Source organism: Xiphophorus maculatus, chromosome 7 (assembly GCF_002775205.1).
Source record: "Xiphophorus maculatus strain JP 163 A chromosome 7, X_maculatus-5.0-male, whole genome shotgun sequence".
Lineage (NCBI taxonomy): Eukaryota > Metazoa > Chordata > Actinopteri > Cyprinodontiformes > Poeciliidae > Xiphophorus > Xiphophorus maculatus.
The window spans coordinates 10956292-11244649 of NC_036449.1; the positions used below are offsets into that span (position 1 = coordinate 10956292).

At 37.9% G+C, this 288358-nt stretch overlaps 11 protein-coding genes and 1 long non-coding RNA gene across 23 annotated transcripts; 5 read left to right on the forward strand and 7 right to left on the reverse strand.

The window, feature by feature from the left end:
* Positions 1–4083: 4083 nt before the first annotated feature.
* On the forward strand, positions 4084–17012 carry col8a1 (collagen type VIII alpha 1 chain). Its single transcript, XM_023336498.1, has 3 exons — positions 4084–4103; positions 12411–12714; positions 13764–17012. The coding sequence occupies exons 2-3, from the start codon at positions 12420–12422 to the stop codon at positions 15698–15700; spliced, it is 2232 nt and encodes a 743-aa protein (XP_023192266.1). The 5' UTR covers positions 4084–4103; positions 12411–12419; the 3' UTR covers positions 15701–17012.
* Positions 17013–17895: 883 nt separating this feature from the next.
* LOC102222932 (protein jagunal homolog 1-A-like) lies at positions 17896–20483 on the forward strand (the record flags this gene model as incomplete). The annotated part of the gene is given in 4 exon segments (XM_023336499.1): positions 17896–17956; positions 17959–18089; positions 19399–19499; positions 19583–20483. Coding segments are annotated over 4 exon segments (756 nt in total), but the record flags the coding sequence as incomplete, so codon positions are not given.
* A 688-nt stretch (positions 20484–21171) lies between these two features.
* Positions 21172–34565, forward strand: tfg (TRK-fused gene). Of its 2 annotated transcripts, none has more exons than XM_005798036.3 (8): positions 21172–21324; positions 24220–24434; positions 24543–24626; positions 26034–26180; positions 26635–26802; positions 26913–27062; positions 32101–32193; positions 33407–34565. In XM_005798036.3, exons 2-8 carry the CDS (start codon positions 24251–24253, stop codon positions 33811–33813), a joined length of 1233 nt encoding a protein of 410 aa, XP_005798093.1. In that variant the 5' UTR covers positions 21172–21324; positions 24220–24250; the 3' UTR covers positions 33814–34565. The 2 variants fall into 2 exon arrangements, with proteins under 2 accessions (XP_005798093.1, XP_023193129.1); XM_023337361.1 differs by having other exon boundaries at positions 24224–24434.
* Positions 34566–36104: 1539 nt separating this feature from the next.
* Positions 36105–68498, reverse strand: LOC111609307 (target of Nesh-SH3-like). Of its 5 annotated transcripts, none has more exons than XM_023336876.1 (23): positions 68198–68498; positions 58696–58875; positions 58493–58561; positions 58249–58381; positions 57208–57398; positions 55888–55931; positions 55237–55285; positions 53445–53510; positions 53188–53265; positions 50781–51800; positions 49125–49187; positions 48572–48760; positions 47885–47950; positions 43732–43794; positions 40641–40763; positions 40272–40361; positions 39982–40191; positions 38557–38662; positions 37958–38037; positions 37642–37671; positions 37406–37564; positions 37153–37275; positions 36105–37054 (listed from the first exon to the last, which is right to left on the reverse strand). In XM_023336876.1, exons 1-23 carry the CDS (start codon positions 68295–68297, stop codon positions 36939–36941), a joined length of 3348 nt encoding a protein of 1115 aa, XP_023192644.1. In that variant the 5' UTR covers positions 68298–68498; the 3' UTR covers positions 36105–36938. The 5 variants fall into 5 exon arrangements, with proteins under 5 accessions (XP_023192644.1, XP_023192643.1, XP_023192645.1 ...); XM_023336875.1 differs by having other exon boundaries at positions 49110–49187; positions 68198–68497; XM_023336877.1 differs by lacking the exon at positions 47885–47950 and having other exon boundaries at positions 49110–49187.
* A 21816-nt stretch (positions 68499–90314) lies between these two features.
* On the reverse strand, positions 90315–123089 carry impg2 (interphotoreceptor matrix proteoglycan 2). Its single transcript, XM_023336616.1, has 22 exons — positions 123011–123089; positions 122675–122905; positions 119195–119361; positions 119067–119092; positions 118929–118961; positions 116664–116710; positions 115831–115892; positions 115567–115722; positions 114010–114068; positions 113900–113920; positions 111657–111865; positions 108388–108431; positions 105751–105919; positions 104757–105652; positions 103059–103337; positions 102752–102971; positions 99814–100024; positions 96752–96940; positions 95313–95514; positions 93718–93797; positions 93186–93249; positions 90315–92924 (listed from the first exon to the last, which is right to left on the reverse strand). The coding sequence occupies exons 1-21, from the start codon at positions 123087–123089 to the stop codon at positions 93207–93209; spliced, it is 3423 nt and encodes a 1140-aa protein (XP_023192384.1). The 3' UTR covers positions 90315–92924; positions 93186–93206.
* Positions 123090–124668: 1579 nt separating this feature from the next.
* Positions 124669–146534, reverse strand: LOC102225145 (sentrin-specific protease 7-like). Of its 3 annotated transcripts, none has more exons than XM_023337504.1 (23): positions 146367–146534; positions 143884–143958; positions 142745–142810; positions 142536–142645; positions 141535–141765; positions 140432–140559; positions 138183–138298; positions 135925–136231; positions 135044–135204; positions 133225–133365; positions 133110–133143; positions 131160–131372; positions 130600–131045; positions 129414–129541; positions 129129–129245; positions 128881–128997; positions 127954–128055; positions 127695–127867; positions 127549–127598; positions 127404–127447; positions 126919–126987; positions 126003–126153; positions 124669–125877 (listed from the first exon to the last, which is right to left on the reverse strand). In XM_023337504.1, the coding sequence occupies exons 2-23, from the start codon at positions 143935–143937 to the stop codon at positions 125737–125739; spliced, it is 3099 nt and encodes a 1032-aa protein (XP_023193272.1). In that variant the 5' UTR covers positions 143938–143958; positions 146367–146534; the 3' UTR covers positions 124669–125736. The 3 variants fall into 3 exon arrangements, with proteins under 3 accessions (XP_023193272.1, XP_023193273.1, XP_023193274.1); XM_023337505.1 differs by having other exon boundaries at positions 146455–146524; XM_023337506.1 differs by lacking the exon at positions 143884–143958.
* A 1533-nt stretch (positions 146535–148067) lies between these two features.
* On the reverse strand, positions 148068–150075 carry LOC111609238. Its single transcript, XR_002753002.1, has 3 exons — positions 149952–150075; positions 149137–149226; positions 148068–148930 (listed from the first exon to the last, which is right to left on the reverse strand). It is a non-coding gene; the product is annotated as an uncharacterized LOC111609238 (long non-coding RNA).
* A 1463-nt stretch (positions 150076–151538) lies between these two features.
* Positions 151539–158288, reverse strand: atp6ap2 (ATPase H+ transporting accessory protein 2). Its single transcript, XM_005798037.3, has 10 exons — positions 158059–158288; positions 156339–156525; positions 155400–155530; positions 155160–155288; positions 154970–155065; positions 154728–154865; positions 153975–154028; positions 153732–153881; positions 153523–153642; positions 151539–152368 (listed from the first exon to the last, which is right to left on the reverse strand). The coding sequence occupies exons 1-10, from the start codon at positions 158251–158253 to the stop codon at positions 152174–152176; spliced, it is 1395 nt and encodes a 464-aa protein (XP_005798094.3). The 5' UTR covers positions 158254–158288; the 3' UTR covers positions 151539–152173.
* A 23-nt stretch (positions 158289–158311) lies between these two features.
* Positions 158312–180921, forward strand: dcbld2 (discoidin, CUB and LCCL domain containing 2). Its single transcript, XM_023336617.1, has 19 exons — positions 158312–158378; positions 163469–163690; positions 166114–166251; positions 166369–166376; positions 168351–168423; positions 170067–170111; positions 170750–170801; positions 170911–170986; positions 171094–171213; positions 173230–173435; positions 173533–173573; positions 173725–173940; positions 175586–175710; positions 176148–176292; positions 177074–177223; positions 177312–177405; positions 177481–177530; positions 177610–177744; positions 178708–180921. The coding sequence occupies exons 1-19, from the start codon at positions 158312–158314 to the stop codon at positions 179094–179096; spliced, it is 2352 nt and encodes a 783-aa protein (XP_023192385.1). The 3' UTR covers positions 179097–180921.
* Positions 180587–185390, reverse strand: LOC102224052 (cell cycle control protein 50A-like). Its single transcript, XM_005798038.2, has 7 exons — positions 185071–185390; positions 184754–184870; positions 184478–184585; positions 183216–183306; positions 182988–183134; positions 182669–182881; positions 180587–181662 (listed from the first exon to the last, which is right to left on the reverse strand). The coding sequence occupies exons 1-7, from the start codon at positions 185266–185268 to the stop codon at positions 181475–181477; spliced, it is 1062 nt and encodes a 353-aa protein (XP_005798095.1). The 5' UTR covers positions 185269–185390; the 3' UTR covers positions 180587–181474.
* Positions 185391–185530: 140 nt separating this feature from the next.
* On the reverse strand, positions 185531–220252 carry cmss1 (cms1 ribosomal small subunit homolog (yeast)). The gene is made up of 10 exons (XM_023336803.1): positions 219815–220252; positions 192826–192956; positions 189610–189681; positions 189358–189496; positions 189206–189265; positions 188991–189093; positions 187974–188034; positions 187807–187894; positions 187638–187726; positions 185531–186409 (listed from the first exon to the last, which is right to left on the reverse strand). Exons 1-10 carry the CDS (start codon positions 219852–219854, stop codon positions 186326–186328), a joined length of 867 nt encoding a protein of 288 aa, XP_023192571.1. The 5' UTR covers positions 219855–220252; the 3' UTR covers positions 185531–186325.
* On the forward strand, positions 211596–216904 carry LOC102235549 (filamin A-interacting protein 1-like). 5 transcript variants are annotated; one of them, XM_023336800.1, is made up of 3 exons: positions 211596–211751; positions 212395–212694; positions 214224–216904. In XM_023336800.1, exon 3 carries the CDS (start codon positions 214482–214484, stop codon positions 216675–216677), a length of 2196 nt encoding a protein of 731 aa, XP_023192568.1. In that variant the 5' UTR covers positions 211596–211751; positions 212395–212694; positions 214224–214481; the 3' UTR covers positions 216678–216904. The 5 variants fall into 5 exon arrangements, with proteins under 5 accessions (XP_023192568.1, XP_023192567.1, XP_023192569.1 ...); XM_023336799.1 differs by having other exon boundaries at positions 212417–212694; XM_023336801.1 differs by having other exon boundaries at positions 212417–212559.
* Positions 220253–288358: the final 68106 nt, after the last annotated feature.

Sequence of the window (288358 nt, forward strand, 5' to 3'; positions counted from 1 at the left end):
ATGGACGGGATTCTCTGTGGGCACTCTGGCTTCGTCCCACACTCCACAGACATGACTAACACATGAAACTAAATATGGCAAAATCACAATCTGATGAAGCCAATAGGATCACATCATCTTCAAAAAGTAAAGACGAGATCCTGAGGCCACCAAAATGGATCTAATCAACAGGCTGTGCCTAGAAATTCTGTCCATAAAGGTTATCAACAGAATCGGTAACAATGATGAGCTTGACGGAGTCTAACTCTCACCAAAAAGGAGCCCGGCTTACAGCAGTGGAAATGTAAAATATATTCTGTATTATTCTAGCCCACTGCCCTTGGACATGTATGCCTTCACTGCCTTGAAGAAGCCCAAAACATCTGTCACTGATTTCTTATAACATTTGCATCTGATTGTCCAACCTTACTATTTCCTCCATCGTTTGGCACTCCGTTGAAAATGTTACTATGCTAATCATGAGGTCAAAGTATTAATACTTAATATATGGCAACAGCTGAATTAGAAATGCAAGTATCAGGATCTTCCACATTCCCAGAAAATACAGAATGTAGAACATGGCACATTAACCGCTGTTCTTAGCGCGGTGAGAACAGCACCAGATTCATGCACCAGATTTTTTAAAGCAAATTTTCTAATTTCTTGGTCTGTCAAAATCTTTTGACACAATAGACCTCATTGCTTTGGTAAGCCGATTACAATGCATTAGATTGTAAGTTAGTTGTCCAAAGCTGCTTATAATAATCGGACTTGGCGAGCGAAACTCAAAATAGTTCCTGTTTTATCAGCAACAACATGCGCATCTCCCTCTTCCCTCCATTGTTTATGTTTCTGTTGCTGCTGATACTGTCACGTAGAAAAGGCGGTCACTCCTCAAGACGCGTAGAGGAAATAAAATTAAATGACAAAGGAAAATTTTAACGCACAGCAACGCAAAGTGATTTCGATAAGTAACTGACTACTGGATTTGAAATAGCAGCGCGTTAGATTACTCGTTACTGAAAAGAAGTGGTCCGACGTCACGACATCGCTTGGGTCTTGTTGCCTTCCTGATCATGTCTCTCTTGAAAAAGAGGATATTAATGTGAATATTACATTATATAAATCGAATGCCTTGAAATTTTCATTGTAACTTTGCAAAGGCGCAAGGAGTTAAATACCAAAAGTGGAATAAGAACGGAGCTGATTAGTTGAAAAGCATACTATGACCCCAACAATGTACTTGTTCTTGAAAATGTTCTCTACTGGCTGAGTGACATCATACAGACGTAAATAATAGCTCACTCTTTGAAAAGATAAACTTGTGTTTCATCACAGAGCATATAAATAAATGGCTAATTAAAGGTTAATGATCCAGGCTGATAAGGTTTATCATTCGCAAGTATTATAGGACGTCTAAATTCCACAACTCTCTGTGCCTGAAGATGAGGTGACACAGACACTTTTAGATGTTTGCTTCTGTTTACCAGGCAAATTCCAGCATTGCCTCATGGTAAAGAAGAACGGAGCAAGGAATGCTGGAGCCTTACCAGCTCCCCAACATAAACTCAACTGAAAATGTGACCAAGCGACAGCTCGACAACTCATAAACTGCTACGAAAAAACTCAGCGTTGCTTTCCTATGGGTTAAATAGTAAAGCAATGGGTTGAATGAACACTTTTGCATACACAAAAACAAATATCATGGCACACTGTATTATATTGCCTAATATCCACAGCTCCCTTCATCTTAATAACAGTTTTAGGTTTTGTACCATTGAGGTTTTGTATTTACCTGTATAAAAAGGTGATCATGTATAAGTGCCATGATAAGGTGTGTGGTGACCCAAATGCAGAGAAGCAGCGAGAGCAAGTAGATGAAGAATGTTTAATGAAAAACAATGAACAAAAACATGAATCCAGGAGCAAAAAGTCAGCAGAGAAGTAATGGGATTTAACATGAGGAACCAGCAAGGAAACGCAGCTGGTCTGCTTAAAGAGAGAAACTAGAAACCAAATTTGGTAAAGCAAGGTTAACAAAGCAATAGCATAATAAATGTCATTCTTCCTATTGGAAATAAACTGTTCCGTGTTGGGGAAGATACAAGATATTTATTACTTATTTAAGAACCTTTTTCTTTTGTTCTGCTAAAATTGTTGAGTAGAGGACAAAGCCGGTTAATCACCACTGTTGAAATACAGACGTATGAAGACTTAAGCCTAAGGAAGTCACATGATTAGGCAGCTCTGAACTGGTTCAGGTTTTCTTTCATGTGCTGCAGGACGGATGGTGTGAGGCTGTTTTTAGGCCCATTGAGGCTTCATTAGGAGAACAGGAAGAGGACTGAAGCACGAGGACAAACACACACACACAGCTTATTACCCTCTGTCTGCCGTGTACCTTTCACACAGCACCTCAAAATGTTCGTCTGCAAGTGTCTCGTAGAAGTGCATTTATAACATTTCTTTGAGCTTTGTGCTTGCAGGTAGAACCGAAATAAGAACTGCACTGCTCTATTTAGCGTCATATGGAAACTTGATTGTAAAAAATTACACAATCAATGCTGTTGGACCAATTATAACCAAACCAATCATTCCCACACAATTGTTTCTGCTTATTTCATCAAGAAGAAGACAAATGTTTACCAATAAAATGATCTGTTACATTAGCATCCATTAACTTCCAGTCTTTTGACTAAGCTGGTGATTTGGAAGTTAATGGATGCTGGTTGCTGGCATTGATGCAGTGGTGGCTGGTGTTTGGTGATGCAACTAGACAGTCGCCCTTTTACACCCTGGCGTGAGTTTGGAGCCTCTTGTATTCACTGTCCATTTCACACACACACTGAGACACAACCAGGACCTTAAATTAGGCATCAAAATTAAGACAAAGACGCTATCTCTTAAAAAGCTTTAAAATAAGAGTGTGTATACGTGAAACAGAAAAGCAGTACATAAGCCACACCTCATGCACATTGAGACTGTATATATTTAGTCTGTCTGACACGTCAGAGTTAGAGAGATGTCGAAAGGGAGTCGTTGTACCCAGGTGTTAACGTCTGCCCTGGGAAGACTCTGTCGTCAGAGGATGACAAAGACCCTCAGAGGAGAAGTATATTTTCAGTCTGAAGCTGAGGCTGAATGTTCCACCAAGATGATGCTGATTGACTTTTTTTCGCACAAGGACACAAGTTTCCCATTGACTTATTCGTATTTTTATATCAATGTGATTGAAACGTCTTACAAATCTCATCCAATCAAAAACTCGACGTTAATTCTAATGTAGATTCATAGTCTTGCAATAATGGAGTGAAAAGTGAAATATGCAAAACAACAACAAAAGAAAATTATTATACGACTGCATTCAGTGTTTTTCATTAAGGTCATGCTATATTTAATAAAAATAGCATGCTAATGGTTTGTTGGAATTATCATTTACTGTTACAAATGATTAATTACAGCTTTGATCACCAGGTAGAAGTACAGACTATTATTATACTATTTGTAACTTAATGGATATGTTTCTTGCATAAACATACAGTATATATTCACCATTTAATTTGTTGTAATACAGTCTGCTTCAGGAAATGTTTTCTGCCCACCGCCATCCCCATCTACAATAGCTCTTTAATTAAATGAGTAAACGCAACATTTAATCTTCCTTTGGGTTCAATAAAGTATTTTTGAATTTGATGAAATTATTCAGATGCTGTGCAATTCTTCTGCTATTTGTGTTTTTTTTTCTTTATTTTTATCCCCAACTTTTCTAGACTTTTCTTTCACTGCATTCAATGTTCAACTTAATACATAGTTAACAAGAAAATACTTATGATTCATCATTGTCATCATTTGTGTTTGCTTACCAAGCAGACGTGAACATGTTTTGTCACCATAAATTATGGTCCAGCGTATTTTTGGGGATATTGTATTTACTCTTGTCCGATGTGTCTCTTCTCTTCTCTCCCACCCACCCCAGAGACTCCACCCTGCAGCAGATAAAAGCTCTGTCCACAAGGTGAATGTTTCTTATTGGCACATCCGCCAGAAGAGGCTCTCTCAGGCTGCTGTATTCTCTGTTAGTGTGATTGGAGTGGTTATTTCCCCATAAACGGGTTCCTCAGAAGGTAGGCTCTTCACCTTATTCAGTTCATCTTTTGTTTGTTCTGATTTTTTTGTGTGTGTGGCATATTTAATTGGGCTGCATGATTGTTGGCTTTAATAAATTTAACTTTCAGATTGATTATAAATACATGTCTGTCTCATATTTAGTCACAGTTTAAATTCAATTTTTTGTTTTTCTCATTTAAATGTATGTTCTTTGGAATCACCTTGCATTAACCGGTGAAGGTTAAACTTTAATACTGCTACATTCACTTTATCTTTCTAAAGAGGAATAATCCATACAATATAGCTACATCAAAATGAACAACTTTTAAGAATTTACTTCCGCTATTTGATCTATTTTCCAAACAAAAAGCTCTGAAAGACTTTAGAAATTTGATCTGTGCAGCACTAAGTCTCCACATCATCATGCAGAGACGAAGGCAGAACATTTCCTAACCCAGACTGGAGTCTTTCAGGCTGCTGCATGACACAAACAACTATATGCATCCATGTTTGTGTGTCAAAGAGAGAGAGAGAAGCTGTGCTTGAAGGCAAATATTCATTCAGTCCTGACGCATGCGTGCATGTGTGCATGTGTGCAGAAAGTTGAAGCCAAACTGACAGATGAATGCGACGGGGGCGAGAGCAGCAGTTTGGTGAGAAAAACTGCAGAGTAAACAGCGCTGCTAGCCTGCAGGATCTCTGTCTCTTCCAACCGATATGCTGCATAATGTTCTCTTTCTCTGGCATGTCTTACTTTTTTGTCAGTCACAGCTTCCCAAATCCTTCACGACAGGGTTAGATTCCTATTGAAGGCTTCAGATTTAAGATAGAACCCACCGACTGAGACCTAAGGGCTGATGGTGCTCTTATCCAGTTTTTGGGATAATTAAAATACACATTGATTGGAAACTTGTCCTAACAGAGAATGGGTCTGCCTCCTACTGGCCGACCACATTTATGAAAAATTTCTTCAAACTCACATGGCTGGCTGGCCAGCAGCCAGAAATGCAATGCCTGTCCTGCTATAGTATGACAACCTTGAATGTAATAAATAAATAAAATTAATAGATATTGGTGACTTCAGTTAATATCTAACGACCTTTATAACTGTATTGATTTGATATTGGGAGGAAATTGCCTGGCATAACTGGCTATGTAATTTTCTGTATTGAAATTGACCCTTTCTATGTTATTCTATTTCGAAATGATCAACTTTTAATGTGACAACTTTTTTTTCCCATCATATTTGAAGATGTTTCTGTGTGTAATGAATCTATCCAATATATAAGTTTCACTTTTTAAGATTAATTACTGGAACAAATTAACATTTCAATAACATTTTAAAGTTATTTAGATGCTCCTGTATACTTGTTGATGCATGGGAAGATTATATGGAAAAATAGTCTTAAACTATCCTCTAAAATGACTAAATTAATCCCTTCTGGTAATTTCCAGTCAACGTATTATGGACTGATGTGTGTATTAATCTGGATATATGAACCATCCTGCAGGGAGTGGGACCTTAAATTGTCCTACTGCTTATTTTCAAGAACACATAACCTTTGAAGCTGATTATTTGCTTGTACAACATTGCATCCCCCATGTTTGCATTATTCAATAGCAACCAGAAAAGCACAAAGGGCCTAAAGAATGCCATAAAGACCAAGACTGATGGCAGGGAAAGGATGGGGGGAGAAAGGGAGGCAAACACTTAGCTCATTTAATGCACAGCTGTCACAGTGTGTTTGGAGTATGTGCACAGTATTTGTTTGAGTGAGAAAGTTTCTGACGTGACTTGGGCATGTGTTAATTTTATGAGGTACTCTGTGCTAAAAGCTGCGTTCACGGAGATAAGGGGCTACAAATGTATTTTTCCTTTCACCAAGTAACCACAACCAAAGGTCACTTGAGATTAAGAGTTTTAACAAAAGAAAACAAAAACATGACAAATAGTTGTTGACGCAGAGAGGACATCGGGGTGGTTTGGATGATATGGATAAGGGATAGCACAGCACTTTTGAAGTGAAGTTTTGTTCAAGATTAGTTGGTCCCCTACGCTGAAGCATAACCAACACCAAAGCAGAGTTTTGCGAATTTAAAACGACTTCTATCCATCCATGCTGGCATCTATCTCTAGCGGTCAACGGACAAGAGTCAGGGTACACTCTGGACAGGTCATCAGTCCATCACCGGGCAACACAGAGACAGACAGGACACACACACTCAAGGAGAATTTAGAGAAATCAGTCAACCTGACAGTCATGATTTTGGACTGTGGGAGGAAGCCAGAGTACCTGGAGAGAACACACACAGGCACAGGAAGAACATGCAGAAAGACCCCGGACCGCGATTCAAACCCAAGACCTTCTTGCTGCAAGGCAGCAGTTCTACCAACTGCACCACTGTGCTAAACCAACTTCAGTGTCAAAAATATTATTGCTTCTTATTAGTACACCTGTTTTTGTCCAGATTATCTGTCTACCATATAAATAAAGTGGTATGAAAAGCAAAAATATTACATCAATTTATGAAAGTGTTATTTTATAATTTTTTTTACATTGCCTTACATTTCAATTGGGTATTTACTCTGACCAGATGCATTGGCAGACAATATTCTATTAATCTAGAGATCATCATCACGTTTACATTGGACTGCTTTTTTTTTTTTTTTTTTAGAAAGAAGCCAATGATCATTTACAAAGGGGATGGAGGATGGAGGTGGTGCAGCACCAATAAGCTTCCTGTTTGAAACAACTATTGAGAACAGAACATGTCAAATGTTTTCTTTCACAGCAACTGTCAGAAAAAAAAACAGGACAAAGTAAAAATTCATACATAAGCATTTACCAAAACTGCTATGTTGTTATTGGGTAGTTAATCTGACCAGAAACTCTTTTTATTTTTATAGTTTTCAGTACATGTTTCACACAGGAAGATGACTTCCTTATTGATTATTGTGTGCTCCAACTGAGTTTGGAGCACAGAGGCTCCAACCTCATTTGCTTAGGGGAGTCATTTGGAAGAAGAACCATGATGGTTTGTTAAATTGAAGTTGTATTAAGATGTTAAAAGTCTGCTTCAGTCTTGCCCCTCTGTTTGTCAATATATTCGCTTCATCTACCAGGACCATCCCTTCTGAATCTATGCTAAAGGAAGACACCAAGGGATATTTACTAAGCTACAAAGAGCCACAAAGACCCTGAACTGTACCTTCAAATAGATTTTAATCTCTAACTATATTCAACTTAAGTTAAATAATAAATAGCTTTATTTTTTTTTTACACAAACAGTGTAGACTCAGTACTTCCATAAGAAAACATTTCTGTGCTCACATCTGATCACCTCTGGATTTTTGAGACCTTTTCCTCGTCTGTTTGCAAACCGAGCTGTGACTTGTGACCTCCGGTGGCATTGGTGAGTTAGTCACCTATCCAGAGGATTTTTAAAAGCAGAAAAGGCCATGGAGGGCAAGAACCAGACATTCGCAACTCTGAGCTAGCATATGGGAAACACAGAGAGAGGGAGAGCAGTCTGTCTCACAATGGGACACGGTCTCTGGAGACAAATGGAAGCTGTGCTTAACATATATTTCCATTGTTGAACTCCACTGTCTCGTGTGTACATGACTGTCACATTCATCCGCTGAGATCTGATGTGAAACACCTTAATTCAATTTAAATGGATATTTTCACTGTGTCATGCTAAGAGCTAAGTGATGAGGAATGAAGCCTTTCAATTATTTTAGCTACAAATACTCATTTCAGAAAATGTACATCCCAAACCTGACAAAATAAACCTTCTCTCTGCAAAGTTACATGATGGTATCAGAGAAACATTTTAGAGAGGACTTTTTTTCAGGCATTACTGTTTTTGAAGGAAACATCTGTATTTTTGATCCTGGTGAGAGACCGTTGTAACTGTTAGATTGGTTGCTTTTCATTTCTATATTGACCATTATAGTCACAAGGTCATGAATCATTATGGTTCTACTGAGCTGCTAATGTTTTCAGTGCTTTAATAAGCATTATTTCTTACTTTCCCCCTCCCCCTTGTTTTATAACATAACTTTCTAACTCCTTTTTGTTCACTCACAGCACATTCATATGACCTAGTCAGAAGATAGGTGATATTTTGCTGAAGCTTCAACCTCTGCGCTACATTTTTAACTGTTTTAGTGACTTAAGAGAATATATTCTTGCAGTATCAATATTTGGAACAGCGTATCTGAACTTTAACCTTCATTGTTTGCTAAATGTTATTCAGAGAATCCAACTTAAATCTACACAAACTTATTTATAAACAGGAAAAACAGAATATAATTAGCTTCCTCACATGCTACCCTGAAAATAAGCTTGGTTAACTAATAAATAGTAACAGAAGCTGACCTTTATTGATTTGGCTAATTTGCAGTATTCAGGTGCTTATTAATACAAAGCCAAGGCAAGCAATTGTTGCTGTCAATTAATTTATGAAGGGTTGAAAAGGCCATACTCAAAGATTTTGAAGTCCATCATGCTGCTTTGAGAAAGATTACTCTCTAGTGAAAAATGTCTAGCCCCTTAACCCCTTAACCCTCAGCCCCTAAATCACCAAAAATGGCTGAAAAGGTATATCCAAATTAAATCAGCTGCTGTTCTTGAACAATTTGGAGTACATGCAAAACGTGGTCTCTTTATGAAGATGACGAGCTAAATTTTCTATTTTTGCAGTCAAAAATACTTTAACTGTAAATAGTTTGTAGCTATTACGTTTGTAACACACACACAAAAAAGAACAATTTTGCTTTGCCCAGATTTTTCATTTTTATTTCTTGTAAATGCACATTGAGTGTTGAATGTATGGACTGGAAAATGCAATCAATCTGTAGAATAAAGTATTCTCCTCGTGGATTTCAAAACTGATCAAAATAGCACAAAAATGTCATTTTGGACATGTTTATTTTTGAGGATGTACAGATGTTGTCCAAGTGTGCCATTTGGAGTCTTCAAACGGTGTCTCCAAATGGCACACTTGGACAACACCTGATATACAAACTTCAAATGACTGTAACTCCTCAGTGCTTCAACATACAGTCATCAATGAGGCTCTAATGAAAGATAATGACCAGAGGAATCCTCAGATAGACACATTATTACTGATAGAAATTATTTATAATTATATAAATAAAATAGCATATCTGGGGGGAGAGGGGATTAGCGTACAGACCTCCTCCCCCTTCTTGCAATACGCTGTCTGTCCGCCCTCAACTGTCCGCCCCCTCCTCCCCCCAGCACTCAAGGGTCCGGTGCGGGTTAAAGCAGTTTTCAGTTTTCTCAGGAGCAGGTATCTAAAATTTCCCAAGATTAGCTGCACAATGCTTAAAGAAACTGTAAGCATGTAAGGCCTACATCAGGGGTGCCAGGTTCAGTTTACAAGAGCTACCAACACACTTGAATAAAATGTTGATTGGCTGTCATTTTATTTTTTGGTTTGGGGGTAAAGATTCAGAAAAAATACAAATGAATGCTAAGGTTTTGGAGACTTATGCAGCAGAGTTATTCCAGAGGGTTTTATAAAAAAAATCTGGTTTCCTTTAATATTTTAAACTTTTCAGTTTAAAAAGGCTAAATGTGCATTGTATATGAAATACATTTAGAAATTATTTATCAAAGTATAATTTTTTTTATCACCAAAACTTGGCATTTTAACAGGGTAGAGTTTGAAAGACGTCTTCTGAAGGTCATCGACTGCATGCTCATGCTAATATGTTGTACTAGTACATCAGTCTGGTTTCAGTCCCTATCATTACACTAAGAAATACTATGAGGCTACAAACATTTGGTTTCAGTTGTGAAAAACTATTTTTATTTGTGAATGCCTAAAGCTCACACAAATTTTTAAAATTTAAATTCACAAATCCTTTCTTGATCCCAATGGGAAATTAAATGTTGTAATGTATTCATTCAAATTCTTCAAAAACTTATTGTTAATAATGATGGCTGTTAGCAGGAAAGATCTCAAATATTAAGAAGCCTCTGACTGAAGAAACTTGTTTTTCTAGTCATATGAAGACCATGGTCAGGGTTATCTTTAATCTTCTTGATTTTCTATATACATACAGTATACTGTATATATTTTTTGCATCATCATAACTTTTCAGTCTTACAAACTGAGGTCTGTTTGTGAGGATCCAGGTTTTTCTTGAGATTCTCCACTTGTGTCTTCTGGAGTTTCTGACAAAGCAGATCAAGCTAAATTTTTATTAATGCACCAGAATAAACAAAGAACACGATCCTCACAGTGCTGCCTGCTTTTTCCAGATGACAATGGTTTTGTGGAAGCAGTTGTATGATGCTGTCAACACCAACTTCACTCTGAAAAACAAACTGCAGGAAGTCCAGATAAGTGCTTCTTTGCTTCAGGTGGGCCAACAGGAGTCTCTCTGCGACCTTCATGATGTGGGATGTCAGGGCAACAGGTTTATAAATGCTGATGAAGATGGACAAGTTTTCTTCAGTCCCAGAACCAGGCAGGATGTCTTCCACATCAACATAATCTTTTCTTAAGTCAAGCTAAGTTTGAAGAGCTGCAGAACCCTACAGAGCTGCTCATCTTATTTTTCGAAAGGATATCTTGATTTGGAAAATAAAACAAATTCAACATCTTGTTTTCTGTGGTAGAGCAGTTGGCAAACTGTTGAAAAGCAGTGAAACAGAGAGTGAGGCATGATTAAACTTTAGGAGATGTTGTGCTATTCTCCTACTTTGAGCTTTTCTCATGTTTCTGGTAATTTTGACAGAGCCGTGTCACTGTCTGTTTCCATGAGAAGTAGCCTTTGAAGGAGTGATGCTTCTTTTGGTGCCTTAGAGTCCAGGCATACCGAGCACAGCAATAATAAACTTAGTCAACAACATCTCTTTCATATAGAAAAGTGGTGGTTTCCATTATCATGACAGCTGGATTGTAATTACTTGTATTGAATAGACTGATCCTCATTGTATGAAACAGGATTTGAATTTGGCCTGTTTGTTTTAATGCAAAGTACCACAGGTAGACTCTGGCTGTGAAGTGTTACAATATAAACTCGACCAAATATTATGAAGTGGAATATTCTGTAACACCCAACCAACCTACACCTATCTGCACTCCAGTCTTAAACTGTATAAGCATAGAAATTGATGAATTGTGTGGGTTTGAAATGAAAGTTGCCTTAACCCAGACACTGAGGTATCTCTCAATGTCTGGCAAAATAATAAGCTTGGAAAAAAGAAAAGGAATCAGAGTCAAGCTTTTGTTGTCAAGTATGTTCACACATACCAGGAATTTGTCCTTGGTAACTTTCTCAGAATCCCACCTTTTCTGATTAAAAAAAGCTTTTTTTTATCCTGTGTTTTCATGTTTATTGTATCTCATATGCATGTACAGTTTATGTACTTTCTATTTACCTTATTCAAAAACAGCTTGTTTAGTTTATAATGAGTAGCCTTTATTTTCTGCAATGTCTGTAGAAATTATTTTTGTCACAAAAAGCTGAGATTCTTTTTTGCAACAACTAAACACAATCACTGTGTGAGCCAGTTCAGAATTTTTCAAAGTTCTGTGAAAAGGTTCTAAATAGTTATGCAGTGGCTGAGTCTCTTCCAGATTAGGATTTCCTGGAGGGTAAAGATAATGGCTTGACAAAGAGGGACCTTGGTCTTGGCCTCTGTTGCACTTGCCGCTTCAGTTTCTTGGATAGACTAATCACCGTTTTTGGCATAGAAAATGAAGGCCACATACAGCGTTCCTGTGGGAAGTAAAGCTGTGTAAAAAAGCAGAATTAAATTCCAAGTGCCATTTTGGGTGTTTATAGACAACCTCTCTTTTGCATCAGGCTGTTACTCTGACTAGAAACAGTGCATATGTAGCAATCTTTGTGCTTATGGAGCCCTGATTATTTCATGTGTTTATGATCACCAGTCCCAGAGTAAATAACTGTGGCAACAGATGCATTAAATAAATCAGCTTGATGTTTCTGAGGTTAGTGGCATTTAAAGACAATAGAAGTTCACTTTGCTTGATCTCCAAGGCCAACTAATCTGGATTTATGCTAAATGAAAATACCAAGAAAGCTATTCATTCGTTGATGTTACCTGTTTATATAAAATAACATAATTAATTCCCAAATTCCGACTGTCTCAGTAGCAAATTACAGGTGTAATTGTTAGAAATGTCCAGGGGAGGGAGACAGAGTGTTGTTGTTGCTTCCTGTCTGAAGATAAAACATTAGAAATGCGATGTTCAGCTGCAAGAGATAAATCAGCTGTGTCCCATATAATATTATTAATTATTCACTCTCTCCACAGGCTTTGGTCATGCCTTCCCTTATAGGGCCCCTCGCCACTGTTTTGCTCCAGCTTGTTGTCTTCATATCTGTGACTGGTGGTGCGTACTACGGACACATGCAACACCCTCAGCCATACCAGCCAATGCACCACCTTCAGCACATTAACATGGGCAAGGGAGGTTTTCCTCAGCAACAGTACCTTGGCAAAGAAGTGCCCTACATGCAGTTTCCACACTACAGGAAGGAGCTGCCCCAGATGCCCCTACTCAAAGGCAAAGAAAATCCTCGGAAAGGGGGAAACTACAATGCTGGCAAAGACAAAGGTTAGAAATCCTTCTGAACACAGCAACACATTGACCATGTGCATATACGTTGACATATACATGGCAAAATCTGCAGAAATGTGAAAAATACTTTTTTGTTCTTCACAGCATGGTAAAGTTCAAGTTGCATTATTGTACAGAGTATAGTTAAACATATTTTTTAGAAGTGTTTTCACACCCCGACACCCTTACTCTGATTAGCCTAGCGATATGGCCCCTGAGAAGTTGACTGTGGAATATTCCTCATTTTTGGAAAAATTGTTAATTTGACAATTACTGCATACTAAACAACTATTTAGTAAACCAGTCCCACAACCTTTCATGAAAAACTTTGACAGTGCCCTTCAGTGGGACAGTTGAGGTCCCCTAAAACACTCACAAGAACTTAAGGAACAAAGAAATTTGCTCTCTCTGGGTGAAACTACAGATTGATGTAATTTTCGTTCTTTCATTTTTGGTTTGGGAGTTCCTGTTGTTTGTTTATGACACATAAACAAATGTGTCATGCCTTGGAGGCAGAACTTTTGCTTGTGTGTTGTCCAAAATATATCAGAAATTTGCAATGGCAATGGTTTATGCACTGACCAACGCAATGTAGCACATATGAGAATTTCTAGTAGTTTTAAACTTGATTTCTTCTTTAAGTTTGAAATGCCTTGATTGAAATAACTTTGGTCTCATTCTTCCAACCTCAGATACAAATTTCTCTGTTGTTGTGAAGTACATACAGGTCGTTACTCTATATGGATCCCAATCTAGAGAGTATTTAGCATAGTCCACTGAATACAGCGATTATTTTTGCTGATGTCTCAGAACCAAACATATCTGGACAGCTTCATGTGTTCACTGTTTATTCCCTGATTGGGCATAAATATTTTTGGTCAGAATAGAAAGCTTAACGGCTTGATCATAATGTCATTGGAGGTCAGATTGAATCACTGTTTGTAGAGGAATGTGCTGTTGCAGGTGATCATTTAGGGACTAAATGCTTTTCTGTATTTTTGTAAATATGCACTTTCTGTATTTAACATCTATGTAATTACTCACAGGTCTAACAATTCCTAGTGCAGTAGAAGGAGCTGCCCTGGGAGAACAAGGCCCAGCTGGACCACCTGGACCAGAGGGACCTCCAGGACCTCCTGGGCCTCCAGGAGATGGTCTGCCTGGTCCTGAAGGCCAACTGGGACCTCCAGGTCCACCAGGATTGCCTGGAATAGGGAAACTAGGCTTGCCTGGAGTGCCAGGAAAACCAGGTGTAATTGGTGAGCCTGGGCCTCAGGGAAAAATGGGACCAAGAGGTGAAGAAGGCCCCACTGGTCAACCAGGTCCTCAGGGACCCTTGGGCCCACCTGGGCTTCCTGGAATAGGTAAACCAGGGATGCAGGGATTACCAGGACAACCAGGTGGCAAAGGAGAACCAGGTCACAAGGGCCTGCCAGGACTGCCGGGATTACCGGGACCAAAAGGAGACAAAGGACTGGGCCTGCCAGGACAGCCTGGTCACAAAGGACTTCCTGGGCCTCCTGGACCGACTGGCCCAAGAGGGCTGCCAGGTTTTGGAAAACCAGGGTTGAATGGCTTGCCAGGTCCACAAGGGCCACCAGGACATAAAGGACATCCTGGAGACTCTGGGATTCCTGGGCCAGCTGGGAAAGGAGGACCACCTGGCCCACCAGGTCTACCTGGTCAAGGAAAGCCAGGTCAAAATGGTCTGCCTGGAGAACCAGGAAAGACAGGTGAAAATGGCCCTCCAGGGCCACCAGGATTGCCAGGAAAACCAGGACTTCCAGGATTTGGTAAACAAGGACTTTCAGGACCAAAAGGTGATAAAGGAATGAATGGACCACCTGGACCTCCAGGACTTAAAGGAGATAAGGGCCATGATGGATTACCTGGAATGCTTGGACCTCCTGGACCAAGTGGTCCACCAGGTCCTCCAGGACCGATCGGACGACCTGGAAGCGGAGGTGCACCTGGTGCTAAAGGAGATTGTGGAGACGGAGGACCTAAAGGGCTGGATGGGGCCAAAGGTGACCTTGGTCCTCCAGGGCTACCTGGTAAGACTGGTCTAACTGGGGAAATTGGGGAACCAGGTCCTAGAGGTCAACCTGGACCAAGTGGTCCTAAAGGTGCTGATGGGTATAAAGGTCTACCTGGTATTGCTGGTCCCCCCGGAACTCCTGGTTTAAGAGGAGTGGCTGGATTACCTGGGGAAAAGGGTATTCAAGGACCTCAAGGAATCCCTGGAATAGATGGTACAGCTGGACCAATGGGATCTCCAGGTCCCACGGGACCTAAAGGAGAAAATGGACTACCTGGTCCACCAGGCACTGCAGTCATTTCGAGTCCAGGCCTGCCTGGTCCTGCAGGACCCCAAGGAAGAGAGGGACCATCTGGACTCCCAGGACAGCCAGGTCAACCTGGTCCACCTGGACCACCAGGACCACCTGGTGAACCTGTTTTTTCTCCGGAAATGGCTGGGGTTCTTTCTGAGATGGGACCAGGACTAGATGGTGTTAAAGCTGGAAGTTATGGCAAAAAGAGCAAATACGGTGGTTATGGGGCTGAAGTAATGGGTTCCAGTGGGCTTGAAATGCCAGCATTTACGGCTGTAGCATCCACTCCCTTCCCACCTGTGGGGAGTCCGGTTGTTTTTGATAAGCTGTTGTACAATGGCCGCCAAAACTACAATCCTCAGACAGGAATCTTCACCTGTGACATCCCCGGCATTTACTACTTTGTCTACCACATTCATTGCAAGGGAGAGAACGTGTGGGTGGCTTTGATGAGAAACAATGAGCCTGTGATGTATACATACGATGAATACAAAAAAGGTACCTTAGACCAAGCCTCTGGAAGTGCAGTCCTGCCTCTCCAACCTGGGGACACTGTGTATATTCAAATGCCATCAGATCAAGCCTCAGGACTTTATGCTGGACAGTATGTGCAATCCTCCTTTACTGGGTATTTGCTCTATCCAATGTAAAGTCACATACTTTATGAGCAAGGAAAGGATGAAGCTTTTCGTTGAATAATGAATGATGGTATTATAAATTATCTTAGACTGAGCATTCCTTAATATAAAGTAAAAAAAAAAAACGTTGCTCTCGTCAACGGAGATGAAAGCACAGAATTTGTACTGTATAACCTGAAAATCAATTCAAGTGGGAGACCTAAGACTTGTTTTTTTTCTTTTTTTTAATAAACATAAAGGAGTTTATGGAGTGTATTAACAAGATAGTAAGATTAACTCCTCTCTGTTCATTACACTGTTACAGCTAGTCAACGTCAGTCCCTGTACAACGTCAAAATTGGCATCTAGCAGGTAATGTGGAAAAAAAACCCGCTATAACAATGTGCACCAATTTTGACAGTAAATTGTTATTTATTACTACATCTATACTTCCTGCTTCTTGGGGTATTAATGCAAAAATCTAAATACAGATATTTCTTTATTTTATTTTCGTCTGTCATTAAAGTTATCCTGTATTATTGTGCAGGCTGAAAATGTCTCAGTTCTGGGGAAAAAAATTGAATAGAAAAATTCAGTGAGAAGAACACAAGGGCTAACTAACTACATGACTGTAAAACAATATGTATGAAGGAACTGACTATATTTATACAAGTGTATGTTGATTATTCTACTCTTGTGTAGAAGAACACAAACCTTAGACGGTAAAGACGAACATGACAGCTTTACAAGGAATATTGAGCTTTTATGGAGGAGATTAGAAAACAATGTAATGTTATTTTTGTTTTGAATTGTTTGCTGATAATTTTGTGAATCTGCTGCTGTGAAAAACCCATAAACTCTAGACACATTATTGCTCTGATCTATAAAGCCACTCAACAGACTACAAGAGACCATTTCACCACAATGAATAACAATGACATAAAATATTGTTACAAGTACCATACAAGTATACTATTCTTGTTTGTAAGCAACTTTTAGTGAGGAATGGTATTCATTCAGTTTTTTAAAGAACATTAATTCTTAAGAAAAATGTGATGTTTTTAATTGTCCCTCTATGGGAAGGCTCATCTCTTTTGGGAATAATAACTTTATTTGGGCTACTTAATTTTGTTTGACTGAAATGAATGTTTCTTTGTAATTTTTTTTATTTAACAGGTTTAATTCAAAATTCACTGTTTCAAAACTAGGATGTAGGACACAATTTCATATTAGAAGCACATCATTCACAATCCATTTCCCATATAATGGATTATGATGAAAAAATAAAGTATGATGAGTTTAAAAGGAGTCCCTGTAATCAAATTGTGTTGGTGTTTAAACTTTGTTGTGACCATTTAAAAAAAAAAAAAAGTTTATTAAAATTGTATCTGAGTGATTCTTTCCTTTTACAGTAAGCTACATGCATAATGTTATGCATACTTGCAGCTTGTTGTTTATGTCTATTTGCTCAGGGCAGCATTTAAAAAAGAAGCAGCTCTGCTTGTGACAGTATATTACAGAAAATACAACCAAGGATATTTAAGCAGGATATTTAAGTATATCCTGCTTAAATATTAGCAGGAATAACATACTCAATTGACACTGGTGAATTATTTGGAAAGAAATCTGTAAATTAAATTAAATTAAATTAAATTAAATTAAATTAAATTAAATTAAATTAAATACTTTTTCCCAACATGTCCTGGGCAACTACTGTATGTCCCCTGTGTGCAGCAGCAACACAGGGGACATAGTTGCTGTGCAATAGACTATAGAGGTTATGTTATGCTCCAAAAAGATTAGAAACTATTTTCCACCAGGAATGTCAATATGTTCAGTTGAAAGGGAAATAGAAGAAAATCAGGAAAAAGAGATTGTAATAAAAAAAAACTGTGGAGAAGATGGCCTTAAAAAAGGGTTTGAAAGATAACAGGAACTTTATAATAAGAAACTTTGCACTGGTGAAGAAGTTTGCCTTCTTTGGTCAATGGCTGAATTATCAGGAAATATTTTTCTAAACCTTCTGTTGAATTCAATAATTTGATATCAAAATAAAATTTAAGGCAAAAGTTTGAAATAACACTGTTTTTATTTATTTATTTATCTAATTTCCATTGGGGATTCTGTGGGTAAAATAACTGAATAGAAAAGAATTGAATTCATACGAATTGAAAATAAAATGTCAAATGCAATCCCCAACCCAGTTAAAGTCATAAGTATTTTTGAAATGACTGAAATCCTTGTAACTGCGCCTCGCTTTATCAGAGCTGCTCATCAGAACATATGTCAAATCTTGGGTGGGGTCGGAGTGGGGATGCTGATGCTGCGATCCGACTGTGCGCATGCGCGTTGCCATGTCCTGTACTTCGTCACATCTTTTGTGTTACTGTACTACGCGTTCAACCATCGAGCTTGTCCAGAGGTAGGTAAATACTCAGCGGTATAATGAATCATAACATGAATTGATATTTAAGCATTGTTGAGGACGCTAACTCGAAGCCAGTCTAGTGTTTAATACGCACCTGCTCAAATTAAGTAAATACAGGAAATAGTGCGGCTCCGCAGCTAACGCGCTCCCTGCTTTCCGCCATCGTCGTTATTCTCGGTCTTAAGTTTTCGGTTTGTATCTAAACAACTGTTTATACCATTGTATAAATGCAGCAGAGTATTTACACTTAGTAACCCTTTTCTCATTTTGTCATGATGCAAAAAAACTCAGCGTATTTTATTGGAATGTTGTAAACCAGCAAAAAGCTTTACGTCACTGCAGCTCGGAAATAAAATTATTTTCATTTTTTGTGAAAGTTTGAAAAGTTTGGCATTCATTAGTATTCAATTCCCTTTACTAAATAACATTTAGTTACTAAACAACAATATAAATTCATTGAGGTCTTGAGAAGGCAACGCTTCAACTTGATATCGGTAGATTATTTAATATTCTATTATAATCTTAATCTAAATACAGCTGTTCTGCGAGGCATGTGGCTTGTTTTTATTCACGAACACACATGAATAGATTATGGAAAGATTCAATATCTATCTATCTATCTATCTATCTATCTATCTATCTATCTATCTATCTATCTATCTATCTATCTATCTATCTATCTATCTATCTATCTATCTATCTATCTATCTATCTATCTATCTATCTATCTGCTCTTGCAGAGCTCTGTTCTATCAGTCATCTAGATTCAAGAAGAATCTGCTTGGATCTAAACTGGATCTCAAAAAATATGAAGACTTTCATGTTCTTTGAGATCATGTAAGTCAAGTTCTCAACATGACTTTCATGAACTTTTAGCTCAACATGAAAGTCACTACATTTGGAGAAAATCTAACACACTGATCCCAATATTATGTGATGATGGCAGCATTGGCAGCATCATGCTGTGGGGAGAGAAGCTAGTCAGAGTTTGTGGCCCGATGCAAACAGTGAAATATAAGACCTTCCTAGAAGAAAATCTGTAAAGATTTGTCTTTATGCAGGTCAACAAATGTTTTATATGCTGTATTTTCTTTTTACTTCCACTTTACAATTATACAACACAACACTTTTGCGAGGCACTTCAGAACACATTGACCTTTTAAAAATCTATTTAACACCTAAAGTTATTATTATTGTAGGAGGTAATTATCTGTGTTTGACCTGTTTATATTTTCTATCTAAACAATCAATAGAAATATTTGCAGCTTATTTTGTGTAAAGTTGTGTATTTCGTGTGGAACAGGATCGTCCGAACATGACATCCCGTGTTGGCCCCAGAGCAGCCAGTACAAATGGAAGTGACTTCAAACCCAGAGAAAAGGTGGCCCCACATTACCAAATGAGGCAAGCATACAGTTTCTATTGATAATATTTACTTTTTTTAAATATCCAAACAACAATCTGAATGTTGACTTTCTATATTGCAGTGCTTCCCTGAAGTCAGAGGTTCGGAAGCTGAACTGGGTCCACCTTCTGATCTGGTTGCTAGTGGCTGCACAAGTGATTGTGAGCCACTTTGACCTGGTGTCACACGACACAGTGTCCATACCGTACCAGTGGGAGTACCCCTACCTGCTCAGCCTCATCCCCCTGCTCTGCAGCAGCCTGTCACTTCCAAACAATAACATCAGCTACCTGGTTATATCCATGATCAGTGCAGGGCTTTTCTCTGTGGCGCCTCTCATTTATGGTGGCATGGAGATGTTTCCTGTAGCTCAGCAGCTCTATCGCCATGGAAAAGCCTACCGCTTTATTTTTGGCTTCTCTGCTGTGACTGTTATGTACCTCATCATGGTTGTTGCTGTTCAAGTGCATGCATGGCAAATATACTACATGAAGAAACTTTTAGATTCATGGTTTGATGCCACTCAGGAAAAGAAGAAGAAATGAATGTATAAAAAGGATTGCTTCTGGAAAATGTATGTTTATGTTGTAAGTTTCATTTAATTGCATTTATTAGGTCAGAAAAATCCCACTGCATAACATATTTAAGATCCTAGAACAGTAATAAGTAGCAGGTTTGCTTGCATCTTGTGTCTGCAGTAACCAATGAAATCTTTGCACCTTCTTCAATAATAAGCAGGCTTCTGCTTTTCTCTAAAAAGAACTCAGGTTACAGTGATTTCATTTTGCTCATGCTTACACAACAACAAAGACACAAGCTGTGTCAGTGTATACATTTTACTCCTAAACTCCCAGTGTTTGTTCATATTAGGTGGTTTATTTGGTCTCGTTTGATTATGTTATGTAAATTATGATTATATCTCTATTTTTAGTGAGAAAAAAACTATTAAAGAAGAAATAAAATCATCACAACCTCTGTCTGCTCGGTTTTTCTAAGCACCCTAATGACACTACTTCATTTTGACTTGTAGAAGCAAAAAATATGTATTGTATGTTTTCTTGATTACATTTAGTTTATGTCTCCAAAACTATTGTATTAAAACTAATCAAAAATAAATGTAGCACAGTGTATCAATATAGCACAGTTGGCTTAATTTAAAATACAATGCTTGCTATAAATAAAAAGCATCAAAATTTCTTGAGGTGAGAATATTTTGTCACCTTAAGCTTGCGTGGTGCCCACTGCATTGGACAATTAATTTGAAAACCAACTCAAAGGACTTGCAAACAAGCAGTGTGATGTGTCTTTACCACAAAATTGTGGTCAACTGTGTTACAAGATTTTGACGAATTCTGAAATCAGTTACAATAATTCTATCATTTACAGAAACAGCAGCAGTTAATGTGCTGTGTTTTATACACTTTCACAGATGCTTAAATTTTTTTCTACATTTTGCTCAGGGAGTACTTTAGTTGGTCACAGGCTTTTTAGTTACTTAAATATTCTGTTTACTGTAGATATGTAGATATTGGTGGGTTCATCTCTTTTAAACAGGGTGGAATCCCAAACAGTGATATTCTAATTATTATAGATGCCTCTTTGTGCAGTGCAATGGGTTGGGTTTCAAGCTATTCAAGACATTGACTATTGTTCCAGACGGTCTGCGGCTGCGCGGAGAAAATGCCACGTACTGGTTGACGTTGACAGACTGGATGACACTTCCTGATGCTGGTTCCTGGACTTAGCTAGGCCAGCTAACAAACTAGAACTTCACGGTTCGGGGAAACCTGTGAAAATACAGCGTGGTGAAGTCGTCTGATTCAGGTAAGATACCGCATTGGTTTGGATGTTTAGCTGTAATCACTCAGCAGTTTCTATGCCATCACTGTCTGTTAGCTGCTAGTACTTAGCGGGATCTGGCTAATGTTTCGTTTGCTAACTATGTAGCTAACGGTGCGTTGGTTCACCCAGAGACTGATTCAGCAAAATTTCAGTTTTCAGTTATCCACATATGCTATTATTTATAATCCAACAGTGTATTGCGTCAATACACTGTTGGATTATAAAATAAACTTTTACTTGGCTGTATATGCTTGTTAATTGTAGAAACACATCTAAGTCGATTCTTACTGACCTTTGGTGTAAGCTGAAATTGAACTAAATAATTTATTACATTTGCATACTGTTATAGATATATTTCCTAAAGTGATTGTGTGTTATGTTCGGCTTGCGTAGCCCATGTGTCTAGTACTGAAAAGGCCTGGATTGTCAAAAACTTAACCAGTCACAGTGCGTTGTTGTTAAGTTGGGCGACTCTTTTTTTTGCGACCAATAAACGCAAAGTTGGTATGCACCATTTATTTTATTCATTAAATTCCAGAGAATTTTTGCTCCATGAAATCACAGAAGAAATCAGTTTCTCGGTGTCGCCATTTGATCTGCTGGTGTGCTAAAGGTTAGCAACAACACAATCCTTAGCATCTAGCCAATTACTCATCTGGCCAGGGCTGCCAAAGCAGTAGGATTTCTGCAAATAAATCCCACAGTGGGGCTTTGTTTTGCATAAACCTCTCAGATACTGAATCTATAGGAAGATAATAACTGAAATGTTAGATAATGACTGATGTTAACTGTGCAAGATTGACATAATCGCAGTATTTTGTAGTATTTAATGTGTCAGAAGTCACACTGAAACATGTTTGATAAATCCTTCTCTTTTTTTTGTTTTAAAGAAAATTTGCAAACGGAGATTTGAGGCTGCATGAAGCCTTACACATATAAATGCTGCTCTGAAAGTGCAACCTAAACCTCATCACAACAGGTTACTTCACTACAACAGTAACACTAATTGATAATTCATTATTCCCAAATGATATATAGCTTCATTATTTGGGGGTTTGCAAACATCATCAGTTGTAGTTTATCATTACCTCTCTTTAAATTTCTTTTCTCCACAGTATTAATAATGATTGTACCCCTTCTGTAATGTTAATGTGTAAAAAAATATATAGATTTTTGCTTTTGCTTTGCTTTTCTGCCTTGTCAAATAAATTGTGTATGTTACTGGATTGTTTTCCCCCAAAAATCAGATTATAATTAAAATTAATTTAAGTTGAGTTCACTAGTGACAAAAAATGTAGTTGTTTTCTCCACTCTGTTGTTTTGACTCTACTCTGAGATTTATTTTTTTCTGTTTAAATCTAAACCCAAGTTATTTCTTTAATATCTATAAAGGTAATCAAAATCCAATCATATAAAACACAACCAGCAATGGAGAGGCTGTTATAAGAAAATTATATAAACTAAAAGCTGATGGAGTAGGAATGGGAATGTAGAGAGGTTTAGATAAAGAATAAAATAAATCCTGATGATTGCAATAAATTGTCATGGATAATGTTAAATTAAGGTGAAAGACCGTTCTTATCAATACGATTTGAGCTTTCTGGTCAAAGTCAACATGGACGCTGTCTTTGCCACTTCACAGGCTGATGTTTGACCCTTAGACTCTTCTGTTCATTGAATCGCTGATATTATTATTTTGGTTAGACTTTTCAAATAATCAGAGTCCACCTGGAACTCCTCAAAGCAAATATAATCAGCTTAAGTCAGCTTAATAAAGAACTGCTAAATACAATAGCATTGACCTTTTTTACTGTAACATATTGTAGTCCTACATGGTTATTACTGCAGCCACCCACCTGATCTGCTGACATACTTTTGAGCAATTCCTGCTTGATTCTGTTGGCCTCATGACTGGCATCGCACAGATTTTTGTAAAGCTGCCTCACAGAGAGAAAGTGGTGTTCATCAACCAGGACAGTCGCCAGAGTAGAGCCTGATGGCTCATGTTTTTTCCTTTTTTTTTTCAGGCATATGAGCAGCTCAATACAGAAGGGATATTTATTGCAAAATGTCACAATCAATTTAAAATATCTGACAATAGTAATGGTTATATTGTGAAGCAGTGCAGTTGGGGCTTTTCATAGTGTGACATACTTCACTAGGACTCTACTTTTGCTACTAGTTGATTCACAGAGGCATATTTTCTTTGTCACTGTGGAGTGGCAGAATAAACAGCAAGTCTATTCATGCTCAGTCATGACCTAAACATAATGATCCATTTACAATACACAGACCCACTGTCTTACCAGTTTATTTCTTTTTGAGCTTGTCTAATAAATGTATTCACTAACCTGAGTGCTAACATTTAGCTTTATATTGTACAAATCTAGAACTCAACCCAGAACAACTGGAACCAACATGTAGTTTTATACTTACTAGAACCAAAGATGGAGAACCAACGTTTAGTTTTATTAGAAGAATCATCCAGAGAAACCCCTACTAGTTTATAAATTATGAACTACTTATTCTTATGAACCATGGGGAGCCAATATGTAGCTATATACTTGTATCTGTTTGTCTTTCTTTTGGTTTTGTTTTGTTTGTATTTCCTTCCAATTTATGTAAAGCACTTTGAACTGCCTTGTTGCTGAAAATGTGCTATATAAATTAAATTACCTTACCTTACTTTACCTCAGTGGTTTAATATAGTAAATGTCAATCTCAACAAAGAAATTGATTAAAAAAGTAAACGTAGTTATGTAAAACTTTTTTAGAATTCTTATTTCAGGTGTTTTAAAAGTTTAAACTTGAATTTTGAGCTGCAAAATAAGGGGAGATGAAGTGTTTTTAAACGTGCCCCTCTTGTTCCTTGATAAGGCAGAGGGAACAGCAGAGATCAGACGACACCATGAATGGCCAGCTGGACCTGAGCGGCAAGCTGATCATCAAAGCCCAGCTGGGTGACGACATTCGACGCATCCCTATCCATAATGAAGACATCACATACGATGAGCTGGTGCTGATGATGCAGCGTGTCTTCAGAGGCAAGCTGCAGAGTAACGATGAAGTTACCATTAAATACAAAGATGAAGGTGTGTCCCTCTCTTCTGAACTGAATGCAAAGCGTGTTTACCTCAGTTGAATCATATAACTTCAGCACATTTTTTTTTTCATTTTGTTTGTCTTTTTTCTATTTTCAGATGATGACCTCATCACCATTTTTGACAGCTCTGACCTCTCCTTTGCAATCCAGTGTAGTAGAATACTCAAATTGACATTATTTGGTAAGCTATTATCTTTTTATTCACATGTTCACAAAAAGCTATCAAATTTTCATTCTTTATGCTGTTCCATCAGCCGGTCACTGGAGGGCAGTCGAGCTTTTGTTTTCTCGATGCTCTGCCCTGTGACTCAGTGTCTGTGGAATTTCACTGTGTCTCCTAGCATTGGATGAGCAAACAAATAATAACAAATCACGGTCAGATTTATCACAAAACCCAGTCGTGGCAATTAGACCGGGTTATAAAGCCTAATTTAAATTGTGCACTAGCCCTCTTCATTTTAGCCGTAGCTCTTAGAAGTGTTACTATTTCACAATACCTGTAATGCCCGCCCTGTCATGTCAGTCAAGGCTTCTGCCAGTAGTTTTTAGTAACTGTACATTTTAATATTCATAATTCATTAACAATGAGTTTTCTGTTTTACTACGGATTTTCCAGTGTCTAGTAAGGAAGTTTATTTTTTGGAAAGTGTTTGATTTCTATATAAAGTCCATTAAAGTGCTTGATATTCCATCTGCACAGTTTGATGAGAAAAGACTCTTTACAGAAAGTCAGCAGATTTTTTAGCGTTCAAGCATTATGTGGGCAGGAGGTTCATTTACCTTAACACAAATCTTTTTGTTCCATATAATATTTATTATGCCTAATGGCTTAATGATCTGTGTAATTGAAATAAAGGAGATCTTATATTTCATATGTTAAAATAATTTAAATTGGAGGATTTTGTTTTCTTTAAATTAGTGTTTTGTTCTCAGACCAGTCATATGGATAGGGTATGTGAGAGAATTATCAAAACATAAACTTTTGTTGCATTTTAGTTTGTCCATGCTATGTACAATACCATCACATGACATTATTTATAAATTATATAATGTAATAGTGAATTAAAAATGTCTTCTTTAGTTCATTTGCATTGATTTTGACTCCAAAGTGTGGTGCTGGAAAAGTTTAAAAACTTTTCCAACTTTTGGAAAGTGCTTGAATTTTACTGTGGGAAAATAGGGAAAGATGTTTTTCTTCTTTGAAACGAGGGTGAATCGGTACAAGCCTGAGCTTTGGATCAAATGCTATGACCTCATTTGGAGATTATTGCCTTGAACTTGTGCCAAGTTTGGAAGGCGTAGATCATGCCTGTGATCTCAGAATGGCCAACATTTAGAACTAGGGCGTTGTGCCCTGAGCCGTTTCCACAAACACCGGGAAGCTGATATGAGGAACTGATATGGAAAAATGTCTACTTTATTTATTCTTTCCTATTTTTCTCTGTCAGTTCAGAGTGGGAAGACGAGGGTTGAAGATAATTGTTGTGCAAAGAAACATTGGATTATGTGCAGGATTCTGCGCATAATCCTGCCAGCATATGACCGATTCTTTAATGATTTTTAACGTTGTAATTGTTTTTATTTGCAGTGAATGGTCAGCCGCGGCCTTTGGAATCCAGTCAAGTGAAGTATCTGCGCAGGGAGCTCATTGAGCTCAGGAATAAAGTCAACAACCTCCTTGACAGCCTGGAGCCGCCCTCAGAGCCTGGAATGACTTCCACAGCGCCTGAAAATGGTGAACAACTCACCTTAACTTGATACATCTTCAACTAACAGAAGAGAGACTTCTCTTTGTTTCTCCCTTTTTGTTGGGACTTACCAGAATAGTTTGAATTAACTCCCCAAAAGTAGCAGCTGCTTGTATTTCACTTATTTTGCAAGCAGAACTGAAGGAAATGTGTCTGACATAGACTGTGACACCAGACTGAGGCAGTTTATACAAGTCTCTATTAAAACATGCATTTGATTATTTTAGCAGCATATTGGTCAGCAGCAGCTCTCTGAACGTCTTATGCACAATTAATTTTGACTGAAGCAGTATAAAAGCAGAAATGGGTTCTTACCACATCAGAGCAGTGAGCAAAGATTTTGTATGAATCTATTTTCTGACTGTTTTTGTAATTCTCTCTTGACGCTTTTAAATACTGTTTATTATCAAAAGGTTCCGTCTTAAAATTGCTTTCTTCTAGAATCAGTGGATGGGCGTGAAGGCAAAGTTCTGACAGCAGACTCAACAGCGAAACAAGCTCCTCCAGTCAGCGCAGCCAGCATGTCGGCCTTTGACCCTTTAAAAAACCAGGACGAGGTCAACAAGAACGTCATTTCTGCTTTTGGCCTGAGCGAGGACCAGGCCCCAGGTACGGCACACTACGCAACTGGGACATTTCCCTTGGAAAGCATTCAGTTTTGTCTCTAACGTGCTTCTGTCTTTTTTTTTTCTTTCTTTTAAACAAAACAAAAAATTTAGTTGCTCCCCCTTCTGTTGCAACAGAGGAGCGCTCAGGGACTCCTGACAGCATTGCTTCCTCCTCTTCTGCAGCGCCTCAGCCAGGAGTGCCCCCTCAGCCACAGGCTCCTTATGTTGGGGTACAACAGGGACCCCCTGCTGGAGTTGATGGTAAGAAACTGTCCCACAAAGATCCCCTTGATTAATGGAGGGGGAAAAAGACATACTTCCTCAATGCTAAGAAACATCCCAATAGAGAAAGAAGAGTGGTCCTTTGTTTTACAGCTGTGATGGCACATTATTTCAAAGTTATCACTAACTTATCCTTATAAACACTATCTTCAGGTTGTGTAGCTTGAGAAATCTGTCTTTTTTTTATACTCCTAATTGGAATTTTTGCTAACATTTGTAGAAGCTACTCTAGAGCAGTGTTTCTCAAACTTTTTCAGGCTGAGGATCACTTAACCCATTTAACAAACTTTCAAAGACCACCTAACTTAAAAGCCACTTACTCATTATTATTTTTAACCACAAGCCTTTGACAAGCTAACTGTACATATCGCATTGAGCTGAGCTGCATACAGTATAAACGGTCATTTAAATGCAGTACCTTGCAGACCACTAGGGGGTGCGCGTGGACCACAAGTGGTCTGGGGACCACAGTTTGAGAAAGACTGCATTAGAGCTAAAAACTAGAAACCAAATGCCTGGCTAATGTGATGCAAATAAAATAGCTGAGTAATATAGGATTTTCATGGATGAGTGTTTATAATCTGTCCTCAGCTTATAAATTTTTATGGGTGTAGTTATATTTGCTTTTAGTTGCAGAAATAGATTGTCTGATCAATAATAGTTTAGATTTGGGAAATTGAATGAACCTTATCAGGGAAAAAGTAACTGAAATTTATAGCAAATTTAAGGTGTGCTTTATTCATTCTAGTTCACATCGACATATTTTTATTTCTCACTTACTCATAACTTCATACTTTCTAGACTTGTTTTCTTTTTCTTTGGAACTCACATTTGTGATGTCATAAGTGTTTTTGAATGAAAAATCACCACTGCAATCCTAAACAAAATATAAACAAAAGTATCCAAGGAAGTTATCTCACTAGTCAGAGGTTTGACCATTACTCTTCTCAGTGTGTAATCTGAGACTCCTACATGTTTGGCCCAAGCCAAAAGCCTGATTCATATAGGCCAATGAAGGATACATCTTCACTAGAAAAAAAAAAACAAAACCCATTAGTTTTTAACTTTGTGTGTGGTTCTGCTGAAGTGTTACTCTATTCACATTTGTTTCAGTCATCTCTGCAGTTCCAATTTTTTTTAACTTTAAGTTATAAAACAGGAATAGTCTTTATTACTTTCGATTATGTGAGTAGAAACGGCTAAATGTTGTGGGAAAATCGATCAAATGATGTTTTGTTTTTACGTCTGTGTAGATGCTCTCTTCAAAGCCATTTTTAGGGATTTCAACTGTTATTGTTAGAAAGTCTTCAGGTGTTTATGTCCTAAGATACACGTTGCAACAATAAGGTGCAGGTTTTGTTCACTGAGCTTGAAAGAAGCAGATAGGCTGCAGCTGCTGCTTTATGTGGTCAATGTTCTCTTGGTATGGATTGTACAGGTTTTATTTATTAAAAATCTGTGGGGTAATACAAACTATTTGTGACCAAGAAGCTCTCTCTTGTGTTTATAGGCAAGTAGAAAAGATGGAGAAAGTTATTTAAAGTTTGTTGTGGTTACACGTTTCCAAGCGGTTGGAAGTGATGCTACAAAGGCTGTATGGTGCCATCGGCGGGCTGTAGTTTCATACCTTAAAACCACAACTTTTTAAAATGTGGAACTCCTTCCCTTTTTCAGCACAGCTTATTTAAAATTCTATATATTTCAACATTACTGTAAATTATGGAATTACTTGGCTGTAAAAAAAAATGGAAATAATGTCATATTAATCTGATTTCACCATTGTTAATCTCGTTTATTGTCAATGCTGTTGTATAGATTGTTGTTCTCTGAACGCGATGGCCCCGTCAGCATCGGTGGATGTAATTTGTGACGACGTCCCATTCTGCGTGCCACAGAAGAAAAAATAGGGTAAAATTAAAGGTTCTGGTAAATTAAGTTCTGGGGAGAAAAGCATCATGGTTGAGGTTGGCTCTCTTTCTTAAATCTGGCGGTAATCTTGTTTTGCTTGTATTTCAATAAGTTTTGGTTATCATCCATGGAGCAGTACCAACCTCTTTGTGTGTAGGCAAACATTTTCTCCTATAAGTCAGTGCAGAATCATTGTTTTCCTATTATACATTTTCAGCTGTGATTGGATAGATCTTTTTTTCAATTTTCTTTATAAATACATCTCTTATGTCCAATATGGTAACAAGTATTTTGTCTTCATATCTGTCCCGTGGTTTTATTCTCCTCACTTCCAAGGCTGCAGATGGTTGGCACACAAAGACCATAAACCCGCCCCTGTACAGACGGCTCTTTTACATTGTGGTTTCTTCACTCTTCACCCTCTTACTACTTTCTGTGGTTGCAGTCTGACAGCCTTGAGGCAAATCAGACCAGCCAGTCTGAGCACAATATTTTATATAGTAAAATATGAGAGTTCGAATGCCAACAGAGCACTTGTGTTAGCCAGAAGTCATTTTGAATGGAGCCTTGGACTGCTTGTTAACTTAAGAATGCTGCTAAAACAATTTGTGAACAAATGGTAAAAAATTTGCCGTTTTTTTTTTTTCTGATGCTGATTGAACTGTGGTAATAATTTCAATCTGTGCAACCCCCCGCACCCACAAAAAAAAACTAGACGTGTATTGATCAAATGTACAGATGTCTTATTTGTGTAAAATACTCGTTGCAAAACAGGATTTTGTTTTGATGACTCCCAAAGTATCAGTTTTAACGAGTTTCTATGATTAAAGAGAAAATGTTCTTAAGTTTCAGTGAACTCAACATTCAGATCTGCCCATCAATCTTACAAAACATTGCTCATAATGGACAACAGATGATGGCAACACAAGAAAAAAAAAATATTTCACACACATGGCTCCTCTTACAGTAAAGACCACTGTGTGGATGTTCATGTGGCGACAGGATAGTGCAGCCAAATATTTAGTTGAGGTGTTTCTGATGCAGAGCATTGTGGGAAGATATAAGTGAATACTTTGCTCAAATGACATGCATGAAAAAACACTGTACCTATTGAATTATGGATCATCTTTAAGATGTTGCTAGAGATGCATCAAAAAGAATAATCTTTTGCCTTGAATTAAGCACTTTTTGTCTATTTATTGGCCAATCAGAAACTAAATATCCACTCTATTTTCAGTCAGTGAACACAGCATACTAACTTGGTCTTATTGGAAGTTATTGTTGAGGGTACACTGATAATTGCCTATTCTAATAGTTGAAATACCATATGTATCTTAATATGCATTATTACGCACAGTGCCAACCGTCTTGGCGCTACCGCAGAACCTAACTTCCTTATTTTCGCTCTTGAGAGTGCAGCCAATCAGTGCCAAGGAAAAGGAATGGTGCTCCAGGATTGGTTGCTTTGCACAGCCAATAGTGAGTCAAGTACTTCCCAAGCTGCATTTTCTTACAAATACTTTAGATATGATCTATGAAAAAATCCACAAATAACCAAATTTATTGCAAATAGTTTGGAGTAACAACCCCCACACAAAACAAATTCACAAATAGGCATGATCAACGGACAGGCTCCATTTTTATAGTTTAGCTTTTTTCTCTGAATTTTTTGGCAGCTTTTATTTTTGAATGGATTTTATTGGAATAAGATGAATAATTTGTGATGCTCCAATGGTGTCAGTTGTTAAAAAATATTTTTTGCAGTACAGGAGTAAATGTGCTATTATTGTTTTTGATGGGTTTTGTTGGACTTTACTTGTGCGTCATGACCAAGAGGAGCATACTCCATAGCTCTGTAATTTTGGGCAGGTTTCAAACTATTCACATTTGATTGTAGAAAATATATTTTATTCACAGAACATAAAGAGAAATGGAGTGAAATCTGAATTTCCCTCCTTTTCTGCTCTATTGGTAAGAAACGAGCCATAAAATCTCTGATCGTTGTCTAGCTTTTTTTTATTTTTTCAACCGGTACTGTGCTCTGTTCTCTAGCTGCTTGTATCATCACCATATTTATATACCCAGTGTGAGATCTGGAAGTAAAATTGTGACCTTGTTTATGGAAAACACTGACTTGCCAAGTCTCTGCATGTGTGTTCCACACTTGAACCTTTGATGGAAAACCTGATGAAAAAGAAGAATGTATTGTGTGTGTATTTTCTTCATATCTTGGGATAAAATCATGCAGCTGTGTAGTGGTTACGCAATAAATTATATATTTCTGTTCTTTTGCAAAAAAAGTAAATGTATTAGAAAGTCGGATGCCTCTTGAGAAATATTCGGGTCACTTCAAGATGTGATGATGCTAAACAATGAAGTCTCAGTTTGAAGAAGAAGTCGCTTTGCTCATATATTTGCAAACCAAAGCTGTTCATTTGCTGTGAGACAGAAAAAAGGTGTTTTCCTTCTGCATTTTTAGCTATTCGCGCACCTGCATTCTGCTCCCTTACTGAGAATTAGACTGTTTCCATGACGATTTGAGCACACATCACAAAAAAAAAAAAAAATATAAGGGAGCCAAAAAAATCTTGATGTCACAAAGATGTAAATCTGTCTCTGATATATTTGGTAATGAGCTTCTTAATTGGAGAAGCTCGGTTAACTGTAATTTCACCGAAAGCTATGGCACCGTCAGAAATTGGTCATTATACAAGCTGACTGATCTGTGGGGATGAGCTGGAACAAGCAGGGCCTATAAAACCTTTCTCGCCCTGTCATCCATAAGTGTAATTTATGCGCCATACTCGAGTCGTTTTATGGAGGGTTGTTAGCCCACTAATTGTGCTAATTAGATTTTAATTGTTGACTGAAGTGCTGCGTTTCCATCTGGAATAACGAGCTCTGAAGAGGAACTGAGAAGGCCTTTCAAGAAGAAACCTGAAAATTAAGCTAGATATCTGGTTTATACTTCAAAAATATAGGGCATGATTTATAGATTTATGCCATGTTTAGCCTATCTGGTGTATAGATTAGGTAATGCAGTTAGGGAGAAGTAGTTGTTTTATATTTGGAGTGTTTGTAACGATACTGTTTGTCGCTGCCTCCTCAGGTCAGGTGTATCAGCAGTACCAGGCTCCAGGTGGATACCCTCCTCAGCAGCCAGGTGCGCCACCGCAGCAGCAGTATGCCATGCAGTATCCTGGTAAGACGGAAACTGGGCAGGATTATAGGAAAAATGCTTCTGTATTCATTTAATTTAGAAATAATCTGGCAGTAGAAGCCTCAAATTTCTACTCAAATGCTACAATTCTTCCTCATATAATCTATCGTGTGAGGAGTTGGTTCCAGGGGAGCAGGAACCACCTTTAAAAGACTGTTCAATTACAATCAAATATAATAAATAGCAAGAGCAGCTAGTAGGAAGGGATTGTAAAATATCATTCCGGAAAAATTCTTTTAGAAAATCATTCAAACATCAGCTTCTAAAAAATCAAAAATGCATTCATGTTTTTAAATTAATATCTTTGTATTTGTATTACCAAATGTTTTTTGTTGTTGTTGTTTATTTGGATCCCCACTACCCGTTGCCGTGACAATGACTACTCTTCCTGGGGCCCACATCATAAAAAAAAAAAAAACTGTTATTCACACTTAATATAACATTAGTGGCATAGCATATTGATTCATAAATGTACAATTTTAACACTTGAAAGTGGCCACAAAGTGGTGCAGTGACGCAGTTGGTAGCACTGTTGCCTTGCAGGAAGAAGGTCCTGGGTTTGATTCCCGACCCAGGGTCTTTCTGCACGGAGTTTGCATGTTCTCCCTGTGCATGCGTGGGTTTACTCTGGCTTCCTCCCACAGTCCAAAAACATGACTGTTAGGTAAATTGGTCTCTCTAAATTCTCCCTAGGTGTGTGTGTGTTTGTGCATGGTTGTTTGTCCTGTCTGTTTCTGTGTTGCCCTGTGACAGACTGGCGACCTGTCCAGGGTGACTCCGCCCGGAACGTTAGCTGGAGACAGACACCAATACCTCCTGACCCCACTAGGGACAAGGGTGTTAGAAGATGGATGGATGACTAAAAGCTCTGGCAATTGTTACATTTGAAACAGATGGAGGGGAGTTCCATGTTTTTGTTTTTCTAAAAATAAGGTTTTTGTCCAGAATTCCATTTAAAAAACTTTATTTATTTATTTTTTTTTCTGGGTGTGATTTCCTTTTTATAATTGCTAATTTGCACCATGATTAATCATGTGTGTGTCAATTGTTTTTGTTTTTTTTCTCTTACCATCAACCTGCCAGAGGACTGACAGGCTAAGTCTGGCATATTTCCATGGTTGTTTTAATGTTGACCAATAACAAATTAAAATTTAATCATTAAAGAAAATTCATAAGATGTCATCCTACTTTTCAGCTGGATACAGTTCTCAGCCTGGAGCCCCTCAGCCTGGCCCTCCACAGCCTCAGCAGCAGTTTCAGAACTACCCTCCACCCTCCTCTCAGGCTCCTGGCCCCGGTCCGGCCCCAACTCCTGGCTTCCAGACCGGGCAGCAGCAGCAGCAGCCTCATCAACCTCAGGGAGCTCAGCAGTATCCACCCGGAGCCTTCCCTCCCCAAAACTATACCTCCCAGGGTTCCCAGCCTGCCAACTACAGCATGCCGCCGAGCTCCCAGCCTGGCTCAGGGTTTCAACCCCGCCCGGGCTTCACCCCGCCGCCAGGCACTGCCGTCACTCCTCCACCCGGCGCCGCTAATCCCTACGCCCGCAACCGCCCCCATTATGGTCAGGGCTACACTCAGCCGGGACCTGGGTACCGGTAAAAGAGGGCAGTAGCAGGAGATAATAATCCCTCGCCCCATTCCCCCCGTTATTTGGCTCCAACTGTTTAAGGTGTGTGCAGGAGAAAAGGTCTACTGCTCTACAAATATCAAGTCCAAATATAAGATAAACAGGCAACCCCTCCCACCCTGTCTGATGGTTAGTGTTCGTACACACCTCTCTGTTCTGGTCCTGATGTTTGCTCCTCACCTTATTTACCCCTCCCTCTGTTCTCCTGCCACCTCCACCGGGTGTTCTGCCCTCCTCTGTCTGTCGTCGTAACAACAGACCCAGTCTGTATGCGCACACCTGGGAGACCAAAACATGCTGTTGCACAAACTGTTCTTCGTCCTTTTCATGATAAGGTGTTGTTTTGCGAGTGGGATCAGAATTTGTGATAAAATTCTTCAACAACTTTGAGTTTACTCTATATAGGACACTATCACGACAAAAGTTAGCCCTGTTTGTTTTTTTTGTTGTTTTTTTTGATTAACTTCACCACCATGTTGGTATTAATAATGTGTCTGCCCCATGTTGGGAACACTATAGCTACAGGTTTAGGTAATGAAGGCTCCTATTGTTTAGTTTCTTACCATCAGTCACCTCCAGCACAGCTTGTATTCCTTTCTTTCTTCTCACTGGTTTTTACTAATTATATCAAAACAAATTCCTCTCTCAAATGAGATTAGTTGTTTATGTATAAATGTTAACTTTTCTTTTTTTTTTCTTGAATCTAATAAAGAATTGAGACCCAGTTTGAGTCATTTGTATTTTCTTAATGTTTTGCAGCTTTTTATTCAGGGTTTTTCTTAATCTTTTTTTCTGTGGTTTCTGAGTTCACGTCTGTTAAGTATGGTGTGGACCGTTCCCTCTCCTCACTGCTTTGGAAAAACTGCAGTAATGCTGCTTATTTCTGCTTTGTTTTTCCTGCCTGTGGGTTGTGCTTGGCTGGGACTTGTGACATGGGAATATGTGGTTTGGTCTACCATGTGAAACCGTCTGAATACACAAAGATATTAATAATTTAGTAAAGCGTAAGCGTTGAAATCTCTTAGCAGCTGCTAGCTGAATGTTATGTTTGTATTCATGTGCTCCACCACGCACTAAAAAAATGTAAAGTTCTTCAACTTGGCGTGTTTTCGCTATACACCTATTTTTGCTATTTTGTTACATATCAACACATTTAAATCTTTATCATAACCTTGAGAAGTCCTGATGAACCATGAAGTGTAAAGGGCAACTATTAAAAATATTAAAATAAACATTTTCCTGATCTCTGCTGACATCGCTGTATGTCAGCCGAGATACCCTGGAGACATTAGCAAAAATAAAATGATATAAAAAAGAAAAACACCTGAAGCATTTTCTAATAAATCCCATGTAACCCATTCGAATTGTAATGTTGCATTTAAAAATTAAAAACAGTCTAAAGTATAGTGATTGGAGATGAACAACCATTTAAGATTATGCCACAGCATCTCAATTGGATTCAGGTTAGGACTTTGACTAGGCCATCCCAAAGTCTTGATGCTCTGAAACACTTAAGTGTGAGAAACCTAACAAAAGAAAAAATAAAGGAAATTTGGAAGTGGGCAAGCACTTTTTCACACCGTCTGTTCCCTTTCCTTTAAATGCCGTTTACAGATCCTCCGATAAATACAAGAAACAATATATTTTAGTTCTCTGTTCATGTCTGCTAGATTGGAGCAGTCAGTTTTATTTAAAATTTAAGTAGTCGGGGTAAATAACTCGGGTAAAATTAGTATGAAGTTGGTGAACGGCTTGTCTGTCTTCAAAGGCTGAGTAGGAGTGAGAGTAGAAATCCGTCTAGCTGCACATCATCCAAAACCAGGGGGAGTGGTTGTCTGAAAAAGCAATTCTTAAACCAAAAAAATATTATTAGAACAAGTTCTAACTAATGTAACAGAGCTACTCCAGAAATAATGGGGCCATAAGTGATGTAATTCCAGAGAATTTCCCAGTATTACAGCTTAAAAAGTCAATGATACAACTTCATTTTATCAAACCAGGGATCGAGGCCCTGCTGAGTGTTGCAAATCAAAGAGTACAGAGTCTAGACACCTTCTTCAGAAATCAAAATAAAAGTAATATTTGTCAAAGCTTGATTATGCTGTAAATCTAACAGTAAATCAGATTTGTAGCCTAGTACTAACACGTGTAAACTCAGCTGTTTGAGGGGGGAACAAGTCGCTTCTATTGGTATTAAAAGTGTTAGACGTCTGTATCTAAAACTGCCCCAATGCTTTCACAATAAGGAAAACAGCAAACCATGTATAAAAACAAGATTTATTGCTGGAATTATAAATTGCACGATAAAGTAAAATCAGGAAAGAAAATTATGAGCAATATCAAGTTATTTACATTTTGCATAATGATTTAAAATAAACAAATATGTTTTAGATATACATAAATTTGACGTGTACTTGCCTTTAAAACAAAACAAAAAAATCTCAAATGCTGCTTCTAAACTTTTGGCTGGTCTACATTTAAGGTTAAGATTTGTAAAAGCCATAGAAATGTATTAAAGCAGAGAAGCATATCATTTTTGACACCATATACATATATGAACAGAAGTTTAACATTGTGCAATCTGCAGCTGATTTTAGTCCCTTAGTGGCTGCAGAAGCTCAGTTCTGCATGTTTATGTATTTGCACTGTACATGTACCATGAAAGCAGTATTTTCTGTACACCTATGACCACAGTACGTGCTCTCTGACAGAGTAGTGTTGACTATTTTTTTCTCCTTTAACATCTCAAACGTTTAACTGCATACAGACTGTTCATTAATAACCCTTCGATAAATATTATTACACAAGTTAATACTGTTTGGGAGCCAGCTTCCCAACAGTATCTTTATGAATGCTGTATGTTATTGTGCTTCTGTCATCCATTGTGAGATTTTTAATTTTTTTTCCCCCATAAATATAGAAATCTAGTTAGGTTTTACGTATGTGACCCCAATAGTCCTTTAAAAGTTCACACCTGAAAAGTTGGAGGGAAAAAAATCAAGCAGATATTGCTGTCCAAGAAGATGGGTTTAAGTCCGGTGAGGTCTTCCTTCTCACCGCTGCTAAAGTCATCATCCAAAGCAGCCAGGGGGGAATTTTACCACTTTCCAGGTATGGGTGTGCCGCACTCGTACCATCCAACGTATGTCACATGAGACTTTCCTCCGATCTGTCCAAAGCTGACCGGTTCCTGTCTCAACGCTCTGAAGAACCCTGTCAAAGGAGATGAGTATCCTCATCACAAGAGATAACAGACAAACTGGTAATGAATGAGCAAAATATTACTCCTGTCAGATGCTTATGAACCGTACCTTGCCTGCTTGGTAACTGGTCAGCCAACATTTGGGTTCCAGTTCGACCGTCCAGGAAGGAATCCACAAACTGACAGTGGTCTTCACCATACCCCGTCTGATCCCCGATGTTGTAAAACTTCCCTGGAATTGGAAGAGTTACCATTTGTTTACAACAGTAAGGCTGTTTCGCTTTCTCAGATCAGTTCTAATTTAAATTTGGAGCTTGTTTTTCTATTTTTTTCAAGCAGTTGTTCATATTATGTATAAATACCATTGAGGGAGTCACTCAAGTAGATCTTGTATCTCAAGGAGTTGCAGAGCTGGATTCCCACAAACTTCCTGTACCAGGTCCTTTTTATGTACTGCTTTCCATTGCATTCAGAGTAGGCATCGGACTTAAATGGGAACTGAGTCCAGATGGCATCTTTTCCTGTGACAAGATGCAAGACTTTAGCACACTGTACAAAGAGAACTGAATTACTCAGAAAAAACAAACAAAACATTCACCTGATGCCTGCTCGCTTACGCGTGGATCGGCTGCAAACAAGATGGAGTGCAAATCAAAGTACGGTAATAAAATGTGCTGCAAAACTCCAGACATTTGGAAAGTAGTCTTTAAATAGCTACTGAGTTTACAAAGACTTGAGCGTTAATGACTGAAACCCAAAGGAGGGGCAAAATTAACTGCGTAGGTTAGTAAACCTTGTTGAATACCAAGAAAAAGCATTTATCATCACTAAACTACAATACAACAGCTCAAAATTATAGGAAATTGTTCTTCCTCTTATGTGACAATAAAATCAGATGTTTTTTTAGAGCCCACCTGATTCTGTGCTAAAAGTGACAGGATCACTAGATGGTCCAACTCCAAGCTCATTTTTTGGTGTAACTTTGAATTCGTAGCTGAAATGGAGCAAGAATAAATGGGAAAAATGAAATAAATCAGACATCTACACAGATAAAAAGAATGAAACAGCCTAATCTAAACTGTGAGTCTTCTTTCATCTGAAACCAATCCATCTCCTAAGCTGGGAGGTAGCAGGTTTTAATGTCTTCGACAGATGAGTATGAGTTTACTCTTTAACCAGCACACACACGTACATTCCCGCGGTGGTTATTCCACATGCTGCATTCAGATGTATTGGCAACGACCTGCCAAACTAACCCAACCCAGACGGGTTCTAGTGAGCATCCAGAGATTCTAGCATTTAGTTTAAAACTCAGTGACCCACTTTATCGCCATGTGTTTCCTCGGCTTTGGTGTGACTGAGAACATATTTGGTCTGTGTGCAGGCCTAATATGGTTCAATGCAAACAAAGCGTTTGGATTTCTTTTGAGTTACAATCGTCAGTGTAATTCTTGACTGTATTTAAAACTGACCAGACGTAGGATGGATAATGCATGAAGTGTCTGCAGCATACCTGCTGTCTGGCGTGAGATTCTCAACGGCTGTGTGAGTCTGATTGGTTGTCAGTTTGGACACTTTCTGTCCACTCGGCCCGGTGGTTGTTGATACTACCTCATACTCTGATAAACAAGTCAAAGAAACAGTTTTAACATGTCAGATGTCAATTTCAACCAAGAATTTGAAGGAGGATAGAAAATGGTGTGAGGGTCTGAATCAAAGAATGAATTTCTCACACACGTATAAACATTTCCTTCACTTGATGAAGTGATTCATATATTTCTATTATTAAATTTTCTTTACATGTCAAAATGTGTATTCAAGTAAGACAGAAATCACTTTTAACCAGATAGAAATAGTTGCAAGTGACTTGTAGTGGGATGTTTTGGTAATCTTGAATCACTTGTCAAAAGTCAAATCTCAAACTCAAACTATCGTGTTTACTGATTCAACACTTTTCTCAACAAGTTGATTTCCTCATCCTTTCTCGAATATAAATCTTAGGTTCCTGTTTTTGTCTAAATATAACAAAGACTAATTATGAGAAAGAAATAAGTCAACTTTATAGTCTGCCACAACCCACGTTGAGGATGAAGTAAATATGTGGAAATACACATTCTGGCCAGATGAGCGGAACAGAACATCCTGGCCTACATTCAAATTCAATTCAATTAAAAAAATACTCAATTGATCCCAAGAGGAAATTAAATGTTGTAACCCAAGATTCTTCAAAGAATTATTGTAGATAGTGATGGTTTTGGGAGAGTAGAGGGAAATATGAAGAAGCCTCCGACTGAAGGTGACGTTTTTCAGTCTAGTGAAGAGGATGGTCAAGGTTGGCCGTAATTTTCTTGATTTCACGTGAAATTTTTCTTTCCGATATCATCCCGAGTGGCTCCTTAGTCGTCTCCCTAACAGAACCATGTTGTTGAAATGTGACAATATGAAACACTGCATGGACGTAAAGTGACACTGAACATCTCACCCCATCTGTAGAGTAAAACAAGGTAATGGCAGCATAATTCTATGGGTTACATTTCTTCAGCAAGGGAAATAAGGCTGTCTAAAGTTAATGGGTCAACAACCCTAAAAGTAGAGCCAGAGTTACAATGGAATTGAAGCATGTATTAGAATGGCCAAGTCAAAGTCCAGAAGTAAATCAAATTAATTATCTTTGACAACAAAGATTAATGTTCACAGAGTCCCTCTACTGATCCTGGGCTATTTTAGAAAGAATAATTAGGACCTTTTTCAGACTCTATTTTTGCAAGGCTGGTATAGATGTATCACAACTTGGAGCTTTGACTGCTGTGAAAGATGGTTCTAGAAATGTATTCACTCAGCAGGGCTGAATACTTTGCCTGTCCTTTTGCTCTGTTACTTTCCATATTTCGCATTGTCACTAAATTGCTCAATATCTAAGACAGTTCCTGCTGTGTACCTCTGGTTTCGTTATCAGATTTCTCCCAGTCCAGAATGACGAAGGATGGGCAGCCCTCCACAGTAACCACAGTGAGGTTGGATGGTGGTGTGCGAGGAGGACCAGTGACGTTCAGATCACTGCCTTCCTCATCAGGGAAATAAGCCATGGAGGAGGTGATGGAGCATGGCTCATCTGGCTTCTTGTCCGTCTTGTAGATGACATGAGGAGCTGTGAACAGGAACAGGAAGAGTATTGGGTGTCCTTTTTCATGCCGGTAAAGCTGTAAAACAGACTTGATAAAGCTTTACCTATAAAGCGCTTCTTGCCCATGATGTCTACCTCTGATGCAGGCAAGGAGCTGAATATGGAGGAGTTTTCATTTAGATCAAAACGACTGCCTAGAAAGACAACAACAGATGGGAGGTGGGGTTAGTTGGGGTCAGCCAGCAGTCTCTGGCAGCTCTTTGTGTCCTCCTGTTTTACAACCTTGGCCTTTGTCTACAACCACCCAGCACAACACCTGCTATGGTCTACACTCAGATCTTCGAAATTCAAATGTGTTTCTTTTTTTCTGTTGCTCACGGCTATATTTAAATGGGCAAACATGAAACTCTCTGTATCATGTTTTGTACATGCTACGGTTCATGCGAATCGTTTAAAAACTACGTAGCACTTACTGTTAACTACTGGGAGCACTGTGGTTGTCTGCTGCTGGTGTTTGAGCTTTGGCTTCGGTGTGACTGGCAGGAATGACTTTAAGGTGGACTCCTTGCCTCCTTGCTTCAGATCCATAGGTTTATCTGAGGACAGAGTGCAGGAAGAGGGAAACAGATCAGTTTTTCTCCCACGTCATGTGACTCGCAGCCAAGCACAGTTGTGATCCATCTGCTCTGGCCGTCCTCAGTGAGCCAATCAGTGGCCCATTCCTGGGTGAAAAGATAAAGAGTTGAGTCATGGTCCCTCGGACGCCTTGAGGAAGATACCTGGTTGAAATTTTCTTCTGAAACAAAGCATGCGTAGATCCATTAATACAAACCCAGTTACACTTGCTTTGTTGCCCGTAGGCATAGAAAAATTGTCAACAGGAACTGTGATTTGAAGATAAATGCCTTGTTTCCATCAGCTAACACTTAGTACTAATTTGAAAACTACTTCAAGAGAGGGTAGTTTCAAACGGCGCAACATGTAGCGAGATACTGTGGTTTAGACTCTGGTAAAAATCTGAACTTTGGGTCATTTAAAGAGTGAATGTCAGTGGGAATAACTAGAGTTACTATCTCAGGCTGATTGTAATTTAAGTTCAGCCAGTAGCTTTAAGAAAAGACTGAAAATACAGATTTTTCTACCTGGAGGACTAAGAGCAAAATCAAACAACAAGAGGACAACCATAAAACCTTATGTTTTCAAATTACATCTATCACAGAGGGGTTAAAACTTTGGATATTGGCAACACATCAACCACGTAGACTCCTCCTAATCAATCTCCAATCTCCAGGTTCTCACTATCAATGAACAGCTGGTGACTGCCATCTTGCACAGAGCCAATCTCCACTCCGCTCAGGTACGTGGAGTTGTCACCAGGCTGTTCCATCGCCTTTTGGACTCTTGCTTCATCTGATAATAGAAAGACTTCAAAATAATTCCAACCCCCCAAAAAAGTAAAGTGTCCTGCGTAGGACCTGAGTGATTACAGATCAGTGGCTATATTGACTATGCTTTCCAAATGTGGCGAAAGAATATTGTGGATCGGGCCTGATGTCAGACAAACTGGATCGACTTCTGTTTACCCATAAGGCAAAGCAATTCTTAGAGGAAACAAGCCTCACACTTCTTGATATGGTTGCCAAATGCATGAATAGCAGCATTCACACACCAGCATTTAAACTTTTTATGATCTGTTACATAACCTCTCCAACTTTCAGGAGTAGTCTACATCTTAATCTCTAAACTACAACAGGTGTTTTCAGTAATATAAAGTTAGGTAGCTCTGGTTTTAAACAGAGTTGGGCAGTAACTAGTTACATTTACTTGAATAACCTTTTGAGAAAAAGTACTTCTGGGAGTATTTTTACTATGCGGTACTTTATACTTTTACTTGAGTAATGTAAACACAAGTATCGCTACTCTTACTTGAGTAGAACTTATTGATACTCAACCCACTGAGTACCTTCACAGAAAGAAGAACAAATTTATTTTAGCCAAACTTTACTTGTCGCAGACACACATCTGCAGTCTTTGTTGGTTTTATATGGAAAGAAACTGAATTTGATTTTTTTTCCTTTTTCCTAATTTTGTGATTATGTTATGTATATCAATTCATTTCATTTTGATCTTTAAAATACCAATACTGATGATGTAACTTTTAAATATTAAATTATTGGTGTTTTGATCACTTAGTATCTAAGTAGCCTTTTTACAATTTCTTTTTTTTTACCGAAGTGACTTCTTGCTTGACTACTTTTTACCTTTACTTGAGTAAAAAATATGGTGAAGTATTGCTACTCTTGAGTTCAGATTTGGACTATTCCACCCACCTCTTGTTTTAAATACAGTTCTCTTCCAGGGCTTTGTTTTACAGTAACTTCTTTCTCTTTTCTGCTGACACTAATACATTTTCAAACCAGCTCAAGTATGGCACTTTTCAACAACACACACTACATTGCTCTGGCTGAACACCTTAAAGGTCGTGATGTTCCCACCCCTTACAAGCAGCCTGTTAATAATCTGATCCCAATGTTTGCTCGGCATTCCTTAAAGGTCAACATTTCAAAGACCAAAGAGGAACCATGTGGAAGACATGTCTTTCTCACAGCACACTGAAGTTGTCTACAAGGTAAATTAAAGACTTTCAGTGTCTGTGTTATGGAGGTGGCAACATCATGCTGTGAGGATGATTTTCTTTACCTGGGGAAAAGACGTTAATCACAGTTGAAGGGAAGATGAATGGAGCAAAATATAGGGCAAATTTGAAAGAAAAGCTGTCAGAGGCAGTTGTTCACCTTTCTGCAGGACAGTGTCCCTAATCATAATGCCTGAGCTACAAGGGAATGGTTTAGATCAAAGCATGTTTAAATGGCTCAATCAAAGTCTGGGTTTACATTCAACAGAGAATGAATAGCAATTAGTGGTGTCAGATACTCCTAATCTATCCGTATTGATCTCTAGATGTTAAGCCAAGAAGGTATCTGAAGTGCAACCATTTGAGGCTCTAGATGTGCAAACCTATAAATGTTTTCATTGCAAGAAAAAGTTCTACAAACTACGGCTTCAGGTTGGCAAACACAAACTTTTTAATTTTTTAGTGGTAAAAAAAATAATAATGTATCGTTTCACTTCCACTTTATAGCTATAGGAAACTGTATGTTGGTGAAATCCTAATACACCGAATTCAGCTACTAACTTTGAAGTTAGTAGCTGAAAAGTAGAAAATGTGGAAACATTCAAATAGTATAAATGCTTTCGTAAGACACTCTTTAAAGCTATGGTGCTCATTCAACTATCCCTTACATGTCTGTAACTTTCATTCCAGTGCAGGGAATTTTTACATTACTGCAACATAAGTCCAACACATTATCAAACACAACTGAGTGCATTGTTAAGAAATCTTTGTCATTTGTGCATGTTGTTAAATTGCATTTTGTTCCTGTCCAGGAACTGTGGATAGAGTCAGTAAGGATTTTCACTTTCTGTCCCTTTCTGAACCCTGTGCATGGGGGGTTTGAGCTTGAACAAAGCAAAATGAAGAAAACATTTTTTTAAAGTCCTCACCATGATCACTTGTTTTCCCCACCAGGTTTGGTCTCTTGTTGCCAGGAACAGGGGGTCTCTGAACTGCAGGAAATTGTGGGAAACAAGAGCTTGTTTGAGGCTAAACTCACAAAGGAAGCAGAGTAACAGATGGCCAACACAGAGAATCTGAAAAGAAGTGTTGTTAAAGTCTAAAAAGGGCAATAATGATAAAAGAAGGGAAAGAGGAGGGCATGTAGACAGGCAGAAGTCTTCAGACGTACTCTGAGCTGAAAAAACAAGTGCATAACACACACAAGAAGCAACAAGGAAGCAACCAGGCACAACGTATGCTAAAAGCTACTTTGCATTAAATAACGACAAAGCACCACTGTAACCTTTGACTCATTAAAATTACCTTAAGCTATAAAACCATAAAACAGAATGTAAACACATTTTCAACGTGACTCAGAAGAACAAGCAAGAAATGAATAATAGCCCCAGTTTCACAGAAAACGTACAACAATAAAAATGTTGGCCTCATTAAAGTCAGTGAGTCGTTGTTTTGTTTTTTTAAAAGAGCAAAATTATACCAAATTAGTGCAGAACCCCATAAGAGACATAAAGCCACAAGGGTGCTTGACATGTTACATGTTCTAAATTAGTCAAAGAGAGCAGAGTTTACATTTGCTTCGAGAGCATGCACTCCTTTTATAACTTATCATTTCATATCTTGGAGATTCGTTAAATGTCAGGAAGTTGACAAGATACGAAAGCATATAGTGAGGCCTCTGAATATTTTTCTTGGATCTGTTATATCTTCTCTGCAGCCGACTGCCAGGACAAAAGGTTTGATAACGTCGATGAAAACTGAGCAACAGCTGCCAGCTCTCAGCTGATGGCAACCATCTGCTTGCATATGAAGTCCAGTCGTATAGTCATGCAGCGATTTAAATTCCAGCCCAGAAATAAACAAAACCAGCACGGTCAAAAGCATCTCAGTGTGTGATGTCATGATCAATCTGGTAAAATGTAGCCTCTGTGGTGCAGAAAATGTGACGCCAGTGACACAGCTCCATAGTATGTGGCAACAACTGGTATATAGTTTCTGCAGCAAATGGCACTTGGTTTGCGGTAGCTCTGAATGAGTGGACTGGACATGTGAAGCGTCAAAGACTTTAGGTTCAGAGTTAAAACAGCAATGATGATGATGGAAGCACTGGTTTCTCTCAGAAGATCTACTCAATTTATGGTTAGCTCTAAAACACATATTCGGTCCAAAAGCAGAGATTTTTAGTGTATTCTTCTGGCTATGAAACACACCAATACACAAGAATAAGGAGAGAGTTTTGAATAAATTTAAAGTGATGTTGCCTTTAAAATCGTTTCATATGGACAATTATGGTATTAAAATAATATTTTTTGGGGTTGTTGTACATATTATCAATTGTCTTTGGCATGACAAAATATTGACATGTTATTTTATTTGGACACATTAAGAATCATTGTGTAGCAACTATCAAAAAAAAGAAGTTCTGGATTAAATGATAATAGCTTCAACACCAAAATAAATTTCCCAAAGAGGATGCTGCCAGGACTGAAAAGCAAGCTACTAACTTCCCAAAGCATGAGTTTCTAAATGCAAGTCTTAGTGAGGATTAGAAACCCTTAACTCTTCAATTGAAAAGATGAACACGTTTGCTTTTAATATTAAAGAAGTTGGGTGCCCAGACTTTTAGTGCGTAAACAGTCACTTGCATGTGCAGGACTTGCAGGGAAAAAAAAAACAAAAAACCTTTTCTTTCTGTAGAACTGCTTCCAGAGAGCCTTTCGACTCCTTGAAGACCTCTGAAACTGTCCAAGTTTCCAGCAATAACACACACCAGCTGTGATTCGATCCAGGACTGAAGCACAATCTCTCTCTGCAGCTCCAAATTGTGTTAATGGTAAGGCGTAACCATTAACACAATTTGTACTGACGTGCTAAATTCAGTAAGACTAATTACCAGAGCCTGTCTGGCAGAATGGAAACTATGTGATTGACCAAATAAAGGGTTATTTTTAAAACATCTTCAAATATGTTCAGGATATTCATAAAAGGTGGACAAGACACTAAAATGGCCAGAGTAGACTTAAAAACAAGCATTTATTTTCTCTTTCAGGCTAGTTAGGATTACATTGTTCATTTTCATTTGCTAAGCAGATTTTTTTTTTCAGCAAATGTGTTTAAACTTTCTTCAAAGTCAGAATTTTACATACTTTTCAGTGTAACTTGGGTTGAAGTTCTTTTTTTTCTTTTTCTAAGCTTCTAAGCTTCTCAAAATATTTAGCCACAGTTTTGTCCAGTTCCCCCTGACAGGACTGGTGCTGCTGAGTCAGGTTTGAATCCCACACATCCCTCTCAGATGTGCTCACAAATTAGGGCATAAAGATCAGGCATCTGTGATGGCCACTCCAGAACCTGTTTTGCTTTTAGGCTTAGGGTGCGTGATTTGTGCCCAATATTTAAATTAATGTAAAAAGCTTCTTTCTTTTTCCTCCAAATGTAACAATGATCACTATGATCAAATATTACAATTTTAGTACAAAGCACAGGACATCTCTCCAAATATTAAGATATTTGTTTCTGAGAGCATTTTCAACTGCAATGGCTTCTGGCTACCTTTATGCTGGTGAGGAACTCATTCCACTGTTGGATAATAACACTTTATTACCAGCTTCAGCAATTTCACAAGATTATTTATCTTTATTTTAGGACTACTGCACACAGTTAGCACTAAAAGACAGACACAGAACCAATCTGCTTGATTCCCCAGCATACTATCATATGATTGCATACTGTATATACTTGATTATACTTGATTAATCTTTGGGCATCTGGACATTGTATGCAGACCTGTGGAGGTCCACAATTCTTTTCCTATTATCTTAGTTGATTTCTTTTTGTTTTTTGTTTTTTTTTGTCGCACAAGAAAGCAGTGCATTTGTAGTATTGCATTAAAATACTTACTCCAGATGTCCCTCCACTTAACTCAGATGTTGTGAATTAATCTATAAGAAGCTTACAGAGACGTGACATGGCCTGTTCTTTCACAAACTGTTTAGCAACATAGTAATCAATGTATGTGTGACAGCTGTCCTGACTGTCACACGCAGACACTATTGGTAATGGTATTTTTGTTTTCCCTTAATATTACTTTGTATATTGATTAGTGAGTAGTTTAGATTTTTATCTTTAAATTTGTTTTCATTAGTCTGACTGTTTAGTTAACTATTTGTTGTGCACCCATTTAGTTAACTTTATGTGTCAGTTCTTTGTATATTTTGTTAAATATAACAAATTAATTTCTTTCTTTTGAGTTACCAGTTTCCTCTGGACCTGTTCCTGAGAATCATACAGATGAGCTCCAGCTGATGGGTGTCAAACTTCCTCAGCGGGCCATTCCATTTGTTCACCAGGGGAGGGGGAAATTTGGTCTTTAGTTTAATTTTACCATTTATTTAATGTTTCTTATTTTGAAAGTTAGTTAAATTCTGATATTTATTTCATTTATAGATTTAGTAATATTCTGACCAATATTTGTTAGGTTTCTGTGTGTTTATTTACCCCCTAGTGTGTGTTAATGGTCTGATCAGCCACTATTTAAGTTCCCCTCATGTCTTGTTTGTTAGGTCAGTTTGTGCTTGAGTTTGTTCTGTTACCACCTGAGTTGTACTTTGTTATGTTGACCTCCGTTTGGGCCCAATTTATCATTTTTGGATTTTTTTGTTAATAAATTAAGATTATATTTTGAATTTTCTTCAACGTCTCTCTGGCTGGTTTATGCAAAACCTTCACAGTATGTAAACTTCTGAATTTCAAATAGGTGAAAAGAAATCTTATGAAAATCCTCTCTCATTATTCTGGCTTTTAGCAATTGTTATTAAACTAAAACGGAAAAGTGTACTCTGACTTAATGACAAAAAATCTTTTTTAGTCTTTTCACATTTTGCATGTAAATAGTGGGTTCTGGTTAAAATTATAAATGGCTTCAGTCCCAGTCAAGTCTAAACTGCAGCAATTACACAAACATAGATGGTGATTCAAACACAGAAATAGCAAAGCACGAGACAGCTGGTGCAAAAGCACAGATCAGCGTGGCCCTCTGACAAAATATAATTGTCTCTTTTGGTAATTTTTAAGGTGTATCTTTACCAGGTTTTTCTCTTGACCATGCGACAGGTTTAGGAAGAGCATTGCCCCTATGATGTGCCCCACTGGCTGTTGAAGGGAGAGAAATATTGGTTATGACAAAACAAGTAAAAAGAAAGTCAAAAAAGGAAGAAAATACTTTGTGTTCTACTGGTATTAAAAGGCAAATTGAAAAAACTTGATAGATTTGTGCTTTCAGTCTCTTTTTACTGGATGTACAAATGGAAAAGCCAAGGTGTCAAAGCTTGAAGTTCTTGTAATTTTACATTCTTTGCTCAATTGCCCGCAACTTGCAAAGAGAAAGAGCATAATAATAGATGGGAGTAAGAGCTGTGGCAACTGTAATGTCTGCACAGTGTTGGACTTGGCATAGTGACTGTAAGATGTGGTGCGGCCAGGCCAGTTGTGGTGGCCAGACTTCCAACTTGAACAAAAAGAAACCATAAATCATGTTAATGACCACAAGCTCTTTGACAGTTCTAGAGAAGCTCAGAAAAGCATAGCAATCACATGTTGAGCGTAGAGAGCATTTATATTTTTGAGAAAAGGTGAAGCAGAAGAGATTAAGACAAGAAGAGAGTTGTTCAAAGCAGTTTGTACGGCTAAATAAATAGAAAAGAGATTGTTTTTCCTCTGTATGCTCAGCTGTAGACAAAGAAGCTGCTTGGGGAAAAGGGGAACAAGCATTACCGCCAGGTTTGTTGGACGTGTGAGAGGAGGTGGCTGTCTTGGATGGAGAAAATGATCTGACACCAGGATTACTGGAATGAGAAGGAACACGGTTGCGAGTCACCGTGGCATTTCTCCCTCCTGTGGGAACCGATGAGCTAATGGGAGAATGGGGAACTTCAGCAGTGGATGATTGGGTGGAGCCAGAACCTAGAGGATCAGAGAGAAAATTACAGAGGATCTACCTTAAAGCATGAAAACTTCAACAAATATTCAAATCGCTAAGATGAAAATCAATTATGGCCCTGTGGACAGCGCAGGAAATGACAGAAAGGCAAAAAAAAAAATAAGATCCAAAGCTTGCCAGACTGGTGTGGTTAAGAGAGGTCAAGTGTGAAACAACCTTGCTGCAAATGGACACAAACATGGAAACATTCACAATAATGGGGTGGGGTGTGTGGGCTGGCAGGATGGAGATGGAGGCAAGGAAACAGTGCTCCGTGACGTGACAAAAAAAGCTGAAATGGTGATGAGACATGAACTTGGCATGGCACTTTACCAAGATTGTAACTACCAGCCTTCTCTTTGGCCAGGCCGGGTCTTGATAGAGGTTTGCCCTCTTCTGGATGACTAGGAGCTGTATGAAAGAAAACGTACTAATTTATCTTGGATGACATTGGTATGTATTGCAACACATTCTAAAGGGGGCATACCCTATGTTTCTTTGTGTAACAAAACCAAATGGTTAGTTTCATAGTGTGTAACAAGATGTGGATACTTGATTTGGCTTGCTCTAGTGACTGAGTGACCTAACTGGGTGTTTATAATGAGAAGATTTGGAAGACAAAGAGCAAGCCTAACCATGAGAACATACATCACAGAAATAAAGTATTCAAAACACATCTCAAAAGAAGAAAAGGTGATTTTTAGGAGACATTTTCAACTTTTAGATGGACTAGATCCATACCGGAAGCCAACCAGTAAATACAGTCTGAAATAGGAGTAATTATGGTACATGAAATGTTTGGTATGGGCATCTACTCACTGTTGTCAATGAAGCATATGACCGGTTTACCGTTTGGCAAGAAATGTGTCTGTAGACTACGTAAAGGAAAACAAAGTTGTTGTTACCGGCAAAATAAAAGTTTTTTTTTTTATTATTGACAAATACTAATATCCACCAGCTTTTAATTTAAAAAATCTTCAACTCATATGTAAGTGCAATAAGCCTGATTTCAAAATCTACCCAGGCTACCTAATGTACAAAAACTGACAGTCTAGACCAATGTTTTTAATCCCCAGTCCTCAAAGCACAATGCCCTGCCTGCTTCAGGGATTTCCCTGCTTCAGCACAAATTATTTCAAGTGACGGCTGCTTAACAGGCTCTCGCTGAAATGCAATCATCTGAATGATGTGTGTTGAAGCAGGGAAACATCTAAAACATGCAGGTCAGTGTTCCTTGAGGACCAGGTTTGGGAAACACTGAACCTGCGGTCTTCAACGTTCAGATGTATCCCTGGTCCAACACTTCTGAATGAAATGGTTGAATTGCCTCCTCAGTATGCAGTCAAGCCATCCAGAGCCCAAATTTTAAAACCCCTGGCTTAGAGTTTTGCTTTGCAAATGTATGTACATTGACTAAGAACATATTTTTGAAAAGTAGAAGCCCAGTTCAAGTCTGTAAAAATACTAGATAAGCCTAGATCTAGCCCAAGCACTGTTGGAGATGTTCTAAAATCTCACAAGTAGGAGTTTCTGGTTACTGCTCTTGTCTCTATGTCCTCCAGAAGAGAAGTTATCTGACATGCTATTGCAAACACCCTGCAAAGACTTCTTGTCAGGCTGGCCAACAGCACGTGTTTATGTTGCTGCATTTTGCAAATGTTGCAGCATTTTTGACACTTGGTACACAGAGTGATGAATGATCTACAAAAAATTTGTTAGCACATCAAGAATGCTCTGACTAGCTAATAATTAGCTGCTGACTTGGTTTGCTTCAGCTCTTCCTAACCTAAAAGCTACATCTTTGAGTTGTTAAAAATATTGATTTAGAATAGCTAAAATCTCATCTTGTCTTGTCCATATGAATTGGAGATGTTAATACAATTCTAATTATAAATAATAATCAGAAATCAAAAACAAATATAGATTAGCATGCCCCCTTCATTGTGTATTAGTATTTTATTAGTATTTGTGTTTAATAGAGGAGTGCTGTCAATGGGTCTTTACCCCTATGAATTGTCTTCCTTGATGAACCCTTGGAGTGATCAGTCTTGGTCCTGGTCTGAGGCTGAGTCTGAAATCCTGGCTGGTGCTCCTTAGGTAGATCTTTGGGTCGAAATGGATCCTTTTTTGGAAACTGTGTCTGAGGGTGTGATTGAAGGTTTGCCACACCATGTTGGTTCTTAATTCTGGGCTTTGTTGAAGGTTTCTGATGCTTTTTTCCCAGATTCTTGGGCTGATGTTGTGGGGTGGACTTGGATTGGTGAAATATTGCCTTTGGTTTATGTGTTGGTTGGATTAACTGAGGTTGTGTTTGAGGTGTTGTTGGTGAATGTGGCGGTGGGGTTTGTGGATTTTTAAACAAATTAGTATCCATGTGAAGCGGACGTTCGGGACGGACCTCTGCTGGTGCCGGTTCTTCATACTGTACGTACAGAGGTGCTGACTGCGTGGTTTCATGATGCATCACCGGGAGGGGAAGAGTGGTTGTTTGAAGTTTCGCTTGCAGTTTGGTCTGGGTCTTTGGCTGCAGTTGGATTAGCAGCTCGTTCTGTGGTTTGGTCTTGAGTGATGGTTGTGGCTTTGGTTCAGAGTGAATCATTGGTGTTGTCCAAGGAACTGATTGGAAATTTGGTTCTTTATTAGGTTGTGAAATTAAGTCAGTCTGTTGCACAGGCTGAATTGTAACTTGAGGTTCTAGTTTGGTTTGGAAGTCACTTGGGGATGTTGTATGTGGCTGAGATATACTTTCATCAAGTGGTTTCAGTGTAGTCTGGAGAAGTTTGTTTGTTGGCTGGGGTGGGTGCTGCAGGGGATTTGAGTTTGGTTCAGTCTGAGTTTTAAGTTCAAGATGGGGGATTTCTTTTGGATAGTCTTCATGGTATTCCTGTTTGCCTTGGTATCCTGGCACAGATGCTATGGTAACTTCACCTAATCCTTCAGGGTGGCCCTTTGGAGTCATAGGAGCCTCTGGGAGAGGAGTAAAGACAGGTCTGGATAGTTCTTCTCTTCCTGGTTTGTGTGTGACTGAGAGAGAAAATGTAGCCATGAAGCTATCAAGCTGAAACATGTAAGACAAGATAACTGGCAGAGACGGCCTAGTAAAATAAAAAACAAAAAAAACAATAAAGGTAGTTGCAATTAATTAAGCTCTAGTGTCAACCTTTGGCCTGACACGTCACACAGAGGACAGAAACACAAAAACTTGATTGGTCCAGTTTCAAGACTAGGCAAAGCATTTGAAGGTATTTGAAGTTTAAGAGCCATGCTATTGCACATATATTCAGCAAGAGGCCTGGTTGCTGATGAGTGATTGCCATTGAAATCCATTAGCTATGCCCCTGAAATGCTGTGACATATGAGGTAGTAATAATTTCTGACTGATCACTTCTTGGTTAGTCCATCTGGTGATATGTAGGCCTTGTTGAAAGAATGGAGGGTATAGAAAAACACAAAGTAGATCTTAAAGAAAGAATGGGCAGTGAGACTGTAAAAATAAATCTTTCCAAATTTTTCCACATTTTTCTTTTAAAATTTGTTTGCGGCCTATATAGGCAGAATAAATATTGAGAAACAATGACATAGAGACCCACTTTGGTTGGTTTATAGATGAAGAATTGCTCAGCTGAATAATTGCTCAAGTTTTATTTTACTTTTTCACCATGTGCCCGCAGTTATTAATTGTTTCAGCGCAGGACAAAATCTGTACAACTGTTGTCGCTTTTAGTGCCTGCTTATTTCACCAAAAAATAGTGGCTATTCAAAAAGTAGTCTTTGATGTCCAAAAATATCTCTTTGATGAGATAAAAAAAAAAAAAAAAACATCTGTGTTAGTTTCGTCAAAGGCAGAAGAAATGGAGAATTATTCCACTGGAAGTACAGCAGCAGATGTTTTCTTGACTGTGCATAAATCAAACAGCCACTGCTTGCAAATTACTAAAGGAAAACAAATCAGTTGCAAACATTAAACTGTAGATCCTAAAAAATGGACAAGAAACATTGAGATATAAGTTAGGATAGAGCAAACACAATACAGGAAATGCAGAAATAAAGCAGCTCCCATTCTTTATCAGTTATTGTTAAAAATCTGGTTTATAGGCTTAGATTGTGGGTTTTAATTTAAGTTACATAAATCAGCATAAAAAGTAAAATGTTGAGAGCAACACCAAAAGTTTACTTATGCTGCAATTTTTGTTTTGTCACACAGCTGAAATGACTCACTAGAGTCAGATCGGATCCACAGGACAGTTGAAGTACTCTACCCAGTCAGAGAAAGTTGTGCTTGTTCAAGCAACTGTTTCAAAAAACAAAAGCATCCATAAGCCTCCAATTTCTTGCCTGTCATCATTCCTGTGACTGTCCATAACAACAGTGAGAATTAAATATTTTTAAAAAAACAACAGGAGCTTTTTACCGATAGGCTGCTTGTTGATCACAGGTAGTTTTGGTCCAGGTGTTGGCAGAATTTTCTGTTTAGCAGCTGTTGTGGGAACTGAGAAATACAGTGAGCGTTAGTAGACCTGTGTAAAAACATACTTATTGTGCCCTGCATGAAGAGCAAGGAATGAGTTAGGATTTCCTGCAAGAAAATATGTAGAATTCAAGTAAAGTTGTCGGTTCAAATGTTCAGGGTTGTTTCTGACCACTGAATTGGTCCAGAAAAGTCTTTACCGGGAGTTGTTTGTGAGGTTTTGATTCTGGAGGTGAACACTCTGGTCCGGGTCCTGTTTTTAGAAGCTGACAGGGACAAAAGAAACAGCACAGAATCAGCAGGAGAAAATAATGTATTATGTTAAGGAGCTCTGCGACATTTAACTAGTCCAAAACAGCAAATTACTGCATCATAATTACTTTGCATAAACTATAGAATAGTAAAGCACATTCGGACAAATCAATTTTCAAAATGTTTAATGAGACAAAATTCAAAAACTGCAACTAAAATGCTGCCAGGCTTGGTGACCTCAAACTTCTGCTTGAATCATCATATGCTAAAGTATCTGGAAAATCTTTTAAGTCACTAAGTCATGTTCAGCTTTTCCTATCAAGACACTGGCGGTCAGCTGCTTAGGTTTGAAGCAGGATGTTTGAGGTCCTCAAATAAAAGCAGCAGCCTTCATCTAGCTACAATGTAGCTGGTATGAAGGTATCTGGACAATATGCCTCACCTTTTGCTTCAATTGTGCCAAATTTTACAAATGTTTATACCTTTTCATGCAAGCACATATACAAATGCCAGCAATCACTTATGTCCATGAAGAAAGGTCTGGTTGTTAGCATCAAGGTATGTGAAAGTTTTAAAAAGTTAGGATTTCAAAAACCCAATGATTTATCATCATAGCATTCCTCAGATTTAAAATCCTTTTGATGAGATGATAAAAAGTCCTTTTCTTTAGCCACATGGAGACTTTTCACAAATTTTTTGAAGAAAAAAGCAGCACAGGACTCTTCTCCTCCCCAGTGGTACACACTGCCAGTCAGCTGGCTCGTAGCTAGTCATATGCAGTTCAGATGGGTTTACACTTGAAAAAACAGCGCCTTGTTGCAGAAACTAAAGGAGAGCCATTATAACTTTTCTGAAAGCAATTAGTCAAGATGAAAATGTTCAAAAATCAGAAAAAATATCCACTATTTTGTACATCATAATCATATTTTCTGCAATAAGCACTTGAAGACTACTGCTCAGAGTAGTGGGTGTTCATTGTGCATTTGTGCATAAACCTGTGCATCAAAATCAAAACATTCATATAGTTTTCTCATAAGTAATCCTTCAATATATTATGTCATTACAGAAGGAGTAATTGCTGCTTTTCCATTTTCAAAGAAAAGCAATTACATCATGCCAGATTTTTTTATTTTACTATAACAAAATGTTGCAATTGTATTGTTACTAGGAGTAAACATGCAATGAGAACCTCGTAGCAGCTCAAGCCCACTGTCTTAAAATATTTCTGGATGAAGAAGTGCTAATTAAGGCTGCTCTGAAACAATGTTAAACGTGACTGATTAACTGAAGCAAACACGCCACGTCAAAAGAGTTGAGTTTATTCTTTAATTGTTTATTTATATCTTATTGATAAATGATCACTCGCCAAAGTTATTCTGCAACTTGCAACAGATGGTCCGGCTCTCACAGGTCGATGAACTTGAGTCATTGAATCGGTTTGAGATTGCCTGATGAGACATTAAACCTTAAAAGCATCCAAAATCCACAGAGGTGTGTCAACATCCTAATGATGCTTTGGAATATCTAGCAGCCATCTGCTGCAAAGAGCACACATGAAAAAGTAATTCAGGAGGAAATGATCTGGTCTGCAGCACAACAAATCACATATTAGAGCTCAGCCTAAAAACAAAGGGAAATGGAGAAGGCCCGAAACAGAAATGTATAACAGAAGACACACTGTCAATGGATTAAACATTCAGTGCTTTAGACCGTAAGAACACCACTTTTCTCTTGGCTTACCGTGCTGAAGAGGAAACTGGAAGGACGGAGGAGCAGGAGTGAAGGTTTTCTGAAGAAAAGAAAGGATAGAAGAGGCTATTTGTTTTTAAAGACTCCAGTATGTGAGTATTTATGGTCAACTGTCTCTTTGTCTGCAGTGCATAGCTTATCAAGACTGGAGAGAAGCAGGGTGTTCAAAGGTTTCTCACTGAGCTTGGTCATAAGTACTATGTGGTCCCCTTTCAAATTTCCTCTTAGACCTATCTGCTGGTTTCCTCTCTTTGTACTGCAGAGTGAGATACAGACCATGCTCTGTGGCTTGGCTAGTCCTGGCTGCACTGATGTCATTTCCATTTAGCAGTTCCATGGAAAATCAACAAGCCAACAAGCCCAAGAATAGCATGGGCTCACTAAAGTTTATAACACGGACTCCACAGCGAGAACATCTGCTCAACATACACACCCAGTTTTCAAATGTCATTTATTTGCTTAATATTTGCAGAAGAAAAGGTGAACCTGATTTCAAACTCCATTTGTTTTCTGTTTTTTTTTTTTTGTCTACATTTGGCGTTAGTTCAGAATAGCCACACACTGGACCAGCAAAAGCTTAATTAAAAAGAAAATGATAAAATATTTAGTTTTTAGGGAGTATAAAACATTTTTATTACATACCACAGGGTTGATGGGATACTTTAAGATTCTTCTGATGACCTTTTCTAAAGTCACAAAAAAGAAAAGAAGTCAATTTAGTAATAACACTGCAACTTCATGAAGCAAAATTACTTTATTTAATCTAATAATTAGCAGTCATCTCCAGTGCATTTGAATATCCATTTGTCAGATTAAAAGTACTTTTTGAAAATAACCTTTAGTAGGCACAGTATTAAACATATTTTTAATTAAGCCCACATTTCTGTATTAAATATGTTCTTCACTGGTCTGATGCTGATGTGATATCTTAATTTAAATGTCATATTTTCATTACCTGTAAGTGGAAAATCATCATAATTAACAGAATTAAAGGCTTTCAAACAACCATCTGTGTGTAATTAATCTATATAATGTGTTTCACTTATTGAAAAAGTTCCTGAAATAAATGACCTTTTCAGTAATATTTTAATTTATACAATGAGTCTGTACATAACCCATTTGCACCTATAACTACCATGGCTACACCATATATTTTGTGATCTTCTCATTAACCCATTAGCTAATTAAAGAAAATCCAGAAAAACTTAAAAAAAAATAAAAAAAACTGTGACAGATAGAAATGTTGGGATCCCCTCTATGTTATGGGACCAGTGTCCAGTGGGACCAGTGTCTTAAAATATTTAAAAAACTATTTGTAGCGGAGTCCCTGACTCAGTCAGTCATTAAATCTACCCATCCATCCATCTGTCCGTCAATCCTAAGACAGCGCTTTGGTCACGTTTGTTCATGTTTAATCATCACGTTGAACCTGATGTTTTTTTCTTAGATGTGCTCCTAGTGAACTCATGACACTTGAAGCACTTTATACATTTTGGGATGTGAGGCTGACAAGTAGAGATAAAAATGCTAACATTGACTAAAAGATTTGAATCAGAACACTTCTCATGCTACTTTACAAAAACTTGAAGTAATGAGTTAGAGCAGTGCTTTATGCTTCCCAGATTAGCCTTAGTCAATCCACATTATGCCATTTTTACTGCTAATCTGCATGTTGCTGGAAGACACCATCCTACTTCGTCAAACACTAGAGTCATTAACTTTAAGAAATGCAAACAAATCAAATGGATCAACAATGGTTATTGTAACAGACTAACTAAATACCTAAGGTAAATGTAAAACTAGTCAACACAACATTGGTTCATCCATTAAGTTCAGGATCCTCTGCATGCCTATATGACTCACAGGTGAGTCTTTATTTCTGGACTAAAAAAAAGAATTGAATGATTATTGAAAACGGATTAACTTTGAGGTATTTGAGCAACACAAAGAAATCCTACATACCCTGGATGCCTGCAGTGCTGATGTTGTGAAGCACGGGTTTGCTCCAGGCTCCAACGCCATCTTTAGAATTAGGCTGGACTCCAAACTCATAGACGGCATGGGGCTTCAGATTGTCAATGACCGTGTCACTCGTTGGGCAGGTCTGGTAGTTCCACTTCCTGTTCTTCTCACGGTAACGGACCGTATAGTGTCTGAGTAAAGAACAGAGCAGAACCCGTAAATGTATGGAGTAAGAAGTTTAAATTGGTGAAGAACAAACTAAAACTAACATTTTTGAACAGCTTCTTTTCTGTGCTGCTTAGCGATGTCATGCTAGTCTTTGACTGTGCAGCAGAGACTTTTCTTTAATTCTTTCCTCCGTTAAATGTGAAAATATTACTAGAAGAATGACACCAGTACAGTTTTCTTTTTCCAATTTTAGACTAAATATTTTACACATGCTGCATGTCATGTGGGAGGACTCCTCTCTCAAACACCCAGCTGCACTGGATCCAATGCTAGGTAACCCGAGAGACTTCAGGGAGTCTTTTACTGTAACTGGCCAGGACATCTGCATCACACTTACCATGGATTGTTTTCACTCAAACACATCCGAATTACTTATATACCGTAGTTCAGGTAACGTATTCAAGATGTAAAAGATATGCAGACATTTATTTTCCCTCTTCCTTGGAAAAAGTGACAACTCTCACATGAGGTATGCAATTTAAGAGTTATCTACCCGGTTTTCTAAAAGCCACACAGTGTCTATTTTAAACCGTTTACTGCGCCTAATAAAAAGTATTCACTCCTTGACAAAATTTTACAAAACAAGCAGGTGAATATATGTGCAGTCCCTTATTTTATGTTAAATATTTTTATTTATTCGTCACCGTTTTATAGAAATCAAATTTTCATTTGTGACTGACACATTATGTTTATTAAAAATAAAAAAATAAAAAAACAATGTTGTTAATCGTGACAATAGCATCCAGGTTGGATTCATGTGTTGCGTCTGCGTGTCATGGTGCGTTTTAGAAAATAAACTTTATCTGCACTCACCCATCTTCTAAGCAGTCATTCATGACATTTCCTTCAAAGGGTGTTTTCAGCAGCATCCCCCAGGAGAGAAGGACAGAGGTGGGCGTCACAGACCCGATGACCAAATGTAGAGGCTTTTGCAGTTCCACTTTACCTGAAAAACCAAAGTAGGATTTTACTTTTATACTTAAATCACTCAGATTTAGCTTGGAAATAAATCTTGCTGTGTAGTTTTGGTGATGATTCTTTCTTTTTTTAAACAAACCTTTGCACTGCTTTTTCACCTCATTGGCTGGGATTGGCTGGACAGCTACAAGGTACTTTGGTTCAGCATCTAACCACAAGGGAAATGTGAGGTTGGGTGTGAATGTGCTCTTAGGCTCCGCAGATATAATTCACTCTTTTAGCTTAGACTCAAACAATCCAGGCAGATAACCTGATTGTGGACAAACACCCCTCCAATCTTACCAAACTCAGTCTCATATGGCTGTCCGTTCTCAGGCAGCTGGATGAACTGTTTGGAGAACATGCTGCTGCCGTATCCCAGGATGTAGCCCTCAAGCTTGGTGTCGGTGATAGGATGCAGGAACTTCATCACGATGGTGTCTCCTGAGGCGCTGATGCGGACTTTCATATTCTGACGTCTCACTGTTGAAGCAGGACGGGAACCATTGATCAGATCAACAATCAACAATTTAAATCAAACTTTTTTTTATACTGAAAACTATTGAATGAGCCATAAAAAACAACGTATCATGGCAGAAGGATAAATTCCACCAATAGTCCCTGTGAAATCTGAATTTACAGATTTCAGAAATTTACCAGATACTTTTCAGAGGTTAACAAATACTTTCTCTGACTGAGTCAAGAACTTTACAGAATTTGTCAAGTACTCTCCCAATTTTTTCTTACCAGGTACTTCCCTGAAGGTACAAATAACTTTCAGAACTTACCAACTGCTTTTCAGTAATATGTATTTCTAAGAACTTACCAGGCACTTTTCAATACTTTCCATGACCTTTTTTGGGACTTTCCATTAACTTTCAAGATAGCTGTATTACGAGATAACTTTAATGGGGTATATTGTTCCACAAACTGGCAGGGTACTTTCCAAAATCACAAAACACACAATTAACCTTCACACATAAATATCAAGAACAATAAACTATCACTTTAATAATGTAGGAGAAGGAAGCTGCTTTAAAGCTATATTCTTAAAACTTAAGTTCTGCATTTTATCACTTCCTATGCAGTAAAGGAGTGCATGCAGTCAAAGCAGCTGCAAGTATAGGAGAAATAAGAGCTCATTTGTCAGATTCCTCAGAGAGTAAGACAATCATTCATATTGAATGCAGAGATAAAGAAGAATATTCACTTTAAAATCAAATCGTCCTGATTTCACCATCACACCTCAAGACATGCAGATGATGAGTTTGGGAATTAAAACTGGTGTGATGAAATTTTCTCGAAGGAGAAATAAAGACAAATAAATACTTGCTATTAAAATATGAGGTGAGAGTGGAAGCATTACTCTCATGAGCAGCTGAATGAAAACATCATGAAGTGACAGAAACAGATTTACACCACATTACTGCTGAAAATTACTTATTCAGAAAAAGTACAAATAAGAAGAATATGCTAACAGATGTCAGATGATGACAAGAACTAGAGAATGGATTGAAACTGGACGGAAACCTAAAAATCTTAGTTTTATTTTTTGTTCACTTTGTCAAGGCAATTAAATAATAAGTACTGTGGGGAGTAGAATGGATGGTTACATCAGGTAAAAAAAACTGTCCAGGAAAGCAGTATCTGTCTCTGTATGATGTTATCTTTGTAAAATAATAGTTTTATTTCAGATGAAACAGGATACACACCTTACAGAAAGTTCAATTTATGTTTCCTCATCAGTACATAAAATATTTTCGCAAATATCTCAGGGATCACCAAGATGTTATTTGGGAAAAACAAGACAGACCTCTTTGGTATGTATGAGCGTCCCCTTCAAACTCTCTGATTGAAGTAATTTTTGTTCATTGACTCATTCAATAATCTTTGTATTATTCAATTATAAACAATAATCTTAACTGAGTCAAGTGATTCAGTGCTTTAACTGAGCACATCACTGAGCTGGATAACCCGTCAATGAGCTCCCAGGTTAATTTTTGGAGGGTTAGCTTTGCCTGTTCTATTTCCTCTTCATTTCCCCCTGATGACTCTTGCTGTGGTTCACTTCAGTCCTAAACGATTACAAATGTTTGTTTTTTTTAACTTTTCATGACTGACAGAAAACAGTGGCTTTGAATCTTGAATTTCTTTGGATCAGAGCGTCATGTGCAAGTTTTAGCCTACTTTACGTTGCCAGCCAAGTTCTTTATAGGTGACTTCTTGATATTAAATGTCTGGCAGAAATCAAGACTGGGTTTGACTGGTGAGAATAAAAGTTGAAAAATAATGGCAGGGGGCATATTACATTTTCACAAAGTGCCCTGTTGGCTAAATTAAATCAGCAATTTTCCACTGCTTTTTCTGTTCACTCAGATGATATTTCTCCGTTAGTGAAATTAGTTTGATTTTGAGTGTGGCAAATAAGTAAAATAACAGAAGAAATCTGTAAAGGGACATCCATTTTCACAGCATTTATGTAATGACATACAAAAACAGAGACATAAACATGACAGATAACCATGAACACATGAATTTAGGGAGAACAATTACTTTAACATGAATGTTTTTGGACTGCAAGAGGAAGCAACAAAACCAGGCGAAGCTGCTGAATCTGTCTGATGTCCCACACATGTTTTCCTATCATGTGAAGGTGAGATGTGCCAGACGAAGCAGAGTCAGGAGACTCTCACCACACAGCACATCAGAGATTCCCAAAGTCTGGAAGACAAATCTTGACTGAATGGCCAGTCAGTTTGGGCCCAGTCCACTCAGCTGAGGCGTAGCTCAGGAGAGACCAGCGACCAATGCCCAAACAATTATGAGCTAGATTATCAAGCAGAGAATGCAAGCTAGTGGCTATCTGCAGAAAAGTTCAAGACAGAAAGGTTTGCTCATAACTGGATGTTTTTTTTCCTTCAATCCTATCTAGAAATCAGATTTGAACATTTGAACATGAAGTCTGAGAAGTCTCCTAATTGATAATCTACAGAACAGCCTCTCCCCAACTCCCACTGCAGCAGGACAATAATGTCTCTACTATCCTCCAAGGGACAAAACGTTGCTTCTGGTAGCATTCTGGAGACACAGAAATGCTAATAGGCTGAATGTTTCCAGCTGATAAGGTTTTGACTGAGCATGAAATGAGCCCTTACTGAAAACATCATGTACAGGTTCATGTTTGTTAATGCATGAACCAAACTCTGATTCTGAAATATCAAATAGCATACTGTTATTTCTAACAACACAGTCACCTTAGCAAACATTTTTTTTTTTACTGTGCACGCATTCAATCAGTATGGACAATAAATTGACCTGAATCCCCCCCATCTTTACTGGCACAAAATGAGAAAAAGTAAGTCTCCTTTGCCATAGAATGCGATAGAAAAACCGTCACTTCATACCAGATGTGCTGCTGAAAGCCCAAGCACTGAGACAAACTGGATTTGACAAGGGGTGAGAGTTATAACCGAGAGCTGGCTGCGGCAGCTGGAAAACAATAACCACGCAGGAAGGCTTGGATGTGAAATGGTGAGTTTTATATTTAAAGGTATTTTGTTAATTGTATTTCCATCACTTCTGTTTCTATTTATTTTGATCTTGTTTTATTATTATTTCGTGGTGGAAATCCCAAGTGTCTGCCTAAAACCTCCACTCTTTAAACAATGGGGTGTTTGGCTGGGTGAGGACCTGCACTGTGCTCTCCTCAGCACATGTCTTTGGCTCAGGCTGCAGCTCTGAATGAAATAGTGGAACTTTGGGTTAGCGGCGGTGCCAGACGCTGCAGGACGCCAGCTCAAGCACTGACAGCAAAAGAGGGGGAAGCCCTGGATTTGAAAAATACCATCATTTTTTGTTTCCTATCAACACTGAATTCATTCCGATCCCCCACACCCATCAATTTATTTTTCCATTGAAACCCAAAAGGGACTGTTTCTTAGGATGAGGAACTCAAAACAATTGACACACAGAAATGACTGCCAGCTAATTCTAAACTAGCTGGCAATCCTGATATCCAGAAGAAACATACACTGGATCTGTCCTATGACAAGCTGTCGAACGCTTTGTCTTTTGGCCAACATAGCATTTAGGGTCTATTTTGACATATGGGGGCTTCCAAACTACATTTAATATATATTTTTGAATGAATGCAGAGTCCCGGAAAGAAGTAAAATATGAAGATGACCTGTGTGTTGTAAATAACAAAAAACAAAGAAACAACAAGATTATAGTGTGTTAAAATTTAAGAAGAGAATTCAAAGATTTGTCAATGGGTATAAGAGATGTAACTTCATGTGACCGGTTTGTTGCCATAAAACTGGCTGAAGTTACTTTGGGTTCCACTGGTTGGACAAAAGCTGAAATGTTTTCTTTAGAAAGTCGATCTCTCCACAAACTGACACAAAATCCAATTGAACGGGGAATAAAACAATGGTGTCAAGTTAAAAATGCAACAAACATGCATAGAAATAAGAATAAATGCAAGTAATTATCAAGATAACTTAAAATGCGTTGTGTCTCAATCTGCAGCTCTGGTGACAGCGGTTGAAGGAGGATTATCACGTGTACTTATTTGTCTAATTTTGCTGATATTTTAAAGAATACAGTAGATCTACACGAAATGGGGCGTAACTGAGAGGTAGCAGGAAAAATAATGTATTGAAAATCTCCAATATTTATTGGAGAACATTAGTTCACTAACGATTATCTCACCATAATAAATGCTGGTGGCAGTGTCATGATGTAGAAATGCTTATTTTGAGATTGGATAAGGAAATTCATCAGACTTTATGGGAGGTGATAGTTTAAGGAAGATGGAGCTGTTGTTCATTTTCCAGCAGAGTTAGATCTGGCAAAGAAAATTCATGTGTTACAATGGCCCAGTCAAAGTCCAAACATAAATCTGTGGCAAGATTTGAAAGTTAACATTACAGGATTTAATCTACCAATCTGACTGAGCCTAATATATTTTTAGGCTTAGCAATAAATAGAGCCTAAGCTACAAACTGGACCTTTTTTGGTTATAGTCAGGGGACGAAACCCTAAAAGTTTTAGTCTGATGTGTCGTCGGCACATTCAACAAAACCTACGGCTGTAACTGCAGAAAAGGGTTGTGTTGACTCAGGTGTGCTAAATACTGAAAATGCAAAATGTAATTTGTGATGAAAAAAAAGTTTGCGCTCTGAAAAAAAAACTATCTTTATGTTGAATCATGATGGTGGCAGCATTTTTTTCTACTTTACAAATATATGTAATTTTGTGTTGGTCCGCAAAAAGTTCCAATTTAATATGCTAATGTTTGTGGTTGATATGTGAAAAAATCTGAAAAAGCTGATACATTTTGTAGATACACATTTGTTCCCAGCCTGTATTTAACTGCAGGGTTTAGTCATGGAGAGATGCGCCTTAGGTCTCTGGAAGTGAGGAGGTGAAGCAAAACTTGGATCTCCTCACTGTGAAGATAAAGACAGATGTTTGACTGTGTTGTTTGGTGTAGCAGTTCCATCCAGTTAAGGAAATGAAGAGGGAAAATCCCTCAGAGCCTCACGTGAGTCAGACGGAGGAGGTTTTGAAATAATTTAGCGGGTGTTTTAACGACACGGGACCTGACCTACATAAGCTCTAATGGGAATAACTGGAGACCAGTTAAATTCAGTACTAAGAATATCTCCTTTGACTCAGCACACGTCTCTCTGGCCACATCCATCAATAGTCACATATCTGGGCCTGAATGCGGGCATCACCTTAAATCCTGCCTGGCTGCAGAAAGTCGTGCCTGCAATTTTCATATTTTACCCCAAACAGTCATGCTGCTCCCATGTGGGTCTCTCCTCTCTCACACTACATCACCACCTCAGTGTCAGACTCCCCTATGAGCAGCAGCTGTTTCTTCTTTTTCTCATATGGCTGCTTTATCCTTCTCCTTCTTCACTTCATCTCTGCTGCCCTACATGTGTCATCCGCATCGTACTTTTAACCTGATCTCGCCTCAACTTTCCAAATAATGAATCTCATGCTTTCATCTCTCATGCCAGACTCACCACTTTATTAGTCTAGTGATGACAAGAGATTCTGCTTTGTCTGGCATGACTCTAGTTTGTGGATTGTATTTTGTGCTAAACTGTGTCAGTCATACTCTGCAAAAATCTGTTGAACTTTTATTGTATTCTTTCACCATAAAACCACAACCTTAAATATATTTTGTTGAGATTTCATTTACATAGACGTGGAGGGCAAGCGTAAGGAAATTTAGATACAATTTAGGCATTCTTCCTTATGTAACAGCTCAATCATAGTGGACACGGAGAGTCCACTATGAAAGGAACCCCACAGCATGATGCAGCCACCACCATGTTTCACTGGAGGCATGGTGTGTTTAAAGTGATGTGTAGTGTAATAGCAGATCTATTTATGCTTGGACTAAATTACTTAAAAAGTGCACTTCTGCTACTAAGTAGGTGGTGCCAATTGGATTTGACTTAGGGGTCTTAAAGTAAAGGGGGACGGACACAAATTCCCACCTACACAATTATCCACAATTGCTGATGTTTTGTTACGTCTTGACAAAATGTAAAAAAGTTCAAGGTGCACGAATGTTGAGATTTTCATTTCACTTTTTTCCAGGTGAAGAAACTCATTAAGATACAGATATGTGTTTAAACTAATTAAATAAAGCCATGGACATCACAGTGATGCTTGCAATAGAGATAGTCAGAGGTGTCTAGTAACTGTTTGCATTTCCTTGAGTGACTTTTTGAAAAATAATTATGGCAAGGAGCAGTTTCATAGCTCTGTTCTTTTCAGTTCTACTTGAGAAATATTCTTTTCAATTTATCCTACTCATATTTTAATACAATTTCTAAGATTACTTCACTAGATGAAGAACAAAGACATTTTCACCAATAATGTTCAATGTCTGCTGAGACTGTTTTGTAAACAAGTTTAATTGTGCTAAAGTGAACATATAGCAAACAGTAGATATTGTCACTGGAATTACTTTGCACTGTCCTAACATATAACTGGACCAGATTTATAGTGCTTCTCTAGGTATCTGGCCACTCAGTGCTTTAAGTATTCACCCATTTGCACTCACAAACACTGATATGCAGCTCGATAGGCAAGTTAATGATAAATACTTTGCTCAATGGCACATCGACATGTGGCAGCAGGAATCTGGAACTGAACCCACAACTTTCAGACAAACTTTTCGCGTCCAGCTGCAGTCGCCTATATACATGTGCTACTGCAAGTACTGGTTTTGAAGGGTGTATACTGCGGGAAAGTAAGATGTAAAGTTTCTTCTTCATATTTGTTTTACTATTTTTAAAATAATTTTTTTATTCTAAGTACTATAACTGGCATGTAAATTTAGATTAGATGGAAAAGTTAGAGAAGCCAGTCAACCTAACATGTTTTTGGACTGTGGGAGGAAGTCGGAGTACCCAGAGAGAACCGATGCATGCACAGAGAGGACATTCAAAACTCCATGTAGAAAGACAGAAGGCTGAGATTCAAACCCAGGACCGCCTTGCTGCAAGTTCGTCCCAAAATCCAGAATACTTTAACAATAATGTTCTTTTCTTACTGTCAAAAGCAAAGACATTTGACTCTGGTCAGAGAGCAGCAACACAAAAAAAACTTATTGAGTACAGCAGCCAGAAAAAACACCAGCAAACCTAAGTCAGCTGCTTTGTACCACCTCAACTAGAATGACTCTTACTGCCAATAATGCCTTTAAAGGGCTGCAGAGAACAGAGTTGGAAATGGAAATCATTATCACAAGAATTCACATGTGAGAACTGAAAAACTACAGTAAGAGGACAATGAGACAATATGGAAAACATTTGTGGAAACTTCATCTCCTTTCCAAGAATGTAGCAAGAATCCTAATCAGGCTGAGAAGGTTTAATATGCTGTAATGCACTTTTGATGTTCTTATGTTTCATGCTTGGGTTCCTTTTCCAACTACTCCAAAAAATAAACAAACAACCTTTTTAACTGACTTAAATTACTAGCATGTAAAATAGAGTACAAAAAATAGAATATAAAAGCCGAGAAAGCCTTTAGTAGTCAAACACAGACTGAAAGTTTAATCATATTTACCCACAGCTGTGTTGTTGTCTTCCAAAAATACTAACACCTCTGAGATCAGCCAGTAGTTTGGGCACATTTATTTACAAGTGTTAATTATTAGCACCCATACCTTCTATGGTTCCCTCTTCCCAACAGGACAGCTACCACTCAGTCTTCCTCTGCAATGTTTGTCGAGGTGGGAGTGTACAGAGAGGAGGATGTTTGATTGTTCCTCTTTGCACAATCTTGCTAAATCATCCAGACTCTTCATCCTGTTTTATGCTCTCTTCTCTTCAACTCGCCTCAGAGGATTTCTCCAACATTTAGCTCTGGGACTGATGGCAATGAGACACTTCTGTTTTGATCTGACCATTTTTACATTTAGGGTCATTAGCCAGTTTTCTGGAAGAGGACACAAGATTTCTGTGTAAAAGTCTCATGATATTTCAAAGTTTCAAACCACCACTGTGTAGCACTGCATAGCCTTTAGCAACGAAACAAACCCACAGCATTAAAGACCATCCACCATGTGTAGCAGTAGCCATTTTTATCCTTTGTTTCTTGCCAGACCCGACAGCAGTATTTGTTACCATAAAATTGATTCTTACTCATTCAACTGCTCAAAATCACATGGTTTGGTTGTTTTAAGCTTTTTAATTGCCGCGGTGAGTCGGGGAGTTCAGTCAGACAGGTACATTTTTATGGAAATGTCTTGATTTTATGAAGATCAACACACTTTATGTGTATTGTATGTACTGTTGTCTTTCTCATTTTGAAAAGCGGCCATGACACCTTTCATTTGTAATCCTGGGAAACTCAATAGAACTTCATACACACTTTGATCAACTTCAAATGTATATGTTAAAAATACCTCCGTTATGGTTATTTTTACTTTGTTAAAACTATTTGTTTCTTCCTGTCAGATTTATTTCATTGTAGAAAAAAATCCCCTCACAATAAAGATTACAGTTTCCAAAATGATTATGGAACAAAACAAACCTAAAATTCAAACACGGGTAAGATTTGTTCCAATAAAAGCAATCAATCTAGTTTGTTTCACATGTCAATTGACCACTTACATGGAAAATATTTCACTCTGATTTCAATGCATAAAAAACTGGATAAATTAGTTTTGACTGTCCCAAATATCCTGTAATCATACTTTCATCAAAGTGGTTTAATTACATACTTTAAATAAAGTTTCTCCTTTGGAAATTGAGTTTGGCAACATTTCAGAGAATCAGAAAACTGAATCAAATCCACTTTTTTGGTTTTGGTTTGGGAAGAAAATAATCAAAAAACTATGCATGACTTACAAACAGATCATCTTTGTTTTTCTTATATAAATATGGCTACATGTAATTAATTTTGTAATTAAGTTTAATATATCATCTATTTCTCTATGCATGCCTTCAGTGTTTGGAAACATAATCAATTTTTCGGCATTTTTAAGTGATGCTAGTATCAATCTTGCTGACCACATTATGCCATTTTCCCAGCTTGTCCTACAATACATTTTATGCAGTCTTAAATCCTCTTAAGTGGTGCAGATATGTTGCCAACCCACTTATGAGAAAAACAGATTTCTTATCCATTCATCTTAGGCAGCAGATGGACATTTGTTGCTCAAGAAGTTTACGAGAACCAAGATAAATACATCAACTTCATCACATCATGTGTGTCCCCCGATGCAGATGAATCACATGACAAAACCAGTGCAGCTCTCACTCACCCCTGCGCCTGTGAGAAATTGATGGAAGAGACAGAGCCATCCCGATGAGGAAAGCCGTGAGGAAAAGGAGCAGAAAGCAGTGTGAGTGCTGCTGCGGCATCTTTATCAGTCTCTGGTGGAAACGGCCTGCGGTGACGTGAATGAGATCAGGGGTTGACTCCAAAAGACAGACGCTGTGAGAAGTTTTCGGTTCAGCCACAGGAATCCAGGTGGCTTTTCTGAGCAGCTGGACTTCTTTGGATGCTCTCAGTACGAGTGGCGCTCTCAGGACCAGGAGGTGTGGATGCTGCAGGCTGCTTCTGCTACATCTATAACTCTCTGATGGAGGGAGGGAACGTGCAAAACAAGGCACACCCACTGTCCTCACACTCCTATCTCCTCTTTTCTCCCTCTTTCCTTTTTAATTTCATTCCTTGTCACACACCATGTGCCATCTATGGTTACAGTTTGTTAATTCTGAGTGTGATAACTGGAAGTTGAGAAAGCTGGTTTATCCTTGTACATGTTGCTCAGTACACCAATAGCTGTGTCACTTTTGTGCATTAATAAAGCATAATCCTGACAAAGTCGTCCCAACACTAGTTTGCCAGCTCTGTTTCTATAAACTGAGCAACTTCTCACAACCTGCTTCCACCAATGCCCACAGTGCCTTGCAAAAGTATTCACCCCTGAATACGTTTTTCTCATTTTGTCACACTACAAACTCAAACTTCATTCTGAAAGGCCAACATAATCTTGATATGGAAGAAAACTGTAGATGGTTTTCAAAACGTCTATGGATGAAAATCTAGAAATTGTTGTGTGCGGATGTATTTAGCCTAAGAGGATTACCTCAGCATGATGCTACCACCTTCATGTTCCACCAAATGATGTTTTAGAGTTTTTTGTTCGTTTTTCTCCAGACAAAGATTCATTTCATAATATGAAAATCAAGATATATATATATTTTATTCATCTGAACAGAACAACTTCTAATACATTTGCTGTTTCCTGTTTTGACTTGTGGTAAAGCAAGTTCCATACAAATTGAACGAAACTCTTATGGCATTCTTTGAACGCTGGCTAGTCATTCTTCCAGAAAGGATTGAGTTTTGTAGTGCACAACAGATTCTTCCATCTGCGTTGTGGATATCTGCAGCTACTCCAGTATTATTGTGAGACTCTTCCTAATTGATGCTATGGAACTTTTTCTACACACTCATCATCCACCCCACTCTGAACTTGCGAGGATTAGGTGCAAAAAACAGTCCAATCATTTAAACATGCATGTTTTTGCAACATGGGACGAAGCTGGAGGACCCAAAGAAGAATCTCTCCATATTTGCACGGAGAGATTCATACAAACGTCACACTGGAAAGACATCGATGAGATTTAGACCCAACACCTTCTTTCTGTGCAACACTGTGAAGCCTACTTCTCATCGTCCATTCAGTAAGTAAAAGGTAATGATAATCACATTAACATCACATGCATTGCATTACTTAAAAATAAGTACTTTTTGCACCAGACATCACTAGGTGCCTTGCAGTCTCATGATGACAGCACTGCATCATGATCTTTCTTCAGCTTCCATGTGTTAATATGTAATCCCCTTTAACAGCCGCTCACGTTTGTGTGTATACGAACGTGTTATCGTTTTCTTATTGTCTGCCAAAAATTTCTCCCTGAGTGAGGTCTCAAGGACACACACGTCTGCTTGCATATGTGTTTCGTCGGATGCTTAATATCTCCACCCTTCCATGCCGTGTTTCACATGTCATCACATGAGACAAGAAATGATGTCATCTACCAAAGGAGGTGTGTTTCCCAGGGAAGTCCCTGAACGGAGAGTTTGTATTCCAGCCTCCGTCATGCCAGAGTCTATTGTTACAGATGAATCATAGACTGTACACAAGGAAAACAATGAAACGTTTCACTTGTGACAAGCAATGACTGCACTGCTGACTGGGTTTTGTTTGAGATGAGGGGAAACATGGCAGATGTTTTCTCCACTGATGAAAGACTTTACATTACTTCATGTAGAGAAATTAGTTCCTGTTAAAATAAAAATTCAGTTTGAAAATTCCTCCAAAACTAACCTACAACCATTGTTATTTCTGCTATAGAATTACCTCCTTGTCTTTTGTGCCGTAATTTTATTTATATTTGCAAAGCAGGCTGTTGGAGTAAAAGTGTCACATTGGTTGGCAACATTTATTAATTTAGCTAAATGTTATTTTTCAAACCTGGTTTGTCACTTGACAGGCTGAAGCCTGAACAAGTCACCAGTGCAAATACTGATTTCTTTCTCTTTTTTTTTTTTTACTGTCAACAGTTTAATACAAGTACTACTGTACAGCTGACCAGAAGTCTTGAAAACCCTGAAAAGTTTTGATAGGTTTATTTTATGTCCTAACCTGCAAAGAATCAACCAGAGACAAAGGTTACTTTTCTGCAGAAGAGGAGAGTTGAAAACAGACGCAAAAAATCGCTGTCAAACACTGTCTGGAATCAACTCTGCCAGATCTTTCTTTGCATTACTCTTTATTATATAGAAAAAGGACGTTGGGCTTCTTTACACAGTCACACAGAAAATTGACCAACGATCTTTATGTTCTGGAACCTTCTGTGGACATGCCCTTACAAGGGCATGTGGCTGACCACAACTGATCCGTTTCACATGGAGCTAATAACACATGTATGTTTTAACGTTTTTAGCTTCCAGGCAAACATCCTAAACAAAGTTAATAATGTACTACAAAAGATTAATAAAGTACTACAAAAGATTAATAAAGTACTACAAAAGAGAGAAGTTAAGTAAACATAAAACAGAATAATAATATAAAAAGAATAATATGAAAACATTACTCGTAAAATAAACTCATAAGTAAATGAACCTGGAGAATAATTTTTCTAACAAGTTTGCTTGTTGCTCCAACTATGACACTAAGTAGCAGGCACAAATAGGTAAAAATATCTGTTCAGTTTATATGAAGCACAATTCTAAAACCAAGACAACAAAGTTTAATTTTAGATCTCCTTATCCAATTTTTGGGACAGAATTTTAAATAACTGGGATGAAAGTGCCTGACTAAACCCACTATACTGATCCCTGTTGTTGTTTTGTCTATAATTTGATGCTAGGCACATCCAGAGTGTTAACCAGGTAGCTGTGCAAGGCTGCATTTTATACCAATTTATATGACAAGCAGGAAAAACTACATCACAAGCAAAGCAACTTATTTTTTTATCTTACAAACTGAAGTGCTCCCTTAAAAAAAAAAAAAAAAAAAAAAAAAAAAAAAATATATATATATATATATATATATATATATATATATATATATATATATATATATATATATATATATATTACAGTTTCTGATGTTCTGACATCAGCAACTTATTTTTTTTTATCTTACAAACTGAAGTGCTATATATATAGATAGATAGATAGATAGATAGATAGATAGATAGATAGATAGATAGATAGATAGATAGATAGATAGATAGATAGATAGATAGATAGATAGATAGATAGATAGATAGATAGATAGATAGATAGATAGATAGATAGATAGATAGATAGATAGATAGATAGATAGATAGATAGATAGATAGATAGATAGATAGATAGATAGATAAATATTACAGTTTCTGATGTTCTGACGTGCTGAGTTTATGAAACAGCAAAATAGCTCTACGTATTTTCTGAAGTTGAACTTCAATGACATATGGTACACTGTAAAAGTATTTGCCCCTTGTTGATTTCAAGAGTTTTTGATCTTTGATCAAATAATCTTTCGATTATTAAACAAATGAGCCAAGGTTAACCTTTCGTAAATACAAAAAGCAATTGTTTTATGCTCCATGGAAGCTTGTACGATAAGTGAGCTCAGTAAACCTTTTCTCATTTTTATTCACTTTCCCAATCCTGTTTGCTACAAAACCTGTAATATAAAAAATAAAATTCAAAAACAGATAATATATAAAGGCACTTATATATTATCTGTTACTCTTGAGTCTGGAAAGAGTTAAAAAAAAATTCTAATGCTTTAGGATTCCTTTCAACCACAGTGAGAGCCATTATCCACAAAGGTGATGAACCTTCCCAGGAGAAGCCAGCCTGTCAAAATTACTACCTAAGTGCATCAATGACAACCCAGTAGATTAACAAAGTGCCAAGGATAACATCTGAAGCTCTGCAGACCTCACTTGCCTCAGTTAAAATTAGTGTTTCGTGTCATGATTCAACAATATGACAGAGGCTGGGGGAAATGGACCACCACGACTCGTCTCACATTTCCCAAAAAGCACCTAGGTGATCCCCAGACTTTGGAGAAGAAAATAGTCAGTGAGCTCAAACTTTTTGGAAGTTGAGTGTACAATTTTGTATTTTTAGAGCAAATCTTACGAATGCACCGCAGTTTTTAAATGTTTCATAGCGAGACATAAAAGTGAAGTGTATATGTGACTTAATGTTACCGAGTTTTCAAGCACATAATTATTGTTGTGCCAGATTTAAAAATAATCTTTTCGATGGATATTGGTTATGTCTATTTTTTCTGACATTTATTTTGTTTTTTTAAGTTTTGGAGAACATTTTAGAAAGTCTCTTGTTCAGCTTTTTTTTTTCTTTTTATTGGTTTTTGGGCTTTTCTGTTTTGGTTACAATATTGACTGCCTTCCCATGTATAAGCTTTGTTCAAATATTGAAACTTCTTGACAGTCACGCTTTGAGTCTCAAACTCATTTGCCTTTTTATTTTATTCTAAAAAAAAATTCAAAGATTGCTTTTTGATAACATCAATCATAGGCTATTTGAAAATAATCGAACCAAAGCATGTACTTTAAAACATTTATTTTATTACCAGAAAACTCTTTACTTTGTAATTTAATTAACTTATTTTCCAATCTATAACTTGTTTCATCCATATTTCATACTATTTTTCTCTCAGGTCTCCTTCTAAATCACCGTTGTGTTTCCACTGATGTAATTCATCTTCTCTTTTTTGCATCCTTTTTTGTTTATTGTAGTCGTCATTTCATCTTTCATTAGCGAAAAGATTTTATGACATTTTGGTAAACATTTACTGTTGGAATCATTCCCAGGCCACTGCTCAACTTTCTTGCCCCAAAACATACGTTATGAAAAAATCGCTTTGACAGGCATGGTAATGGTGATTTATGAATAATTGGTGTCTAGGATAACATGACTCAAAAAACATCAGCATTCACAAACATATGCATGGCGTCCATAATTATAAACCGAGTCACCCTAACAGCCATATTTCGTCGCATTTTGGTGTTAGAAAACCTCAAAATGTTGACAGCTTTTAAATAATAATCAGCTATTTTACTGTTTTTGATGCAGGTTACTTTAAAACAAACTTTTCTGTCACAATGGGAATGTGTGGAGGCATCCAATGACACCCAAGGATGAATTGGTGTTAGAAAAAGGATGGATGGATTTTTCTCCGTATATTTAGCAGCAGCTACAATTTGTTTTTGCTCAGTGTATGAGCCAAATGAATGAGTCTTTGATTACAGACACATCAGTATTTTAACTCCTCCCTACTACCTACTGTGTAGCTTTAATTTGGAACAAATAACCTGTCGTATGAAAACGGACAGATGGACTGCGACTCCATAAAAAACATAACGTAAAATATTGCCTCGTATAAAATATCACCTCATGTGTTGGAAAGTGAGACTTTCAGTTCCTGCCATTTATTGTTGTCATATTTCACACAATCCCTGCTTGGCTCCCGACTGACAGGTATTTCGGAAACGTTTATGTGGGGAAAAATGAGAATGCTAACACGTTAGAGTAGTGATGCAAAGAATATTTACAACATCTATGGAAATTACCGCGATTTTAGTTTTCACCATTTTAATTTTTGTCACAAGTGGTTATTCAGCAGTTTGGTGAGCTACGGACAATTTAGGTTTGTCAAGTTAGAGCTCTACAAAACTTCTCTTCCTCATCCTCACTGGACAAATCAGCATGTAGCTCTTCACCTTATGAAGTGTATTGTGAGTGTGTGATTTTCCTATTAGTACTTTTACCTTGAGTGGTTGTAGTGTTATGCACTTATGCCAGATTTCATTTATCTTTTTTTTATACATTTCTCAAGTTCAGTCATGGAAATAAATATTGTCATGAGTGATACATGTGAAGAAGAAAAGATAGAAAGTCACTAGTTATCCCACTTTGTGGGAATTTTCTCATGAGCTTTCCCACAATAGAGAAAAGCAAAATCTTGATGTTTGGTTTCAATTTGGTTGATGTTTTCTCTGGCATTCTATTAAACTGTGTATGTAATAAGTGATTTGCAATTAAGGGAAGGACCTGATAATGAATCTATTTGTTCTTCTCCTTCTATCCATGAATAGTCAGGTGGGAGTAGGTTTTAGGGGAATGGATCAGGGAAGTTATTCTCTTTCTGCTTTTCTCATCACTGATCTGCTCTCCCTTTTCTCCATGGGATACATTTTTGACACACACTCATGAGAATCTGCCAACATGTAGACCACTCAGCCAGAAAACTGTATCAGAAATAGGGAAAAAGGCAGTAGTCCCAAAAACTCAAATGTTTTTGCATTCGGTTTGAAAACAATGAAGGGGATGACTTTATGTGGCTTATCCAAAAATCCCAATCTACAATCTTAAGATGGAAAAATTCTGTCAAAGGGGACCTCTCCGATCAATCCACATTATATAGCAGACATAGTAAAACTGTAGGATCATGACTTTTTCTCTGTAACGTTTGCATTCAGTCTGTGCAGGAAGCTGGAAAATGTGTCTGGTTGAAGCCAAGAGCAGCAGGTTACTCCCAGCTCAGTCTTGATTCTTCATTTAGACAGACAGTCACTTTGAATACGGAGAGTATTTTTTTACTTTTCAAAACAATGAGATCATTAACTGAATGTCAGCTGAAGAGAAAACTGCTTCAGACTTTAAAATATGGATGCTTTTCTTTTTTTTTTCCAATATCATGCTACACCATGGCAACCACTTTCCTGTTGTCACACTGTTTGGTCATTAGCAACTTTTGAGGCAAATGACTGAACTTTTAACTGTGTTTAGTTCTTGTTGTTTTCAGGTTAGAACCTATGAAACCTCATTAAAGTACAGTATGCAGGTTCTCAATTCTGTACATGATACATGGACAAATGCTCCAAAAACGTTCTAATTCAAGGATACTTGATTGGCGTAACGGTTCATGTTTATATCAAGCTGGACAGATTTCCCAATCAGATGAAATCACACAATTGTTCACAGATGTCTTATTCAGACGACCCAGGCGTTTTGTTTCATTGCTTCTTGTTAAGTCCCAGGACAAAACGTGAGCAGCTGAAAGAATTACTGCTCTCCGCACCAAAGCAATGTAAAAACTGCTGGTAATGATGACTCAGAGGAGGGTGCTTATTGTTTTAAATTAAAATTGTGAAATCCTTTCATGGTACCAGTGCTCTTCAGCAGCAGTGGCGAGATAGAGGATGTATGAGAGGAAAAAATAAATAAAATTGCTCCAGCAGGATGGACAATCGCAAAGTTGTAATAGTGAAGTGGAGGGGAAAAGATTATCTAATTAAAAAAATTATCTGGAAGTTTGGAATTAATTTATATTCATTTTCCTTTAATCAGTACTTTGTAGGTTTATCTTTCTCTGCAACCACAGCACCATGCTTGTTTGTCATTAGTCCCAACTAGGTTTACAGAGCCCCATGTTTTTGATAATTTCCTTAGTAAATTAGCTCAGGTTGAATAAGTAGCATCACTGAACAGATTTGTTCAAGACTTGTTGCAAATTCTCAATTGGAAGTCATTTGTGCAATTTGTCTGCAATTGGTTTCAGACTGTAATAGACTGTAAATTGTAAATAGCTGCTAGATATTGAAAGTTCCAGTTGTTATGGAGAATGGAAAAAATGATTTACTCACAGGATATTTAAAGAAATTTTTACAATTAAAAAAAGCAAAAATATCCAGGTGGAGTTTTGAGGCTAAAAGCCAAAAGGGTTAACCAGTATCACATGAACTCTAAGTAGTTTAGTTGCAGCTCCAGCTGCATGTTTATGGTCATTGTCCAGCTGAAAGGCGAACCTCCATCTTCAGTGTTAAGTCCCTTGTTGCTTCTTTGAGGTTTTGCTCCAATGTTGCCTCATGTTTAGCTCTATCCATCGTCCCATTAACTCTGACTAGCATCACTTTCCTTGCTAAAGAAAAACATTCCCATACAATGATGCTGCCACCGTCACATAGTGCTGTCAAGATGGCGTCTTTAAGGACATGCACACTGTTAGTTTTCCACCACATATTCTATTTTTCAAGCAAAATTAGCTTGCACGGGGTACTAGCTGTTGCAGGGACAAAGCAACAGTGTCCATCATAACAAAAAAGACATGAGATAATGCAGCGGAAAAAACACGTTTGGAATCACAAGTTGACCTAATATTCTGTCTTGACAAATGACAAACGTATTCAGACAAAAAGTCTACACAGCCAAAATCAAAAGCTGTCTTGTCATGAGGTCAAAGTGTTAACCACAAATCCTTTAAAAACACAAGACCCTCAGCCCTATTGTCAAGATCCTGCAAAAAAGAGAGTTTTTGCCAGCCTCCATGTGGTAATGAGCAGTCATTTTCTGGAAGGCAGTGGGGCATGCAGTGATAAAGCAAGGCCATTTAGAAAGACAACAGGACAGGAAAAGCGCAGGAATCATATATCACCCATTTTAAATCTGTCTCAGAGGGCATGACAGAGATGCCGAATGTCCAATGTGGTTCTCATTTTGTGTGCTTGACTGTAGAAGTGTGCATGCTTTCTGTGCAAGAGTTCACATATTTTTGACATTGGAGTGTTCAGAGAGATAAATTACCACATTAAATGGGAGGATGAAGCCAGCAGCCTAAAGCTGACAGCTTAAAGGATCCCAAACAAATCCCCAGAATTAAAGTAATAATCTGGAAATTTCACAGGAATACATAACACATCTTTCAGCTTCGCATAATTGTCACTTTTTACACAATTTGTTTTGCGTTTCACCTAGCTATACTTTCAACAACTGACAAAAAAGAGCAATAGCTGAAGATTTGTGATCAAGAAATGGCTAGTTTAGTTTATATATTGTATTACCAAAGGACTCACTCATCAAACAGTGAGTCACCACTCTCTTTAGGTAGATATAAATAACGAGGTGTTTTATTAACCATCCATATTTTTCCATTATTGGCTGGATTCTCCACGGTTCCAAAAGCCTATTAACTATCTGAATTTAAAACACAGCATATTCAAGTACAAGGTGCAGAGGAAGCTACAGCTTTACCAATGGTTTAAACAGGAATGCTTTACATAACACATGTACTCCTAAAATCACAAATCATTGTGCTAGAATCATTTTTTGTACTCCAGCATGTTGGAAACTATTCAACTTGAGAAAAACAGATTTTGTAGATGCATACGGAAATAAAGGCTTATATTGGAGCATCAGGTACGCAGAGTAAATCAGGAGGAACACAGTGGAAACACAAATTGTTTTGACGTCTTTGTGCACAGAGTATGTTAGTATTTTATTTATTATGATCATTTGCGTGAGTTGGATATAATTTAATGTTTGGAGATGACTCAAAAATAACCAGGTGGGTTCAGTCTGATAACAAGGTTCATCTCACCCTATGTTGTTACAGAAACTTCTGCTATTTATTGTTGTATGACTGAAAATACAACTTGGATTGAACAGAATAAAATGAACGGTTTTAGATAAAAATGCAAAGAAAATGCAAAGATTTTGACACTGTTAATGCAGTTCATCCCTGATCGTAAAAATTAACTTTACTATACTGTATCGGTTCTGCTTTTCGTTTTCCTGTCAGTCCTTTGCGAGCTTGAAGGTGAAGTCAAACTGGAACGATGGAGAATTTCCATGGACAGCATCCAGAGTAAATCAGTATGTGATAGATGACAAAAAGACTCTAAGCTGTTTCAGCTTAGTGAGCAGTCCTTGTTTCACCTCGTAAGAGATATATTTATGAATCTAACTCTATCCAGGTGTCCAAAGAGGTTCATCTGTCTGTCCTTTCGTCTGTAGATGGAAGGCCGCTGCAGGAGCAGGGACTGTTTATTTATAAATAAATCATGGGAAAGTAAAACAAAACCATAAAAAAATATGACTTTTAAAGGGACTACAAGCATAAATACAGCCTTGCACAATCAGAATGAAATTTGTAGGTTATTGTGGAATAACATTTATTATAATGAACACAGCCCACCAAATAATCTGAGTCTGAGCATAAAGAAATGAAGCTCAAAAATACATTTTTACATACGAGTGTTGCTTTTGACGTGTTCCCATTTTGCATGGAGCATACACATTTAGGTGTAGAGTGTAAAGTTGGCCGTGTGCTGCTGCTGCACCAGGAGAACTTTTCAGTCTTAAGAATCACCAAACCATCTGAGCTCAGACATCAACCCTCAACACCAGCGGCATGCAAGCTGCAGCTCCAGAGCCACCTGTGGCTATTTACTCAGTTCACAGAGGCTCTTAAAGGGGCGGTATTATGTGTTTTCCAGGCACTCAGTGCCATTTTATAGCACAATCAAGTAACTATGTTACCTTCAGTGGTTATAAAAATGCTGTGCATATCAAAGATGACTTAAGAAATTTCACTTTGCAATTTGACACCTTCAAATTTGCCTGGTTCTCTTTAAGAAAGATAATAAAAACAAACATACTCTATTTGGAGAAGCTTTAGGTTGTGCTTTGTAAATGCACCTGATGGATTTCTCAGACACGAATGAAAAAAATAGAGCAGCACTCCAGAAATATTTTTGATGTGACAATAATGTAATATTATAAAAAGCTCCCAAAATGTTGATCTTACATAATATGTTACCAACAAAATGTTAATGGAAATAGGTAGACTAAGGCAATGGTATTTTGTTTTATTTATTAACATATATATTTTTTATTTTCACAACAGAATTAATCAGATGATAATCAAATGTGATGACTATTTTATGTATGCAGATAAGAAGATAGTGTTTTACAATCTATTATGGTTTCTCTAATTTCACAATAAAATGATTCTACATAATATAAATCAATCAATCTTTTTATTTTACAAGAATTTCTTCTTCTAAGGTTTATGGGCTCCAAATAAACCTTGTTCTGTTTAATCAAAAAATTTTTTTTAAAAAGTTCTTTTTTCATGGTTCAGTGGTTTGTAAAGGTTACTGCTCTGTGCCCTCTCTGAGTGCTCAAAAGGCTACTTGTAAAACTCAGTACCTAAAAAGGTCAAACTGGTCTGCCTTTGAAGTCACATTCACCATTCTGAGGTAAGTACATCTTCATTAGCGCAGACAGAACATCTGTATGTTGTAACATGAGACAACGTCTTGTTATCAAGTCATTTCTCCAACACGCCACAGAAGTTTCAACACGTCCAGTATCTCAGCTGTAGCTTGGCTTAGCTGGAAATAAACCCACTGGTGCTGCAGTCACAGACGGGCAGAAAAGTGATGCTGCTGGAGCATCATTTACTTCAAGTCCATAACTGTTAAACGCCATAAAACCGCAAGACAAGCTTGTAATAGTGTTTTGGCGGGCATTTAGTGAACTTTATGATTGCACGATTTCAAATTACATGTGGGTCCTGCCAAGAAATAAAGAGAGATATGAGGAATCGTCTGACGTAGAAACTACTCACAACTCGTACAATAAAAAAATAAATCATTCAGATATTCAGACCGATTCAAAAGATATTTGTTTAGGTGTTACAACACAGAGCTGTGTGAAGAACGCTGTGTTCTTTGTTTAACCACATGCAGTGACATAATTAATGTCTGTCTGACGCAAATATGAAGCTGACTACATTGAAGCAATTTAATGTTCACTTGAAATTGAAATTTACGAGGTTGAAGTTGGTGAAAATCTGATGCTTGTTTAGTGACTCAGATTTGTATTTAAGTGGCTCAGCAATCCCAGATCTGGGTGACTGCTGTGTAATGCACACATCTCAGCTGTTTCTGCTGTACACATCTTTAGCGCTAACAACAGTGTTTGTTCACAGTCGTCATGAAACACGCGTCTTCAAAGAGGTGTCTTGCTTTTAGCGTCAAACTCTCGTCCTCAAACGGTGATCAGCCAGAGTCCAGGACACGTCGGAGTACTTTTGGACCAAGGACGTCCTCAAACCGAGCCAGGAAGACTCGGCATGGATTGGCCAGCAGTTGTTTACCATGTTTCCCGTCTATTCTGATCACAACAACAACACTGAGTCATTCACAGTGAGAAGGAAACTGCTCTGCTGGGGAGACTTACAAAAAAGAAAAACGGAAAAAAAAAAACTGATTTGCAAAACATCAGAAACTGGAAAATGTTCAAAGTTATGATTAATGAGAACCATCAAGTACTTGCAGGAATACTTAAAAAATGCAAATGAATGTCTGTGGAAATAGTTAGTCATGCTCATGAGGCTTTAACTTCCAAGAGGCTCTAACAACAAAAGCTCCACGTTTGTGCAGTTTTAACCATGTACATGTCGCCATTTAATTACCTTGTTTGAAACAAGGTTTGCATGTCATATGGCAAGCTTTGAAACATCTCACTATTCAACCCATCATGGGAAAAAAGGAAAGAATATGGCACAATTTCAATCTATAAAGACATGAGGATGTACCTAAACTTAAGCTCTGGGAGAGCAGAGCAGCTTGGGTGTGAGAATCTGTTGACAGTACAACTATTTTTTTGAGCACTCCACAAACCTGTGAAAGAAAAGTCATTATTTGAAGACAGCCATGAGAAATCCTGTTGGTAATTTACCACAAGCCATTTGACAGAGGAGGCCCCATAGCTGAGGAACAATAGGATAAAAAAAACAACAACATATTTACAGAAACTATTCCATTTTCTAAACCACCGCAGATTCCAGCGAGATTGAAAAACAGAACAAATTTCTGTGTGACGCTTTCAGTCCAAAACAACCTTTTACCTGGTGAAGTTCCATAAATAGGCCAGCCCTTAAATCTATTTCAACCCAGATCCTGACATCCGACTTTAAAAAAAAGAAGCAAAAAACGGGGAAAACCACAGCTGGAGAAACAGGTGCTCCTGGTGCGAAGGTAGTCAAACTAAGCCTCAGAAAAGGGATTGATCCTTTAATGCAGTAGCTGCATGACTCACACACACGCAGTAAATTAAAAGACAGACAAGTTCGCTCGCACATCTGTTTCGCAGTTACCAGTGTTTATCGGCAGCGTTCCTCTTTCAGGCCTTGTTCCTATGGATGCAATCAGACATCCTCGTCCTCTGTGAATTATTGTCAGGAGGAAATAAACACAAGTGATACACATCTGAGAATTTTTGCCACAGGCCCAAACTTCAACCTGCACGAGCCCAGAAGTGTCCTCAAAACATGGTGGATACATTGCACGCGCAGCTGCAGTCAAGTCAGAGCCACGTCTCCAGCCATCGACTTAATGCTTCGCCGCATTTCATTAGCTACAAACGAGCACATTATTCTGCAATTTACCAGAAGCAGTTAAACCATAATGCTTCAGCTCACCACGAGCTGGCATGTCGCGTCAAACACAAGTGTCAGTTCCTGATGACCGACTTGTTGAGGTTTCTCTGCTTAGTGGAGAGTTGGTATTGCTGCAGTGATAAACCATGAATCAGTGGGAACTTGCTGAAAGACAGAAACAGGCCACCACCTAATTGGACTTGGAGAGGAGGGAAGTTGTAGCTCTTAACTTTTTTTTTTTTATTATTGCTCATCCCTGTGTTTCCCATTAAAATAGTTTCCAGCTGCTGAAAACACACGGCCAGCCTCAGGTAATGGCTTTTGGAGCTGCAGGGGCTGTGCTTCTAATGTTTAGTTTTCCAAACAATTTTGTACTTTTCAGCCACATTAAGTTTCATTGTACCCATTTTATTAATCTAAAAGCAAACACACGAATGCAAAAGCCCTGTGTTTAGTGCAATTAGTCGTGGCTACTGTTGTCGTTGGAGAGCGTGCTTTTTGCCTTGCGTCCTAGTTTAGACAAATGCAATGTGCCGAGTTACGCAGAATCCTAACCCAAGTCAAACTGAAGTGATGCTTAACCTTCATTCTTCCACTGATCTCCTTTAGTAACTAGGACGAATAGTTCTTCAAAAAGCCATCTGGAATCTAAGTTGTGTGTGTGTCTGGGGAAGTATTTTAAAAGGGAAAAAAAATACATTTCCATCTGATCTGATCCATAATTTTTGCACTGATGTGAATGTGCTGTGTGTATATTGTCTTAGCCATAAAACGCATGATTGTTGGGGTTTTTTTTCCAAATATTTCCTTATTTATCTTATTTCTTTCAATTTATAGAGCTTTGTCAATGTGTTTTTTTTTCCTTAACAAAACTTTTCTATTTGACAAAGTTGCCTTCCCCTGATTTGAGCTTTATAATCATTAACTGAGTGACTGTACACGGTTATCTCAGATGGATAACTGAACAAGTGTATTATCTGAAATAGCTGCTTTAGTCTCTCTTGCAGACCAATCTGTAGTTATGAAAATGTGTTCACTCTCTTTGTGGACTTTGACTGGGCCAGTCGTACACATGAATCTGCTTTTCTAAACCATTTACTGCGTTCGAGGTTATTGTTTTAATCATTCGTGAACCCCAACCTCAATCTCAAATCGTTTTCAGCATCTAACATGTTCTCTTCCACTGTTTGGACCAAATATAAATCTTGTTAGATGTATATTTAAAATATTTTCAGTTCAATGAAGAAGTTGGATTTTGCCATCACCCAAATCCTTAGTGCGCTCCACACCCTTTCTAAAGCAATAATGTTTCCTGTAAGAAAAAAAGTTTGGTAAAATTTCAGATTACTTCAAACATAATGATGGCATGCAATTAGAAAGATGATTATAATTCATTAGAGACTTTGTAAGTTATTATTCCTGAGGAATATTTTACACAACAGGCACAGTATGTTAGTGACAGAATAAATAAAAACATACAATTTCTATTATAAATAATGAGAACTGGAATGTTGTTTTATTTGTTTGGTTTTTTTTACTTATTAAATGGGGACCATGCATATGGTGCATTAATCTAAAAAGGAAACATGTTTAATACCAGATGAAAGCTCCAAAAGCTCATTTCCACATGCAGCCACTGACGTCCAAAACAGATATTACACAAGGAAATGTTCAAAAAAGAACATACTGAGTAGATATGCAGGTACAGTGATGGAGGAGAATATTGCCTAATAAGATTTCAACTGAAAAGAGAAAATGTAAAACCAATAGAAGTACCAAAAACATTGTCATATCCTCCTATTTCTATTACTCACCAAAAGTCACAAAAATGTGACCTTTTGTTTCCTGATATATTCATCCCAAATATTCATATCAGTTTGTTTATAATGTTTTCTTTTGTTTCCATACAAAGTATTTTCCTGACTTATTTTTAACTTTGTTGGAACTCCATTCTGCTGTTGTTTTAAATGAGAAGATTGATTGTCCTAATGCTGTTTGGCGTTAGGCCAACGGCTGGATGTTGAACATGTCATTCAACTATTTTTTCTGTTGTCCACATGAAATTTGTTTTTCTTAGTGCTTCAACCACCAGTAGTGTGCTGGCACAGCGACACCGACACGTGTTCAGCCTTTTTTTCTCTCTCTTCTCAATGCCTCATCCCTCCACAGAAATTCTCTGGTTTTATATTTTAGATGGTGGAGCTCTGTAGTAATATTCATCTGGGAAGTTTACTCTCCAAAGCAGAAAAACAGAGCATCTTCTTCCTTGTGTATTATTTTGAGGTATCAGGTTTGGTCAGGGTGGATGCAAATCAACTGCAATAATTTTAATCTTTTGATTAAACTCTCTGGTTACAGTGTAGGTGAAATTAGTATGACAACTTCATCTAGTTTGGCAATAATAACATCAACAATTGGTCAAAAGGCCTCTAGATGTCTGAACAGAACATGGAGACTTTAATTTCTCACAAAACCAAAAAGAAACAGACTTTTTATCGAACACAAAGCGTAGTTTCAAACATGCATTTCATTAAATGCTGCATTCCATGCATTCCAAGCCTGTAACAACAGCAGCGCTGTCACTTTGCAATTAAGTCACAGAGCAGAGAGTAATGGAGGAGGCATTTTTTGCTTCTCTGTGGTTATATTTAAAAGCCCAAATAATTCACACACCCTCACCAAGACAATTGAAACATTGTCTTAGTGAGACAATATTATACATGCTGCTTCATGTGTTTAAGTACGCAACAGTTTCCGTCAGTCAGTCAGTCAGTCATTACTCTGACAAAGCGAGCTTAGAGGTTGAAATGCTTTCCATCAAAGATGGAGGACAGAATAAAAAACTGAACTATGAAATGATTGAGTACACTAAAAAAAACACAAAAAAACTAAAAACAGAAAAACAAAAAAGCTAAATAAATATTATGTGAAACCCCGGAGTCATGACAAAAGAGCTTTGTAATCTTAAGTTATGTATTTTCTATTATGTTTATTATCTAATGGCATTGCAGCTTTAAGAAACTGTTTCCTATATATCCACAGTGAACATGTAATGCGCAACAATTTGATTCACTCGTTTGGTTAAAACGTGTTCTTTGCTTGTTGACAGAAGTCAAAGGTTGACAAAAGTCTGTTATGACTTGGGTCTGCAGTATCTTCGGCTGGAAGTTGTTTTCATCTGTTTAAGGCAGTGTTTTATTGGATGGTTTTATTGCTCTTGTTAAACCAAATTGAACATGGAGGATAGCTCAGTGTCTGTTCTTTTAAGACTCATAGATAATTGCTCTATGCTTGTAATTTACAATAAGATGGTACAAAAGTGGGCTTTAGTTTTCAGGCATTACATCCTCGTCAAATATGAGGAGATAAAGCGAGGCTGGATGATCGGCTGTCATAACTCTGAAGATGAACTGGGCTGTGTGTAACTTGACTTGAATCTGCCTACATGACTGGGTTGGATTCACACGAGCTGAACCTGAACCAGTCTGTGTTTGTTGTGACTTTAATATCTTGGAAGACGAGGACCACTTCGTTCTTTGCTGTCCTCTGTATACTGATTTTATTTACAAATGAACGTGTATTTTACTAATCTGAGGATAAACTTTTAAGTTGGATGCATGGTAGAATTTTTTTTTTTTACATTTGTTGCTTTTGTTTGTAAAACATGAAAGAGAAAGTGAGTTAGAATGTAATGTTTTTGTGGTGCATGTGACCTGGATGCAGCCATCTTGTTTTGTATGATTTTTTTATATAGGGTGTCTTATAAACTCAGAGGTGCATGGCACTTAAAAATAAATCATGAACCACGTAAAATTCTACAAAACTGGATATGAAAAACATGTATATCTCACAGCCACAGCACTATTTCTATTTGCTCTTACTTCAGTAAAGCTGGTTGAGCTTTCCTAATCTACTCTTGCTAAAACAATACAAACCCTGAATGCAGGAAGTTTAGAGTACCAATTCTTCCAGAGCTACTACAATGTTTGTGATTGCATTTGTTTTACGTTTTCTCAAAATTACAAAATATTTTCATTTGTAGTTTTACCTGATGTTCTGAAATTAATATTAGTTTTATACTAGCTTTTACAGAGACGGCAATTACTGATTCAATAATATTTTTCAAACAAAAAACACCATGTGCAATAATTTGGAAATCCGTCAATCTCAACAAATCTTTGCAAGAATTTTTTTTCTCCCCTCAAATTTTGCTGCCCAGCAAAATATTTCTCCGTTGCCAGCTCTCGGGTGAGCCATTACGCTTGTGTTCATAAGAATATTAGGTTTATGTAAAATCTGAAAAAGTGTGTGATTCTGAATTCTGAGTGCCGATCACAACAAGTACTCAGAGAGAAATATTTACCGCCTCCTAGCAGCTGGTACAGAAACAGTAAGTAAGTAACAGTCTTATAAATCGGGTACGATTGGAGATTGCCTCAGTGCAGGATTCAAATAAGTTTAATCCATTAACAGGAATTGTTCTCAGCGATGAACATTAAACTGGGTGCTGCAGTGACAAAAAGGAAAGACATGATGCTGCAGGGAGAGGATGCAGAAACCAAGGTCAATTCTTTTACATAAGTTAAAAGAACATAACGTAATTACGGTAAAGTACATAGTTTCCCTTTTTTATTCTGGAAAATGCCAGAAAATGTCAGGTTTATATTGCAAAGCAAGAGCAACTGTGATCGAACTAAATAAAAGGAGGGGAAAAATACTATCAAATGGTCGACTGAAGAGCTACTGTTCTATTTACTTTGTGCATCAGGTGTGCAACTTAGGAAGACAAAGAGCACAAGAGACTGAGGTGAAAGGTCAGAGGCTTAGATTTAGCATAACAGTACACTCAATATGGATTATTATTATTTTTTTAAATTTTGCAGCTTGAGTGCAACACAGGTTTGGGTTGTTTAAAATTATGAATAATTTTTTTTTTTAAATATTTAAAACAAATGTATGTGTTTTGGAAAGTTGTTAAATTGTCAAAGCCCCAAAAAGTGGTGATGGTTAAGAGTGTCGGAAATAATAATGAACTTGGGTTAGGGTTAGGGTTAGGGTTAACCCTAACCCTAGGCAGCAAAGATTTACACTTAAGCTATTAAAGGTTTTTGTTTTGTGATGATTTTGTTTGTTCAGTAGATGGTGAATCAAAGTGCGAAGAGCCTTGATGCCCCTCAGAGGCTCACGTAAAGTTATATTTATTGTGCAACAGAACCAGCAAAGAAGGAACGACCAGACTGAACGCAAAGCAAGAAAGATGATGAAAATGGATCACCAGCAACATATCAGTATTAATGCCCTGTGTGTTTTTACACTGGACTTATAAAATATAACTCGTGAACACAGTTTGTTTGGCCAGTTCTTACTGAAACCAGAGAAATCATAAATGCACCTTTGCATTAGAAGACTGTTTGCCTTCATCCATCCAAACTGAAGCCACTGCTGACAGAAAGTTTTCAAAAAGACAGACAAAATCATGTTTTTCACACTCCTGATATATTGTTTCCAGGGCAGCCATAAATAAAGTCACCGAGTGTAGGAAAATCTCTCTTTTCTTTTTAATTGGGAACAAATGCCTCATCAAATCAAAATGGTTTTTTCGACACAGATTTCACAGCGTCTTTTCCCTGTCTGTTTGTACAGCACAACGACAGTCACCAAAGCAATAGGGTCAAAACAAAAGAGTGAAAATTTAAGAATGGTATTGACTCGTTGCTAAGGAACATAATCAGACGCTGCACCAATAAAAGGAAGATGACATTTATAGTAACATAAAACCTCTTGCTTTCATAAGTCGAATAAGGAACTGTTAAGACGTGTAAAGTGTCAGGAGCTGCAAAATTTTGCAAACACTGAACTGCTAAAAAATAAAATAAAATAAAAAAGCATGACGCATGCATGAGCTCTGACTGGAAAACTAAAAAGGCATCCAGCAATAGTATCATCACCGTCCACTTTATCTAATGTCCAAAACTATGAAAATGGGACTTTTAGGCAGATATTTAAACAACAGACTCAGGTTCGTCTGTAGAGGAAAAAAAATGTAAAAAATCTCCACATAAAATAAATATATATACAGTACTGACTCCACAGACATAATTGTTCATTGCAAAACATCTGTGTGGAATAAATCACACTCAAAGAAGAGAACTCAAAGTCATCAGGTCTCAGGATGAGTGAAAAAGGAGCTCCTGGCATCGGCCCCTGAGCAAGACCGGGGACCTTAACAGGGACAAACGGCAACACATTACTTTTAATTGCCAGAATCACTGAAATTATGCTCAGAGATGGATTTGAGATGGATGAGAAGCAGAAGTTGGCTATAAAAATGAAGAATGCTGCAGCAGGTTGAAATCAACACCACGTTATGTTGAATGCATCTCCAGAGGTCTGCATAGCTTGAAGTTGTCAGGGTCGGATGTCGTGGTATTCGAGACAGGAGAGGTATTTTGAACAAAGTTGACGGTTGGAGCTCCTCTGGATGACGGTTCCAGGTCAGACAGTTTTCAACAAATCTGACACACATATCTGAATGTAGACATACACAGAAATGTTCGTCCATCTGGGATCATGCAGGAATAGGCGTTTGGTAATACTGAGTCTCATACTTTATGAAAATCAATCCCATGTTTGGTTGAAAACTCATTTGTTTTTGTCTTACAAGCACAGAACTCATTGCCTTTTGTCTGTGTTATAATCTGCATTAGTATTGTGATGGTGTCCCACTTAGTGTCATGATTTGGGTGGTGAGGCAGAGGCAGCAGACCCAGTTAGAGGTAAATGAGATGGTTTAATGACAAAAGTAGTCCAAAAATCCAAAAACATACAAAGTCCAGGCAGCACAAAGGAGCAGATGCAGAAGCTCGCAGACAGTGACAACAGGACAAACACGACGAGGACCCACAAGGTACAAAGAACACAGGTGGGGTTAAATACACAGAGGGTAATCAAAGAGACAAGAAACACCTGGAAACAATCAAGGGGAGACAGGACAACACGGAGACTCAGAGAGACAGAAACTCAAAATAAACACAGATAAGGGACAAATCCCGACACTTAGCTCACTATTTCTTCAATATCAGTTGGTTTTTTTTACAGTGACATAGTAACAGGAGGTTTTGTAGAACAATTTGTGTTTCTAAAGGTGCACTTTACTTGATGCATACTTCTACAATCTTCAACAAAACTCTGGCTTATTTTCATGTGATGCAATTTACTGAAATGATAACTAAAGTTAGGATGCATCCTCTAAATTGTGATAGTACCCGTTGATAATGCGGCTTATGTCAAATATTTGTAGCTCCCTCTAAAAGCATGCAGACAAAACGTACAGGAAGTTTGGTGACCTGGTTAATAAAGTTAGTGGTTTGATTTGAGTATAATAAGATTTCATAACTAGTTTTTCAGCTGCCTGCATTGAGAGACAAAACATGCAAACTTCATACAGGCTCACCGTATGTTTTGAGATGCTTTTGAGATGAGTTATAACCTTCTACTCATATAATCACTCATAGGTGATTAATTTAGGTCATTCAATTGTTGCGGATCTGGGTAAAAATTCTGTTGAAGCAAAACTTACATCTATCTGAATGATATTAAATTTATTGCTTTTTGAATTACAGTTTTCATTACAACACATCCATCCTGGGCTAAGTCAAGGACCTTTAAATCCCTGGATTGGGTGCCAGTTTGTTAGGTCTCCAAGATACCGCTCCTAGGCAAAGTTTGCCTCGACTTTGTTCTCATCAATGGACAAATAAGCATATGAAACTTCCTATGATTTAAATTTGAGTAGGGGACTAGGATATTCCAACTTTCTGCTTGCAGCGGACGCTACGGTTTGATTTAATGGCCCGAGTTTGGTGATCCATATGCAACGTCACCACTCTGACAGCTTTCAGCTGCAGTCTGGGCTGAATGGTAGTTTGGTATCGTGAGCTACTATTCCCCAAGATTTTATTTATTCAGAGTAATCATTTGTACTAAATATAAAAATAATTAGCGTTATGTTTTTGAGAAATTGCACTTCAAAAATTTCATGGCTGAATTACCCAAAAATCACGTTTCCAGCTGCGCCTATCGTCAACATCGAGGCACGACAAGCAGCACCTGGATCCAATATTTCCCTCATACAGTACAAAGAAACACTGTTTCCCCAGGTCAATGCTTTGTTTACACAAGGTCTTGCTCGTGTGCATGGTGAGACAAACCCTGGCGCATGAGATCATACTGCATGTGCAGGCTGATTACTGGTGTGCACTCTTGGAAAACGTTGTGGCTGCAGATGAACCTGTAATCCATACTTTCTGAGGCTAATCTCATCTTCGGATTATCCGGAGAGGAGATAATCGTCTCCAACATTATGGCTCACAGTGAAAGGACAAAGTGTGCTCTCACGGTTCCAGTGGAAAAGGAAAACTGTGACATTGAGCAATGCAAGAATAAAGGTGATTATTTTAGTTTTACTTCTTTTTTTTTTTAAAGTGATTTAAGCAAAACTGTCCTTACTCAAAGTGCTACACCATTAAACTTGTGGGGGTTTTTTTTCCTTTAGCTCTGTTATGTTGTGGTAAAGAATATCCCAATCACAGTACCAGATTCAGCAGTTTATATAAAGCGTTTAATTATTTTTTTTTAACCTGTTACAGCTGCACAAGATGATAGCACTGGTTACAGTCATCAATATAAAACAAAGAGACACAGGAGACTTACAAGATTAATACCCTATGTTGCAGTGACAGAGTTATTTACATGAATGAGCACTGTGTTTGATTTCTGGCCGTTTAACAAGGTGGCAGATGCTGAAGGATAGTGATAATAACTCGATACATGCACAAAAACAAGACAATAAAACTGAACTGACAGATTGCAAAAGGCATGACAGTGACACAGGGGTCTGCTCCAAAAATGTATTTTTTTTTTTTTTTTCACTCGGGTAGATGACTAACAGAACAATTTATTCCTGACAAAAATCTGAAGCATGATCTATGTGTGGAGCTGTGACCTCCAGAGAGAACCGACGCTCATGCTTTCTGACAGCGTACACAAGCAGAACATAACCAGGTGCAGATGTGAAGGGCCACACCATGAACGAGTGGGGTCAAGGATAACAAATCCAGAGGAAAGTGTATGGATACCATAGGAAACACTGGAATTAGTCATCTAGAAAGTTTCAGATTGAAAAGACAGACAGCAGTACAGACGTTTCTATGTATATTTTTACTGAGAGCATCTGTTGTTTGTCATGCTTTGCTTTCTGCTTTTCCGGGACTCTCAATCGTCTCAATGTGAAACTGAAAGCAGGATTCAAATCCCGGGGCTGAATGCCTTCATGACTTCCATCTAAATACATTTTATCTGCCTTGTTAGGCATTGGAGACCCAAATGCTTATACCTGAGTGAAGCTGCCCCCCCACACCTTCTTCAAATCAAACAAAATTGGTGCCAAAGGTTTGTGCAGTAAAAATGGTAGTTTGTGTTGCTATCATTTTAAAGATTCTAATAAATGTTTCCAGAGACGATCAGATGTCAACCACATTTACAAAATCAAGCAGGTTTGGTGTCAAACAACAGCGCTAAGAAGATGCTAACACAAACCAGAAAAACATAACACAACTAATTTATACCAGTTTTGTTTGATTTTGTTAATGTAGGGAGGAGGGTAGGATGATTTCCGAGGACGTCAAGAAACAAAAAAAATGTTTCTGCTCAAAACAGAACTTTAGTACTGTTGATTGACACCAGATTTCATTTGATTTTGTAACTGTGGACTGTCTGGTTGACCTTCATTGACCCCTGGGAGCATTTATTAGCATTTTTAAAATGAGAGCAGCGCAAACCAGCACAAACATTCAATACCAATTTTGTTTAATTTGAAGAAGGTGAGGGTGGCACCAACTTCACTCAGGTAAAGTTTATTATTACCTACGAAAATCCATTTAAAAAAAGGCAAATAAATCAACTGGAGAGGTGAAAAATTGAGACAGTAAACTGTTGCTTTTACTCTTCAGAACAGTGCAGCTCTTTGCTGCTTTATATTTTCCAAGAAATAGGCAATCAGTCAAGACTAAAGTGCTTTGCAAAGATATTCATACCTCTTGAACTTTTTCACACTACAATTACAAATCAGGGTATTTCAGGGAGATATTAGAGACGGACATCCAACACAAAGTGGAGAAAAACTGTGGAGTATAATGAAGACACTAAATGCTTAAGAGAAATTTTTCCAAACAAAAATCTGAAAAGTTTGTTGTGGATAAGTATTGAGCATCACTGAGTCGATTAATTGGAAAATGTCCCTGAGGTTTTGGCAGATTTAGAGATGGAGAACATCTATGAACACCACAAAACTAAAAGCTGTCTGGATTTTGACTGGGCCATTTAAGCACATGCATGTGGTTTGATTTAAATGATTCCATTGAAGGTCTTTGTTCTATTAAATAAACATCTAGAGAAGTATTTTTTTTTCTCATGTAGGTAAGGTGGGAGACATGACACGACATATCTTTACCGCTGACTGCTTCAAACATCAGTGAACACAGAGACAAACTATAATTTGGCCTTTTCTGCATTTCCCAAAATGTTGACTTATACTTGTGCTCTACAAAAGAGTCCATCCATTGGTGCTGGCTTCAAACTGTAAATGACTCAACGACGACATTGTACATCTCAAGGAGTTTTTAAAATTAGAATAGCACCAACAACTAAAAGTTACCTAAGTTTTGATAGCTCTTCGATAGAGCTAAGAAATAAATCTGAACATGACAAAGATCAAAAAACGACATATCTCAGATGGACAAATGTCAGTTTAACTAAACAAACATATCACAATATATGTTCTTCCCCTTTAAGAGAAGGCAGATAGAAGATAATGCAAATAAACAGTTATCCCACAAAACAATAGTTACTTGTTGGTTTGGTCATTGCATTTCTGTTCAAATAACAGGATGCGGCCCGGTTTTCCCAAAGGTTTGGTAGTTAAGCAGCAAAAACATGAGCAGAAACGGGCCGCAGCATCACAGGAGACTCACCCAGTCAGAAGGCACAGAGGTTTATGAATGAATGGTCAACACCCACCTATGCAAAGAGCAATAGATGTAGACTTACTGTTTCTGTTACAAAAGTGTTGAAAATAATCTAAACACAGTCCGTACTACGAGGAACATGGCGATCATAGAAACATCTTGACAGGAAGCTTCATTTTTGATCAGGAAGCATGTTTCTGTGAAACAGAAGAAGCTTGTCAGTAAAATGGTTCAACATGGATTACATGTCATCGCCTTGAAGAGCCATAAAATTTTTTGACCGTTCAGTAAATTATAAGATAAGCTGATTTGATATGTTTTTCAGGTTTAAAACTGAGATTCATACAGGTACATGAGGCAACTCACAAAATAAGGAATATTAAACATCATCATGATGATATACAGTGGTGATTCAACTTTTTATGTTAGTTTTTCAAATTAAATTAAACATTACTTACAGTATCTTGTTCATTACAGTTCTATGTGTGCATAGAAGGGCTTTCTCTCTGGGTATCCAGAACTCTGAAACACATTCAGGAACAAGTGTGACAATGTTATCGTCCTGCAAAAGTATGTTACATTTTGTACTTTATAGAAAAAAAAAGTGCTAGACTAAACTCAGCATAATCAACATCAATGCGACACAGAACAATGCAACAAGCAACAGAAAAATGGGAGACATCACTACACACATCACATCAAGTTAAAGGCAGTTAAAATAATGTCTGAATCTGACTGTTGTTTGTCTGTATCTGTGGCTTCAACCATTTGGCTAAAACTTAAGAAAGATAAATCTGTCTCCCCACTGGTTTGGCATGGCCTGGACTTTTCGTCTCTTGAAGCTCTTGCCTAACAAACAAACGCTTTGTCTCTTTAGTCTTGTTAGTCTCTTGTATCTCAAACCCACTTCCCCTTTTTCGTCCCTCAAATCCAGGTTTATTTAGTACATTATCTCATTGAGGTCTAAAAGCTGCAAACAAGTGAACTCACGTTTGATGTTGCCGCACAAAGTCTGCAAACTGCCGGTCCTTAGCGTAGAGTTCAATGATGCGTATCCTGTCTTGGATTTCCTGCAGAAAAACAGGATTTCACTCGATAAGGGATATCACAGCAAAAACAGAGAAATTGCACACAGGACTGATATGGATGTGGAACATAATAGGACGTAAAAAAGAAAATAACTATGCCCAGTTTCATGTATGACATCCGGATCCCTTTGTGCAAAACCCCTTTCCACTGTCTGCATATGAAATTATACTTAAAGCGATCTTTTGCCTGTTTTGAATCTATTGTTTATACTAAAACTCTTTTAAGGATTTTATCTTGGCTTTCCAGCATCTTTACTTTCTCTATGTTCAGAAATAACTTGGAACAAACTGAGGATCATTATCTTGTTGAAAGGTCCATTTTGAGTTCAATTTTAATTTCCTGACAGATGGACCCATGTTATCTCCGGCCCTGTTTGATAGGATCCAGAACTCATTGCTGAGTCAGTCACTGAAAAGCTGCCCAGTCGCAGAGGCAGCTAAGCAACCACTAACACAACACTTCCAACAGCATAACTCACTATTTGTATGGAAGTCTTCTCCCAACAAAGATATTATGTACCTATACCAGACATATCTACTGTTACTGTGCAAAAACAAAAAAATCTGTGTTTTGATCAATTAGTTTTGATTTTTACAACACAGTCGTGTACAATCTCTTACTCAATGTGGACATCATTTAACACCAACCACTGGCTTGGTTTCCATGCAAAAGATAAGCTGCTGTGCGCCTTTATTTCATTAACTAAAAAGAGATTTGACACCAGTGACCACTTGGTTTTCTTATTACAGTTGTCATCTTGAGGTTTGGACCAAAAATAGTTGCCTATCTTTTAAAAGCTGGTGGATTCTTTTCTCCATATTTCTAATGGTGTTCCCCTGGGTTCTGTCCAAGGACATGTTCTGTTCACCATTTACGTCTACAACGTCTTCATCATACATTTTTTTTAAGATTCCATATTTATGTTGACATATTAAAATCTGGAATCCCTTTTGTTGACGCCACTGGGAGCGCACGTGTGCTTTGGCACGTCTCGTCAATTAAGTCACATCAGTTCTCGCCTTTAATACATACATATTAGCTGCGTCATGCTGAAGGAGGGTAGAATACTGGACTCCAGCTATGGACCGTTTTATCAGCTCTTAAATAGAACAGGTTCAAAAGGACAATTGGACGCTGCTCCTCGTATTGTCTGCAGCAGGCCACACACATTCAACATGAGTCGACAAGTAGGAAATAATACGGGATTATTTTCTTGTCATGCGGTTGATGCGGATTTTCTTTGAGATTATAAGTATCTGGGCGTCTGACATGACGAGAAACTGAACTTTAGAACTGAAATGTTCTCCATCTTTATCTGAGCTGCTTTCCCATATTGTCTCAATGATGACTCACTTTACAACATACAGAGCAAAGAAGACCTGCCATGCTCTGTTACTCTCACTTCTATATCCTTCAACAAAACTTCAGGTTGACATGACCAATCTTTTAATTCCAATTTAAAGGAAATGGAGGCAGGGAGGAAAATAGATACTTACCTCTTTGGTCAGCTCACTGTTTTCATAGATGTGCCGTATCTCCTCGCTGCTAAAGTCGGTGGATGCCTCGGCGCTGGCACTGCTGTACATAGGCGCTTCGGGATAACGACGGTAATAGTGGCTGTAGCCTGTTGTGGCTTCACTTTCATACATAGGGTTGTATTTGGTTGCCCTTTCCAATGATGGAAGACTTTCCACCCGCCTGAAGACCCAGAGAAATAAAGAAAACAATTAGTCGAGATGTAAAGGCAAGGAGAGAAACTGAGCCTCAAATTAAATAACTAACCCACCCTCTTTTATTAAAATGTGCATTTTGGCAGCTAAATCATTTATTTTGTTTATTTCCAAATTTGAAAGTTACGGAGCCCTCTAGGGACATGGGATTTTTTTTTTCTTTTGCGTTCCCTCGCAATAATCTACTGATCAGTTCATGCGGCATAATTGAATACTGCAAGCCCTTCTTATAGTGGCCACTGTACTTTCTGCCTTAATACAAGGTTATGTAAGGTTTTCCATGTATGCTAATAGTCCAAATTAGGATGTATTTTTATTTTTATCCTACTTACGGAAAGTTTCTGTTTATATCATAGGTTTGTGGTGCCTTTCTATCCTAAAGAAAAAGATATAAAACTTCAGATATTTCACAAAGAGATATTAACGTTCATGGAAAAACCTTACATAACCTTATATTAAAGCAGAAAGTACGGCGTCCACCGTAAGAAAGGCTTACAGTATTAAATTATGCCGCATGAACTGATCAGTACAGTATTGCGAGGGAACGCAAAAGAAAAAAAATTCCCCATATCCTCTGGAGGGCTCCGTAGAAAGTGAATCAGAAATATAAATGGACAAAAAAATGACTCAAGTTTTTTTTAATTTAACCCTTCCAGATCTAATGTGGCGCCGACGACTCAGTCAAATTTGCAGTTTCGTAATTCCGCCACATTTTGTGCTACCTGAAAAACTCCAAAGGTTTCTGAGAGGGGAGACGTTGCGCCAATGTTGGGTTATTACGGTAATTTTCACCCCCATCGCAGCAGAGAGTGAAATTAATCTGAGGGCGCTTTTTTTAATAGACGGTAAATTGTGAAAATAACTTGCTAGATATTGAAAGTTCCAGTTGTTATGGATAAATTGGCAACATATATTTACTCACAAGACATTTAAAGAACTACGTACAATTAAAATAAGCAAAAAATATCCAGGCGGACATTTGAAATTTAGGTCATAAAGGGTTAAAAGAAATGTTCTTGAATTAATTTCTTAGCATTCGGCACATCAATTATGTTCCACTTTGGTGGTTCAGGGTGCAACCCGTTACTCACCCAATGACAGATGGACATAGCAAAGCTGTCTCAGTCTTGTAGGTAAAAGAAATGTTGTCTGTTGTCAAATTACAGATGTTTTTGGGTGGGCAGTATTTTAGCTCCGATCCTCACCGTACGGGATCCTCTGACTCTTCCTTGTCGTACTGATCCCGAAGTGTCCTGGCCAGGAAGAACAACACTCCGGACGCCACAAACAGGAAACCAGCAACAGAGGCTATGGCTATGCCAACCACCAGAGGCTCAGACACATACTCCTCACAGTGTTCACCTCTGTACCACCAGTTCTCTCCAACACGACACCTGGAGATGGAAAATGTCAGTCTGAAATTTATTTGTAAAACTGTGGACTGAATTTAAAAAAAAAAATCAACTTCAGTATTTTTGAGCAGCAGAATCCAAATGTTTTGGCAAATAAATCACGTGAAAGCTGTTCCTGTTTTTTGTCACAACAAAGATGATAAATTCATTTTAATTCTGCCTGTGTCATAAAAAATCACTGATTCCTTGTTGTGGAAGAAAATCTCTTATTTGTTTTCTGTCTCCATGGAGGAATGCAACACTTTTAGCTGGAAGTTAATGAGAATCCAGCAGCACGTGGCACTGCCTTCATGTGTTATAATGCTGTAGTGGGTGTGAAACAGAGGTTAGCAGTCATCTTGGCTTGTCTTCCCCAAGTCTGCTCATAATTACTAGAGTGCTAAAAAAAAAAACCTTGCATATCAAAGTCTGAGCAGGGCTAACAAAAAGTTCCTGTCACTTATTTCCAATGCTGGCTTTTCATCTTCAGCACACATGCATAAATCTGTTGCACATGCAAACATAAGTTCTGATAAAAGAAGACACATTGCAGACATCAAAGTAGGCCTGTGGGAAACCGTGAAGGGCAAATATCATATTGAAGAGCAAGATATTCTAAAATTCTCAAAAGTATGAAACATAAACAAAACACAAACTGTTTATTTATTGTGTTTCTTCTTGACAGATGAGCTGTGTTGAGCAATTGACAACAAACTGCCTCTCATGTGTGTGCAAGTGAATTGGTAAAAAGCTCGCTCATCATGACCAAAACATGTAACCTGCATACATATTAAAAATTAGATCTGCTGGTATCCGTATTGACCAGTGGTGCTCATTAACACAAATTTATTTTTACGTTATTTTAATCACCTTTTTTAAATGAAATAAGTCATTTGAACCATGCTCTCCAAACAAAATGCACAACCAGCTCTGTTTGGAAATCTTTGACAGTAATCAAAGCACAGACGGTTTTTGTGTTGTAGGAAAATGTGTCAAATGGATCTTTGGCTGCTAAATGGTGGCAGAAACAAGTTACATAGTGTGCTCTTTCGAAACAAAGATCATTTATGCAGAAAACATGGATTAGCTTTATGGAAGTAAACACAGGTGGTGATGACAAGTTCCTCTGCACCCACCAAAGTCTGACTTTCTGTTGGAAAAAACATGTTGTGTTGGGAATATTAAACAACTAGAATCCTGAATTTAAGGGAAGGAACAACCCCGGAGTGTTGAGGAAACAAATTAGTTAATGCCAGCAATGCAGAAAGCTAAAACAGGAAGTAAACAGCTAGATAACCAACGTGACTAAATCTGTTGTTTGTAAGAAATAACATTAAATTAATAGCGACTCTCTCCAAACCTTCCTCCAGCATGTTTATCCCCGGTAATTAGCTTCAGCTGTGACTTTTTTCTTTGTATCTGAGCAAAGTGAATCAGAGTATTCGACTTTAGCTACAGAGTGAATGCAAATCAGTATTTTATTTTTCCTTTCATTCACCACATTTATAGCCTTAGCTAGATGAGACATTTTACAGCTAAGAAAGATAGAAAAACTAGAGTTTGAATTGCAGAAGCTATGTTCTCTGAAAAACATTCTGATGTGCTAATTAAACCCTTACGAATAAAACATTGATGATTATGTTTTATTCTTGCACCACCACTGTGTGGCTTGGTAATGTAACGTATTCAGGTGACTTGGTGGTAGGGATAGTTTGCAAAAGGTAAGATTCCTTTCACAAAGAAAGCAGCAGAAAGTGCTCCAATTGCAGGGCTGAAGCCTGAAGCATGGGAGAAAAGCACAGGGCAGGGTACAAAATAACCTCAATGCATCATAAAGGTAACAAGTAGCGACATTATTCAAAGTCACAACCAGATTTGATTGTGACTAATATAGTAAAGACTATATTAGTTGACAGCTTTTATAATATTTTAAACTCAAACTTTACTTCCAAATTGTTGGATATATGCTTTCTTGTTTAGATCTCCAAGTGTCTATTAATGTTGTGTGAACACACTGCAAGCTTCTCCTAAGCGTTGGTCTTCATGGACATACGCCAGTTTGTCTCTGCTTTGAGGCAAACAGATGAGGCACAAATTACTGAACCTGACCACAAGGTTAAACTGTGCGTCGCTCAACTCAGCATACCACCGCTTCAGTCTGCTGCCAAGCGATAAATTAGCCAGGGGCCTTTCAAGTGAAAGCAGCTAATGATGTTGGTCAGAACCACAGCAGAAGCTATGGCTTCAATCTGGATGCTGCCAGGATTTCAGTGGTTTATATTACTTTTTTTTGTCACAAGGTCTAATTGGCACCATGGTAAACTACAGGCTGAGTGACTCTTCAGAGCAATTTTAGAACTTATATATATATATACTGTATTTCTCAGTGGTTGAAAATGAAAATAACTATTGTGAGCTACAAACCTAAAGATGTGAAAATGATAAAATATTAATTTTAAATAAGAAATTTAACTATATGAGGTAGAGAACGTCATAAAATTTGTTGCTAATGCACAATATTGTGAGAGAAAAAATTAATCTGACTTCAGTGGGATAGTAACTTTTTTCTACAATCACGAATTAGACAACTTTGACAAAAAAATAATTTTACTTTTGAGGGCTTAAACTTTTGCAAAAGTGTAAATCCTCACATTCTTTCATTTAAAACCTTGTTTAAAGCACACCTAAATCTGGTGTGTAATCTTGAAAATCAGCACAAGAAGCAAAAAAGCTCTAAAATCAGTGAAATAAATAATTGTATTTACACTTCTCCCTTCTAAACTCTACCGACTTGGAAAATCTGTTTAGTCACTGCAGCCTTCTAGAACTGAAGACTTGTTCCCCACACACAAACATAGTCTTAATCCCTCGCCCACCTGCAGATGGCTCCCTGGCCAGGGATGATGTCACACTTGCCGTCATTGAGGCAAAAGTCTGTCTGCAGCTCACAGATGCTTTGACACGGAAGGCCGTCAACACTGAAGTAGCCCGCATTACAGACACACTCCGCTTCCCCTGACCACTTGTTCACTTTACATTCTGCGTACTCGTTGCACGCCTGGAACTTGCAGGGATCGGCTTGGTCACCTGGAAATTAAAAGCAATTGATAAGAAAATATATACTTTAATTATAACAGGTGCAAAGGGATTTCTATTCAGCTGCTTTTTTATCTTATGATCCAACGTAAAAAAAACAACAACTTTGGATTATATCTTTGTGGATGAATCAGTAGTTGCTTTTTATGTTGCAAGTTGGTCTATGTCAGCCACTAATCTCAATGAAATACAACATTTAAAGGTATTCAGATTTACTTGACTTAAAATAAAACTTTAGATGTATGCTGAACGTCAATTTATTTTTATTCGATTCTAAATGACTAATTTATTTTTAGTTTGAAAACCCTATTTTGTGCTTTTTTAAGTTTAGAATTTAGCTACATGCAAAGACTAATTTTATGTGCTTGTTGGTATTTCTGTTTTGATAGAACATGTTTAAAAAAAAATATACAAAAAATTATTATCATAAAGCTGCTCATGCCTGTTCAATAATATTATGCATTTCTAAAGAATATGTTTACATTTCCCCCAAAGCTCTGAAAGTGATATTTGTCACTTTTACAGCTCTTAAGATATTGGAAGAAAAAAAAAACCGTTGGATTACATTGCAAAAACACAAATTTACAAACTCACAGCAAAACAAACTGTTTAAAAACACATTTTATATATATCAATACACCAGTATACATCATTATTGATACAATGTTACCTCTGCCTGGTGCACAATGAGAACTCTGCTACTCAGTATTGTCTTCTTTGGAGTTATTTTAGTGAAAAGGGTGAGATCCTAGCTGTTCTGTTTTGTGCAAAAACACAGAGCAGTTAAAGTTGCATTGGATTGTTTCCTCCACCTATAAAAAGTGTTCAACCCTTGAATGTTTTACTCTTTTTCTTGCTTTTACAAATCAATAAGGATCCACACAATTTGGCTTTTTGAAGACAAAAAAAATACAAAACACCATTTTAATGCTAAAGTAAAAATTATTCTACAAAATATATTCATCTGTTTTGACCTTAATCAACAGAGGTCTAGCCAACTGGTGCTAGTAGTCTCTCAATGAGTGGAATGGAGATCACCTGAGTGTAGTGAGTGCATCTCCAATGAATGTGGTATAAAAACACCTGTGTCTGGAAAAACCATTAACTGCTTAAAATGTATTTCTGGCTACCATTACAGCATGAAGATAAAAGAACACTCCAACCAAGTCAGAGAAAACGTTATTGAAAAGTATAAACTGGCTATGAACAAATTCCCCTGGAGTTCAGGTAAATCTCTTTTCCTTCCAGAAGTGGAAGGAAAATGTCAAATGTGTAAATCTGACTATCAGGCCATCCTCACAAACTGAGTGACCATGCAGGGAGGAGTCTGGTGGACTAGGACACCAGGAGTTATAAGCTTCAGCAGCTCAGATGGGAGAGACTCTGCACGCAGCTGCTGTTGCCAGGGTTTTTTCACCAGTCGATGCTTTATGGGAGAGCAGCAATGAAAAAAAAAAAAAAACACGGCTGAAGAAAACTCATATCAAGACTCGACTAAAGTTTGCCAAAAGGCACATGGGAGACTCCATGTGCCTCCACGGTAAAGTAGAATAAAGTTATTTGCTCCGACTACTTTCTGCCTGTGTTTGTTATTTTTAAGCAAAGAGATTTACATATTTTATTTCATCATAAAGTACCGGAACCAGCACATAATTGTATAGATTGAACAGTACTACTCAAGTACTCAGGGCTTAAGTAGCGTTTTTACGCAATACTTTTTTACTCTTACTTGTCTAATATTTTGGCTATTCTACCCACCTCTGATTAAAGTTCAAAATAACACTTTCTAAATTACTCAATTACCAGGTAATTGAGTCAAAAAGCCTTAAAGTTTACAGCAGCACCATTTTTATGTTATGTTGTTCCTGAGCCCATTATTCCACACTCTCCACCTCACTGTTTTGTAGTTCAGATTTAGCAGGTCTACATCAGACAAGACTGTAAGTATAGACATCATTCTAATGCTTCTGAAATCAGTCTTGTGAATAGAACAACAATTGGCATAAAGTGCATCTGCATAGTTCCTGTGTGGTTTATTCATGTAGACGTATAAAACACTTGCAGCCAAAGCAATATAAAATACTAAAGAGATTCTGAATTAGGAAACATCAGAATACAGATTTTGGGATTGGATTCCTTCCCTCCCAACAAAGAAACAGCTTAAGGGCGCTCTATAACAGGCTTTGTAATTGCATTATTGGCATGTGATTTATGTTTGTATTTCCAGACAGGCTCACTTTGATAATATCTGTCTGTTGTTTTATTGGGTAGAAACAGATAAACAAATCTGCCAAAGTCTTCAAAAGCACATTTGTGGTAGCTTTCAGCACAATAAGGGTCTTTAGAAGCACATTTGGCTATATTAAAACAGGCATAAATCTTTTTCACATAAAAACATTGCCATCCATTCATTTTAGTTCAGCTATATTATTAGTGCATAATGTGATTCAGCAGTGTATTGTTTTCTATCACTATGTTTCACATGAACTTTTTCAGTGATTAACTTTATGACAAATATTACATTTATTCTCAAAATGAATTGTTGGTTCACAGTTGATTAGACAGGCTGAGAAATGCCAAGTATCAAAGGAGAAGCTTGGATGACAATAATTAAATAATGAAAGTAAACTGTTTAGCTTAACATTAAGACAATTATGGGCTCTGTCAATTATGGATTTGCTGTGTAAGCATTGAGTTTATTTGGTGCAAGAAACTCACCCGACTCCACATCCAGAGAGTATTTATCAATGGCTAGATTCATGGTCTGGTACGCAGTGTTACAGAAGTCCTCTAGAATTAGATACACAGTGGTGGTGACGCCCCGGGCCACAGGCTTCCCAAACTTCATCCGACTGTTGACCACGATGCTCCCATTCCTGAAGTTCAAGATCTCCAGATTCTCAAAGTGGCTCAGGTTGGACTGAAGATAGGGCACAAGCTTGGAAGAAATAGAAAAATTGGATTTTGCAAGCTGCATGCCGGTGTGGATTCTTACCAAAACAAATGCAACACTGTCGGTGGTTACCAGTTCTAGGAAGCGCTGTTCCAAAGCCTTGTACTCTGGGGAGCTCTTGTTAAAGAGGTCTTCAGAAAATACCATGTTGGTCACTCTCAGGCTGAAGAAGACTATCAGAGCTCGCCTCGGGTTTATAGGCATGGCAATGCTGACTTGGTCTGTGCCTTGGGCCACACTGAATGGGGATCCAGTGCTGCCTTCCTCTGTCTGGTTTGACGAGCCATAATCATAAGGAATCAGATCATATCCGTGATCTTCAGGGGCAGCATCCAGGTCCTCCTGAGTGGTCTACCTCAACCAAACAGAAAAATGTCTTAAAAATCAGGCTTCTAATTGATACCATATATTGTCTATGCATTTTAATGAATTAAAATAATTGTAATTTTTTCTCCAAAGATTCTAGGGTAAAGGTGCAAGAGGCATACTTTTCAATGTAAAGTGATGTGTAAGGCTCAAAACATATTACAATAGAAGTCCTTTACTGGATGTCGTAGGAGTAATTGTCCCATCTTTGAAGGTTCTATGAATGCTCAACATTATACATTAATCAGGCATAATGGCATGAACACTGATAGCTTAAGGGAACAACACTGATTAGTTCTTTATTGTGACACCTAGGGTAGGTAGGAGATAAATGGTAGAAATTAAGATTTTGTGTTTAAAAATTAAAATGTGTCAGACACCAGAAAAATGGGCAAGCCTAAGCATTTGCATTTGAAATAGATTAAACTGTGATGGCTAAAGAACTTGGTCTGAGCATCTCTAAAACTGGTGTTCCCTGTCTCCAATGATCAGTGTCTATCACAAAGCCACCTAGAGAAGGAACAGTGGTGAACCAGATTTTTCAAAAGTGGGAAGTAAAACCTGGCCTGTGTTGTCAGTAGATCATATTATTGAAGAATTTATTCCTGGTTCTTATAGAAAGCAGTCAGAATACACAGTGAATCATTCTACTTCATTTCAGTCTACATAGTCAAACATTAGTTAGGTAGCTGCTGAAAAAAAACACATTGGGCACATCAGTATCAGAATCTGATCAAGGAGCAGTGGAACTAGTCGGCCTGGTCCAAGGAATTAGGTTTGCTTTTACATTTTGTGGAAAGTGAATTGTGTGTGAGTGTGTGTTTTACAAAACTGTATAACCTATGGAACCAAGGGAAGAAGGCAAGATGTTGGAAGCAGTGGGGTGGTTTGGGCAATTCCTTGTTGGGGAACCTTGGGTCCCTATCCATGTGAATGTTACTTTGAAACATACCACCTAACTAAGCTTTTCTTGGATCATGTACACCTCCTCATGAAAACAGAATTATCTGACAGCTGTGTTCTCTTTCAATAGAAAAATGCTCAATCCACAGAACAACAATGGGTCAGAAATGTTTGAGGAGCATTGAACTGACCTCCACATTTCCCAGATCTCAATCCAAACAAGTCAGATTTGTGTCGTAGTCATGTCACAACCTACAGAGACTAAATGATCTAGAGCCCGTCTTGATTCCAGATGTTACAGTACATCTTCAGAGGGCTAGGGAAGTTTATAACTTGGCATGTTAGGTAGCAAAAGGGGGACTGGCACACTATGGGGCTGGCAGTCATAATGTTATGGTGCATTCAAATCAAGTCATTTTAAACTAATTAAAGATTATTAAAGAAGATATTCTATTCCACATTGTAAAGAAACAACATTCAAGATGTTAATATCAACTTTACCTTTACCATTGAAGTTATGGCTTTGTCAGGTAGGGCATCAAAATCTGGGACAATGGATGAGATGATGGTAAAAGGGGACTCCTTCTCTGGAGACAGGGCAGTTGGCAGTGGATGGCGTGGGAAGTCTGTCCCGGGTAACTTCGAATGGTCTCTGTTGACGAGCAAAATCTCATCCTCCACAAGATCTCCTGCTAAGATCTCTGGTGTCAGAGGTGCCTCTTCCTCTATATCCTTGGCTTCAGACAAAGATCCCTCTTTCACTTCACTTCCATCACTCTCAATTGTCTCGTCAAAGCCTTTTTCATCAAATGCAGGTTCCTCAGGATAGGTAAAAATCACATTGATCCCTACATTCTCGTCAGGGACTTTGTCAAATTTGCTAGAGTCCTCTGGTGCCTGAACCACAGGTTCATCAACATCAGAGTGCAGCGTGGCTTTGGCTGCATCAGGCTCTGACACTTCAGTTGGTATATTCAGAGTCTCTGCTGGGGGTAAAATAGCTGGCTGGCCTTGTTCTATTATGGTCTTAGTTAAAACTGTAGAGACCTCAGACTTTTCTGTAATCTCAACCTCATCTTGGTGCCCCTCTTCAAAGGTTGTAGCAAGTGATTCCTCTCCAACTGAAGCACGATCAACTTTTTCTTGTTCAGGTTCTGATTTAACATCTTCAGTCTCTACAAGAGATATTTGGTCTTCTTCAATGGATGGCTCAATTAAACTGTCCAGGTTATCTCGGCCTGACCCAGAAGCCTCCATTTCTATTGGCGGCTCAGGCAATGTGGAGCTCTTTGGCGTCTCCTGGGAGGGAGGCTCAGGTAGGAGCTCTTTAGGTGGGAAGGTCATTGGAGACGGAGCTGACACAACATCCTCTGACAACAGATCTTCCTCCTTAATGCCTGCAACAAAGATGAAAAGACTCAATCTCTTTGATGTTGTTTTACAGCAACAGTTGATGTCTATTTCAAAGCTCAAGAAAAGAAAGTCGATAACTTACTACCAGCTTCAGGTGGATTGGTGGCGAGTGCCGCCTCAGGTGACGCTAGTTCACTCTCCTCCAGAATAACGATGTTCTCTTCTGGTGCCAGGGTGTTGAGTCCTACTGGTGGTGGTGATCCACCGCCAGTAGGATGATCCAGGGTCAAGACTTCTGATAGGTCAATGCCCTGCAACACAAATAGGCTTTGTTAGCTAAACACAAGTCCATGTATGGATCCTTCCTGCAGACAGAAGGATCAGATTGGCCACGTACTTCACACTAAAGGGAGTTAGATGTGGAGGTAATCTGATTGGATTCCCTCTCATTATTCCTTTATTAGGTCTATTTTCATTGGCAAACTGCTAAATCCATCCACAAATAGAAAAACTGAAGACAATACTGCAGACTGATTGCAAAACACATAAGCGCTTAACATGTACCTCTATCCCTTTTACAGCTTTATGTTAGTGAAGATCAGTAGACATAGTATGTCTCAGACACATTAAAAGCATTAACAGTTTTTGATGGCATTTGATAGAGTCTTTTACATACCCAGCACATGGCACATATGGGTGTCAGTAGCTCATTGTTGGACAAGAAACATGTGAGGACATGTCCACACACATTTTACAAATATACTGTATGTGTGTATATACAGTACAGACCAAAAGTTTGGACACACCTTTTAATTCAATGAGTTTCCTTTATTTTCATGACTATTGACATTGTAGATTCACACTGAAGGCATCAAAACTATGAATAACACATGTGGAAATATGCACTAAACAAAAAAGTGTAAAACAACTGAAAATATGCCTTATATTCTAGTTTCTTCAAAGTAGCAACCTTTTGCTATGATTACTGCTTTGCACACACTCTGCATTTTCTTGATGAGCTTCAAGAGGTCGTCACCTGAAATGGTTTTCACTTCATAGGTGCCCTGTCAGGTTAATAAATGGGATTTCTTGCCTTATAAATAGTCATGAAAATAAAGAAAACCCATTGAATTAGAAGGTGTGTCCAAACTTTTGGTCTGTACTGTATGTGTAAAAATATATTTTACACATATATTTGTAAAATATATGTGTTTTACAAATATGTGTGTGGACGATTCTTTTGTCCACAAGAATCCCGTTCTGTACACATTTAGGTGCAGATATGATGCTTGGATCACAATATCTCTATTCTGCATTGGACAACCTGGAACCAATTCTGTTCCCAGTCTCTGGTCATCTTTATTCATTGTTTTAAATGACTGTTGGATGTTCTAGCAACAGCCTGATAATAGAATCACTCATCTTGTAATCTATAGTTTGCATCTGTTCTATGTCACATGCAAATAATGTGACAAATTATTGACACATTATTTGTGTCAATAATCATACTGATGGGTTTACTTGGGGCTGAACTTTTCCATCCTGAATCAACGCCATGCGACGGTTGGAAAACACTCTTTCCATTAGACAAAACTAAACATTATATAGTTATCTTTAAATGGACTGGAAGACAAAAGGTTCAGGTGTGTTACATGTCAACAAAAAATGCTTTCTTACACCACTCTAGTTTAGTCAAAAAAGCAGAAATTTTATAATATTGTTAATTAAAGGCTTGATTAAAATGTCCTAATGTAGTTCAGGAAACAGCTACTTTATTTAAAACAATTTATTTGTCTAAAGCTGGAAACTGTCTACCAGCAGATTTGGTTCTAAGAGCTTTGACACTTCTTACGGCCAGAGCTAGCTCGCCTGCCACACGTCAGTAAGGAACCGCACAGCTAATCCTGTTAGTAATATTGGATTAACGAGGTGGGACTCATAGTAAAGAATGGGATCTGTTCACACATTCAGACAAAACGTATGCATGTGTTTCTCTTTAATTGGCTAATGATTTAAATGCTCACATTTTTTATATTTGTAATTTTTATCTTTTCAGATTTCAGATATTGGTAGAATTAAAGCCTTACATTCAGAAAAATATATTTTAGAAATGTTAGTTTTAAGCTTTTTTAACATCAGGTTTGAATAACCAAGTCACTATTGCAAAATATTTCAGTTATTTGATTTTAGCTAGTATTGAGATTGCTTACTGTTCCTATGGAAATCTTGCTTGCTGTTTGCTGTTATTGATGTTTAAAAGAATGTTAAATACAGCATGAAATGACACAGTGACAGCCTGTAATTATATCAGTAAGATATGAAAACAAAAATCAATTTAATCAACTCCAAATTTAATTCAGAAAGGGTTTAGTTGGTGCAATTAGGAGCTTTTAGTTCAATTATTTATAAAAAAAATAAAAAAAATTAACCAAGTGTGTTATGAAACAAGCGTTGATATGCATGAGAAAGCCCATATGACCATGGAAGATTTTAGATGGTACTCGTCACTTAATTCTGGTGTTGCACTGTTGTTTCTGTCCAAGAATAGTAGTAGATTAGTATGGCAAGAGCCAGCCTAATCCTCAAAGCCTTCACTTCATCCGTCCAGGGGAGCTCATCTGCTGGCTGGTGAAGTCTGGATAACATCTCAAGCCATTTACAGGTTATTGGAACATCAGTCATGCTGCAAAGGTCAGCAACCTCAAACATGAGTGATTTATCAAGTTGGTGGAGCCTAAAGTAGACCATCTGCAGGCAGATCGTTGAGGTGGCCACTCACCGTCACTTCGTGTGCAGCGCTGACAGGCTCAGGAATCTCAGACACTGTGGAACCAGTGGAGAAAAAAAATATTCAAACACATTGTCACATAAAAAAGGAACATGGTCAAAGTTAAAATATTTTCACAAGACAGAGTTTGCCAAAGTTTGTTGTTGTTTCACCATTGCTGTCTTACATTTCAGCTTTTCTGGGTGTAAATATTAGGCACTGCAAGTAAAACCTATCATTGCACTATAGAATCAAGCTGTGCATTTAGGTTCTGCAGACACATACAGTATGTTGGATATATGGGTGTTTAGCCTCCTTTTTTTACGTCACAGTCTATAACTAACGTAGGCATCAGAAAGCATCGAACTCCAGAGAATCTCACAAACACAGTAAACGAACGACAGGCTTGCCTTAACAATATGAGCATGGAAAAAATTAAAAGCAGGACAAGGAGATGGGATAGGCATTATCACATCATTCAAGACCCCACTGCCCCACCCCCAAAAACCAGTTAACCTACTTACAGTCTGCTTGAATCCATAGTAGACTATAAATTTTGTGCATTTTTAAAGGAAAAATTATACAAATTCCTCATATTGAAGTCTGTTTTACTCAGGGAACGTCACTCAGATATAGCGTGTTGAACATGAGAATCAGGTCGTGTAGAGATAGTAAGAAGTTACTAGGTCTCTGAGGTGAGTAGCTAGAGACATTAGGTCTAATGAGCTAATAGCATAATCTTAATCTCCATCCAAACTGTCACGCTACGCTTTTACAAGAAGGAGCAATGTGAGAAACAGAGAAGAAGCTGTGCTACTGAGACTGACAGGTGTTAAGCTGCGTTATACCTGCACAGGAAGTGTTGCTCGCATCACAATGACTGCTGCGCCAGAGTTCAGCTTCAACAAGTCAAGACTAAAATACATATTTACCAAATAAAATGTATTATTAACAACAACTTTTTTTATTTTAATGCCCTCATGGTTGAGTGCTGATAAATGCGGAGCTGTATGCAAATATGCACTATTGGTACCATTTCCCTCTATCTTATGTTATAGTCTCAGCACATATGAGACTCTAAAATTAACTTAACATTTTCAAAGATGCAATGTCTCTATTCTGCTTCTGCATTATTAGATAAAACATCAATGTCTCTACATGAGCCCAAATTCTTGCTTTTAAACCAGTTCACTTTAATCACCCATGAAACAAGATGATATTACAGCCATATTATGTTCCAGAGAGCATTAAATATTTTAAAGAGAAGGAAACAAACCATGTTGTGATGTCAACCTGAATGGCGCTTCCTTCTTTAGTGGCTCCAAAAGTTTGAAAGCTTAGCTGCAAAGCTTTTAATTCTGCTTTTCCTTTGCGTGTTACAACTCCAGCTGACTCAGCCGATCTGGTCAGTCAGTGCATGTTTGTAACTAGCTCTTTAAAAAACTTGTTTCTTTTAACTATTAGACATTACAGATCCCAGGTGTGCTCTGTAGCACAAAACTTTATTCACATCAAAGACAAACATAATCAGTGTCAGACCGTTATCAAAGCCCAGTGGTTTCCACAGATTTGTAAACCACACATGCATTTTTCCAGAGTGTTTCACTTGCTGGAGGATAAGAAAACGTGGTGATGTCTGCAAAATATCCCAAAAGTTACAAGTGGGGTTGGGCACTTTACTAGGGTTGGTGCTAGAGCCATTTCTCAACTGGTCTTCTTAAAAAGAAAGAAAAAAAGGATTGTTTTTTCAGAGACAGAAGTGGTTCTCTGCCGTGTCATTATGTTGTGAAAAAGGTCTGTGTTGTACACCTTTGATCTTCTGTCTGCACTTAGCTAAATGTGCTTAGAAGAATAGAGCAAAACAAAGTGTTTAACTATGGAAAAGCCCATTATTCAGCTCAGTTTCCCTTTAGTTAGATGTCCAAATATTACCGGCCAAATCTAACCAATGCTTTTGAAACAACTGCTGTTGGTGGCCACTCCTGTGGTTGTAAGCCTCTGCTTTGTAAATCCGCAGGAAGCAAGCGTAATGAGTATAAAACCAGAGATAAATGACAACACCGCAGGGTCCTGTATGACTCTTAAATGTTTAAGAAAATATTTGTCTAGTCTAGTGTACAGGGAAATAAAAACATGAGCAATTTTTAAATGATTTTTGAACTATATTTCATTCATACAAATTCAATTTCAGTTCAAAATGAGCTGCTATGTCACCTAAAAAGAAGATAAAAAGTTATATTATGACAAGTGCCATTGGTCTAAACTATTACTTTTACTCTCTAGCTGATGGTTAACTGGTTTATTAATAGTAGACTGGGCTAAAACCACTTAGAAATGGGTCTAGGCATAAATTAACTAAAATTACAAGTCAGATTTTATACATTCTGAGACTTTATGTACTCCCTGGCAAATGTTTTGTAAAATATATCATTTTTATTTTCTTAATCATTACCTAAAGATTATATTTTGATTAAATTTTTTGCAATAACAAAACTAGATTACAAACTACATACAGAGTTTGTAATGGTGTGCAATTTATAATTTAAAAATGTACATGCTAGTTTTCAAACATGAAAGAAAAAAAAAAACATGCGAATATGTGAATGTGTTTGATCACATTTAAAATTAACCTAAATTTGAATCAAAATCCATGAAAAGTTATCTGATTAATGTAGACAGGGCTAAACAATTGTTTGTCCGAAACATTAAAAGCATGTCGCACATTTTCTCTGAACAGTGCAAAAGAATTCAGATATATTTTTGGCTGATTGTTTTCTGTTTTCTTTTACCATTTCTTTGTGTGTGCTCTTAATTAAAATAACATGATATGGATCACTCTTCATGAACGCTTGCTATTTTAGCCAAGTTTAATAATAGTTTCCTCCAAATCTGCTGCTGAGGAAAAGTCGCTCGATGTTTGTGGCCCTTTTGACTATCAAATATAAATCAAAAGAAAAATTGTCTAAGAAAAACCTTCCCAAAAAACAGATAATTGGTGTTATAACTTACTTTGTTCAATTTAAGAAGATTTTACCTTCTACACACCTTTTTTGAAAGGCCTCACACCACCCTAAAAAATAATTTTTAAAGTGTTTATTGTCACTGCCATTTCTGTGGTCAACTCTTATTAAGCAGGTTACAGATATCCTTGTTTCTTATTGAAATGGTACATGCAGCTTAAATCTGCAAAGCATTCACGAACCAGTTCTAAGCATTTACAGTTATCTAAACAGCCACGCTTCAACATGTAACTAAATTAACGCAGCGGGTTGCAGTCTTACCACTCTCCAGCTCGTCGATGTGACGAGGTTCGGTGAAGATGTTTTTAATCTCGCTGATGGTGTAGACCACTGTGGGGGGATCCTCGATCTCTCGATACGAGTTCTCCACCAGGTTGGACTGCAGGGTCAGGTAGTTCAGTTGTTCAGGGCTCACTCCGGCTCCGTCCACCGCTACTGTGACTGCATAATCCACCACAATGCCATCCAACCTGGTGACACAAATATGATGATGTCATACAGAAGAGAAACAGCAAATTCACTGAGACAGAGCGAAAACATCATGACGATATATATAATATCTCTGTGGGCTCAAGCAATATTATGGCACTGTATTCAAGAAAAGATTACTAACCCGTTGATTTAATTAAGAGTCAGTAAAAATGAGTTCACCGACGACTTCAGTGATTTATGTCTACTTGTAACACAGGAGCATGCGTCTCTAGAATGAAAACCCCCGAGTCAGCTGAAATGCCAGTATGATCATAACAAACGTGAAAACCTCACAGCAGACCTCCACTCCTGGAAAAAGCCATTCATTAGCCTTGATTTGACTGCTGTTATTTCTCCACCTTAACAGGCTGTTGGCAGACAGCTGAGTATGTGCAAACTCAGAGATCCCGTTTCCCTCCCAATTTAGTCTCAGCAACAAACTTAAGTCCAATACTAAAATCCGCTTTCAGAGGGAGATATTATTCACGAATACAATTTTAGAATAAAATGACCCGGCCTTTACCAACTCCACATGGCACACCAGACCCTGAACTGTAATTATTTGTGAAACAAAACCGAAGCAAAAATAGAGGCTAAAGACATCAGTAGCAGTCCTCCACGCTATAAAGCCTGGGTTTGAGTCATCTGGTGATTTGCAGCACACAGACTTGAGTGTTAACTCAATGCATGGCAGGAAAAACAATCAGCAATGAGTTTAGAGAACCAATTATTGCTGCCAGTCAATCTGGGAAGTGCCTTAAGGTTATGTCGATGCCAATAAAAGTTCAATAAAAGTTCAATAAAGAGGATTCCACATTCCAAAATGGCAACTAGTCACTCCAAGAAGGAATGTTCTAACATATCAATGATAATCAGTGTGTAATACTCAGAGAAATTGATATCCAAGAGCTCCATCTCAAATGCTACAGAGCTCAGGTAGCATGCTAAATGTCAAATATCTTTAAAAAGTTGCAGTTGCAAGTTGGTTTGATCAGCTGAATCAACCACAAGATTCCTAGTAACAACATCCTTTGAACAGATGAAACAACAATAGAGAATTGTGGCAAGAACCAAGCGCAATATAAAAGCACAAACTCCTCAAGCATGGAGGGGGTTGATGTGACAAAATGAGCCCAAACAAAGCAACAAAACTACAAAATATTGGCTGAAGAGAAAATAACAAATGTGTTGGAAATTCTGTGGAAAAGGCTTAGGAGAGCTGCAGTGGAAAAACGCCCACCAAATTTAAAGAACTTCACAGAACTACACATTTAGAGAACTTTGTGAACTTCATTGTGTGGAAGTTCACAAATTTAAAGAGTAGTACAAAAATATTTCAAGTTAATGCAACCAAAGGTAATTATATAAACTACTAAAACATATAAGCATTCAAAACAGCTCATGCATATTTCTCATTATATGGCTTTATTTTTGTCCATATCTAGGATGAACATAAAGCTATTTTTTAAAGATACATTACAATATTTAAATCATTGTTGCTTCTTAGTTATGCAAAAACATGATAAATTTCCATTATGGATTCTAGGTTGCATCTTGAATAAATAATGGAATTATGCAGTCTTCAAACTCATCACAGATTTAATAATGAACCTGATCATAATGAAGTGCTGATCTACTGATTAATACATTAGGTAAAAATATGGTTGTTTTGCTTTCAGATGGTGGGTTTTGTAACTTTAAACAGTTTTGCAATCTGTTTTCCTTTTTTTTTTCAGTTTGTATACCAGATGGCTTTAATGTTTTTTGTTCTGTTGCCTTTTAACATATTAGCTTTGATATTTTTCTTTTGACCCACACTCCATGTCATAAACCTCTTCTCTGACTCAGTTCCGTGAGGTTATAAACCTCACACATAATAGCACCTGATTACTTGGTAGGACCCATCCTGATCCCACTTAACAGGTGGGTGGCCGCACTAAGATCATTAACACGTGCAACTAGTGATACATCTAAATCTACCTGAGGAACGATAAGAGATATGCAAGGTTAAACAACACAGTACAATAACTCACCACTGAGTGTCCTTCTGTGGTCTAGATAAACAGGAAGGAGCTGTTAGAGTTCTGCTGGCAGCAGAGATGGCATTGGCATCAAAACATGAGGTGTGGGATCAGAAACTAACCTGAAGTCGATTACAGACACACTCTTAAAGCCGGGAAGCCCCTCTAGAGCATCTTCTATCTGCACAAACACAGTCAGGCATGAGATTAAAGCAATTGCTCATGATTTGTTCTAATTCTCAAAGTGTCGTAACAAACTCGTTTGCAGAGACACAAATCCAATATACCGTGACTAAAGCAAAGACGCAGAGAGAAATCAGTTTGTGACCATCATCAAATATTTTTAGCTTTATCAGTCCTGACTTTGGCTGCACTGATAACACTCTTCAGTGGGTATGTTGTTACTGAGAGAAGACTCAAAGCTAGCTCTTTTAAATTTAAAATTACATCAGAGGAAGAGAACGGATGCGTGAAGTGATTCTTATATTATACTCAATCAGGCTGCAGAAGAGCGAGAAAAAGCAAGACTGACAAGAAGGTTAAAAAGTTATTCTGTTTTAGCCATTGTTAACTTCCAAGCTGTTTGTTATGGACAAGGCTGGACTTATAAAAGAGACTTGTAAATCTCCAAGTCAAGGTGAGGGTCTACATCCTCCATAAACACAGAGACAGCTGTTGTTGTAATGTCAAGCAAGTTATCTGTGCTAATTGCTAATATAAGATACCAAAGTCTATTCAAAGCATGAATTTATTTAATAATCATTTTAAAACTAGTAAAATTATGTTTTACAGTGACTGTTGTCTCTGATAGCTCACAATAGAAAGGAAAGAATAAAATTCTAATTACTTATATCATAGTTCTTAAAAATGTATTAAAATTCGGAGGTGACAGGTCGACGCTTTACAGGAAAACAAAGGCGGTGAAGTGGCCACAAATCTCTAATTGATGCTTCACTTTGTTACCAATAATCTTCTTTAACAAAGAAAAGGTCTTGCTCCTCAACATAAAATAAATCTACATGCATTGCTTCCCTCAACCAATTTATCAAAACTTTCAGACAAAAGGATGAAAACACATTCAGTCTGCAAGCACATGTTCTCTTCAAGGTATGCAAGACTGCATGCAGGCAAGGTGGGTGCTGGTATGTAATGCTGATTTATTTATGTTGAAAATCCCCGCAAAAGGTAAAAGAAGAAAATCAGAAACAAAGAGAGCAGACCAACACAAACACAACCATCATGTAAAAAGAAATGCTGACTTTTAGCCAAGATGCTGTCTATGAGTTATGTTTGTATTTGGGAGTACCGTACATTGTGGCTCCTAGTTGTGGTTAATGCAACAGATGTTCACAAACACATTTACAAAATTTTCCAGGTGCTTGTAAAAGTTGCTTCAAATAGTATCTGTACAAATACTTACATGTGCAAAGGTTTATCTTCTCCCATGAAATCTTATAAAGCTGTGTTCTCAGAACAAGAGGTAAGTATTTTACCATTACCAACTGCAAACTATAAAATCTGCAAGCTTTGAGTCCATGGTGCTAAGCGTAGCTACTGCTGTCGTTAAAAAGCATTTAAAACAGACAATGCAAGGAATCACGGGGCATTAGGCAATTGGATTATGTTCAATGACAATGCCATAATCTCTCATGGCAAAACAGATGGAGCCCGAGACAAACCTTTTCCGCAAGATCTCTGCTGAGCGTCTGGAACTTGAGGCTGGCTGGATCTCTGAGCTCGTTGCTGAAGACCTCTCCAGTCAGGAGGATGCTCAGCTCCACTACCTGCTCCAGAACGGGGGCAGCCGTGGGCTGAATGGTGATTTCATTGAACAGCTGTACCATAAAAAAAAATAAAAATAAAAAAAAACATGTAATCAACCTGCAGGAAAACACAAACATTTGTGATGCACAACAATGAAAACAATATCTCTATGCACTCACTGGACTCTCTTCCACCTCTGGTGAAATGACGTCTGCGATGTCCTTTCTTTTATCTATTTCCTCTGCATTTTTTATTATGTATAAAAAAAAACAGGGTGTTAAATCAGATTGACTCTGAATAAATAAAAAACAACAACACTTCGGAAAAGTATTAATTATGAACTATTCCACATTCTGTCCCGTTGCAGCCAGAAACGTAAATGTATTTATGATAATGATAATGGCCTTTTGATATGATGGACCAAACAGTACTCCATAATTTGTTTATTATGTTAATGTAATGCTCGTTAATGTTTTATAACCTAACTCTGTTTTAAACTTGTCCACAACTTTCTCCCAGGCCTGTCTGCAATGTTCCTTGACCTTCATGATCCTGTTTGTTCATTAATTTTGTCCTTCAGAGAAAAGTAACATATTTATGCTGAAATTAAATTACACACAGGTGGAGTGGGTACTTCCACACACTCCACCTTAACTAATAATTTAATTTCTTAACTTATTAGGCAATGTCAGAAAGCTACACTTTACTAAAGGCACTGAATACAAATGAATGACACAATTTTAATGGTGAAAAATCATGTGCGTCATTTTCCTTCCACTTAAAGTTTTGTGTTGGTCCAACGCATAAAATCCCAATATATAAAATTTTGTGGTTGCAACGTGATGAAATGTTGACCCTAAACTGTCTTAGAATCTCATGCTGAGCCGAACTAAAGTGAAGTTCATAGATCAAACACACAACAAGACAGGTAAGTAGCAAACCCTGAAACCACAGCGGTTCCTGATGAGGTTTATAACAAGCATGTTGCAGTGTTATCAGCAGTGACACTGACCTAACTCAGGGGCTTCAACTGTTTCTGAACTCGCTGGTGTTGGTGTGCTGTAAAACGGGAAGAAGAAATGTTCATGCAGTGTTAATCCTAGATTACAACATCATGTGGACTGTGGGTAAAGATGGGAACAAAAGTTAAGAGATAACGTTGTGGATTTCACTTAAACGTAAATCTCAAAGGAGAAGAACATAATGATATTTTTTTCTCCTAGCAAAGCCACAATCTGAGGTAATTAAATTTATCCCTTACATTTAGAACACCATGGCACGAGATGTTATCAATTACTGTGACAATAGACTGTTAGATTAGTAATTACAATTATAAAATGTAAAACATTTTCAGCTATTTTTCTTTAACAATCCTCTCTGTATTAATCTGCGAGGCATTTTCACTTATTTAAACATTTTTGTATCGGGTGCTAGGTTTGCATTGCAAAAAGTATAAAGGAAAGCATCAAGTTTTTTAGCACTTCATTGCACAGGGTTTTTGTAACCATGAAATTTTAATTGTATTAATGTCATTTTATCATTCCACTGATCTTAATTGTATGACTTGACAATGGGAGAAATTGTTCCAAATTATATTTGAAATCTAAAAAATACTTCAAATTATGTAACAGTCAATGTAAAACAACTGCCAATATGACTATATACTGTATATGTATATTTATATTTGAACAATTTTAGTGTTTTATTTACATTACAATGTCAAACAAAATGAATCAATGAAGTTAATTCAAGAGACATTGAACTTCTTTTCATTTTGATGTACTGACACATTTTGTCACTCAAAATTCATACTTTACATTTGTGTGCTTTACAATACATTTTCTGCAAAACTTAAAATAGACTTAGACTTGTACTTTATTGATCCCTTGGGAAGACTCCCTCAGGAAATTGAATAACTACATAATACATAATATTACATATTAATGTACATACATTAATGTAATACATAATAATAATTGATAACTACACCATGTTAAAGATTACATGGGTATTCAATTCCTGCAATTATGTTTTAGGTAGTCACTGATGAATAATTGGCCCAAAAAAAAGTAGGTTTTTTTTGGTCTGTTTTTTCATTTAATTAGTCGCAAAAATTTTGTATTAATAGATGAGCAAGCTAAAACAACAGCCACAATGTTATCCTTTAGAAAGGGAACTCAAACAAATACCTGCATACAGAGAGGGAAATATTTATTTGATCCGCTGCCAATCTTTAAAAGTTTCTACAAACAAATGAACAGCCTGATTTTGAACATGTTCTTGCAAAGAGACAGAATATCTACCAAGAATCCAGAAAAGGTGAGTTAGATAAAGCTTAAAAAATTTATGTACATATCAGTAAGTGAAATAAGCAAAACGGGACTTTGAAATTGGTGGAAATATTTAGAATTTACTGGTAAGGATGTAATTCTAATAGTTAATCCTTGTTTGACTAACTCAGGAGGGGGTTTGCTCCACTAATCCAAAAAGAAATTATCTACCTCAATCATTTTGGTTCTTGGTAACTTTACGTGTGCAGAAGAACAGAGGTCAGGGAACCGACTGGTCCTCGGCCCCATGGCCCTTATGTGCTTCATCTTTGTTCACTCCTGTGTCACCTGGTTGTATGTTTTGGGTCAATGTCATGCTGTGAGCAAAACCCACAAAGGGTTATCTTCATTGTGGATGGGGTAAAAGAGTTGTCATCTCAGATTTTATGGTTCGTGATCCTGTTCACAGATTTCTTGATATGCTGACATCACCCTGTCTACTAAAGAACAGCTACAATGCGCAAGGCTGCACTGTATTTTATCCCACCTCTGGATGTCAGATTATTTCCTGCATTTTAAATGGATCAGGGGCTCAGGTTGCCAAAACAGTAGCTCATTTTTCAGGGCACCATATATACAAGAACCTCCCCAGCAAAAGGTTTTAATGGAAGAAAATACTCATGTTCTTATTTCACATAATGACATCAAAATCAATTTCCTTTATTTGTTTTGTAATATGTTTTTAACAAGTATTGTGCTTTTTTGTATTTTTGATAGATATTCTCTTTGAAAGTTGAATGTAAATACTGTTCATTTATATGCAGTGAGCAAACTCAGAAAAACATCAGAGGAACACATAATTATCCCCCTGGCCGTATACCTATGATCAACCAGTCAATTGGATTTATGAATCCATGGGATTCAAAGGTAAGAGATGAAAAGACGAGTTAGATTACAGATGAGTAGGAATATGAACAGGTAAGGTTGAATGGCCTAAACAACCTTACCTGCACATATGCTTCCAGGACCGGGTGGGCTCACTACAGACGGTAGGAAGAATGACACGTTTACCAAAACACAGACTTCATGGTGAGAAAACATTCATGTTTCAGTGACGTATTAAACAAGCGGACAGTTTTCTTTACCTTTTCAAAACTGAATGCGACATTCTCTGAAAACATAAAACAGTGTTAGAAACTTCAGTATCAACCTGCCAGAAATCTGGTTTCACACAGATTTCCACTTCTATGAAGTCAGTAGAGTACATACACACCTGTTTGACCAGAGCCTGATGCTCCTCTGACTGGGTAAAATAGCTGCCAATATCCTGCACAGTGACTGTGCCTTCCTGGCACTGGTTCATCCAGCTTTGGTACTCGTCTTGCTCAGGCAATCGATCCCAGAAGATCTTGAAAGCCTCCCACACGGTTTCCTGGCACACTGGTCACCAGAGAAAGAGGCCATCGGCCGATTAACCAAACCTGCAGGTCTTTCTATTTGGCAATGTGCTACTGGGACAAAGTTGACTGCTTCCTATGTTAGCGTAAACCTTTTCATAAGAACATTTTTGAATAATTCAAACAATGAAAAGTCAAGGTGTACAAATGTCAACATTACTTGACCTGCTGGGCTCTTCTGCAATGTCAGAGGGCTGTTCAGTCCATCGCCTGCAGGCCTAACCTAAATAAATCTCCACTTTCTACTATCACAGCCAGGTAAACAAACAGAAGCTACTCAGGCAGCATTAACGAGTCAAAACGGTCAGTATATAGTGGGCAGATCCCACTTTTGCATCCGTTTGCTAAAGTCTCAATGAGCCAAATAAAGCAGAAATTCTACAATGTTACCATGTCAGCTGTGAAGTACTGTACATATTTTGTTCTTTTTAACAAGTCATTTTCAGTTTTTAGGGGAAAAAAATCCTTTATATTTTTTATTTTGCTTAAATGAAATTATTAGCTTAATAACACATAAATCATGAAATAAGTTAAAAAATAATTTGTATAAATGAGTGGACCTGACCTTCTTCGCTCTCCACAGAAAGTAACAAACATCTCTCATCACTTTGGGTGCTCTATTCAAGCTGCAGGTTTGCTGCTTCATTCTGCATGTCTGTCTTTCAGTCAGTCCACCACCCGGCATCCACCTACGGGCTTTGAGGTCTGCTCAGTCTAGGAGATGGTTACCATGATGAGCAACATGGCCATGCAGCGACGAAGTCAGAGCCTAGATGCTAAGTCCACTGATTTCTGTGGTGACTTCTGATGCATATTTAGACATTTATGTTTAGCTGGCTGACTGAAATCATGTTATTTTCTGGTATAGTATAACCATTTTTGCTAATTTTGTCAAAACTGAGTCACACCAAGACATGTTTTCTGACACGTTTTGCAAAACTTTAAGCCGACAACGTGTTGCTTTTGTCAAGGATGTAAATGAATAACCATTTAAATCTGGGTAGAAACAGTAAAGGAGCAAAAAAGTGAATACTCCTCCCTTAAAAATTCACCTCACTGCCGTGATGTAAATTATTATTGATTGAGTCACGTCGACACTAAAAACAGAGGGGGTTTTGTCCATTCAGGTTAAAAGAATAAATTGAAATCAGAAAGAAATAATGAAGGTAAAATTGAGTCCAGAGGGAGTGATTTAATTTTCCAATGGACTGATTCATCTGAGGTCATCTAAAAGAACATCAAGCGGGTCTTTAAAAAGAGTTTGATGACTGCAGTGGCACGCCATGACAACAGCTGTTTCTGTTGCTTCGTAAAATTGTTTTGGGGCCTGGATGTACCCTGGTCTTATTTTAATTTTCATCATCGAGCAGAAATCTTAGTAAAGGCTTTAATGGCTTAAAGCATTCCTCCACCATCATGAATCACAACATATAATACTCATCTTATTAATTGTGACTAAGACCATTAGTAATTCATAAGTATGCATAAATGTCATGTTAGACTTTATGTTTATCCTCCACTCTATTTATGTTATTCTAAGTTAGCTTGACAGGCTTTTCTGGATATAACCGCTGCAAATAGTTAAATCTTTGGACACTGCCATAGGTTTAGAGACATAAACAATACACTACCTTTTAATTACATAATCCTTTTCTACATTTTAAATTTAATCAAACTGATAAAATAATGTAATTCATCACCTACTTCGTTAACAATTTGACGGGTTGTGAATAAGACTGTCATGACTCCATCATAAACATGACATAACACCTGTCATGACCATGAGTAAGTCTTCATGAATATTTATGACTGTTGTCATAAAGTGTCATTCGGTAAATCATGACACTTTTAATACACAGTTGACATTATTCAAAATGTCTTTGCTATGACAACTTGTCATTAACCAAGAAGTCATGATCTGACGTTATATTTTTCTAAAAGTATTACTGATTAAACTTTAAAAATTATGTAAACTAAAGTTTAATCAGTAATACTTTTATAACAAATTTATGTCAGATCATGATTTCTTGGTTAATGTCAAGTTGTAACAACAAAAACATTTTTAATAATGTCAACTTTGTATTAAAAGACTTAATGACAAGTCATAAATATTCATGAAGACTTACTCATGTTTATGACGGTGTCATTACAGTCTTATACACAACCCGTCAAATAAAGTGTTAAATCTACTTCTACTACTGATGTAACTTTAAAAATGATTGCTACAGCCAAAAATTGTATAACATTAAATAAGATTGTCTTTCTTAGAAAAAAAAACTTTTTTGCATATTTTATGCGTCTAGTTAGTGGATGCTTGCTGTATTCCTGTATTCATAACGATCTGCAGCATGCAGCTCTCTCTTAACTTAAGCATTGAAAGAACCAATTGTCTGCTATACAAAATCTTTACTCTCTTAGACATGTAGCTTCATATTTTCATGTATGGTTTTTAACTCATCTGCAGCACTGAACACTGTTATGTTATGTTTGGGTTTCTCTGATAGTCTGAAAGTTTTCAGTCAGCCCCTCAGACTGAACTGCCAGGCGCTCAGCTGTGGAGCCTTTGAAGAGTAACAATAAAAATTCGAAACATCCTTGAATATACAACTGTCTCCATGGTTACTGGCATCCAAGGTAAGGATATATAGAAATCCTCAAATTTGATTGTCACAGAGGCCAAAATGCCTCGCTTTGCTCCTCTTCTGAAACGGTGATTGTTATCCTCTCATGATGCATGTTGGCCCGAAACTCGGCCTCATGGAGCAATAAAGTCACATTTCTACTTATCTTAGACATTTAATTATGGCTTTGAGTCATCTCATGATTTATGAAGATAGACACATATCTACATTACTAGAAGGGCATTCTCTCTTGTCTTTCCCCTCTTAATGAGGCCTCCATATGCCTTCATAACTGCACCCTATAGTTGTTTCTAGACCCCCTAGTAAACATATAAAAGCAATCCATATATTACAAAAACCCTAAGTTGCATATACATCATTACTGCCGCCAACTATTGAAGATTCTTTATCTGTAAAGGTTTGCTCCCGTTTCCTGTAATTTGATGTTATCTGGGTAAAATGTGTCACACTGTTTAAAGCAAGTAGGCAAAGCTGCCACTTGCTGATGTGTGCTTCTTTCTGAGGAACAGATTTTGTGAAGATGGCACAAGTTGAGTGTGCTCTTGTGTTTCGCTTGGGTAAAGTGACCCTCTGAGTGGACCATAGACTTTTCCAAATGTATATGTCATTAGATCTAACAGCTCTCAGTATCCAGACAAAGCCCAGCCAACATACCTCTGAGGTGAAAATAGCCTAAATGGTTTGCAACAACCTCCTCAGCAGTCTCTTGTCCACACAGTCTGAGTCCGCCCTGATAAAAGATATTCCTTTTCCTTCGAGAGGTGACAGCATGGCCGTCATGAGACGCCTTCACATCAGACACCCGGATGATTTGAGGAAACCCCGCTGGTTCCTGAGAAAAAGGCTTACCCAGGTATCCCATAGAGGAGCCTTCCAGTGTGGCATCTGTACAATCACAGAAGAAAAAAATATCCAAAACCTTTACCTTCTTTTTTTTCCAAGCTGCACATGACTATGCAGAAAACATTTGGTATACTACTAATTCCTTACCTGAGAGCCTGCTCAAAATTATGACTGTGAGGCTAATGAGAGCACAAAAGAAAACACTTCTCCAGGAAGCGCTGCTCATGTTAAATCTGTGATTGGGTTTAAATCCGTGGACTCGGAAAGGGATCAAGAAGACATGTCTTTCCTCTCAAGTGACGACATAGCTGCTTAAGAGTTTGCATAGTTCAAAACTCTCCAAAGCCAAAGGAAAACCAATAATGATGAGAAAGCATTTGACAATAGAGCCCGTCCCTGGTTTGGTTCACTATGCAGCTGAAAGGTGTGTGTGTCACCGTGCTAAGAGTCCAGCCCCTGGCTCAGGTGGACGGACAGATGGCCTGTAGGGAGAAGGGGATTTTTTAATTCTCTCTAATCCTGTTGTTTTTAAGCTTGTTAGAAAAACTCGTCAAGAAGTTACTGGAGCAAAGCTGTGAAGAGAGGACATACAGCAAGGGGGAAAGAGGGAATGAAGCGGAAAGCTGCAGGACGAGGGTTATCTTTGAGAATGAGAGAGGTGTGTGTAAGGTGCTGTTATTTCAATAAAGGCTTGTTTGAGCCTTTTGGAAAAACATTAAATCCACTGTATTTCAATCTAAACGCATCATAAAACAAATAAAGCAAGAATAATTGAGAGCAGCAGCTATAAGTTAATACACTTTTTCCTAAATTAAAATAACTAAAATCTCCTGACTTGGGCCTAACCCTTCTTGGAGATTTTATCCTGCTTGTGTAAAACAGATCAGTCTCTTCTTGGCTTTGTCATCATACACATGTAAGCAATTAAAAAAAAAAAAAAGTAAGAAAAGAGCAGATAAGTTTGGGCTGGGATTGAATTGGCACAAAGATCTCCAAAAAATAACTGGTAGAAGTTTGGATTTATTATGGGTGTATACACAAATACTCAAACCAGCTAAAGAACGACATTTACCCAATCTTTGCAAATTATTCAAACTCCATCAGCTGCATTCGTGGTGGTGAGCTGTTCACCAAACATGGTCTCTCAAAGTAGGTTAACAATTTTCAACTCAGTTTTTGTCTAACGTACAAGAGATGCAACGTTCAACATTCTTGCACTCTCCCATAATCAAATTGTTTTGAGCACACAAGTTACAGATACCTTGAAATCGATGATGGATTCTCCAGCTTCTCGAGATAAAGCGGGTCGCTAGTTGTTCTTGTTCACGTCTACCAGTTACATGGCTTCTCACGGCAACTGGTTTAGAAAGATTTTATTTAAAGGGTATTAATCTTTCACATAAGACCTTAATAAAATATACTGAATTTGTGTTTGTCCTAGAAGATGTGAGTAATGTCGGAGTATGAAAACTTTAGCAAGACAAATGTTTTAGTTAAATGGATGGCACAGTTCAGTAGGCGGATCTTCAAACCAGACCGACTAAATATACCCGAGCATGTAACACTTGACAGATTATTCCAGCAAGCACTACAACGTAAACACGTTTTGGCTAAAGGAAGTTAAAGAATTCAATTTGCCACAGTACAGTGCATGTAAAAAGAAAAGCTCTCAGACACTATTGGGGAATAAAAGTTATCAAAGCTTGGAAAAACTATTACGCAATAGAATACTCTTAAATCTGTGGATTTCTTTAAATCTTCACTGGGTTTTGCTCATTTCAAATTAAGAATACCATACAGTCGGATTTAGTTTGTTCAAGAAGCTTTAATGCACAACAGAAACCAACTGCATTCAGGGGTTGAGCTAACTGATGTTCATCACACACATTCATCCTAAACAACTAATTCAATTACAGAAGTCAACTTAAAAATATAAATATAAAACAAGAAGCCAGAATGTGGAAAAAAAATAAAATAAAATTAGAAGTCATGTCCTACAACAAATTCAAACAGCAGTAAAGGCAGCAAACTGGGGCTAAAGTGATAAGTCTTAAACATCTCATTAAAAAAAGCAAACTGAACCAATATCTCTAGGTTGGGATTTTAATGCTTTTAACAATTTTTGACCGCAAGAAAACAAGTTCAACTTCACCAAGTCGTCAATTCTAAAATCTGTACCAAAATATACAGTTTTAACCCTACTGTACAGAGAATGAAGCCAAGCGGTAACTGGGTATAATTTATATCGACTGCATCATTTCATGTGGGACCAGTACTGGTTTTTCCTGTAGACTTGTGCACAGAATAAACGTTTTGCTTCACAGCACAGAGGTGACTGCCGACTGAATCGTTTCCTTCCTATCACAATCCAGAGGTTTAAATCTTGGTAAACAGATGGAATAAACCCATCACAATAATCAGATCATCTTTAACTTGAACAAACCCAACACATTAAGGTAACAATGGTCAACAAACCAGGTAAACTAAGTCCAACCGCTCAATTTTTCTTCGTGAGTTACACTTTAACATTGTCCTGTTTTCACTTTCAAACTAATATTTAAATGCAGCTTCTGTTTAATTCTTCAATACAAATTTTATAAAAGTCACTGAGAATTCGGAAAAAAAAAATAGTCAGCAACCTGTTAGGGTTTGCAAATCTTTAGGCCTTAAAAGGTTGGATGAACAGACATTTTTGATTTCTACTTACCAAATATTTGAGTTACGGTTATGGGTTTGGTTAAAGACATGGGCTGAAATAATCATGCTCAGAGGAACTTGTTCCAGTTTACACTGAAATAAAATGTCTTTTGCTCATTATGAGCAATGCTCTATAATGACTTCAGGAATGTGATTCGCTGAGCAGCAGAGCTACTTCATGTGTTTTTACTGTCCAGGTTTTGATGCCGGTAAATGTTAAGGATCAGATTTCGGATTTCATCCCGTTTCTTCCGAACCACCTGGCGGGAGAACCATTTTTGCAGCTGCAGAGGTAAATCAAAATGCACCACAGGGTCCTGCAGAACAACAAATCATTTTATGAGCTCACCTTAAAAAAACAAAACAAAAAGCATGACATATTCTTCTCAAAGCATATCAGATTATCCAATAAATTTAAAGGCCATAAACTTAAGCTTTGTACCTTTAAAAAGCACTCAACATATTGAAGGAGATAAAGGCCACAGTCACTGCTGTTATCCTGTAGTGGAACTTGACAATGTGAGCTTTTCATCTGATCTAAACCAAACTCCCTTGATGATCCACGACGAACCTCCCATTCTGACTGCAAATACCTGGAGAGAGCACACACACTTATCAGCTCAACACACAGCAACCAAACCTCCTGGCAAATATTCCTGATAATTGTTTATTGCAGCAAGGTAAACCCACACTGGGCTTTTTTCCTAACCCCAAACTTTGATTTTAGAAGATTTACCGTAGGAAACAAAACCATGCTTAGAAGTAGTTGCAGCAAAATATCCTGGGGAGAAAGAGCCCATCTTTTGTTCCAATTTCTCTAGATCAGGGATTCCCCACACATCCCTTCTCCAACATCCCTGAGTCAAATGAATGGCTCATTCAGACCTCTGCAGAGCTGGATCACATGTTGATGAAGAAGTTCAGCCATTTTATTCAGGTTTGTGCCCAGATGGTTACAAATGAAAGTAAATTTCATGCCAGGTGAAGCACTTCTGTGCCGATCTGATAAAAGACCATGTCAAGGACCCATTATTTAGCATTTTAATAAGCTTGACCAGATTTGTTTAAACTGCCTGAGGGTTTAAAACAGTTGCCCAAAGGGTTGCCGGTGCCAGGCAGTGTAGAGGAACAAGTCCACGCATCACAGAACCTCCACCATAGTGAAAAGAAAATCTTTTTGACTTACACTGGATGCCTTTGGTGTTTTTATCAAAACTTCAATTTTAGTCTTATTAAAGTGTCAACAGTGTTTAGCAAAGTTAACCTCTTCATGTCCGATTGTATAACAGAAAAGCTTCCCCTCCCTCCCCCATCTACTCACAAACACCTTCACTGTAGGTTTAAAGTATTAAACTTACTCCCGTAAGAGTTTGCAGATCCGCTCATGGGAAGAAAGTTTGAGAGAATCCATGATGAGAATGCACGGCCTGCAGGAGAAAGACGTGCAAACCTGTGATCGCAGTTCTCATCCAGCTTTTAACTGTGCTTCTTCTTATATATAGTAATATACCAAAGAACAAAATCAAAGTCAACATGTTCAATAAATCCAAAACAAGCCACTTTTTTAGAACTTTTCTTCATGAAAAACGTTTCCATTGTCCTAATCAGGAGCTAATGTTAGCATAGCAACAAAAGTGTTTAGTACAATACATTAGGAACAAAATGCAAAATATTTGACGCAAACAAAATGTAGTTGACATTTATATGAAAAGTGAAAGACACAAAAAGCCTTGACAGAAAGACCAAACTGGAAAATATTAAACGCATTATAGTTTATAAGTGGATGATAAACTGCTCTGAGATTTGCATATCAAGGTATCGCTGAGGTGGCTGATAAACTCACCTTCTGCAAACGGTCCGTCTCAGACATGTATGTTCTGTGCAACTCTACACAGAAAAGAAAGACAATATTGGGTAAATTGTGAAAAAAAAATTTTCTTTAGAAATTATTAAGCATTTCTGTTGAGCACAATAAAATTAGTTCTTACAACTGGACAAGGAGGCGGTGGGTCTTTGGTCACTTCATCCTGACTGTTTTCTAAAAACAAACAAAAAAAATAAAAATCAATCTGGCTTCAGCAGATACTCACTGTCTCATTATTATACTGATCCCATTACAGGTATGCCTGCCTACCTGGCTCTGTTTCCATACTGTCACTGGGGTCTAATCTCACCAGGATTTCTGAATGATTATTAGAGTCTTTACATTGTTGGGCCTCATCTTGACCCTCCGACTCTCCCACCCAGTCCTTCAGCAGAGGCTCTTCCAGCCCAGGAAAGCAAACAACGACTAAATACCAGTGAGCTCTGGACAGAGAAAAAAGTAAAGCAGCAGGTTACACATTGTACACAAATGGATGTAAAACACATGTCTTCATGAGTTATGTGCGTACTCTTGATTAACAGGCACAAACAGGAAGTCCTTGTCAAAGATGTCCACATGTCGGGTCCACGTTTTCACTCGCTGGTGCCGCCTCTGCCTCTGACAACTGAGTCTATATTAAACAAAAGTTATAAAACAGTTCTTATTTATAACAGCGTTGTAAAACAAAACATTTAGACAGCAAAACCAAAAAAATACAATACAAGCTTTAAATCTATAGCAAGAATTGAAACAAAGGCATTTTTGTTATTGCAGCAGCATTATCTTAAATTAAATTATGTAGAAAACCCCAACCTTTATCTTGACTAAATGTATTCAGTAGTGAAAATTAATTACTTAAAAGGTAAAAGTTTGGATATCTTTGTGTCAATAGAGCATCACTTAGTTTTTTCACACAGTTGGGAGCTTACAGAGTCCCATTCCTCTGGACAATCTCTTCAGATCATTCAGAGGCAACTCTTACATCCTCATCAGATAACCTCACAGATTTTCTATTGCATTTAGGTCAGAGGACTGAGATGGCCATGAAAGATGTTTGATTCTATGTCTGGTGAAATATTTCTTGAGTTTTGATTTTCTAGCAGAGGCCACCAGATTTTTATTCGTAGCATGTATGAGGTTTGCCACAAATGTAAATCTTTCTCCATGTAATAATATACCTCATTCCAAACAATGAGGTATATTACCAATTTAAAACTCCTAGATGATTTAAACAATTTGAAGAAATAATTGCTAAAAAAAAAAAAGAATCTTCAATTGCATTCAGTTTATAGAAATTGTTGGCCACACATAGAAGTGGGGAACTTCTTACCTTCTTAAAAACAAATACTCCTAAAAGGAGTTCTTAAAATCTTTCAGGGAATTATAATACCTTATGTTTAAATTTTCCAGCCATAAGATGTCTTTTAGTCTAAATATGCAACACTGGTTCCCTTACGAGTCGTTGTTGCCTCCTTCGCTGGCGTTATCCCGGCGCGTCAGCTGCTTGTAGAAAAAGCTGCTGAAGATGTGGGATCGCTCAGAAATAGCAGCAGATGCATTCTGGATAAGGTATCTGTTTAAAACATTTTTTTATATAAATATGTATATATATCATGCAATAGCTGATTCAGAAAGTTTTTTTCACCATAAAAAAAGAAAAACAAAATCACCTGACAGGCAAAATTTTCAAGGTAAATCACTTACTTCAGGTAAAAATCAATGATGACATCGTTGAGGTACTGCCCACTATCAAGGCACTGCAGATCTTCCAATGTCACAGTTATTCCCCCTTTCAACGGCGGTGGAGGAAACTGTATTAATCTATGAATAAAAACAAAGATCAGTAGTTTGCTTTTACAACTTCAGACTACAGAGGTGTAACATCTATATTCATAATCAAATTAACACGCATTACAATTAGAAAGCAGCAGCAGACATACTTGTTTTAACCAGACAACATAAGGACATAAAGGGAGTGATGTCACTTACCTTTGAGTCAGTCCCCGATGCTTATATTTACTCCATTTGGAGTCAGGTTTACAAAGAGATACAGAGTAGGATCCATTTTTTCTATGATGGCAAACTGTGTACACAGGCCTGGCTTCCTCCTTTTTGCTCTGTGGGAGTAAATGTATCTAATTAAAGGTTTTCAAACTTGTGTTTACAACCTTAAGATGACTTTAGGCTGAATTGTTTCAAAATAACAGGTAAAAAAACCTGACAGCATTATGGAAACATGTGCCTTTCATTCATTTCATAAACCTGTAAAACATCCAAATTATTTTCTTTCTGTACATTTTTGGCATCTTAGCAGTAACACTTTCATTTTTGTGTAATTTCAGCCATTCGAATACCAAATCTTTTAGCTTGTTTAGGACATGATGGTTACAATTTCTTTTTATACTTTTAATATTGAGCTTTTTAAGCAATGCCTTAAGCGGTAGCAGGAGAAACCCTCAAATTCATTCAACAGTCGCAAAAGAAATTGCAGTAGTGCTCTTCTGTAGAGCCAGATACGCCATCTGGACACCCTGTTGGTGATATGACACGTTACAAGAATTTCATTAATCTGGTTGAATCTGGTGGACTACAATGAATATTCCCAGGTTTTACTACTTTTCTTTAAAATGAATTGCTAACATTTTAGAATTCATGGTATGATAATACAATCATAAGAGGTGCATTTTACCATAAAATGTTACAAGTATTTGACACTACAAAAGTATTTTCAAGCCAATTTTGTTGGGAATTTTTGACAAATCCATATACAATAACCATTAAAGTCTCACCTCCTTTCAGTAGTGACATAAAGCTGGTACTTAAAGGCTTAAAATCTTTGAATGTGTCCAAGTTCTGAGCAGATTTGAAGTTTTCAAGCAAATCTAAAAGTATATCACCTCTGTACAAAACATTTAAGACAAAAAGAAAAGTTGCAGCAAAAACTTAAGCCTCAAAATGTCAAAGCAAAAATTACCAAGTTGAAATATTTTAAAAGGTTAAAATGTGTAAAGAAACATAGTTCAAAACAAATAACCTGCAAACATCTCATATTTCTTCTCAGAAATCATATCATGACTACTTCCTCCTGACCCGTACCTAACAGGTGAAATAATCTTCTAAAAATTCAGACTATTTCAAAAAGAAGTGAAGTAAAAAAAAGTTAGAAACCACTTGCATCAGAGGGAGTGTTTGGTTCTTCATCTTCCTGGTCCTCCTTTGGTTCAGCCTCCGTCTCTCCATCTTCTGCCGCCATCTCGAGATCCTGCTCCACATCTTTCTCACAGTTGGTATCCATCCAGATGTGGGCAGTGGGGATTTCGTCCTCGTAATGAGAACTGTCCAGGCCTACACTCACATCAGAATCTGAGCTCTTAATTCCAAGTATGGAGAGCAGATGAGAGTCCACTCCAGTTCTTGTAATTAGCTTAATACTTTCATCCATAGAAAGCACTGGAGCATCTATGTCCAATAAACTGCCCAGTCCAACTCCGTTGTTTGCGATGCTGTTTTCGTGCGTCATTCTGTTGATGCAGTCAATGTCCAACACGGAGCGAAGCAAAGCTCCTTCCATTCCCTCCAAAGGATCTTTGAGAGTCAGCAGTATGAAGGGGCTGGCTTTTCCTGGTAAAATGAAACATTCATTTATCAAATAAATAAAAAATAACTAAATAAAAATATTAGCGAATATATTGCATGTTTATAAACTAAATTTTTTACATCTCCCTCCCTTCTCACCGGTATCTATGGGTCTATCTTCACTAACACACAGCTGATAAAGTTCCTGGTGTATAGCAGCAGCAGCAGCTTCAGTCACAAAGAGCAGCATGACGCCAGGCGGTGAAGGATCCTCGTCTCCAAAGTCGATCTCTCGCGCTTCCAGCTCCTGCTGATCCCAAACGCTGTACCTCCTCAGCTCTTTGCGCTCAAAAGTCAGCTGCTCACCTGTGCCTGAGGACAGGAAGGAATCAGGTCAGATTAATCCATTTTAAATGCAGTTTAAAATTTGAATCACACACAAATACAGTCTTTAGGTTAAACCAAGAAAGAAAAAGAGTTTAATTCTCATCTTTTAGATATGTCCCAACCTGATCCACATATTAATTTTAAACAATCCCTTTAACTAACACCTGTTGATTTGTTGGCCAGTGACTCGGCATCATGTGACCTGCTTTGCTCGGTCATGGTTGTCAAGGTAGGAAACAGAGCCGTGACGAGAGCAGCTGAAACACTACTCATAAAATTTTATGACGTTCAAAACAAAACACCAAGTTTAAAAGTGGTAAAACATTGTATTCAGTAAGTTTTCCCCAAACTATTTTCTAGAACTACAACAAAATGTCAAGATAATCAATGAGTTATCAAAAAAAAAAAAATGTGCCAACTTTAGCCAAGAACTTCACATAGCCAACTCAAGGGAGGGTGTCAGCAGAAGCAAGAGATGGGTTTGATGTAGACTATAGCTCTATGTGTCAAGTAAGACAAGTTTAAAAATAAATAAGCTTTTTGTGTTTTAGGTGACATGATTTCAGGAGGTAATTTTAGCATTTTAACTTTGCTGACCTTGTGTTGGAGATGCATTTTAAGGCACCAACTCAAAGAAAAACAAAAGGGACAAACTGCAGAGTCCTGACAAACTAGTAAGTTAATTAAGTCTATTACAGATAAAACTTTAAAGCTACCGAGTTTTCAGGCATATAAATGCCATTTGATTTATTCCCTTTAATAAAATCTTGAGCAGATGCCCAATGTTAAACATCAATGTCTGGGACAAGACGTCCTGATAGGATTGTTCCTCCTCAGTACACAATGCAATTCATTGTCGGAGTTGGACTCCAAGAACTGGTGAAGACAAACCATTTCTAAAATATCAAGTTTCCGTTTTTACTGTTGTAACCTCATTGTATTGCATTTACAAATGCATCAGTAAAAGATGTGCATCTTCACCTTAATATAACCAACACTGAACCGCTAATTATGTGCAGATAACATTTCAATTACCGAGCCTTGCAATTTGACATTGGTTTATAGTTCTTAATTACGAGTGCAGAAACTTGTAAGAAGTATTTGGTGAAATAAAAACAAAACAAGTTGTTTTACTCCTTTTTTTTTTAAATCTGAGACACCAAGCAACCCATGATTCTACATAGAGATGGTAAAACCTCCTGATGTTCAAAAAATAAATAAATAAAATAAAAATTAATGCTTTTAAATGCCAATTCAAGCAGTAACACTGTTGCTTAATTTTACCTATTGGGGGATTTCTGATTGATCCCCTCTCCCCCAAAATAAATGCCTTAAATAGTTAATCATATCAGTGCAATGTCCCTAGATGCATATAAAAACTGATACATTTTTTAAAACATTTAATAAATCTCATATTCAGCTGAAAGTGATGGTGGGGTCTTAAAAGTTCTAATCCACCAGAACAAATACAATTGACTAAAATAGACCACTAAGATGGGACACAGACAGCTTGACCAGAAGGAGATAAAACAGGTTCCTTTACTGGCAAGGTTGAAATAATTTGGAGCAAAGGTCACAGGTAAGACTGATGAACACAGGCCAATAAATCCAGCTTAAAGGGACACAAACAAAGGAGTCATGGCACAAGTCATGAATTAAGGGAAGAAGTTTGAATGACGAGGAGCAGACCATCAGTCGCATGGATCAAAAAAATACAGTTACCTTTAAGTGGGATGATAATCTTATGTTTCGAAATCTGTGAAGGGAAAGAAAGAAACCGCTAATTTATGAAACAGAAGCTGAATGTAAAAATCTCTCATTATTCCACTAGATTTACCATGAGGCCTCCAGCTGACTTTACTTTGTAACAGCCGCAGTACATGGACAAAAAAGGCACACTCAAAGAGGAGTAGTCCACCTCACAGGCAGGAGAACCTGGTGCTGAAGGTGGATTCTCTTCAATCAGTAGCTGCGAAACCTGAGCAACAACAAAAAAAACAAAGTTATGATCAAATAATTATCACATCCTGATTTACCAGAGGCACAAAGACCTGACTTAGGTTTGCATTTTAACATTGCAGTTTTCCAAAACTACTTTAATTCATTACTTTGGCGCCATCTAGTGGTAAACACACAAATGACAGAAGATCATAATGCACAGTCGATATTGCTTAAAAGCGTATGGTGTTGACGTTACAAAGATTATGGACGAAAATTAAATGTACAATTTTGAGTAAAACACTGATGTCTAATTCATCATCTCAGCTCTTTAGAGAGACATTTTTTATGATGTGAATAAACAGCTATGATTTTAAAGGAACTGGGACTTTAATATTTCAGACAGTATTTTGCAAACATGTTTGAAGATTGAAGATGCAATCAGTCTAAATTCTTTATGCACCAAAATGTCTTGATTGACTTTAATCAGTGATTAGCAGGTCCGATATTACATCAGTCCAATTTCTCATATTTGAGCTTCCCTAAGTTACTTTTCTGTAGTTTGGAAAATTAACCTGTAAAAATAACACCTCACTTTCGAAGAAAAATTATACAAAACTCTGAAATTAGATTAAATTTTATAATAAAGAGGCAAGCACACAGATGTGCTTATAAAAATGTCTATAATCCAGTTTTAAATTTATGTATTCATCTTCAGTCAGTTTAATAGCTGAACTCTCACTTTGCTCAACCATTTACAGCTTTTGTGTCCATGTTAGCGTCAGGATTTGACACCTTCGTTTGTCACACACAGAGAAACGTATCCATCTATGTACCGCCACGATGCGCTCTGCCACTCGTTTGTTAAGACTGGGATGATATGAAATTTATTTATCGGTTCGTCCGCAAAGCTACACTTGAGTTAAGCATCAACTACAGAACAGCAGTGTTCAGTCTATCGGCTCACCTGTATAAATATACCGGCCGCGCTCATCTCCGCCGTTTGCTCTGGACCAGCAGCTCCGGGTGGAGAAAGGCTGCTGTACTCCAGGCATCGCGCCAGTCAATTTAAGGATGCTTTTTGCTGCCCCGAAAACGATAAAAACCCGGCCATAATAATGACCCGGGTGGAACACCGTGCGCTAAATTATAAAACATAATTTAACGAAGCTTCGAGGCAGATTATTTTTCCTCGAGGAATTTTAATAGACGAGGTACTCCAGTCATTCAAGGAATTGTGACGAACTTGATTCAGTCCATTTGATGAGGGGAATTTTGCAATGCAATCAAGCCCCTGTGGCACTATACAGACAATCCAGATCAACCATAAAATAAAAAAAATAAAAATGCTATGGACAGATAAGTTCCTCATTTCTTCAGATGTTAAGAGATGGAAAACTTCAGTGGGACAATCGGAAAAGTTGCTGCTTACCTCCTGGCTAAAGACAATTGTTTTATGACACAATCACAGCCTCAAAATATCAAGATTGTGTTAAAAAAAAAAATGTCCGATATGTATATAAATATCTCCACGATCCTCCTTAGGTCAGATACAACTTCTTTTGATTCAAGTTGTAAAGTCTTTAAAAACAAATTGCAAAATCATCTTAAGCTGTACATTAACTTAGCTCAGTTAACAGACCTGCCCGGTGTCAACAACATGAAGTTTCCTTCATGTACAGAGGAAGCATGGACTGAATGAAAACTGCTGCACCAACCTGCATGTCCTCTGCGTCTAAAGCCTTCTCCTGCTGGGACGCAGCTTCCTTAGGGGAGTTTCTATATACGACTGCGTCGACCTGAGAGGCCATTTCTCCGACCAATTTGCTGCGACATTTAGAATCGTCATTGTTCTCTTCGTCATCACTGGACAACACAACTGAAATGAGGGAAAAAAAATTTAATTAATTTCCTTAGGGCTTCTACTACTTTACTCATCTACAAGTTAAAATTGAACACATAAAAGCCCTTATTTGAAATGGCATCTTGAGAAAATGAGCTGTAACGCAGTCAGACGCTTGTAATCAGAGGCTGGATGCAGAAATAAAACAGCAGATTGAAGTAAACAGAAGAGGTTAAAATGTTAACAGATGGAAACATTTAAGGTTACTGCCTTTAGAAAGCTTAAATATATTTAACCTTTTATTCAAAACTAATACTTTTGTCCAGATTACTTTAAAAAGTCAGTCGATAGTTGGTATCTACGGTAATCTGACTTCTCATCCACACATGCATCCTTAAGTCTTACAAATATAAGCAGCTTATGCTTAGAAAGTTTGGTTCAAATGCCACTCAATACCTGGTGCTGTAATGACTAAAATAAACAGTGCAAAAAAAAAAAAAGCTAACAAGTTCTGAGAATCATCTATATCAGGGGTGCCCAAAGTCGGTCCTCGGGGGCCGACATCCTGCGTGTTTTAGTTCTCTCCCCTGTTTAACGCACCTGGATCAAATGATGGCTCATTAGAGGCCCAAGAAGAACACTGACTTGCTGAAATGGTTGTTACTACCACCAGGGAGAGAACTAAAACATGCAGGATGCCGGCCCTCAAGGACCGACTTTGGGCACCCCTGATCTAGAACATATTTGCTTACTCACTGGGATCAGACGTGCTGGTCTCAGTTGCGGCCAATAGGCTTAGCTTGTTGCTGAAAATGATGCCTTCAGGGATGACTGGGACCAGGGGCTCCAACACATCTTCTCCCCCAACAGTGAACTGTACAATACAACGGTCTATATTCTCTAGATCTACGTCGTCTTCGCTGTCTTCCCAATGACCAACAGACATTGGGATCTGTTCTCCATCTTTTCCTGCTTCTTCAGTTTGAAAAAGCACGATGTCACACTGACGTTTGGGGCTGCTCGTCCCATTACACTGCAGGCCGGGATCCTTCCTTTTACGCTTCTGTAAGAGATTAAAGACTTGTTCAATTTTAACAATGAGGACTATTTAAAAAAGAAATAAAGAAACACTTTAATAAACCGTTTCACCTATAAAATAATAGAGACATTATATAAAATTACACGCTCAACGTTTTCTGGCACGAACAGCAAATGACGCAGAAAAGAATTGTTCTAATAAAAATAAAAATCTAAAACTTGTTTATAAACTTGTTTACATTTTAGAACAGAGGTCAACAAATTCTTCACACTAACTAAATAAAGTTAAAAATTAACTTGAAGAAAGTTCACAAAAAATACTAAAAGAGCATCAAAAAATTAAAACAGGAATTAATGATTAACATGCAGGGGCTAGAAAAATAAATACAAGGTCTGATCACCCAAGCTTCAATGTTTGCATTAGTGTAAGCTGTAGGATGTAGAACCTGCAAAGCAAACCTGAACCCTGTGGCCTATAGGTTTATAAACATCTGATGGATAACGTGGGAGTCAAGTCACGCAAAATATAAAAAAAAATAAATCTATAATAAATCTGAATTAACTGCATTAAAAAAGGAATGCATTGCCATGTTTTTCTCCCAAAATATACCACAGAAAGAACACATCAGGTACAAATAAGCCCAAGATCTGATCCCTGCGAAACACCAAAAAAAAAGAAAGTATTGGAGGATAGCGAGACCTGATGCAATCAGGAGAAAAGTACAAATATGTCAGAAAATCTGGATCTGAACCACTTGAATGAAGTCTTTAGTGCCCTTTATAAACTGTTACATGTTCAGATTCAGTGCCATTAAAGGGTTTAAAGATCAGTCTGGAAAATCTTGATGCAATAGGTTAGAGTAAGAAAATTATTTCCATAATGAAAAGAACTGGAATTTAGATCTGACTGGAAGGTCTGAAGCTTCCACATTAGCTGTATTGCAACGGTTGCTCAACTCCAAGTTTAGAAGTAGCTCACAACACCGCAGTCTAAAAGTGTGTTAACATTTATTTGGACAGATAGTCCAGTAGTCTCTCAGATTTGGCAAGGTGATGGGGGAATATCAATTAAGAGCCAGGTAGAAGAGTTTATATGACCAACAACTAATTTAGCTGAAACTGCTTGAAAACAGTGGAAAATATGACAACAATTTGTGGGCTGTCTGTAGCTGTTTTTAGAAAAGAAATTAATTACAAATATTTTGATTTTCCCCACCAATAATTTCCTAATATGTATGCCCATCTTGGATTAGCAGGACTCTCTTTGCACTTGTTTTCCGCTTGCCATCAGACCTGCTGGCAGCACGAGACGTGTTAAAACACACCACGGTTCAGGTGGTTTTAAGAGGTAACCCGTGTCCAGGATGCTTTTGCCAAGAGGCATAAAAGCAGTATATCACTTCTTCTGTATTAACAACATGAACTTTGCTCATGTTGTTTCATGGCAGCAGAGAAATAAATGGCAGCTTTTATACTCTCACATGGCAAAGAGAGCTGAAACAGAGCCATGTTGTGATCAGTATGACAAATGTTAGGTTGAGCACAGACTGATCAAGTGTGGGTCCATGGACTGAGGTGAGAGCTTTCAAATATTTAACATCCAGACATCATAAATAAAACATTGTACTGGACAGTTGATAAACAAAAAAAACTAATAACAAAAATAGCATGAATGGTATGAAAACATTCTGTGAGGCCTTAGACATGAGGGTAACATCCAAAGCTGGCAGCAGACAATTTGCCTAAGGTTCACAAGTGTGGTTTCTATTTAGCTAATTAAGCCAGAGGTTCTAATACATTTAGTTTCCACCAGAATAATACCACAGGCAGAGATCTCAGTAAGCACAGACTCAACCAAACAACCTTGTTTGTCATATGGAGCCAAAACATTGGGAACAGCTAGCTTAAACTGGGACTGACTTGATGAGAGCCTTGTATAAGTGGTTATATTTTCAGTTTTAAAAACTTGTACATACCAAACTGTGCTGCATATCTTCTGGTCCAGTCAAGTTGTCTATCGTGAAATCTGCAGAAATCTCCTCAGAGGCTGATATATCCCCAGCTGGCTCCCAGCTCAGTGACAACCCACAGTCTGCATGAGAGACAGAAACGCAATTATCTAAGGTGGAACATAAAAATAACATGTCTGATCGTTCAAAAGAAATAAATAAATAAAAGATTTGGCTGAAGTCAAGTTAAACATACACATGGTTTTGTGGCCCAATGTCATTTGTTGTGTTTCACACAGCAGCAGGTAATTGGTGCTGATTGGACCAGAAAACGCCTGGATCTCGTCTTCTGACAGGATGATATGCCCCAGCTCTTCCTGGGACTTGGCCCACCTCTTCCTCCTTGTCAGCATTTGTTTTGGTTTTTTTTTCTGATTTTATTTAAAAGATTTAGCTTTAAGTAGATCCAGTGTGCAGTTTCTCTCATTAGTTACAGTTTTTGAACCGAATCAAAACAAAAATTTTGATGGTTTGTTTCAAAGATCTTTGTAGTCCAGCAGTTTTTCATTTTAACTGGATGACTAGATTTACCATCCACTTTATTAGGTACACCAGTTTAATTGATTTTTGTATTATTTATGTGTTTATCTCCTTTGAATTCAGCCTGTAGACGTGGTGAAGGCGACTTGCTGGAGTTTAACTTTGTGACTTTGGACACTCCTGATTCACACACACTCACAAAATTGGAACAATAGAGTGGAAAACCATTGCCTGGTCTTATGAGTCTTGAATTTTGCTCAAAGATTCAAATGATAGAGTCAGAATTTGGAATAAACAACAATTCAGACTGGTAGTGTTGGTATAGTCGTGCAAGGGATAAATAATTGGCACACATTGGTGAAAGCAGTACAAGAACTTGATGCTGTGAACTACGTAACCCTCTGTGGGAGACAGCCTTTTAGGTCAAAAAAGGCATGTGATTAATCTGCATTATATAATATTAGCATGTTAAACTTATCAGATTAAGTGCATGCATTAACCTTGACAGTCCTACTTTAAACCCAAGCCAGGTCCAGATAATTGATGTTCTTGCACCTGCCTTTTTAACGAGGTCTTCCCTTTTGCTTCCCTTTCAATAATTTTATCTGAACACGTGTTTTCACTGTGCTGCTCAGCGCCATTAAGGGTTAGCTGCACCAACAAACATGGAATATTTGCAAAAAATTTGCATCCTACCCACATGAAGCCAGTGGGGACAACTTTGTGTTTTCCTGATCTCTCTTCTCTCGCGCTCTTTGTTACAAAGACATACTAAATGAAGCTACTACTTCTTTCTGTTTCTGTGAAAGAGCCAGAAAAAGGGACAGAAATATGCACTATAGTGGACAATTTTACAACAATCAAACGTTTTATGACTGTGTTAACCTTATGGTTAGTTTACTTCTTACAACTTTGTCTGGAAAAGGCTTGATGTCGGTCTCTTTCAGTTACTTGCCAAAGAGCTACAGTAGTTCTCACTGTTATGTAAATATGTTTGCATTTCTTCTGCCCTTAAATAAAAAACAACAATGGAACAACACATTGTCCCCTGCGTTGCAGTTTTCTGTTCTATTCTGACACAAAATGCTTAAGAAACCTGACAATGATTTTCACCTTTAACTGCTTGGATATAAACAGAACCCATAAAACTAGAGGCATCAAATCCAAACTTACTCATAAACCCAGAGGATGCTCATTATAACATAGTAACATGCCAGTGGAAATATGCAAAAAGCTACTCAGCAATTATAAGAAGGTGTTTTATTTTTAGAGCCAATAAAGATGATTTAATTGATTATTGGGAAGGGTATAAACAATTTTAAACAGGTTATTTTTTTAACCTGTTTAAAAAATAACAGGTTAAAAATACTATATATTTGAAATGTATAGTATTTCAAATTTGATGCTCCTTTAATATCTTATTTTGTCAGAACAAAATCTTCCTGGAAGTAAAATATCCTTTGACATCTGTAATTTTGTTCAGGTTTCACATTTCATATAGACAGCTTAAATGATCCACCTTTTTGAAATTGGAAAAAGCTTCAATATTGAAAAGCTCATTAGCCCACAAAGTGGTTTTTATAGCCCAGCATACCGTGAGAAAGTGAGTTTCTCTTGTTAAAGATTTATTTCGTCAATAATCAACAAGGAAGGGTAGGGAATTTTAAAGGCTACACTTCACAATGACAATTTGAAATCTATACACTGTTAACATAACACAGATAATGTAAACCCACCTACGACCTCCGCAAACGTCTCGTCTTTCTCTTCATTGACTTTGCCGATTATCACTTCTTTGATATCTTGGTTTTCTTCATTGGCTTCCTCTTCAGTGTTCTGTGGTTTTCTGTTTCTAGTTGTTGGTCTATAAAGATAAAACATCCAGAATTATCCTCAGCACATTTTATCCACCACATTACAATCAAAGTCAATTTAAAAGTTACCACAAACTTGTGAGTAAATAAAAAACTGAACCAGTTTAGGGAATAAAGACTAATTTCCACTTTTTTTGTCCATTTTTTTTAGGATCTCAAAACTCAAATCCTTATTATTTTCTTTTTTGTTGTTGTTGTTTCCATACATTTTGTACCAAATGGTGAAATAAACTCCTTTGAAACAAGTGTGTTGTGGGAAAACTCCATTCTACCCATGCTTAGTGGAGGCCAAACATGGAATGATCTTAAAACAAAAATATTTACTCAGGGAACAAATACAAACTTGACCTTTCCCTATGAAACATCATGATCCTGCTGAACATCCGCATTAACTAAACAAAACAGAGAATTTGAGTTGTTTCAAACAGCAGATGTCAGCCATGGGGCATTTCGCACAGATCATGTGTCAGTTCTCACCCACAGTGAAAACGGAGGATTTTATGAAGATTTTTTTTTTTTTACCTTAAATAAATGGCATCAAGCAGCACATGATTGATTAGAGTTATATCTGGTTTGATCAGGTTTCATTTAGTCAAGTGGTCCAAACAGGAATCAAAACCAAAATCAATAATATATGGGGTGTAATATTAAATATTTAACAATAAATACAGACTTATATTAGACTATACATCACATTTTTTAATGATTATTTGTCTCTACAATTCACTCAAAATATTTAAATTCCAAAAGTATAAATTATTAAGTTCATGGGTATGATTTTTTTTTTCAGAAGAACAAAGAGGAAGAAAGTTATTAAAAAATGGTAACGTGTGAAAATGAATTGATGAATATGTGGACTAACACTGAGCCGCATAAAGCCAACCATCTTTTAACAGAATGTGATTCTTCCCCTCGAACCGAAGTTAGAAACGTTTCAGGTAATAATTTTTAAAACATCAGCCTACCTTTGAGAGGTGGAGGTTCTCCGTTTGCCTTTAGGGGTTACATTCTTGCTCTTGTCATCCAACTGATTGGGCCTAGTTTCTCTGCAGGGGACATCTTCCTCTTTGCGCCAGCCATTATCCTTTTGAGAACTGGACCACCGTGTATTGTTTTTACTCATTTTTATCCTCTCTATATAATCCTTACCCAATTCTGTCTTTAAGACATCTCTTAGGATAAGACGTGGCTTCCTCCTAAAGGACACAGAAGTGAATTGTTTTCCTAAAACTTTCACCTTCAACATTGTGGCTCGTCAACATTTTCAAGCTTAAGCTCAACTTTACGGCAGATAGAACCTTATTTGTGCCGGCTAAAAGGACAGGGAGGGGCTGAGAAATGCAGATTAGACATGTGGGTTGTCATGATAACATGGCATTGAAGTCATGTTGTTTACAAACAATGTTTCCTTCAACTAATCCAGTGCTTCTCAATTCCAGTCCTCAGGCCTCCCTGCTCTGCATGTTTGAGATGTGCCTCTATTCCAGAACAGCTGATTCAAATGATTGCATGACCATCAAGTGCTGCAGAAACCTGTTGATCACCCATAGATTCAATCCAGGTGTGTAGCAGAAGGGAAACACCTAAAACATGCAGGGCAGGAGGACCTGAGGACCGGAATTGAGAAACGCTGAACTAATCCAACTTAAAGTTGAAAATAATTATCCAATATTTTATTTATTTTCTAACTTGAAAAGGCAATGATCGATTAACCAAAATACGATTATTAGAATATATATAGTGCCTTGCTTAAAATAAGAAAAACTCCTTGAACTTTTTCATGCAAACCAAAATCTTCCATCTCATCTGAACAGAGAACCTTTCTTCTTTTTTGTTCGTGGCTTGTGTCAAACTTGTGTTAAAATTAACTATATTAAGTATACAACAGGGAAATCTTTCAGAGTAGGCATATCCAATTTTCCTTTAAAATAAATCAACCATAATATTACTTGTGTGGCTTGTTTACCTCAGAATATCCGAACATTTTAAAATGGTGTGATCGAACATCTTGGCCCCTTTTCTGTGACTTGAATTACAAGAATTTAATTTACAATCAGAAAATGCAGTCCAGGGGACCTGTTAAGAGGAAAAGAAAAAAATATAGGAAAATATTCCTGACCACTATCAATAATGAAATATGTTGAAGTGGTCGGAGAAATCGCAGCGTTGTTGTACCTGTGCTTCTAACTTCCCGCACTCTGATGACAGGCACGCCACGGATATTTTCAGGGGGTTTTCCATCTGAAATACAGACAGTGATTAGTTAAGAAAGTTTTATTTAAGTAATCACATGCGAAAGCAAAGTTAAAAAGTGTTTTAATAATTAAAAAAAAGGCAGAAAAATATAGGTAAAAAAACCCGAATATGTATAAAGATAAAAATGCGACTGAAAAAAACAGTTCACCTCAAGCGGCAACATGACGACGTAAAGAGCAAATATGCAACACGTACAAACAACGGAGATGACAAATTAGATGAAGGTCCAGTCACAACAGCAGCGGACAGATGAGCCATCATCAACCTCATCCATTCCTGATAAGGATGATGATGACATACAAATACTGCTTAATTTGATTTTCAAGACAGATTGTCTGTTTTCTACATTTTCTAATTTTTGTCTCATGTTGGAAGGATTAGCTGCCTCCATGTGAAGCCCAAACTAATTATTTTCTACATACTGTTTTAAATTATGAGGGTTTTTTGTGACAATATAGTGAAATTTTTCATTAAAATATTCAAAGCAAAGTTAAGAAAACAACAATATAAGCAATTAAAAAATATTCTGCAAATCAAAGTTTCCTGTATTTTTATTTGTAGATGTAATATAAAGATTTTTTTCTTTAGAGTTGTCCTCTGACTGAACTTATTTTCAATTACTTACAATCCAGTCTCATATTCGATATGGGTTTTTTTCTGAATATACAGAAAAAATATGTAAATACGTAATACGTTTGATATGTAAATACATAAATAACAGCTTAATTCTATTAATTCTACTTAATTTTGTCATACTGGAGATATACGGTTCTAGCTTTAAGAGCAAAAATCTTTCCATGTTTTATTTTGCAGAATGTAATATTTTTAAGCTTTTTTTTCCCAAACAGCACACTGACAAACCTAACCAGATGACAGAAATAATACTGCAATTGACTTTGTAAAGATACAAACTGTGAGTAGGATTGGTTATTTACATAGAACTACAATAAGACAATCACAGCCACATAGCAGGCCAGCAGGACATTCTGGCTCAGATACACGGACAAGGTAACATGCAACTAAATAAACTGAAAATCAAGAACTAATTTAACAAATACCAGCTTCTCCTTGTCAACAAACGGAATAGTTAAGGCTCTTCTTCGCTCCATCATCGTTCAAGATTTCATAAGGCACTGCAAGACACACGTAAAGGACATAATAAATAAGTCTGTCCTCTGGCAAACATAGAATAGTATAATTAGATATGCAGTGATTGTCAATATGATCAAAATCAGATTTGTGGGGTTTTTTTGTTTTTTACTTTGCCAGTGATCTGATTAACTAAATAACTAGCTCACCCTCAAAATAAAAAGATACATGAAGACATAATAAAAAGTTCAAAGAGAGAATAAGGGTTTGAGGTGGAGAATTGGAGAACATTTATTTTCTATGCAAATATTTACTCTGTTCAAGTCGATTTATACTAAACAATCTGCAGGTGATATGGTTAAGTCCATGCTATAACTTGCAAGAAAAGAGTGAATATAAATGAAGATGCAGTAGTTAAACTTACAACAGTCAAGCTGTAATCTGACTTGAGAACAGTTGCAATAAAATACATAATTGTTTACCAATCTAATCCATGCCAAAGATATTCAGATTTTGTTTCTTAATTATGTTTGACTGTTGCAGTTTCTTTAAATCAGTGCTTCTCAATTCCAGTCCTCAGCCCCCCCTGCTCTGCATGTTTTAGATGTGCCTCTATTCCAGAACAGCTGATTCAAATGATTGCATGACCATCAAGTGCTGCAGAAACCTGTTGATCACCCATAGATTCAACCCAGGTGTGTAGCAGAAGGGAAACACCTAAAACATGTAGGACAGGGGGGCCTGAGGACCGGAATTGAGAAACACTGCTTTAAATGCAAGTCTTGTGACTTATCCAGTGCAATTTTAATATTAAATACAATTAATTATGCCAAGTAATCATAAATTTCTGATTTAATGTAAGTGACAGAATATCTTCTTTATGTGTGTTTGAACAAATGCCTTAATTAAACATCCTGGACGATATTATTTATATATTTCTAGGGAGAAAGTTTTGTAACTACAAGTTTTCTCTGTGTAGGCACTTTATTTCTATGTTCTACTATGAAAACTAGATAAACACAAATATGTAGACATGTACTGATCAGTTTTTTTTCTCTTCAGAATAAAGATTTCTAGTTTTCTTTAGGATCTGACCAGTCAATCCTGATATTGACTAGCTCAAATTATTTTTTTCCAAAGGACTACAAGACATGAAATAGAAAGATAATTTCCAGTCTTTTTTTTGCTTTGTTTGTTTTTTGGGTTTTTTTTTGGAAAAACAATTGCTAGCTTTAAAGGGTCTAAATTTTATCTGAAGGTCAGGTGCATCTTCTGTGAACAATTGGTTATTTCTCATCTGGATTAGACAAAGATGCTACTCCTTTTAAACAATTATACTCTAACCTGGATTTAAAGGAACGGTGTTATGTATTTTCTAGGCATATAGTGCAATTTTGGGAGTCGCTCACACTATCACAGAGATAAATCCAACTTCAGAGGGTGTTCCAGTTGATTTTTCCAACTGGGAAGTCAGAAGTTTGTACTTCTGACTTCAACTCGAACGCAGAATTTAGATCTATGATGGAGCTCAGCTTTGGGTAAATATGAGCAAGCAGTGAGGCGGCACCACCCCACCCCCCCCCCCCCCCCCCCCCCCCCCGACTGGATGCCACACAGAAGTCCAGGATTTCTCAAACATGCATGAAAGACTCAATACAACACTTTGGCGAGGTCTTTCATGAAGGAAGGACATTATAACATGGTACAAACTAAAAAAAGATGATTTAGCATAAGATAAAGAGGAAGTTCCTCTTTTTTTCTTCAGTTAAAGTCCAGTGTAAATTGATCTCATTCTGAAAAAAGGATATAACAGATTGACACTGTTGCCTCAACATGAAATTCTAATATATTATATCTTAACCAGATCTTCTCAGTGACGTAAAACAAGGTCTGTGAAAGTTTCCTAGTTCTTCATTTTCTGTAGGCCTGGTTTTATGGCTGAAGACACTTATGCTTGATTTAGAAAAATACGGAAATTATGCTACCCTCTACTTCTCTTGAGATTACACTGGACAAATAACATGAAAGTAAACAACTTTAGTAAAGAATGGGATGATGAAAACCTATGTGATGAATACAAAAATGTAAAAGCCTAGGACGGGAATAGATGGGAAACCATCAAAAGCAATAAAATTGATCTGAAATGACCAGCTTGCTTGACATCTCATGGTATGAAAATTAGCCAGGAAAGTCAATGTTCCTTTTGTCATTGGAACCCATGTTTGTGTTGCACAGTTAACACGTGTGTCACATTTTTGAAAAACCGTCCGTCCGTCTTAAAGTCCTGCACACGTTCGCAGCCATTACGCGATGTGCTTTATAGTTTATTTTCTACACAACTAAACTACAGAAAGTGTATTTTTTTCTTCGAAGCTAAAACTAGCAGAGGTAGCTTGCCGCGTTCATGCTAAATGTTGTCCACGCTGCTAACTGCAGTAGAGACAAAACTTACCCTGCAGGCCAGGGCCTCCTCTGATAGTCTTTCTTTATATCAGTAGAATAGAGAGAAAAGCTTTTTTAACAGTGTTTTCCTGTCGCACCTTCCTTGAAAAGACGACACACATCCTCTCCAAAGGGCTAGACTCTGCACTCAACAGGCGCTTCTGGTTCCTGCAGCAACATCCGGTGAACGGAGGAAGTGCACCCAGAAAAATATTCCGAAAAGGTTTGTGTCCAGAAAACAAAACTATTCGCCAGCCCATAATATTAATAATAGTAAGTAAAAGAATGAATTAATGAATGAATTAACCTAGATAAAATAGCTTTCAGTGGCGTTAAGTCGCTCCAGAAAGTCGAACTGAGTCGGGGGGTCAAAGAACAGACATATAAATTTGGTGTCCAAAGAAAGCTCTACTGGCCCCTCCTGGCCATACAGTGGTATTTCATACGATAAGGTTTTTAATGTAATAAAACAGCTTTGCGTAATATTGAAGCGAAAGAAAGAAGAATATTTGATTATCAAAAATTTTAACAACTAAAAATCTGAAAAGTGCAGTGCATATTTGTATAGTTGTATTGCACAGCACCTTCAAACAATGATTTAAATTTCTCAATAACTTTATTTGTATCCTGTGTTACTCTTGTTCTTCATAATGCTGTTTATTCGCGAAGAAAAGAAAAGAAAGGTATTACTCCTACACCATAAGATCTTTTTCTATTTTTGGACGAGTGACATAAAAATAAATACACAAAAAACATTGCACCGAAAGAAAAGGGAACTTATTAACAAACGTACAAAATACTATTCATATTTTAAAAATTAATGTTAGATCTTTTCTTTAAAAAAAAAATAAAGAATTCAAATCAATTGTGCAAGAATAGACTTCAAGGTATTGCTATTTTTCATTGCACTCTATGTAATGGTAGTATAAAACAAATCCAGAAATGTTGTCATAGGTTTGGGTTTTAAGTAGTATGCCACTCTAACATGGTTGTTATTTTGATATGTGCTACTCAGTGCTTTGTATGCATTACAGGGATTATGTCTAAGCAGCTAAAAATAAAGTTTCTCAACATCAAATCTAGAATATAAAGGCAAACTAATTAGAGTGCACACAAAAAAGACACTTCCAAAAAAAAGTATCTACATTATAGTTGTGTTGAAGTTCTGGTAAAAAGATCAAAGTGAGAAGGATAACTTAAGTCTCAAAATATTCACCAAGTACATGTATAAAGACGAGAACAATGTGATTTTTTTTAATTTTGTCTAAGTGAAATATCTTTAATTTAGACCAAGTACGTAATTATTCTGCAGGACAAGTTTTTTTTGGGGGGGGGGGGGGGGTTTATCTGTAATGCAAACAAAAAAAAGAAGACTGATGGCGTGACAAACCCAGCAATCTTTTTTATTTGTTTTCTAAATCAGAATGGCTTTGGTGGTTACCCATGCTTTTTATCTCACCTATTTCAGGATCAGGTGGCAGGGTCATGGTGTGATCTTGCATCTCAAAGCAGGCACAGCGTTTTTGATCATCTCTCATTTATGTCTGCTTTTGGAGTCGTTCTCTAGCTTCATGGTGGTTGTTTGCTAGCACGGTGTTCAACAACCATTTCTGTGCTGTGGCATTCTTCATACCAAACAAGCCAACAGAACAGACTTTGCATTCTTTTATTTTTAAGATTAGCTGTAAGAAATTAAATGCATTACACAATGTATGACAATGCAGTTCCAAATTTATTGCAAATGTAACCTTATAACATTTTTATAACAGATATACAAATAAACACATCTGTAAAATATAAATTTAAGATTAGTTCACTCACTCCATTTACTTTATCCAATGATGTGCATATTACCTATTCTGACATGAATATATAATGTATAAGTCTATTATAGAGGTATAAATACCCAAATAGAGCTTTTTAACATAATTATGTTTACTGGTGTAACAGCAGGAACATCAGGCCTGTTCAGTCTCTGGGTGCAGAGGTTGGTGAGCCAGCCGTCAAACGCTGCAGTACATGAATGTAGGCCTTTTTCACAGGAAATACACTAACTACCCACACAGGCTATCATTTCTAACCAACATGATGCCCTCATTACATTCTGTTGCGCTTGAGAACAACAAAGGGGAAATTCCCACGACTAATGCTACTAATTGCACTTGTTTTCAGGAAGTGTCAAAACATCTGCTGTGAAAAAGGCCGTTTTATGGGACATTCTGAGCTAGACACTGGAAACTGTGAAAAACTGGAAAGTATTCAAATTAAGACTTTTAGTACTCAGTTTATAGATTTGTGTCAAAAACAACACCAGCCATCCAATTAATGTGGTTCCTTCATTGCAGTGAAGCATCCAACATAATTCCAATATATAAATTATCTTTTGAGAGTGAGTTGACCACAGTCCCAGCATCCAGTCAGAAATTTAACGTCAGGAGCCACAGTTCTGCACAGGTGCCCCTGAAGACGTCCCTGCTGCTGCTGCTGCCACATCGCCGTCGACTCCTTCATCGTGTCCCAGGTTCAGGACAGCAGTTGAGGAAGACTTTGATCTTCGCCCCGATTTGCTTTGAGCTACAAGTGAAACACAAGCGAGATATGACATGTCACCACAGATAAAAATAGCAAAGAAAGCTTTTTTTTTTCTCAAAAATATACATATAAGATAAGGTAAGAATCTTACATGCATGTTAAACAAGTGGCCCATTTAAGATTAGGATTTTAAAAAAATTGTCTTCTTTGAAGGATACAGAAAATCAACTTTCATGTCAGTTTCTTACCTTTTGCACTACATGGTGTACGGATGGGTTTCTCTTCCTGCTCTCCCTCAGAAACAGAAGCCCTGATCTTCCTCACCACGTAGGCGCAAGCTACAGAGTAAGAAGTACAAATATGTATTTTTTTTTTTAAAACAGTCATTTCCCCCTCCCTTAATTTAAACAATAAATGTCAGCAAGGTTTCCAGGGCTTACTTTTTTTTAATGAACATTTTGCTCACCGTTTTTATTAACTCAGCTTAGGTCAGTGAGATTTTATTTTTCAAAACATTTCTACACCTTACTTTAATACACAAATTAAACTAAATGAGCAACAGGGAGACACACTGTACTCCCAGTGCTCGGGTTACAATATGACAGAGAACAGCTGAGTCATCCCATATCTGTTCTCCACAATGAAAAAAAAAATGTGTTAAGGTAATTTCGAAACATATAAGTAAGCTGTATGTAAACAAACCATTTAAATTTTGCCTTTAATACGGTCGAAATAAAATGCGATTAGCAAATCAGGCTTAAAAAGGGCATAAAATCAAACTGGGAGCGGAAACATGTTAAGATCCTAGAATTGATAACGGAGAGGAGAACTTCCTTGTTTTATTGAACGAAAATCCAACTTCAAAACTTATTTCACTTCATCAAATTCTAAACCATATTAAATACACAGAATTGAATTGTAAAGAATTTAAACATATTTTAGCTTCTAAAAAAAAAAGTTCTAAAACGTAAATCTTGGTGCTAAGGAAAAATTGTAAACAGAAAGCTGTACTTTTCTTCCGGGGGTGGTCATTAATTTAGACACGAATAATAATAAAAAATACCTTTTACCAGCAGTCACACCATTAGTCTTTGGTGTTGTACGCTGCAGTTTCGATGAACTTCAGAGTCGCAATTGTCAGACTTGTTTACCCTCTTTCAGTTCAGCTCTTCCCGAGCATATAAATACTCAATATAAATACTAGCGCTTCATAGAAGAAATACAACCAATCATAGACTGAGAATAACTCTAGAGGCGGAGCTTAATAAATCCCATATGATTGTGATTGGCTGAGCCGTTACGCAACGTAAGACACAACAATGCTATTTAAAGAGATACACTCGTAATAAATGGATACATAATCGGCATTGATGAGCCGTGGACTCTGTGGGGAAGTCATATAAACTGTTACACAATGTTAACATCTACGTGTTCTATAATTATCTAGTGCATCTAAAAAACTAGAAGATTATTTATTTAATACAATATATACATTGTATCCTTTATTAGCTAAAAATTGATATATTTAAATTTCCTTATTAATGATATGAATGAATTCCACAATAAAAGGCAAACATGAAATATAGACGGTATCCAAAATGAAAGTATATATAAAACTTAATTGATACTCGTTACAACCGTTGTTCAAAGAGTGATACCAGCAAAAAATGAGGAAGTGAGTTTTCTCCTCTTTTTCCTTTTACTGTCTAATTCTTTGTGTTAAGTTACCCCTGAACCAGAGGCAACTTCAGAATAGTTTTACCTGGGGATGTATGGAAAATGGACTTGACATGCTCAGCATTCCAAATTACGTTTTGCATCTTATTTAAAAATCAAAGTCACAGAATCTGGTGGAAGAGAGAGAAGGGGCACAGAAACCGAACTGGTTTAGTTCCAGTGGGAGTTTCCACATTGATAATTCGAGGAGCCATGTTAGAGCTGGAGTTGATCCATTGAGTTTAAGAAGATTAAAGTCCCAGCAGGCATCTACCAGGACATTTCAGAGCACTCCAGGTTTCCCTCTGCTGTCAAGCTTTATGGAAATATTGCTTTCCATTTTCACCAGAACTTGACACCTATCCACACTGCTGAATGTAGAAATACTTAATTTTACATTTGCTTAGCATCACTGTGGTCAATGCATACGACCTAATATTCACATAAAATCTATCATTGTGAAGATGAGTGACATCAAACCCAAAAATATAGACGAGTTGAAACTGTTGGTAAGGCTATGTGGTTTTCCTTCACACCTCAGAAAGGACGCATGCTGATTGTTTCCATCCGCACTGCATTGTTGCAGTAATTCATACCAAAAGTGCCTCAAACAAATTGTTCCATGAACAAGTTAACATTTCCATATAAAATCAATTTCATTTCAGCCGTGTGGTATTCTAATTTTCTGAGAAACCTGGAGATTTCATTAGCTGTAAAACAGTTACCAAAATTAAAAAAAAAAAAAAACTTGAAAAAACTGTAATGAATCTTAACTTTTCTGCAGATGTTAGGCAATTAAAAATATGTTCCATTTTTCTCAAACACCTGACAATGCTCCATCAATAAGAAATGTAAAAATTAAATAACAGTGCTGATTTATTATTTTTTACTCCCGTCACAGCTTAACCTGCTACAATAAGTTCAAACTAGCACAATACATGTAATAATTTATTGTTAAGCATTTATTGCAGTTTACAGAGCTTCTTTTATGCCATTTTAATTATAATGGCAAACATCTCGGTCAAGTTTCTACACAGTCCAACAAATACCTGTTATTTGAAGAAAAAGCACAGCAAAACAAGAACACCATACTTTCTCATACATTCGCATATTCAATATATACACATAGATTTTACTTTAACTTAAACCTTTGACAGTTCCATACAGTAAAACAAACAGAAAGACAAATCTACTTTCTCCATAACATATTATTTTTACAATAAAATGGACTTGCAATCACCAGTGAGAAAAATGTTTGAAGTTAAAGGAAGGAATGATTGGAGCTGTGAAGCTGAAAGGAGGAAGGCAATATTTGTTCAGTGTACACTCCATGGGATAATATTGCTAAAGACTGGCTGAACGGGCACCAATTTAATGCTGCCATGATTTAATTGGATATAATTTACTGTCAGCATTTTATATCAGTGCTGTAAACTCAGAAACAATTCAGTGTTGTGCTCTTCCTCCCACCGAACTTTCACAGATACAGTTACAACACAAGACATCAACACAAACACAAATATTCACCAGAGAACTGTAAGGATGCAGCAGGGGTGGTGTTGGCAGGACTTAATCCAACCTGATCTTCTGATTGGTCATCCTGTAGATGATGCTGTCATATCCCGGGTCCATGTTCCACAGGTTGTAAGCAATGGCGATGACTGCGAGGGCCAGAGCGATCATCAGCCACAGCACAATGTTGAAGATCACAGCGTACTGAAAGTTGTACTTGTAGGCCAGGTTGTAGGGGCTGCCCGGGTTACTCTGGAAATATTCAACCCAGTCAAATAAGTAAAACACAAAGCGTATGTAGACACATTTATCTAATTCAGTTCAGTTGGTTCTATAGCGTTTACTAGGTAGAGATCCAGTCTGACAAAACAATCTACAACAAATCCTCCACTCATAATGACCATAATATTCAGTTCGTGTTCAAACCGCAACACTCACAGGTATCAATAACGGCAAACTAAACAATATTCTATTATGTGACAAAATTATTCAGGCTGTCGCTGAATATGTTAATCCTGATTGGATGCACAAAAGTGACCACTAAGACCAACCTGGTGACACGCCCAGATCACTATCTCGGTAAACCTAATCAAGCACTTATTGGCAATAAAAACTGCTTACATATTAACCGAGAAGATCGACAGATGATTAAAATTTCACAACATGCTACATCAGATGATACATCACATTTCCATATGATGTACACAAAGAACTTTGGAGACTAAATTTAAAAAAGAAATAGCTTTAATTTAAATTGGGTGTGCTCAAGGTTATAAGCTCACAAGACAACCCTCATACGTTGTCAATAATTTAGGGAAAATTAGCAATTCCTTTTGATTTTTTATTAACTAAAATTTCACAAAGCATAAACTGTGTTTTGATTATTCTTATTGTAGCAGAATAACTAAATCCAGATTTGACCTACTGTAGCTTTCCAGCTTTTCTTAATTTAATGTAGTTGGGATACAAAAGCACAGAAAACCGTGCACAAAGCCTATTTTATGGTTTCTTAAACAAAAAATGGATTTCTTAAAACTAAGTGTTAAACGCCTCTGTTCAGTGTAAAATTATACAGTGTGCTTTTGTGTAGAGATGACAGAAAATATCAATGCATTTTAATATTCAAAACAACATTTCCTTTAATGTTACTTCAGAAATATAAAAAAAGCGAGCAAGAGCATAAAGCTGCTACTATAAATAACTACTAATGCTCCCAGATATTTTGTTTATGTTTGGAGTAGCTTATTGATTACAATTGTGTAATTTTTGCTTTCAATTTTATGCATGTTTAAGTTTCTTGGTATTACTAGTTTAACTACCTATTTCTCATTAAATAACTGAACTAGTGCTCTCTCTCTTGGCTGCCACAGCTTATTAGATGTAAGACAGGATCCTTTCCGACTTACAATCTGTTTAGATTCCAAGATTGAACGAGACTTTCTGGTCAAAGGAGCTTCAAAGGTTTTCACAGTAACAACCTCCACTACAGCCCTGTTGCCATAGAGTCGATACATGTCCTCTCCAAACTGTAATAAAAAGCAAACACATGGTTAAAACTGAGGTAAATTAAAGATAATGTTGACAGTTGTTTCACTCCCTCAGATCTCCTCGTTACCTTCTGGAGGACAGAAGCAAGAATGGACGTGGCGTCGCGGTACTGAGGAGAGTCTTTGCCATAAAGACGACTCAGCTCCTCCAAGCCGGACAGCTCCAGAGAGTACAGATCAGGGGAGAAGTCCTTGGCTAGATGTCTGTGCCTCTGGAGCTGCGAGAGGAGAAGATCTGATTCAAACCTGATTCACCAGTTTCCTTTCTACAATGGAAAAAAAAGAGGTCTGCGACATTTGGGGCAGCTTACCAGAGCGGTGATATCGTGCAGTACTTGTACCTCAGACAGGAAGAGCAAATCAGCCTAGGACCAAAATAAGTAAAAAGGTTATGGTGTGACATTTGGTTGGAACATAATCATACAGACAAAATCTTTTTCAGGTTCAAATTAGGGCTGCAGCTAATGATGATTTTAGTAATGGATTATTTGAATAAAAAAAATAGAACATTCTGTAGCTTTTTTATTTTACCATGTAAGCCCTTTTAGAAAATTTCAGAAACACAACAAATGCAAATGAACCAATAATCCTACTTATTTTTTAAATTAAAAATGTTGTTGTTTTTTTTGCTTAAAATGCAGCAGCATAGCATTCCTTTAGTGAATGTTTGATCATTTGGTTTTTGGATTAACTTATTAATAATTAGATAGAAATGTGCTTAATAGGAATTCTTTTTCTTAACTGAATTTGAACCAGGTGAAGCTAAAATCATGGCACTTAAGAATTTCTGGGTGGAAAACATTTAGGTTTTTATACAGACTGTATATATAACAGTTTTGACTTACTTCTCTGAGTATGTTGTTCTTTCAGCAAATTGCCTTTTTGGAGTCAGTATTCCCCAGTTAAAAATCAATCAATTACTAAAGTAGTTGACAATTATTTTAATAATCAATTTATCATGATTAATTGTTTCAACCGTGGTTCGAATCATTCTTACAGTATTTTTTTTACATTTTTTTTATACAAGATGTAGCTAACGTGTACTGCAAATGTTAAACACCAACTTCTGAATTTCTGCTTAGGGAGTTGAGGGGAAGAGAAGTCAGCACAGAGCCATCCTGGGATAGGCGTGCGCGGATCTGCTGTAAGGTGACTGGAAGGTCCTCAAACACAGCATTGGCCTTGCCAAGCATGTACAGCCGCTGCAGGGGACAAAACATTAGGCAAAAATATAGAAAAATAAATAAGCATATTTAAAGGTATTTATTGTTCCCCGTTTTGTGTAAACTGATTTTGTTTTTTTTACCTCCTCACTTGGAGCCAGTTGTAGAACTACGGGGGTGTATTCAGAAAACAAAGAGTGGACCGTCTCTGCAACGCTGTCCAGCGTGAAGGGTACTGGCTGAGAGAGGAGAAGCCAGCAGCACACTGAGCAAACATATTCTCATTATACTGTAGATTTTAATCTATTTGCGTCCAAGAATTGCTTGACTCACATTTTCCAGGGGGTAGGAAGCCACAGTCTGAGGAAGAGCCAGGCTGTCAACTCCTCTCACCACCACCAACACATTAGCCCGGGGACGCTGGAACAATGGACCAGCCCGGAGGCCAGGCCACAGCAGATCCTGGGCAAATAAAAAACATATTGCATTTTTTTTAGGCTATAAAACATTGTGATCTCAAGACGCATCTATGAAAGCAACGCTCAAGAGTTATGTTTTCTCTATTCAAGATACCTCTTGAATAGAGAATCCCATAGTCAGAGCCACCACATCAGGGACTTTCTCTCCAGAAACCGGCCAGTCTCCTTTCTGGAACGACACAAACTCAGGAGCCTGAAGGACCGTGAAGCTGTCTCCACGGACACCTGAAGAACAATGGAGATTCTTGTCAGCCCAAGCAAAACAAGACACTTTTTAAAAAAGATTTTGCAAAACCTGATTGTTTAATTTTAGCTAAGCAGTTGCTACTTTTATCCCTAAGAATATGCTACAAAGCTCTCACAATAATATTTAATGCTCCATTTAAAATTACCATGCCTTGTAATAGTTCTATGACTGCACTACCTGCATAAATTTTAAGTAAAAATAATCAAAACAGAATAGGTAGCCTCATTTGCAGACCAAAGAGAATGTGAAATCTTGGCAACAATGTTAACAGCTCCGTGGATGGAGAAATACACTCGTGACAAGGAGCAGCAGCAAAGATGGAAGTTAAAGAGGAACCAGTAGCCCAGAACAGAGTCACATGACAGCACAGGCTAATAATTAATAACCTGAAACTAGACACCACGTTATTATAAACATTTTCAATGGATATAATTGTAACTTTAAAGAGTAAATGACACATTTAACCTTAACGCTAGCATAACGACTAGCAAAAAGCGAGAGCTATGCTAAGCTATTCGATAAGTTTCATGTAGCCGGAGCTGAATAGTTTTCCAAAAGCACTGGTATTTAGATGGATTACTTTTCTGAGTCTCATTGACAGATGAAGCAAAACACGGGAATAACAGAAAAAAAAGCTAAATGACCATCCTAACGATGTTCCTGGGCTGAGTTAGCGACCAGTCAGCTGAATATTGAGGCCACACATGAGGTCGCGGTGTTAGAAATACAACAAATAAGGTTTGTGAAACTACGAGTGTCGATTGTTTAGCGTTGGACACTTCCTACCTGCTAAGGCAAGGCAACAGAGAGCAAACGCAAAGGTAAAATCAGCTTTCATCGTTCGGCAGGTCGTCACCGACATCTTGCTCCCAAGAACAGCAACGGTCAGCTGACCTGACGTCATGGCAGAACAAAGCATGATGGGAGCGTTTGTAGTTTGTAGCAGCAAGACGAGCCCGCTTCTACCAGCTGTCTAAAAAATAAGAAAATATGAGAGAGAAATGCTGCCTACAGTTGTTTTTTTTGTACCATCTATTAGGGTGAAATGTTTATATCTCTTTATTTAGATTACTGTATTTTCTATGTCTTGGTTATATTGCTGCGTTCCATATACCTCGGAAGTCGGAACTAGGAGCGCTCCAGTTAAAGTGGAACACCGACAAAAATAACAGTAGCACCTTAATGGAAAAGAGTACATGGTTTTTAGACTGATTTACAAATGAAATCTGAAGAGTGCAGCCTCATTCACTCTGATACCCCTAAATAAAAAGGAATGCACCGTTTTATTTAGGTGCATTACCTAAATAATGCCTTCGAAAATTTCCAAAACAGTCCACTTACCTGTATGTAACTTGATGTCAATGTAGATACAGTTGTTCTACGAAGGCATTTGAAGGTTGCTTTAGGATATTAGTGAACAATTGGCATCATATAAACCAAAGGACAATAGTTGTAAGGTTATAAAATAATTTCCCAAAGTTTGAACACCCCTCAGCCATCTGGTGCTCAAATCCATTGAGTAGTACCATTGAATGTAAATGCACAGTTCAGACTCTTCCTGGTGTGGAGGGGGGTCTTGTTTTTCTTGTACTTTAAACATCGTGATGATATACTTCCATTAAAACAAAATGTATTCTGTGGTTGTTGTGACAAAGTAAATAACAATCAGTTCCGAGTGTGATTTATCCTTAAGGGTTGCTTTAAAGGTTAAATAATTTGAAACGGGGGTGGGGTCACTGGCAAACATTTTTAAAGAAAATAAAATGTGAAATCTGTCATCTAAAACAAAGTACTTAAGTATAAGCCCTTGCATTGTTTCAATGGAAGTAAATATTTTTAAATATGATTCAACTACTACAATATTCTCCTTAATTTTCAATTATTTTAGACAGTCTAGTTATTTAAATACAATTTTTTAATTAAAATTTTATTAGATAGTTTAGCTTTTGATTATTTTCTATAATTTTAGTATCTTTTTAAAATTGATATTTAAACTGTTTCTTTTTTCCCCCCCATTGTTAGGATGTGGAGCTGCTTAAATGCAGTTTAAAAACAATAGTTCATCCATCGAAATCCATTAATTTTCTTTCACTTCAGTTACGTTTTGAGGATCAGGTTGTTGTTTTTTCTTCTAAATTTTCCTTCAGGGGCTCATTAGTTTTTTGATATTCCGGCTATTTGAATGCCATATTTGTATTTAAATTATGATACTTTTTCCCCCCATTTAGTCCAACTATTTAAACACAATAAATTTCGTTTCCCCCATTCAGCTGGATGAGAATCCTCCCAGCATTGTATGGCTGTGTGGGATCATTCAGACCACTTGGGGGACTCGGGTATCCCATTCCCAGATCCGGAGGCGGAGTATGTGTGTGTAGGAAGTATCTCCACAGATTGGCTGAGTGTGTGTAGAGCAGTGACCTCCTCCACGGCGAGCGTGTCGCTAACCACCATTAAAATTTCAACTAAACAAAAACACATCCACGGGAGGAAACCAGGCGCTTACCCGCCTTCCAGGAGATAAAGATTTGGTCTTCTCCTCTTTTTCTCCCCCTCCTTCTCGTCCAGGCTGAAGCGGTGCAGCAGCAGCTGGGGCCAGAAGCGAGCAGTATGCATTCAGACTGCAGGCTGCTATGGGCAGAGCGGTAATGGTGTGCAGGGGACCGACAGGGGCCGGGGTGCTCGTCCTGTCCGTGCTCATCGTTCTCACCGCGGAGGGCTGTCGAGGGCAGAAAGGTTGGTGCCACACAGCTGCGGTGATGACCGGAGGAGACCCGTGTGACCGCGAATACGCGAACGCATCCCGGTTTAAGGTGTTGTTTGGGGGTTGGGGGGCTTTTAGGAAGTGTTATTGTCCAGCTAACTGAAACCTGCCTTACATGGCCGTGTGTCTGTGTGTGTGTGTGTGTGTGTGTGTGTGTGTGTACGTGGGCTCTGCTTCACGCCGCGCACCGTGGAGGTTGGTGTTTTTGGTGGAAAACTGCTCAGGGGAAAAAAACCAGGCGAACCGGTTCCTGAAACTTGACGTTTTCATTTTTCATTTTGCAAATGTTTACAACAAATGAACAGCAGGCGTTTAAGGATTTTACTGTCAAAGCAGCAACGTGTTTCTGATTTTAGTCCCCCAATAAATAAACTGGTTACCATTCAAAGTTTACCATTTGTTAGGCCTTTGTAGGTTGGTTTAAAGAACGACGCCATTTAAAAAAGTTTATGGTCTTTTCTTTGCCATAAACAAAATGAAATGATTGATACACATCACAGAGGACTTTGTGTTAAGCACAAAACTGGACCCAAATAAAAGGATGGCTAAACTCAAGTTTAACTAAACTACACTGATGGATTGGCTTTTCCTAAACCTTTGGGGGTGGGGATAAACACGTGTGCCCAGTTTGTCATTAATTTATTGACTCTAGCAATACTTTTTAAATATACACTCACTTCAGGAATGATTGCTGGTGTTACAGAGCGTAATGTGAGATGCAGCTCACTCTGCAGTTTTTCAGTAACATTTCTGAGTCATTGTCGTGTTTTTGTTCTGCTCATCTGGATAATGTCCACTCAGAGGGCTCTTGCATAACTCAAGGCTCGCATAATATTCACTTAGCACCATGGCGTGTGTCTGCAAAGTTTGATCACACAGCCGGGAATCCAGAATAAGGTTCAAACAATTACCATAACAACATCTCTCACAGTACATTTTGTAATACAGTTTTAAAATGAAAACCCTGTGAAAACAGCCTATAAGCTAAAGCTAATGCGGTGGACTACTAGCATTGTACCTGGGTGTCTTGTTTTTCCTCAGTAGGATTTGCTAAATAATAGGTGATTTGCCTAAAGCAATTTAAGTTCTTAAATTATAAACTGAGATGTCACTGCTGCAATTCCTCACAGTAAGAGCTTTAAGCATAAATATTCTAGCCTTTTGAACTACAAAAAAATACATTTTCAAGACCATAGCATTTCTCATGGTATCTTCTTTCGATTAAAGATTACGGCCCAAATTCTGAAACTTGTGAAAGGTTGTTATTCAAAATCACTTACTAAATGCAAAACTGTTTTTAGATGTCATCTTAAATGTTCCAGTTAATATTGTTTTCTGAATATTCTATCTTGTTGGTGGCTATGATAAAAGTCAGGTAATTTACTTCTGATAGTCTTTTTGATGTCCTCCTGTATCAAAACAGTAGATAGTTTTTTTTTTTTTTTTAGTAAATAGTTAAAAACATTAAACTGCAAATTAGCTGGGTTTAAAAATATTCTACTCATCTTTGGGTAAATTAAATAATTTGGTTGGACTAAACACTGTCGTTAACAGGTGTTGAGTGGTATAGAAGAGTGATTTTTATTCAACATTCATGGCTCAAAATGCAACTGTTGGGATGGCAGGACACAGAATGTTGTGACATTGACAAACAGAGAGACTACGTTCAATAACGCTGATGATACTAAATATTAAGGCAAAATTTGTAATTGGCCTTTAAAAGCAGTACCGATCAAAAGCAATACTTATCAAAATATCCTATTATTGCGAAAATTCCAACCCAGCTAAGTAGATGAGTATGAAAGGGCAACACATGGGCAGGAGGAGCTTGTTGATCTGGGCCTGCAATGGGATGCTTTATTTGATGTTTTATGTTTTCATTATGCAAATCACTTTGAATTGCCCTGTTGCTGAAATGTGCTCTACAAATAAACTTGCCTTTTACTGCTAATTGTATTCAGTCTAGCAGCTGAGCTTATCACTTAACATTATATTCTTGGAAATGATCAAACGTCCAACTTCATAATAGGGCTGTTATTATTGTTGAATAATGTAAGGATATCAGATATACTTAACCCACATTTCTTTCTCTTTTTCCCATCACTACAAAGTCTCCACCGCTTTATCAAAGTCGACATCAAGGGCAGTGAAAGTCCATCCAGCCGACTGGAAATATTTTTGGCACACTGAGCATTAAAGCACCTCAATAGAAATGTAATACCCCACTAAATACTGCATCAAAGCAGTCATTTGCAATTGTAATATAAACTGCATCAATATTGAGATGATGACTTGCATTCAATGCATTGTGCAGATCTACTTAAATGGAGCACCACCTAAGTCAGTAACAACAGTGAACAAAAGTTTCACTATAGTCTTCCAGCGTGTCTGCATGAAGTTTCAAAAATGTTCCCATCTGTTTGAGGACCAACTAACTCTTCAGTTTTGTTTGTAGATGTTCAGGTTTTCAGCCATAATCCTCCTGCCTGTACAAAATAGGTTTGACTCTATTAAGCTCATTCATTTGTCGAATAGGATTGAGAGTAGGGGAACCAGCAACCATAAGCTGTCTGATTATGAGATTGAAAACTTTCAAGGCTTAAAATGCAGAAATATTTTTTCTAACTGGTTTTTAAGAACATAGGGAAATACAACTAGTCTTTCTGTGTTGTTTCAGCTTTAAGATGTTTTGTTCCACTTCACTCTTCAGACAAGTTTCTTTTTCTGGTACATTAACCCCTAATCATCGACTTACACTTAAATGGAGGTCCATGAGGACACCGGTATCCTCGTGACATTTAATGATTAAACAAACAAGTTTGGTTGTGAACTTGCAATTCTCCCATACGATGATCTAATAGATTTGCATTTGAATGTCAGTGAAGCACAAATGTTTTTTTTGTTGTTGTTTTTTTCTAAAAGATAAACAGTCTTCTATAGCTACTAGGTTTCATATTGATTTGTCCCCAAATTCTGTACTCTGATCTGTTCTCGTTGTGGTTCAGGAAACCAGAGGCATTTCTGCAAACCGCCGTAACCACTTCTTAGGAATTGTTCTTTTCGTAAGCAGTGATGGTAAATATTCAAGATATCAAGACAAACTACATTCTACAGATTGAAAAATACAAATGTATGATCCTATGTTCATTTAATTGAACATCCATGGTAGTGAGTGCCACAGTAGGGATGTGTAATCTGTCTCTTTTAACCTCATCAATAGTAAAGTATGTTTGTTCTGAGCAGAAATGTGTAACTGAGACTTCTTGTTTGGTCTTAAAACCGAGGTCAAGATTTGTGAGCTAGTGCAAGGTTTAAAGTCTCAAACTATTTGCACTGTTATCGCTCCTGGTTTCTCTAGGCAGCTGGATCATGTTTTTAAGATAATGAGTAGATGTACAAAAGAGTGTGTTCAGGTTTCAGAATGCTTCAAACATTTAATGTCCCAGAAATTACTTAAGATAAAGGAGCGGAAGGACAAATCATGTAGGAAAACTTCCAGGTTGAAAGGTTTGTGTGAGTAGATTCCTCTGATCTAATTGCACTGAGCTGATCTAATCAATTCTAACCGTTTGGATCATTTAAAGGACCCTTACATTGGAGTCCGAGTCTCCCAGGTGCACCTACAACAAACACAATTTCTTATGGTGCTATGCAGGTCTGATGACAATTTGGAGTTAAGTGTCTTCCACAATTGCACAAGTGATGGGGTGGAAGATGGTTTCTGATTCATCTGGGACGTTTCCTGGGCTTGAACCCAAAATGTCAGTGTGAGCTACCTGGTGATACATTGTGCTTGGAAAAGCTTTGTTTGTCATTGTATTGCTTCTGGTTCATCTGGCAAAGTTCCTCCATTTCCGAGATGTCCCAATCAGTCCGAACGGGGGGACTTTTAAGAGAAAATAACTTGACCTTTGTCCTCTGCAGTTCAGTCCCGGTACTTAGTGCAGAAAGTCAGTCTGTCCTTGCTGTTATACTTTGAGAAGATCAGCTTCTGTGTCTGCTTTCCCTAGCATTGTCTACCTTACTCTGTGTAATTGCAATCATACCAGCATGCTGCCATTGCTCTACACTGGTGGCAACCAAATCCTTTAGCTGAATCCTGTTTAGGCGACGGTTCTTGCACATGGACGCTTTGAAGCTTCTTAGCAGTTTGATCATTTGTTGATGGGTGTGCAGTCTTTCTTGTAACAATATATTCAAACTACCTTCATGAAAATTGATTACAACATGTGATGTCTTGTAAATAGCCCTGGTTCACCATAGAAAAAATGATTTCAAGTCACTTTAAGGAGCCATTTTGCCCTTCTAATCCAATAAAAATGACAGAGTACTATCAGTTTAGCTCTCGTGGTTAATAATTTCCTCCGAGGCAGACCATGAGATCACAGAAAGGATGATAACTGGTCATTTGTGTCTGGCCAAAACACAGCGTGCAGCCTATGTTTTTGTAATTAAGTAAGTTTTCATTCATTTTGGGGGAAAAGGGCATTTTTTTCTGAGCAACTTCCTGAATTGCAACTTAGACATGACGTAAGGTGTTGCCATAAAAACTGAAGCAGTGAAGGTTTTTATCAGTCTGAAAACTTTTGGCCATTGAAGAGCTTCTGGGGAAGCCAGGGTTGCATTAGAAGTCAGGACTGTGATGGTCATTTCCCAACATCCCTTAAGAGACGGAAAAAGGTGAAAATTCAATGATTTGTTGGGCTAATAATGGAGTCTCCAGTTTCCTACATTGCCAGTAAAAGGAAATAGTTGAAATTTGATTTTATTTCTGTTCACATGCAGAGCAGTAAAGAGAGACAAGAATCTTGAAAAATACTGGAATTTCCTCACCTTATGTGCTATCTCATTGTCCAAATGTTGTCACTCAGTATCAGGCCATAATTTTTTTAAATTTTCTTCTTCTTGCTTCTTTGTTCATTTGTTCCTTACCTTGGGGCCTGTCTTCCTTGTTTCTTTTTTCTACTATTTGTTTTAGTGCTTTTGTCTGCCCTTCCTTTATTTCTTGTAGAAGGATTGATTCAAACTAGAATGGCTGACCTCAAAAACAGGAAACTTTAAGCTTGTAGCAGTTAATGTAGCATCTTAAAATTATATATTCTTTTTACTTTGCTTTGTGAATATAAATGTGAGTATTTATGTTGCACTGCAGGTGATGGCTGCGGACCCAGTGTGCTCGGCCCCAGCAGCGGGACGCTGTCCTCTCTGGACAATCCGAGGACATACCCGAGTGACACTGTGTGTGAGTGGGAGATCACTGTGCCGCGTGGAAAGATCCACTTTCGATTTGCTCTGCTGGACTTAGGAGACAGTGACTGCCAGGTCAACTATCTCCGCCTCTACAACGGCATCGGATCCAAAAAGACTGAGATTGGTGAGAGAAAAAAGATACTGACTGATTTACTGAAACAGACTTTTAACCATCAAGTTTTAGGATTAGTCATGACTTTTAGGAATGACTAAAAGCCACCCTTTGCTTCAGGTCAGGCAGGTTTTTGTCCGAGTTTAAAAGTGGTGCATCTATATCTTGATGTTTGCTCTAAGTGAAGTTGTATAGCTATTTTTGTTTGTGTGCTTGTCAAGAAAAAAAGCAAAAAAATGGAAACACTTGGGGACATTCAGCAGCTTCTCTGTGGTGATTAAATAGTTTTGAAGTTATTTTTGACTGGGATGATCAGTTTTTGGTCTGCCGTCATTAAAATAACTAAAAGTATTGTTTTTGTTACTCTCAATCCCAAGTTTCAAAGTTAAGGGGCATGGATGCAAATTCCCTCCATACTTTTTATGTTTGGATGGATAGATATACATTTACATTGAAGTTTAAGCTTGCAACGTTACTAAATCTTAAAAGGTTTATGAGATATGAGCACTTTTGGTGTGCAGAGTGTAATGTTTTTGGTTAATTGTTCAACTTGTGAACTTTCAGCCAAAGCTTAATTTTAAAGAAACCAAACTGCACAGTGCTGATGCTCACTGGTTTGAGCAAAGAATAAGTAGAACGATGCCCTGGTTATATTTGAAGCTACCCAACTAAAAGTGGTCAACCTTTACTCTGGTCATGTTTCTAAACAGAAAGTCTACTTTCTTTCTTAGTTAAATGTATTATAAAGTTTATCTGGGGTAGATTAACTTAGAGACACCAAACCACTAACCTCAAGCCCAAAGCAGCCCGGTGTATTTTGACACATGATACTGATTCTTAAAGCTGCTTTCACCTTTGTTTAAAGAACACACAAAAACCATAATGGATTGGGCTCTCGGCGGTTCCACAAGCAGAACCACAGAAGCCCACTTTGTGTGTAGGGATGAAAGCGGCAGCCATTTATGAGAGGATTGTAGCAGTCAGAGAGAAATGCAAGCATTTGAATTTAGGTAGCTTTGTCCACAGTCACTGTCATTGACTAAAATTATAAACCACAGTCTGTGTTTGCACTTCTGAGACATGCTACACAGTCTTAAAGGAAAGTAATTGAAATGGAGCTAATTAATAGTTTAAAAAAATACACGTCTGTATGTATTTTTATTTCTTAATTATAAGTAACTGATGTTTTGTAGGACGAGCGTTGGATTCAAAACAACAGTCTGACCTGACACCAGACTTTTGAGTAGACAACGAGCCAACAATAACGACACTAGATTGGAGATAATAAATATTCTGTTTGAAATTCGGGTCTTATAGAGTCTCAGTGAATTATTGTTGCGGACAACTTACTAATGTTGCATAATGGATTATTGCGAGCTGTGTAGTTCTCGCTTTCTTTACATTTCATGTTTTATCAAAAGGCCTCTAGGCTTAATCCTTTAAAAGTGAGAGAAAAGTAACTGTGAAAATATGCTGATCAACCAGAAAACTGTGACACAGGAAAAGTGACGCTGCTCATTTTGTTACAGCGGAATGTTTACTGGCCCCATACCAGCATGAACACCTCATACTGGGTGGTGGGAGTGTCATGGTTGGAGCTCGCTTTTGAAACTTGGAAGTCAGTCATCTTTTAGTCAACTTAACCTGATGTATAAAGTCCTGCTCCTTGGTTTGAACTCATTTGTGCTAATATAATTTTTTTTCTGTCTTAAGACAAATTCTGCTATAAGTTTTGATCTGGATTGGGCCGAGAATTAAACTCAGGCTTAAGTTTGATTTCATTTTGTTGTGGTTGATGGCACACTGGATGAAGTGGTTGGAGGAAATCTCAAAAGATTGCTTGATTATGCTGTATACATTGTCACACAGCTTGGCGAAAGCTTGGACTCATTATGAATATTGAGGTTTTAAAAAAAAGTCACTTGACAAAATATACATATTTTCCAACCTGCTATTCCTACAATTTGAAGTAACTTTAATGAGTCGTCAAGCAAAATGCCCTGGAGTGACCTGTTTTTTCTCCAGCTTTATAGAGCATAGCATAGTGAGGTGCTGCCCTTCCCCCACTTGTTGCTGCGCATTGCACAGCTGAAAGGGGGTTACAGTTTTCTCACTTGCAATAAAGGCGTATTGTTGTGTAGATATTTCTGGTTACTCTGGTCATGGTGTATAAACTAAACAAACTGAAGGAGTGGTAGCTGAGCGGTAACGTTTTTTTAAAATGACATTTGGAAAACTGTGACATCATGTCTGTAAAGCAGCTGAGTGAATGCAGGCTGGCAAGTTGAGGCGATACCTTAACTAATTAACCAGATTACATAGGGCATCACTTGTTATGCCTGTATTACAACAAAACAAAAAAAAAAGTACATTATCGAGTATACTGTGTATACTCTAATCACTAATCACTGTGCTTTTGATTTCTTGCATTAAAGTGAAATACTGTGGTTTGGATCAGAAGGTTGATGAGCTGATCGAGTCTTCAGGCAACCAGGTGACCGTCCAGTTCAGGAGTGTGATGCACCGTACAGGACGTGGATTCTACCTGTCCTACTCCACCACTGAACACTCAGGTATGCAGGCTGCTGGCTTGCTCTACACTGTTCTGTTTTTTTTTGTCTTCATTCTCCAGTGGCATTCATTTTAATTAAGAGACCTGAGCATTGAGCCTGGTTCCGTTTTTGTTTTAGCCCTGGAGGTAAGAGTTGCTAGGATTTTCTGTTAGTTACAGCTGTTTTCTTTCTGTACCCCAGCTTTATTTTTATGACTGTGAAGTAATTGTATTGTGTCCTGAAAAAACACTCATACACAAATCTTTTAACATATGGGTTTGTCTAAAAACTGGCAGCTTGTTGCATTTTCCTTGTCTCTGTATGTCATTTGATCTGTACTATCAGATGTGCAGTTGAAGCCAGATGTTTACATACTTTGCGTAAAAAGGAATATAACCGTTTTCTCTCACTTCTTGGCATAAGATGTGACTGAAGGTTTCCTATATTACATCAGTTAGGATGACCAGGATTACTCCTGTTTCCCTGAATGCAAGAACGATGGCTTCAGATTTGCAATTTTATTTATTATTTGGCAGAATTTTTCCTTCAAACTTTGACATGGGTCAAATGTTTTGGGTATCCGTCCACAAGCTGGACTGGTATAACCAGGTCAGGGTTGTAGGCAGCTGTACTCAGACACACCTCTTGCAGATCAGGCTTTTATGATACTCACTTGAAAACATTGATTTTATGTTCCTAATGCCAGTTTGTGACTAAACTAGTTTGGCCTTTAAACATCTTAAATTCATTTGAAGAAAGTATGTTAATTTATTAATCACAGGTATAAAATGTCCTGGCAGTAATATTTAATCTCTTATAGGTATTTTTGTTATGGGATTTTCTGTTAGGCAAAAGTTTGAGTCGCATGCTAGTAGTTTGAGTCTATTGCGTGGTTGAGGCTATTATTAACTACCTGCTAATATACCTTTGCTAGTTAGATATCTATTTTGCACCCAAGTGCAAATTTATCTCCAGTTGGCTGGCAGACTTTTGTACATTTCTGTAGAGATACAAGTCTTAAATTTCAATCCTAATGAATATATGAACATACATTATTAATCCCAGGTGGAAATTATTAGGAAGTCTTAAAAAGTCTTAAATTTGAGTTTGTGAAACCTGCAGAAAACCCGGTTCCAATCCTTACTGCTGTCTCCCTTTTCCCCCCCAAATGTAACAACAACCGTTACGGCAAAACTTTTCTACTTTAAGTTCATTAGAACTTAGAACATGTCTCTAAAGATTAGGTTCTTTAGCACCAAATCAATCTGAAAACGTTAATCTTGCTTTCTAAATTGCTTTTGTAGTAATGACTTCTTCCTCTCTGAGTGACCTCTTAGTCCAAGTCTGTTAGGAATTCGTTAGATAATGGACGCTCTCTCACCAACTTCAGCTTTTACCGGCCTCCTTCCTGGACAGAGTGATAGCTAGACCTCGGAAAAACATTCAGAAGAAACAAATTTAAAAGATTTTTTGAAAAAAAGTTGCATGTTTGCCCCAAATTTGAGAAAATACTGTGTAGTAAAAATGCATTAATTGCAAATAAAGTACAGATGAATGTGGCATCTTCTAGAAATTGTCCCAAGGATGAACCAGACTTGTATAAATCCACAGTTCTCTTCCTGACATCTTGTCTGATTTCTTCAGATTTGTCCCATAATGTCACATAAGGAAATGTTTGAGGTTTTTCTTTTAAATACATCCACATCTTTGCATCCAAAACTTGAGAACTTAAAAACTTGTGACAAACAAATATCTTGTTTATCTCAGTCCACATGTTGGTCGGTAAGTTTCAGAAATATTCTAGGGTTTAAGAAGAAAAAAAAAAAACAGGCAAGAGACGAGCCGAAGCCGCAAGAAATAAGTATCCGCAATTATTTAGATCCAACGGTCATCGTGGCTCGACTGAATCACACTGGGTGGCATTTTTCCCGCCACATAGCTGATGCATGTGTTTTCCTCACATGAAAATGATCACTCAGGTGTGTGCGGGTGGGCAGCTTGAACAAAACGTTAACCAATCACCATGGCGATGCGAGGTGGCTTTTTTTCTTTCTTTTTTTTTCCATCTTAACTTTGTTTTTGAGGTACCGTTTTTGATCATATTAATGTGGTCACGACAGAAGGAGGCTGCAAGTCACCGCAGAGTTTACATGACATTCCCAGCAGCCCACGTCATCCTGCGAGACATGACTGGTGTGTTTGATCACCCATTGTACTCCCACAGGCTCGCAGGGCTACTTTGTTGTTTCTCAGAGTTTACATGGAAAGATTCACGTCGGGTTCAAAATTCAAATTGAATCTCCTCGGATTTATGGATTCAGATTTATTTTCCTTTGGGTGATGTAGTTGAAGCCACAATTCGGACAAATCCAGGACGTCTGAAGTTGGTTGGCAAGTCTGTTTTTAACATGCGAGCAGCTGCGGGAGTTTTCAGGTCCAATCCAAAATGTTTTATAGAGGTCATTCAGTCACTTTTCTACTTGAGTCATCTTGTACATGTTTCCCTTATGTGGAAACATTTGACATGGCTCCCACAGAATTTCATTATAAAGTCCTCTGAAGATGTTGAACCGCAGGATCAATGTATAAAATATCTCGATTATAATGGATGCTATGTTTGATGGGGTATAATATTTCACATGCTGTCCACACATCCTTGTAAAATCTCAAATTTTGTAACAAAAAAGAAAATTGGCCTTTGATAGGTTTTTCCCAGGTCTTAAATTTTGCCTCGACAGAACTATTCAATCTTACATTGTATATGTATGGATTTTTTTTTCTTCCTTCGCAGGACCTTTTGGTCAGGCAAAAGTTTGACTCACAGTCAGACATTTTCAGTATGTCCTGTGACTCAAGACTGTTGACTCTACCGCTAACATTTTCAGCAATGGTATCTAAATATTTTTCTGAAATTGTACGGCTCTCGCATTTAGATTTCTATAGACAGAAATGAATTTTCCTGATATTTATAAAATCCTCTTTTTCTTTCCATGACATTCAAAATCATAGAAAGAAAAGCATTTAAATACTTTTATAACCTGTTGGACTCATGGATCGGAAGGTAATTCAAACTTATTGGAGGTCAAATTTATACAAACCACTCAGGTTTTCATGGATTATATTAAATATAATCCAGTGAACAGCAAACTTTATTTGTAGGATATACATGTTTATTATACCTGGACCCATAGTCTGCATATTTCAACTAAAACATTAGTTACTGACTATAAACTTGAGTTAATAAAGACAAATGCTGAACATACAGTATATGTTTTAATAATTATATCCCAGACTGGAAACTGTCTGTCTGTAGTGGCCATATTAATATGAGATTTAAAGTGGATTAGCAGTGCTTGCCAACAACTGATGGTTTCATTCTGCACACAGTAATGCAAAATATTGTCTCTGTTGCCCAGATATTGAGATGCTAACATGTCATAACAGTCCTGAGGCTGTCATACGGCAACAGTCTTTAGTCAGAGGCTTATTCAGATACGTTGCAAGACTGACTGTCACCAGAGATCCTTCCTGCTCACAGCGTCACCATCCACTCTTTGAAGACACAAGGATGATATGGACAACATTAAACATTTATTTTCCCTTTGAGAAAAAAATAGTATTTCTCAATTTGAATATTTATAGAGATTTTGTGACACTACCGAACTTTGTTAATGGTGTTCAGACAAGAACTGGTGAAAGAAAATGGGAAAGGCATGCAGCAAAGGTCCTGAGGTCAGCCATTGAACGTTGCTCTTTCCCTTACACACACACACACATTACCGTGAACACACTAGTCCCACTTTGAAACCTGGTGCTATGGGAATTCTGTCTTTCAGCAATGACGGTGAAGCTGACTGGGTTTGATGGGGAGATGGATGGAGGTAAATCCAAAGATTTAGATCAGAACGCAATCAAAAACTCACAATGTGTGGCAAAACTTCAAAACTAATGGTCAGAGGCTCTCCATCCATCCATTGTGGATCTAACACACATGTGTCAAACTCCAGTCCTCAAGGGCCCCTGCCCTTTTAGATGAGCCTCTGCTGCACAACACCTGAATAGAATAATTAGGTCATTAGCAAGGCTCTGGGGAACTGATCTACACAAGGAGGAGGTAATTAAGCCATTTCATTCCAGTGTTTTGTACCTGTGCCACATCTAAAAGCTGCAGGACAGCAGCTCTTGAGGACTGGAGTTTGACACCCCTGATCTAACATGACAAGATACAAAAAGCTAGAGGTGTGAATACTTTTGCGAGGTGCTGTGTCTCTCCACTTACCGAGTGATCAAGAAAAATGTAATCCATTTTAAAAACTTCTGTGCTTTAGAAGTTTCTCTAAAAATCCGTCCGGTTTAGGAAAACAATGGTTTTTATTTTGAGCGCTGTACTTTATAATTTTCAGACAATTGATTGCAGAAAACACAGCGGTGGTTGCTTTGTGTAGAGGAGGAGAGAACATTTGTTTTGCAGCGACATGCAGAGAAACCAGTTCTGATGCCGTTTGTTTTTTCTTTGCAGATTTAATCACTTGCCTCGACAAAGGATCCGATTTCCCAGAGGCAGAGTTCAGGTGAACGCTCTTTGCTTTGCGTTGATTTTATTTAGTTTTTTGTTCAAAGACCAGACTGATACTCATGGTGTTTTTGTTTTGTTTCTTCATAGTAAATACTGTCCTGCAGGCTGCTTGACATCTACAGAGAAGATTTCTGGAACTACACCAAATGGATACAGAGAGGCGAGTACTGCCACGTCCTGGTTTGATGACCTCACAGAACCCCTGTGCTGCAGGTCACAGTTGCTTAGTCTCCTAATGATGACCTCATTAGTTTTATTTTTCTTGGAGCTTTTTTTTTTGCTGGAAGATGGAGGGAAGGGTGTTCCTGACAGATGGGAAGACAGGGAGGAGCGCGGGGGCGTGCGCTTCAGGGAGCGAGGCGCCCCACAGGAACAGAGGAGGGGCAGGGTCACTGGGTAAAAGGGAGGTTAGATAATAGTTTGGCTGAAAATAATAACCCTGTAATCCAGTCCAGCTGCAGGAGAGCGCCGAGCAGAGCTGCGTGTTGAGTGTTTCTGGAGAGACAAAAACCTGCCGAATGAGTCAATGTTGCTAAAATGCTCAAGAAACACGTTGCGTGTGGACGCCGGGGGTGTTTTTATTTGCATGTGATTCATTCATGTTTTGCTTTCTGGAGGGCGTGTGTGATTCCAGAATGGTGATTGTCAATACGTTGTATTAGTCTTTCCGCCCAGATTACCGTTTCATTCTTCTAGGTGTCTTTCACCCTCTCCCGCTTCTACGTGTGCACTTAAGTGTGCGGTTTTCTCCGTTGGAGGCAGGGTGCAGTGATTCTTGTCGCAGCGGTTTGCTAAGCCTCTCTCCAGGATGTGGCGTGCGACTTTTGGGAAGTTTAAGAGTCACAGCGAAGGTGTTGATGGCTTGTGGCAGCCTTTTTACTGCTGCGTTCGTGCATAAATCCTAGCATGCTGCATGTGTACTCGTCACTCTGCGGGTCACCAGTTTTCCCACAATCTTCTCAGCTGTGAATTCCACTGTGGGTCTTTTTTCCCGTAATAAAATTTCACTCCTGCTCGAGCAGCTGCTCTTATGGAGGATCTCCTCCTCTGGAAGAGGTGGGGGTGGCAGGGTAATCTGGGTTTTTCTCAGCTGCTTTGTGATGTGGAAGCAGGTTTGGACAGGAATGCAGTCGGCCGTGACTCATTCCCATCAGTGGCTCCTGGTGTCCTTCGCACAGAGAGAAGCTGATGAATCAGGATGATGTCACTTATCTGCTCGAGTCTGAAGGTTAAAGTGATCACACTGTAAAGCGGGGCGGACACCGCAGCGCTGCATAAAACTGGCAGTGGAGCCGTAGCGGCTAACGTAAACTTCTTATTGGTCGTTGCTTCACTCAGGAACATCGGGTTTAATTAAAGTAAACCGCAACAGTTTTTTGTGTCAAAGGTTTTCTTCAGATTGTATGGCTGATTGTGGAATAATCCTAGAATTAATCCACAGTCAGCAACTAACGATTATTTTAGTAATCAATTATTTTGACAGGCGATTAATCAGATAAAATAATTTGCAACGTTCAGTTGATTTTTCACTTTGTCACAATGGCCCCTTTTTTTAATACAAAATGAGAAATACAACAAAATGCATACAAAGCAATAATTCAATTCCTTTTTTAAATAAGAAAATATACATTTTATTACCTAAATTGCCATAACATACCATTCCTTAAATAAACACTTAATCAGTTGTAGCAAAGGATCTAAAAGGCATAAAGGTTTATGCTTGATTTATCAATACAGTGAAGGACTACTCTGTAATTTCATTGGATGAGCCGATTTATAATTGGACAGGAAAAGATGCTTAACAGGAGATAGTTATTGTTTCTTCATAGAATTTGAACAAGGTAAAGCTATGACATTAAAGGAGTTGAGGGGAGACAAAGCAGGTTCTTTATAATTGCAAATATATGTTTTTTGTGCAGTTTTGTCTTGCCTACTCCTCTGGTGTTCTTTGAGCAACAGTTTTATTTTTTTTTTAGTGTGTGTAGTCCAGTTAACAATTGATCGATTACCAAATTAGTTGACAATTACTTCAATAAATCGATTAATCACAATTAAGAGCTTCAGCTCTGCATCATTCATCTAATATTTTGGTTAGAACTTCACCGTATATTGAAAAAGCAATTGCATGTACTCAGTATTTGGTGTTCTGTTCTTTTAGTACTGCCGCCCATTAACACCCTGCATGACGACAACATATCTGACTAGTTGGATGGACTTGTTCTACACTTGGTCTCCATATTGTACAGTGACTGAGAAGCTAACAGTCATGGAGGGTGGTGGCAACGAGAGAATGTTTTTCTTTTTCTTTTAGTGCTATTATTGCTTTGGAGATATTTTACCCAAAACAATCTGTCATCTGTCTGAAGCCCTTTTTTCCACCGGCTTGACAAACTGTAATTCGTTTGCTCTTCACAGTTGAATAGATACGAATCTGTGCTGTAAAGGTGCCTAGCAACAGTCTCTCTTGTCTTCCCTTCCTGTGCTCGTCCCTGCAGTCGTCCCCATTGTGTGTGGCGGCTATCCATGCAGGTGCGGTGTCCAATGCTGCGGGCGGGAAGATCACCGTGGTGAGCAGCACAGGCATTCCTCACTACGAGGCAACACTGGCTAATAACGTCACTTCCACTGTGTGAGAAATACAGACACCGCAGCCCAGAAAACTTATCTCTACCTTCTTCATTCCTGTTCAGTTATTCATTCGTAGTTTATGTTTCATCTTCTTTCAGAGGAATTTTATCAAAGAATCTTTTCACCTTCAAAACAGATGGTGAGTTTTTGTTTTCTTCTTGTGAAAGCTTGGAGCTTAGAACGCATATAGAAATACACACACACAAAAAAAGTATGTACGCACTTTTCCAAACACCAATTAAAAGCATGTTCTAAACTAAGCCTCCTTCTGTGTTATGGACGCCTCTCAGGCTGCTCCGGGACTCTGGGTTTGGAATCTGGTGGTGTAGTGGACTCTCAGCTCAGCGTTTCGTCCGTGTGGGACTGGAACACCACCGCTGGTGAGCACGTCGTGTGGGGGAAGTCGGGAGCTCGTCTGAAGAAGCCCGGGCTTCCCTGGGCTCCTTCACTCAGCGACCGGCAGCAGTGGCTGCAGGTTGACTTCAGGAGGGAGAAGAGGATCACAGGTACATCTCTGTTCTGTTGCTCTTCATCTCTCTATGGCTTTAACAAGATCTTTAGTCATAGTGATTTTAGTTGATTATTCCCTTCGGTTTTTGGATTCTGTGCTGTTCGAAAGAGTTTTGCTCTTTTCATTTCGGACAGTTGCTACGATGCGGAACAGTAGCCACAAGGTATTGTTTTTGCAAATAGAAGCAGCTGATTGGCATCTTTTAAAGCTCAAATAAAACCTGAACTATGACCTCAAATCCCAGAGGAGATGAAAAGGAGGCCCCATGAAGTTAGAGCAGAGAGACAATGAGGCAGTTCAAACCATGGATCATATCCGATTCAACAATCTCTCTTCCTCACTTTCAATCATATTGTCAGACAGAGATTTAAATAGAAGCAGCAAAAGCAAATGAGGTGGATTAGCAGTGGTGACCCCAAGGACACGTTGCCGTGGAACTTTGTTTCTGCTCCCCAGATAATGAGCTGTTAACATGTCATAACACTGTCATACAGCAACAGTCTTCAGTCAGAGGCCTCTTCACATTCGCTGCAAAACTGACTGCTACCAAAGAACCGTCCTGCCCACCGCATCACCATGTGTCTTGGAAGATACTAGGGTGATAATGACCTACTGCAGCATTTAATGTTCCTTTGGGTTAAATAAAGTATGTTAGAATTAAGTTGACTATGCATGTAATTGTTTTTGAAATGTTAATTTATGAGCTACAGACAAAGTTGTCTTGATAAAATGATGGGAGTTTGCACAGTGAACATGTCGGTATGTGTTAATGTAGAACACATTGATTTGTGGCAGGAAGCAGGAATCAAACCCACAACTTGCATGACGATTACTCGTCCCGTTGAGTCGCTTCTCGACGGTCTTGCTACGTTTAAAGACAGAACGCGTTTCTGCCAGCGGGGTTTTGACACTGTAAAAGCATGACAGAAAATAACATACAAACCTAATTTATTCTCTGATTTAGCCATTTTAGGTCCTAAAAACTTTGATAAACAGCTTTTTTGAGTTCAAATACGATTTTTTTAAAAATATTGCCTTCTCTATTGACTTTGTCCCTTGCTCCTGATTCTTCTTTATGTATTTTGAATCTCTGCTTTAAACCTGGTTCTGATCCAGCAGCACAAAATGAGAGTACTCGCTGCATTATTAACTCAATATGTTGTTTGTGGACCATTAACTTTCTAGTTAAACAAACAAAAGGCTTAGTGCTAAGGTTTCATATTGATGTTGTGTATGAATGCTGCTTCCATAAAGACATGGAGCTCAGCTTTCAGTCCAAATAAAGAACATAGTATTAGTCTTAAAGCTGCACAGTATATATAGCAAATATATCAGAACTATTTAAATCACAACAGACTGTTTGGAAAGGACAATAATTATTGGCTAATATATCCCAAGCAGATGTTCATATAGGAGAGGGAAGGGGGAGATCACGGCTGATATCTTCATGGCAATATTTACAACGCTATTTATATAGCTCCAATTCACAACACATCACCTCAGTTCAATCTAATCAGACACACATACATCGATCCTACTTATTAACAAAGGTTTGAAAATCTGAGGGTTTTCTAATACTTTGCAGCCCTGTTTATTCTTCACCTGTAATCTGATTGTTTCCTCTCTGTCCGTCACTGCAGCTATTGTCACCACGGGTTCCGACCGGAGCGAGTACCAGTACTTTGTGAAGGCATACCGGGTTCTGTTCAGTAAAGATGGCAAGGAGTGGCATTTCCACAGGGAAACTAATTCTTCACAAGACAAGGTACAAAAAGAAAAAAAAAAGGAGAAATTGATAAACCCTGCTTGTTCAGCCATTACGTCATTTGCTTTTATGTTTTCTTTTTTTTTCTCCCCTCCACATTACAGTAAATGGGTAAAGTAATTTCTTAAAGCGGCAGGAGTACTTTGTTTCCCCCAGCAGCTGATATTGACTAAAAGATGTGGATGGTAGGAAATGAGAGGAGGCAGTGGTCGCAGTTAAGTGCTGTAATGGGCGAGTCGGGTATTAATAATGGAAGGATATGGATTGAGTGGCGGAGCTGCTGCCTGTGACGGTTCTCTGTGGGGAATTCACACACTCCCTCATTGTGTGGGAGATAGTAGCTATCGGCTTTTCCAGTGGGGAAATAACTGCTGTTCATTGTTTCGCCACCTCCGACTTTCAGCTGTCATGTTTTTTTTCTTCTTAATCTGTGGTAGATTTTCCAAGGTAACATGGACTACCAGGACAAAGTGAGGAATAACTTCATTCCTCCAATCGAGGCTCGTTTTGTGAGGATAAATCCCACCTTGTGGAACCAGAGGATTGCTCTAAAGCTGGAGTTGTTTGGCTGCCTTCCTGGAGGTAAAGGAAGTTAGTTCATCACCAACGATCCCATCAATGTGTTAAAAAGCCGGCAACAATATTTTACAGGTCAGAGATTTCTGGTCTCAATGAGACATCCTGGTTAAGTAAAGTTGCTACAGGAAGAATAAAAAAGCAAAAAGTAGTATATAGTTCTGAATGGGAAGAAAACGTGTCAAATTATTTTGATTTTTCAACATTTCCAACAAATTTATCGTCAGGTGAACGTGTATGAATACACACACACACCATGCATTTGCTGAATTCAAATCCATGACGCTAGTCACTTTTTTTTTTTGTGAAGAACATTTTTAAACGATGGAGAATTTTTCTTCCACGTCAATATTGTGTTCTACTTTATTACATAAAAATACTAGTAAAATACCTTGACATTTGTGGTCTTAAAGCCAGTAAGTTTAAGGGGTGGGAATACTTTTGCGAGGGACTGCAAGTTTTGTTAAAAAGAGAGTATGGTGAAACATCTACATATCCAAACTTTATTCTGTCTATTTTGTTTTGGCTCCAAAGCTAAAAAGAACAACTTGTTCTAATTGAACCACCCTATAATGAATCACTTGTTTTAGGACTAATTAAGGATTTTAATGATGCACTAAACTGTTGTTAGCAGGATGTATAAAACTCCAAGGTTTATTTATTTATATTTTTAAGTACCACATGTTTAATTTGATACAGAAACTTATCAGAAACTCAATTTTGCAGCGAGTAAAAAAAAAAAAAGTTCAATTCATGGATGTATTTTGTTGGGCATCCTTTTGCTCAGGTGGCAGATCAGCTGTTACAAAACTGTTCACTACCTCCGGTTCTGGTTCCACTCCACCTCCTGCGAAGACGAAGCACCCGCCTCACCTCAGCGAAGCCACGCACACGCCAGACATCAGAAACACGACGATGCCTCCCCACTGCGGCAAAGGTAAGGTAGCTTTGACCAGAGTGAGACCTCCCATCCGTACAGTAGTAAATCTTTGTTTTCAGCTTCAGTGTTATATTTTCACTCCCAGATGTGGTGCTGATGGCAGTTCTGGTACCGGTGGCAGTCGTGGTTCTGACTGCTCTGATCTTGACGGTGGCTTGTGTTTGCCACTGGAGGAATAAGTGCGCGTTTTTGTATCTCCTCACGTCTCCTAAACGTGCCATCTCCCCTTTAGTGACCTTTTGTTCTCCGTATAGGAAAAAGAGCGCAGAAGGAACGTACGACATTCCCTACTGGGATCGGACAGGTATTGTCACCTCTTTGTCACTTCGAGCCGCGCGCGTGGTTATATTGCAGCTCCGCGACTCATTATTGGTGTGCTGCAGTCTGGTGGAAAAGCATGAAGCAGCTGCTGCCCTCCAAGATGATGGAGACCGAGGATTCGGTTCGCTACAGCACCCCTGAGGTCAGCCGGCTGGCGGGACGGAGCGCCGTTCCCAGACTGCACGCTGAACCTGCAGGTACGCCCTGTTCACTGCAAGGAAAAAAAAAATCTGATCCTTTTTAAGGCTAATTAGATGTTCTAGGCACATGTTCCTTATAAAGTTAACATCTTTTAAGCTTAATATTTCCTTAGACTATTGTACAAGAATACATCTTGTCAGCCTCTGTCTTTGCCCCCTGGAGGCCATCTTTTCACATTACTGCTTCACTTTCTGTGAGAAGGATTGCATAATATGATACCTTAATTTATTCAGAATTGCATAGTACCGCAGGTGGGTAAATATCCCACATCATAGTTGTTTCTATGCAAAGTATTCAGCCGATCAGTTTCTGTCCAACATGAGGAAAATCCTAACTCTGATGCAATAGTCCAAAAGAGAGAATCTTTAGACTCCTGATGTTATTTGAATCAATGCGAGTTTAAACCATCATCAGTTTAAATCAGGTTCAATCAATTTAAAGTGATGAACATGAGCTATAGTGTTTCACTAAAGATTAAGATTGGCAGTAATTTTATTTTAAACCTAGCTGATAAAAAAATAGTTTGCAGTAGAAAAAAAGAGCAAACTGATGATCACAGGGTGAGTATTTATCACCTTATGTCCACATTGATTAAACAGTATTGTACTGCAGTTTGTGATCTCAAATAAGCATCTTATTTGAGGTTCTTATTAAATATTCTTTTAACCTTTAAGTATAACTTTTTGTTCTATTTGAAACATGTATAACTATTATCTGAGGAATAGATGGTACCAGATGCTGAAAGGGAAGAAGGCAATCAAGCAAAGGGCATTCACACGTCCATAAACCAACCAGACCTTGTAGACAAACGCGGTAGAGGTCCATTAAAGCAGACCAAACTGGGCTGGTGTGAATGCACCTTTGTTGTATTGCAAAATAGGAGCAGCTCTAAACTTCCAACACAGAGAATTCACCAAAACAAGCCAAAAATAACTTTTATTCCTCCATTTTGTTTACAGAGTATGCCCAACCGCTGGTGAGCGGTGTGCCCACACTGGGTGCACGGTCGACCTTTAAACCAGACGAAGGGCCGGAACCGGGCTACTCAGATCCAGACCTGTATGACGCTCCCATCCCACCCGACGTTTACCACCCCTACGCAGAGCCGCTGCCGTCATCAGGAGCTGAATACGCGACTCCCATCGTGGTGGACATGGGATGCCACCTGCCCTCCAAAGTGCTTAATTTTATGGGCTCTGGGCCCGGCTCTCTGCTCACATGGACAGACAGCAGCCATTCTGGGGGGTCTGTCTATGACACACCTAAAAATGCCAATGGTCAGACCATGCCCACTCAGGATCTGACATATCAGGTCCCTCAAAAAGTTCCTCCAAAACCAGCCGGATGAGCGCCGAACAGGCCAGACGAGCCCAGTTTGGGGAAGGAAAACCCAGCTGGGAGGGTTTCTGAACCTGGCTTTGAGTCTTGAATGAACACTACCTTTTAGCTTCAGATTCAGCTGGAGATGTCTGTATTTCCTGAACTTTTCTGCAAGGCTACAAACTGCTTGTGTGGTGCCTTTAGAGTCCTATCACTGAAACTACGATGAATGTGTTGGTGACGGAAAGGAGGAAGCTGACTACTGTTTGTGAAAGACTTTGTCCCTGTTTGTGATGTGTCCACCTGTTCTCTTCTGAAGCTGTGATTTCCACCCCGATCGTCTCTCCATCCAATCACTGCATGTTTTATTACGTCGCTTGCGTTCAAATCTTTCAGAACCGCACCATGTCGCCTCCTTATGGTACTGATGTTTTAAAGCATGACTTGAAATTGTTAATAGTTGTTGTAATGACATCACTGCGATCTATCTTTAGGTCAGACGATTATCAGATTGTTTTATTTCACATCCTGCTGATTGCCGAGCGGCCCCTCCCCCTTTTCTACCCTTCACTGTTAGCGGATCAATCTGTTGCACTGTGATGGCTGAAAGTAGTTTCTTTTTTAAAATCTTTTAAGATAACTTCTGTCATGAAGTATTTTACCCATGATACCCATGTCTTTTCCTGATGGAGACCAAATCTTGCCTTCTGTGGTCCAAATCCGTGCCATCATCACAGCTATTAAAAAAAATAGTCTTAAATTAGAGAAGTGTAATGTCGTTGCAAATGGTAGTGTGTGATTTAGTATTTAAGTCGGTGTTGCATCTGTCCTGCAGCGTTCAGATCAATTGTTCCCGTCTTCTGTGTTCATCGGCGTCCGAGTGTTGAACCGTTTTGTGGCTGAAACGTTTAAATGTCGCACCAGTAAACTGCATTCCTCTCCTGCGGCACTGATCTGAGCAAAACACTGGCTGACAGGAAGGCAGATGGTGGACAAACGTGCATCAAGCTGCTGCTTATTTTCACAGAACAGCCGCCTCAGCTGTGGGAAGGTGTGCCAGTGTCTCGTGCTGATTGTGTTCAATAACCACAGAGTGATTTATGGAGATTAAAGTTCCCTGGTTGCATAAAGTAAGTGGAATCAATCTGTTTGGGGGGGGAAGGAATAAAGAGGGTTTTTTATTTTATTAAAGAAATGTTTATTTCTTTAGTTCTTCACTGAAAATTCTGCCATTTCAATTTTCTAAGTAATATAAATAACAGCTTGGCTTTCATATTAAATTAACAAGTTAATATAATTAAGCATTTAACTGAGCTGATGCTGTATTTCATGCAATAAACGAAGGTGCATTTCTTCCACTTAATGGAGAAATGCGAATCTGAGATGCACCAATCAGCTTTTGGTGGCCACTTTAAGGGCTTGATCTGTTTGATTGCTACTAATAAAAAAACCATAACAGCACTCAATATTTTCCTACTTTCTGCTGTGTCTGGGTGGAGTCACTGCAAAATCTGGGTGTCAAAATGTAGTACGTTTATTTAAAAGTTCACATAAGAGTTTCTTTGTAGAATTTTCTAATATGAATTGGTGTTTATTTCAAAACAAACAATTAGGTTCTGCACTTTGGAATAAATTAAAAAGCACCTGGTGTGTCAGCCTTAATTACAAGAAAAGTTTTACCTTTCACAGTACAAGAGTTTCTGCACAAAGAGCCAACAAGTTTATAAAATTACTTAATTTTATATTTATACTCTGAACATAACATATCAGTTAAAAAAAAAAAACGTACTAAGTTCAGTATAGTTTTTGGACAGAAATATTTCCTTAAACGGTGAGATTCTAGTGCATCAGTTTGAAAATCACAGCTAGCGATGTGTTCACTGAAAGAAAAAAAATTATTTACTTTTATTTCTGACCGCTGAAAAATTGGGACCAGTCATCAGCTCATCTCTTAGAAACTAGGATTTTCAGTTTAACTCTAATCCTTTAGACTTTATTCTAAATACACAATTCACATCTCCCAAATTACTCTTTTTCTTTAAAACATACAACAGAATAAGTGCTTTAATTACTTAACTTTCTTTAGCAAAAAGATGTGAAAAACTCCATGTTACGACACCTTTGTCTCCAGTATAGCATGGCCCTAATGTGACGTCTTTAAATAAAAAAACGCTACGGTCTAAAATGCAGCATGACTACTTCCTCTTAAAACAACTAGTTTATAACATTTGCACAACAAAGCAAATGGATAAACTAGTTGATAGCTCTTTTAAACTGGCATTAAAACTCCATGAATTTTTTTCACTTTGTCTCCCCCATCTCTGGTTTGCGAACCTTCTCAGCAGCATGAGTATCGGCTCATTCCTTCATCAGTCTCAGTCCTCAGCATCTTGACGCCTCGATGCCTCATTCCTTCATGTTCTTCCCATCCTTTCCGAACTTCCACCAGGCCACGGTGAGGACGACGGCCATCAGCAGGATCAGGCTGCTGGTTACCAGGTAAGCAATCGGCAGGAAGTGGTTCTGGCCTCCGAACCAGGTCAGCGTGGTCAGCACCACTTCCTTTCTGCCCTTGAAGTGCTGCACAGGGAAGTCTGAAGAGGCAGGAGGTCAAGGCTAATCTGTAGCAGGTAGCATGCAAATAAATATGGCACCTTCCACTAATTGTGGCGCTTCTGGGGAAAGAAAATCAAATCAAATAATTGACGGTTCCACAATGTAGAAAAATCCATTCGTTACATTGAGCACATTAATTCAGCAGGAGGAAAAGAACTTCTGAAGAAACTAAAATCAGCAGTGTTACACCTTTTGGTGTCCCTGCAGTTGGCACTTTGTACAACCTGCTTTTGCCTTCTCCAGTAACACTTTACATATATGTAGGTGTTGTCTAACAAAAGCTAACAGAGCCACAAAATGTCAGTCTGGGCTTTACTGCCACTATCAAGTTGGGCTGTTTTGGCTAACACATGGTGTAAGGTCATATTTTGAATGCTGATATTATGTATTTATCTTGCTGAATGAACTATGGGAAAAAAAAAAGATTGCGGAAAAAACAATTAGGAAAATACGGCTTAATCGTAACAACAATATAATATGTAACACTTCAACAGAATGTTTTCCTAAAATCATACATCCCTGGATGTTGTGGAAACTTGGTGAACTAACATCAACATTTGTTGCTATTGTGGAGATTTTTTTAACAACCACTTCACTATGAGGGATGCCTCGGCCTTGTTTAGCTTTTTCACAATCCCTCATGCTTTAGACTTTTTCATCTTTCAGACTTGTAGATGTGGGCAGTTTTAGACAAGAAGGTTTTTCTTGAGTATTTTTCTTGACTTATGAAGCTCATGTGCGTGTTTGTCTTGTCTTTGCCATTGTGAAGAGTGGATAAGAATTTTTTAACCCATTGCTTGCTAAAACAAAGTAAAAATAAAGATGATTCTGTTGTGTAATAATGCGATGCAAGAAAATGTTTGAGTCTCTGAATATGCAACTTCAACTAAAGATGAATTCATTGCGAGATTAATTTCTTCTCATTTGAACCGTCAAACAAGCGCCTGAAGGAGGTTTCCCATGAAAACTGCAGTCAAAGGATACTGTAGGATATATCGATGCTGTAGTTTCCCCTCGGAAGCCCTTTTTCAAAGTTGGCGTCTGCTCTATTCAAAATCCCATAAAGCTTCTTGAAGTTGGGGAAAGCTGCCTCTCTCATCCAGACGATCAGATCCTCATTAATAAAACCGTTGTTGTTCGGGTCATGTGGGTCCAGACTGTATACAGGCCTCTGCCAGTACAGAGGCTGTCTCGTACCTGCAGAGGGAACACTACAGGTTCACCTTCGTGCTCGGCTTCTTGCATTTTTCGTGAGAGAAACGAAAGCACTTCCCGAGACTGAGGTTACATCGTCTGTCTTTACCTTCAAACACCTGAGCAAGAGTTAGATTGTCCGTCCTTGGGTTGCGGAACTTGACGTTTTTGTCTGTGTACCAGGTGAGGCCCTTCCGCAGCAAAGGAACAGGAACACGACGGCCGCTGGAGGAGTGATAGGTCAGGGTGAAGGAGTCTGGGAGGAGAAAAGACAGTCAGCTGGCCGAAGCAGAGATCAACGACGTGTTGGCTGATGAGTGTTGTGAGCAGTGTTTACCGTTGAACATACTGTTGGCGACCGCTCCACAGGGAGCAATGGGGACTCCGTCCTCATCTTTTGCAAACGGCTCACAATAAGTACTTGGGTTCTTCAGAAGAAAATGAGAAATTAATGCAAGTTCTTCAAGAATAAGTGAATATTTTAGTCAATTTTTCACTGGATCTGCTCATTTTTTCCCCCCAATATTCTGTAAATCACAGAGCATGTTCAACTTTTATTGTACTTAAAATGTTTAGAAATGACAAAAGGTGACATTCCAAAAGCCAGGTTGTGCCACATTAGCAAGAGTATATCTAGGATTTAATCACTGCCTAACGATGTTCCTGGAGATAGTGAGCCCTCACGGTGACAGAAGTGACCTCTTTTTTTCCCAGGTTATTCTAGTGACACCTTCGGCCTCACTTCAATCATTTTTAAATCGATTTAAAACCTCCAAATTTCCTCAATTAAAACGGGTTTCTTCTAGGTTTCTCTAAGTGACAGCTCTAGTCTTTTTTTACTCAAAACTGTTGAAATTACTAGTTATTACATATGCAGTCTAAACATGAGAAGCTACCCAGTTTTCACCATTATATTTCTGTTCACAATATAATACGTTTATGTAACTCTTCTAATCAGGTTATTGATGAGGATCAAACTAATCAATTTTCAAATGAACCACCTTTAACAAAATACAGAGTTGGCTTTTAAGGAATTTTAAATTGCAGCATTTGTATGTTTAGAATCCCATTTTGAGCTTAAGCTGTTATTAGAAAATTGAATCCAGAGTTGTTTCACAAATAGATGCAGTTTGGGGTTTTTTCTCCCCGTTTTTTTTTTTTAAGCCTGTAGAAAGACCTTACATAAATTGACTCCAAGCTCTGCATGTGGAAGCGGTTAGCGTGAATGCGCAGCATGCAGTCACGAAATCTCTCAGCGCAAGTGAAACAGACCATCAGCAAGTTCAACAGCTTCAACGGGCCTGGATGTTACAGCATGTTAAGCAAACTAGATAGTAGCTAAGATACACTGAGCAATATGGGATGGAACGGTTTAGACCAAAGAATAATCACGTGTTAGAATGACCTTGTCAAAGTCCAGACCTAAATAACTGAAAATCTCTGGAAAACCTTGAAAACTGCTGTTCACACATGTTCTCCATCCAATCTGACTGAGCCAGAGTTAAGAAAATTGAGGGAAACTTCCAGCTTTTGAATGTACAATGCTGGTACCAGAATGAGAATAATAACCTCTAAAGTGGCAAAAACAAACAGAGATACCTTTAACTTTTTTATCCATCCCACCGTCTGTCCGTCATCTCTGGAGTCCATGTACCTGCGTAGGTTCTGATGGAAGTTTTTGAGACCGTAGTAGAAAAAGACATCGCCCTGGGAAGAGAGCCAAAATATGAAGCAAAGTGCTCTGATCTGAGGCGCACACAGTAAATGATTAATAAAAAAAATGATACATGTGATGCAATTTGTATTCTGAATTTGAAAGCTGAGCCATGGAAGGGACTGCTGTCAGTATGCCCAACAAGCACACAGGGTCGGTACCTTAAATGTTTTGTCAATTGAAAACTCCACCCGACAGCTGCAGGTCTGCGCTGCGTTGCTCACATTTCGACGCAGGTCGAAACACTCATTACAGTTTCCCAGATCGGTGTAGTCCAGCTGGAAGCGTTGAAAACAACAGACATGAATTAGGACTCAAACCTTAACCTTGGTTCCTGTGTATCTTTGTCACTCCCCGTTTTATTGCTCAGTGCTCTGAGCTTCCCGTCCCTGCGCCTCTTCCACCCACACAGATTGGCGGATATTTCTCTTCTACACATCAAAGTGAGAACTAAAAACCAGGGGTTATTTATGCTCACCTTTATTTCCTGCGTGCTCTGTACAAGGAGAAGCAGCCACACTCCGAGCAGCATGGATATCACAGCCAGCAGGTAGAAGAAAGGCAGCACAGTGTTGGCGGTTAGCACGGGAGACCAGGCGGGGAGCCGCTGCTGCTTGAAAGCCGAGTTGTCCGGCCTCCGAGCCAGAGGCCCAGACTTGTCTTTGGTTTTCCCCATGAGTGGGAACGACGGCTGAAAACAGCAACCAAGAAGACGACGCTCTGTCTTCTTTTCCTGTTTGTTTTTCTTTTTTAACTTCAGTGATATCCACCTATGTGCAATCAAACACACACACAGCACTCACTCCAGGAACTTCTGGGTGGGGAGTCAGTTGCAACCTGTCATTTATTAACCACAATCTCTTGCCCAACTACCTTTTTCTGTTACCTTTGTCTCATTGTTCAACTACCTCTAAAGTACTTTTTTCCTGAAACAAGTTCCTGTTTTATCCGACTGTAACCATACAAGAGTTTTGCCTCTTATTCGCTGATAAAAAAAAAGAAGAATTTAATTACTCTAAAGTTGCTATGATAAATGATTTCCTGTTTGGCGTAATCCAGTGACCTTACATTTTCAAGAGGGACTTCCTGTAAGCACAGACAACAGTTTGGAGGTTTTATATTGAGCTAGTTTATTCCACGCATCACACTTTGACATGCATTTTACACAAACGGCTCCTATATCCTTTCCACTCCACAATGTCATAGTTCTTTTTATACTTCTGCATTTTTATGAAGCTTTTGAGCTATTATAGTCAAAGTACAAGGAATGTGCCTTTAACTGTTTTTATAGAAGTTAGATTTTCATGAAACATCACTCTGAAGTCGTCTTCCATTTGCTTGATTTTAGTAAATACAGATTCTGTGATATGCTTACTTCTATTTGTAGAAATGTGAAAACAGCAGTATCAAAGTTTTGTACAGCAATTACACCAAACTCCAGGTCCAGCTTAAAAGTCTGATTTAAAGTGGTTGAGAGGCAAACTCGGGCTGTAACGTTTTAGACGGGGACTAAATGGGGAATAAAATCTGGACACCCAAACATTTTTCCATACTAACCCAGACCTAGAAAACGACGAGATATTTTATACTTTCCTAAACTTCTCAAGACTTTGTAGAAACTCTGGTCTAACAAAAATAGAATAAATGAGAAGCAGACATAAACACAGTAGGAAACAAACAGTGTGAGGCCCCTCAGTGATCATTTAAAACAATAAGATCACATAGATGTTCAATTAAAATAGTCCAATTTTGACTTTGTCTTCTTTACAAGCAGCCAGGACTTCGTTCTCCAGCAGCTTCAAGAAGTCCAGTTTGATCTAAAAAGGACAAACATGATGCAAAACGTTCAACCGCCAATCTGGACAGCACTCTGAAACAATACTTCTCTAAAATAAAAGACATATTGTAATTATCACAGGTTTTAATTGACCAGCATCAGCTTTTTATGGTACAAAAAAAAAGCTAGTCTGAGACAAAATATAGACATTTACAGTAAAAATATATTTAGATTTTTTATTCCTACCTCTGTTACATTTATTTATTATTTGTAACTACTTCAAAGTATAAAATGAACTAATACATTTACTCTGAGTTTTTAAAGTTCTTTCTGTACAAAATATATTAGATTTTGTTGTCCTTCTCTTTTGAATATAACATTGACAGACAAATAATCCAATATAAGTTAAAAGCAGTTAATTAGTCAGGCTATCTGCTGGTGTAGCATATCAGCTTTTACGTTTCCAACTGAGTTACTTTAAAAAGACTGAGTTCTTCTTTAGTTTCCACAACCAGATTGTGTTTTCTTCCATCTGATGCCAACCCAAGCTGGTAGTGGCCTTCTTTCAGTCAGCTGTCTGGCAGTGAGCAGCAACTAGTGGTGGAAAAGGCCTGAAATTATGCTACTATTCTCTAAGAAACTCCAGTCATTTGACCACTCTAGTCTTTTTGGTGTAATTTGACACTAATAATGGGCCCATGGTGATAAAGGACAAAAGAAAATCTGAATTTCAACTAATAAACCAGCATGCAGCATTAAATGAGATGCAGACCTAAAATGCTATCAAAAAACCTCTCCATCTTCACAAAAGTGAGTGGCAAATGTTGAAATGTCGAGGTAAATGTTTCTCAACTTGCTTTCTCACATTTTCTCGGTCATTAAAGGCATCCAATTTGAAAACTCCCACTTTGTTCAGTCTGTAAACACATCAACCAACATCACTTTGTTCAATGTGTTATTTTTTTTTGTTCAATAAAATCTGATAAAAATGTCAGGGATGTATGTTTTGATAAATAAACATTAACTTGCTGGGGAGGACTGTGGCTTCTTTCTAGGCAGAAGTAGGAGAATGTCCTGGAAAAAAATGTTTGGAAATACTGAGATCGCTGCTTCTCCTGCCTTCTGAAAAGAAAAGAGTCCTGACTCAAAGGCTATCAATAATCAAAATCCCATTTTTGACCCAATATTGATCTAAAATTCCATCCAAATATCAACTCTGTTAAAACTTGTTGTTTATCGTTTCAATCCAGCAGGGGGCAGTAGCTCACCTCAGGAATGTCCACCATCCGCCTGAGCTTCTGGTCCCTCCAGTTCCAGTCAACAACCAGGTACCTCAAAGCCTGCAGGCTCAAACCCTCTGGAGAAAAAGAAGATGAGACTGAAACAGCTTCAGGATGTCCGAGGTGGTTTTCAACAAACCATTATGTCCACACAAACCTTTGTCAATGAGAGCGCTGATCCTGCCTGGTGTTCCCACTCCGATGTGTGTGATGCCTTTCTGCAGCAGCTTGACCTGCTCCTCTATCTACCCAGAGAAAACATAATGCCAACTGTCCCCTTTATGACTGACAACCCGCGTTCTTCCAATATGTCTGAATGAATACCTTGATGTGCTTAGCAAAAAGCTTCACTGCTCTGGCTTCGCCCTTGAAAGCAGTCAGCTGCCTGCAATCGAAACAGTCACAAGATTAGAATTCAAACATAAAGCATCTTGCAAAAATATTCATACTTGTCTAACTCTGACATTTGTCACCTTATAACCACAAACCTAATGGTGCATTCACACCAGCCCTGTTTAATCCACTTCAATCAAACTCTAGTTCAGTTGTCAAAAAGTCCAGTTTGTTTAGGGAGGTGTGAAAGTGTAATTGAATTCTGATGCGGACGAAAAATGCAAATCCTGGTCTCTGCCTGAAAACCTAGGTCTCATTTCGACTAAAGTGAACTCTGGCTCAGATTGAATGGATATGTGAATGCGAAACAGCCTGGAGACTGCTCCAAAAGAAGCTTTAGCGGACTGTAGCGCAAGGAATTCTGGGTAAATACAACCAAAATAAACATGCGAGTCTAGTGCCAGTGGGAGAAATGGCTCGTTGTCTTTTACCTAAGACGAAAGAGAAATCCTACAACCACTAAAATCTTTCACCGCTCCATTTTTGTTTACATTTCATGAAGAAGTTGCTCATGTCTTCTTCAGAAGTTCTCATGTTGGTTCCTTCAATCATTCTTGGTGCAGCGCCACCGCAGGCAAGAGGGTGAACAAGTTTTTTAATTACCGAAGTTTGGATTGTTTGACATCAGCTGAAAATGTAACAAATATTGCAATTCTGGTCCCCAGTCAAACCGAGTCTACTCGGTGTAAAAACGCCCTTAGAGTATATGACGTATTCAGCTACTGTAAACGTGATACCCCTCAATAAAATCCTGGGCAACCTAATGCTTCTACATGCACTTCATTTGTAAATATAAGTTAACCTTTGTGTAAATTAACCTCAGCATAAAAGCAGTTTTTCTATTAAAGCCCATCAGGTTTGATAAAGAGCAGAAAATTATTTGAGATGAATATTTTTGCAAGACACTGTATGTATAATTTCTGACTGTCTAACCTCACGTTTACTTACTTGAGGAGTTCTATAGTTCGAAGCGCAGAGCTGCAGACAATCAGTATAACCACTGAACTCTTTTCTGAATGCTGCTTTTGGATCTTTGCCCACTTGGGACAAACTGAAAATAAGAAAACAAAAAAAGCAATCGAAGTCAAACATGAGTCTGGTTGTCAACATCTAACGACAAACAAAAAAAAAGGAAATTCATCAAAGATCAGAACCTGGCTCACCTTGTTTCAGATAAGAGGAGAGTGTGTGTGTCAAGTCATTACTGGATAGAAAGCAGGAGTCTGTGGAATGACACGAGGCAACCTCAGTGACTCGGTGGGTCAGCAGATATCGACTGAAGATGAACGGTGAAAGGGAAATGGCTGAGACTCACTCTGCAGTTTGAGCTCTTCCAGTTCGATCACGGAGCGCTTGTCTGAGTAGTACCGAGTAATCAGGTCCTGCAGGTCAGCTGCATTGCCCGGCTTTGGCTCCGAGGTGGCCAAAACGTCTGTGATAGTTTTCTTTTTTCTCTGAAAACGAAACATATTCAACTAATATTCCCACACAAAGACTGTCACTGCCCAGAGCAGCAGTGTGTGCAACAGCAGTTCTCCACTACAACAGCAGGTGTCGCCAGACTCGCCTTTCTCTTCTTTTGGGGTTTAGTTGACTGCTGATCTTCTATTTCTTTCTTTTGAGGAGTTATACACCCTTTCTGTAAAACCAATACATAAAAAATCATCTGTTAGACTAAATAATTACATACGACATTAATGAAATTGATAATGTCATTTACGAAGACACAACAAGACCAGTATTTGTGCTTGTGGGGCTACATTTGTCACAACAATGGTTGTGTCATGAAGTCAGTGTCATACCGTTAACTAAAAAAGAAGTGACAAATTTTATTGTCACTTATTACAATAGTACCACAAAATGTCATGCTAAACCTCTAAGTCCATATAGCCCAGCCCTATTGAGACAATTTCTCTGTTCTCATCCTTTCTTGCTGATGTTTTGGTCACTTTTTACAACCCACAGAAGTTGCTTGGGTAGTGCAACTCATCCAAGATGGCACATCAATGCGAGTTGTGGCAAGAAGATTTGGTGTGTCTGTCAGCACAGTGTCCAGAGGATGCCGGAGGTAGGAGAACGGCCAGTGGGGCCTGTGTTTCCTGTGATGCATCGTGTGGCTTAAGAGCTCCGGCAGGATGAAGGCACTGATGCTATGGAGTGGCCTGCCTGTTCCCCAAATTTGAATAAAATACGAGCGCATCTGGGACATCGTGTCCTGTTCCTTCCACCAACGCCACATTGCACCACAGACTGTCCAGGAAAGAACTGATGCCTTAATCCAGGTCTGAGAGGAGATCGCTCAGGAGAACATCTGCTGCCTCAGGAGGGTGGGGGCCACATTGTCAGACACACACACACACACACGCCCCCACCCACACACCCCCACACCCCCCACAACTACTGAGCAGAGGTCTTGCTAGACTTTTTTGTTCGCCGTCATTTTGACCGACAGCATAAAAAATTAAAAAATAAAAAAAATTGGTCATGTACTATTTTTACCCGTCAAATTATAATTGCATTAACATCGGCTATTTAGTCGCATTTTTATGTGGTTTAGTTGATATTCACCGAGTTGAACCGTGAATCCAGATCCCATCACATAAAGCAGATGAACGCATCTAACTTTTTCTCCGTGACAAAAACCATGACTGTGGCCCCAATAACTTATAATAAATGAAATTAAATGGCTCCACTTGGATTACCAGCACTTCACCCGCTGGGGTCTGAACGCACAGCCTCACAAATTCCTCCTGGTCTGCAGAGACATCTGCTCTAGTTCATCAGTCAGTTGGATCTGTCTAATCCAAACCCATCAATTGAACTCAAGAGATTTTTACCCTGTGCGCGGTCCGTGCGTGTGCTTTTACGAGTATTTTTTTTGCGTGATTTTGCTTCCCCGAAACGGAGAGATGTTACGTCTGCCGTGCTTCTGAACGCTGCTCCCCTTCTGGTCCGAGAGGGTAATGTCTTCCAGCTCCATTTGTTAAAACTACAGGGTGAGCTAAGTTCAATTCTTAGAAGCGGCAGAGCTGCGTCCGCATTGGTTGTGCAGCAGACTGCACAAGTTACGGTCTAATTAATTTCTGAATCTTTATTTATTTCCTCAAGATAAACTACCGGCTCCTCTGTTTAGACTATAAATGGATTAGCTCAACGTTGCATTCTCTTTAGTTTCCTCTGTTCTGTATGTAATGGAGACTGGAATTAAACACACCATTTCAACCAAAGTTTGGAACACGCTTCCTAACTAGATGCGCTCCAAAGCGTCCGGTTTAAAATTCTTCAACACACTGTCAGCTCCCGGTCAGAAAGACCCATTTAGTTTAGTGTTCATGAGATGACATTCAGAAAGGATTTTATTATTGATTGGTTTTAGTTGCCTCTGCGATGAACTCTTTGCGTAAAGTCTATAATGTCTGCACCAGTCCAGAGTGTAAATTAAAACCTGTCAAATGACCGAAGGGCTTCAAATTTTTCCGTTGTTTAAAAAAATAACCGGTCAAATACGGAAAATATTCCGTTAATGCAACCTCTGCTACTGAGCCTCATTTTGACTAGTCTTAAGAAATTTCCACTGGAGCTGGATCAGTCGGTGATGTGATTTTTTCCACTTTTGAGCAATTCTAAATCCAGACCAGCATGGGATGATACTTTTGATTTACATTGTTTGCGTTTATTTTGTTCTCAACGTGTTCCACTATGCAATGAATAAAGATTTTCGACTGAAATATTTTATTTACTGGGCTCTAGGATATGTTATTTTAGTGTTCCTCTAATTATTTTGAGCAGTGTATGTTGATTTATTCTGCAGCCAAAAAGCCTAGAAATTATGCTTATATATATATATATATATATACTCATTTAACTTTTCTGTATTTTGTCAAGTCGGCAGAAAAACTGCAATGATTTTAGGGAGGATTTTACAGAGCAACACAAAGATTGAAGATTAAAGCAACACAAAAATTATTAGCTACCAAGTGCCAAGAAAATGGAAAATCTTTTGCTAAATTTGAACAAATCTGTAAAGTGTGGCACGCATTTGGATTAAGCCTTCATTAGCTGTAACATAGCAGTAATACAGTATATAGCTGTAATTGTTTTAAGGTATTTCTCTTCCAGTTGTGCTTTTCCAGAGTGAAATATTTGATAATTATTAGGACTGCACCAATGAATTGGCCCAGATTTTCTTAATTTTGGGCAGTCTTACATGTGAAACTGATCTTATTTACCACCAGAGGGCTGAAAATCAGTCATTGCATTTTTTTCCTCTGCTGTTATGCTACCCAATTATTTTTGAGTTGAAACAAATACAAAACAAATCATCACTGAGAACCCCCCGCCCCCACCTCCAACTAATTTAATATATGAGCATGTTGATGTTTTGTTCTGAAACACAGAGAATTTTATTAGCACAAAATTATAAAACTCACATTAACATTAAAGATTTCTGGTCTGCACTGTCAGTGTTTACTGGAGCAGATCTGACTCAGGTTGCACTATGTAGTACTTATTTTTCATAAGAAAATGTGTCAATTAAAAACTTAATCAAAAGCAGTCATGCTGACATAGCTGCCTGCAGAGAACATGCCTGCAATTTATTTATCCGTGAACCATCCTCGTAAAAGAAAAGACAAAAAAAAAGGTAATTAAATATCCTGGTTGATATTCTGGCTGCACACAAATAATTGTCTTTTTTTTCCTTTTAATTTGTACATTTATTTTACAAATTTGCTCCTATGATGAAAAAACAGAATGGGTGGTATTGACACACAAAGGGTACAACCTGATCATTATTTTTCTTCTTCTTGGCTTTAGGGCTTTTCTCTGTCACCATTTTCCTCTTCTCTGGTTTTGTCTTTGCCTTTTCTGCTGGCTCCTTCTCCTGCTCTGACTCTTCATCTGCCTCAACTGCATCTGTAAAAAAAAAAAGAAAAGTATAATAAAAGCTGGAAGAAGTTTTTCATTAAAACCTGCACAAGAAATAGTGTGCACTCATATCTGGGTCAGCAGCGGGAGGAGAAACTGTTGATGGAATTTAAGTAAATTATGTGGTGGATGAATTAATGAATTTGTTTATTCTCTGTTCAGGGGTTAAACCAACACTGAAAGAATGGAACATGATCCCTGAAACAATTATCCAACATCCACACAATAGATCACAGAGAGCTCTAGTTATTTATTAATGTTCTCCTGTGCTCTATAAAGTCAGAAATAATCAAATATTACCTCAGGTCTATATATAAAACTGTGTAGCAAATCTCCAACCAAGCATCTGGTTATATTTAGCCTCCCTGTTGCTACCCGTTCTCACTGCATACTTCTAGTCTAATGCTATGAGGTTATGCTTACACCTTTTAGAATAAGTGCACAATTGGTCAACAGTGTTTAAAAACAAAACCTTAAAAATGAAAACTTCATTTTTTTTCTGGTTATACTAAAGAGACCTTTCTGGGTGGCAGCTTGTTTTACTGGTAGTTTTTCCAATCAAGGAAAGAAAATATCCTTTATTGTTCCTTTACTTATGTTTCCCCCCACAACCTAAATAAAAGTAACAAAAAACATCACCAGCTGAAGTTTCAATATGATGATCACTATTTAAAATTTAGGACTTTTCAAAAAAACATGATCCAAATGATGTTGACAGTAGAATTTTATTTTGAACCACCTTTTGCCCTTTTCAGGCAAACCAAATTAGTTTTATAGCCTCTTTTGGAAAACAATCACTGGAACAATGTACAGATGTACTTTTCTATAGCTGCTGACCATTATCAGTATAAATAATGGTCAGAAAACATGACACCCAGTCATGTCCTTTTTAGCAATTTGCTGAGGGAATCGCAGATATCCCCCTGTTCCCTCATCCTGAGGGATTAAAAGATATTCCCAGGCCAGAAGGGATTTGTAGTCTCTTTAGTGTTTCCTAAAGTCTCCTTTCAGTGACTTGTGCCCACAAAAATCTTGCAAGAGAGACTTCAAGAAGATATCATCATCAGATACCTGAACCACCTCAGCTGACTTGTTCTGATGCAGAAAGCAGTGGCTCTTTACGGGAAGCAAATACCAGCTACTTCCATCTGGGGTCTCACCGTTTCCATCATCATCCACTTCGTATGACAAAAGGTCAAGGCTTGAATGTAGACAGACCAGTGACTAAGAGGAAGTGACTCTCATGCTGACTGACTAACACTCGGCTATGAACTGATGGCTTAAAGAAACCAATAGAACCACATCATCTGCAAAAAGCAAAGAGGAGATCTGAAAACCGCTACATTCAGATAGCAGGCAAATACGAACCAAATCCGCTTCTTTGTTTGTTGTTGCATAAATGCAACCTATATCTGACTTTTTCACCACAGTCTGAATGTCTCAGTTTAGATATTTTCACCCCATGGTACTAAATCGGATACGCATCTGATTGTTTTCAAAGTGTCTACAGCTTGAACGGCCATGTTGGATTTTATCCAGTTTTCATGTGATGTCAGAAATGCTTCATAATTCTGCACCAGAAAAAGACAGATACAGTAAATCAAGCAATAGCTGAAAATTATATTATGAAATTATGAAAGAAGTCTGTGTCAGTGAAGTGCTTTGCATCACAATCCCACCACTCCTGGCTCTGACTGTACATTCAAACAGACTTCTCTACAGAAGTTGCACTCAATGCTCCACTAAAGGCCATTTCTATTAATTGTGCTTTCTTTTTATTAGCTTCCTTCGTGTTGTTATGATCTTGTGACAACCTTGTCAGTTCCCATTGCTGAATAAACTTAAAAATCAATCCATAAAAGGCTCCATCCATTATTACTTCTGTAGACAGTGCGCTATGGTATGACATCAATGTTCTTCTTCTGCTCAGGCAGTTAACTTTGGGGGCTTAAACCGTTCACACAGATGTTTCATTGAGGTTTGAACGACCATGCAAAAGAAATTCTATTTCAGCAGAAAATTTGGATTTCACGATCAAGAGCTACTGGGTGAACATAGCCTAAACTTTCAAATTCTGTTCATGAATATCATAAAGAGGATTAGTGAAAGCTCTCATTGGACACCAACCTGTATTGAGGACAAGCTCAACTTGTGCCAAAAATGTGAACAAAGCTCTTGCTTTGCTCATAACAGGACAAGATTGACCTTAAAATGACTCTGCAACTTCGAACCCCTGCATAATCCAACAATCAAAATACCTTGAGAATCGGCCATAAGCTTTCTCCAGATCTACAACAGACGTGAACTGAACAACCAAACTCTTATGGCCCAAATCAGCACCTCAGGGGTTATCCCCCCTGAGCTCTGACTTTTTGTTTGATGGCGGCTAAGACAATCGCCATATTGTTACTTCTGAATGTGAAGTTCAATATTTGCTTTCGGGGCTCCTTTCCAACAGTCTACAGCTAACTTTTCCAGGAAGGTTAGGAAGAGTACAGTAGAACTGTAGCTGAAATATACTTTTGAAAACCCTTTTCCAAGCACGAATATCTATGGGAAGCACCCACATGTGCCATAACCTGTGTGGAAAAACCTTGAAGTAAAGGGCCTGGGCATGCAGGGTTGCAGTATCATAATCAGACTTTAAGAAAGTGGAATACAAGGTTCCTGTGAATACAAAAAGGGAAATAAAAGTCCTATGTGGTTTATGCAACATTTGTTCTGATTCATACAATAGTCTGACTGTCTCTGGGTTAGTGCCCTCACTGCTGGGGAGTGGGTTTTATTTGAACTATCTGAGAAGAGGATATATTTATCACCCATCTTTGAAGTCCTATATGTCACATATGCTTTTGATGTCAGGCTCTTTTAAGTCTAAATGCATAGGAAAGATGATGCATGCAGCTAGATCAGGATGTGTGGAATGTGGTTCAGCAAATTGAGCATATCACTGATCTGCAACAGCAGATCACTGCTTCAGGTCAAGAACATCCTGAGGAAAAAGGCACTCTACAAACCAACATCAGATGCAAATTTTCCAGCTTGTTCTTTTGATCCACCGTCTCCTAATCTATTTTGCAACAGTGGTTTTTATTTCTTCCTTCCTCTCAGGTTTTTTTTCACTTATTTGGTACAATTTCAGTAACATAACTAAGACTAGTATAGTCTTGTAGATATAAGAATTAGTTTTTCTTTGCACTTGTATGATAAAAATTGGCACATCCAATAAGATGTCCATCCAGTCCTTAATGTAACTGGACATTTGGATATTTAAGTATAAATAATTCCAAACATCCCCACATTTATTCTCATTTACTGGCAAACATTACCCAAAGCTGAATCACATTGTGACTACATAATGAGAAAGTGGTTACTCAGTATTTTTGAAGGTTTTCTGTGTATAAGCCTCAGACATTTAATCTGATGTGCTCTTAACTGTTGAAATGAAAATCTACACCATGGGAGGATAAAAAGGGCTACCTGAGGCCTCCAGAAACACTAGAGCAGTTTATGAGTATGGTAAAGCATTTAAAGAGGTCTCAAAACCTTTAAAATAGTCTAACAGTGGAATATATTAATAGCTACCATCATGTCCAGGTCTGACTTTTCACGTACGTTTACAATGAAAGCAGACTGCAAGCTGCTAAAAGAAGTCACCAAAAAGCTTACAATGTCATTACATACCTACGGGTTGTTCTGCAAAGAAAAAAACTTTGCTTTTAGAAAAACATAACCAGACTATAATTTTCCTACAGAAAATCTACAATCTACAAGTCAAGAAGATCTGGAATAATGATCTTAAGGCATATGAGTTGTCCTCAACTCTACCAATAAATCCACCAGACTCACTGAAAACAGTCAAAATCCAGATCTCCATCTCACAGAGATGCTGTGGGTGATCTAAAATGAGCTGAATATGAAAAGGCCCTCAAACATTTCACAGCTTTAAGTGAGAAATGGACTCAACCTCCTCAGAGACTAGTAGATGACTTCAAGAAGCATCTCACTGAAGTTATGTACTTTTAAGTTGTGCTAACAAGTTTTTCATAACTTCTGTTTTAGCAAAACGTTGTGGCTTTTTACTGTTGTGGCTTTTGGATTTCTATTGACCTTCATTTAAACCAAAAGGGGAAAGCTAGTTACTAGGTGTCCTAACTTTTTCCTGTTAGGAAACACATTTTTATTCATATCTTTCGTTTAATGAGTAAAATGTACATTTTCTTAAGTGTAATAAATACAAAACAAAATTTGCATCGGGGTATCTTAATTTTTCACATAATGGTATATTGTTTCTTTATAGAGACATTTGCCTGATACAATAATCCACTCATCATGCTCCTCTTCTTCATCCTTAAAGACCACACCCTTTATTGGTGGGCCAAGGAAATGATTCCTCCCACTCTCTCACTCTCACTGTGAACAGATTTTGGAGAAACTGTCAAAGACCAAAGAAGTGAGGATAACTGGAAGCAGAACGTTACGTCTGAGGTGAAGAGAACTTCGTACCATGATACAGTTTCCACTTCCTGCTTGACAAACACAAAAAGGGAGTAAAACAGTAGGTAAGGCTTTTTAAATTCCCATTTGGATTATTGATGGTCATTTCAATCAATTCATCTTAGAATAATATAAATATCTATTATGAAAGAAATTAAAATTGTGAAGATGACATCCAATGATCTCGCCTGAAACGTTCGCTGGAGATAGGCACCAGCACCCCTGCCGACCCCACTAGGGACAAGGGTGTTAGAAAATGGATGGATGGACATCCAATGACATGAAAATGTCAGGCAATCGATTATCTTAAGTTAAAGTTATTTATATAAGCCAATCCTAAGTTTATGTAATCAAGTCAAGCAGATGTTTGACCTTTTTCTAGTAAATTTTGCCCCTTCCACAGGTACAAGCCAGCTGCTTGAATAGACAATATAAACCATGTGACTTTGATATTCTGTGTTCACTGAGCTGCGAAGCACTTTGCAGTGTTAGACCAATGTTTAAATGAGAATAAGGTGCAGACAAGGCGATTAGGCTGACTCTTTAAACATGTTTCATTTAACAGCAGATACACTTGCAAGAGAAATAGATTTACTAATGAGTGGCAGCTTACACATTTATTTTATGGGGGTAATGAAGACGTGCAGTTCAAAGTTATAAATTAAAGGTTAAAGTGAATTCATGTGCCTCAGACCATCAAATGTGTTTTCACATGTAGCTAAATTCAACACACTGCTCCTGTATCTAATTTCTTTGAATTCAATTTGTCTAGCCCACAAGACAAATCAAAAGCTGTTTAGCATATCAGATAAACCGTTAGGAATGATACACATCAATAGATAATGTTCTTTACAAATGATTAGCCATCAAATGGTATGGCGCAAGTCATTTTCATAGAATGTTCAGGCCATAAAGAGACATTAGCAACTTCAATGTTTAAGTTAAAATTATCTCAGAGAATTTCCCAACAAGCTCACATTGTTATCTGAGAGGAAAGAAGAAAATACGAGGGACCTTTCTGTCATCGCACCCCAAAACAGCCGCTGTTGAAAGTGTAAAAGTGAACCAAACCAAATGAAAGTGTGAAACTTTTCAAAATTACTCGCCAAATGAAACCAAACCCTAAGTCTCCTAAAATTATTGTTGAATACAAAAATATAGACATACAAATATTAGATTTACATGTAAATATACATTTATTGACAAAAAAAGGGATTCCTGGCAGCTAATTGCCTTTCTTGTTGTGAAAACAATCATGAGCCACTTGAAATGTCACCATGAATAGAGTTAAGATGCTGTTTTTCCAACTAGCTAATTTCAGTCTCTAACTGCAGGTTTCATGTGAAAGTAAGCGGAAAAAACCCAGCCAAGTAAAATTAGCCAGCACTCACTTTATAATGTGGGGTATTGGCTAAAGAAAAACTATCGGTCGACCACTAATCTAGTGTTCTCACAAGAATGACAGTAATCTATTTAAAGGCAATACAAGTCCCTTAACTTTCAGTGTCTTCTTTACCACAGAGGTTCCAAATGGTAGAGTCAGAAAAACATTTATACGACTGAAGTCTCACTCAGTCCAAAGAGGTTACAGCTCAAATACCCATAGATCAATAAAAGTCTATGGCTGTAGAGAGAAATCACATACAACAAAATGGGGAACCCAGTAATCTTTTATAGGCAATCAATAGGGCTGATTAGTTTTAATGGATGGCCAATGATGCCGAAGGGGCATAAAAAGGATCAATCAAGTCATTTCAGGAAGCAACTGATTGGGTCTGTTTCTGACAAATAGTCTCAAATTCTGTTTTTAAAGCTGCTGAGCTCAGACATAACCTGAAACAGTAATGAAACTGGAGAAGCTAATTATTTTGTTTACACAGAACAACAGGGGAAAGTAATGGTCCCTATATTGTTTCTGCACCATAAACGTGACAATAAGTGTAGGCACAATCTTTCAACAGTTCTGCTCTCAGAGAAGTGCAGTCATAATTTAGGCCTTGGTTCTGAAATCATTTGTGTTCAAAAATCAGCTGTAATAACCAAAAGTTTGTCTCAGATTTGCTAAAAAAAAAAACAACCTCTTGACGATCTAAGACTTTTGAGAAAATATTCCATGGGCTACTAGAAAGTGAGTGTCCAGTCACATTTGAAGTAAAAGTTGAAGCAGTTCAGAAAAACAACGTTATATCTGCAATCAATGTGGTGGTGATGGGTCCAGTGATTTGCAGTTTTAAGATCTGGCCAACTTATCAAAATTAATGGAAACATAATTTCTACTCAGGATTTGAATGCCATTACTTCACATAAAAACATGAAACAAAGGATTTGGAGTGGCCTAGTCAAACTCTGGACTTCCAATCCAACTGAGATACTGTAGCATTTTCTTAATCATGGCCATTCAAAGTTTGAATACCTCCCATGTGTGAAACAATTCTGCACAGTATGAGCTACAATTCCTCCTCAGTGAAGAAACCAATTACCAGTCAATACAAACTCTTGATGGCGTTTCTGCAAAGGATAGTAAAAGCAATCGATATCGGCTCAAATATTCCTATCGTTGCGTAGATAGTATTGATCATATACTGTATGTTTGTACAGTTAATGCCAGTTATTTTAGTGTATGATGGTCAGAGACCATTGCTTTGATATACTGATTTCCATTGCAATAAGAGTTGAAGTATGCATCCGATTTATAAAATTATTCTCCAATTCCTCCCTGTTTAAGTATGTAAAATAAATTCCATTGCCTTCTCTTTGCGAAAGATTGATCTGTGCAGTTTAATCCCCTATGTTAGATTGGAACACCAGCTTCCACGTGTTAGAGCAAAGCCAATGCTGGCTGGCACAGTGTGATAGGAGCTCTAGAGAAGGTTGCACAGCAGGTGCTAATCAGAGATACAAGGCTGTGTAAATAACCCAAAGCTTTTAAGCTTTTACAAGAATTACATGAGGAAAACCCTTGACAACACAGGGAAGCCAATGTAAGGTGGGCACTGTTTCTGGTGTGATCAAAAATGTACATTTCTTAGGTTTAAGCAAAACATAAACTGGAACACAAAGGACTTTATGGCATAATTTGTAAAATTGTTCATCTTTATTAACATATTTCTTGTACACATTTCATTAACACTGAAAACAGGCCATCAGTGTGGTCTTTTGCCATCCAACATGTATTATTATTCTAAAAGAAATTATGAATGAAAGTGTTTTGGAGAAAATATGAAACTACAAAAAGGTTTCTACTTTTCACAAGTCTCCTTATAAAGCTTAGTTATATTCGTGAATGCAACCCTATGATGTAATGCATGTGTATTCTACCACTAAGTGTTAGAATAAACATCGGACTTTAAATATAGCCGCACAATAAGTCCAATTCATTTTAAGCATGCTTTTAATGGGGTCTTGGTCGACAAAAAAAAAAGCCTCCTTCAGAACAACAACTTACATCATTGCAAAACCATGTGGACCATGTTTCATGACAATACTCTCAACCAAATGTTTGCAGTGTTTCTTTCCACAATTATGGCTACAATCTGATTTATAGACTTGTTAATGCAATAAAGGAAAGACCACCAACAATGCTTAGGCCACACAAAACAAGCATCCCAACAGGGCTATTACAAAAGATTACTCTGCAAGTGTCAAACATAAACTTACCAGACGGTATTACATTACCTCATACTTTGGACGGGTTTATTTTAGTGCTCTTGTTTTAGTGTAGCTAAAGCAAAACCAGCATAACACTCCTAAAGACGGAAATTCACTAATGTTGAGTTTAAACTATTTAGGGATAAAGTTTCAAATGTTTGACAGCTTTTATTTAAAACAAAGTAACACAAGAAGTTGGTTCTTCTTACATTTGTCTAAATACATGGAATCAATATGGAATAATTTTTCACTTTGTTCAAAAATAATGGAGTCATTTAATGTTCACATCAAACATACAGTGAAGGTTATGTGACACAAATGCCTGTATTTCAATCCATTTGCAGGGTATTCTATTCTAAATGGACCTATAATTATCAAGGATTCCTGTAGAACTGATGGTAGCAAAATAAATATATATGAATCAATTTAAATTCTTAAAAAGCCATGAAAATTATGCAACTACAGTAGTACTCTGTCAATTTCCATTATCAACCTGACCAACATTGATGTAAGCTCCTTTAACAAACCAAACTGTCTCCTGATTAATTTACAAAGTCCCCAAAGGTGAAGAATGTACCTAAAAAATGTCTGTCACCTCCTGTCTATGTAAAAAGCAAAACAAAAAAAACCTACAGATGCATCCTAATACATTAAAACATTAAGGTAAAGTTGTTTTAGTAAGTGAAACTCATCAGGTTCAGGATGCATTTCAAGTATTTGTTTCTGTTAATTTCATTTCTTTATGCACTTTCCTCCTTCCGCTTATTCGGTACCGGGTCGCAGGGGCAGCAGTCTCGGCAGAGATGCTTAGACTTCCCTCTTCCCAGTCACTGCCTCCAGGTCTGCAGGTGAAGTCAGAGGCATTCCCAGGTCTGCTGAGAGGCATATTACTGGGCAGGTACTGGACATTTTCCCTTAGGGACATGCCAGAAACAACCCCCAAAACAAGCTTCTAGGTGGCATCCAGAAAAGATGCCTTAGTCAGCTCATCTGATTCTTTTCAATGTGAAAGAGTAGTGTCTCTACTCCTGGTTGACTGAGCTCCTTGCCTTATCTGTAAGGGAACTCTCAGTAACACATGAGAGAAGAAGCTAATTTCGGCTGCTTGTATCTGGGATCTTGTTCATGACCCAAACTTCATGACTGTAGGTGAGGGTAGGAACGTAGACTGACCGGTAAATTGAGAATCTTAAATTTTGGCTCTGCTGTATCTTCACCACAACAACCCCTTGCATCGTCCGCATTACTGCAGCAGCAGCACCAATCTGTGTATCAATCTTCCACTCCTCCACTCCATTCTCACTCATGAACAAAACCCTGAGATACTTTATCTCCTTCACTTAAGGGAGGAACTTCCCTCCAAGCTAGAGAGGGCAAGATGACCTTTACCCGTCAAGAACCTTGGTCTCTGACCATTTCTGTCATTTATATTAATTTTAGCTTGCAACCAATGAAAAGCCTAAATTCATTTTTTATGAAAATTGGACTATAACAGCAGTGTGATATGGAGGTGATCAGTCTTAGGCTTAGGTTACGTCTTAAAAAAGCAAGTGGAAGCAGCTTGCTTTGATAGTGATAGTGGCTTTCAGCTCAATTTCATTAAGTCTGATATATCTCCCGATTCCTCTTTACAATACTTTATGGATTCTATATGTGCTTTAGGTCCAGTTGGTTTGCTGTCCAATCTACAACAATAAGTGAGTAGAAGCCAAGTCCTACTGAAAATTAAAATTAGTCTCCATAAAGCTTGTCGACAAAGGAAAGCATGAAGTGCTCAAATTTCCTGGTCGACAGCTGGGCTGACTTTCAGCTTGCTAATCCCCACTGAGAAACAGCAACATATGACATGGCACCCCTAGTCATTGCTGACTGGAAACTTCACACAGGACCAAAAACAATGAGGATTCTGTGGCCCCCATCCTTCCTCCTGGGATCTTGAATCCTAAATTATACATTTAATTTCATCTAAGAAACGAGCAACAATTCAGTCCTCCTCTTTAACCCAGGTGAGAGACTAATGACATATTTTGTTGTCTTGATACGTCTGAGTACGGTGGCTCTTGAAGCTCTGACACCAGCTGCTGTCCTCACCTTCAAAACCTTATCCAAGCTTTTGAATGGCCTTTACTTCCCGATCTTCTCAAGGTTGCACGTGTTTCACTTTTACAGACACCTTCCTTTGAGTATATCTGATGTAGGAGCTAGTGGCACAAATCTTGCTTTTAGTTTGCAGAGTTTCTACATGACATGTCCGTTCTCACCTTGATTAAAGAAACTCAGGGTTGCTCCTTGGGCTAGATAAATGCAAGTAAAGGTTACATATTTGAAGAGAACTCAAAAGTATGAACCATATTTTTGTTTCATTCTGAAAGTTTAAGATGCAGCTAAAACATGTAACAGACCACAAAATAAAATAAAACATGTTATAAAACCTTGATGAACAGCTAAGAAACAGCAGGCATTCTTGGCCAGGAGCTTAAACAAATGCAGTAAAGCTGAAGAGAAGAAAAAGATGATCTCATCCTTTGCTAATATGAATCTGGATGCCTTCTTGGATGAACTCAGAAAGTTGGCTGCTAGACATTTGTTTATCTGATGAAATTTGCTTCAATTACACACATGTCTCGCACACACACACACCCAGCATCCAGCAAATCTGGAATCCCATATTTCATTTCTTTCAGACTAATAGTTGTTGCTGCAAATGTGCAGAAAGTAAATGAGCCTCGCTCAAATGAATGCTAGGCACAGACAGGCCTATTCATTTCAGTAACACTAACTGTTATGACAAGAGCACTAGTTAGTCCATAACTCATAGAAGTCACACAATAACCACTTAATGCATGGCTTTGTTCAACCTCACTGGTCACTGGGACACAACCTTCTTGTTGCCAAATGACACTATCAATAGTTCCTTATTTTCCAGTTCTTCCAGTTTGGTAACAGCAGCAAAAATGTTCATTTCAATGAAGTGGATTCTAAAAATATTACATTTCAGTGACCTGCTACCTCGTCATGCAGGTTCCTAAATAAAATGTTTTAAAAATCGAAGCATGCAAGGCAACAGAGAGAAGTGTGAGGGCAGCAAGAGAAAACAAGTCTTGTTTTCTTTCTAAGTATTCTAGAAAGAGATTCAAGTAGGACGGTTCACTCATTTTTTAGTTCATGTTATATATTCTGGGGGAAAAAAAAGAAAAATAACATTCTGTAACTGCTGCCATCACAAAGTAATGTAATAATGTAATGAAATCTGTTCTCACACCAAGCCAGAGATGAGGTAACCGCTGTTTTTGAAATCAGAGAAGACAGATTAGGTTTTCCTGGGGGCCCCACTATGGACTCAGCAGAAAGGAGATGGTGATCTGCCCTCCTGCAGAGAGACTCCCTCCTGGCTCAGCAGGACCACTTACAGGATGTTCACAATAAAATCAATTGCTGAGGTACCCGCAGCCAGTCGTGTGAAACAAGGCACCATATGGAGTGAATAATCAAATCTAATGAGATGAATGTATTACAGTCTGACAAAAGAGCATATAGTGTAGTTGCATTACTGCACAAATTTGTTAGGGTGCTCTACAGGTGTTTCACACGGTGGATCTCTCATCACTATAGATAGATCTGTACAGCTAGATTATTTGAATAATTTTTTTAAAAACCCTCCAGGGGGTCTTTTGTGGGCTCTAGTGTCCCTTATATGAAAGTAGGCTGACAGGAAAGGGGGAAGACATGCGGCAAATATCGTCGGGTCCGGGAGTTGAACTCGCGACGGCCGCGTCGAGAACTCAAGGTCTCCAAACGTGGGTCGCGCTAACCCCTACGCCACCACGGCACACTACTTATTTTAATTTTTTGTTGTTTCTTTAAAACAAATGTGAAAATGTTTTAAATGTAAGTGGTTAAGAGGCAATGGAATAATGTCAAATTTTATACACTGACATACTGGATAGAAACAGTTGAAAGTACACAGTAAGCGTTAGCATACATTATTATACTAGCATGGTCAATTTCAGATTAGCAACTTTTTAAAGCTCTGACCTGCTGATAACTATATTAGCCAATTTTGTTTTCTCTTTAAGAGTCATAACTAACTGCAAAATATGAAAGTGAAAGTATCTTAGTAATAAATAACTTGGCTCACATATCGCTGAAAATTAAAGCCACCCTACATACTGAATTGCCAAAGTCATTGCAACATCTATTTTTCCAAAATCACAATCTTAAAGGGGTGTTTGGACTCAGTATTGAGTAATATCCTAGTCACTCTTTTCCTGATATCATGAAGGGACCAATACATAGAACATTTTTGGTTTTGGTGGAAATGATCAAGAGAATCTGCCTTCAAAGCAATCCAACCATAACGTGGAAGTCACTTTAGATGATTTGCCTGATTTCACCAATCATGACCTCAGCAGCAACTGAATTCGTTAAATCTTGTACTATCAAGGGAAGATGCTCTATAATCTTATCACAAATGTTGCTGTTTGACTGGTTTTGTTTTTTATCTAAAGGTGAGTTGAGTTTGTGCTGGTGGAGGCTTAACCCAATCAATATGGCAAGTAGTGGCCTTCATGAAAACTAATGGTGTAAAAGCTTGAGAGGCTTTGCAGATCACTATGAGGCCCTACTGGAGAAGAAGAGGAGCCACACAAATTTCACCTGTGAGAGCAATGGCCTGACTACACTGCTGGAGCAGAACAGACAAAGGTTTATGCATGAAATGCTAAAAAAAATGAAATATGTGCCCAAGCAAAGACAATATTTATGCCATATGCTTCCCACAGAATTAATAGACTTTAGTGAGCCATGGCTTGTAGAAAAATCCATCCATCATTATCATCTGAATTATCTGAGGATTTTAGGAATGGACGTAGGATTTAAACATTTGCACAATGAAACAAGCCAAAGCTAAGCTCAGTGATGTGCACGTCTGTAGGATTAGATTCTTTTTATTCAGTAAAGATGGTCATGGCTGAGTGATAGAGGCTTTTAGCAGTGGTATCTCTGCAAGACAGTGAATGTGACCTCAAGACAGAGCTTATAGTTACCCCACTCAGGCACAGTCCATTAAACCCTGGACTTGGTTACACACTGCGGTCAATCTGGCAAAGCGCTCCCTTGTAAACACACAAACATCCACTCATACAATTACATGCATAACCTAAATTGCCGCTCTCCTACGCTATTTAATAACACCACACAGTGCATACTTCGGCCTTATTCCAAACTGGAAAATGGACTGAGGGTTTTTTGGTGAGCAGAAATTATCTGCTATCTAAATACAGAGCATATTTAGAGTTAGCCAAAGCATATGTCCAGGTCCAACAAGATTCTGATTACTGGACCTCCTCAGCTAATTAAAAAAAAGGGCCAACAACGGGGACGTTTGTTTGAAGGTTCTGGTTTGCTTCGGCTCATCTACTACCCGAGTCTCCTCTGTAATCTACGCATGTAGAGGCTGGACCTGCGCTGGGCTTGAAGCCTTGGATGGAGACTTGTTGTCTGCAACCTTGTGCCAAACTGAAAAAGCTTTTCTGATCCACCGCAGCCACACATGCAATTAAGGGCTTGAAATAGCCATGCTTGTAGAGTGATTAAGTTCACCAGAATTCTGTCTTTTTAAATAGAATGTGGAAACCTAACATGCACGACTAAATGCTACAAGTGCTTCAGTTTGGCCCAATAAAGATGGCAGAAGGCAATGAGTCTGTCTTTCCACAGTTTTTGAGATTTTATGTGACAGACTGACGCAAAATAGTACACAGTTGTAAAATGGAAGGAAAACAAAAAGTTTTCAAAGTAATTTTACAAATACTAGTTTGAAAGGTATGTCAACACATCCAAGTCAATACTTTGTAAAACCCCCTTCTGCTGTATGTCTCTACCTGCTTTGCATATTCAAGATTTTACCTTTTCATTGCAGCAACCTTTTCAGTAACTATGGTAGTTTTCTCTCCTTTGCGTTTCTACTGCAGGAGCCAGAACCAAATCAGACAAAAGCGAGTAGGAATCTACCCCCAAACAAAGGCCCTGTTAAGGAGGGAGAACTTGTTGGATCAACCCTGAACTAAATATGGATCTTTGTAGTGGGAGGATACCAAATATTTATCACTGGCTGAAAATCCCCAGCATGTTATTTCAGTCATCTCCTCCTCTGTGTTTCTCCTCTGAAATTCTGCATTTGTATTTTGCAAAGTCTACATTTTAACCTAGCTCCTTATACTGAAAACCAGTGTTTTATGGAGAAAAGAAACAAAGAAAGAAGTCTCACTTCTTTAAATCACCTTCAAGCATCTTACCCATATCCTAAAATGAGTACTTCTGTTTTATTTCTCTACAGCAGCAGCCTAGCTCAGTGCCATGTGCAGAACAGATGACCCGTTTCAGCTGCAAAATATACGCTCCATTCCCTTCACACATTACAGTCACTTTATTCAACAGTATCCCTTTTGCGTGTCAGAGGACGATTACATCCGCGCATCACAATGCCAGTGCAGCGTTGTGGTTGCTCCAGCCTCATCTATCAGAGTCTTCTCTAAACCAGTGTGTTGCTGAGCAATAACCACAAACACATATGCTCGACATGCAAAACACATCTCTGCCCTGATTCGTTCATAAGAGCTCTGAATCACCTCCTCCTCTGAGACATTATCCAGCTCCCACAAAGCTCTTTTAAATCAGTCAAGTTTTTACCTCCCTTTTGATGTGGCTTTCTAATCAATGCATCCCCTTTGCTTGCTACAGATGTATGACATTAAATGCACACATTCATAAAACATAAAAACAACCAAAGCCCTTTGGTTCTTTAAGCAGCCGGGACTTTGGGTAGAATCAAATTTACATTAACATCCATAAAGCAAGTATGAAAAAAAGCAATTATTTCCAGTCAACTTAGTATTGGTATTAGTATTAGTATTAATACCTAGTATTAATCAAATCAAAATAAACCAGAAATCCATTAACATGTGAATAGCTAGAAACTGGGGTCTTTGAAAAAAAATAACTTAGATGTGGATCCAATGAAGTTCAAACAATTATTTGCAGCTCCCACAAAGCTAAAAAGCATCTTGGTTAAGTTTGGGTCCAGAGGATGACAGCCAGATGCTTAAACACAGCAAAAGCATAACAGATGACTAAGAATATTCTTGTTTGTATAAACAGAGGAGATTAAACATTTACTGGTTCTTTCTCGTTCTACAGTAAACTTTACTGTGCCTTGAGAGAGACACACAGCTGCTCTATATATCACACAAACTAAAGCTCACACGTTCCAGGACACATTCAACATTTTCTATAAGAGATTGGCAGAGCCTCAAATTACAGCAGATCAAAACATTTTCTCAGGGTTCTCTTGCAAAAGACGCCTTAAATCTCAATGGGATTTTTCTGATAAAATAAACTTTAAATAAGTAAAAAATAAAATCATCATTCACTAGCAATACTAAACATAAGTCAGTTCACTTATGGTATAAATTTTAAAGAGGTATTTTCGCCATCTTCCACAAGTTGTTTCCTAGCAACCATGCACGGGTTCATAACCACAAAGGGGAAACTTTGCATTTCATTTCAAAGTCAAAGATCTCAAGGTAGATTCAATAATCTCAACTTCTTAAGGAAATGTGTTCATGCTAAACTGAAGAGCATCATCCACACAGTATGCAGATACTTTATTTATATTGCAATATCATAGTATGAAATATCAATTACAGAAAGAACAGCTTGGACTGGAAAACCTGGCAATTGTACAAGAACCATGCATTCAGGCTCTTTATGCCAGTAATATATTTGATGATGCTCCTTTAAGGCAGAAGAAAATGTTCCAGGAAGCCTTAAGAAGCTCTCGTAAAGTTTTTAAAAAAGCATGAAAGTTGTTTCATTGTCATAAACTGATGTGCAATGGTGAAATACATGCATACAAATTGTGAATAAAAAATATTTTATTAGATCCTCCTTATTCTTTCTTGCAGCCAAATTGGGGAAAGGAGAAATTTACCTAAAAGCCTTTGATATGCACCGTAATTAATTAACAGAAGCAAAAAAGGTTATCAAGCTTCTTTTTGTTTCAGCTGTAGTATGCCTTTTTTATGAAGCAACACAATAGTCACTGAACAACTGGAGACTGTGGGATCTCCAGAACAATAGCGGTTCTGATTTTAAATCATCAACCACTAACCAGATTACCATTTTAAACCATTAACCAGATAAAAGCAGGACCACACAGCAGTCCTCCACTCAGAAATGGAATATTACAAATCGCTGATATTTGAGAGTATTTGTTATTATTATTATTATTATTTAGACAGGTTTATACTTCTTTGTGATAAGGACAAGTGGGGCAAATGTCAGTCCTTCATTTACACGAAAGGGATCTATAAAGATCATGAAAAAGTGTAAAGAATGAGGAATATCTCTTTCACTTTCCTTAACAAGAGATATCTATATTTCACCACGTTCCTCAAGAGCTTTTCTTTGTAGAGAAATTTCAAACATCAAGTCAAAGGAAAATGTTTAATTTACTCATCAGTTGGACAAAGGAGTGATCTTGTTTTATGTTAATTGGGTTAGTGTAGGAATAATTCTGTCTGAGCGTGCAAACATGCATTTGGATGTATCTGAAACGGATGAGGTCTATAAAAGCAGAGGAAGAGCAAATATATGCAGTCAAACCAGCTAACAAGCTGCTACAGTTGCCTTGAATTAATTAAAGGATTAAGGGGGAAACCAGCCATTCTAAGAATACTGTTGCATAACTAGTTAATTAGACACCAAGGCAGTAGCAGAAGCTTCCCAAATAAAAAACAAAAAAACCCAAACGGTGAATAGCAACTAGGCAAGGGCAGGCTACCAATAAATCAAGTTCTAATTACTGAAAAAAATTTCCATCGTGCCATGCGACTAGATTGAAATCCTTTAGAAAAGAAAGCAGTAATCAGAATATTCTCTGGCTTTATCAAGTGTAACATAGAGTAAAATTACCAGCCAAAAAGTAAGATGATAATGTAGGAAATTTTACTGCTTTTTCCCCACTGCTAATAAAAAAAACTTATTGCAGTCATATTAGTACCATTTATATATTTTTTAATGTTATCTTGTTACCAAAATTTAAGTTAATTTAATAGTAGCTTTCAACTGAGTAATGTGTAAAACATGATCTTTTTATGTTCTGCCCTTTGTATATTGACATGCGATAGCTAGTCTACAGGCAACCATCTAACACATTTGCTGCTTGTAGGTTACAAATTGTAACTTCTTGCAGTAAACTGACCTGCACCATGTGACAACAGGTGAGGGTGGTGCAGCACTGCATTAATCAACTCAATAAAGCTAATAGAAAACAAAACCTTAACTATTTTTTTGGCATCTCATTACAAGAATCTATAAAAAAATATAAGACTCAAAATTGTTTTGAAAATATTACTTTTTGAAAGTTTGGCATACCTTGATACCAGTATTAAGCATCAGCTTAGTAGAGTCACACTTTGTAAAGACAAATAAGAAGGGGATAAACCTCTTAAGAAATCTTAAATGAATGTGTGTTTTGTAAATCGGCAATTGCGACATAACCCTGCGACAAACACGGACCTCTGAGTGTTCGACAAATAAAAAGACAATATAGTTCCCAGAGACAGCTCACACAACTATGTGCCTTCAGACGGAAAAATGATCAGCCCCATGATGAAGTGTTTCTCCAACTAAACTTTCTGGACTCTCCTCAAACAAGCAAGATTATTACAAGTCAATTATAATTTTTTGGATTCTTGTTGGGACATAGAGGACTTTGAGGTTGTGGGAGTAACGAGAGCATAATCACTCCTCTTTGCTCCACAGAGAACCCAAATTTGCCTTATACCACGAGGCATTTTCATGAGGATGAAAATGTTTCATCCAACACACTGCAACAACAAAAGCACGGGAAAAAATATCAGAAGTTGGGATTTACAAATGGAGAAAGTTCAAGATTTAAAAGCAACTGCAAGAATGGGATAAAGAATATGACAAACACCGAGCTGAAGAAAAGTTTGAGAAAGAGAAGACAGAGAACAAACATATGGATGTAATTGAGAGTCGATGAAGTGCTGATGTCATCTTCCAGTCAGGTTATCAGGCCCTAGGCAAAGCTGCTCAACTCAGAAAACATGCCTCTCTTCTCCAAACATGAGAGTTCAGCACAATACACAACATGATACAATCCACATGCTTCTACATGAGCGACAGTAGGGGTTGGCGCTTAACGCAGCATTCTTTAGGTGTTTTCCATCTCTAATCTGTAAACAGAAGGTGTTATCCTCTCAAACGTTAACTGTGCTTAAAGATTTTCGTTGCATGTGCATGCACACAAGCCCATTCTGTCCTTCCCATTAGCCTCTTTGGCATGACTGTACGATGACCTCATCTGCAGTGGGCTGAAGTCCAGAGAAAACACACATGCTCACACACACACAGAGAGCTCTAGAGCTTGTGCAGTCCCATATAAGGACATGCTGATGATGTAATGGGCGCCACAGACTTACTGGGAGTGAGAGTCAGTTTGCAGAGAACTTCTCATAATGTTTGGTTTTCCGGATGGAATGTCCACATCACCGGGAAAACAGCCTTTTCCAGGGATTTTAAAGACGGAAAAAGAACGACTTCTTTGTGCAGGTATGAAACTAGACACATTAACGCAGCAAAAAACATGCAAACTTTCATTGGACTCAGTTGTTCCTTAAAAAACTGCTATATTTGTAAGATAGTTTAAGATGGACTGCTGACAAGTAAATAACTGCAAAGATTTGATAAGGACAAGTTAATCAAAGCGTCTAACAGAATATGAATTTTCTAGTTGAATTTAAGCTGTCACTGAACTATATCTTCACACTTTAGGGGATCTAAATGTTCTGCTTGAACATTTTTGCAGCCAACTAACATGCCAAATTAAACCTCAGAGAAACTTTAGTGAAGGTTCAGGTATGCAGCTAGCTAATAAAAACATTTGTGCCGTCCTTTCTGACCAGCCCTGCATTTCATTTAGCAGACACATTTTACCCTTGGCTAAAAAGTCTCATATTTTCAGAACACATGGCTGACTGAGATTTTTCCAACCTATAAGGAATAGCATGGTCTTGTATTCTATTTTTTTTTTTTTTTACAAAAACAAAGACAAAAGTAAACTAAACCTGTAAACCAGCACTTTATGGAGCTTTAGAATGCAACACTGGCAGCAAATGGATTTTAAAAAAGCAAAAAGCAAAGAAAATTATTCTGTGTGTAATTATTTTTCCAAACTTTCTGGTTCTATTCCAAGTTCAATTCTGGTTTGCATCCAGGGAAATGTTGAGGACTGACATCTATTGATGAGAAGTAACCAGTTTGTAATTACTTCAAGAACAACGGGGAATTCCTGCCTCTCCAAGCTGCAAGTTTGGTAACGTTGGAGGTCCACAGAGGGAGGGCAACTGGCTGCAGTGCTGTGGGTACTTGAGAAGAGAACTTCTTAATTAACTAACACTCCCTACTAAGGGACCATCTGCCAGGCAAGTCAGAAGATCCTACAGATTACATGCTCAGTAGAGAGAAATACTCCAAAATAAAGAAACATGCTGAGGTAACCGCATGGTGCATGTATTATAGAAAAACCATCATGGATGATGTTGTTCAGCATTTGTACAGTTTTTATACAACAGCAAATTGTCACAGAATGATGGCATATATCAGGCCAAAAAGGTAATTATGACCAAACTAGTAAAGGCTAAGAGTTATGTGATAAAAACATGAACAAATTAGCCTCACGTAGATATTAGATTTTCTCCGATATGATAGTGAATATGCCAGAGACAGCATATACACAAAGCATTGTAAAACATATGGATAATATTATCTAGCTGCTCCCAAAACAATTACAGTTATAGTAAAATTAACATTTATTCAATATTTTTGCAGTTTATTCACCGACTTAAGCAAAGTGAAAAATAAACTTCTAAATTCTGTAGTAGTTTTAAGGGCTTATTGCACAGAATAGAGCTTCTCTCACAAGTATAACAAGTTAATACCAGCTGGTAGTTGGGCTGTCTGTGCTAGTAGCCACCCTCCAGTAAGGTGCTTGTAGCTGGTCAGCTGTAACTGTACAACAGTGTTACTTCAATAAGAATAATGGATAGTTTTCATTTGGTTTCCACACCGTGGTTTTGATGTTTTCCACATTTGGACATATTTCCAAACAGATAAATTTGTCTTTCTTGTAGCTTATACAATGGATAAGAGTAGTGGTCTGTTGTCAGGCAGCTGACTAGCAATGCCCAGCAACAGGTAGGAGAGTGAAAGTGCTGGAATGCTGTTTTAAAACTGTAGTTGGAAAGATCAACATGTCTGTTTTATCCACCACACATGTTCCAGTAATAAACTGTATTAGCTAGGACCTGCTCTTTGTGGTCCACCAAAGCCAAGCTCCGGCCCTTAAGAAACTGGTGCCCAGACATAAAACCTGCTTTTGTCAGGTTTTTAGGGACAGCAGTCAATCAAAACTGTGTGAGCACCATGTTTAAAAATTCAGATTCTGGTTTCCCTTTTAATCTGTCTAACAAGAAAAAAGGAAGAAAAAAGTAAAAACACCGCTTCAGCAGTAATTGTGTCAGCTTCGCATTAGAATGACAAAAGCTGTCTCTAAACTGTCTCTGTGCTCACAGCTGATTATTTCATAATCTTTTAATATAACCATGTAGCGTTAATAAATCTTGCTCTAAAAACTGTTTAACTCCCATTTTCCAGTTGCTGCAATAAATATTAGTATAGTTCAACTGCCGTCATGCACTACCACCTTCCACAACACTACAAAAAACAAGATATTTATACTGTGTTTTATGTTCAATTCTATGTATTGTATTAAATTTAATACATAAATGTCATAGATCACATCGTTATAGCTCAATAGGTCATTTTTAAGCTTCTATTTTTGAAAAGAAAGCAATTAGATCATGGTTTGCATTTTTGTTGAAAGTATTTGTGGTAAGACCACGATACAGTGGGATTTTCACCAAAGGTTTTTACAGGAAGATCATTTCATATTGCTATACATCTTACCTTGATACTGATAACTGCTCTAAAGCCTATCTGAAATGTATATTTTTACCTCTACAGACTCAAGCTCTCATTGAAAGGAGAAAAGATACTGCAAAATCAAGAGAAAAATGAACAAGCAATATCAACTGTAAAAGAGGAGTTAGCCAAGCTGAAAGATCTTACCACATTTAATTGATGTGGAAGGACAGAAGTGTACAATCAAGGTTTTGACTATCCCCATGATTGATATTGAGAAGGGGTTCCATCCACTGATCAACCTAGTGTAAAGAAACAGCTCACATTTCTGCAACTGCAGAACTGCTCAACCAAGTTTCCATGACGGTCCCAAGCCTGTTAACAGAGGTGGAGGTGCTGAGGAAAAGGGTGGTGGAAATGGAAGGGAAGGACGAGGAGCTGATACGGATGGCAGACCAGTGTCGAGACCTTGACCGCAGACTAACAAACGAGACCAGGCACTGTCGTGGCTTAAAGTTTGAGGTGGATAAGCTCAACGGCAGAATCTGTGAAATGGAGAGGATGGAGGAAGCTTTGGGCAAAAGCAAACAGGACTGTAGTATTCTGAAGAGCAACTTGGAGAAAGAGAGAGAGTACAGCAAGATGATGTCTGGGGAGCTTGATGCACTGAGAATTAGGGTGAGAGAGCTGGAGGCTGTTGAGGGTCGGCTAGAATCAAGTGAAATGATTGTTAGACAAGACCTGGGCAAGCTCCGAGCGCTGACTGCGGCTCTGGTGGAGGACAGAAAAAGTATGGCAGAGAAGCTCCGACAGGCAGAGGAAAAAGTGAGTAAGAAAGAGAGCAAGAAAAATGAGCAAGGTAATTTGGCAATGATGACAGAGAGGCTGAGAGAGGAAAGGCAGCTGGCACTAAGATCTAAGGCTGATTTAGAAGAGAAGATTAAGGACATTATGAAGGAAAAGGATGAGCTCAGAGACAGCCTAAAAACAGAGGAGGAGAAGAACAGGGAGCTGCAGAGTAAAATAACCACAATGAAAAAAAAGTTAAGCCTCTTTGAGAACAGGAGGGAAAAAGCAGAGAAGTACACAAGCAACACCACCCATTTGTGCCAAACAGAGGACAACAAAGTTAAAGAGCTGACTAAAGAGCTTGATGAGCTGCAGAAGAGACTCCAGAACAAGGAGGTATTGGAGACAGAACTGCTGAAAGTGGAAGAAGACTTAGAGGCCCTAGAAAGGAGGTTGAATGATGAAAGGAGAAGGTCACAAGTTTTAACAGAAGAGCTAGAGGAGGCAAAGAAGGAACTTTCCAGCTACAAGCATGGAGAAAAAGAAGAAGTCAACAAGGAGCATCTTCTTCTTTGCCATCTTCAAAAAGAGCAAGTCAAATCCAGACTCCTAACCAGAGAAATGGATACCCTGAAGGAGAAACTCCAGCAGCTGATGAGGACAGAGGAGTCAATCTGCAAGGTTCAGATGGATCAGTCAACACTGCAGAAAAAACTGAGCCAGCAAGAAGCAAAGAACAAAGAGCTGGCCCAGCAGATGGAGAAATTGACGAGAGAGCTCAACGGTTATAGGCAAATGAAGAACTGGACGCCTGGAACCAATAACCACTTCTCAGATCTTCATCAGACCACCAAAGAAGTGCAAACTGATTCTGGAGAAAACCTTATTTCAACTCGCAACATGCACATCGAGAGATTAAGTGAGGTAAACACCGACAAGCATCTAAACCCAAATACTGAAGTAACAAATAGAGAAAGCACTCTTGTCAGCAGCATCAACAACTTCAACACTGCAAATAACAGCATGAACAGCCATGCAGAAGTGGATATGCAGCAAACAGTTAACGGAGAGGTGATGATGCTGACGCACACACCAGGGCAGCCCTTACAAATTAAAGTTACACCACATCACATGATCAGCACAGCCACGCTTGAGATTACCAGCCCTTCTGGAGACACTAGCACTGCCACTATCCCAACAAGTGGGGCCTCACCAAAGCAGAGAATTACCATCATTCAGAGCTCGAGTTCACCTGTGGCTAATCCTAAGAGTCCATCTTCAAGTCCTGACCGAACCCTTTCCCCAGTCAACGGAACACCCATCTCTCGAGTGCTCAGTCCAAAATCATCCCGCTCTGCAACACCTGACAACAACTCACCCATTCAGATCGTCACCGTCAGGACATGTTCTCCTGAGCCAACAGAAGCTGCAAATCCAGCTGTCTTCTGCAAGACTCCTGAGAGGTCCAACAGCTGGCAGCGTCAAATGTCCAACAGCAGTGATACAAGTCCCAACATCATTACAACGGAGGATAGCAAGATCCACATCCATCTGGGGAGCCCATACATCCACCCTCTCAATGGTATGGGCCAAAGCATCCCGCCACCTGTTGGGCCGTACTACCTTCGCCATGAGCAAAGGACTCAAGTAATTGCCAATGGATGTCACGTGAAAGGTGTTGGCAAGATCACAAGCAGCATCACCATCTCCCCTGCTAATGCTCATGCCTCACACTCAAACATCACCGTTAGTGGTCTTTATGATTAGGAGCAAAGATGTAATTTAATACCTAAATGAGTATTTGTTTATTCTCACATAACCATCAGAGTCTCCCAGCAGTGCCTTTGTTAAACCCATTTACTGCTTCTTATAACCTTTAAAAATATCTTAATTGCTATTTGTACAACTGTCACTAACTAAATATGTAATGCATTTATTGTAATTCTTTGCTTCATTAACCATTATTTTATGGCAAATTAAACGCTTTTTCCCCCCATTGCATTCACTTTTGTGAGTACTTTTAGCGATAGTGGGATGCTCTTTAGTTTAATACAGAACAGTTACTGGGATCAAGAGTACCAGGAATTTGAAAGGTGTCAGTTTTCGAAACAATAATTTTTTATTGCAATGTACCAACAGTTAAAAAAAGCATTTAATTAAACATAAGGGAGCCCCAGAGTGACCACAATTTTCTCCAGTTTTTTAAAGAACAGAGTAAGCCCCTACCTCACCTGCTGCTATGCAATGCTGATCAACTGGCTGAAAGAAACAAAACTTTGCTTCTTTTTACAACACTTTTCTATTAAATAGTACAAAAGGCTGCCATATTGTGAGAATTGTATGTCTAATAAAGACAAAAACAAATTGAGAATACCATCTAAGAATTTATTTATTGCTGAGACTTTTCTAGCAAGATATTTTTTCAGGAATAATGTTCAAAGAACATTTTAATTTTTGTATAAAAATACAACACATCTATGTGAATTTGCCATCTTGATAGCAACTTAAAGTTTAAGTTTCAAAACTGTGGTGTTAAAAATAGAGAAAATATTAAAACAATTCAATAACATTTACTTAAATACAGAGTAGAAAATAATTTCTTCTATCAAAATATGAATACACAATGCTGAAATGGGCCAGAAATAGAGGATCTGATCTTAGCCTTCAGCTTGAAATAAGTAAAAAACAAAAAAAACAATACACGAGTTCAAGCAAGATCTGTCAGTCTGGTATCTGTATTAATGCCATTTGATTCTTTCTACGACATTAAATAAAAAATAAAGCAACAAATAGAAACCTTTTCAAACAAGTGGAAAAATAACTGTATAGTCACATAAAAGGGGGTTAGTAGATGGGCGATCAAAGTCCTGATTCATCAAAGGTATACTAAACAGATTTAATTTATTTGATCTACAGTAGTTGCAAGGTAATGACTTTTGAAAAGGAATCTAGCAGCATTTCCGGAGATTATGTTAACAGATTTAGAAGAAGTTAACTATCCTGGTGTGTTTAGTTGGCGAGGATGAACGAGATATCCGACTGTTCAGGGTATTGCCTGAAACTCTTCTGAAAATCTCTGTTATTAGTGTGAACATTTACCCACATGAAACAACAACGTCAGACACATGGGGTATTGCAAATCTTTGCTTCATTCATGAGACTTCAAGGTTGATTATATGCCCTTATGAACAGACTTCAGGTCTCATTTTCTGCTTTGTCGGTTTGCTGTCAGACTTACAGCATTTTGTTTCAAAGAGCATTGTCATATAAATACGGTTAAGAAAGGATGACAGTAAAGCTAATGGGTCAGAGAAAGCATGCATCTTTGATATCTTCCCTCATCCATTTGATAAAGGGCAGTGATGTATGTTTATACCAGGTCAATTGGGAAAGTCAGCTATTCCTTAGCTAAAGTGAAGCTATATTTGTTCCTTACATGAAAGTATGCTTTCAAATGAAAAACTGAACAAAGATATGACCATAATATCGTTAATGTCAGAAGCTACTATGCCTGAAATCTTTTGTTTTTGAGGGCTAATAAACAAATAAAAGAAAATGTGGAACAAATTATGTAATAGGGGTGGGTAGGTAAGCAGATAATATTAAATCCAACAAAAAATTTTAGAGTTAAGAGTATTTCTTTATGTGTTTTGCAATCACAACATTCTGATGTCCAAATAAAAGTGCAAATTAAATGATGAAAGGGACAAAGTTCTAAGTTTTAATTAATTTACTGACATGAAAGACATGGGATTGACGGTGTTTGACCTGTCAATCACTGATCAGAACCAATCAGAATGAAACTGGTTGGATTTAATTTCTGACAACTGGTTTGTGCATCTTTAAAAGGAAAGAAACAGCAAGAGTGACTACAACATGCAGGTACCTGGAACCATGCCAATATCATATGGATATGTTACCTAAAAGAAAAAAGAAAAGCTCAACAAAAATCTGACAGTAATATTGTTTATGTAGAAAGCTGCAGATATGTTTACTGGCATAAATCATAAAATTAAGTTAAAATAAAAGCACTGAAACATTTTTTTTATCAAATGTCAATCTTAAAAAATGGAAGCATGGCAAAGATTTTGCTCTTCTCACTGGCTGTTTATGAGTATATACTATTGTGTTTATATTGTTAAGAGCTGATAAGCTTAAAGACATTACATTTATGATCATACCTTGACTGGAGTAACTTTTTCCTGTATGTTCTGCTATTTTTCATCAAGTCTCTCGTTTTGGCAAGGATCATGTGTGACATTAATGTATCGTATTAAACCATCCTAATAAAAACTCTTCTTTCATTCGTTTCTCTTCTGGACTCATGTTTCAATATCCTCCTCACATCACATCACCCAGCTGTCCAACACAATCAGGTCCGATGTGTTGACTACATGGCTGCCATCTATTGGTATGCAGCGAGCTTGTGAGCAATGGAAGAAGTAGCCGCAGGGAACTTCCTTTGTTGATATATGAAGTTTAACATGTGAAGAGCAGAACCAGAGCACTAATATCTGTGTGGGAAAAAAAAAAACAACTCGTTCATGAGTGCGGAGGACATGAGAACCGACATTGGAGAAACTTTCGTAGTTTGTGTTAGCATTATCTGTAAAGACTTAGAAGAAACACATGTTTCGCACAACCTCTACTTAAAACCACTTGAACTACCAGCGTTCCTGAATAGTTTTTCGTTGTAATTAGCAACATAAAATACACGTGTGCTCACTGTTTTCCACGTGTCGAATAATGACTTTATGTGCGGTTGGTAAAGCTGCACTTAGCATTATTAGCTAAGGCTAGCCACTGTAACAGATTTCACGTGACAGGATGAGCCAGCCGGGATATGCCACCACTGCTTAGACACATCATACCGTATGAATGAAGAGAAAAGTCGATATAATTACCGTCATGCTTCCACCAGTCGTCACCTAAATCGTCTCCCATGTTTCTCGTGCTAGTGATCCTGCCAATCCGAATAGACCGCTACGAACGCATGTCAGTGAGATGTTCACGGCAGCTCGGTCAAAGCAGATGACGTGGCGTTTGAAAAGGAAAATCACATAGTAAAAACGCTGTTTAGTAAATTACGTTATAGATTTAGAGATATCGATAGTAATACCATCGAAAATGTAGAACAAATCACATTTGGCATTCGATAGAATAACTCTTAATGAAGCGAGCTTGGGGACAGTAAACGTTACAAACGATTTTGCGTAAAACACTTCCTACGTAATAAAACAGTAATTTATGGTAGGCTCAAATGTACGGTGGCCGACTACGGTGGCCGACAGGTGCAAATGCGCAGCAAAAGAGAAAACATGCAAACAAAAAAGAAGACACCCCCGAATGAAATGCAGCAAATAAAAAGAGAGACGCAAACACCCCCGAATGAAATGCAGCAAATAAAAAGAGAGACGCAAACACCCCCGAATGAAATGCAGCAAATAAAAAGAGAGACGCAAACACCCCCGAATGAAATGCAGCAAATAAAAAGTGTTGAAAACGGAAGTGCTCCAGACCACTAGGGGGAGTCAAAGAAAATAGTATTCATTTCTATGGGACCAGATGCAAGATTCTTCTTCTTCTTCTTCTTCTTGGTATTTATTGGCGGTTGGCAACAAACTTAGAGTAGCATTACCGCCACTTACCAGTATGGAGTGTGGTTCGAGATGGTCTATAAACTTTCACTTTCTACCTTTTCCCTCCATTAACTCCTGATTAAACATACCCCCACACATACACACCTGCTTATATTATCCAACTTGCTTATAGCTTTATATACCCCTCTTTGATATTCTTTACACACTCACACCCAACTTGCTCTACTCATATCCTATGAAATAGCTTTGTTTTTTTAAGATACCGAATAATTATTTGAATATGTCTACTCCCGAAATCTCTCCTCAAAAATTCTATTAAATTAAACCTTTCTTTAATACCTACACACTCTCTCAGCATGCATCTTCTCTCTTCTTCATACTTACAACACTCTAAAATAACATGCTCTATTGTTTCAGACTTCTCACAATAATCACACTTTCCAGATGCAAGATTCAGAGAGATACCTTTACTTTCTTTCAAATTTCTTTCTCTGAATCTTGCATCTGGTCCCATAGAAATGAATACTATTTTCTTTGACTCCCCCTAGTGGTCTGGAGCACTTCCGTTTTCAACACTTTTTGTTTGCTGCATTTCATTCGGGGGTGTTTGCGTCTCACTTTTTATTTGCTGCATTTCATTCGGGGGTGTTTGCGTCTCTCTTTTTATTTGCTGCATTTCATTCGGGGGTGTTTGCGTCTCTCTTTTTATTTGCTGCATTTCATTCGGGGGTGTTTGCGTCTCTCTTTTTATTTGCTGCATTTCATTCGGGGGTGTTTGCGTCTCTCTTTTTATTTGCTGCATTTCATTCGGGGGTGTTTGCGTCTCTCTTTTTATTTGCTGCATTTCATTCGGGGGTGTCTTCTTTTTTGTTTGCATGTTTTCTCTTTTGCTGCGCATTTGCACCTGTCGGCCACCGTACAAATGGGTGTCAAACTCCAGTCCTCGAGGGCCGCAGTCCTGCAACTTTTAGATGTGCCTCTGCTGCACCACACCTGAATAGAATAATTAGGTCATTAGCAAGGCTCTGGAGAACTGATCTACACAAGGAGGAGGTAATTAAACCATTTCATTTCAGTGTTTTGTACCTGTGACATTTACTGATATAAATCTAAATCAAATAGCATTGTAAAAAGTCAATATGAAGAGCAGAAGTTGAACACATTTAAAGCCTTATATTTTGTTGTCAGTTTGTAAGAAACATAAATAACCTTATTTATGTCGTTTTTCTTTTGAGAAACAAATACACTTTTGATTGATAATAATAATAATAATAATAATAATAATAATAATAATAATGATAATAATAAATTAATTGATTAATTCTGAACCATTTTATTTCTCGTCAAATTTCAAATACAAATCTCACTTTTGTTGGGATTTGATGTAAAAACAAAATAGCGCATAATGGTGAAAGAGAGGTTAGAATGGCACTTTAAAACAAAAATAAAATGAAATGGATGGTCACACTGGACACAAATTACATTCAAAATGTTCATTCACAGACTGCACTTGACAACAATCAGAATGAGAAAAAAATTAGAATAAGGTTTACATCACAAGTGATATTGTCATTGCAATATTTACCAATATTATTCCCATCCCAAGATTTTTTTTTTACTATCATTGTGCCTTTGGGGTAGGTCATAAAGCAATATTATACGCTTTTAACATTCCATGAAGCACTATTAAATCCATTATTCTGAAAGTAAAATATTATGGCATAAAGGCAAACCTACTGAGAGCTGCCTGTCTATTAATCAGAAAAGCAGTTCAGACTACTATTGTAATTTTGCAAGAGCTACAGAGATCCACAGTTACGCTGGAAGAATATGTCAACTGGACAATTATTAGTTCTGCATTCCATAAATCTTTCCATAATGGAAGAGTTAGAGGATGAAAAGTGTTGTTGAAAGACAAAACTTTTGTATGTAACTCTGAACACATCATTCCCACTTTACAACACAATGATAGTAATAATGCAGGATAATCCCGGAAGAAACGCCTGTTAGAAGTTGCAACAGATTTAACAATAGGGTGGAGGTTTACTTTACAAAGGGACACCAACATTAAACATAAAGCAAGTTCTACAATTGAGTGGTTTAGTGAGGCTCAGACAACATCTAGACCAATTGAGATTCTGTTGCAAAAGTTGGAAATTGATGTTCACATCCAGCCTTATTTTGAGAAGAAGAATAAACAAAAAGCAGTAGTAATATGGGAGTGTGTACTTTAGTGTGTTGATAGGGTTTCACATGTGTTAGCCAAGAGCCATAGACAGGAAGACAGATAGATCAGGTCAGGTGGATGGTCATCAGTTAAATCAGATGAGGACACTTAAATTACACGGGTTTTGTTGTCAAGTGGATAATGGTGACAAGGAGGTAGGTACATGGCATCATTAACATTTTCAAATACCAACAAAAATAAAAGCCCACTGGTCATTGCCAGGTTGCTGAAAATGGGTCATCGATAGACGCTTTAGCAGAATAATCATTGAAAGCAAATGGCCAAATTACTATAAAAATGGTTCACTAAACCAATATTCTCGCTTAACATCACTCCTTGCACAGAAAATCTGTGGGATGAGCCGAAGAGAGAAAAACACTCTAAGCAATTTGACAAAAATTTCTCTATGTTTGTTCCAAATTTGTGAAAAGTTAAAGGAGGAGAGAAGCTCTCCATGTTATTCCTGAGGCTTTTCTGTAGGGAAACACAGCAATAAAGTTGCTCTATGTTTGCAGAATGTTTCTAATTTGAAGCAAATTTTTACATCCTCTCTTGTTAAAGTTTCAGCTGGAAGCTCCTTTGTCTTCTAACACATCTCCCTTTTCTTCTAACACAGAAGTATGGGAGAAGACAGAAGTATTTGTTTGGAAGACTGCCCTCCATTCTGCAGCTGTATAGCTGCAGAGGAGGGACAGATCCTTTGGTGTAATTGCACGTTTTTTTGTTTTTCTGTCGGAATAACGCATTTCTGGTTGAAAGAGGGCATGAGATGTTTGATTAAAGCTTTATTGTAAAAAAGGGGAAAAAAAGGGAACAGACTGATTACTGTGGAAATTACAAAGGGCTCAAAATGCTTCTTCGGCTAGTGTTGCCACAAAAATGGGAGGGGAAAAACAAAGGAAGAGAGAAAGGAAGGATGTATTTTACACAATGTGCTATGGTCTGCAAACTTTCAGGAAGGACAATGGACTCTAAATGGCAGCTTTGTTTGTAATTAAGAATCATTCCTGTAAAACTCTGGGCTCTGGCTCATTTGTCATTTTCTCTTCCCATTGTTTGGCCATGTATTCTCCGGAGAAAAAAGTGCTGCAATAAGCAATAAGGTTTTAACAGTCTTCAGAACAACTTTAAATATAAAACTTTTAAATTTTGTCTATCAACTGTGTACAAAAAGATAAAGTCCATATTAAAAGAGCTAATGTGCTTAATATTCATAGTTATTTGGCAAATCCTTTCTTTGGTCATCTAGAACAGTGCCTAACCGCTTCTGGCCTCCTTATGCTTTTGAACCCAATAAACTCATGGTCATTTTTGGATTTATAAGTTAAATAACTGCTGCTGTTGTGCTCCTATATAAAAAATTTCTTCATTCCTTAATGAGAGATAAAGCTAACTCCCTGGAAAATAAGTGTTTATCCTTCAAACAGATTTTGACAAAGTCTGAGACTGCCATAAGTTTGGATGAAATCGAGGCCCAAGTGCAGCAAATGTGAAAAACGTCCCACACATAATGGTGCTGACGATGTGAACATTAATATAATGGAAGTAGCTGGACTTCAAGACACAACACTGGTCGAATAAATAAATAAAAAGTGACTCCACCTCATTTTCTGTCACAGTTTGCCACAACATTGTTATTCATCTTGTGTATTCCAACACTACAGGAATATGTTCACACATTTGTCTCCATTTGCATAATACTCTGTGTGCTACTGGTTTAAACTGATGTAAGCTGCCATAGGTGCAAATAAACAATTAATTGCTGCCGCTTTGTCTTTGTTTAATGATGGTCATATTGAACATTAAAATTAGGAATCTCCAATTTTCCAACCTGGAGTTTCTTCTTCAGTGGCATTTCAATAATAATAATAATAATAATAATAATAATAATAATAATAATAAAAATACAGTTTGTAACTTCAAAACTTTGACTCTCAGTGGAAAATCGAATGCCTTCTGAGACTTCAGGTTAACTACACTGCTAATGCTATAACATGCAGTTGTTGCTTCACAACAATGGCATGGTTAAGAAATCTTAACCTGAAAAAAAAGAAGGAATCAACACTGATGTAGGACATCTGTTAAGTCGGGGCGGGAGACACAGAGGACAACAAATCTCCAATCCAATCTCAGTGAATTGCTTGTCTTTCACTCAAAAAATATAACTGAGATGAATCACAAAGCCTTTGCCAGCATTATCTATGTTAACTGAAGTTAAAATTATTTACTAATGTTCACAAGCACTGAATTGTATTTTTTTTTAGATTTGATAAGAATTTGAAAGAAAGGAAAAAAAATTGTGGTTCTGGTGAACATTTTCAAAGAGGAATTAATGTTCTTTCATTAATATAGAAAGGTTTGTTTAAAGATTAATTTATTATGGGTGTAAAACACATTAGAATGTTTCTATCTTAATGTCTATTTTATGTTTGGAGAGATGTTGATGTTAAAACTAAAAAGCAAGAATCGAACTATTGAATGAGATTTTGACAGAAATGACAAGAAAACTCATTCAAACTATATTTGAGTCGTAATCTGAGTTATCTAATGATGCAAAACTGAGAAAAAAAGACCAATGTGCTAGAAATACCCCAACACAAGGTAGAAAAGTTGAATAAAAGAAGAAACACGGTACAACATAAGCATTACTGTAATTAAAACCAGGCAGCTGCCTTGTCAAGCATCTGTGATTGCGCTCTGTGGAACATTGGTGTTAATGTGTTTATTTTCTTGTAAGCAGCTGTTCCTCCACTTTCTCATTTTAATGATCACAAGAAGATGTGTTATTTTTGGTTCCTTTCTTCATCTATTTCACAAAGATATTTTCATCTGCTGGGATGGAGGAAAAATAGAGGGGACAGAGCAAGAGAGAGCAGACATCAACTAATTATGTCTTTAAAAAAAAGTTCAGTGCTAATTGCAATATATCCACAAAGGTAGCTATTTTCTTTCTGTTCTCAGGTGGTTTCACTGCTAAAAATAAACCCATTCTTCTTCAACAAAGGCGAGCACTTTGAGTTTGATTTGCTTTGAGTTCTATTTTCTTTCACTGAAAAAGTGTGAATTTTTAATAATCTCCTTGGTTGTTTAGGAAGTTGTGTGATGCTTTTTTTTTTTTAACCACTGCTGTCTAAATAATTCCAGGAGGATACATATCCAGATGATAAGGAATACCCTTTTCAAGACAGAAAAAGATGAGTCGAAGGAATCTAATTAATAATGTGCAGTACATGTCAGCACAGAAGCATTTGAACAAAAGGGTCAGCCATTCTTGGAATTAAAAAAAGAATGGTGCCAAGAACAAATAAACAGCGAGTGACCTTGAGCTTTCCAAAACTTCAGCAGACGTAACCCACGCAGGTCTCCAAGAATACAACTGTATTCATGAGCATCTGGTTGGGCCTGACTCGTATGGAGATGTTCTGCATTCTAAACAATCGGCAAATATTAATTTATGGCTGATGCTCTCGTTTGTGTTTGTGTGTGTTTATATCTTGATGGGGTCATGGCAGGACAGCAACTTATGTGTGCTATTCAGGTTTGTTATTTGAAGAAATCAAGGGAGTCTTGTGGAACGTCAAGTTCCTCCATGTTTTTGAAGAAAGTATTATACTTTTGACGTACTGCCAGTTCAATAAGTGCTTCGACATTGGAATCAATGATATGCACTTCACAATGTTCGGCTTTATTAGCATGGGGTACTCTTCTTTTGCCTGTGAGGATATATTTTCTTTTCATTATTTATTTGCTTTTCAATTTTCTGGTTTTATTTGACCATCTAAAAATGAAATTTATGTCTTCCACTATTGCCCCCAAGTGGTCAGAAAACTACTGACTGAATTAGTTAGAAAGCAGAACAAGCTGTACCAAATGAGTACAAGTGTCATTCTGGAGTTTTATTTTGTTAAGGCCTTGTGTTTTCTTATACTATTGACTTAAATGGCAGCTTTGTAATAATGTGATAAGGTATACATTCAAATACCTAAGTTATATGTTAGTTTACTATCAATGCTTAGTTTTACATTTTAAATTCATACTAATAGAGTATTGATTTGAGGAATTCAAACCAGAATTAAGAGTTTCTCAGTAACACAGCTTCTGCCTTGAAGCGAACGACTCCTGGGTTTAAATACTGACCAAGGAGTCTCTTTTCATACACTTTGCATGGTCAACCTGTCTGTCAATATTCTCTCTAGGTATTATGTCTTCCAAAAACAAAAACGATCATTTTAGATCAAATGGGCACTTTAAACATCCAGGTAAGCACGTGTGATTGGCAGGTGTGTTTCCGTGTTGACTTCAAGTACAGATTATCAATGCCATTGAATGACTAAAATCAAGAGTTGTATTATTAATGCCATTTATTCACATTATCCATTGCCTCGCTGCCGCGGTAGAAGAATTCCCTCAACTAAATGAAACCTGGAGATATAGACATTTCAACACGGAAAAATGGAAAATAACGCAGAAAAACCGCTGAAGAACAACTCAAAACCACTTTTTTTTTTCTCTCGCTCTCGGTGACAGCTGCTACACGCAGACTCGTCGCCATAGCAACTGACAACAGTCCATTGCGTGTCAGGATTCAACACCAAAAAAACACCCAAACATTTCCCCCACAAAAAACAGAACTTTCGATCTGTTACAGTTTCATGTTTTTAGGCCTGATGTTTATTTTACGATTATTAGAACTTTTCCACCATGTTTGTTATCTAGTTGTCTCTGTGTTGACAATTAGTAGCAACGCCGTGTGTCTCTTTTTCTTGTATGGCGTACATTTAAGATTATGCGGTGCTACACTGACAATGGTGGTCAGCCGTCATCTTTCTGCTCGCCATCACGGAAATGGGGGCGGGATCTTGCTCGCGTGACGTCACAGAGCAAATGCAATTTTAGAAGCTGGGTTGCTATGGTGACAATTACCAAGATAGTTCCATATCTTGATATGGAACTAACATTGGATTTATTTATTTATTTATTTATTTATTTATTTATTTATTTATTCATTCAGCATTGCATAGCTCTAGTTAAGAGTTTGAGTAAGGAGTCATGATTTACATAACGTTTGCATGTGTATGTTTGTTAGAAGATGCATCTACACCATTAAAACCCGCCGTTTTTTGTACAGCAGGACAATAATGTAACAAATATAAACATTTATTTCAGTGAAGTCAAGGTATAATGCTATACAGGTATTCTGTGAATACAGGAGGGAACTGTCAAGGATTCATCGTGTACATCTGCGTCTATAGTCACAGATGGGATAACCAAGTAAATACCCTCCTGTAGATGTGTCAGGAGGTTAGAGGTAAGACAGAAGGTACCTCAGTGCAGACATCGTTATCACAAAGGTTCCAGTTACTGTCAGCCTCACCAACTGCCACACCACCTGATAGAAGCTTTAAGGGCACACACTGAATAATAATGAGAATGCACTGAGGAGCAAACAACAGCGCAGAGGTTACAGAACGACATGTTTTTCTGTTGAAACCTCAGAAGACGTGCTGGCATTTTGAAGCCCCCAAGGATCTATGAGGTTACCTTATACTGAGAGTCGTACTTCTTTCCACACATGCGATGCTTGATTGAACTCACGAGGTAGAGGGTTGTGAATCAGACGTTGTCTACAATACAAATCTGGTAACAATACCACCTAAAACCAGAGGTGGTTGAAATTATGTAGAAATGCACATAAAGAAAAGAAAAGAAAAGAAAAAAAAACAACCTTTTTTTCCCCTTTTTTTTAGCAAATTTTTAAAATAAAAAGAAATAACAAAAATGCAACATACCTGCAACATTTAAAACAAAGACAAACACATCAACAGCTATTTACATTACATTAAAGTTTGAATACATAGAATGATGATGTAAGACTTTCATCATTTAAAGAGAAACAAACAGAAGAAGAAGCTATTTACATTACTGTAAAGAAGCGGAATAGATCCAACCTTTGCATTTTTGTTTCGTTGTTTTGTTTGTTTGTTTGTTTCTTACTGTAGTGTAAACAGCATTTAAAAAAAAAAAAAAAAAAGACATAATAAAAATGTAGAACCTGCAACACTTAAAAGAAAGGTAAACACACCAGCGGAAATTTATATTACATTCAAATCAAATAAAACACTTCCTTCATTTATTTTGCTTTTTTAATGATAAAAAGACATAACAAAAATGCAACTTATGTGCAACATTTAAAACAAAGTCAAGCACATCAACAGCTATTTACATTACATTAAAGTTTGAATACATAGAATGATGATGCAAGACTTTCAACTTAAGAGAAACAAGCACGAGAAGCTATTTACATTTATTTAAGAGGTGGAATAGATCCAACCTTTCCATTTTTGTTCAGTTGTTTTTCTGTTGTTTGTTTGTTTCTTAGCGTTTGGTTTGTACAAAATGGAGGACGTAATAAAAATGCAACATTGACACAAAACCTGCAACATTTAAAAAAAAGACAAACACAATCAACAGCTATTTACATTACATTACGAGTTTGGATACATACTATGATGACGTAAAACATTCAACATTTAAAACAGAAACAAACACAACAAGAAGCTATTTATATTACATTAAAGTTTGAATACATAGAATGATGATGTAAGACTTTCATCATTTAAACAGAAACAAACACAACAAGGAGCTGAAACAGAAACACATAACAGAGTTATTTTTACATGATTTAAAGTACTAATAATCTAACAACAACAAGGAGCTATTCGCATAACTTTAAAACGGTTGAACTTTGGTGAGATGGGGTTTCTTTTTCAAATCTTTGTTCTTCCGGGTTCTATATTTTGCTTCCCTCTGCAAAGCCTCTGCAATCTCTGTGGCCTCCATCTCATAGTTCTCTTCCTTGATCCTAAGGGTTTTTTCCTTTTCCAGCACGAGGGTGAGTTCCTGGATATCTTTGAGCATAGATCTTTGTTTCTTGTTCTCTGCCTGAAGATGGTTGGTAAGGAGTACGGTCTCAGCCGAGAGCGTCTCCGACATCTTACAGGCTTTCTCGAAACCCTGGTAAAGTTGATCACTTACCTTTTCGAACTCCAGCTTACCTCTTTCTGTCTCTTCTCTCAGAGCCCTTTCTTTCTGCAGTTTTTTGTCTGATTCGTGCTGAAGAAACTCTACAGTTTTCAAGAGAGCAGCATTTTCAGTCTCTCCTTGGACCCTTCGTCTTTTCTCCTCTTGGAGCATTTTCTCTAGCTTTTGGACTTCCAGTTCAAATTTGTCCCGATCATCCAAAGTAATCTCAGATGGAGCCTTTTTGGATGTTTTTTCCACGTCCTCAAGCTTTTTAATCAGTTGCTCTGCAATGTCCACAGCTTCATGCTTGTCTGCCTCAATTTGGGCTCTAAGTTCTTGTTCTGTCCTCAGTTCTTGGTCCAATATTTCTAACAGATTGTCTGCCTGGACCCTTAGTGCTTTTTCGTCCTGGATGGTTTTCTCCAGCTGTTGGATTTCCAGTTGAATCTTGTCCCTATCATCTGAAGTGATCTCAGTGGGACCCTCTTTGGACATGTTCTCCACATCCTCAAGATTTTTAATCAGTTGTTCTGCGATTTCCACAGCTTCATGTTTGTCTGCCTCAATTTGGGCTCTAAGTTCTTGTTCTGTCCTCAGTTCTTGGTCCAATATTTCTAACAGATTCTCTGCCTGGACCCTTAGTGCTTTTTCTTCTAGGATGGTTTTTTCAAGCTGTTGGATTTCCAGTTGACTTTTGCTAGAGAATTGTAGGGGAATCTTGATGGCTTCCCTTTTTGCACCAAGATTCTTTTCAGTCTTCAGCTTTTCCTGGAGCTTCTTTACCTCTTTCTGAGCCACAGCGACATCAATTTCATGCTCAATGGTGAGCATCTCAATTTCCTGACGGTGTTTCTTTTGCATCTTCTTTATCTCTTGTTGGAGTTCCTGTATTGTGGGGCAGCACATTGTCTCATCTCTGCTCACCAGGCCTTGGTTCTTGGATTCAGCTTTCTCTAACTTCTCCTTAAGCTCCTGAATTTCCAGAAGCAAGGCCTGCTTCTCCTCCCTCTCCTCTGAGACAAGGTCTTCATAGTAGCGCTCTGTGTGGAATTTCTCCATCGTAATGGCCGCAACATCTTGGTGCAGCTCCTTGATCTCCTGCTGAAAGATGTCAAAGAGCTCGTTGTTGAGGTGATAGACCATTGGTTTCTGCATTCTGGTTTATTCTAACAGGTTTTGCTCAAAACAATGTTTTCCGCACAATCCGCACAGTGAAAAGTGGGTAAAGTTCTATGGGACTGTGTGTCTTTATATAGTACAATTCTTGTGTATGATGCATAAAAAAGCCTGTGACGTCATCATTGACACTACTATGGCGATAGTTCTCTTGTGGGCTTGTAAGCATTCTCACCATCTTATTGGCTGAATTTATTACAATACAAATATATGCTTTATTAATCGTAAGGGAAATTGGTACATTCATATATATATCCATCCATCCATCCATTTTCTGTTCACCCTTGTCCCTAATGGGGTCAGGAGGGTTGCTGGTGCCTATCTCCAGCTACGTTCCAGGCGAGAGGCGGGGTACACCCTGGACAGGTCGCCAGTCTGTCGCAGGGCAACACAAAGACATACAGGACAAACAACCATGCACACACACACTCACACACCTAGGGAGAATTTAGAGAGACCAATTAATTTTGGACTGTGGGAGGAAGCCGGAGTACCCGGAGAGAACCCACGCATGCACAGGGAGAACATGCAAACTTCATGCAGAAAGACCCCGGCCGGGGTTGTAGGTTCGATTCCAGCTTCCTCCTGCCACATGTCAATGTGCCTCTGGGCAAGGCACTTAACCCCAAATTGCCTACCGATCTGCGTATCGGTGTATAAATGTGTGCGTGTTTGTGAGTGCGACTGGGTGAATGTGACTCTAGTGTAAAGCGCTTTGAGTGGTCAAAAAATGACTGGAAAAGCGCTATATAAGTTCAGTCCATTTACCATTTACCATATATATACAGAGCATAGAACAAACAGCATCTGTTTTATGAAGTACATGAAACAAATGCTCAAAGATACAGGTTTCATAATTCTGCAGAAGTTTACTTTTACAGTGCCAGTTGGTGGTAATAGTACCAGCATCAAAATTCAAAGGCAAACCTCCCTGATCAAGGCAAAGCTTAGGGGACTTTGCTTAAATTGCCATTTAATCAATTTCCACTTGGGGATCAATAAAATCTATTCTATTCTATTCTATTGGACACATCCAGAACAATTGTAGTTTGTGTTTCATTAAAGTATTTGTAATTTTCTTCTTAATTTTCAAAGACTGTCATGTGGAGAATAAACTGCAAATAATCATGAATCCTTGTGGAAGCTGGTGTTTTACAATGTTTGCTCTTTCTAAAAGAGCTTGAAACTAGAGCCACAGTCAGCTGGTCTCTTGAGCCTGAACAACCATGAAGGTCAGATCCTAGAGCTTTCCCAAATTATAATCCATTCCCCATTTTCAGTGTGCAGTTTTCTTTCCTCTTAACTCTCTTCAAGTAAAAACAAAGAAAAAAGGACACAATTAGGCAATGAAACAATAATAGTTGTACTTCTGTTTAATTGTGGTACAGTTGAGTTATTTTAATGGGCTTCATTCACATTGCATTAACACATTGCACCAAAATCAGGTCTAATTTCAGCTCAGCTATATGCTATCCAGTTAAACACAATTGTCTAAAAATCATGTAACTGAGTCTTAAAGAGCCAGGCTGACATTCAAGTTTAAACAGTGACTGTTTAAACTTGCTTTAAAAAGTCCACATCCTTTTTAAAGCAGACAGCGGTAGTTAAGTACGAAGTAAAACCCAGCCAAGCAAGCCAGTTTGTCCTCACACGCATTGTTAAAGTCACAGTGTTTCAATGCTAAAGGCTCAGTGACGCACAAACAAATAATTCTTTCTCTGTGTGTAAATCTCAGAAGGGACACAGAGAGGAAAAACAAGGTGAGAGGGGACTTTTGGGATCCACCTGTCAAAAAGGACCTTGGTTCAGTTGTGTATTTATGCATCTCAGCAGATATTTATTATGAAGTTCTAAAGATGACATCTGCTGGTGTGTTTACACTTAGTACATAAAAGTTGCTGAACTTAAAAACTTGCCTAAGTTTGAAGTGACAGCTTGTGTAATTTATAAACAGCTAATTATTTTAATCTTTAAAGAGCCCAGCTTTGCCTGGTGTAACAAGTAAACAGAAAGAAATACATGAATAAAGAGAGATATTATTTGTTTATTACTGTCAGATACTAAATCTCCAAAAACCTGGAAAGGCAATGGAAACTAAAGAAAAAAATCTGTTTTAGGTCCTTTAGGATTAAAAGAATTATTATAATAATGAGAGATAATAAAAAAGGAAAGCCATTTATGTATCTCCCTCCACTTAATATTTTAAGTTGGTCTACCACATTAAATCGCAATAAAAACAATTAACCTTTTGGTTGTAGTGATAATGCGAAGATATTCAGGGACTGATACGTGGTGCTGCACGTCTGACCCAATAAATCGAGAGAGCAGGTTTTGTGAGTTCGCTGCCAGGTTCTTAGTGGTCATCCATTCCTGTTGTGGAACTCCGTCTGAACATTATTGAAAAAAGAACTCGGGCCTTAAAAGACCAAACGCCTCAAACACTTGCTTTATTGATTATTTGTCAACAACTAAGGCTTGACATTTACACAAATCCAAGCAAACCTCTGAATTTATATTCTCCATTGTGAAGCAATCCATCCATAAAATGTAGCTGCATGGCCCGAGGCACACTGCAATGTATTGGTTGTTGAAATGTTATTAGAATAAATAACTATAGAGAAAAAAAATGATCACAAGTACTAAGTCTACCAAATCAGTTAAGTGCAGTCCAGAACTTTATTGCTCTATTTTTATATACATTAATCATACGTATTAACAGATTCCTCCCGGATAAGGATTCAAATTCTTTTGACGATGCTGCTTTTAAACTACAGCTGAAACCAGACATTATACGGCATGCTGTATAGAAAGGCATATAATTTTTATTCTTCTTTGGATAACATGAAATAATAATAATAATTTAAAACATTCTGTTCTAGCTAGAACCAAAATGTTTTCATGTACCACAAATAGAAATGCCAAAAAAAGATAGATGTTTTTTTAAAAAGATTTTTATACGTTCTTATTCAAATGTAGAAGCGTACATAGTTTTCTTTAGTATTGAATACATTTATGTCAGGACTCGGGGTTTTGGGTTGAGATTTTATTGTTGGTGCATTTCTGATTTTCACTTTTTCTCCAGTTCACTTTAGTTTTACCTTTCAGGGTCATTCCAGTTTTATTATTTCAGATAATTTATTTTGGTTAAATTTGTCTTCTTGTTTTCCTTGTTTCAGTGACTCATAGTGTTTCTAGTTTGTTTCTTAGTTATTTTGTTACTCTAGGTTTAGTTAGTCTCTTATGCCCATCACTTGTAGTGATTCTAGTTAGGTTATTTCTTTGTTTAGTCCTTCTAGTTATTCTAGTTCTATGTTCCTTAGTTTCTATTTTTGTTAGATCAGCCTTCTTTTATAGTTTTCTCTCCTTTCTTTGTCTTTTTCTAGCTTATCATGTTTTTCTTTAGTTTTAATACTTCTTTAGTGTTACTTATTCCCATCTTCCATGTGCTTCCTCCCTCTCTCTTTTGTGTCCCCTTGTGCATCCTCCTAGCTTCCATGTGTCACCTTCGCCCCGCCCCTCAGCCTGGCTCCTGCTCTAACCACTCTCACCTGCAATCAATAAGCCTCATCAGCTCAGGTCTTTGTCCAGTTCTCAACCTCCTTCAGTATTTAAGCCTCTCATTCTCTCCCACTACTTGTCAGATCCTCATGTCTACTTCCATCTACTCCATGCTTCCCTGTGTTCTCCTGGTTGATGTGTTTTGTCCTGGCTCTTGTGATCTTTCATACTTATAGTTGTTTTTTTTATTAAACGCTTAACATGAGCCACGCTTTGCTGCATTTTGCTCCTACCGCATCGTGACAGCTTATCTTTAAAGCTGTAAAATGTTTTTGATAATCTTCTGCAAACTTCTCACAATATTTTTCTGGAATTTTGACCCATTCCTCCTGACAGTGCTGGTGGAACCGAGTCAGATATTTAGGCTGCCACACTCGACACATGCTTTCAGATCTGCCCATAATTAGTCTATAGAGCTGAGACGGCAACTGAACAACTATGACTTTTTTGTCCATTTGCACTAATATGTCACTCTGCTTACGATTATTGTGCTTTTGGATAACCTGTTTGTGCCCAAATGTTACTTTCCCATCTGAAATATTCAGATGCTGCTTCCCGCCTAACTTTTTTTTTGGTAAACACAAGTAAAAAATGTATGTTTTGTAAACAACCTAAAAAGTACAAAGTACAGACAAATTGTTCTTAATTACAGAAACACAAGTAAATGTAACTAGTTACTTTCCACTAATAAATTGTTTGTGTATGTGAAGTTCTAAATTTGAAGGAAGCAATAAAAATATTCTTCTGAACATATAAAAATAATCTCTCTTAATATTTCTTACATTTAGCAAATATTAATTATATACATTTGGTCATTCTAAATGAACTTAAGAGGAAATGTTTTGCATAGCCTAATGTTTAAAAAATGAGAATAAAAATATCATGTCTTTTTGTGCGATGTATGTAAAATAACTTGTTTCAATGGAGTCTTCCATCAAATCACAAATCAAACTGGAAAAATTAGGTTTTGCCCTCCTTGAAGTACAGATGAAACCTCTCGTTTTGCTCAGAAACCTCAAGCGGGTGTAGATTTGGTTGCCACCCTACTGCAGTGCGGTCACTTCTTCTTGGATGGCAGCAGCGCCACTTCCAACATCACTCTATTTTTGCAGCACCTTTGCTACAATCCACCCTCCTGTGACAGGTGAGAAACAGCTCAGGGTAGGCGTCAGTGTCTGGGGTTGCTAAATCTCTGTCAAACATGCGTCAGTTTGTTTCTTGAGGCGGCTGCCGATTTGATGTAGTGCTTAGGAAGACAGAAACATCACACCAGGATGGTCCTCTCTCCACTCCTGTCCACTCTCAACATGTCAGAGTTTTTCACAACAGCTCTGAGTTCATCCACCTGCAGAGGTTCTCTGCTGTGCTGGGGTGCATCAGAGGTGGGCAGGAGTTGGAGTATAAGTAAAACTTTCTGGAAGAAACATTCTCCTATGTCACTTAGACCAAGACATTTCACATGAGGTAGCTTTCTCTCTAAAAGCATCAGCATTATGTATGACTATATAGGTAGAAATTGAGGAGCAGAAGAGCTCAGACTTTCACATGTAGCTCAGACTGCAGTACACTGCAAACCTCTCGCAACTACTTGTTGTGCATTCCCCAAATCTTACCTTTGTGGAGGAGTGGCATACAGATGGCTTGTGTTCACAAAAGTCATTAGAAAACCTATTTGTAGTTTACCACACATTATGAAAGGGTAAGAAAACATGTTGAGGAAGGCTCTCTGTTAAGATGAGACTAAAACTGAAATGCTACATGACATGAAACACTAACGCTGCTCTTCAGTTCTTAAAGAAATGATGGTGGAACTGAAGTCCAGTTTATTTGAAGCTGGTCTGAGAAAATGGGACGATGGATGGAACGAAATATAAAGCAATTTGGGGGAGAAAAAAATGTTAGAGACTTAAAACTCTAACAAGTGCAGCTTTTAGTATGATGGAGTAGTTTTGATCAAAACATATTTATGTGTTTGAATGGTCCAGTGAAACTTAAATTCATTAGAGTGCCTGAGGCCTATATGAAAACAATTTAGAGACACCCTCTTTCTAAGCTGTTTTGCAAATAGGGGTGTAAATACCTTTTTGAGGCCCTGTGTTGTGGTTAAAATGTATAAAATCAGTAAAGAAAAAAACCCCATTGTGTGTGGTAGTAGTAAACTATCAGATGAAGAAGAAAAGAAAAGATCCAACCCACTTACACAATGGACAAAAATGCACCTTCATTTTTTAACAGGAAATTACCGGTGTCACATTTTCCGGCACTGCTAAACATTTCTACAGAACAAAAGTAAGTGAAGCAGTTTTTTTTTTATGCTCACAATAATACATTTCTGCAATATTTAGCATAAGTGTTAATCACAAAACAAATACAAAAATCCAATAATAGGACCATTAGAAGTGAAAATAAATTCTAGCATAACTTTTTTGTGATGTTCTGTAGGTACATCACAGGATATAAATTTTTATCAGACATGATTCGACATGACATTTGTGCAGTCTCTGAATCCTTTCAACTTGTGGCTTGAATTAACAACACCCTAAAACATCATTAGATTCCCTATAAGTGTCTTGCTTTTTGCAAACTCAATTATTTCACATTAATTATATTATGGTAACATTTGAAACAAATTGGTTAAAATGCTTGAATCATACAGTCATTTCAAAGCAATCGGTGTGGAAATAATATTTTACCACCTCCTGACTAATTTCACTTTCACACCATTAAGGTAGAGGCTTTTTTGGGGCTAATTAGTGAGACATAGTAGGTTAAAGTTTGAAAATAAATCTTAAACTAATTGTTCGTGGAAGAAAAGCAATCCATTTACTAATCTTGCCAGTATTTGCATAATTAGGCTAAATTCTCAAATGGACACGTCTTGCTTCAAAGCGTAATTATGGTTAATCATAATCAAAACACATACTTGCTAATGCTCTCAGTAATGCCTCTCCATCCCACCACCCCCTCACTGCTCTATATGCTTTATGCAAATAAGTAATCAGTCACAAATGCAGGAGCTGAGCGAGATATCACACATAGTTTGATTAAAGGGTGAAAAAAAATGCAAGAATGGGGAGAATGCTGCAGAGAGCAAAAATGAGCAGAAGCGCGCCTGACTTGGGGCTAAGCAGTAAGAGGCCAAGTCAGGATGTCCCGCAGGTCATGAATAAAAAATGAAAAGAATATTTTGGAGTTGCTCTCAGCCTGGTGTAAAATGTCACACCATGGGTATCAAAGTTATTAGCAGCACTGTATTGCATCTTCTTTTTGTTTTGGCTTGGATTTTTCTCTAGACACACAGTGTCTTGCTAAACTATTCATTCTCCTTAAACATATTTACATTTGGTTACATTGCAACCACAAACACTGCATTCTAATTGGACTTTATGCGATATACACCAACACAAAGTTAATATTCAGAGGTTAAAGTAGAATGATATACAGATGTAAACATATTTTATCTATAAAAACCTCAACAATGTGGAACTGCCTTTGCTGCTGTTACAGCTGCATGTCTGTAGTATCTCTCTACCAACTTTACAAATCTACAGACAGAAATATTTCCTCATTCCTCTTTGGAGAATAGTTCGATTACAGTTAATAACATCAGAGTTTTCAAATCTCGTCACAGATTCTTAGTTCGATTTAGTCATATACTTTGACAAGACCATCGTAACACCTTAGTATGTGTCTATAATAAACAATTCCAATTGTGTAGTCGAGTTGAGCATCGCTGCAATAAAGGGAAAAGTGTTGGTGGAGTAAGGTCAATAGTCCCCCCCTACAACGTTTTCCTGTGGATCTCCTCCTGGTTGGACGTCCCCAGAACAACTCACCAATGGTGGACGTCTCCCTGGTGGATGTGGAGGAGCAGCGGCTCCACTCTGAGCCCCTTCTGAGTGACCAAATTCTCACCCCATTCCTGGGAAAGCCTAGATTCTCTGTGGAAGAAACTAATTTTGGTGCTCATGGCCATACATGAGAATGTACATCGAACATTAAATCGAGAACGTTTCCTTTCATATTGCCTTCCTTTTCCATTTTTGAAAAAGGGATTGAACAGCGTGGGATGTTCAAAGCCTGATATATTGTTTTACAATTAAACATACAATATCTTCATAAATTGACTTCTGGTGGTGACTGATTGCAACCGAGGATATGAACAGGCATTAGAGTAATGACTGACTGGATACAAAATGCATTCCACAATTTTTTAATTTTTGTAACTATTTAGTTTAAATCTTCTAAAATATGTTTACATTTCACAGAACACATAGGCGTTAAATTACTTTCACAAGACACTGTACAACCATCTGCTGCCACTGAGAGCAGCATGCATTCATGATACATTTTTTCCTAAAATCACAGACGCACACTAGGGCTAATCATAAGTGCAGATACCACAGGGATTGTGCTTATTGTGAATTACTTCAGATCTACCAAAAAGGCACCTCTCTTTATTTGTGATTTTCTGTAATGTAAGCATACTATGTTTTCAAGACAGTCTTGGTCCCTTCAACAAAGTCTTGGTTCTTTCACAACAAAGAAATGTCTGACCAGTAGGAGTGGCGCTGTGAGATCTTGTTGCGTTCAAGCTAGGTAGTGAAAAAAAGAGGTTCTATTTTTTTGTTCAATAAGAACATTGATGACTGCTGGAAGTCCATTGTACATGGAGCAGCTTTTGGATTTCTGTTCTGGGAGCAGCTGAGTTTAAGTGACCTAGCTGTGGTTTTAACAACATACGTTATTTGGTGGAAGCTCTGTCTGGCTGCTGTACTCTGCGGGTCTTCATAGCTTGCTACAGTTTTGCATTGAGCTCTCAGGATACAAATTTGTGCCAGAGTATGAGCCTCTCGTAACCGTGAAGAGAGAAGTATAACATAAAAGAGAAACGTATAACTGAAGTGACAGGATTGGATGTCGGCTCAATTAACATGGTACCCCTTCAGATGTTGGGTGACTAGGACATGCTGATCAGAACAAGCCATCATTATCTTCATCCGCTGAGTATAAGTACCAACTCCAATAGACGAGCACTGATAAGCTTTGCGTAAGGCCAGCTGATGTAATTTAAGATAGTAACCAAGCTGAATGACTGCTGCCTAAAACATTTGCAAAGTCTTAAAGCACCCAGAACAATTTCTGTCTATAATTTTCAAACGTTTTCAGATTTTGCCACATTACATTGGCGAACATTTGTGCATTTCATTGGAACCAACACTTGATTGTGCATAATCTTTTGACACAAGAGGAAAATAATGTATGATTTTTGATATATTTTACACATAAAAATCTAAACTATGTGGTGCACAGAAATATAATCCGTGGGAGTCTTTGATTTGAAAGATTCTGCAGTAATAGATTTTTTAATTTCCTTGTGAACGTTATCCAACAATGTTTTCTTAGTGAGTCACCTCACATGTCTTGTCAATGCCAAGATTAATCAAACTCAGACTGAGAAAGGAGTATTTCTGAAATTAGATTTAATTTCTTGGGATGTGAATCTTTGGGGTGTGCTGAGAAGACTATGCAATGGTTCATCTCACCCCTCATTTGTAGAAAATACTGAAGGAAAAGTAAAATGGTCTGAATGACTGTTTCCTGTCTCCAAACAATTAACATCCATGTACATCTTGTTTTTGATGGCAGTTATTATCCCCTTTTAGCACAGAAACATTTGTTGAAAATTAAATGTCATGTCTGAACTTTTTAAATGTCAAAAGACAACTTTTGAGGAAAGTTAACAAATAAAAAATATTTTTTACATGTTCAGCTATTCCCCTCTGATTTGTATTGTTAAAACTGCAGGCAACATTGTCTATGTATGTATTTTTAAAGAAACTTTGCTTAAGGTGTGGCTTTTTGCCTAATGGCAGCTTTTTACAAATGGAAACAAGGCACAGCGGTTCTGGACAAGCAAGACTATTCAGTGCTGCCAGGTTGCCCAAACTGACTCTCTTACCAGTTGATATGCTGCTAGTAATTTACTGTAATTCACCTTTGTCTGTTTCTGTTCTACAACATCTAACCAAAAGTTATTTTTGCAAGTCATGCTGTAGAGTTCAGAACTCTTTCAATTAATCTTTGTCTCTCTTATGGATGCACCACTACTGCGAAAGTCCTGCTATTTCATGAGCACCTTTGGGAAATATTGCTTCATTAAAAGCTAGTAAAACAGAAACAAATCATTAATTATATTGTATAAGATTCATACGATCGGTCCTTTATGTAGACTGGCAGACCACAGCATAATCCCTAGTCATTGACTTTGCCCCAATGACGGATGCATTCGTTTTAACAACAATAGCTAGTGATGAGACATTTGATGTCTCATGACTAAGTAAATGAGTAAATGTCTGAAACCTGAAGAAGAAAAGTTTTTATTTTACAGGCACTCCAATTGCAAAAGAAGACAATTCTACATAAAGAAGCGCTGTTGGATATTAATAATTGAAGAGGTTTGGGGACTTGGCCTACATTGGACAAGTAAAAAAAAAAATTTAAAAAAATCTATTTATCTGTCTGTCTGTCTATCTATACTCCATCAAAAATTCAGCTTCCCTTTGTGTGGCACCACTCTTCTGAGGAAAATACATTTTGCATCAATCAGCAGAGTTGAGGATGCAGGAATTCCTTTGGGAAAAAAGTGTGAGTGACCGGGCCAATCAGAGAAACAGGAGAACTTGTGAACGATGACGCTGATTTACTGCGCTCTCTTTGTGAAAAGATCAGACTGAAGTACACTGAGTGTGGAGATGGGTTTTTCCAGGTGATGTTAATTAAATTGGTTGAAGTTTAAAATGACAAGAAACACATCCCTTTTAACAAGTTATTAATTCAACAAATTTGGGACTTTGTAGGGTTAAGGTTAAGATGGACAGCCTGGCACATCTTCCTCCTCCTGCTGGTCACCAACTTGGTCACACACTGTTGTGGGACAATATCATAATCTTTAAACAAACTTTGTAATACAACGACAAAGTGGATCTCTTTGTTACTCTTCCAGCCACTGACTGATTGAGATCAGGGCTGCATGTAAGCCTTTCGATCGTCTCCACTCATAAATTGTGGAGATGATCTCTGAAAATCTAAACCGTATTACGGGGACAAGCATTGATATCTGCAAGGATGGAGTCCTTTGGAGTTGAGATATGGGATAGCCAATGATTGCAGAATATAATCTTAATATTGCTCTAAGACTTCCAATGCTAATGCTAATGTTAGGATGGTTTCCACTGTGTGTACTAATGCATACTAAGGTATATTTGATGTTTGAACTATGTATATGAAGTTCTACGCATTTTGAGAGGGTCTCAAGTATTCAAGTATTTTAACTGTGTGCTGCAGACTGTGGTCCCTAACCTCTGTTGGCACCCGGGGGCGCCATGGTAACCTTTTTGATAAAAAGTCTCCCACTCAATTGCAGCCTAAAGAGTTCCCATGAAACTGAAGCATTTGTTTGCATTTAAGCTTTACTTTTTAATTGTATCAAAGTTTACAGGAATGTTTAATTACGGTAGTACTGCTACATGATTTCCTGTTTCTCCGGTTTATTACTACGGCATTTAACCCATTTATCTATGTCCCTGTTCAATGGACTTGATGAGGACCTCTGTATTTCTACCAGCAGTGATTTAGCAAAAAAAAAAAAAAAAAAAAAATTGGCACTGAAGAAATGTACTCAAATCTTTAAAACAAAATGTAACTTAATTTATGTTGTTGACATGCCGTGACTTTTCAAATATTTTTTATTTTATTTATATATATATATTTTATCACTGGTTCCATTTAATGTGGAAGGTACTGTACATTATCTATTGTATTACAATAGTTTGTTCAGTGGCTCTAATTTAGAAGAAAACATAAAAAATACCAACCTAGAATTGATTTCTTTTTTTTTGTAATAAACAGCAAAGCTAATTTATTCTCTCTGGGATTTTGAATTTTCAGCCCTTTCTTAAGAGCAGCCACCATTCTGACGTGCTTGATAAATTTTCATCAAAACCACCTTCTTTCCTTTTGACGGATGATAAAAGATAGTGTACTGCTGCAGTGGCAAACTGTAACTAATCAAGTCAGATTAGTTTCTTGGCTTAAAGGAAGTGTTAAATGGAACGAGAGGCAGGCTTGGCAGAGAGGATGGAAAAAAACGATTTTAGGGAACTGATTTGTTTATTTGCCCTCAGAGTCTGTGCAGCAGCTTGATAACAAAGCCACCAGCAGATGGTGCTGAGATCCTCTCGATGCTCACTGCCAAACGTGTGTGAGAGTGTGGACGTCTGCATCCTGTCTGGGATTGTGAGTGTTTTTAGCGGTTTTTGTAGAGCTTTGAGTCTCGGAGTGTGCTTCCTTGTTACAGCAGAGCACTTCTGATCGCTGAGGTTCCTAGTTTGGTCAAAGGCCAGAATATAGACACAGCTTTCGAGCACATCACAACACCCCGAAGTATAGCAACACCCGAGAAGTCGGATTCAAAGTGTAAGTTTGAACAGTGAAATCAAAAGTACACAGCTCCGGTTTCTCTTTGACTCATATTCTCTCTTCATTGCTCTTCCATGTCTCTGTGTCCCTTTTAAGTTTGCCCTCTGGCCTTGAGGAGCATCTGTGCCCTCCTCATTCCCCATATGCCCTGTGCCTTTAAGGCTGGGCTTCAAGGCTGAAACAGATCACTTATTCATCAGCAGCATGAATTACCAATGGTGTATTTTCCATCACACCATCAACTTACTGGGTTATGTCACCGTTATTTTTTTCTTCATTTTGCCAACATTTTGAGGGCACAAAGAGGAGAGCAATCCTCAACACCTCAACTGTGTATATTTTGCTTTTCCTCTAATGAAAACTTTAAAAAAAATTAAGACAGAGAATAAAAGACATTTTTCAGTTCATTGCAAAGATTCTACATTAACATGTTTTAAAATGGAAACTGTGACTCTCGACGCAAAATAAATCTGGGAAACTTGTTTTGCAATCCACACAAAAGTTCGTTAAATAAATTTCTTCATCGTCCTTCATTATTTTGGAAGAGAGTTATAAAACCACTTTTGACATGCTTTCATATCTTAAGAACTGAACAGATTGACATCGTTGTTATTGTGGTGGTGCAATGTGTTGAAGACTGTGGATTTCATTTGAGACGCCGCTCTAAGCCTTCACAGCTGCCCTTGGCAAATATATGTACAAAAAAAGTTTAAAATAAATCAACCTTTCATTGTAATAACATAATCTCACACACACAAATAAAAAAGCGGGCCTTTAATTGGAGAACATTTATCCAGTGGGGGAAACAAATTCTCCAGTACTACAATTATTGGCAACCCTGTTACAGTTTTTTTCTAAGTCGTTTATCAGAACATAATTGTACTTGTTCAGTCTTTAAATTATTGGATCACTTGTGCACATCAAAAAAGCTGTTTCTCATTTCTTTGAACAAGTTGGAAATTCTTTGGTAATTATGCACAACTCTCTGCTGTTTCTAGCATTTTCAATTCCTTATATCATATTGATCAAAATGAATTATATGGGTCTCTGTTTACCTCCACAACATTTAGGCATAAGTTTATTGTTTAAGTCTGAACATGCAAAATGCTTAAACAAGTTGTCATTATATGCTAAACATGTTTCTATATATTTCCATTGGACCATTTTTTCCCTAAATCTTTTCTTGCCTAAGGTGAATTCTGACTTTCTTCAATGAAAGTAAATGAGTAAAGAATTAGGTGAACCAACGATCATCCAGTTTTTTTAAATAGATTGAAGGTGGATCTCATAAACCATCAACTTTCAAGAATATAGAAAATGTAGCTGGAGCACAACACGGCTTTACATTTCTGACAACAGCAGGACAAGAAATTGAACAGCCAAAGAGAAGAAGAAGAGGAGGAGTGAGGCTGTGGCAGAATAAAGCAGAAGAGACAGAGGACATATGCCAGTTTCCATTGCTCCAACATCTTTAGGTAATGGTTTGCGACCCACAACAGGAGGGTGTTGGAGTTTCTCCTATCCTACACTTTCTTCCTCAACTCCAGGGAGGAATTTTTTGTCAGCATTGAGATGGAGAGTATACGATCGCTAGATGACCCTTCTTGCTGCTATGAATGCAGCATGTGATGCCTTCACAGTAGATGCAAGCAGAGGCTGGCTAAGACACTCTAAAGCACAGGTGTCAAACTCCAGTACTGCAGGGCCACTGCCCTGCAATTTTTAGATGTGCCTCTACTGCATCATACCTGACAAGAATAATTAGGTCATTAGCAAGGCTCTGGAGAACTGATCTATACAAGGAGGAGGTAATTAAGCCATTTCATTCCAGTGTTTTGTACCTGTGTTTTGTCAAATTATGAGATGTTGCCAAATAGTACAACGATGTTGCCAAATGTTGCGACGATGTTGCCAAAGTGAGATTCTGTTGCCAAATATTGAGATGTAGTTGCCAAATAGTGACACACTATTACCAAATAGCGAGTTACTGCTGCTAAGCTTTGTGATGCTGTGGCAGAATGTTGCAACGTTGTTTCAAAGTGATATCCTGTTGCCAAATATTTAGATGTTATTGCCAAATAGTGAGACATTGTGGCCAAATAGTGACGCAGTGGCCAAATAGTGAGACGCTGTTGCCAAATAGTGAGACGTTGTTGCCAATTAGTGAAACCTTATTGCCAAATAGTGAAACCCTGTTTCCAAATAGTGAGATGCTGTTGCCAGACAGTGGATAATGTTGCCAAACAGTGACACACTGTTACCAAATAGCAAGTTTCTTTTGCCAAGCTGTGTGATGCTGTGTTTCACTATTTTTCAACAGGATCTAATTTTTTCAACAGCATTGCAACAATTTTCAACAGTGCTACACCATTTGGAACATTGTTGCAACATTCTGCCACAGCATCACAAAGCTTGGCAACAAGAAAATAGTGAGACGTTGTTGCCAAATAGTGAAACCCTGTTGCCAGATACTGAGATGCTGTTGCCAAATAGTGAGACCTTGTTGCCAAATAATGAAACCCTGTGGCCAAATATTGAGACGCTGTTGCCAAATAGTGAGATGCTGTTGCCAAATAGTGAGACGCTGTTGCCAAATAGTGAGATGTTGTTGCCAAGCAGTGAAGTCCTGTTGCCAAATACTGCGATGATGTTGCCAAAGTGAGATTCTGTTGCCAAATATTGAGATGTTGTTGCCAAATAGTGAGACGCTGTTGCCAACTGGTGCAGCACTGTTGCCAAATGTTGCAAAGCTGTTTCCAAAGTGAGATCCTGTTGCCAAATATTGATATTGTTGCCAAATAGTTGTAACCACTATTTCATTTAATTAGCAATAAATTCAGTAGGAAAGTTACTTTTGTTCTAGGGTCACACAGGAGGATGATAAGCATACAAGTTTTAACAACTCAAGTTTATTTTTCTTTCCCCACAAAAAAATAATAATCCAGGTAACACTAATTACCTTAATAAAATTAAGGTAATTAACACAATTATCCTCTGTTTCACATCAACCCAGTCTGGTTTGTTTGTTGCCACAAAAACCCAGTATCAAACCTAGCACAGACTCTGCAAATCAAAAAATAATTGTACAGGACTTGAACATGTCATAGAAGTTGCCTGACTTCACTACTTGCTGCAGTAAAAAGTTGCTGACGGTTGTTAATGCACTTGTTGTTAGACATAGATGCTGAAAAGAGGGAGGAGGAAAAGAAGGATGTGGCATAGAGGAACATGTCAGGACACAATTTTTCCCAGAAAATATTAGATACTGCCAGATATTAGTCATAGGCTGTCTATGGTGGTGGGAACTCTAAACCGGCAGTCAGTGCATCTATCAAGCTGAACCACCACAGACCACCAATTTAAGTTCACCACTAGAGATCATCTTTCACAACAAAAGATTTTGGCCACGACAGCCCATAATTGTAAAGTGTGAATCCAGCTTCAGTTTACTCTGTCTAAAGAACAAAGTTTCAGGTAAAGTCTGAGTACTATAGCGATGATAGAGGCAATCTAAAATCTGTCTTATGAAGGCAGTATTATGTAAAATTGATATTTTTGAACTTTACATCATGTTATAAATATAGACTTGGTGACACCAACCTTTGTAGTTTCTTTTATTTTCCTCTCAATCAACCTGATCACTGTGTAAAAACAAAAAGAATTTGAACACTTTGAAGCTTTTGCACAAATGCAATCACTTTAAGGATGTTTGTTTTTTATAAACTGACTGGAATTTATTGATGTAACTTGACTTAATGATTGATTCTATATTGCTTTGTGTTTCTGTGTTTGTAGTGATGTAAAGCACTTTGAAATGCCTTGCTGCTGAAATGTGCTGTACAAATAAAATTTGATTGATTGATTGATTGGAATCGCTATGTGAAAACTATTACGTTTCTAGTAAATTACAGAAAAAAACAACACTGCATTGCTACTCTGTTTCACATTAGGCGCACAACAAATCATTGCACTTTTTCCGTGAATAAAGAAACCGAATATAACAAAGAACTTTTGACCCAGAAAAAGTGAAAGCTAATTGGCTTACTGGTGCTTCTGTGGCTTTGCAGACATCGTCGATGTGGTGCCAGTGCTGCGGGAGGTAGGTGCCCATTTGATGGCAAGATCCTTGTTATATTTCTTCCTGTCAGCCGCCTCAGCAGAAAGCTGTGTAGGTTTAACAATGTTGACATGTTGACTATCTGTCTGTGTTAATACATGCTGTTTGTAAGTGAGTGATTAAAGGGAGTGAATGCCTTTCCACGTGGCAGTCCAAGGACGCGGTTCAAAGCTTCGCTGGGTGTCAATCGAGCTCTTTGAAGCCTCTTGTCTCAGCCCTTTGAAAGGGTAGATTTTGTAAAATGTGTGGAGCAACTGCATCAGCGTCTCTGTACACAGTTTGCTCTCCTCTGAGCAGTCAGAAGAGGAAATGCTTCCCTTATGTGCATACCCCAATTCCCCCAAACTTTTCCTCCTTTGCCACAGAAGACCTGTTTTTTTTTTTTTTGCCTCCCAGAACACCTCCTCTTCCCTGAAAAACAGTATCACTGTATTTTAAGGCCAGGCTGGTGTTGCTTACAGCCACATTAACATGGCAAACTCGGCGTGACAGCAGTTTTGCTACACTGCTGTTGTGATGGAGGGAATATGCTTGCAGTTTGGGCTGCTCTGGGGGAGGGAAGCGGTTTCCTCCAAAGTATGTTATTGCGTCGCCTCTAGAGGAGCCCCAGGGAAGGAGGGGGAAGTCATGAGATAGGGAAGAGGGACGGGATGGGGGAGTGGAAACGGTGCTGTGGGGCAGAGGCTTGAGGTGAGCTCAATTCAAGGTTCAAAGCCTCCGAATGTGAATGTGAGTGGAGAGTAAGCCGGGGTGGGAGGGGCTGTGATGCAGACTGCACTGGGAGCTTGGATGCTGTGTGTGCTGGAGTAAATGGGCCTTGGCGGGTTGACAGTCACTCCGCACATGTGTTTGACCGAGAGAGGCAGCGGCAGAGCTGGGCTTATTGGAAAAGACAGGAAGAGCACTGCAATCAGCTCTTCCCTCCTGTGCGGGAGGGAGGGTTGGGATGCAGAATTACATGAATTAAACCGAAAGCAGAGCGAGTGTTGGCTCTGGAGTGAGCAATCTAATACCTGTTGCATCATTCAAAAACTTCTTGGTTAAATCATTATCAGCTGACAATTTTCTACTGAAAAGTGGAAGGCTGAAGGAATGGATAGCAAACAAGTCAAAGTCCTTTAGCATAGCAGACACGGTCAATCTAAAATTTGTACACACTCCTGTTGAAATCATTCAGAGCTTTTCACACCCTTAATGCGCCAAATATTACAAACTACATCTGCAAAAAGATTAAAACAAAAACAAAAACAATCGTCTGGCTGCATAAGTGAGCAAAACCATTTGCATCCTTCAGATCGGTGTTTCTAAACCCTGGTCCTCAGGGCCGTCTGTCCTTCATGTTCTAGATGCCTCTCTAATCCAGCACACCTGATTCAAAGGATTAAATTACCTGCTCAGTATGCCACTGAATGCTCCAGAAGCTTTCTAATCACTCAGTTATTTAAGTCAAATGGGTGGCAGAAGGAAAACAGCTAAAGCTTGCAGGACACTGGGCCCTGAGGAGAGGGGTTAAGAAACGCTGCTTTAGACAAAGCTACAGATGCAGAGCGTATCAGCACATTAAAAAACACCTACAGAAACATTAAAAAGACAAACAGATGGTTGAAAAAGGAAGCCAAGAAGTTGAGATTCAAAGCCTTAGTGGTGCCAGTGGTCATTTGTGCACTTTGAACCAAAATAGGAGGGAGGCAGCTGCAGATTCCTGGATCGCCCTCTCGGATCGCTGTCCAGTAAAGCGAAACTGCAAAGACCGATCAAAGTCCCGGGTTCTGACAGGAAACCTGAGTATGATGTGGAGGGACCTAAAGATAAGATGATAGAAAGAGGCTGTCCAACTCCATCACCAAAGAAAAATCTTTAAAATACCAGCAGAAACATGCAAGAAGATGCTCAGCAATAACAAGAAGATTTTGATTGTTGTCTTGCCTATAAAGATAGATTTTCCTTTATTATTTTGTCCATGAACTGGCAAGGACAAAACACTAGTTTGTAAAATGTTTTGTGCCAAAAACAAGAGGTAAAGAAACTCCCTGATGCAAATTTTAATTTTATTATCATGCAAAAGATTTTTTTTTAAAGTGTATCGTAAATAAATAAAATCAATACCTGTCAAAATGCCAATCTTCTATTTTTCTCCTATTTTTAAACATATTTAATCATGCAAGGAACCGCACCTTGAAAACTGAAAATGAGCGTGCCTTTAGTCTGTTTGCTTTATGTGCAGGCACTAAAACAATAACTTGCTTCTTTGTCTTCTTTCTGGCACCAAAATAAATAAAACAGACAAATAAAATTTTAATAAAAATGACACGCTCACTCAGCTGTAAATTACATGGAGCTGGAAAGCTCGTTTCGGTCCCTGTAGCAATATAACAGCCGCATTTCTTTTTAGGCTTGAGCTGGAAATTAAAACATCCCTGAGCTTATCAAATTTCTATAAAAGGCTGGGTTAATACGAGGCTCGTATTGTTACCTTGCTGCCTCGATGACCTTGAAGCTTAATTTAAACCGTCTGTGGTTTTTTTTTAATGTCTTAATAATGACAGTTTCTCCTCTGGCTTACAGGAAGCATTCATTTACTTTTCCCATTAATCTTTTGAGTAATTATTGTCTCAACAGAAAAGTGGAAAATTATTATTATTAATAATAATAATAAAAAAACATCTTTACACAGATGGGTACAAACAAAACACAGAAATACAGAAACATTCAATAAACTGTCTGATCAATTTTATTGCAGCCTGAGGGAGATTTTTATTAATCTAGCTGCTAAATACAACTATAGCACAGCTGCAGTCTTTTCCCCCCCTCCTATATTATTATAGCAACAAGCCAAGAGCCAGGTGTTCATTTTGGCAGGGAACAGAAGTGCAAGTTGTCATAGAGAATAATTACTAGCAGCTCCACTTAACTTCAAACTCCTCTCTGCTTCATTAAAAACAGGTAGCGCAACCTGTTTCTAATAGTCCAAAATATCCATCTGAGGTAAAGATTGTTCAATGTGCTGATGATATAATAAACCATAATCACTAGTAGGCCGTTATAGTCACTGAAATATTAAAACTTTATGTATATTTGTTTTAGCACAGACTTATAGAAGAGGGTTTACGTACCCTGCTATGTAGCAGGAAAGCATGTCTGCCCATTCATGGTGCATATTAGTGCTGGTCTTTTACTGATTTATTTTAATTATTGTTTTTCCATGTTGGAAATATGTCTAAACAATCTGTACAGCGAGCAGATGGAGTAAGGTCAGTGTTTTGCCAGGGGTGTGAGGTACAGGTTTAACACATTTCCATTATAGTGAACAAATTTCAGAATGGAATTCAGCAATCAGAATGGAAGGAAAGGGCAGATGGTTAGTATTTATTATTATTATTATTTAATTGTTCACTTTCTTTGTGTTTCAGTTTTGGTTGTGGAGCAGCTGCTTTGAGGTGAAATCAACACCATGAAAATGTAGACTTTGCTCTCTTTTTCACATATCATGCTGTTCAGTGCTAGCTGATTGCTGGGAAATCTGTTCACCAAGGCGTGTTTGTTTTTCCACCTAATTCATACGATTATGCCGTGTTAATTTGGCTAGCTTTGTTTACTCACTCGGGCCTAGTTTCACTGCGGTGTCAAGAGGACTCCTGCTGCTTTTGTGTTTGGTAATCCTATCAGAAAGATGCTTGAGATGAGGAAAGCACATTCTTGGCCGGGTGCCACAGCAAAGAGGCGAAAAAAGAAAAAAAAAAAAAAAAATTTTTAAACAAGCTTGCAGTTAGACATGTTCTCTAAGAGAGCTGCAGCACAATGGATGATAATTATAGTTCATTTGCAGGCGTCAACCCTGTTAATGTAGCTGTTAAACTGACGAGGGAGGATGAATGTTTTACTGATTTGGCCACACTTCAAAATGTAATGATAGAAAGGAAAGTAGAGAGAATGTGCCACCAATTTACAGAAATTTTGTCTAAAATGATCGTCCAACAGAAGGTAAATTATGGGGATATTGTAAGGTAAAATGGAGTAAGATAAATAACACTGTGTGCAATTAAAATCATTGCTGAACTTAAGATAAGTAAAAACACTCAACACACAACTACAACATTTAGTTATGACAAATAAAATGACAAATGCTTATGATTGCAAAAAAACAACAACTTTAGTTGGCTAAATGTTCATCTAATATTAGTCTGTAGTTCAGCTGTTGCCAAAAAGCTAAATGTTTCAATATTTGGTGAAAGAAGCAAGCAATACAAAACCTGTTTACATTTCGCTCCACAGAGAAAACCAGGAGGCGGTGAAATAAAAATAATGGTTAACAAAAAATAATACGGTTGACTCACTTTATCATTCTTTTTACATAATTTGCTAAAAGACATCATCTGTTTCACAGCATAAGATATTTTTGGACAATAACTTCAAAACAAAACTACAAACTTGGGAATATCCAGGTGATTGTTCACCTGATCTTTTTTCTTTATTGTTTTTACAAATAACCATTTACAAACAATAAGTTCAATATGATACTTCATTAAATTTAATGCAATGTACTTTCTTGACAAATTTGGAGCTATGCAGTTCAGTCCAAGCACATCACTGTTCATCAGTATTGTGACTTTAAGATACTTAGTTCATTCATCAATCATTTCCAGATGCTTAAGCCTTCTCTTTCAGTAACACATATTTCTCATACTGATGACAGCAATATGCATATGGGTTGTTTGAAGTGCTGAGTTAGAGTTAGCATGATTCTTGATATAACTCATTGACATTTCAAAATGTGACATATTTCAATGAAGTTTCACTAATTCTGAGGAGAAAAGGAGTTTTCTTCATTAATGTAACACTATTTTGAGCATCAGAAATATTCAATGGGTAGCATTTCAAATAGTCCTCCGTTTCCCACACTGAGCTACAGCTCACAGAGCAGGGCATATGAGACAGAGAGACAGGCAAAACAGTTCATCTTTCGCTGATCATTTAAAAATGCCCTCATTGGAAAACCCTAAATGAAGTGAAATAACTGTTTGATAACATCTTACTTTGTTCCACTATGTCTAATCGATTGACTCCAATATTCAGAGCTGTTGTCTAAAATATGCAGTAGTCATTGTTCATATTACCTACCTTCTGTACATGGCAAATGATCAAAAAACAAAATGGGCCAGCAAGAAATTAGACCCATTTGGCATCAATTTTACACCATCTGCTTTTATTTCCACGCCCGCTGGGTCGGTTGAGTGTGAAGCTTTGTTTGCCTCAAACCAGGCAAGGCGATCAATTAAACTTTTGACCTCCCGTCAAAAAATATTGATGAAAAGCAGAGGAATTTTCAAAGATTTTCTGTACCATGAGTTTATCTACAAATTTGATTGATCACTTCAACAGGGGCGAGTCTTAATCTATAGAATAAAAGACATATCACCGCTAAATGTTTGTGAGCTCAATAGGGATGTCTTTGTTGCAGTATGAAATAAATTTAAATAATATGCTCTTTTTGGCAGACGCATAATCTCAATCTGAGCATTTTGAAAAATCCAATCTTTAATTTAAGGAGTGCTAGCACTGTTATACAAATTCTTTATCTTAAAAGAAAAATATGACTGGTACCACCATTGAGTCATTATACCTGTAAATTAAAATGATGTTTTAATTTTTAACGTTGAAAAATGTCGGCAGCACAAAAGCTCATTGTTCAAGAATTAGATCAAAGATTGACAAAGTCTTGCGACCACATGCTTTCTGTATGCAAGAAAAAAAAAAAGCAATCTGTCTCCGAAAAGTCAGGCACGTTTGTTGATATTTTCTCCATAAACATGTTTGGATGTGTGCAGTGTTTGAAATGCTGGGACATTCTGAACAAAAACATAGTGGAATTAACATATAAAAAATAATAATAATATCTGGGTCTTTAAGCAGAGGAATGATCCCAAACAGATGAAAAAGCTCAAACAGAAATGATTTAAAAATAAAAGCAACCCCTTTTTATCTGTATTTAAGACCTCAGGCCTAAGTTTAATAGAAAACCTTTGGGAAAAACTGAAGAAAAAAAATTGTGGGAGAGAGAATCCCAAACTGGCTGCACAGTGGCGCAGTTGGTAGCACTGTTGCCTTGCAGCAAGAAGGTCCTGGGTTCGATTCCCGGCCGGGGTCTTTCTGCATGGAGTTTGCATGTTCTCCCTGTGCATGCGTGGGTTCTCTCCGGGTTCTCCGGCTTCCCCCCACAGTCCAAAAACATGACTGTCAGGTTAATTGGTCTCTCTAAATTCTCCCTAAGTGTGAGTGTGTGTGTGCATGGTTGTTTGTCCTGTGTGTCTTTGTGTTGCCCTGCGACAGACTGGCGACCTGTCCAGGGTGAACCCTGCCTCTCGCCCGGAACGTAGCTGGAGATAGGCACTGGCAACCCTCCCGACCCCATTAGGGACAAAGGGTGAACAGAAAATGGATGGATGGATGGAGAATCCCAAACTCTAGACAATTAGGAGTGGAAAGAAGAATGGCTAAAAGCTCTCTCTGTATGCTCAGACCTTGTGAAATGTTAAGGAAGACGGATGGGTGTCTTGATGGAAAAAGAGGCCTGTTCAACATACTGTCAGCACCAGTACCAGTTTACAAAGTGGCCATCAGGGGGTCCTTCATATTCCTCCCTTCAAAATATCTCAATTATTTATGGCTTTCAACATAAAGAGGAAAATCAAGCCATAAAAATGCCAAACACACAGACGGACAGAAATATAAAGTTAGAATTGGCTCAAATATGGGAATTCAGAGTGCTTTCTTTTCCTTTCACTACCTTTAATGAAGCCTTCTCAGATGGGAACAAGCAGTGAGACTCGTGTTATTAAAGCACAGCCGCTAAAAGCCCCCTGTGGACCCACATAACAAACTGTGTCATTAAAAATTAACTTTGGAAGGAAGAAACTTTGTCACAGAGGAGAGAAGAGGTAGCAGATCATCCAGACCTGAAGTTCTCAGGCCAGGGGACTGACCAACGCACCTGGAGGTATTTTTTATTTTATCCAAATGTTACCCATGATGCAGCAAAAAGGAAAAGAGCTCTCTAAGACGAGTCTTATCATGAGCAAAGAAACAGAGCAAATTTTAACTAATAGGGTCTGACATGCAGCAACTGATTGTAACAATACTGGGGCCATTTCTTCGTCTGTCTTGTCAAAACGTCCTTGAAAGCTCCAGATGGTCTGGCACATTACGCGAGTCGTGTCTTCCTTGTCTTGTTGGATGAAGTGAGAGCCAGTCCCAGCCTGTTTTACAACCCAAACAACTTCTCGTGTTCTCCCAGCTTATCATTTGACTAAAAAATGAAGTACTCGCCTAATCTTAATGCTGTGGGAAACGAAGACATTAAAGAAATCTGACAAAGCTGCATTTGTGAGGCTGGTATGAGCTGAAACAAAACAAACTGGTAAGCACGTTTTAAATAAACATTCCCAGCTTTACTCCCATTGGTCCTCTGGTCTTACTCATACATCACTTTAAAACTGTCTTTGCAGCTCAAGCCTGAGGTGGAAACTTGCCCCCCTGTGGCCACAAGGTTAGTCGCAACCACAATATGTGTTTTCTGATTCTGTTTAAATAATTTTTTTTATCCCGCTAAATCAAAACAAACGTCTGCAATGCAAACCGTATTGCTCTACGGTGCAGCAGAGCAATATTGTCCACCCCTTCCCAACGTAGCAAGAATTAGGTTTTGGTTGGTCTTGACAAAAAAGAAAATAAATTCTTAGCCATAATTAGGGCAGAAAATAACTATGTTACAAAATATAATTTAGTCAGCCCAGTACAAGTAAAAAAAAAATTATGATAAATGACAATTTATCCTTTTCGGGAAAGGGATGTTGCCATTTTAACTGGTTGGAGTGTAGTCAGCTGTTTCAAAGCAAACAAAAAAAAACAAACATTGCAGCCTCTGCATTTTACTTCTGGGAAGAAACATTTCGAAGGAAATGTGTTCCTTTTTTTTATTATTGTGATCTTTTGCGATATAATATAATATAATCTGTTTTTGAATGAAATCCGATCATTTCTAGCTTAATTGTTCAGTGAAGAGAAACTCAAAAATGATAATCTTCTGGTCGGTGAACAGAGCATGCTGTATCAGATTGCACTTATGACACTTCAATGTCTAAGCTGTTTTGTTATTAACAACGTTTCAAATCTGGTCATAGCACACATGCGCCGAGGTTTATGAAAATATAAAGATGTTTTTTTTTTACAGAAGCTGCTGTTTCCAAATAAGGAGGAAGGCTTCTTTAGAAAAAAAAAAAAAGCTGAAGTTGCATTTGCATTTTGAATGGTGGATTTAGTATTACTGACACTTTTTAAAGAAAAATTCAGGGTTAAGATTTTCATGTGTATTCCAAAGTGCTTGCAACCAGTGCCACTAACCAGGCTAATCAGGCATATAAAAATAATTAAGAAGTTTAAAAATACCTCCATAATTAACTTGCCCTTAATTTAGGTTGACACCAGAACTGTCTTTTACAGCCACTCCACTTTCACACACAGTGTGACGTCACCCTGAAAGCTATAAAAAGTATTTGAATGCTATTAATTGCAGCTCTAAAGCATAAATCAAAATGGGCTGAAATCAAAGCTTTTTAAAGCTGTAAATTAAACACAAAACTCTGTTAGTGCTTGTGTTAGTAATGTTTCATTCCTCGTTCTTAATTATTGAGGCATTTCTACAGACGACACACAAGCTTAGCTGGCTCTGCTCTCCTTATCCTCCCCAACAAGTGAGCTAAGCCTTCTCCCTCTGTCACTGCAAACAGACTTCGAATGACTGGAGAGGACAAGGAAAGGGCCGCTCTGCTCGATTGAGGCCACGCAGAGGTAAAAGATGATTATATACTGCTTGCTCTCTTCGCTGTCATCCCTCAGCATTTCTCTTCCACACAATGACCATGAGGAGAATGGGTTAGAACACCCGTCACCCTGATGTCTCCCTGTCATATCATGAGGATCTCATAAAGATCCACTTTCTTCACTTCAAATAGGCCAATCTTTGTGTCAGCCACAAGAGGGAAAGGCACACAGCACATACACTAAGTGCCAGACTCATGGATGGATCACACAAACTGAAAGCCAGGTTTTCTCTTTTTAAAATTTTACTTCTAAAGAAAAAAAACAAAACAAAAAAACTTTCACTGTAATGACTTCAAATTTGTATTGCTAGGGGGCATTTTCACGCCTGATTACATGCATATTCATTAAGATTATATGGATTTTTGCTCTTCTCTCCTTAAATGCCATCTGAGCAGGATAAAGTGAGTAAACCGCAGGATCCAGTTATTTGATTTTCCTAACAACTTTGTGTGATGCGTCCCATCACCTCCCTTCTCGTGGTTGTAATCAAGAGTTAAAAGGTCATTCTTTGAGCAAAATTTGCAACAAAGTTCCATAAAAAAAGAAGTCCAATAAAATTTTTCTGTTACATATCGCTGGCTTTTTGCACTCCTGACAATTTGTCAAAATTAATTGTTAAATTTTTTTTCATTGTATATGCAAAAATCCTGTCAAACACTGTTATGCAAATATAACTCAGTGACAATGCAAAAATAATTCTGACATGCGGAGGATGAGTGGGATTTTGCTCAGACTTATTTCTATTGCTTTTTTGCGATTTATTTACTATGCAATTCATTATGATTGCTTAAGGTAGTCACATATAAAGGTTTTTAAGTCTTGCGATCTGCTGAAAGCAGTCTAACCAGAACGAGGTTGGTCAAGCTTGACCTGGATATCATCATGCCTCTGATCCACTTTCAGAGGTCATCACAGGAAAACAACAGCCCAGAGAAAAAAAAAGATGAGAAAAGTTTGTGGAACGAGTGGGACGGAAGCAGCGATGTCTTCTGTCATTGTGTCTACGTCTCCTGCTTGCCACAGTGGCCGCACATATTTTTGAGTGCTAGTCTGCTTTTCAAACGTGCTAAACATTGATGCAAAAACAACAACTGCAGTCTGGTTCAGGTTCAATAAATCTCATTGTGAGTGGTAAGCCATTACATTTGCATGTCCTCTCCCATTATTTTGTACTTTCTGATGATCATCCATTGTTTGGCATATCCATAAAAGCAGAGAAGGTGCTATCAAGTTTGCACTTGTTTTTGTACGTGCAAAACCGCTTGAAGATTGGGCCCATGATATCTTAAAATCTCTTACTTTAAGACACAAACCTGCATATGAATCTGCTATCCTTTGACGCCGGAGGTGATTTTTTTAGTCCATCTGCCAGTCCATGTGAAGATCCAGCATTTGCAGTAATTTAATATCTTCACCTTCCAATGAAAGACTAAAACAGAGATTATTCCTATTCTTCTAAAGGTTATTTTTCTTTTTTTTTTGTTCATTATCAACAAGAGGTGTTTCCGCCCCACAATAATGAACAAAACGATAAACCAGTTGTCTGTGCTTATTCTTCTTTTCACCACTGACGGTTTTCATGTCTCCAGAGGAATCTCAGTGTTGGCAGGTACCAGGCCTCCAACAAGCTACTATAAATATAGCAGGCATTTTCTAGAACCTTCCATCGGGATCTATTGTGTTTTATCTTTAATCTTTGGTCTTTAGTGGACAAGCATGGCATTGGACTGTCACAACTACATGAAGTGTTCAGAGGCAGAGAAAGAGGCTATTTGGATCCTCATTAAATTTTCAAAAGTCCTGATGGTCCTCTGAAAATTGAACAAACTGTTCCAACCCAACCTTAATTTTATGCTACAGTAAGTGCAAATTAGTTTCACAGAAAAATATTTTTAATCACAGTCTGCTGAGTTAATTTGCTGCGTGGTAATTTTCTTTGGTGCCTTTTAGAATCACACTCGGTCATGAACCGTGATGACTTGTGTGATCTGCGCTCAGACACAGGCCTTCCCCTGACAGTCTGCATTACAGATCCCATAAGCACAGACGAAGTTTGCCTTCATTCATCTACTTTCACACTGTAGTAAAAATTTAAACCATAATTAATTTAAATCATAAAACTATAAGCTTATTCCCATTCAGTAAGCTTTTCCATTGTAAATGTTTAATTGAATTATTGTTCACCATCTTCTTGTTACTTAAATGATAAATGCACTTCTTCAGCTTACGCAATTGCTGACTTACTAAGAAAATGCTGTTGGAATATTGGAATAAAGTAACTTCCCTTTCTTGGACAATTATTAACCAAAACAGAGCTCTGTAAAATAACTTGTGGGCCAGACATTTGCCACCATTTCTTTCAGTTTAAGACCGTAAACTTACCTCAGTGAGTGGAGCTGCTATCAAATTCCTACATGCTTCATTTTCCAAATGTAAAGAAATTAAACCTGTGCTTTGAAACATCAAGTCTTGTTATATGAGTAAAGTATCTCAGTTGACCTCACCGTCTCAGACTGAAAGTTCACCCTTACATGTGCCTCTGAATGCTCTTATAAACCTTACATGAGCAAATTAAAAGACAGCCACGTCTCTTGTCAAGTCAGCTGATGAGAGTGAATCTTCAGCAGTCCATACAGATTGTATACATCACATATCACAAGAGTAAGTAATGCTATTGTAAAAAGAAAATCTTACTTGGACATACCAACACATATTCCAAAGTATCAGAAGCACAGAGAGATGATGTTTCAATATCATTTACTTTTGCCGTTAAAATTTAAGCCAAGCCAAAAATTTCTAAATAAATATGACTTAATAATAACTGCAACTATAAGCTGTAATTTCTTGTACGTCACTGCAATATGGTCCATTAAGTAGATCTAAATCTGAAGAGATTGTTCTGGGTGTTTCAAGAATTTTCCGTGAGAGACTTCCATACATCTGCTGTTTTGGCACGCGCAGCTCAAAGGGTTTTTTTTTTTTATGCAAACACTGATATCATTAAGTAATTAGCTTTCAGCACCAATCTATTAAGGCTAACAACTTGCACAGTGTTCACATGGATTGAAAAGAGAGGCCTCAAATACCGATAGACAGTAACTTAACCGTTAATTGCTTTCTGCCTTTTGTGGCCTGTCAGTTTGACGTAGCAGCCGGTGTGTCCTTGTGTGCCCCGAGTTATGTATGCAGGGCAGTGAATCCAAGCCTATATGTCGGTCGAGACAAACGGTTCAACAGAACAATAAATAAGCCACTTGGGAAGCATGCCAGGACTCAAAGCTGGCCCACGTGCAAAAATTTGCTCTTCCCCCTCGAAGCAGCACATATGTTCCCTGGGGCAGGATGAACGGCTCTGCCTGGGAGAAGAGAGAGAAGAAGAGGAGGAGGAAAGATGAGTCTCCATCTGTCTGTGGATCTTAGGGGCTGACAGACCGTTACATCTCCCTCAGAAAAAGAAGCCAGTCTTGGGTAGAAACTATCAAACATGGACTTAGTTTGGACTCCATGGCAGTTGTGTCACAAGCAGTGCCTGCCAAGAAAGGGTCAGACAATAAACCTGCATATGGTTCTCAGAAACACACATGGCGTGCTTTTCTTTGTCCTTTTTGGTTGCATATTCTCCCAGTACTTCTGAGTTTGGCTCAGTTTACATCGTGCCTCTAACAAGCTTATTTAGACTCATTTTGGTTCATTTTACCTTTAGTATTGTATCTTTTATGGAATGAAGTACAGCAGGATAAAATAAGTCACAATAAAGAAATCAAGCTCTTGTTAATAACATTGTTGAACCTTCTGCTTTTATGAAGGCTAAAATCAAGATGTACATATCAAAAATTCCTTAAAGTTTATATAAATTAGCTTACCCAGAAAATTTAAAACTTCTGAAATTGTTTAATTTTAATAATTTAAACAGTTGATTGATTAAATCAATTGATTTAATTGAACAACCTTGACTAAATTGTGATTAGTTGTTACTGTAAGAAATAACTAAGGTGTGAAAAAATTATAAATTTGTTAGAACATGAACATGATCCAATATTTATTTCCATGACTTTAAAAGGTAAAAACAACATATGTCCTGTATTATGTCAAGAGTAAATTGATATGTTGGTTTTCTCTTGGCTTTGACAATGTGGTTTTGAAAAAAAAAGAAGTTTTTTTTTAACCTGACGTATCTCTCATGGCACACCAACTCCAGCTCTGATTGGTTAATGTTTTAATCTAAGCCTCTTAAAGTATGTTTTTCTGTCTTTACATAGAGTTTTTATTTGTTATTCTTGTGAATGTAATTGTATGAATGATTGTATCTTATGTTGTTTTATGGGAAATTAGCATTTTGCTAAATCTAGTATTCATGACAATATTGTATGTTTATCCCTGCCCCATTTAAATAAAACTAATTAATGAGTGCTCAAAGATGTCTCCTCCCTAGACGTTTGGCCTCTTGGTGAGCTCAGTCCAAAGATTCAGTAAGACAGATCCAGAGAGCCATCAAGGAGTATTGCCCCACCAACTGATCACACTTTCAAGATTTAGTAGTTTAATCACCACAATATAGCTTATTAATTTTTGTGGAAACCTATGCAAGACTCCAATGTTCCCTCCAAACATCTGGGATAATTGCTACCCATCCGAAAGCAACTTTCTTTAAAACAAAGTAAGCTAACAGTCCAACTTCGGACAAGCACACTTTTAACAAATATTTAGTCTTTAATTACTATTCTGAACATGTTTTTGACCACAAATCAAGTCCCACAAATAAAGTGTTCATCTAAAAAAAAAAATCACTAATCATGAAACTTCTTTCTGCTAAAGTGGCATATTTGAACATGAGGGACTGGCCTTCTCCCTGGCAGACACTGGCCATCTGGCCGAGGTGTTTGGAGACAGACATTGTCTGTTGAGCCTTTCAGCCTATAAATTTATGCCATGTCTCTGATGCCTCTGCTTTTCTCACAGGTTTCCCCTTCACACCGGAGCAGACGCTCTGAGATGGATGAGAGACAGCAGATGGGGTGCCTGCCTGACAGAAAGAGGACTAAGCAGGAAATGCAACGCAAGAGTTCAGCAAAATCGCTGTTGTCAGCCAGCCAAAGAAAGCGACTATTCTGTCATCCTATTGAACAAGAATCCCAATCAATATGTTGTTAAAGACGAAGTTTGCAGGTTGATGTATTATGTTGTTTTTGCTCTCGCTGGTCTTCATACGAGAGACTGACATTGTTGAGATTTGTGTTATGATACACTCACAGCAAGGCAGGAAAGCTGGGTGAACATGCACACACTGCTCCAAAATTTGGCACAGGTTGTAGAGAGGCTCAGACGATTTCCAGGAAGTTGTTAATTTGTCCATCTGCAGACTTGAATTTAGGATGCATCATGTCATGGTGTCAAATGAAAGCACTGGCATTGCTTTTCCTGTTGAGGAGGTGAGGGAAGAGAAAAGCAGCCACCGAAAGGTTCAAGAACCCAAGAGGGATTGGCTTGAAATTTGTTTATTATCCTTAAGACACTGCAGTATATTTACACAGCACTGTGCTCAAGTAGCCATGGTGTAAAGTTATTTTAATGAGAGGCCACGGGAGGTTTTGGAGTTTTCTTTGGCTACATGGAGCTCAGAGTGATGACTTTTTACTGTTGCTTGAATAGAGTCCTTGACTTTACAGCAATCCCTCATTCTGAGCAAGCATGTGGTGACAGTAGAAAGTAACAACCTTCTTTTAGCAGGAGGAAACCTTCAGCAGAAAGAAAGCTCTTTGTAAGCAGCCATCTGCCGCAACCACAACAAAGCAGATGCATCAGAAATATTTCGAATTAGCACTTATAAGGGAATACCTTGTATTTTTGTAAACAGCATACAGAGTTAATGGCTGCCACAACTCTATAGATGGCTTTATCGAGGAGAGAAAGGCAGCTAAACAGATAAGGTTTGGGCCAGTCGGGCAATCTGTTTAACAAAAAACAGTGAATGGCTTTGTCAGTGGCTTTGTTCAGGAGAAAGGTTAAAGACAGAACAATGTGGAAGGATAAATAGATGAACTAAAACCTGTTAGAACCTGCTGGACATTCAAGGTCTCACTTTTTAATGCAAAATACATTTCAACATACAGGGAAAATTTATATTTTTTATGGTGAGATTCTCAGACTGGCTCATGCCTGCACCCAACAACCTCTGCACCACCTTCCAAATGGCATGATTGACTCTCAACTGGGTTCAGTTTGATGCACAGCACAGATCTGTTGCTTTCAAAAGCAAAGTGCAGTGCCTGGTATTATGTGGCACATCACTGAGGATGTAGGTATTGTTCGCCAACAGTGGTTCATCTCAGGCTTTCATGTTTGAGTCAGCTTTGTTCCTCATAGATGAGAGACTTCTCTATTATCTTGTTGTGTGGTAGATTTCTCTTTGTGGTTGTAGTGGAGTTACCCGTGTTGAAAAAACATATATTAGAATGACATTATACTACATGAATGTAATGCAACTAGGAGTAAATATAGTATGTGCAGGCAATAAAATGTACTGTTAAACTTTTCTTACTTTTTTGTCACTTTTCTCTGAGAGGTTTATTAACAATAAATCACACTGAGTGCAGGTAGATACAAAAGCTCTATGTTTAGTTTCATAGCTTTGTTTTTGTTGCTAAATATACTGTCATTGTCAAAAGAAATAAACTTTCTTATGTTATCCTATGTTTTCCATCTTCTTTACTTAATGATCACTTGAACATCTTGGGCTGAAATGTAGAAGTGCTCCATTCACACGGTCTAAGAATTATTAATAAATCTGAAAATAAGACTATGTCCTTATGTCAGCTACTTTAAGCTGATGTAAGGCAATCTTGATCAGAGCATATTATTATGTAGATTTATAATGGGGGTCAATGCTACAACATCTGAATGGACTTGTATTTCACGTTGTCAAAGACCAAAATGGAAGTAAGATATGTAGCACTGTGACAGAAGCATTATATGTGGCTTTACACTTTTCACCTCATTTAGTGAAAAGCGATCTGCAAACATGCCTGCTGCCCGCCTCTATGTCCACGTCCCATCTTAGCACTGAAGAACTCTGTTTACTCAAAAAGGCTCAATGTTTCAACAGATTCTAATTTCAGAGAAGTTCAACCCAGAGTTGCAAAAATGTTAAAATTAAAACAAAAAGCGTTGACTTTTTGGGTGGGCACTTACGACTCGATAATGACTTTCCCTTTAATGTCTCAACTTAATTCATCTTAAAATAAATCTGAGCAGTTTTTAAGTAAAATAATTGCCTCTCTAATTGGTTTTCATTGCCCAGGGCACACTGTACATTCAATGAAATATTTTGACGAACAGAAGCATTTCACTCCTTATCTGCGAGGAGTGTAACAGTGCGAGCGAGGGATGCTAAAACACTAAGATATTTGGTCTTTAATCTTCAGATGCAGTTTGTCAGCAAGTTGATTTTCTAAAGTTACTTTAAATTGCATAAAATGTATAGACTTTGATGTCGTGCTCATTTTAGCTGGTCATTTCCTGTAAGCCAAAATAATCACATTTACAAGAAATGTATGTTTGATATACAATATTAATTTTTTTAAAGACGTACCTGTACATAATTATTCATCACTCGGAGACTGATTTGATGTGTGAAATATATTCACGTTTAAGTTTGGAACATGACAAAATGCGAAAAAAGTTAAAACCGTGTAAATTCTCTGGTAAAGCGCTGTGTGCAGTCGGTGTTCCTTGTGTTTTAGCATTCAGATCCGGGCTAAAAATACATTGGCTCATCTGTAGCACCCAGTGACCAGTGGTTGGTGTTGATATGGGCCACATAGGCTGTTGCCCAGGGGGGGCATCAGATCAGGTTATGGGGACCACATAGCTGCATTTGCTTTCATTCATTGGGAGGTTGGCAGAATAATGAACTCACCCAGAATGCTATTCTCTTTGTTATCCATACCTTCTGGCCAACATCTATCACAGAGTGTCTGATGAAGGAGGTGTTGAAAAAGTCTTTTTTCTTTTTAATCAAAACTGAGGATGATGTTATGCTTCAAATGTCCATAATTTGCACAGATCTCCTCCTTTAAATATCCTCCAGAATTCAGTGTTAAATATAGATGTAAGGTAATTAATGTTATTCTGCCCCTATGACAAGAGGTCTACTTTAAAGCAGCACTGTCTCTCCAAAGGTCATTTAGCAAACATTTTTGTGACATTCATTTTTTTTTTATAGATGATGCTATTTATATTCTCCACCCTATTTTTTCTCCGTTCACCTTTATCCTTCTGCCTCAGCTTGTGCACAGTTTGCACCTTGCCAAGAGAATCCACCTAAACTTCATCTCACATGTATGAAATACTTGGGAGACATCCTGTTGTTTGTGCACAAATGTGAACAGCTCAAAGCACTATGTCCATTTGTGTGAACCTTTGTTGGTGACTTAAAAAAAAAGATAAATAATGTGCAGAAAGTAGTTTTGATTTTGCCTCTCAATTCAGTACAAATAATATCTGCTATATGTGCTATATTCTCCCGTGTTTCCAAACTATTTATTGCTAGAAATAATAAAACAGCAGTTCATACGGAGTTATGTCGCAAACACACAGTGAGAGTGAAGTGAGAGATGATATGAAAGACAGACAGAAGGTATTGGAGTGGATAGCTGATGACTCAGGAAATAATAGGGATGTCATCTCCTTCCTTTCGAATCACACATTTCATCTGCAGCTGCGTGTTGGATGTGATCCCCAGGCCCCGACCGCAACAGAACTCATAAACCTTGGGCTTTTTTCCATGCTTTTAATTTGGACAGTGTTGCTTCGAATGATGCATCGCGTGGCTGCAGCGTCAGCCAAAACAAAAGCAGCGCGTGTGAGCAACAGCAGCATCCTCTTATTAATAACTCGTATGCACGCGAATGGTGTTATTGAGCTGTGCCACTTGCAATATATTGAATGTTGCTTGGCTTACATAGAAGAAGCACAGGGCAGAGTCATTATAACCATTACTGTTAAAAGTCCGTCTGTTTGCTTGGCACTGCATTACCCAAGATGCATCTGTTCATTTTGTAGTTCTAATTTTACGCAGCTGAGCAAGTTGGTTTTCAGCGCTTCTGTGTGGCCCGGTGGCATGGAGGTAGCATCCACATCAATCCATTCGTACTCCCGTGTTTATGAAACCTGTGTGCGTTTTTATGATGTAAGTTTACATTTCCATGTACGATATTTGTGTTTGTGTCGGTTGTTGACCCAGGAGGTGATGGCGTCCTCGTGTTTCTCTGGCCCGTCGACAATGCAGGCGTTTACTTATAATATCTCAGGTTATATACTATACTTTGCCAGATATGTATTGTTATTGTATTAGTATATGAGGGAATTACCGTTCATTTCATGTGTTCTGACGGGTTTTGTCATTTGTGTGTTTGTTGCATTTAACCGACGGTTCATTTGTGGTGTTGTGGTGCCCTCCGGTGGATTTCTGTGGTGCTGCAGGCCATTTTCGTCCTGTATCTGCGTGTAGCTGTTTTTGTTCTCATGGCTATTAATATGTACCTTTTATTATTTTTCTGTTTCAGATAACCACACACACACACCCACACACACACGCCCTCACACCAAGTACGGGCACCTCGGTGCTGTCTCCACTTCATCATCGGCTGTGACTTCATCTCCCGTTTACCTGCTATTCTGTCAATAAACCTTCTAAGCTGCACCGGTGGAGTTGGCCTATTTCTTCTGATGGCCTATTTCTTCTGATCGAGGAAGATTCAATTGATGAGTGATCTGAAATTAGCGCCTATCAGACACACACAGTCTTCTACAATTACTCTCTCTCCACATGTTTTAGTGAATAAACCCGAGGAAGACTTCAGGTTCTCGTTTTTACGTTCACAAAGTCTTTGCCAGAAGTATTCATGCTTATATGGTGAACATTGAACATTTACAGCCGCTGTAAGCATATGCTTAATTGATCTAGAATGATGTGCTTTCGCAGTGTTTTCTAAAGGTTAAGGAGGCACTCATTTGATCCAAAACCGTTTCAGCTCCGTTTTATATTTTTGAACTTTCAACCTTTGTCATGATGGCAGCCTCTTGGAAATTTCATTGCTAATTAAAGTCACTCCTTTCTCTCGGCATTTTAGACTTCAGCTTTATTACTGCTAACCATGCTAACTGTGCAGCTAACTAATATTAAGGGCTTAGGGCAACAAAGGAAGAACGGTTACACAGCTCTTTCCTAAATTATCTCTGCTCCTAATATAAATTACTAGTGGTGGGACTTGATCAAAATTTTTAATTGAGTTAATTGTAAGGTTTGTAATTAATGCACTGCACAGAACAAACAGTGCATTTTAATCCCAAACCATATGTCGACAAAACAAAGATTTAAAACTCAAAAGCCCTGTTTGCTGCTAAATTATTGAATAAATATACTCGACAATAAATATGTTGATGGTTTCTGATCTGGTATTTAGGTTATGTGACCATCAGATTGGTGCAAAGTGCTGTCGTACTGATTTAGCTTTCAAGTGTTTTAGGAACTTCTTCAGAAACGTGGACAGTGGAGGCTGTCATCAACGTTGGGGGCGTCTGTGCTTGCAAGTGACATGTTTTGCATCGACTCTTGTATTACTTTTGTGATGGGCTAACGCCTTCTAAAACAAACTGTACACAACAACACTCTTTTCCCAGTGTCCCATTAGGTCGTTTTTTGAAGCAAAATTTAACACCCTGCGGAACAAAAGGAGCAGATTTGTCATGTTGTTTGCGGATATCGCTTGCACATCAAGTTTTAACGAATTAAAACCAATGTAATTAATCGAAATTAACGCGTTAAAGTCCCAGCCCATAAATGTGTCCACTCAAAGCGAGAAGGTTGGAAAAAAATACCTCAAAAGATGTTAGAATCTAGAACATATCTATGTGCACAAGTTATGCAGCAAAACATGGATACTAGCTAATGTCACTCATCTCATATGTAAATGAAATGCTTTATATTTAAATATTGTTTTCTTTAAAGTCACCCTGTATGGCTGAGTGACCCAGGTCTCCAAAAATAAACCATTCATTAAAAATAAAGAAATAAAAGGATGTAAGATTGAACACTAAGTCTTTTCACAGGGACTTGGGTGTTGGTCAGGACACACTGGGCACAAATAAAAAACCCAGATCTCTTATTAGCTGTTAGCACAGAATTGCAACGTTTTGTGAATAGGGAAGAAAAATAGGAATAATGTTAGCCAAATATATAAAGAGAATGAAGCAAACTCAGATAACATTATGGATTTATTACCAGAATGAAAAATACATGTTTTGACAGTTTTATATCAAACAAATAAAACAGAAACCAATCTGCATACAAGTAATTGTCTGATGTGAAGTAAACAGATCCCAAACGACCTTTATTAATAAACCTTTTAATTCTCTATTCTGCCCACTTCATAATAAAGCCATATTAAAGTATATCGGCTGTAATATTATGCAGAGCTGTTTATTTTCTCTTTGTTTGTTTTTAGTTTTTACTTTTTCACTAGCCACTACGACAATAAAATGTCTGCTCTGTGACTTTTCTCCTCCCCTCTCCTTTTTTAATTACACAGCACAAACAAGGCTGTAAAAATATTCACTACTTCCACCTTTGTTTCCAGCACTGTTTCCCACAGGAGCCAGGATTTCACAAATATATTTTAAAGTTTAATCTCTTTCCCCTTACATCCAAACTTTCTGGTTATTGGTCTCTCCCCCATTGGTTATTTTATACCACAGCAGCAGACAACTTGACAACAACATTAAGGTCATCAATTTTGTTATCTTACAACAACCTGGTCCTTTGCAGAGTCATATATGCAACAGTGAGAGCTAACAGGAACAAACCCTTCTGTTTCAGGCCACTTTCCCCATTTCTATCGATAATATTCTTTCAGTGCAAATTTTTGGGAGTGTAACAGTACATTCAGCCATCTGAATACTTTAAGTATGTTTTTTGTGTGTGTATTAAATAAACACAAATATAAAACAAAGACATTCAAAGACACATTAAAGTGTCTTTAGACACAAAGACATTTTAAGCGTAGAGCTGCGTGTAAAATTACTGAACCTCTTCAGAACATTTGCTTTGACAAAACAAAACATCAACTGTTTGCAATACAAATATCAACCAATAACAACTTAACCAATTGCTCAGAAATACTGCCATTTAATTCATTGTAATAATTTATTTATCTAATTTAGAGACAAAATAGCATATTTAATGACTACTGCTGCCTCAAAATAAATCAAGTTCTTCATTGCATGTATTTTCAGTCCTTACAATGTCCCTGTTTTTTATGACTTCAACTAAACTTGGGCCCTGTAAGTAGAAATGTGCAGCTCCACAGAACCTGTTGTGGTAGGTACGTCGGACGATCGGTGGCACTGTAACTATGTCAGAGATCAACACGAAAAACACAGAAAAATGTTTGCTTTTTTCTTTTATCTTTTTTTGAGAGTGAGGCAGAGGCGGGATAGAGAGAGATGGAGCTCGGTGTCATAATTTTAAAAAAGACGCAGCTCACACGGCCACAGAGAGTGATGCGCACTGAAGTGGATCTACTCCGGAACCTGGTTTCAAAAGTGACTGTTTCTGGTCCGCCAAGATGCCAAATGTGTGTGGATGAAAAATATAACTGATAAAAAACCTTTGAGGATTGTTTCCAAATGACCCTAATTTATAGCAACAAAGCTGGAATCTTAATTTTCACATTATTATTCTGTTTAATCTTAATTTAAGATTATTTAGGGTTAATCGACGCCTTATAAGATGGTTTTTGTTTTCAGCCAGGATCCATGTCCAGACCTTCATAGTTTTGTTGTAAAAACAATTGATGGCTTTGTTTACAGACCTTTTTTTCAAACTTTTGAATATTAAGGTAAGAATTGTTAGTGTCATAAACTAGAAGGACACTGTAGAACAAAACATCTTTAATTTACGCTAAAATACTGGGACCTGTAGTTGTTAAAATTTTACAGAATTTATACAGTAAAATTTTGGCAACCACAGCTGCCAGTGGTTTAGCGTAAATTAGATTTTTTTTTAAAGTGGAGAAAGAACAACATTTCATAATTTCTCTGTGCATAACTCATTAAATTGTTTTTATTTCTTTATTTGACTTATCTCGGTTATTATGACATCTGGTGAGAATTTCATGTTAATAGTATCATTAGAAAAATGTTTAGTGACAGGACACTTGTGTTTATTGCAATCTGTCAAGCTAAATGCAGTACCTCAGCATAGAGATAAACTATTACACAAACACACACTAAATAAATAAACAAGCTGTTAAATTATTTCACACAATTATCATTCAAGAATATTAATATTTTGGCAGCCCAGGTTCTTTCTTCAATACGAGCGAACCCTCTAACCAGACCACTGCTGGTTTTCTTTCACAGATCGAATCGCTTTTGTAAACGAGCAAAGCTCGGGATGTTGAGTTGAACGCGCACACTGCATCTCCAGCGTGCTGTGCAGAGCTGCAATGCAGTATAGACGCCCTGCTCCCTTATTCAATCGCAATTAATTATTAGTGGATCTGGGTCCTCTGGGTGAACAACACTATCAATACTGCATCTACTTGCTGCGATCAATGAACAAGTTATTTAGGGAATTGGCTACTACCATCTGCATACTCTTAACTCACTGGTGTTCACACACTCCTGCTTTTAGGCTTTGTTAAGTGCAGTGCAGCCTCCTTAGACAATGCTTAAAAACACACACTTGCAACTCTACCTCTCACCCTTACTCATCGTAACTCATGACTTCATCAGTGTTTTCAGATGTATTGTTTCTGTTGCAATGAGCAGTCCATTAGCAAATGCCAATAAGCCCTCTGTAGCGTGACAGCATGTTCTCAAACAAATTAGAGCCCTAAAGACAACAGGAATATTATTATTTTCAATCCCCCATCATGTGTTCATTAATCTTCATTTGGGCCTGATGAGTGTGGCAATCAAATAAAATTATATTCCTGTTTGAGCCTCTTGTGGATAAACCCCCCCCCTTCACATTTAGTCCTGTCTAATACAGTCCCGCAAGCAATTGGAACGCAACAAAATTTCCAAATGACTTTAGATTAATATTGTCTGATTAGCAGCTAAATATATCACCACGCTCCTTCAAAGTCATTAGCATCGACAACAGCAGAAACAAACACATCACAAAGCAAATGTGTTGTCGAACGCCGACGGGTTCAGGACCCTTAAATATTGAAAGATAAACATCACGCAGCAGGCCTTTGTTTTTGTTACCAACCTTGCCAAATGTGTCATGCTCACCATCAGATTTTGTCGGCTAATTAGAAGGTGTGTGTTCATGGCCCGGCTCCGTTGCTTTAAATCACTGTAATTGGCCCCAATCTCCTCTTAAAACACCATTATTCATTCCCCCCATAATTACCGGCACATCTGTAGCTGCACATGTGCCAATGTCCTCTCTGACATCACTGTTCAGATCTCGCTGTCTGGCCACTGAGCTGCTTTCCGTGGGTGGCCTGCTGGCTGGTGAAGGGAATAAAAAAAAAAAAAAAAGAAGCCACGAAGACATTTTACTTTGACAAAAGTCCTAAATTTGATTTTCTCCAATTTACCGTAATACTGTCAAATTACTTTTTCAGAAAAGCCAACATAGCAGCCTGTTGTGCGGTGTCTGCAGGCAAATTTCAAAGTGTTTTTGTTAAATATATGAATAATTTAAAAAAAAAAAACACACTGAGATTGGAATAGTGGTGCTTCAGGTTTCTCTTTGATGAGCTTGAGCAGAAGAGTTTCTCATTAATATGTTGAGGAACGTTTCTGGTGACTTTGCAGATTACCAGCCAAAGGAAACCATAGAACCTGCTGCCTAAAAAAATAAACTGCATACAGTTTTGCCCATGGGTCTTCTTGGGGAAAACATTAAATTAAATTGAAAATTACCGGGTTATTCTTTTACATGCACATTTCTGCTTTCGGAGAAAAAAAAAATTCCTTAAAATTGCATACCAAACAATTTTGATAATAAAAGTTACAACTCAGTGATGTTCATAAAAATTGGTTAAAACAACTTTTTCACATTTTGTGAAATTACAACAACAATCTGCAGTGGGTTTTAACAGGATTTCATAAGACCCGAAAAGATTGCTGATATTTTCCTAAATGTTTTATGAAGAGTGCCTTCTATTTGTATTTTCACCAACTTCAATAACCATGAATAAACTCTAGTGCCTGTAGAAGTCATTTTCAGTAAACCAGAATATGAGTTTCAGTGTGGTCGGTTTGTCAGATTAAAAGTATCTTTTGAAAATAACACCTTTAAGGTAGTAAATATACTTTTTATTAAGCCCACAATTGAGTATTAAATGTTTTTTTTAGTTAGTCTGACATAAAAAAGCAGGAAAGCCTCACCATTAACAGAAACAAAGAGTTGAAAATATTAATCTGTGTTTAATCTAGGTAGTGAACAGAGTAAAAGCAACTTTTTGCTAATATTTACATTTCTTGACTGTAAATACACGTGACAACTTTTAGTTGCGCTTCAACCCCATCAACAGAAAACCATAAAGAGTCTCCTGTGCAGTTTGGTAAAAGACTTAAAAAGAAAGTCAAGATGTGAAGGAAGCTGCTCTGGTCAGATGATAAGAAAAAGGAATTTCATTGGCCTTTATGCAAATAGCTTCATCTGTGATGAAAAACCATGTGTCGCCCTGAGCAAACCTCTGTAAACCATGGGATGGAGCAGCAGTATTATCCTGCAGGGGCAGAGAAGCTGGTCAAAGTTGATTGGATGAGGCTAAATAAAGGTCAATGATAGCAGACCTCTTGGCGGCTACAAAAGTTGGTCTAGTACATAAATTCTCTCAAAATGAATTGAATTGTGTGGCTGAAATGTTTCACAATTTGGAAAAAGTGTGACTACTTTTGCATCTCTATATACGTATAGGTGTATAAACTATTTCTGAGCATTGCATCTATAATTTGAGCATTATACTGTGCATTAAAACTGTAAAAGTTTTGATTATCTGCCTCTTTTACTCAATGCCACTTTAAGACTTGGCTGGACATTTGAATCGATTCTGCTGAGTCACTGTGGACAAACCTTGACACGGGAGGAAAGAGACAATGATGCGGGAACTTTGAGGTAGTGCCCTCTATAGGTTTAAGGCTGCTGATATTACGCGTGACCCAATTTTCAGCTGTCCTGGATATAAACACTTGGCTTCCAGTGGATTACTGTTCTCAGTTCATGATCAAAGACACTCTGAAACAAACAACTGCAGCAAAGCAAAGAGGAATGACAACAAAAGAGAGGAATGTTGAAAGGAGATGAGCAAAGAAGAACGGCTTTACAGCACAGAAACCTGTAGAAGCATGATGCTACCAATCACATGTGCACAGGGAGACTGCATTTCAACCGAATGTTAATTAGAACATTGATGAAAATCCTTTGAATGTCTTCAAGTATGCAAAAAATCGAATACATCAGCCATTTTCATTTCCACAACATAAATTAAACAAATGTTCTTTTAAATCATTCAGTCAAATGATCCAGGAATATTTATTATCAAAGGCAATGTATGTAAAGATATGCTACGATCAGTTTGCTATGATTTTCATTTATTATTTTATTCTTTCTTGATTAAATTTAGTCCAGGGCAAATAAAGCGCTTTTGTTAGGAGTGGGATACAAAATCAGGACTCAGAGGCTTCCACTAAACATTTATGGGAATTTTAGTTTTTGAAGTGTGACTCTATGGCGTCTATATGAACAGTAAGTATATTAACATGTTCAGTTCAAAGAATGAGACAACCTTATAGAGAAGTGAAATTTGTTCCTGGTCAGAAGGTGACCAGCTCAAAAGCAGATTTAGAGAGAGTTTAAAGAACATGTTGAGAGAATCTATTTGATTCAAGTCTTTCATGGCATACTCCAAAAATTCACTGCAAGCGCTACAGAAACAAACAAATTCCTGGTTGATTTGTATACATTCCTACAATGTGAAGAGAGCCTGAGAGAAGGTTTAATCAAGACATTTCCTGACAGCAATTCCTATTGGCACCAATTATTGATCAGGTTTAAAAGAAGAAAGATACCTGCTTGGAAAAGCTTTAGTCAATGGGTACTCAGTGAACAGAAACCTAATTCAAAACAAAAACTGTTATTTCTGCTATGAGAGAAGGCAGCATTTCTGATACTAATATCAATGTGAGGTTCTACTGATTTACTTTTTGTTCTTGAAAAGCTGACTTTTGTCAGTTTTAAAATAAAGCATTGAGTCTATTTGGTTGTCCATGTGGTTGAAATGCTTGAGCAGGAACTAAATTGTTTTTTCATGTATTTCAGGAATTATTCCCCATAATAAGTACCCATACAGGTGTAAAATATAACATGTGACAAAGTAAAGGAAAGCCTGAAAAACAAAACGCTGAAGGGACTTATTAGTCCATCCATATTCAGTCTCTGCCACAAGCTCTGTGGCTGTACACTTAACCGCGGCCGATGTGCAGCGGAGCATTCAAGTCTTGTCCTTGTCTTTTTGTTTCCCAAACTCTATCACTCAGGCTTATGCAGAGGCAATATTAATCACCGTGACCTTCCTCTATACACAAACCGTATCAATGAAAATAAAACACACTTTAAAGTTTATTTACCATAGCGAAACCTATCAATAACTTAAGTTCCTTTGGGTGAATGGGAATTACATTTTCAGGACATTAACCTTTGTCTGAAGTATAAAAATAAAAATAAATATTCAATATCTTATGCTTTGTTGATGATGAGGAAAAGAAAGAAAGAAAGAATCTTGCATGGCTGGTGTGCACAAATTGCCGCCAATTTGAATGTACATGTACATCTGGTGGATCCGAAACAAATGAACAAAATAATACAGAATGTGTGAGCTCCCTGGAGAAACAGTGTAGTATTTCTGCTTGGTGTCATCATACTCATTATAAGACACCCATTTATAGATCTGAGAAGGGGATTTCAGTTCCTTAGAATAGCCTTTGAGGTCAAACTGAGACAAGCTTTTTTTTTTTAAACAGACAGAAGTGTGCCAGGCTAAGTCTGAGAGATTTTTTAACTGATTGCTCTCATTTCCTTGATATGCTTTCCTACTGTAAATGAAACCACTCACTTGCTGAATGTCCTTTAAATTCACTTTGCAATTATGTAGGCTGTAGAAAACTTCAGGACACATGGAGTTCATCACTGAAGACTTTTTGTGTTACAGAACAAAAAAAAAGAAGTCATGATTAAAACATTAGGTAAGAGACTGGCAAGTCTTTTTTTGTAGGTGGTCTAATTAGAACACATCTATTCAAATGCACTTCTTTCACATGAGTGGGATATATTTATAACCAGTGTCTTTGTGCACATATTAGGAAGTATGTTAATAGGAGCACCTGCTGGTTCACATTTGTTTCTACCAAAATGAGAACATTATTTTCTTATATTAGTATTACCCAAATTCTGGGCATCAAACTTCCTGGGAACTTATACTTTAGACTGGTAGTCAAAAAATTGACAGTAACCTTTACCCAGCGCTTTAAGTGGAAAACAGTAAGTGTGGCTGCTCTCCTTAACGTTAAATATGCAACACAAATATGGGTAACATTTTCACATAGATTTAGCTATTTTTCTGTAGATCAATATGAATATATACATCTTTCATGATTGGTTTTTGGCGTTTGGTTTATTTCTTGTGGGTAATTTATGCTTCATGCTTTCTACCATATTAACTTTTTCCTTGAGGTCGATTTATATATTCTATTGTTGTGTTTCCCTTCCTGAAATTTATTTGGTCAGATTTTTTAGTATTGTGATCTACTGTTTTTATACTTATGGGTCTTATCAGTTTGTGCCTGCATTTTGTTCTTACTGTATTTCTAGTTAGTTGGTTTGTTATGTCCTCTTTAGTTTGTCTCATGCCATTGGTCTGCCTCCTATTTCTCTTGTACTGACGCTCAGTGATCTCCATTCATGCCTTTCACCTGCACTGCCTCGTCATTCTCATGTGTTTCACCTGACCTGCCACTAATAAAAAATAATTTCTTTCGTTGTCAGGCTTGGAATCTCTGTTTTTGTGCCTTTATTCAAATCTAGTTCCTGTCTTTGGTCCATAGTCCATTTTCTTTCTATTCCTGAGTTTACTCATGGTGCAGAGCTTTAGGAGGAAAATATCAATGAGGAAATGCAGTCTACAATTTCAAGTCAAGTCTCAACACTTTATTCCACGAGCCTAAGTTGAGTCTGAAGTCTCTATTTGTAGCTTACGAGTTTAGTCCAGATGAATTATATTGCATTGATTGCTGATTAGTAGACGCAGAAAAAAGTTTAGTTTAATGTTGTCTAGTGAAATATGTCTGCCCAGAACCTCCTTGGCAGGGTCTGAATATTGTCCGCGAAAACAATAAATCTCCACATTCAGACACTGCTGAGGGCAAGCCTAACAATGCATGTTTGAAATAACTATCAGAGGCCCATTCACACAACCCGCGGTTAATCACCCAACTGCCTCAATTCATTCTCTGCATCCTATTCTCTCTTCCCTCACACTTAATACTCCTTCACATCACCCAGTAATCTCATTCATCAATGCCAGACCAGAGTGGATATTAGGAGCCCTACAAGAATACATTATCTTCCTGTCACTGGTATCCTGACTTCATCAGGAATAGTCCATGTAAAGGAATAATTTCCAGCATGGGTGAAACCCATCAGAGCTTTGTTGTTGGAGTTTCTGGAGTCATTGTGTGGATTCACAATGACCTTTACGCCATTGTTTCTGAGGATGCAGGCAGACATTATTTGGTGCACTTTTTAAGAAGGTGATAAGCTTAAGGAATACATTATAAGAGTTTCTTACTCTGTGAGCGGTCCAACAGGGTTGCACTGTCCCAGTGTGCGCTTTTACGAGGGTTTTTTTGTGTGACACTTCACTGCTGTCCAACCATGACATCTGCTGCACTCCTCCTGAGCGTCGCTCTAAGGCTACGGGAGGGTTAAGCTGTCTGGGGCTGCTTGTGCTTAAAGTTCCACCTAACACATTTTAGATTTCTTATTTAATCTTTCAACAGTTTAAGTTTTTGGAAAAGAAAATCAATTATAGTTAAAATGGAAAATTGACTGCTTTTCTGTTATACTTTTCTACACACACACAACCATTTAGATCATGCATAAAAGTAAGGACAGTTGTGATGGTTCATTATCATGGCGGCAACATATTTGGGTTTTGGAATATGCACAGAGGATCAAGGAACACACATACTTTTCACTGCCAAGCTAAAATTTAAAATCCACTCAGTTTTGATATGACTTGTTGATAGTCCAATTCACAATATTTTGTGTTTTTAATGAATTATTAAAAAAAACTTACAGAAACAGTGTTTCTTCCGCTTTAGACACAAAGATATTTGTCAACGTAATTATTATTGCCCAGTCTTATAGGAGCGATTTGCCCTGTGCTCAGATCTCTCCCACCTCAGCTAGCAAAAAGGTGCCGACTGGTTTTTGATTTACTTGCTGTTTAGTTTGAATCCGAATCCTTGTCCAGATTTGGAGACTGGCCAGGTTAGGCTGAAATAAGAGGAAACTTTATAGTTCCACTGGTTTGCTGATGAATGCTTATTTAAGTATAGTTTAGAAGAAGCAAAATGCAAAGCATGTGTACCACTTTGTGTTTAGGTTTTAAATATCTACAAAAGGAAGCAATGGTTTAGGACGAGGGAACCGGGATATTATGAATATCATCTTGATGACTGCTCATGGTAAACAATCCAGGCGTTAAGTGGCTTACAGGGGAATATGGTCACCCTCAGAAGACTTTCTCTGAAATCCTCTCCCTCCATTTTCTGTGTAACCCACTGAAGCTTCCCCTAGTTTATATTCTCAGTGCAGAGCTTTGTGTGTCTCCAGTTGCCCTCTGTGTGAGGGTGGCATTATAGACTCAGCAGGGTGTTCGGTGGGGGTCAGAGCCAGCATTTAACCCTCTGTAGACTCAGCAGCCGCTCGGTCTCCAGGACACCTGTTCTTTTTTACACATGGGAAGGGAACAGTTGTAGCCGCTGACTCTGAGGTGAGACCAGTGATATGACTAGAGCTGTTGTTGAAGACAAAACTTTAGAAACACAAGTGAGTTATGAGTAGCATGCTAAGCTCACAAAAATGTAATACATAATACTAATCTACAGCAATAAATGTGCCTTATCTTACCTTTATGTCTTTTTTAAACAGAGGCATACAGTGTGAAGACAAACCTTATTTTATATAAAAATTAAGTTTCCATTCCAGGTGAGATGACAGGCATATCTGCTTGAAGAGACACAAAAGCCATGTATAATGTATTGACAAAATGTGTGCGCTTGTGCCGCTCTTCATGTAAAATTCAAACTGATTTGGGGGGAAAAAGAAATGCATCTATGAGGTCCTCAACCCTCGCCAGAAAGACAACCGAGAGAAAACAGAAGTGGAGGAGCCAAGAGGGAGGGTTCATAGAGGATTTGGGTCATAAATTGCCAAGAGGGATTGCATTGTGCGCAGGCGTGTGCCTGCGTGTGTGTGTGTGTGTGCACGCTGGGGTGCACCTATCTGTGTGTTTGTATCAAGACTTGTGAATGTGTATGTTAATATGTTCTTTTTTATCCTTGTGCGCTGTCATGTACGTCTGTCAACAAGAACATATTTATGGCTTCAAACTAAGAGTGTAACCGACAATATTCATCTGATCAGTCTGACTATTGAACTGCTGGTCAAAAACTTAAAATATCGATCTTTTCTGGGTCAGTGAATGCATCATTTTCAGGAGCTAGAAGGTTATGTCTTGTCAGCAACAACAATCTTCAGCGTGGAAGTTTTTATGGAAGGAAAATTATTCAGTGAGCTGTTTTCGGTGATGTGTTTAAAATTTAAATCAAGCGAGGAATAAATTGAAGCTTTAGAAAGGACATGGTATTTTCAACAGGGGGATTTCTGCTGTTCATTCAAGCTGCAACCAATAAACAGGCGAAGCAAAAGCTTCTGTGTTTCCTCATTTTCAACTTTCACTTTCAGTCCTGTTGAACTTGCTAGATATGAAAATGTTGGCAGCTGTTCAGGAATCTCAGATGTAAGTAACGGCCCACTGAACTGTTAGTAAAGCTATGTTAACCAGTAAGAGCACGTTGTACATGACATTTTACATAAAGTCTTGTCACCTTTTTTCCACACATACATAAATGGGACATTAAGTCTGCGTTTCCTTTAAGTTTACAACTATGTACTATTTTGAGCAGGTGCGCCTCATACAATCCCAGTAATACACACTTAAGTTTGTGTTTGCAATGTGAGAAAATCTATAAAAGCTTTAGGGGCTTGAATATTTTTGCAAGGCTCTGAAGAAATTATTTCAAAACACCCTTTGGTAATTTTGTTTCTCGAGAGCCATTTTATGCTCTACAGTTATACCAATCCTTTTTATTACCATTCTACATTTTACACACATGAACAAATCCATAGTATCAGTATCCTCCACTGCGGCGCCACAAAAAGCCAAAACCCAAAATATCTGGAACACTGATGTGTAGTTATTAAGGGGCTCGCACAAAGGCATGTTTTTGGCAGTGATGTACGGCTCTAAGGGTGAAATGCCAGACGGTCTCCAAGTGCTGGCGTCCGTCCAGCTACCATGCACCCGTGAAGTTAAGGGTCCTCCGAATTGCAGAGGGATGTTGCATAGGAGCGGGGCTAGACAGGCCGACTATATCTGCAGATATTAGGGCTATGGTTACTGACTAGATATAAGCTCTGAAATGGCTTAGCTCTGAAAGCCTATAGGCTGGAGCTGTGTGTTTGATGAAGGGTTTCTAATTCAGTCACACTGGAGGGTTATGTGGCTTTCATGAGCAGTCGTCGCAGCAATAAGCGCTGGTTGCTGACTGTTTAGTGGACTCTTTGGATATCTTCTCTGTTTATTCAGCTCAAAAGGTCATGGGTTTATGACCCACTATTCCGGGCTGTCATCGCATGACCCCGTAGTGACATCCCTTTGTGAGATGTCGTGCTTACTCGGCACATCTCCTGTCAATCACCTCGGCTACAAGGACAGAGGTGATGCCTAAATGTTTACTCCTTGACGTGTTCTGTCAGCAGATTTTCTGAATGCTTAAAATATATTATTTTGATGTAAGACTACAGCATCCTCTTAGATTGGTGGCTGAAACAAGGACTTTCCATTCTCTCATAATATTCTGTCGGACGACAGATTTATCCCTGATTACAGTTTGCGAAAGGCACAGCAGCACAAAGGAAGGACATTCATGAGTAATCAGATATTTTTGACTGATATTGAAGGCAAAAAATGCTGAAAAGCTGGTAGAAAATTCTCTGTCTACCAGTTTTACTTTCATACTACTTGTTTTTTTTATTTTTCTAAAACACAAAGTCTTACCCAGTATTTTTGCCTAGTTTCTGGCGTAAATATCTTAAAGTAAGACAAAGCTAACTTACAAGTAACTTTTCTGCAAGATATAGAAGCTTGTTCTAAATCAATAATTCTTTAAAATTGATTTTTTAAAGTGTTAGTTCCTGTGGCAGATTTTTTCCAGTTATAACATGGAAAAAAATATCTTGTCAGTGTGTATTGAGTGCTGGTTATTGGTGTACGGTCTTGATTAGATACATTTTTTTTTGTATCATTCACCTCTAATATAATATGAGAATACTTGGGTGTCTGTGGATCATTTTCATGTAGTTCTTGAGTAGCAATAAAGACAGAAAGGAAGACCGAGTGAAGGTTTCCACACCGGCTATTGCGTCATTAAGACATAAAAAAAAAAAAAAGAGATTTGATTATGCACAGAGTTCATTTTATTAGTGAAGAATAAAACTGCTGGGAGTTTTTCAGCTGGCCTGGAAGCACATTTTAATAGCCTTGAATCATATTTTTGGGGTGGGGAAATGGAGAGGAAGCTCTGTGGGAGAGAACTGTCTGTCACTGAGCAATTCTTACAGAATGAATCAAAGTTTTGTTTTTTTACTGCATGTAGGTGACCATTCTCATTTTTCCCCCTCCAATGAAACTCTTTTACAACCTTTTTGATCTCTGGGTTGGTTAAAGGCCATTTAAGCACCTACACATACCTCATGCCTCATTTCTTCTGTCTTAATTTACATCATGCTGCATATTTGTCCCCCTCTATGATTACTATTTCAGCCTTGGGAGTCGCTGTTATAGCTTTGACTTTTACAGTGCTACACAAAGAGCTGCTATGGCTGCATCAACATCTGCCAGTGCTGCGATAGTTTGGGCTAATGTTTTAATTGGTTCCCGAGAACACGGGGCAATCCAAATTGCTTCAGTGTCCCAGAGGCTTTCTCTCTTAATGAGATATCCTCCCCTCTCAGGATCAGAGGGGTCCTGACCTTAGTGTCGTCACTAGGATATTATTGTAGTAGAGTCCCCCTTCTCTGATAGAGCACACAGAGAGGTTAATGAAAGCAGAAGTCAAGGAGGTGTCTGTACACACATGGGGAACAGCTGTTTTCAGGCACACATGTCTCCGAAAGAGACCGAGAAGCAGAAATAGAAGGAAAGGGAATGTTCTCCACCTGTAGTTCAAACTTCTCCTGTCTAGGGCATTTCAACTCCAGTGAGCCTTTTTCCTCCATCCCTTTCATACTACTGAGCAAACTCATTTATTCTCATAGTAGAGGACATTTCAAATTTTTATACAACACCAAATTGCCTCTCAACATTCGTAGTTTATGCCAAACTGTGGCATCATTGCATCATTTATTAGTTCCTTTTATATTTTTACCGTTTTAGTTTGTTCTATGGTAGCTTGGTTTTCCATCATTCTTTCATCTTTTTTCTCAGTAGTTTGTTGAGTGTTGCTAGTTTAGTGAGTTTGTTGAAAAAGTGTTAAGACTGTAAAGCTGAATTTCTTTTGTTAATAAACTCGTGTATACTGGAGAAAAGTTGTGTAACGTCTTGCTGCACGTATGCCTTCACCTGTTGTTACTTTAAAACCCAAGTCATATCAGTCAGGTCTTTTTAGACAAAGAAAAGACTGAATCATTTGGCTACTGTATTCCAGGTGGTGCCTGGTAATTCTGATCCAAATAATTAGTTTTCTTAATAATTACCATAAGCAATTATTTACAGCTATTAACAGCCAATCTACTGTTACACAAGTGTCTTACACAATGGTGTCCACTGTAAACATCTTTAAATATTGTTTTGTTGTTCCCAAAAAGTCTTAGCAATGCACTCTAAATATTTAGGAAAAGTCAAAATACAAAATCCCAAAGACCATGAGGATAAAATGAGCAAAAGCAGTGTTGACTGAAAAAGGATTTATGGGTTTTTCACATAACAACCTCTTTTGGATATAATAAAAAGGTGGAAGGTCACCCTTTATCTCTATTGTTTGAACATGTTTGAAGCTGATTAAAAGCACATCATTTGCGGTAGAAGCTGGTGCTTCAATCCCCAAGAGGTAAAATGGTCTTTCACAATAATAAAAAAAAAAACCATGCGAGTAGTAAACAAAAAATATTGCATTAGAGGGACGTTTTTGTGAAGAAAGCGCTTTTCACAAAGTTTTGACAAATTGGAAGTACACAAATGGAGGCAGATATTTTCAAGCTCTCTGCAAAGATGAAACAAAAACAGTGCAAACCATTTGGAATCCAAATAAAAGAAATGCCAGCTTAAGGCCTTGCCAAAAGACATTTCATGAAGTCAGACCAGTTTTTGAATAGCATTCTTGGAAAAAATGAAAAGCTACATAAAGTTGCACCAAAACAACAGAAGAAAGAAAAGTTTATAAAGACTAACAAATGCATACATGACTCATCCTGCTGTTTACTGATGTCACTGAAGGCGGGGCATCCAGCCAAGTTCCTTTTGATAATGTGTTGATGCAATCTGAGTTTCACACAGCAAATGCAGCTTACAGACATCATATCTAAAATCAAAACTCCATCTTATTTGACGATAGTACTGCATTGAAACATATGCTTATCAGTGACCACTACTGCCCTGATTATGGCAGATCTGAGAAATCTGGAGGCCAGGGCAAAATCTCAAACTCATTTCTGTGTTCCTCAAAAACATCCCTGGACCATTTTTTTTTTTTGCTTTTATTCATTTTTATTCACAATTTATTTGATATGTAAAGCCCCTTTGGAATTGTAAGTATCAGTTACAAAATAAGAGCAGTTGAAGACAACACTAATTTCAACACACACAAAAATGTACACAATGTATATCATCAAAGGTCACAAAACTGTAAGCAAATTCAGCAATTGTCCAATGGCACTTTCCATTGTATAAACATGTAAATCCTCAAATTCAAACAGTTGAATTTGGTGTATGACTACTAAAAATGATTCACATTTGTTGAAAGTTGTTTTCAATAGGTCTGCTCTTGGAGGTGAATGCATGGGAAGCAGAATATCTGAATCCCAACTCAGCACATGCCCTTTGGCAACTTTGTGGCAGGTTGCATTATTCTGCTGAAATAGGCCAGAGATTTTAGGAAAGTCCATGTCCATGACAGGGTGTACATGGTGCGTAGCAAAGCTGTGGAAGGTGGTATGTGTCTAAGTATCATCCACATGAATGTAAAAGCACAAGGTTTACTTGTAGGGTATTGCCCAAAGCATCATACTGTCTCCACCATCTTCTCTTAAAAAAAAGCATCAAACTCCAGTTCTTGAGGGTCGGGATCCTGCAACCGTTGTTGCTCAACAGGTCTTGCAGACTTTCAGATTGTCTTGCATTCTGAAAGTTGTGGGTTTCCTCTGGCCACATGTTAGTCAGAGGCAAAAATTAAAGTTTACCTAGCATTTCCCCTAGACAAAATTGTCTCGGATGATTTCATTTTGAGCCTTTGTTTTGTCCTGATTTTTTTCCTTTTGCAGCTCTAAATGCTTTATGACTTCACAGGGCAGCTGTGGTCTTCTGTCTAGAGTTTTTATTCTGCCTATTCATGCCTGTTTTTTCCCTGGGTACTCTAGCTTCATCCCAGACTCCAACAAGGTGAAATATAAGTTGTTTTGTTTCACTAAATACCCATTTTTTTATTATCTGCTCTGTCCAAGGTTTTGTCTGTCTCTTCTTCAAACTATTTTTTCTCTTTCTACTCCTTTCTGTATTTTATTTTCAGTTTTCTTTGCACTCCCTGAATCCGCCTACCAAATTAACCACTTGGTTGTCGTGTGTGACTGCATCTATACCTGTCTTTCTGCGGATATTTAAGCAATTTCTTCAGACTGATTCGCAGCTTCACTGAGCGCTTGATCACTGTGGCCACTGGGGTGATCAACCGGCTTCAAGATTAAATCTGGCTTAAGGCTACAACTGGAGACATTCAGTTCTCTCTTAGTTACCTTTGACTCATCTTGTGCCAACAAGTTTAAAAAAAGTTTATCCAACTTTCATCTGACCTCTAGTTCTCACCAATACGTTCTTATTCTCCTTACACTCCAGAACTCATCCAATCTCCAACTCTCAAGAAAGCATTCTCATTAAAAACACATCTTGAAAACCAATACTGTTTATTTTATCTCATCATTCTGAATATCCTCCATATGCCATTTCTACTTCAAGAGACAGCATCAAGTGAGACAGCATCATTTACATTATTACAAAGCCTGAGGTCAGAATCTTTTGAGTCCATTAAGCCATTAATTACAACAAGCTGAAATGTGGGCATTTCCAGGATGTAATTTTCAAGAATAAAAGAAAATCGTTTTGAATGTTGCTAATATTGTCTGCTGCTGGGAACTTCAACACAAAAGTTATTGTTGTGCAACTTTTAGATTCATCCCTGTTCCAAGACCCTGGATAAAATAGCTAAATTATCTCCTCAACCTGGTTTTCAGGTGACTGGTAATGAACCATTCATTTGTCGTCTAAAGGTTGGAGGACATCTTCAGCTTTGTCTCAAGGACTGTATTGGAGACCCCTGGTGTGTTGACTCTTCAAATATTTGAGAATCAGTGTTTTTTTTACCAAGAGTGCTTGTGTGGATGGTCTGTCTGATTTGCCCCAGTATTGAGTACAAACTGGTCAATTTTAGGAAAACAGTCAGCAAGATATGTTTGCTGTGCCTGTGTCTTTAACAACCAATGAACATCATGGTGAAGTGGGCCAAGACTCAACAGATGAATGGACTATAGCTGTGGATGGTTTTACCAAAAGTAACACCCAATTGCACTTCAAAAATATGCTTGTAATATTTAATAATAAACATCTCACACCTTCTTTTATGTGGTTGGACGTCAATGTTCCAAGAACCAGCACCAAGCATTCCTTTTCTCATATTCTTAATTCAAAAGAGTCAAAAGTGTTGATGAAATTCTTCATGGGTGTACTCCTTGGTTTTTCTGTAAATACAGTGAGATGTATCCAACGTGTCTGAAACATTCAATTCAGATGGATTCTGGTGATCACAATTGGCAATTCCCTTTTTTAAGCACTGATAGTTATGAATAGAACAGCACAAACAGGTGGTTGTTCATTGAATGAAATAGTATAGAATGACACGTCTTACACTACCAATTTGTGTTGTCTTTACTTCTCGGTTGTCGTCTGTTGGGATTTGGATCAGCCACACTACTCCACATGCAATTAAAGGATTAAAGGGTTAAATTGGTGTCTTTGCTTGTCTTTTCTACTATTAGAATGTAGTTTTGTAATTTTAGATGTTTGCAGCACTTCACGAGTCTCAGATATTTAAAAGTAATCATCACATGTCTGGATTAAAACATTTAAAAAGCTATTATCCAATAATGGACACTTTCAAAAATGAAATTCATGTTGTATGTGTTGCCATGGCGAGTGAAGCAATACATCTAGCAAATTCTTTCTATGAAGATGCTGGCAAGCTGTAATTTTTTGTGTGTGAAATAAATGCTTTGATGAATTTGAAATTAATATTCTGATTTATAAAACCATTGACTGCCTTTTGTCTTATAAATCTTTGAAGTTTATTCTCAACCATTCATTGGTCAGTGAGGAGGACAAGACTGAGAAAAAAAAAACACAGCTTATGTCCTTCACCTGTGGTCACCAATTGATAAACAGGGCCAGACAAATGAAAAAGAGATTACAATCTGCATGGGCTGTCAGTGTTGAGTGGGTGCATTTCCTTTTCGGTCTCTTCAGTGTGACAATGGAGAGAAGAGAAAGAGAACAAGAATGAGAAAAGGGAAGACAGTTGCATGGTCACACTGGGCCTCGGGCCATTTTTCATGGTTCAAAGGGACTTTTGTTTATACCAATAATGAAAAAGAGATATCAAAGATATGGAAAGCAGTTCTGCTCTGCTGATAGGAGCACGTATGACACAAACCGTATTCCTGCCAGCAAAGCAGAGATACGGCAGATATCTAAATGCTGAAATGTTATTCTGGCTGCCTCGGGCGCTGCAGCGTCACCTCTTCCATGCTAAGTCCTCTTTTAAAACCAGCTAAATCAATTTAGTACAGCTTGTTTGCTCCTCTCAAGGATCACTTAAAGAATTAACTAGTGATTCTACCTAGCAGTCTATTCCACAAATAAAACCTCATGTCAAGGAAAAAATAAAAACACTTAAATATTCTAATAAGATGTTTAAGAATATTAGCCTTTTTACTCAATTATGCTGTAGAGGAGAGGTAGAGATAGACTAAAGCAAACCCTGTTTCAGACATTTCAGACTGAATGTGATTTTTGTTAGTGTTTTTTTTTTGTAGCATAGATTATTTATTAAGGCATGTATTCCCGTTTTAATATTTTTAAAACAGGTTTTTGTTCCCTATTAACAAAATGTTGTTGCTTTACTGGTATAATTACACTTTCTGCAAATTTTTGGTTCCAATAAATCAGTGCAGTAGTGATAAAGAAAACTTGTGGATTAATCCAGTCTTCCTCAGCAACAAAACTTGTGAACCTGTTTTGTTCTGGGTTGCTCCTTTGATGGGTAGCCTGATTCTGTTCTCCATTACTGTTCTTCACTAGCTGAGAAAATCAGATTTGCAGTCACCGTGTTAATTCAGTGAGGATCCCATTATTTTCCCACAGCAGTTTTTTAGTGTATGTGCTTTGTGTAATGTTGATAAGATTTTGTGCATCTTTGCTATTGTCCAAAATTATTGACACCCTAGGTAAAGCCTTAAACATTAAAAATAACTTGCGCAATAGTTAACATAATTGACAAGAAGGGCTGCTTGTTACTGAACTAACCCTAACCCTATTTTCTGAAACCTGTTTCAAGGATTTACAGACTTTTAATGAGTTGTGGCTTAAACATCCTTTAAAATGAATTGCCTTCTCCGATTTTGTCCTCTGACCTCGATTCTTCTTTTTGCATTTGAAGCTCGACTTACTTCCAGGTAACGATCCAGCAGCATGAAATGCAAATACTTATTTCTTTCACTCAATGTTTTGATCAGGAGTATACATGCATTTAGCTCCAGTTTGGACATCTTGTCTTACGTTCACAGGAAATCATTAAATAAGGAGGTGAGAGGCGAACATTTTAAGTCTAAGGTAGGTTATGGTGCAGCAAAAAAAAGGTTGATATATTGTAAAGATTTTCATAGATCATTATCTGAGTGTGTGAAAAGCATAGTGGGCATTCTGCAGTGATTCACAATGGTGAAAGTGAGTGAAGACATCCTATATCATAGTGTCATTTTGAAGAGGCGTGGTTATCTCTTCTCTCATAAAGCTGAAACTTGACAGAGAAAAGAAATCACTGAGAATGAGGGGGGGAGGGGAGATGCACAAGACATGAAGCAAGAGAAGGTTGAATATTCCTGGCAGGAACCTTCTGCCTCAGCCGACCCTATTGTCTCATAATCTAGAAACGCTTTTCGCCTCATTGGTTCTTTATCGCTGCATATCATGACGGGGGCTGAGCAGATGTGCCATGTGAGTGAACCAGCATTTTCCGTTCTGACTGCGTTTGTTCATTACAGTAGACTTACTGTGTGGGTGCAGTCACTGATCCACTCAGAGATGCTATGCCAGGGACATTCATGCCATATAGCCGGTCTAGAGACAGTCATTACAGAGTGCAGCGCAGGGCTGTGGAGCAGCGCTCAGTCTGTGCTGAAACTCAAAGCTCTGACCCAGATCCCAGATGGAGAAGGTTTTTCATCTTCTCACTCTCTTTTTAGAACAAAGGCTCATCTAGCCCTCAGATATATGCGTCAGTTTCACTCAAATGTGCATTTCCACCATTTTCTTCTAGCGTCGTGTTTGAGGTTTTGCTGATATAAAATTCCTATAGTGGATGAGTGTGCTTTCTGGAGTCTAACTGATGAAGGGCTGCCAACCAGCCTTTAGGTTGCTCCCCCAATTAGTATAAACCTAGAAAAGGAAAAAATAAATGTTAGCATGAAGATGACTGTGTCCTTAAACAACCAAGTCATACACAAACTTCTTCTATAATCAAACAATTTCATTTTCTTTTTTCACATTAGTGCCTTCTCTAACATTTCTCTCCTTTTGAAGGAAACCCCTTCACTCTTCTGTCACTCTCCCAAGATTCTCCTAATCTCATGGAAAAATTAAATTAACATAAAATCAATTAATACATTAATTAGCCTTCTTTAATCACACTAACTGGGGGAAAACGTTACACTTTCAATTATTTATTCCATAATTAATAGACGTTAATTAGCCCAGCTGATATCAATGTTAAGCACCACAATGTTCTCCGCAGGTCCAGCGGGTGACTGAGGCTCGTGAAGAGTTGGACCAACAGCAGGTCTGATGATTCCCCAGGAAACCAGCAGTACAATGGTGTGGTGATATCAATGCTGACATGTCGTACTAATAGGAATATAGCCTGTCATTAAAAAGGAAAAAAAAAGGCTGCTGTGGATTGATTCTTAACATGTTAATTATGTGATATTTCACGCTTCTGGGAAAGGAAGACACTATCGCGCCTTTTTTTTGTGAGTCCTGCTAATTGTCAGGTGATATCACCCAGAGTCATGGTGTAAAATGACTTATTTTAAAAGCTCATTAAAGCCGAAATTATGCTATCGTATATTTAGAGGTAACATATAGCAATCAAATGATTAAATTGATTCATCATTTTATCAAAGATAAATTAAGAAAGCACTTCTGCCTGCATTTTAAATGTATTTTTATTGAGATGTTAAATGATACGTTTAAAACACTGTGCAACCCACAGTGACATGAAGAAGTATGCAAGTATGTTTTCCCCTTTGACGATTTTAAATAACCTTTAAATGTTTCAGATCACGGCAAAAATTCTATAACTTGAGTAAATACTAAAAGCCAGTTTCAAGCCTTGCAAACCAACCTTAACATTTGTGAAACAGATTTCACCCTCCTAGTTAGAGCCTGAGTTATTTTGGTTGATGATCAATCTAAACCTGCCAAAT

Bases quoted from the DNA above. Each gene is read 5' to 3' on its own strand.
- col8a1 (XM_023336498.1), top strand. From the start codon at position 12,420: ATGCCTTCCCTTATAGGGCCCCTCGCCACTGTTTTGCTCCAGCTTGTT. The intron at 12,715-13,763 runs GTTAGAAATCCT...AATTACTCACAG, and splicing joins CAATGCTGGCAAAGACAAAG to GTCTAACAATTCCTAGTGCA.
- tfg (XM_005798036.3), top strand. From the start codon at position 24,251: ATGAATGGCCAGCTGGACCTGAGCGGCAAGCTGATCATCAAAGCCCAG. The intron at 24,627-26,033 runs GTAAGCTATTAT...TTTTATTTGCAG, and splicing joins ACTCAAATTGACATTATTTG to TGAATGGTCAGCCGCGGCCT. The intron at 26,803-26,912 runs GTACGGCACACT...CAAAAAATTTAG, and splicing joins GAGCGAGGACCAGGCCCCAG to TTGCTCCCCCTTCTGTTGCA.
- LOC111609307 (XM_023336875.1), bottom strand. From the start codon at position 68,297: ATGCCGCAGCAGCACTCACACTGCTTTCTGCTCCTTTTCCTCACGGCT. The intron at 55,932-57,207 runs GTATGTAGGATT...TTGTGACTTTAG, and splicing joins CAGCACTGCAGGCATCCAGG to AAAAGGTCATCAGAAGAATC. The intron at 43,795-47,884 runs GTAAAGATACAC...AATTTCCTGCAG, and splicing joins ATGGTCAAGAGAAAAACCTG to TTCAGAGACCCCCTGTTCCT.
- impg2 (XM_023336616.1), bottom strand. From the start codon at position 123,089: ATGAGCAGCGCTTCCTGGAGAAGTGTTTTCTTTTGTGCTCTCATTAGC. The intron at 114,069-115,566 runs GTTTGTCTCGGG...GTGTTTGTGCAG, and splicing joins GCAGAGATCTTGCGGAAAAG to ATAGAAGATGCTCTAGAGGG. The intron at 108,432-111,656 runs GTAAGACTGCAA...CTGGTTCCACAG, and splicing joins CATCGACGAGCTGGAGAGTG to TGTCTGAGATTCCTGAGCCT.
- LOC102225145 (XM_023337504.1), bottom strand. From the start codon at position 143,937: ATGATGGAGCGAAGAAGAGCCTTAACTATTCCGTTTGTTGACAAGGAG. The intron at 127,868-127,953 runs GTACGCACATAA...TTCTCTGTCCAG, and splicing joins TTTGTGCCTGTTAATCAAGA to AGCTCACTGGTATTTAGTCG. The intron at 127,599-127,694 runs GTAGGCAGGCAT...GTTTGTTTTTAG, and splicing joins CAGTATGGAAACAGAGCCAG to AAAACAGTCAGGATGAAGTG.
- atp6ap2 (XM_005798037.3), bottom strand. From the start codon at position 158,253: ATGAGCACGGACAGGACGAGCACCCCGGCCCCTGTCGGTCCCCTGCAC. The intron at 155,289-155,399 runs GTATCTTGAATA...TTATTTGCCCAG, and splicing joins TGGGATTCTCTATTCAAGAG to GATCTGCTGTGGCCTGGCCT. The intron at 153,882-153,974 runs GTAAGCTGCCCC...CTCCTCTCGCAG, and splicing joins TGCACGATATCACCGCTCTG to CTCCAGAGGCACAGACATCT.
- dcbld2 (XM_023336617.1), top strand. From the start codon at position 158,312: ATGACCGGAGGAGACCCGTGTGACCGCGAATACGCGAACGCATCCCGG. The intron at 170,112-170,749 runs GTAAATCCAAAG...TTTTCTTTGCAG, and splicing joins TGATGGGGAGATGGATGGAG to ATTTAATCACTTGCCTCGAC. The intron at 177,406-177,480 runs GTGCGCGTTTTT...TTCTCCGTATAG, and splicing joins GTTTGCCACTGGAGGAATAA to GAAAAAGAGCGCAGAAGGAA.
- LOC102224052 (XM_005798038.2), bottom strand. From the start codon at position 185,268: ATGGGGAAAACCAAAGACAAGTCTGGGCCTCTGGCTCGGAGGCCGGAC. The intron at 184,871-185,070 runs GTGAGCATAAAT...CAACGCTTCCAG, and splicing joins AGAGCACGCAGGAAATAAAG to CTGGACTACACCGATCTGGG. The intron at 183,307-184,477 runs GTATCTCTGTTT...TTTCTTCTGAAG, and splicing joins GATGGATAAAAAAGTTAAAG to AACCCAAGTACTTATTGTGA.
- LOC102235549 (XM_023336800.1), top strand. From the start codon at position 214,482: ATGACGGTCCCAAGCCTGTTAACAGAGGTGGAGGTGCTGAGGAAAAGG.
- cmss1 (XM_023336803.1), bottom strand. From the start codon at position 219,854: ATGGGAGACGATTTAGGTGACGACTGGTGGAAGCATGACG. The intron at 189,682-192,825 runs GTTGTACCCTTT...TTGGTTTTACAG, and splicing joins AGAAGAAAAATAATGATCAG to AAAGGGTGTATAACTCCTCA. The intron at 189,094-189,205 runs GTGAGCCAGGTT...TCTTATTTTCAG, and splicing joins CTCCTCTTATCTGAAACAAG to TTTGTCCCAAGTGGGCAAAG.